At 33.3% G+C, this 288,358-nt stretch overlaps 11 protein-coding genes and 1 long non-coding RNA gene across 28 annotated transcripts; 5 read left to right on the top strand and 7 right to left on the bottom strand.

Moving 5' to 3' along the window:
• Window positions 1-26,791: 26,791 nt before the first annotated feature.
• Window positions 26,792-30,691, bottom strand: LOC129800279 (uncharacterized protein K02A2.6-like). Its single transcript, XM_055844555.1, has one exon. The coding sequence runs from the start codon at window positions 30,689-30,691 to the stop codon at window positions 26,792-26,794; it is 3,900 nt and encodes a 1,299-aa protein (XP_055700530.1).
• A 32,069-nt stretch (window positions 30,692-62,760) lies between these two features.
• LOC129803058 (uncharacterized) lies at window positions 62,761-150,987 on the bottom strand. 4 transcript variants are annotated; one of them, XM_055849388.1, is made up of 7 exons: window positions 150,723-150,968; window positions 147,618-147,817; window positions 77,158-77,520; window positions 76,984-77,092; window positions 76,282-76,466; window positions 66,976-67,044; window positions 62,761-66,825 (listed from the first exon to the last, which is right to left on the bottom strand). In XM_055849388.1, the coding sequence occupies exons 2-7, from the start codon at window positions 147,661-147,663 to the stop codon at window positions 66,746-66,748; spliced, it is 852 nt and encodes a 283-aa protein (XP_055705363.1). In that variant the 5' UTR covers window positions 147,664-147,817; window positions 150,723-150,968; the 3' UTR covers window positions 62,761-66,745. The 4 variants fall into 4 exon arrangements, with proteins under 4 accessions (XP_055705363.1, XP_055705364.1, XP_055705366.1 ...); XM_055849389.1 differs by having other exon boundaries at window positions 147,618-147,772; XM_055849391.1 differs by lacking the exon at window positions 66,976-67,044 and having other exon boundaries at window positions 150,723-150,987.
• LOC129803082 (uncharacterized) lies at window positions 128,561-131,181 on the bottom strand. The gene is made up of 3 exons (XR_008751834.1): window positions 131,069-131,181; window positions 130,097-130,296; window positions 128,561-128,944 (listed from the first exon to the last, which is right to left on the bottom strand). It is a non-coding gene; the product is annotated as an uncharacterized LOC129803082 (long non-coding RNA).
• A 23,118-nt stretch (window positions 150,988-174,105) lies between the features above and the next one.
• On the bottom strand, window positions 174,106-175,758 carry LOC129800276 (cell surface glycoprotein 1-like). The gene has a single exon (XM_055844551.1). The coding sequence runs from the start codon at window positions 175,756-175,758 to the stop codon at window positions 174,106-174,108; it is 1,653 nt and encodes a 550-aa protein (XP_055700526.1).
• Window positions 175,757-177,829, top strand: LOC129800275 (uncharacterized transmembrane protein DDB_G0289901-like; the record flags this gene model as incomplete). Its single annotated transcript, XM_055844550.1, has 1 exon — window positions 175,757-177,829. A coding segment is annotated over one exon (2,073 nt), but the record flags the coding sequence as incomplete, so codon positions are not given.
• A 7-nt stretch (window positions 177,830-177,836) lies between these two features.
• Window positions 177,837-181,119, bottom strand: LOC129800274 (basic proline-rich protein-like). Its single transcript, XM_055844549.1, has 2 exons — window positions 178,036-181,119; window positions 177,837-177,974 (listed from the first exon to the last, which is right to left on the bottom strand). The coding sequence occupies exons 1-2, from the start codon at window positions 181,117-181,119 to the stop codon at window positions 177,837-177,839; spliced, it is 3,222 nt and encodes a 1,073-aa protein (XP_055700524.1).
• A 40,764-nt stretch (window positions 181,120-221,883) lies between these two features.
• Window positions 221,884-239,898, bottom strand: LOC129803013 (histone-arginine methyltransferase CARMER). Its single transcript, XM_055849308.1, has 5 exons — window positions 239,551-239,898; window positions 239,018-239,146; window positions 238,748-238,950; window positions 233,217-234,282; window positions 221,884-223,155 (listed from the first exon to the last, which is right to left on the bottom strand). The coding sequence occupies exons 1-5, from the start codon at window positions 239,684-239,686 to the stop codon at window positions 222,929-222,931; spliced, it is 1,761 nt and encodes a 586-aa protein (XP_055705283.1). The 5' UTR covers window positions 239,687-239,898; the 3' UTR covers window positions 221,884-222,928.
• A 5,490-nt stretch (window positions 239,899-245,388) lies between these two features.
• LOC129803015 (organic cation transporter protein-like) lies at window positions 245,389-247,658 on the top strand. Its single transcript, XM_055849310.1, has 3 exons — window positions 245,389-246,149; window positions 246,563-247,401; window positions 247,458-247,658. Exons 1-3 carry the CDS (start codon window positions 245,498-245,500, stop codon window positions 247,596-247,598), a joined length of 1,632 nt encoding a protein of 543 aa, XP_055705285.1. The 5' UTR covers window positions 245,389-245,497; the 3' UTR covers window positions 247,599-247,658.
• Window positions 247,659-250,459: 2,801 nt separating this feature from the next.
• On the top strand, window positions 250,460-254,246 carry LOC129803016 (organic cation transporter protein-like). The gene is made up of 3 exons (XM_055849311.1): window positions 250,460-251,219; window positions 251,279-252,111; window positions 252,178-254,246. The coding sequence occupies exons 1-3, from the start codon at window positions 250,568-250,570 to the stop codon at window positions 252,319-252,321; spliced, it is 1,629 nt and encodes a 542-aa protein (XP_055705286.1). The 5' UTR covers window positions 250,460-250,567; the 3' UTR covers window positions 252,322-254,246.
• A 1,172-nt stretch (window positions 254,247-255,418) lies between these two features.
• LOC129803014 (solute carrier family 22 member 3-like) lies at window positions 255,419-264,484 on the top strand. The gene is made up of 3 exons (XM_055849309.1): window positions 255,419-256,553; window positions 260,065-260,767; window positions 264,081-264,484. The coding sequence occupies exons 1-3, from the start codon at window positions 255,766-255,768 to the stop codon at window positions 264,276-264,278; spliced, it is 1,689 nt and encodes a 562-aa protein (XP_055705284.1). The 5' UTR covers window positions 255,419-255,765; the 3' UTR covers window positions 264,279-264,484.
• A 3,198-nt stretch (window positions 264,485-267,682) lies between these two features.
• Window positions 267,683-273,095, top strand: LOC129803019 (organic cation transporter protein-like). Its single transcript, XM_055849314.1, has 3 exons — window positions 267,683-268,531; window positions 272,048-272,758; window positions 272,831-273,095. The coding sequence occupies exons 1-3, from the start codon at window positions 267,782-267,784 to the stop codon at window positions 272,990-272,992; spliced, it is 1,623 nt and encodes a 540-aa protein (XP_055705289.1). The 5' UTR covers window positions 267,683-267,781; the 3' UTR covers window positions 272,993-273,095.
• On the bottom strand, window positions 273,017-286,973 carry LOC129803020 (major facilitator superfamily domain-containing protein 8). 14 transcript variants are annotated; one of them, XM_055849319.1, is made up of 5 exons: window positions 286,464-286,973; window positions 280,344-280,880; window positions 277,194-277,697; window positions 276,977-277,128; window positions 273,017-273,839 (listed from the first exon to the last, which is right to left on the bottom strand). In XM_055849319.1, the coding sequence occupies exons 2-5, from the start codon at window positions 280,545-280,547 to the stop codon at window positions 273,089-273,091; spliced, it is 1,611 nt and encodes a 536-aa protein (XP_055705294.1). In that variant the 5' UTR covers window positions 280,548-280,880; window positions 286,464-286,973; the 3' UTR covers window positions 273,017-273,088. The 14 variants fall into 14 exon arrangements, with proteins under 14 accessions (XP_055705294.1, XP_055705303.1, XP_055705293.1 ...); XM_055849328.1 differs by having other exon boundaries at window positions 280,344-280,539; XM_055849318.1 differs by having other exon boundaries at window positions 286,475-286,973.
• Between the last annotated feature and the right edge of the window lie 1,385 nt (window positions 286,974-288,358).

Genomic DNA, 288,358 nt, shown 5'->3' with positions numbered 1-288,358 from the left:
TTCCCAAGACATTCATGGTTTAATTGTCCCTGTAGACAACTGCTCAACTGGTAAAGTTTGCACAAGATGAAGATTTCCAGTAGAAATTGGGCATTACTCTCCATTTTAACAATAAAAAATTGCACGCCACCTACAATCTTGTCGAAAATCAACGTCCCATTCATCCCCTTTCAGGTGTCCCAAACATCCCCGCGGGTAGTTTTGGTATAACCTTTAAGTAAAAAACAAGAGCCTATAATTTCTGAAACTTTTAGAAAAATATGTTCCCAAATTATACTGCTAGTTATTGAGATAAAAAAGTTTTGATTAATATATAGCGCTGATTTAAAATACAAAGAGCAAAACTGAGAAATCAAAAAATACAATTTTTATCAATTTTTAAGAAATTGTTTATAGAATTAAAACAATAAAACTGAAGATATCCATTCTTTTAGTCAAGATACACCTTAAAATTGCTTACGATTGAGTAGTGATTAAATCCCATTTATATCAAAAATTAATGAAAAAATCGCCTTGTCCCACACTACCCCTGTCCCAAACCTCCCCGGTCTCCCCTAGTAAAACCAAAAAATACAACCAGAGAAGAAAAAAAATATTTCCACAGATTGGTCTTGAAGGTTGAAGACGAAGGTTTACGTCAATTAACTTCAGTTTAATATGAATAATTCCCTGGTACTTTTTGATCCAGTAATGAATTAATAATTGAGATTTATTAAAAATTCAATTGTATTTTTTCTTCGCAATTTCAAGATGAAAGTGAAATTATTTTGGATTCAGTTTTAATCAGTTTCGATAAAAACAGAAATATAATAACCCTAGATTTGGGTGAATTTTTCCAAACCGCTGTTCTAAGCTTTTCTTTAATTTTAGCACTTGAAGCCATTTTCAGATTAGAGATTTGGCCCATTTTCCGGAGATCTCAAAATCCTAAATAGCAACTCATTAAATTCGTTCTTCAGTCTATAATACATAATTTGCACTTAACACTAAACCTACCGACCGTTTTTGGTCGTTTTTCGGTCAAATGACAAACTGCGGTAGGGCAGGATACTCAACAAATTTGTCTTGGAAAAGAGCAAAAAATTAAAATTTAAACACTGAAAAATATATTACATACATATTCTAAAGTCTGATAGTGACATTTTACCGTTTAAATAGGGGAATGTAGGCATGATTCGCACAGAGTGAACCTTCAAACGATGCGAATTTTCTCTTTGTTTGCAAGGAGCTGACCTACCATTTCTCATCTCGTTTCATGAACTTAATAATTATCTATCTTCTGGCTAAGAAATGACGAACTAGCTCTTTGCAAACAAAGAGAAAATTTTCGTTGTTCGAAGGTTCACTCTGTGCGAATCCCGGTCAATTTGACTGGGTCTTGGTAGGTTTAGTGTTAATAATCCAATCTTAAGTCAAAAGTTTCCATAAAGAAACTTGACTGTAATTAGAGAAGTTAAGCCATATGGGTATGCTTCAGATCTGATATGAGGTAGATTAGATCGGTACCGCCTTCAAATGCTTGAATTAAAGAAATCCTCAGGAAGAGCAAGAGAGGCAAAATTACCGCATCCCATATGCACTGAATCGTAAAAGAATTTTAATCAATTTTAGTCAATTTTTGAACAAAGTATCTAACTCACAAGATCGAGTATTTTGCAAAGCTGAGACACTTTGTCTTCCTTTTTTTCCTGGTACATTCTGCAGCATAATAATTGCAAAAAGTGAACAAAACCATTTTCAACGGCATTTTTGCCGCGGTAAAAATGGGAGTCTGCAAAGAGGATTTCTGCTTTCTAGAAAAAAGTACAAATTCCTCGAAATATTTTCAATAAGAGTGAAAAGTTCGATGACAATCTGCATTTTCCACAGAAGATTATTTAACGTCCTTTTTGCGAACATTCTCCTTGTGACATAGATTTAAAGCGAACTTTTATGTGCATTGTTGCCACTTTATTAAGCTGACTATTTTTGATGGAATATTATGCCGTTAGTAGTAGCTCAAGCAAATTAAGGAGATGAACTCCCCGGTATGCGTGAAGGGATGTAATTCTTTCAGGATAGGAAAACACAAGATTGTTTGCCAAGCTTTCGGCGCTGGTCAAATTTGTGATTTTTCTCGGAAGTTATGTCTGGATCTGGATATTCTACCCATTGCTCTAAGGGAGGATTTACAGAGAAATTTGTGAATTTTTGGCGGTTGCACTTTCAAGGACTTTAATCTAGGCCAAATGCCCTATAAAGATTACACCCTTTGATACACGGAGGGTGTTCGTCTCTTTAATTTACTTGAATTAAGTATTTCACGGTTAAAGCTATTTCTATTTTAACAGAGTTAAATAATTTTATAAGATTACAGAACTTTATTTATACCGTGGCCTCCGCGGCTGTATGCTGTATTTGAGTATAAATGCTTCTAAATTTGATAAAGTTCAAGGGCATAAAATAAAAATTCTTTCCTTGACTAATTCAGATCTGAATTACATTAAATATATTTAGAAATAATGGAAATACTAAGAATCTGTATAATATCTTCTATAAATACCTTACAAGGAGTGAAACAGACTCTCACAAACAAAGTAAGATAGGGAAAAGTGGGGAAGTTTTGAATATATTTAGATCAGGAATTAACCAAAAACTTAAAATTATTTTTAGATAAATAAAAAATAATGATTATAGTTATTATTTATTAATAATCGTATCGTAATACTTTGTTACAATGTAATCATATTATATTGCTGTTCTATTCCGTGACGGAAGAATCCGCTAAGTCCATGTGTAGACAGCCCAGGAGCACCTTTCTGCAGGTTGGATGCTTCTTCCATGCTCCCACAGTGTCTTGGACAGAAGCGGTGCATTTTATTATGATTTAATTACAGTGCAAATACTTTTTTCCAACATTCGGTTGCTTGCATCGGGCGGGACTCAAACTCACAACAACTTTGAGAGTCGAGCCAGTGACCTAATCCACCTAAGACCCAACGGTCTTGCTTATTGCGCCACTGAGATCCCTAATGATTATAGTGATTATAGTGGACATTCGATATGTAACCTAGATATTTACTACTAGGAATTAGGATTACTGATACTTTCACTTGAAAGGTTTACCTTCCGTCTTCAAGAAAAAAGAAAAACTATGTGAAAATGCAAACTATATCCTTTTATGAACTCATCCCACTATCTTCTATGTTTGTTCAGAATAACCAATAAATATTACATATAAATAGTACGGTATATTTTAAAAAATTCAATACCCAAATTAACATAAACGGAACATAATCGACAAGTTTAATTGTTTCATAAATAATACAAATCAGTGTGAATTTCATAGAAGTTGAGCATGAAACATAAAAAATGAGTAAATAATTCCACCGATTGATCTGAGAGCACTTCACCTTCGTTAGCTTTAATTCAATTTATATTTATTTAACTAAATTTGTGAAAAAAAATTAATTAATTGAATTATCTCATAATTCCTCTACAGAAATCAATCTAAATAAGTTATATTTTCTGATTTACTTTTGGAAATGAAATTGATGAATGTAACCGCTTCATCCTCCCCTATTGTCAAATTCAGCCTACGCAGAAACCTTGTTCTTCTTGATTACGAAAATAGAAGTCCCTTACGAGGAACTTCCAGCTGGGAAGAAGGAAGTATGCGGACATATATTTCTGAACCAAATCAATTGACTGTGGTTAAAAATAAATCTATGTTACTGTCTTATTATAGAGCCATGATATAAAATAAACGAAAAGTCACACTACTCTGATAAAAACTGTTGTTTAATTAACAAAACAAATTTGTCGAAAGGATATTTTTCCATAGAAAATATGAGAGATTAAAATAAGGAATTTAGAGTTTTTCAAAATAAAAAAAGTCAAATAAAAGACGCACTGATGGATTCAAAACTTTAGGAGTGATTAATTAATATTTAAAAAAACATAATTGTTAAAATAGGAAGTATGCAAAGGAAACTTATCAGGACTATCCATTAGGAGAATGATATAAATAATATTATATAAAAAATAAGTAAAAATAACAGAAATACAGCTAGTCTTGTGAATAATTTCTTAAATGAATTAAAATTTATCTCAAATTCAAGAAGTAACAGAAAACTGCAAGACAAATTGATTTCTAGTCTAAGCTTAAGTCAAATAAAAAAATTGTCTTTCAGAAAAATAAATCATTTACGTGTACTCAATCGATATCGATTAAAACTGATTGAAAACTGGTTGAAAATTTCAAGACAATTTAAAAAACAAAAAAAATCCAATTCCGAGCAATCGAATGAGAAATAAGCACTTCAAAGGGTTGAACTCTGATCTTCCAACATTTAATGAAGCATTTTTGAAATCATAAATACAGTATCGGCCTAAAGTTTCTTGGTAAAGCTATGTTCGAGAAATCAGGTAGAAAAAAAGATTGAAAAACTAACTTTTTATTTTTTTTTTGCAAATGAGTTTCTTGTAATTCATAGATCTTATTTATACATTTAAAAGAAATTATTTAATTTTATTTTATATAAAAAAATAATTCTTTTCTAAAAGTTGATTATTTTTCCTCGGCCAAAAACTTCTTGACAAATTTGAAAAAATTGTCTCAGAATGGTCAAATACGTGCACTTAACAACCTGTTATTAGTTATATTGTGATAAAATATCTAAAAATAAGTATATAGCTTCTAAATTTAGCCCATGGAATTTCTAAAATTGATCCCATGAAATTTCTAAAATTAACCCAAAAATTACTAAAATTAAGTATATAATTTCTAAATTCAACCCAAGAAGGTTTCTGGAATCGATCCCATGAAATTTCTAAAATCAACCCAAAAATTTCAAAAAATAAGTATATAGTTTCTAAATTCAATCCAGGAGGTTTCTGGAATTGATCCCACAAAATTTCTAGAATCAATCTAAAAATTTCTAAAAATAAGTATTAATAGTTTCTAAATTCAACCCATGGAATTTCTAAAATTGATCCCATAAAATTTCTAAAATCAACCCGAAAATTTCTAAAAATAAGTATATAGTTTCTAAAATCAACCCAGAAGGTTTCTATAACTGATCTCACAACATTTCTAAAATCAATCTGAAAATTTCTATATGTAAGTATTTAGTTTCTAAAATCAACCAGAAGGTTTCTAGAATTGATCTTACAAATCTATTAAAATCAACCGGACAATTTCTAAAATCAATCCCTAATAAACTAGAATTCAGGGAGTTAGTTTTAGAAAGTTTGAAGAAATATTTTTTTAAATTAAGTAGTGTCATTTTAGGAAATTTTGAGAAATATTTCTAAAAATAAGAAAGTTAGTTGCTTGGAGCAAAATTTAGCCTATTTTTAGAGTGAGTTTTCTTGTTTTTAGTGGCGGATTATTCTCTGTGAATAATAAACTGAATTAAAATGGAAGGGAAATGAAAATAAAACTTCTTATATTTACTGGTTAATCGTGAATACTTATAAAGTGATGATTTGAGGCTAAAATTGTGAGATTGAACACGTTAAACACCAATTTTCCCGCAAAAATGAGGGTGGCACAAAGTTGCACAACTTTTGTTTACCACTTTGTGGCATATATAAGAAATTTTCATCCTTCTCAAAAGATACCTGGATTTTTTCTACTATGGAACCATATTCTAGAGATGTTTAGTTATGTTGGATAAAAATTTAATTCAAATATCTCGACTAATTTGGAAAATATTCAAGAAAAACTTGAAAAAGTGAGACAAAGTTGTATGATTTGACCTCAAAAAGATAGAGGCGTTTTTAAAAGGACTCCTGGCGAATGTAGTCCTGGGTCTCGGAAGTTTTTCAGGCAGTTTAGACTCGTTCTGAATGCCACATAGACCACCTCGCATACATTTTTGCCCAATGTCCTTTGTTGTAGGTTCCAAAACTTACAAATTAATGCATAATTTATTTCAATCGAATGGGAATTACATTTTCTAGTACGGTTTAACTGATTTAACCTTAGATCATGAAATTGCTATTAAAAGAAATACTTATGATAAGGAATAAAATCTACTTTATTATAGTAAAGTAATTGTTATATAAGCTATTAAGGTTTAAAGTGATTCTTTAAAAAAATGTATTTATTTTCACTGACTGAGACAATTAAATTCTGACATAACATGCAGGCTGTGAAATTAAGTAAGATTTACGTTCGAGGAGTTACCTCTTTTAGTAGTAATTTTAGTAAAGTGAAATTTCATTTTTGGTAATAAAATTTCTCAATTGAAATCCGAAATCTTGCGTGTGAACTACTCGGATGATACATAAAATGCATGGAAAGAGTATTCCGCGGAATGGAAATTTAATGTTGCGTGGGTGGCTTGGAGTAGAATGGTGTTCTTGTCACTGTGCAGAGAGTGGCTGGGCAAATGGGTCTGCCGGCTCCTGGTGGAATTAACCGGAGCAGAGGCGTAAATAATACACAATGTGCCTCATAAATTATTACACGCAAATATGACGATAATGTGCTCCATGCAGTTTGTCTCGCTGTTATTTTACAAGCAAATATATTGTATATATGCGGGAGCTGAAGAATGGGTCTAGGAGAAGGGGGAGGGGCTGGGAAAAAGTTTGAGGGTTGTAATTTAATGTGAATATCGTCGCATTGTCGTGTGGAGTTTTGGGGCCATGTGGAGAGAGCTTTTCACTCCCGGATGGGAAATCTGCGGGACAAAAGTTTTCACTGGGCGATTATTGTATACCTTCCACACAGTTCTCTTTTTTTTCTAATTTATTTTTATGACTCCCATCGGACTCCACGGAGAGCCCTAACGAAAGTTTGTCACGCCCGCCAAAAACCCTTAACCCTCAACCCTTGACCCGGTATTTGTACCAAAAATAGATTGAGATTTTGTATGGAAAATCATTTAAGTAGCCCCCATTGAGCTTAGACATGAACGTATAAAAAGACATCCCATCCAATTCCAGAAATTCCCATACGAGATCCTGGCAAATTTAATTTGATGCCTTTTCACATGGAATCCTGTGAATTTTGTAATGAATGCGAAATGCAAATTTTCCATTTTCTCGCTTATTTTTGGAACTATACAACAATATGTTATGGAGCAATGCAACATGTAATGTATGCAACTGAAATTGGCTGGAATAAAATGAAAATTGCTGAAAATTCTCCCGGGAGGCACAAAAGAAAACCCAATTTTCAGAAAGGGTTTGCAAAAAGATAATATTTCTGTTATTACAAAATAACTTACATAGTTTGGATGCATTTATAATTCAAATGAGTTATAACAGTTAACATATTCTGGGACTAACAAAAACACATAAAACAGTTTTCAGAGAGTGAAGAGTGGTACCTGCATTTTATTTCGAAAACATAATGTTTACTAAATTGATCTTTTCAAATTGACAATTGTTAATTGAGCATTGAATACTAATTGATGCTAATTCATCATTGGAAAATATATGATCTATGAAAATTTTAATGGAAATTTTGTATGTTCTAGATGAATTATGTAACTTTACGTATTTTTAAAAGCATTAAAATGAGTAGCAAATACAGTAGACTCTCGCTAATTCGGCTCTTTTAAGATCGGGCTACTTTTTAATGCAGGCAGCAGTTAAATTTGAAAAAAGTTTATCGAATTTAAGTTTTCGAATGAAGATAATATTCTCAAATTTGGCATGTTTCGCCTTAGTTATGATGGGATTTTGCATTATAAAGGGGGTTTCATGAAAAGGGGGTTCCTTACCCTCTGTGTCACTTCTCATTCCTGGGATTGAACCATTGTAAACTGAGATGAGACACAATATATCTATCTATCTATCTAAATTTACCATAAATATGACTATGTAGATTTAATATTAGTATGCAAAAGAACAAAAAATCGTTGCATTTCAAACAATTTGATGCCCGAATTTCTCACTAACTCGTATGACATTTCGCTCCCAAATGCTCGAATTTGAGAGTCTACTGTATCTGCCTAACACAATAAATAATATCCTTTTAGAAATTTTTATTATTAAGATCTATTTTATTAAAGACAAGTTCTACACAACTTTAATGAAGTAAAAACAGTTGTAATCAATTTTAAATTTCCCATGTCAATTAAAAACTAGCTTTACATTCTTTATTGACGGTGACATCAGTCTTAATTCGAGAAAATAATATGCCTAAATTTGTTTTTAATATTTAATGTGATTTGGGTTAATTTGAGGTACAAAAACTTTTTAAAGATGTGGTTTTTTGTGTCTTTTCTTGAGTATTTCTACGAGAACAAAATTACAAAATATTAGAAATTGTTCCATTTAGGGTAAAGGCTCATAATTTTGTCCAATCTGCTTATAAGCATTGATGTTCCAAATTAGTAGTGCGATATTTTCAATACCAATTGACTTTTTTGTTACTCTCTTTTCAGAATGGTTGTTTAGAAACTTGGCAAGGGTTTATTGGCTTTGTTTTTACTAAAATTAGTTTTAATACATTTAAAAATGAATTGATATGTAGAGGTGAATTTGACTCTTATTTTGGACAACTTGTTTATTAATTTGGCCAACTTGGCTGTAAATTTGGACAGCTAATCCGCCTCAATAAGATGCCCAATGTTCTTCATTTCATGAACCAATCTTACCAAGTCCTCTTCCTGTTCATGTAAGGGAAACGTAGAATGTCACAATAAGCCCGGAAACTTTCCACATCGTTTATTAACGTGAGTTAACTTCGGTACCCCAAGTATGTGCTGGTTAACACATTCCTTGACCTTTCCGGGAGCCTTTTAAGGCTTTTCTCACTACATCTCTTTCGTAGACATGATGCTCCTTTGTTTCTCTAGCTAGGTATTTGTCCAACCTAGCCATCACAAAAGCTAAAACTTCACAAAATTTTGTGAGAAAACATCTGTCCAAAATAAGGACTATCACCTCACTGGTGAATGTCTTAGAAAAATTCCCATTTTTCACACGAAACATCTAATTCACAAGGCAAATCTCACTTCAGTTCAAATGTACAAATCACCATTGAGGTGAATGAACAAAACTTTCAATGAATATTCAATAATATCACTCAAAAAAAGCGAAGAAACATTGTTAGTACTTCACCACAGCTAAATAAGACTGAAGTAAACACTAAAAGTTCTGTAATATTTCACGTAAGCTATTGCTCACACTGAACTTTCAACAAAGCAATTTTAACTCAAATCATATTCAAAATTTAACGTATTTAGTGTTAAAATCTTCCATGAGGAACAAATATTTAGATAGGTTTTATTATTCATCAAAATATGGGAATAAAAATCCATAATTTTAATCAATATATTTTTAGTGTCCAATTTTATCCTCAAAGTATTCAAAATAAGAAACTGGACAAAGTTATGAGCCTTTACCCTATAACCAATTGCTCAATCTTTATAAAAAAATCGTCAAACTCAAAAATTATTCACGGAATGCTCTACCTCAGTAGGGGAGGGTGGGACAGTTTAAAGCGGCTGAAATTTTTTATATATTCTTTTGCCAAACTCTTACAATGTTCATGGCGAAAGTTTTATAAAGTCGAAATTTACATCCATTTCTTCCTTAAAACTTTTGCATACGTCTATCTAACTCTTGCACACAGAAAAATGGAAAATTCTTAAACAGAAACACCCAGGAATTTAACTTCAAATCCCATCCAATGAAATCAAATGCCCTAATTCTAAATCTTTGATCATTTAATTTTAGTTGCAATTTGCAAATCTGTAGACATTTTTATTTTGCAGCTAATACTGAACTTAAGTTCCCGATATCTTAATTTGAAAACTCCTCTTCTTTTTTTGCGCATCACACCAAATTAAATTTAGTTTAGTCCAATTTCTAGTCCGAAAAAGTGGGACAGAGTTATGCAAATCATTTTAGAAAGAAAAGAACGTGAATTTTACTTTCATGAAATCCTACCGATCCAAAAGGTGTGCTGGATGTATTATGATCTAAATTTTAAACTAAGTCCAGCTTACGCTTGGGAATTGACTATTTGAAAATAATTCACATTTCTAATTTACTATTTATTATACCAACATTTTTGATAGTCATGCATGCGTAAACCGCCCTATCCTCCCCTAAGTAATAAAAAAAAGCTTTTACATCAACAATGCCCGCAGAGAATAAATTGTCTATATTAACAAAAAAGAGAAGAATATAATTTAATATCCATAAATTTTTAAATGCATTTGAGATTGAATGATTTTATGGGATTAATTTTATCATGTGTTGAAACTTGAAATTTTAGCAAAGTTACATCATGATAAGGCTCAGTTTCATTTAAAACGGACGAGAACGTTTTTTAACCAACCATATTTTCGTGATCAGGAAGTGATCAAACGGGTCAAACACATTTTAGAGAACTAGGTGAGATTGTTAATAATCTCACCTAGAAGAAAGTCCTATTTCAAAGGTGTTCCAATTGAAAGGTGCCCCAATTTCCCCTATATGGACCTAATGTATGCTGTAAGCATTACATAAACTTAAAATTTCATTTAATTGATTGATTTTACTGAATGCTTTGGCATTCATTAATCGATTCAAATTGGTTGAGAACCAGTAAACGGTAGATGATGCGAAAGTATTTTTGAAGTATAGCTTCTAAGTCTTGAGATGGAGCACTTCGTAAAGCCTGAGAGGCTTTGCTATTTTTGTGTGTAGAAGGACTTTCATAATACTCTAAATTTTATTCCTATTCTTCTATCAAATGGGTTTTGTCAGATTGTGAAATTCTGTTCCACAAAATCAGCGGTATCGCATTATGAGATTAGTTAAAGACTAGTTGAATTAAAGCTTTGGAACTATACTTTAATGCGATTATTTTTTGTAAATTTAACTATTTAAATTCTTATATTGACTTCCATATTTTAATTATTTATTTATATGGTACAAAATTTCTGCTAGAGAAGTTCTTTTACGTTAACTTTCATCGTACGTACTTTCCTTATACTTCTACAGTTAGTACTCGCTTTTAAGCCATTTGTGTACGGTTTGCTAGTTAAAAATTATCCATCCAGAATGAAAGTGTATCTCTTTGTGTGTAACTAGCACCCTATGACACTGTATATGCATCTGGATGGATAGAAGGATTTTCAGCAAATAGCCATTATCATCGTACAGTGTTGTAAAATTGAAGCTTTGAGCCACAGTTGAGCTCAGCCCTTAAATTCAATTTGCATTGAGGCGTGTCATATGCTCACCCTCGCTTGCAAAATTAATTAACTGTGCTACTTTGACAGCTTCTGCGAGTGGCTTTGGATCATTCATCCCCTTCTTCAAAATTATCAACTTTCTGGTCTCTTCCTCGCCCAGGTACTGATTGTCTAACACATGCAATTTTCAAATTGAGCTATCAAAGAGTATCTGAGGAGCTTGGCTTTTGGTCTGATTGCATGTTTAATGCAGAATTTAATCATCTCATGAGATTTCTATTTCTGTTGAAAGAAGAAAATAGATAAACTACAAGTTCTCAAGCAATCTTTTCCATATCCAACGAAAATAAAGCAATTTCACAGTAGAGACACAACAAAGTTTTAAGTGAAAATTTCATTGGCTTTTGCATATGCTTGATGAGAAAGTTTTAGCACAGAAAAACTTTTGATTTCCACAAGTTCCTCAAAAGCTGAGTAGAGGTATGAATGGGAAGAGTGAGAAGTCTTTTAACAAAAGTGCAGCATGTGATTTTTCTCTGGCAATAATTCTGGATGAAATTGCCTTCAGAGCACACGGAAATCCGTTTCAAAGTTTATTTTCTTGACATGGTAGGAAAATTGACAAAATATTTTCTGATATTCTACCCAGTCACGTCACAAATTCTCCTCAATCTTAACTCCTTTTTTTGTTGCTCGAACTCAAAGGGAGAGCCATATACATAATCCATAGAATCTGAGTTCCGATTGTCATTCTTCACTCCTAAAGAATTATATTTTGACGAAGTTGTGGTTATCACATTTTAACATTAAAATTATATATAATGTGGTTCAATATAATTGTAACTAATGAGTGTCTAAACATGTAATTTTTGTCTTTGAATCATTTAACATTTAGAATTTTATACATTTATTGATAAGAAAGGTAGCAAAGCATCCCAGCTTTGCGGAATGCTCGGACTCGTGACTTAGAAGTTATACGTCAAAAATACTTTCGCATCATTTACCGTTTATATGTTCTCAACCGATTTATTGAACAGATTAAATCGCTCAAAAGATCGTCCAAAATAGTTTAAGAGGAATTTCAAATAAAAATTAGTTATTGGTTATGAATCGGGTCGGTATCGGTTTTGGAACCGGTTGAGTTTTATCGAAAATTTAAAGACCTTTCTAACGAACCCAAATATGATATCATTTGGTTGAGAAATGCGCTGACTAAAGCATTTTTAACTTTTGACCTTGAAAACCCGTTATTGTCAATATTTCAACTGCAGTAGAGTTCCTTAAATTTGAACGACGGTTGAATTCGAAATGTAAAATTTGAGGTCATGCTAAGAGTCAAAATTAGAACCATTTTTCTCTTGCGTTTCCTCAATACTATCGTATTATATTAACTTCCGCAACAAATTCCATTTGTTTCACAATAAATTACATTGATATTTTCTCTAAAGTTATTTTTCTTAATTTATAGAAAGCGCATTTCACATCACTTCCGTTACGTTTTTGAAAATATTGCTCAAATTTGAGGAGTGGGAAATGCCATCTATACCCCCCTAATGTTAAAATTTGAGGAACTCTATACTGTATATCAGAGGTGTGCAAAAAACCGTTGAAACCGAATTAACGTCAAAATAAGTTTGTTCTGTTAGCGTTTTGACCATTGATGTACATGTTTCTTTTGACGTTAATTCGGTTTCAACGGTTCTTGCACGCCTCTGCTGTATATTATCATATAATATTAATCATATCATATATCCTGGTAATCCATAAATTATTTTTTCCATTTTACTTAATTCCATCATCTCTATTCTAAAAAAGAATTTTTTTTTTTTGTAAATCTTGAAACAATTCAAACAATCCTCTTGCATTTTTTGGTGCATTTTAAACGGTCTTTATACTAGAGGTTCAGGTTATTCAGTTCCCAAAAATCTAGCATTTTCAACATGAAAGCCATTGCTGTAGGGAAAAGTGGTCTGCCTTTGAACGAAAAATGATGTTCAAAATTTGAGATTTTTTTCAGAGTAAACTACAACATGAGTTTTACTTTGCACTACACCAAAAAATTCTCTTGTTCATTAAGCTTCTATGCTTACCCCATTCAGGACTCGCAAGTCCTCAGTTTTTCCTGGTGAGGAACTTGAAAATGTGATGTCGATATATTCAAAGGCAGCCTGCATGGTCTGCCTTTGAATGTGGTTAGGCAGCCTTTGAATCTTAATCTTTCACTGAGAATATTTGGTCTGTAACATTAAACGGCCCATAATTGATTAGCATGAACCCTAATGCACTCAATAAAACCACCACTGTAGTCAAAAGTCATTATACAACAACATTTTTTACATTTTTCTGAAGCACTGTTTTTCACTTGAAAATTTATAAGAAAACGCCATTGAAGTTGAAAATTGTCAGTTTGAAACATCCTGGCCGGAGCAAGATAGCATGTTATAAGTATTTGTATGACATTCGTCAGACCAAAGTAGGAGTTCTATTCTGCTCCCGGACAGGAAGCTGTCAGATGTTTCAATGTATGGAAAGAGAGGATTCAAAGGCACACAACATTAAGATTCAAAGGCTGCCGCAGAGCAATATTTGCAAACTTTTATCACCCACAAAATTTGTCTCATCTGAATCAAAATGTATTTGGAGAAATACCATTCCAAGAATAACCTTCTATGACTTACAATAGAGATTTGTTCGAAAAATTATTTTGATTATGAAGAAACACAAGAATTGTGGAACATCAAAATTACAGTTTAGAGCTCAGTTTCGTTTTTTGCCCTAGCACTTAGAAAATAAGAGCTAGGGTCTGCATTTTTCGATGACTTGTGAGGATTATGAATAGCTATCTAATAGTTAATAGAAAAGAATTTATGCTTTAAAGAAAAATGAAAAAATTACAATATTCAATGGCTGCCGCATTCAAAGGCAGACCACTTTCCCCTAATCTTCCATATTTTGTAGGATTAAGTCTTTAATTTATATAATATAAAGTCAAAACTTTCGCAAAAGTCTCGCTTTTTAAGAAGTTTATAGTCAGCTAAGTAACATAAGGGAACCCTAGGTCTCTTTCAGATAGTATTCATGGATATATATTTTGAGTTCAACCTCTATTCATTTAATTTTCTTTAAGTTTTTAAGATCAAAGTGTTTTAAACAGGAATATTCCTCAGCCAATATGTACAAGAATTGGTTAAATTTGAAGATTTCGATATTCTAAATAAGTTTAAACCTACTCTAACTGGTGAATTACTTAGGAATTTATACAGTTTTTGAAAATTAAATTTATTTCACTTTAACCGAATTGGTAGAATAAATCGTTTATATCCAAAAATAACACAAAGAAAAATTCGCAGAAAATTCTTGTCTTCGAGTATTCAGCGAATTTTCTTTTTCCATTTTATTTTTCTCCTGGCGGGCAATTTTCTCTGGTGCTTAGGTATTATTTGCAATTGATGTCGACATTTTGCATTGGAGCACGGCACAGCATTTGATTTATGCCACCTCTTTCATCGTGTTTGGCAATGAATGTAAAACCACCCTCTAATCTCTATCCCCAAAACTCTCCAACCCCCTTGTACAGTCACAAAACCCTATAAGCTCATTTTATTGTGTCTCCCGTTTAGCTTTGACGACACAATTCATGCTGAGATATGGGGTGGAAAAAAAAGCTCCATCCCCTATCTTCAGCTTATGAAAAAGCTCATCCCGTAGCGGCGACGTGTGTCATTTTTTTCCAATTTCTGGAGCTCCCTGTGTTTGTGCCGGGAAAGCCAAGAGGCTGATCATATTGCATGAGTGAAAATATTCTCCCTGCTGGCAATTTTTTTCTTCAAACACCACGAAAAATCCGTCCACTTCATAAAAATGGAATTTGTGTTGGGATATTAATCTCCTATCTCACTCTCACTGAAATCTTTCGCGTGTTTGAACACACGCGTCACATATGAATTTATGAATAGCTTTTCTTTCATAAGTTCATGTGGATGAGGGATCCAAAAGCCCACAAAATTGGCAGTTCCATATCATGGAATTTTCGCCAAATATTTCAATGTTTTTTTTTACACACCGTCTCTATAGCTGTATCACCAATAAGTTTAGAAATTGAAATGGTTGTGGATGTGGACTTAGTCAAGAAACTTAATATTTTGTTTATGAATGACTAGAATTTTTCAATTAAAAACTAAAAGTTAAATAGAGAAATAAAACATATTTAGTGTAAAAAGTAAAGAAAAAAGTTTGTAACACTTTTTGTTCAAGTAGGGTAAATGTCCTAATTCAAAACCATTTCCAGACGCTTTAACTTTGACAGAAAATTCAACACATTAAGTTCATATTTTTTCTGAAGAGAATTACGTAAATTTGTTCCTTGACTCTTCTAGAATATTACTGTATAGTGAAAATTCTTTAGACATAATTTAAAAACTTCTTAAATACAAGAAAAATACGCGAGTCTAAAATGCTTCTATTGGAAACAAACTAATCCAAATGGAGACAAGGGAAATTTCTAATTGGAGACAAACAGTGTAAGTGAAACCGCGACGAAAGGCTTCCAAAACCTTGTTGAGTTGCTCTTGAGTGCAGGATTTGTTCTTATTCCTGGTTTTTTCGTCTTTCTCATCGAAAACAAAAAGAAAATCTCTCCAAAAAAATCATATTTCCGGAGTTTCCAATTCAAGCATTTGCAGACACTTCAGAAAATCCCGTTTTGTTCACGAAATAGGTAATTATTTCATTTGAAAACTTCACGTACCGTTAACAATAAAGATTAGCACTTAATTTAACTAAAATTAGCGAAAAATATAATATAACATAAATATTAAACAAAACGAATAAACAAAAGTCACCTCATTGTGTTTTTTTATTGGAAAACAAGGTCGATCGATGAAAAATTCGATGGTGAAAAAGTAGACTTTTAATTTTTTTTTTTGAGAAATTGACAAATTTAAATTTGTGAATATGAAAGTATTTTGGCCTTATTTGGAGCAAAATTAACTAAATAATGAAACTGTGGTATAGAAAATATATAAATATAATAATTTAGTACTGTATTTATCATGTAAACAATGACGTTCCATTTGGAATAGAGAAAAATTTCCATTTGGAGCAGGTTTTGAATTAGCTTAATTTACCCTACATCTCTTTTTTCCAATCGGTGGCCACCATGTGCCATTCGTTTTACAAAATTTTTCACATTTCGGTTTGAAATTCTACTTTACCATTAAGGTTGTTACGGATTGAAATCATTTTGCCAAGAACTATACCTAGTACTCATATTTAAACTATTTGATATTCCAAACCCGTTTAAACTAATATCGAAAACGAAAATTACCTTGGATTAATCAGAATAGATTCTGATGCTTTCCCGAACATTAAAATCCAAATTATTAAAATTATTTTATTTAATATTAACGATTTTTTTTAGTTATATTTAGGTGCTTTCAAAATGTTAAAAAACGATTTTATTACCCGAACTTATATGTAGAGATACTATAAGGGGCTCATAGTGATTTATATATCACCTGTATTTTTTGACTTTTGGCTACCCAAATTGTTCCAAAGTCTCCTCGAACCAAGGGGGAGATATTAGGGTGAAAAAGTGTACACCACTTCCAGACACTTCCACAATTTGTATGGAAGAGCCCTTTACATTTCTAGCATTTCGGAAGACTCCTGAAAAAGCTGGAATACTTCCAGCACTTCTTGCACTTCATGCGCTTCTCATACTTAGGAAACAGTAATGTGTTCAATATTATGAAAAATATAATTAAAAAGACTTCACAAGAAATTTATTTTTACTTTTTTTTAAGTTCTAGCAGCAGATTGTCTTGCAAAATGGGTCACGATCAACAGAATTTTTTTCTATGGGTTTTCTAAGGGACCAGTGAAGCTACTTTTGGAAAAGAGAGTCTCTAAAAAAATATTATCGTTTCTAATTTATTGAAACTATGTTGGAAAGTCGGTAAGAGACCAAAAATACAAGTGCAACAAATAATTTAGCACTTGAGAAGTACAGTATCAGCCAAAAATTTTTTGAAAAAAAAGTATATTCGAGAAATTAGGTAGGAGCAATGATAAAAAATACTTTTTAAAATTTTTCTTTTTGCAAATAAACTGCCTGTAATTCATAAATATTATGTATATATTTAAAAAAAGTAATATCATATCAAGAATAATTGTTTTCGAAGTTGATAATTTTTTATCTGTCAAAAGTTCCTTGTCACATTTGAAAAAGTTACTTAAGTTACTCTGAAAAATAGATCAAGCGACAGGATAGCTCAGTGAGATGTTTTTAAAGTTAATGTCAAAACCTCATGCACCACCACGCGCAAGATTTCATTCACTCTAATTGAAAGTCAAAAACTTATTTACAAAACAAAATTTATTCTGCGTTAGGCGTTATTTATTCCGTTTTATGCCCAACGCACAATAACCTTTGATTAGTAAACATGTTTTTGACATTTTAATGAGAGTGAGTGAGATCTAGATTTAGTCATCTCGCTCTCTCTCATAGCAAACTTTAAAAACATGTTTACAAACAAACATTATTGTGCGCTGGGCATTATAATCATAACCGAATTTGTAAAATGCCAGCAAACTTTTTCGCATTATACTGAGCTAAAAGTAGCGCAGTCTGCAAAATTCGGAATTATACAGAGAACACTTTATTTTCGAACACTCCCACTTCCAAAGATTTCCAAACACATTTTCAGCTGTACACCACTTCCGACCCTAATATCTCCCCATCGCCTCGAACAGATGATGTTACACTGTCTGTTTATTTGTTTGTTTTTATGTGTATCTGGCTCATACAGAGCTAGAGGCCAAATGGTTAAAGACAGAGACTTATTGTCTTTGTGATACCCACTCTCCACAAATTGACCTATACCTACTTTTTGAATAAATAAAGCCTTACTACATGATAATATATATTTAATATAATTTCAATTTTAATTTATTTTCTTTTCGTTCCTTTTTGATTGTTTCCACACCCTTAAGCATCCACGGCCGTCTGAGCATTGTTCCCAACCTCCAGAACTAAACGGTGGAAATATAACTTCTTTGGTTGTATGTTCTGAAGCTGCAATATGTATTTACATTGAATTGGGGCTAGACTAGTCAAAAAAGAGATAGCAAAACTGGCAAGCTATTTTAATCAGCTGCTTGGCAATTTTATTGTAACCTACGTTCTTAACTTCTCAAAGCTACCATCAATTTTACTACTGGAACTCTACCAAGAGAGCTATCATCCTATCGTTTAGCTATCAATTTTCTTGGCTCTCAAAATGACCATACATACACTCACAGAAGACTCCTATTTTCGACATATCTTTCCGAAACAACCGATTCCTGGGAAATGATCACTGATCCAACCTAGAGGCTAAGCGGTGAGAAATAGCGGTTTGGGACTTTCAGGAGTCCCTCCATAAATGGACACAAGGAGGGCAGTGATGACCTTCGTTTCTCCCCTATCCTTTCTTCCAACCAATAAAAATTAAATTTTATTTTTTGGGAGCATATTAATACAAAAATTACCAGTTTCAATGTGTTTTACACTACGTAGGGTAAAGGCTCATAATTTTGTACAGTCTGCTTATAAGCATCGATGTTCCAAGTTAGAAGTGTGATATTTTCAATACTAATTGACTTTTTTTGTTACTCTCTTTTCAGAAGGGTTGTTTAGGAACTTGGCAAACCATTTATCGTCTTATTTTTACTAAAATTAGTTTTAATACGTTTAAAAATGAATTGATATGTTGAGGTGAATTTGGCTCGAATTTTGGACAACTTGGTTATTAATTTGGACAACTTGGCTGTAAATTTGGACAGCTAATCCGCCTCAACAGGATGCCCATTGTTCTTCATTTCGAACTAATCTTACCAAGTCCTCTGCCTGTTCATGTGAGGGAAACGTAGAATGTCACAAGAAGCCCGGAAACTTTCCATATCATTCATTAAAGTGAGTTGACTTCGGTACTCCAAGTACGTGCGGATTCGCTCATTCCCTGACCTTTCCGAGAGCCTTTCAAGGCATTTCTCGCTACATCTCTTTCGTAGAGATGATGCTCCTTTGTTTCTTCAGGCATTTGTCCAATCTTGTCATCACAAAAGCTAAAACTTTACGAAATTTCGTGAGAAAAACACCTGTCCAAAATAAGGAGTATCACCACCCTGCTAAATATCTTTGAAAATTCCCATTTTTCACACGAAAAATCTAATTCACAAGGCAAATCTCACTTCAGGTCAAATGTACAAATCACCAGTAACGTGAATCAACAAAATATTCAATGAATATTCAATAATATCACTCAAAAAAAAAGCGAAGAAACATTGTTAGTACTTTACCACAGCTAAATAAGACTGAAGTAAACACGAAGTTCTGTCATATTTCTCGTAAGCAATTGCTCACACTGAATTTTCAACAAAGCAATTTTAACTCAAATCATATTCAAAATTTAACGTATTTAATGATAAAATCTTCCAAAAAGAACAAATATTAAGATAGAATTCATTATTCATCAAATATTGGAATAAAAATCCATCATTTTAATCAATTGATTTTTAGTTTTATCCTCAAAGTATCCAAAATAAGAAACTGGACAAAATTATGAGCCTTTCCCCTATAGCTTTGTAAAATAAATGTGTGCTCAAAGAAATAAAAGATTCTTTGTTCAAATTTAATTCTTTTCTACTGCTATTTTTGCTCTGAGTAATCTTATCTACAGCAAAATAAGTTTTTCCTCACAAAGTACTGCGAAAATTATATTCCAACTGATGAATTCTTAAGTTTTTTAAATGAAAAATTCAGAAAATATAGTTCAAGTTTAGTACTTTTAGGTGTTTAAGAGCTTGACTTAAATAAGTATACATGTATTTAATTATGGTAAAACAAACAATACAGAAAATATGTTGCTTTTTAGTTTTCATTACCCACGGAACTCCTTATGAGTTGCGAAGAGGTGAACTCAAAAACAAATTATGCAGTGGAAATACTTTGCAATATGGTCAAACTTGTGAGAACGATACCTTTGCATAACTTTGCACCCTGCTTATCGTAGCTTTTCTTTTATTCTATAGCACTATAAAGAGAATTATCTGATCGGTGAAGACCATTCTTAAATGTTAAGATAACAGAGGACAGTGCAGAGTCTACCGCATCTACGGAACTTAATTAATCTAGTCGGGTACCTTAAAGATGCAAAACTACTTTTCGGGTATTGAATCCGATTAGCACCGATTAGTGTTCGAGCATTTCGTAAAGCTGGGGTGAAATGATAACTTTGGCTCTCGCTAGTATCGATTCGACACTATCGAATCTCTAGTATCGTTAGATCCAAATGATGAGATGAAATGAGTGTCGGCTCTTCTCGCATTGTCGACTCGTTATTGTGACTCTTTGGGACAGTGCAATATAACCTCACTCTCGCTTGTTTTGATTTTGCAATCGGAGTTTTTTCAGTGATCTAATTGATTTTAAATTAAAATACGAGCTCAGAAATATATTTTTTTTTTCATGAAAAGTGTGGTATTAAGTTAAATCAACATTCATATTGCGCGAGAAGATACAAAAATTTTGGAACCAAACCACTCTTTGGAGTTTCCGGAAGATGTGTAAGTAATAAATTTTCACTGATGTAAAAATCTATTTAATCACACGTATCTGTTTTATTTGCTTCAGATTTTTACAAAATAATTAACCCTCGAAAATTTGCTGAACTGCTATTACTGAAGAAATGGTTCTAGGAATCTCAGGAATGATATCCTTCTCTATTCAAAAAGTGCCTGACTTTTTGTTCGATTGTGGTGCTTTATAGTTGTCAAGGAAGGGCAGAAAATTAATACAGAGGATTTAAGGGAATAAAAAAGGTATTTACTTACTAAAAAATGTAAAATTTTCACTAAATTTCACTTCGAAAGTACAAATCGACAGCTCCAGAGGTGTCGATAAATTAGTGGCGAGAATTATCGACACTAGCGAAAAAAATGCAAGTTATCATCTCGATTGTCCATAATCGACACTCGACAGTAGCGATGGGACAATTAGAAATTAGACAGAGTTATCATTTCACCCCTGGTATTATTTAGTGTTTATTTTTTTTTTTCAATGTTCATCTGAATTGATTTCGCAGTCCTACAATTAAAATTTATTTTTCTAGATTCTAACTCACTGAGCTTTTTCAAGTGTGTGTAAAAATCTGCAAACTACATGTAATTTATCATCTGCGTAACTCATACCCTTTGTCGAGGGTTGAGTCACGATTCGTCTGCGTAATTTGGCCAAGTTGAAGAGGGCATTAGGATCAAGAAGAAAATGATGAAAAAAATATAGGAATTCATATGGGGACTAAATCATCTGTGCAATTTGTAAGGGAAGGAAGACTAAATGGGGGTGAACATATTTGACTTATCACTGGACATGTTGGAAGTTGGTCGTCTGTTTTTGCTATATTCCATCCATTCTGTCTATGAAAAGGCAAAATGCAGACACAGGAGTGGAATGGACAAGAGATTTTAGTGGGTGTCTGGGTGTTCTTATGATTCACTTTTTTTTTGTTCGAAAACGACTTGGCATTCCACCATTGGACTTTTGCCCAATACATGAAGACATGTCGGAAATTGTCAACCACCCTTCATTCAGATTTGTGTGAAGTGAATGCGAAATGGAGTTGAGGAGTGCTGAATGTAATTTGCATTTTGCCATCCTCTGCGTTAACTCTTAGCTCCATCCAGTGCCAAAGTCCTTTCCACAAAGTAATTTTCAAATGATTGCCATGTGAATTGAAGAGGTTGCATTTGTTTAGGCGGGGGTTGCAAGAGCATAGAGTGAGATATAGGGGGTCCTGAATATCCCATTATGCGGAATATGGGATTGCAATGTGTGTCGGAGAAAATTGAAAAATATCAAAGAGAGGACAGAGAAAAATCTTGTACGGATAAAATTCAATTTTATTTCAATCTGCACCCCTAGAGGCATATACACTTTGATTTTCCTACTCACATCTGGTAACCCCAGCGAAAAAATCCACCCACGGAATAATTGGGCTTTGTATCTGCACTCGCTATTCCCACACAGCTCTTTTTTCCTTTGCTTTCCACTTTTCACTCAAGTCCCTCTCTTTTATACACATTTATAAATGGATTTTCTTCGTCGATTTTTTTTTCAAAAAATTCGTCCTATTCTACCTATCTTTTGAATGGATTGTTAATAACCTCACCTATTGTTGTCATCATAAAATTTCATGGAGTATAATAGTGTTCCTGTACATGTACAGTATACTTCATCCACTATTTTTAGGATTTCTTAATCCTAAACACTTTTATACAGAGGAAACTGAGATAGACTTAAATAGAAGTAGGGTAAGGTACCCAAGTTTCGTAATGATTAAGTTTTCCCAAGGGGGAGATATTAGGGACGGAAGTAGTGTACAGCTGAAAATGAAGTGCTTGGAAGTGTTTGGAAGTGGGAGTACTGGAATATAAGGTCTTTTTCTGTCTAATTTTGTATTCTTCAGACTACATTACTTTTTAATTTTTAATTCGAGCGGCAGTATAATTTGGAAAGGTTTGTTGAAATTTTCAAGTTCGGTTATGACATTGAAATTTATTACAGCTTGATTTGTGTCGTAATTTTTCCAAGGAAATATTCAGTTGAATAATGATTTTCCTGAATTTTTACAGGAATTTAAAATTCATGTAGTGGCTCACCAATAATGACATAGCTATTGCAATTGACTGTGAATCAATTTGATATAATTTTTTTTCTAATTTATCGTTAATATGTATGTATTGGATGATTGTATAAATTCGTAGAACTTTTTCGCGAATATCGGTAAGGGGTATCCCATAGGTTACCTCCACCAATTTTTCTTTACCTTTTTGCATATACTGGAAAAGTTTTAGTGTTTTATATCTATTCAATGCCAAAAGTATTCGTCAAAAAAGTCGATTTGTAGTTCTGAGAACTTTTATAAAATGAGGAATAAAAGGTGCATTTGTAATATTTAATTTTAGACTAATTTTGGAGAGATCGATCTGATGGACTTCCATTAAAAAAAAAATTAGAGGTTTATTTAAATCGTGTCCTTGCTCTAAGATTTATCTCGATCTATCCTTCGAAATATCAATTCCATTTCAAACAGTCTCTAACATTGATGGCAGTATTGTGATTATCCTAGTGAAAGAAAATTTGTGGATAACAATTAAGGAGATTGTTAAAATGTTCGAAAACAATACTTAGATCGTATTTCCCTTTTTAGAAAAGCCTTGATATGTTTAAAAGCTCGACATATGGGTGTCACCGGTGCCACATTCTTTCACTGAAAGGAACAAGGGGAGCTTAATAAAAAGTGAAGATACGTCTCAAGTGCTGAATTATTTGTTGCACTCGTACTTTTGGACTCTTGTAGGCTTTCCAGCACAGTTTCAATAATTACAAATAACAATACATTTTTTAGATACTCTATTTTCCAAAAGTAGCTTCACATGTATCTTAGGAAAATTCAAAATATGTTGATACCCCTTTGTAAAACCCAGATAATATTAAAAAATGCAAGAATATCTGGCGCTAGAAATTCAAAACATAGGGAAAATGTTAAAAATATGTGTAAAAATAAGTTTCGTTAAATTTTTTAAAAGTTTTACTAATTAGATTTTTCATCATATTAAATAAATTATTGATTTCCTAGTATGAGAAGTGCATGAAGTGCAGGAAGTGTTGGAAGTATTGCAACATTTTCGAGAGTGTTGCGAATTTTCGGAAGTGTGAAGGCCTCTTCCATACAAATTGTGGAAGTGCCTGGAAGTGGTGTACACATTTTCACCCAAATATCTCCCCCTTGAGTTTTCCTATGTTTCTGAATAAATGTGACTCCGCAATATATTTTAGAAACTAGGCGCTTTCCCCTAGTTCCGAAAACTGCGACTTTCTGATTAGACAATAAAAATCTAGAAGACGAGACCTCGTCAGATAAATTAGAATTTGTCGTAACTACTCCTAAAAAGGTTCGCGGAAACCTCGTATTTTACATTTCGTATTTTACATCTTCGTATTGCACATTTTGTATTTCGGAAACTTCGTATTTCAGCACATTTCGTATTTTACCATTTCGTATTTCACATTTCGTATTTCACATTTCGTCTTTCATACATTTTGTACAAAAATTGAACATTTCGTCTGCCATACATTTCATACAAGCATATCAACCAATAAAATAATAGAATTGTAGTTTTATAAGGTCAAGGGCGCTATGCGCCTCGGGTCTAAGTTTGAAGTCGAACATCATGCTTTTTAATTATTCATTTATTTAAAATTTTATGAAAATTTCCAACTGCTTCAGCAAATATTTCAAATTTTACCACCAAGTCTGAGAAATATTGGTAAATGTTTACAATATGCTGTTAAAACCCATTTGAGCCTTTTATTCATAACTTTATCAAGACATTAGATGGAGATTTTATAAAAGGGAAACGTGACCATTAAAATGGATTTTATAATAATTCCTTAAGTTTTTTTTGTAGATATATCTTGTGTAGCCGGGCTTTTGCCCTGAAAGATTCCTTATGGAGACCAAAGCTTTTCGCGGCCAATTGCCCAGCACCGCCCAGGCCCTGTGCCTCCATCCGATCTCTTCCAGGCCATGTTACCGACTGACTGACAGTTATCTCTTGTCTTATCTCCTGTTATCCTGTTAACCAAGGCCAAGCTCACAGACGACGAGCAACCGAACCAATAAAAGGTCTTGCTTGGAGCGGGAGGCGGGAAATATGAAGTTGCTGCGAACAGGAAGGGATAGCCGAGCCATTGCCCTTAATTCGGGCCTACCCCCAGCAACGAAAGTTCCCTGTTTGAACACCATTCAGCAAACGCGTTCGGAACAGGGTTCGCTTCAATGTAAATCCTTACGGCGTGGGAAAAAACGAACGCGGTTGAAGCAATAGTTCTCCTTGGTGGCCACCACTTTCTGAACATTTGGGAGGCCGCGACCATCGGGAAATGTGGAACAGGGAACTCTTTCGTTGCTGGGCGCTCAGACATTGCCGATGAGGGCTAAAATAGTTCCTAAACCAGGGCGTTAATTAATGGCTCAATGCTGGGTCCCCTTACCCTGTGTCAGACGTGTCGTTTTTATTTTTTTTTATTTTATATTCTTTTTATTTCTTTCGTTTTGTTTTTCTATATTTTTGTTTCCGTGCCTTTGGTTTTTTCATATCTGAATGCGGAATACGACGAATTTGAAAGAAAATAAAATTCGTAAATTTTACTTTATATAGAAAAATTTTATTGCTTAGATAGTGAAAACTGAAAATTTTGAGAAATTCCGCGCAAAAATTTAATTATAGATCGGTTCGAATAGTCGTTTACGACTACTTTAATGCAATTTCCGACAGCCGCATACTTTTTCTTGTACGGATTTCATTAAAAAAAATGTTTGGCAAAAAAAACGTAATATATAAATAGGCTGCAGTTTTATGTGATAAAAAATAGAAATTTTTAAGTGTTAGAGAAACTTTCCTCCTGATAGCGAAATTGAGCTCGGCCATTGCCGCTCTGAATAAGGATAGGGAAGTGAGCGTGTATGACAGCCTGCTGATGACAGCTGCGTTAGTGTGCGACTTTGAGAATGCTCAGTTGTTTGCATGCGAAATGCTCCCACATTTTCTTAGTTTTTCGATAATTTCTTAAGTTTTTGTGAAAAAATAACATTCAAATGTGGAGGTAAAATCCACTTTTGCCCGCCGTGTAGGCAGAACTGGGGCTTACTCTCACTTGCTCGCAACCCCTCTTCGCTTGTTCCCGAAACTAATCTGACTGAATGGGCAGTAAGATAACTCCTTTCTCGAACTTTTGGAGAGAATGTCTTCTTCTCTCGCTGTCTAGTGATCGACTAACACTAACGTGACTAACATCACGAAACGGCAAAATGCCACAAGCGGGAGATTTTAAGCTTTAGGTGTCGGGGGAACTACCACACAAATTCCTTAAAACAAGTAATTTTTTAACATATAGTGATGAAAAACTAGTGAAAACAGTCCAAGAAATGATTCAAATCGCTAAAAGAACGAAACATAACCTAAATTTTGAAATGTCAAATGGACTCCGATATTTTGCTTCGAAAATGGGGCCTAAGTTATTAAATGGGGCTTCGAAATTGGTAAAACTTGGTTCTGTGATTCATGTCCAATTAGTCTTCAGTGATTTTTGCTCGAAATCTAGTCAATTTTTAATAGTTTTAACGAAATCAAAATACACGGTGTCAAAGGACGAAATGTTCACTTGGACTACCTCCATCTCATATCCAATACAGAGCGGCAATGGCTCGGCTATCCCTTCCCTGTTCGCAGCAACTTCATATTTCCCGCCTCCCGCTCCAAGCAAGGCCTTTTACTGGTTCGGTTGCTCGTCGTCTGTGAGCTTGGCCTTGGTTAACAGGATAACAGGAGATAAGACAAGAGATAACTGTCAGTGTAATGTATTTACCTGAAATTGGGCGATGATTAATATCCCAGTCTCGTTGCCAATTCCAGGATATATGGGAGCTAATAAAAACCACGTGTGTACAGTCTGGATTTTATTTCAAGAGTGACATTTCACATGAACCCGACCGATCAACTCTTACAGCCTTTTTCTCCTCACCCGTCTAACCTCATACACTACACCTCTTCCCCCTTTAACTCAAAACATAATCCCTCAAATATCCGGGAAGTCTACGTGCGCGCTGAGGCCGCTGTTCCTCCTGAGCCACGGCGGGAACTTCCTCCTCTGTTCCCTCCGAAGCACTTTCAAACTCCTCTTCTTCATCCTCTTCCTCTCCAGAACTCTCCACCACATCTGCACTCTCTTCTAACTCGGAAGGTCCATGGACTTCATCTGGTATTTGTGTGTCTTTGATCAATCGACTTATCATTTGGTTTACATGACGTCGCAAAACACTTCCATCTTCCAGTTGCACCTTGTACGAAACTGGTCCATTTACTTCCACTACCCAAGCCGGGACCCATCTATTCCCCTCAGCGTAGTTTCTCACATAAACTGCAGCTCCCACTTTAAATCTTCTTGGTTCCTTTTTCTCTTTCTTCTCCTCTTTGATCTCTTCTGGATGAAGTCTACTGAGACATGACTTCAAAGTCCTTCCCATTAGGAGCTCGCAGGGCGTTTTTCCCGTCGTATTGCTTGGTGTTGTGTGTTGAGCAAATAAATATCTAGCCAACTTAAGACCCACATCTTCACCCTCAAATTTCAACAAAGCTTTCTTTGTTTTCTGCACCATAATCTCCGCCTGTCCGTTACTCGCTGGGTGCCACGGTGAAATTGTAATGCCACGTATCCCGTTCACCTCATGAAATCTCTTCATCTCCTGAGACACAAACGCAGTACCGTTGTCCGTATAGATTTCTGCTGGGACACCGTGAGTTGCAAATAACTCTCTCAGTACTCTAACTACTTCTTGGCTAGATTGAGACTTCACCACTTTAACTTCGAGCCACTTAGACATAGCATCCACGACTATCAAATAAATTCTACCACGCACTGGTCCAGCGAAATCTAAGTGTAGCCTCTCCCATGGTTTAGTAACCTCAGTTTCTCGACAGAGTGGGGCCTTCGGTGGATTGTTCCTGACGACTTGACAACGTTCACATAATTTCACTTTCGTCTCAATCTCTGCGTCCATCCCGGGCCACCACATATAACTTCTGGCAATGGCCTTCATATTCACCATTCCCCAGTGCGTAGCGTGAAGTGAATTCAGTAATCTGTCGCGGAGTGGCTCTGGGACAATTACTTGATTTCCTTTTAGAATTACATCTTTCATCAGGGACAATTCTGTTCGGATTGCAAAGAATGGCTTCATCTCCACGCTAGGACATCTCTCTGGCCATCCCTCTAGTATCCACCTTTTTACTCGAATCAATGTAGCATCTTTCTTCGTAAATTCTTGAATTTCTCTGGCGGACACGGGTGTCACATCATCTTGGAGCATCAAAATCTCTCCGGATGGATCCTCATCAATCTCCAGCTCTTCTCTGACGGGAACTCTGCTTAAAGCATCTGCATTCTGATGTTTCTCTCCAGGTCTATATTCTATCTCGTAATCATACGCTCCCAGAGCCAAACACCATCTAGTCATTCTTGGAGAGATGGTATTTTGAATCGGTTTCTTTGGATTGAAAATTCCCAAAAGAGGTCGATGGTCTGTGAAAATCTTAATCTTCCTGCCGCAGATATATTGGTGGAAATTCTTCACAGCAGTGACAATCGAAAGTGCCTCTTTATCTATCTGCGCATAGTTCCTCTGGTGCTGATTCAAAGTACGAGAAAAGTACGCAATAGGCCTCTCCCCTTCAGGTGTAACATGTGCCAATACTGCGCCTACTCCATAAGGAGAGCTATCACAGCACAAAATTAAGGGCAAATCCATTTTATAATGCATCAAGATTTGAGCAGACATCAACTGATTCTTCAACTCATCTATGGCTTGCTGGTGCTGTTCTTCCCACTTCCAGGTTGATTTCCCATCCAACAAACGGTGTAGGCATTCGGACACTGATGCCCTGTCCCGAACAAATCTTCCATAAAAGTTGATCATGCCAAGAAAAGCTCTGAGCTCAGTCTGATTCTTCGGTGAAGGTGCCTCCAAAATGTCTTTAACATGTCTGTTTGTAGGCTGAATTCCCCTATCACTAATCCTAAACCCCACAAACTCTACTTCTCGCACCCCAAATCTACATTTTTCTTTCTTAACTGTCAAATTTGCCCCATCTAGCTTTTGGAGAACCCGATCCAATCTCTCCCCATGTTCTTGAACATTTCCCCCAACAATTAAGATATCATCAAGAAATACCTGAGTTCCCGGAATGCCAGCTAGCAACGTCTCCATAAATCTTTGGAAAATTCCCGGTGCTGCAGATATTCCAAACGGCATTCTCTTTACCCTGAAGAGTCCTTTGTGAGTGTTAATAGTCAACAATTCTGCCGTCTTATCATCCACACGAAGTTGCTGGTATGCCTGAGTAAGATCAATCTTCGAGAATATCTGACCAGAAGCTCCAGCCAATAACTCCGGCACTGTCGGCAGAGGGTATGCATTCGCCTTAGTCACTGGATTGATAGTTGCTCTGTAGTCTCCACAGATTCGCACAGAACCATCTGGTTTCTTCACTGCACAGATAGGAGTAGCCCACTCCGAAAACTCAACTGGTTCCAGCACCCCTTGTTCCACTAATTTGTCCAACTCCTGCTCAACAGCTTCTCTACGAGGAATTGGAACTTGTCGGTGTTTAAGGAAAACCGGTTGCACACCCTCGATCAGTTGAATCTCCACTGTTTTTCCGGAATGTGCTCCCAGTTCATCCCTGAAGACTCTGTGATATTTGGTTAACACTGACTCTACTGCGTTGCTCTCCAAAGCATTGATCTTCGGAACATGAACGTAGATACCCAATGGTTGGAACCAATTTCGACCCAAAAGAGAGTTTCCACCAGATTTGGTGATAATTAATGGCAAATTTACTACCCTATCACCAACTTTAACTGTCACTGTTGCTTGTCCAACAATATCCACACCTCTTTTGAGCCACGTCTGCAATTTTAGATCGGTCTGCTTCAACTTCTGTGGTGACTTCAACTTTTTCCACTGCTCTAAACACATCACCGTGTTTGAAGCTCCAGAGTCTACATCCATATAAACTGTTTTACCGTCAATCTCTAATTCCAATGAGTGATTTGACGTTCCAATCACATTTATCGATGCGACTTCTCCATCTGACTCTTTACTATCCTCTTTCACAAGAACCGCCTGGACCTTTTTCTGACTTTTTTCCTTATTAGGACACGCAGGAGCAATATGCCCGGTCTTCTTGCATTTATGACATGTCTTGTCCTTCGCCCAGCACTCAGCAGACTCATGTTGTTTATTGCATCGAAAGCAGATCTTCCGGACGATCCTTGCCACGATCTGTGCCTCACTAGTAGATGATGATGGCTCTAATTTCATCTCTTCCAGGCCCTTCACAGCAGTCTCTTCCGCTCTAGCCAGGTCACAAGCTCGTTTATATGTTAAATCTTTTTCCGACAAAAGCTTCTTCCTCAAAGAGTCACTGAGCACTCCACACACTATGCGATCTCGCAGCATATTCTCCAATTCAGCGAAATTACAAAATTGACTCAATTTGCAAATTTCGGCGATAAATTGCGTCATAGTCTCTCCAGGCTTTTGTGTCCTCTGCATGAAATTGTATCTCTCGAGGATCACATTTCTTTGTGGTCCAAAATGCCCAGCAATTTTCTCCACTAATTCACAGTAACTGAGTTGCTGAACCTTCTGAGGCATCACCAGACCTTTCACAGTCTCATAAACTTCTGCTCCCATCTCCGTGAGAAGAAACCCATGCATTTTCTTATCGGATGTGACATCATTTATCTCAAACCACAGTTCCAAACGTTCCCGATAGCTTTCCCACGAAGTATCTGGGTTATATGGACCGAGGCCTGGTACAAGATCACTCCTTTTCGGCAGCATAATTGGAGAAGTCGCCTTAGACTCAATTGACGAGTTTCCGGACGTGGCCATAACCTTACTTTCTCCTGAGTCGCCAAGTGTAATGTATTTACCTGAAATTGGGCGATGATTAATATCCCAGTCTCGTTGCCAAGTGTAATGTATTTACCTGAAATTGGGCGATGATTAATATCCCAGTCTCGTTGCCAATTCCAGGATATATGGGAGCTAATAAAAACCACGTGTGTACAGTCTGGATTTTATTTCAAGAGTGACATTTCACATGAACCCGACCGATCAACTCTTACAGCCTTTTTCTCCTCACCCGTCTAACCTCATACACTACAGTCAGTCAGTCGGTAACATGGCCTGGAAGAGATCGGATGGAGGCACAGAGCCTGGGCGGTGCTGGGCAATTGGCCGCGAAAAGCTTTGGTCTCCATAAAGAATCTTTCAGGGCAAAAGCCCGGCTACACAAGATCTACAAAAAAAAACTTAAGGAATTATTATAAAATCCATTTTAATGGTCACGTTTCCCTTTTATAAAATCTCCATCTAATGTCTTGATAAAGTTATGAATAAAAGGCTCAAATGGGTTTTAACAGCATATTGTAAACATTTACCAATATTTCTCAGACTTGGTGGTAAAATTTGAAATATTTGCTGAAGCAGTTGGAAATTTTCATAAAAATTTTAAATAAATGAATAATTAAAAAGCATGATGTTCGACTTCAAACTTAGACCCGAGGCGCATAGCGCCCTTGACCTTATAAAACTACAATTCTATTATTTTATTGGTTGATATGCTTGTATGAAATGTATGGCAGACGAAATGTTCAATTTTTGTACAAAATGTATGAAAGACGAAATGTGAAATACGAAATGGTAAAATACGAAATGTGCTGAAATACGAAGTTTCCGCAATACGAAATGTGCAATACGAAGATGTAAAATACGAAATGTAAAATACGAGGTTTCCCAATCCCCTTTGAACATTTATTTTTTCTCTTATTTCCCAAAGCAAAAATTTTATTTTGTTAATCGAAGTTAATAGAAAATAGTTAGTTGCATTGACTATAGTTTAGAGAATAGGGTTTTTGCTTTGAAAAATAAGAAGGTTGCCGCTTGTAAAGGCAGGCCACTTTCCCCTATCTAAGCCTTATATCCACTAAAATCATTAACTTCGTAACAATAATAGTTTAAATTTGAAACTAAAAAAAAAACTGGATGAAAACAACATGAAACTATAAATGAATTGACTCACACATTAAACATAATTTCCTGAATTTTAATGAAGCTGAATTACATTTATCTAGAATAATTAACGAGCATTGCATTTGTGTGTTTTTTCGATTATTTTTAGAAAAATAATTTTAACTATAAATAAAAAGATACATATCTGGTTATATGAGAGAGATAAATGATAAAATTTCAGTAATTTATTCAATGAAAACGTTTTAAATATTTGAATAGCTAAATTAATGAACTAGGAAAAGTTACTAAAACCACTTATTTGAATTTCACTTTGCGTACGTATATCGATTAATTGATCCTTTCAAAAGGACTTTAATATTTCAAACTACACTGTTTTTTAATAAAACTGTATGAGACAACTTCCTAGAAACAAATAGAATGAAAGAAGAGACTAGGTGAACAATTTAAATGTATTCAGTGAATTTAAACTGCAAACTGAACTTCTGTGGACAATAGCTCAGACATTCCCAAATGGACTTTTGCCAAATGTCTCTAGGGATGAGTTAAACTCTGCTTTAAATGTGAATCTCCAATTCAAATCCCTCGGTCAGAACCTTTTTGAACCCAGATGAGAACTTTCCTATCATGCATTATAATCTGTCGCTGGATTTTTGACCTCATTTGCAGATATTTATTCTAGAGGATTTTGGCAAATTAAAAGAAAATATTTCATCACAAATGAATTTGTGTATGGATAGAACATAAGGACAATTAAACACAGAGACATCTTAAAAAAATTCACGAAAATCAACAGTTTGTTGAAAACAGAAAAAAAACAGCACGAGCTTGAGGACATTTTCTCAGCCTCACCATGAATGTAAATATTGTCGAAAAAAATTCGGTCAACATGCTGCTAAAAAGGGATGAGTAAATTTGGTCGATTGTTTACATAGGGTATTTGTATAATGCTAAAAAAAAGAAAAATATGTATTAAAGATTCCAGACCCAGTGCTTAGTAGCAACCTTCTTGATTTTTGGCTTCAGAAGGCAGAAGGTGTGGAGGAATTTCGAGTATATGAGCTGATTCGACATCAGAGTTGATATTTTTTGCTATAATTTGTCATTTTAGTTATCCAAAAAGCTTTTTCTTGGGTATATTGAATTGTAGCCAAAGGAATAATAGTGCTATTACGGCTATTACAATGACAAATAAAAAGGGGAAACCTTTTTCCTGAACTTTTTTTGCACTTTACTGTTCTCGAGTACTTCTGCATTATCGACTTTTCTTTGGATTGGCTCCTATTTCTACACTGGTGCCATGTTCTACAACTACTAACCAGTCATTACGGGAACCAACACAAAAAAAATCGATTAAATACAAGCACTTGTAAAGTGCTAGAAAATGTTCATAGGAAAGATTTCCCAGTGACAGTTCTATTCCAATAAAAATTCAATTTTTTAGCAGTTTACTGTTCTCAAGTGCTTCTGCTATATCGACTTTTCTTTATGTAAGTTCCTGTTTCAATGTTTTTCGCAGTTCTCATTGTGTTCTAAAACCAGTGATAAGCCTAGATAAGCTTATGGTAGCTGAGATTATTTACAGGCAATCTCGGAGTGCTTGAAAATTTGATTGTGAGTTGAAATTTGGGGATAAAGAATCGCGTTGAGCCAATGTTATCCATTTCATCCGTCGAAAACAGTTTGCTCGACAACATGCTTTACCCCCAAAATTCAACTCACAATCAAATTTTCAAGCATTCCAAATTGCAGGCACTCCGAGTCCGAGGTAGCCTCATCTACCATAAGCTTATCTGAGCTTATCACTGGTATATTTAGTTGATCACACTCAAAAGTCTGAATAACATAAATCAGCATCAGTTTTCTTGTGTCTTTAACAGTTTGATATAAGAACTTCTAAACTTGAGCGGACTCCTTTTAAGTCAACACTGAGAGATAAACAAAAATTAATAATAATTAATAAGCAAAAAATTGTCCAAACTCTAAAAGGAATCAACTTCATTTAATTTCAGATAATTATTTTCCTTAAATATTGAACTGCATTACTTCTAAACAATTTTAGATCGGATTTCAAACAATTTGTGAATTGGATTATGTCAGTTAGGTATTGAGAAAAATGTAGCTACTAATTGTGGTTCCTATTTGTTGAAAAAATATGAGAAATAAAACTTTTTTAAATAAATTTTAATAGAAAAATGCCGACATGGTTCGCACACTGTGAACCTTCAAACGATGCGAACTTTCCCTTTGGTTGCAAAAAACTACTTCGCCATTTCTTGGCCATAAGTTAGATAATCATGAAACGAGATGCGAAGCTCTTTCGAAACAAAGAGAAAATTCGCGTCGCTTGAAGGTACACTGTGTGCGAAAAATGTTTGCATTGACCTACTATTAAATAATGTCAGAATGATCGCAGGGAAATGTAGGGTAAATGCGAAAATGCTCATAATTTCGGACAACTTGTAATTTTGGACAATTTGACAATAAAGTTGGACACTGCAAACAAATCGATTAAAATTATGGAATTTTCTTAAAATATTTAAGGAAATGTGTATGTCAGCTAATATTTATTCTTTTTGAAAGATATTAACACTGAATTCGTTTCATTTTGAATATAATTTGAATTAAGATTATATACGTCCTGATGAGGCTCACCTAAATAATATTAGAAATGTATAGAGGGAAATTGGAGAACTGAAGTTGCCACCCATTTTTCACTTCATAAGAGTAAGTTATCCATGCTGACTGACGCTTACTTACTGAAGATTGAGGATAATTACCTAACAATTAGAGCCCCAAAATAAGCTTTCAGCACACATAAGGATGATAGGAGTTGGGCGTGTTAAAGGAATAAAGAATGAGGATTGGTGGATTACGGCAGTGGACTGGGTTTACGTGTGTCGAATAGGCCGTACGGTCTACAATTAAAAGTTCAATGTGAGCAGTTTTTTATGAAAATATAATAGATAATTTATATTTATATGACTTTACAGCATCTCTGCATTATTGCGCTGAATCTTTTTTTTTTTGGTTACTGATATCGTTTAAAATGCTATTATCTATTAATTTCATTTATAAACTGATTTATAAATAATTTATTTTTTTATCTTTATCTATGAAGTTATCAACTCAGTTGAGAGGTGAGTGGTGGAGTAAAAAGCAAAAGCAAGCACAGTGCGTAAAACTATTAGATAGAAGAATTTATGGAGTGACACACCCGATCCTCACGACTTGGCCAGTCAATTTGGGGGCTTTTGGGGGCGCATTAACTGTCCCTGGAGGCTCGACAAGAGAGGGTTGGCACTTGCTGAAGCGTAAATGATGACCAAAGTACTGTCAACAGAAGGACGACACCATTGAGAGGTTGAATGGAACAATGGCGTGACCGCCCGTAGTTTTATGCTTGTTACCCCTATCACCCCAGCCCCTGAAGACCACTGACCTCTCGATCCCACAACACATTTTTTTCACAGAATTTTCTCCTTACCTCACAGTGTTGCATTTGTTGGAACAAGTTTCCCAGTTGGTAAATAATTTTTCATCCAATGTCACAATTGAGCTATTTTTCTCTAAAAACTTGCGACTTGGCTAGAAAGACGCCCTGGAAAATGCTTTAGACGACAAATCGAGGTGAATTTTCTTTGGTTTTTCACAGAAATAGTCGTTCCACTTGTTCTACCAACTGTGAAATATTTCAGACACTCAAAAACACTTGAAACAATGTTCAAAGTTTTTTTCTCAGGAGGGTATTTTGTACTTTCAAGAAGTACTTACTCCGCATGTTCTACTAATTCTCGCCCCATATCTTCGCATGTTACAACATCAAAGTTCGGGAAAATTCAGAAATATGACCAATAAATTCAAATGACATAATTTCAGGTGCCATATTAGGTGAGAACATTTGATACAATTGATATAATTGCAGAAAATTAAATTTTCAGACAAAGACGGGAAAAAAGAGAGTTTTATCCCTTCACTACAAGTCTAAATTGGACATTTTTCTATTTTCTTTTTTATAAATTATTTTAAATTAAATATTAACTAAAATTTATATTATATGATTAAACAGAAGAATAAAATGGTGAAAATGGACTTAAACACTTCATTTAAGGGAGAATTATTAAAAGACAACGTGTAAAACATGTACATTTTCATTACTTTCTTAAATTTCTAATTTATATTAAAAAGCTCAGATATTTCTTTGTACACCACCTTCAAGCATAGGGGAAAGCGCGCTACCTTCAGACGACTCAAGCTTCGGACAATTCAATTTTTTCAATGTGTTATAATTTGATTTGGCCCATTATAATATTGTATTTTAATAGCTAGTCCAATGCCTCAAATTTTCAGAAAAGACCTATGAGTGAAATCCATAAGGAACATAGAGAAAAAATGTGTCCGAAGCTATAATCGTCCGAAAGTAGTGCGCTTTTCCCTAGTGCCTTCTCTTTAATTAGTATTTTTATAATTAATATCGGTAAAAATTAAAATAAGAAAAGTTAGAATTTCTAATCAAGTTTCTGAATTCATTGGTTGAAATGTTAGTGAAGATAATTACGTTTAAAATTTGTTCTCCTCTACATTACCGCGCGTTATCAGTAAACATCAATTTGTAGTACGTTGCACTTTATGGAAAGCTTAACAACCCAGTTTTAATATAGTACCTATAAGCAGAATGTTTATTTGTTGATCAATAGAAATTAAATACGGTTCCGGAAAGTAAACTCTGTCAATTAATGGATTGCCTATCTCTTTCCTTCTTTATTTGTAGAACTATTTAAATAATTATGCTATGAATACTGATAATGAAACACACTTATTTCATATAGAAATTTTAATTGATTTTCAGTAAAAATTAGTAAAGTTAATTAAAAAATTCAGTTCAAATTTATCGAATTAAATTAGATAAAAGCATTTTTAAACGTTCAATTTTATTCAAATTGTTCAAATCACTCACAATTGACTTTTTTAATATGGAGCTATTTGAAGTCAATTCATAAATTGATCTCGGACACAACTCAGAGTGTTCTGAAAAAAAAAATATTAATAATAATTTTACATTAAAAATATAATGTGAAAATCGCATTCCCGTCACATCATTGCTTATAATTTTTTTTTTTAAATTAATTTCTTGTAAGCCAAATTCACTTCTTTTTATCAATAAATATGTCAAATTCTAAACAAAAATGATTCAAATACACAAATCACGCATTTGCACGTTCATTAGCGACAATTAGTGTGATTATACCGTAGGTTAAAAATTGTCAAATAATTCCGATTTCAGATTGAAGGTTTAGCCGAGTTCCCGACGGTGTCAAAAATCTATGTGAAAAGAAATTTAATTGATTTTTCAAAATCTAATGGATCATGTGCCTTTAATATCTAATCTTGTATCTAATCTTAAACAATACTTATCAAAAAACTCTTGCCTGAAGTTGTAGGCCATATGGCTAAGCCTTAGGTCTGAAGACTGTATCACAGCGAACAGACGGGGCTTTTGTACATGGTCATTGCTTTTTTACGCCTTCATTGCTTTTTTACACGTGGAAAAAAATCAAAAAATTGCGTCACTAAATCAATTTTTGCACCAATTTGATGTTTTTCCGTTCTCTGAAACAATATTTTTTTAATAAGAAAATGATTTATTAGTAAAATTTTACAAATCTAAAAACCTCGAATTAAGAGAAAAAAGCAATTGACCGGTCAATTGCTCTTTGCTCTTTTCTCAAAGTACTTATAATCAGAAAATTTTACTAATATATCATTTTCTTTTCAAAGGATATTGTTTTATAAGGCGTAAAAATATCAAATTAGATTAAAAATTGGTTTGGTAACGCAATTTTTTGAATATTTTTTCCACGTGTAAAAAAGCAATGAAGGCGTAGAAAAGCAATGACCATGTAGAAAAGCCCAGTCTGTTCGCTGTGTATAAGTCATTCAATTAGGTGAACTGACGGAAGATAGACAAGGCAGTTGTCCTAAGCCGACACCGCGATTGGAACAAGCGGTTGAAAATGAATTGTATGATCTTTCATTCTAATAATTCATTCTTTCATTGATGGTTCTACTCTATACTGTTCTAAGTAGACCATTAGTAAATAACACTGAAGTAAACACAAAGTTCTGTCATATTTCTTGTAAGCAATTGCTCACACTGAATTTTCAACAAAACAATTTTAACTCAAATCATATTCAAAATTTAACGTATTTAGTGTTGAAATCTTCCAAAAAGAACAAATATTTAGATAGAATTCATTATTCATCAAATATTGGAATAAAAATCCATCATTTTAATCAATTTATTTTTAGTATCCAATTTTATCCTTAGAATGTCCAAAACAAGAAACTGGACAAAATTATGAGCCTTTCCCCTATATCTAATAAATCTACAATGAATTAATACTTAAAAACATATTTTTCTTTTTTTTTAATATTATGTATACTTCATTTTTAAAGCAGAATACTTGGGAACAATCTTGTCGTGGATACGCTTTAACATTTGATTTCACTTTATTTAAAATCGACAAGAAAATTAACTATAGATTATAATTGAAGCGTACAGATTGAGTTCTAATGGCAGAGAGAAGGAAACGATAGAATTGTCTATGGTACAGCAAATTGGACGATATCGATATTGTATTTTGGGTATTTTGAGTGCACATTCATTGTAATATAAGATTTTTTAAATAAATTTTAGAAGTAAATCATGTAGGGGAAACTACCTCTCTTCAAACGATGCCATCGAATAATGTGAATTTTCTTTTATTTTTCCTAAGAGACTTTAAGATTTCTATTAAATATAAGTTACCTTATTATCAATTATTGATAATTATGTGAGAATTATGTGTAATGGGCTAAACATACTAGAGAAATTTATGTCCATATTGAAGAGTTAAGCGTAGGGAATTTATTTCAATATGGATATAAATCTGTCTAGCGTGTAGAGGCCATAAGCCTCTTACGAAAAATAAAAGAAAATTCATATTATTCGAAAGCATGAACGTTTGAAGGGAGAATACTTTCCCCTACATATTTTCCCATAAAGACAATATATAGTTTATTATTTTAATAAAGTATATATTTTTTAAATGGGAATATTAGGTATTTTGCAAGAAAAATTTATAACGCTACTTGGAATAATTTTCATAAAACTTTTTTTTCATATTGAACGTACAAAATGTTTTGTTAAATTCGACGAAAAGCATTAGGTTGTCAGAAGTCATGACGAACAGAAATAATAATAGCCTTTTGCAGTGATGAATCAAATCGGTTATTATTTAAATTACTTAAGTGTCATGAATTTAATTGTCCTCCAAAGTCAAGAGCTTTTAGAAATAAATGGAGATTTAAATTATTAAATTGACTGTGAAATTCTAGTTTTATGAATAAAATATAGTTTATGTTGAAGACATCCTTGTAATTAATTATAGGTTTAGTTTAGAGCAAGAGAATTAGTAATATCTAAAGTTTAATATTAGCTTGATGATAGAGAGGCAACATGTAATCAGTGTTTAGTCTGTGGACGTATAGACTGTATTGAAAGATTGTGAAACAGGATACTAGGGTAGAAGGTGGTGATTAGCTAATTAAGATTAACTATTGCGTTTCTCAGATGCACTAACCACAAGTTCCCTTAGATCGTACGTTGGTACTCAATTAGTGCTCCAATGATCCAAATAAGCATTATGAATGGGCCCCCAGTCCATAATCACATAATTAACACCACAAACTTCTAATAAACCAGGTTGGGGGCGTACAAGATTGGCTGAAGTGATAATAGATTTGCGAGAGAATTTACTGGGGATATCGTTCAACTCCCAGACTGTGGCGGTAAGTATAAATCATCCAAATTGTGGCATTTAAAGTTTCCTACACGCAATTTTGTCATATTTGTGATTTAGGTATTTTTGTGAGATTCGAAGTTGCTTTTGGTGTATAAGATAAAACTTATTCGCAAAATTTATCTATTCTCTATTCTCCAGTCTCCTGTGACAATCATTCACTAAACTGTAAAATGGAATCGAATAGGAGAATTCCATTAAAATCATACCAAATTTATAATGTTTCCGAATGCCAGATAGAAAAAAATGCTTAATCAACCGTGACAGTGATTGGAGAAAAATTAAATTGATTCAGCTTGATATAAGTACCCTAGATTGTGCTTTGGCAAAAGCCTCGAAATTGAATAAAAACTCAATTATTTTTTATTCCAATAAAATTTCTCATTGATCCATGGCAACTGATGCCCAACTCCTAGGCCAGAATCGAATGAGATAAATTGAGCTTCTTTTGGGGGGGTTAAAGATATAATTTTTGCTGTATAGGTCAGAGGATGAGACAAAAACGCCATGTAATAAAAGTAATGCGTTGGATTTCGCCTTAATCCCCCAAGTTAGTGTCAATCACTGCGATAAATTAACTCATAAACAATTCCACTGGAATCCTCTTCGTCCCATTTCCCAGCTTATCATGCGGAAGAGAGTGATGGAGTGATGTCTCGAAGGATTTTACCCTCTTCGAAAAATATTATTCTCCTTTGCACAAAAATGTCCAGTTCATTTCCCTTATTCTTCTCACTCAATCAAAAGTGAATAAACAATCGGAAAAAAGAATTTGAAATTTACATAAAGTTTCATATGTAGATTATTTGTTTATAGTTCACACAAATTATGTCTTCTTTTTTTTATAAATACATTAGAAGATAATAAAAATTTGATATTGTTTCGAAATGAATTCCACTCTGGTCTAGTACCATCTGATGCCATCTGCTATTATATCTCAACTGTGTCTTGCCTAAAATAAAATGATTTCTTTTATTTCGAGACACTTTAATCGAAGTGAATGGAATTTTATGGTAACCTAAGTAAAAATAACGTAAAATAAGTCAACTGTTCACTTAGTATTTTGAATTGATAAAATATGAGACAAACAAGAAATAATTATTTTTAACAGATTTTTATAGTTATTCTAACATTTTTTTGGTTAAATATAATAATACCCTATTTTTGCTAACGTGGTGAATCGTCTTTCCTAGTGAATCATTTAAAATAGTTTACAAAGCCCTACTCTGGTGATAAAAATTTGAGAACGAATTAAAGATTTAAGCACTTTATCTCCACACTAAGAAAAAGATTGAAAAATTTAAATAACTCTATTAGTGAGTTGAATTAACTTGACGGACATCAATGTAATTGATACTCTTTTGAATTAAATATTTTATCTCGAATTTCGACTGAACCAAACATGACAATTTCAAAAAGCGCAGTCGTTATTTGTCTTTAAAAAAATCGGAAAAACATGTGGTTTTTATCGACCTAATTAGTAGGGGAACCGCCTATATATATAGTAAATATAGGAAAAATATGATGTCCAGAGTATATACGATGCATTAGATCCTTCCCCTACAATGAGAAAAAAGAGGGTGCGATTAACTCTTTTTCCTCAGAACTTTAACATTTTTAGTTGTAAAAATATATCAACATTTTTTAATGTTACACCTTTTTAAGGGTAAAATTAACATGAAAAAGGGTAATTTTAACCCCTAATACACTTGAAAGGGGTAATATTTACACCGATTTCGGATCAATACTGCAGGGTAAAATTAACATTTCCGGAATGTCATTTTAACATTTTTGGATTTCTCTCACAGTGAGTGTCTTTTTTTATATTTACATAAATTTTAAAATACATTTTTTGTATATGCGAAAAAAGTAAATATTTATCGTACTTTTCTACAGTGTTCTTTTCTCAATTTTCCTAATTTTTAGAAAGGCCTCTGTATACTTTAAGAAGCTTTTGTCAATGTTCCGTCACTTGGATCAGCAGCTGTCGTAATTTATTCTTCACGTTAATCAGCAGTTCTCGTATAAACTATGAGTGTTTTCTAATTGTTGCAAGAATTGCTGTTATAAGCAATCAGGAAGTTACGACAATGGCTTATTAAAGCAACTATTTGGCATATTGTAGGGGAAAGTATTCTCCCTTCGAATATTCATGTCTTCGAATAATGTGAATTTCTTTAATGCTTTCTAAAAGAGACTTATGACCTCTACACACTATAGAAATTTATGTCCATATTGAAGAGTTTTTCCTACGCAAGCATAGGGAATTTCCTTCAATATGAACATAAATTTCTTTAGTGTGTAGAGGCCATTACATATAATTATCAATAATTGATAATACTAACTAACTAACTTAATAGAAGCGTGTAGGTGTCTTAGGAAAAATTAAAGAAAATTTACATCATTCGAAGGTACCAACGTTTGAAGGGAGAGTACTTTCCTGTAGTAAATTTGTAGTGTAGTGATGGGTTGATTGAGAGGACTCAGGACACTATCACGGTGCATTAAAACTCTCGGTGAGAGTAGCCAAAGGATTTTATTTCTCGATTTGGTACAACGTCTTTACAAAGGCTCTGGGAGTAGACTAACTGTCCCTTCCAGCTCACACTCTATTATAATTTTTCAAATAGGTAATAATTTGGCAATGTTATGACTATTATTTTTGGAGGCTCCACTCTTATCATATTATTTTATTCCGGGTGCTCAAACTGCTCCACAATTTGATTTCATCTTTAGCGGTGCTCATACTTCGCACCATCATTTCGTGATAAGAGTGTCGCCTCTACTTAATTACTTCACATTTTTGGAGTGACAAACACTCTTTAATTATATTTTTTGTCAAACTTATTTCATGATTAAATTGAATTATTTTGCAAGTTGTATTTCTAGAAAAATCCTAATGCCCAGAACACAATAACATTTGTTTTGTAAGCATGTTTTAGACATTTCTATCAGAGTGAGTGAGACCTCGATCTAGTTATCTTGCTCACTCTCATAGGAAATTTTGAAAACATATTTACAAACAAAAGTTATTGTGCATTGGGCATAAGATGATAAATTTTGTCATTGAAAGTAACCCTCAAAGTCTGGTTACTACAAATTGTTTACCAGTTGTGTAGAAAAACTGCAACAATTTTTCATCAATATATAAAATATTTACTGAAATTTCTCATAGTGTGTAGAGGCCATTAGTATAAGCTGGTTCATATTGCAATGCGAGAACATTCACAATGTTGTTGGATTTTCCCAAACATCTCTTCTAAGAAGATAAATCATGGAGGAAATATGAGACAGAGGCGAGGTTGGAAAAAGGATGAGCCTGAATGTATGAAGAGGATCCTAATGAGACACTGCACTCAGCCACTGCACCAAATCCCCGTGCAATTAACACTTAATCTCCCCCAAATGCTTTTGGCAATTTAATTCATCCGCCACACTATTTCTCCCTTCTGCAATCCCCAACACATTGGCCAGCAGAGTCCTTCCTACACTCTGTATGCTCAATGTGAGCCCCAGGATATAGCAGAAAATACACTGCAAATACACATTAAAGTGGCAGGTTTCAGCCACGGTTCTGGTTCACCCTGTAATTCTGCCAGTAGTGGGGCATCCCCCCCCCAACCCCGGAAAAACGGATTAACTCCATGGACTCTGCACGGGAATTTACTTTTCAACATGGAACGCTACATGAAATAGGATTACAAATGATCACCATTCCCAAATAGTGACACAAAACCATCAGAAGCATTTTTACCATTCTGCATTGCTGACCAATTTTGGACCAATTTTGGACAAGCATACATTGCGACTATACTTCACTACTCAAAAAAAATGAACGTATTGATTAGAGAGTCAGGACTATTTAGGGTACGAAAATGCATCAATAGCATCATGACAATTTGACAAATTTATTAAATGCATGCAGAAAATGTTACCAAAAACATAGTTGAAAAACTGCTAAAATCGTTTACAGTTTATGTGTAGGGTTTTATAAAAAAAAACTTTATAAGCGTTGGTATCCTAATTCTATTCCATAACTACATAAGGTAGAGTATCCTCGACTCCACTGCTTCTCTACTCGACCACCCTGGGTTCCCCAAGTCGACCGATCGAAATATTTATTAAATTTATTTAAAATTGCAATAATATTCATCGAAAGCTGTAACATCATGTGGTCAATGATTTTATAAATTATATAAATCAGTTGGAATTTCCTACAAATTGACCACAGAGCATTGTAAAAATCATAAAAAGGCGGTGAAAGAATTTCTTAAATAAAAATTCGCAGTTTTTCAACAAATTATGGTATAAATTAAGCTAATTCAAAACCTGCTCCAAATGGAATTTTTTCGCTAATCCAAATGGAAACGTCATTGTATTCATGATAAATACAGTACTAAATTATTATATTTATATATTTTCTATACCATAGTTTCATTATTTAGATAATTTTGCTGCAAATAAAGCGAAAATCCATTCATATTCACGAATTTATTTTGTTAATTTCTCAGAAAAATTAAAAGTGTACCATGAAATATGAAAACTGACGTAGTGATTCAAGTTCGAAGGCAGGACACAGATGTCCCTTCCGGAAGCGTCAGTGGAGATGGATTCAATCCAGAGTAAAAATACTCAGTTTCCCAAAGCTTTCGGCGTACTGCACGCCTTCCTCAGTGGCTACAGAGAGGATTTTTTTATTACATAAAATACATTGAAACTTTCTCTTGTTTCCATTTGGATTAATTTGTTTCCAATAGAAGCATGTTACGCTCGCGTATTTTTCTTGTGTTTAAGAGTATAAGTGTTTAAGAACTTCTTGATAAGTATTCATGATTTTTTAAAGGAATTATTTCAATACTACATCTTCAATTAAATCTTAAAGATTAATTGAGAATTAAAAATTTTGGATCTAATCACAAATTGAGGAATTTATTACTGTGCAACGATTTCAGTTCCATGATTAAGTTAAAGTTAAATATTAATTTTATGTCTTAAAGTTGAAGGTTTATTTCAAATATATTGTTCCTCAATTCGACCGATCGACGAGTGACAGTAAGCGAAACATTTGTCACTTAAATGTTTTTCTATTTCTGCAATAATTCAGTAAAGTGAGTTTTCCTGTTTTATTTTCTTAGTTAATTTAATTTTAAGTGTTATTCATGAAGTGTTAGAAAGCCAAAGTTAAATCCATGATCTTATAGTTTTGTGGTTTATTTAGTTTTAGGAAAAAATGGGTGGTCGAGTAGAGGAACCCCATGTGGTCGAGTAAAAGCCTCTGATATCACAGTCGACGAGTAGAGGAAAGGTTCGCATTATTGAAACATTTTTTTTGTAATTTAAAATTGTTCACAATTAGATAGATAAAGATCTATTTAATAATTTTAGGTAAAAGCCTTTCAAAAAATATAAATTATAATTGTTTTTTCATAAGTTTTTCACAAAATCTATCCTTAAGTGGTCGACATAGGGTACTTTACCTTATAGAGCAAAAAATGACGTATATAAAATATTATATTTATACTTACTATCTTAAAACGTGTAAAAAACACTATTACAAGTTATAACAGGTTTATCAGGGTTAATAAGTAAAAATCTTTTGCTCGAATAAGGGGGCTGTTATTTTTAGAAAATTTTACAAATAGTATTACACCCAGCGAAATTTAATTAAAAAACTTGAATAAAGCGGGTGGTGTGGGTCATGTGTAGACGCTATCAGCCTAAAATTTTTATATACAATATAGGCCTGTATAACAACTTTTTCCATGGTAGTGAACCGCGCTAACTACCATCCGTGCGTGCACGAGAATCATTTTATGCAAATTTGGTCAAAACTGGCGCAAAAATAATTAAGTTCACCACTAATTTTTTAATAAAAACCTAATGAAAATTTAAAAATATATTTTTTTTTGTATTCTGCGGTCGTCTTTATTCAAAATAACACACTGTAGAGTAAGTGTGCCAAATTCCGGCCAGCTTGCAATTCCGGCCATCTTTTTTGTTCCTTAAATTTCCATAAATTTTTAGATTTTACATACTCTAGACTAGAGATTATACAATGCAAAAGAATAACAAAAAATGTAGCTTTGACAAACGAGAAGACGTGAAAAAGGCATTGGAAGAATTTCCGAAGGGCAAGGAACTATGAGAATGAAGGTGGCGAAATAGGGCACCAAAGCTATGTCTACATTTTTAATTCATTTTAAAATGTATTAAGAATGATTTTAGAGTAAATAAAGACGATAAATTGTCTAAAAGGTTCCAAACAACGCTCCTTAAGAAGAAGGAATAAAAAATCAATTTGTATTAAAATATTACATTACAAACTTGAGACGGTGGCGCTTGCATGCAACTATGCCGAAATTTGGTACACTTACCCTAAGTGATTTGTTATGCTCACATATAGTTTTCGAAGCGGCTCTCCAGTAATTTCCTTCCAGACCCATTTTATGGCAGTTTCAGCACTAAAGTTGGAATGTATTGACAGCAGTCCTTAAAAATTTGACTGGATAATATCACCCATAGGGTTTTCTAATAGATTTAAACTCGAACAAACCGATGACTAGTCAGAAACCTTCAATTTCTTTTCATAAAACCATTATAAAAAGCGTTGTTTTGTTGAAAGATAACTCTTACATCACATATTATGTTGAATTTTTTGAGTCAAATTGAAATCCTATAATCATTCCTCAATGCTCCTTATTGACAGTTTATTCATAGTGCAGTGTAGTGTGCATATCAATTTCTATCAGTAAATTCTTGGTGTTTTGGATCTGCCTTATTAAATGCTTTTGAAATTAATTCCCATACGAATTTCCATATGAGGTATTCAAAGAAATGGAACGATAGATCCAATAATGCAGAACTAATGGAAATTACTGCAGCTGATCTGTATTGAAATTCTCAACCATAAACCATTTTATATAAAGTTCATAGTCCTGAAGCACATGAAATTCTTGCAGTAAGTACTACAAATTAGTATTTTATCATACAACAGCAATTAAGTATTGTTATCAAAGTTAGTTCACAATAGATCCAATCTGGAACATGAGAGTTAATCTGAAGCAAAAGTTTACATTAAATATTTTGTATCCACACTCAGCTAAATTATCTGCAACACTTTGGTTTTGCAGTTTCCTGTATATTTTCTATGTTGAGCTTCTGATTTACATATTGAGTAACACAAATAGAGCTTTTATGCCCCTCTGTAAAAGTTTAACTCTAGTCCAATGGAGCTTGCGGTTTGAGCTTTTAACTCTTTATGCTGGTATATTTGAATGACATCGCATGGTATTGTCGGAAATGTGAAGCAAAATTTCATTCAGTTCACAGAGCATAAATTTACTATAGCAGATAAAACAATTTGCTTTTTGGGTAAACACGAGTACAATACTAAAACGCATTGTTGCAAGTTCTAGGTACCGTTCCGACAATTCTCCTAAAACAAAGTCAAAGACTAAATGACGTTCTAAGTAGTCAATTGTTTTAAATGCAAGTTTCTCATATAGAAATACTTTTTGTATAGGACAACAAGGTTTGTTAAATTGCTTGGACGATGCATTATATTTGTATTTACCATTAAAAATTACTCATGCTCAACCCAAGTTACACTTTGTCCATCGCCACCTTAACGCTGGTAACCAACCTCGTGAATGAGAACGATGGAAAAACTTTATCAGTAAGGGAATTCTGTAAAGATATGACAATGTCATATGACAAATTTCCAGTAAATTCAGGGGCATTACAACATTAAAGCTCAATGAGCATCGAATGAGTTCTGTAACTGATATGAATCGTTTTTCGATTAGTTTTTCTGAATTTATCACAAAAAAAATTAAATTGGTCATATGACATGGTCATACTGTTACAGAATTTCCCCATAAGTTGTATGTCGTCAAATTTAATTTTTTGCGTTGTTATATTCTGTAGGGGCTTTTATCAAAGTGTCGCAGGTTTGAATTTTCTATAGGCAGGGGCCTCTCGACATTTCATTTTTCCATATGTTTTTGCATAGAGACACTGAAGACTATTGGCTAGATTTTTCCTAAAGAGAATTGACTTATCAGTCTGATATATTTCGAAATTGTTCGTTAAAAGCTATCTAAAAATACATATTTCATAATTTTTGCCGAAATAATACAAGAACTACGAGCAAATTTCTTTAAGTTGCGGTGCAATATCTGCAAAATTTTTACAAGGAAAGGTGAAAAATAGCTTCACTTTTTATTACGTTCGATGGGCCCCTGCTATAGGTCATCAGAAATTTTTCTAGCCTTAAAAATGTTTAAATTGTCATTAGTAACCCTCATTGTATTTAATAATAGTGTGGTATATAGGATTGACAATTCCATCCCTGATTATGAAAAAAAAACAATGCACAGAAATCCCAAATGTCGGACCGTCTACCCTAAAAAAATTCTCTTAAGACGAAAAATGGATCTTGTTATAGTTGTGTCAAAAGAATGTTGTTTTATCATTACATGAAAAAGTATCCTTTTGACAAACTTTTATTGTTAATATCACAAAACTTTTCTTCAGTGTAATGTCTCTAAGATTTTGTGATATAGCAATATTGTTTATGTTTGTCAGAAGTTTAAGAAAAATCGTTATTTTCGAAAAAATTAAATAAAAGTTTTGTCAAATTTTTGAGGAACAATGTATTGTCGGAATGTTTACTTGAAGCTTCAGAAGTTCTGTTAAATCGCATTGCAACAAAATGGGGTAATAATGTTCATGAAAAGTTTGTAAAATGATAATCCTTGCAGATTGCAACAAGTTAGTTAAGAGCTACTGAAAAATATAGTCAAGTGTGTTAATGCTGGCGCTTCGCTATCTGGATCATTTATGACTAATCCACTTAAAATAATATTTTTATTTTTATTTCCGTAATATAGTCACTACAGTAACATAATATAACTATTCAAGTTTGAGAAAAAGCAAAAATAATATTTTTATCCATTAAATAAGTGAGTGTAATTGACTCATTTCAATCTTGTACCATCTGGGTTCTTCACTAAAAATTTTCTAGCAGTGATATTTTCGCTAATGACAGCTGATTGATTGAAAACATTTATTGATTTTTCCTTGTGAAAAAAGTATTTTAAATCCAAAGGCTTATTTAAAAGTGAAATAGCGAAAAGGCGACCCAGTTAGTGCAAGCTGACTTATTTCAGTATTATCATTATTTTGTAAATTTTCTTTAATATTTTTGATAATTTTTTATATTATGTTTCTGAATGAAAGAGTGCATAATTATATGGCTTTGAAGAAGTAAAAAAGAATTTCATCATTCCAAAAACAAGCGTTTAAGTAGCACTCTCCGTAAAACAATCCAGTTACCCCACCTAACTATAATTAAAAATATATTATAAAAAAGAATATATTGGTTATTAATTTTACAAAATCTTCATTCTGGTGAAAAGATATTGTGTAACAAATATTTGACAAATTTCGTTTGAAACTTTTTCTTTTGAGAACAAAATTTTTACTAATGGTACTTTCATGTGTTCAAGACAAAATAAATAAAGCAAAAATATAAAAAAATAAATAAAGCTGAAATAACTGTTTCAATTGTCTTCTGTTTACAATGTTAGATTGTCAGAATTTTTCCACCTTCTAAGATGTTTTTTGCAGAAAGTATCAACCAAGGATTTCAATTGGGACACAACTTAAACTTCCAATCCTATTTGCTTGCCTAACACACTGCTATCGCTAGGATTTTGTGCGAAAGTTTCCTAGGATTCTGATGATTGGAAAGCTTCCTGCTCTTGCTGCTCTTAGAAGTCACCCTCCGTTTATACGTTCCATTGTGCATGCAGCTTAAATTTGTTTTCACTCTCATACCATCATCCAAAGGTACTCTACCTTGCAAGTCCACCCACGCATTCACCTCAATACCCCGCAGATATCCGAATGCTTGCAATACTAAGTTACATAATGTGAAAGAATGTTACACAGCAGTAACGAGCTGGGAAATAAGTTGATGAATAGTTTTTCATGAAATACAGCCATATAAGCAATTTCTATCCATTTTTTTTTTTTTGTATTTGTCATGACTTTCTGCACAGTTGCAACAATATTTTCCGATGTTACAATTTTTTCATACACTTGACACATGACTATACCTTTGACATCTGAAGCACTGCTGAAACAAAATTTATTTATTAATTTACTTCCCAAATATGTGCTAAAGTTGCGTCTGCCGCTGACTTACCATTACCGGCCTCCCTAGGTAAACGGCAGAAACCCTGGTTCACTGACCGTTTAAGCCAACTCATACAATCGAGTTAAGCTGAAAAAATCAGTTCAATAAATTACAGGTTAGTTGCTCACCGAAATGATGATAAACCGATAAATACTAGCATTTTACTAAGTTGTTCCTATTTTGTTATTCTTTTGGATTAAATGAATTTTTTTATGCCATTGCACCAGGCATTGCAATGTAATAGGGGAATTTAGGGCAAAATATAAGGCCACTGATATACTATATACTTTCCACCTAATTAAACATCCTTAGTTACAGTAGTTTGCACATTTTGTAGGCAATTCATTTCTATAAAATTTTTCCGCATATATTGACTTATATCTTGTAAAGCAAATTTGCACTACGAGCCATACCCTAAAATTTATTTTGTGGAACTTCTAAAAAATCTATTTGAGAGGTGTACTAAATTTGTTACAGGTTACATTTGACTTTCAATATCCTGAGTTAGTAATGTAATATTTCCAAAATTGAAATTCTTTGTGAGTTTCTTTTCAGGAATGTAGTTTGGAATCTTGAAAAATGGCTTTTATCTTTATTCTCTCTAAAATTATTTTTAAGGGGTAACATCTGCCAGAGTCCTCAAAATTAAGAAATTTTTCTTGTGATTCTTTTTTGTGACTTTACTAAAGAATCGAGCAAAATAAAATTTTCAGAGAAGTTGCTTTACATAGATTTTCTAAAGAAAGTTTTGGGATTATTTATATTGGTAAACAATAACATATATTATGGACAAATAAATTCAATCTTTTAAACCAAAACTCGCGTTTTGTTTCTTCGAATCCCTACAAAAAATTGAAAAGTAAAATATTTCTTAATAGATCCAATATGATTCTCTAGAGAGAATCTATTTAAGTAGCTCTACCGGAAAAAAAATACTCGAGTTCTGCGGTTAGCCGCAAAGTGCTCCAAAAAGAAATTAGCCCTCAGTTATCAGTCCTGCAGCACCGCTATTATTGTATTAAACCTTGAAATAATTTTTTTTTTGTTTCTTAACTCCAGAAAATTCAATATTGATCAATTCACTAGCAAGGTCACAAGCAAATCACAACAAAAGTCGTTAATTTTTGGCATTCTAGTAGATGTTACCCCTTAATGCGTTCAAAAATAATAAAAAAAAAATAATTAATTTGGATGGTATTTTAGATACTTTCCTGGTAATTCCGAAGACTTTGCTTCCAAATTGGAACAGAGTATCCGTACTTACCTTGTACCGTAGATGCGGTTGACGACTTTGTCCTACGTGGGTGACTTTGCTTTCGTGTCCGGTTCGTACACTGAGAGAAATCCGAAAAAGTTAAAATAGCATTCCGGAAATGTTAATTTTACCCTGCAGTATTGATCCGAAATCGGTGTAAATATTATGCTTTTTAGGTGTATTATGGGTTAAAGTTACCCTTTTTCATGTTGATTTGACCTCTAAAAAGGTGTAAAATTAACATTAAAAAATGTTGATATATTTTTACACCTAAAAAGTGTTAAAATTATGAGGAAAAAAAGTTATTCGCACCCCCATTTTTTCCTCAGTGTAAGCTTTTCTTTAATTCTAGCCAAGATTCTAGCACATAGGAATGCTCTTTACGGTCTTATCAATCCGATCTACCATGTTTAATCGCTAAAGATCATTCTCAAATATTAGAATTAAACAAATTTTAATGAACAGTAGGAGAAAAGTCACCCACGGAGGACAAAGTCACCCGTATCCACGGCAGTAGTCATGATTAGTCGAACTATAGATTCGTCTGAAATCAATAAGTAAAATATTCCTGCCATTAGATCTAGTACTTGAACAATTTATCTCATTCGTCTTAATGAAGAAATGTGTTTTTTAAATCATTTTACATGCTACTTTCGGAGAAAAAAGTTTCTTTTCTATACTGAGAAAAAAAAATGGGGTGCGATTAACTTTTTTTCTCATAACTTTAACACTTTTTAGGTGTAAAAATTTATCAACATTTCTTAATGTTAATTTTACACCTTATTAAGGGTAAAATTAACATGGAAAAGGGTTACTTTAACACAGAATACACCTTAAAAGCATAATATTTACATCGATTTCGGATCAATAATGCAGGGTAAAATTAACATTTCCGGAATGTTATTTTAACTTTTTCGGATTTCTCTCACTCAGTGTACTTTAGTTACAATTTGATCTTAGCCATTAGGCCGAGAAGCGATGCTACTTTAGAGAAGGCAGAAAAGGAGAACTGGAGGAAGTTGATAGGGCATGAATTTTACAGTAAAGTAGATATGTGCCACCTTCTCTTTCTATTATATTTTTTTTATTTAAAAAAGAAAATTATTAAAAAAAAAAGGAAGAGCACCCCATTCTTTCCCCTCCACTGGGGTGTCGTCCGAAGCTCCCAAATCTTTATCTCTAGCCATTTGGTCTTTAACTAGAGTTCGAACACTAGAGCAAAATTCGACTTTCTTTTTGAAAAGTTGTTGCAATCTCAATCATCATTCTATCCGCATCTTCAGCATTTTATTTGCAACTCTGATAGTTGTATGAGGAAAGTTTGGGTGGTTTGTTGAAAATACACAAAACATCGCGTACGCCACTATCAAAATCCCATGGGGAGGAGTCGTTTGTGTTGAACAAAATTCCAAAAGTGCACCAAATGTGACATAGGACGATTTATGCGAGGGGGTGGCATATACCAGCCCATCGAAATCGACGGTGTTTCTGGCAGACGTGAAAAACAGGTTGTATCTCTTGTATTCCAGGGCGGGTCATGGGGCAAAAGTGACATGGTGGAAAATGCACAAAAAAAAAACAAACAGAAAAACCTAACAACGAGAAACAAATTTTCTGAACGAGAGTCTGTTTATAGTCCAATCTAGTAGAGTCAGAATAAAAGGTGAACGGTATGGTCTTTATATTGCAATTCCAGAGTTAATTATCCTTTCTCTCTGAAGCCCATTCCACCCAGTGTACAACTAATTAAATACTATTTTAATTTGATTTACCTAAAGGGGGAAAGGCAATTTGAATTAGTCTAGGCGTTTCTCTAACTCTTTCGTTTTCCCTACACGAAATATAGAAAAGGGTGAATTGAGAGAAATAAATTCAACATTTATTCTATAATCCCAAAGTGATTTGTATACCTTCATACTCTATGCCCTTGACTGCGGGCTAAGTTGTAATTACTTCGTGTGCGAAGCTTTTACTACTTAATACATATACTGGGACATAATTTAAAGTTATATTGCAACCACCCTCACTTTTGCAAACCCATTGCAAGACGCGTGGCACAAGGGGCAGTCTTCTGCTGAGATAAACATCTGAAAATATTGAGTGAGAAAGTTCAATGAAATTTTCATGCACTTTTTCCAGAGTCGTAAAATTAGAAATTGCATTGGTATGTTTTATGCCACTGGCCAAAGGGAAATTTCAAAATACACAAATTGAGCTTTCCAATCAGCAGTAAAAAGGCAAACAGGATATATTGAGTAATTTGTGATTTTTTAACTAAGAGATATGTACTTTAAAATTTATAGCAATATCGCAATATTCTTACATAGTATCTATCAAATTATATTTGAATGAACATTATTTAGATAATTTATAATTGATCGTGTCCAGATATTTGTATTACATGGTAATCATTCTTGCAATGTCATATCCCGTAGTGGAAGAATCTGCTAAGTCCATTGTACCGCTCAGAAGCTTCTTCTCGTAACATGAATGCTTCTTCCTTGTTTCCGGAGTTCTTAGCCAAAGACGATGCATTATATTACATTTTTATTACATGTGAAAATGGTCTAAATCAGACATTCAGATCTTTGCACCAGGCGGGACTCGAACTCACAACAACTCAGATACCCAATTTAGATAATAAATATACATATGTTCTTCTGCAGAAAAGAACTTGGAAATATAATTTTATCGTACTCTCTTAATAGTAAGATCATGTGAACCACTTATGGTTCACTTAAGCTGAGATCTAACAATTTTACTCCTCGAACTCCACAGAGAAATCAATATATAAATTCTTAGATTTTTCCAACCTTCAAAATTTCCACCACTTTTCTCAACGTATCTTCGTAATGATTTCTGTCCATCCGTCTGTCCATCCATCTATCTGTCCGTCTGTTCGTCCATCAGTCTGTTTTTAAACTTTAGAGATTACCTAGGAGGACATTTCGTCCTTATAGGAACATATCATTGAATTACTCCTAATAATTGTTTTTTAGGGTCAGTCAGAGGTTAAAATTAAAAAGTCTCTAGACTACCCCTCGGCCAATTGTTTTTTTTATATGGAAACTCACAAATTGATCTCAAACTCAGCTTAAATTTCAGAGTGAAATGAAAAATATTTAGGCAAAAATCTACCGTATTAACCCTTTAAGGACGAGAAGCTTTCCGCTGAGCGAAATTCAATGAAATAAAATTTCCCTCGATATTTTAGCCTAAATAAGAGATTTGTGATTAAAAAAAATTTCCCATACCTTGGAGTCCTGGAAAACTGTGGGTCATACATGACCCAATCGTCCTTAAAGGTAAAAAAGCACAAAATTTTCCAAACGACTAGTTTAGTCGTATTTTTGATAGATAAATAACTTGAATATATTTGTAATAATAAAAAAAATATTTAGAGTACGAGTAAAAATTGAAACGATCAAAAATTAATTTAAAAAATCTCATTCAATTTTTGATCTCAAGGATTCTTGAAGACTGGTACACAAAAACAATATTTTTTTATGAAAAAATTTATTATTGTTTACTTCATTTTTAATTTTTATGATATTCGTCGAAACAATTGCGAGTACTGGTAACACAGAGATAAATGTCGCATGCCTCACAATTGCAATTGGTCTTATAACCCTTTTTTTCTGATAGTACCATGTGCACCTCAGTTTTCTTCGAAACATGTTTGATGGTAATGGGTAGATGAAATGTTGCTTGTCTCTGGGAATTTCAGACGTACAGTTGCACATTGTTGTGGATCCGGGAGTTCTTCCGGAGTTGATGCGTTCTCGATGAAGACTTCAAAGTCCATTTCATCCACGTCTTGTCCTAAATATATTATATCGCTTTCGTTCAGGACAAGATTGTCGGCATCATCGCTATCTTTCGGGTATTATATGTGGATGATTTCGGGTTCATTGATCATGATTCTTTTTCCATTTTTAAAGTCATCTACAAGAGTAAAAAGTTATGAATTTACAACATATACGCAGAAGTATCTTATAAATTATAAAAATATTACCTTCTTCAGTCAGTATTGCACTGGGAAATCCCAGCTAATTGATATTATCACACAATATCACACGAATAATTAACTATTTTGCGCACACATAAACAAAAACATGATAGATTCTAACCTCAAATCTTGGAAAATCCACTAGTGACAGATTCGGTGTTTTTTTACCTTTAGGGACGATTGGGTCATATATGACCCATGAAAATTATGAAGGTTTCCTGAAAATATCAATAAACTATAATTTTTACTTTGTTGAGAAATATTATGTATAGTTATTATAGTTTCCAGTCATAAGAGGTTTTTGCTTAAAAAAATTAGAAATATTAAAAATATTAAAATTCAAGTACCAATGTGAAAATTTGAAAATTCGTTATTTTTGAACTCAAATATTTTGTATATAGCAAATAGCTGGAGATTTGTAAAAAATATCCTAGATTCCTACATCTTTCTACTTCGTGATTATGTACAAACATTAGAAAGAAATAACTTCAGGTAGTCAAGAAAAATTATTTTCTCTATGGGTCACGGGTGACCCAATCGTCCTTAAAGGGTTAAACCCTCTTTACAAGGTACAGAGTCCCGTAATATGCATATGTATGTGTATGTAAGAAAATGCCTTCAACTTAGGCTCTAAAGAACACATTTATCAACCGAATGGTATCATATTTGGGCTTTCTGGAAAGATCTTGGAATTTCTGATAAGACTAAACCGGTTTCAGGCCGTTCTGTACCAGGAATGAACCGATTATGAACCGATGGCTAATTTTTATCTGAAAATCAATTTTCCTGGGACCTAGGACGATAAACGCTGGAAGTCCTTGTAAAAAAGACTTTATCCTTCCTAAAAATATGTGTTTTGACAACGAACTACGTACGACCTACTCCCGTTTGTGACGATTCCGGGACCTGCACCCATATGGTTTTGACGCATCTCCTTTTATATTTTTTGACTAATTTTTAGCAAATTAATGATTTTGCCCCAGGTTCTTCAGCTGTACTCTATATGGATTTCAAGAAATGATAGATGATATTAGGAAATATATTATTTATTGGCTCTTCGTATTAGGATATAGCTCAGTTTTTTTCAGAATGTGACGAAAAGAACATCAAACATTTGAAAAAAGAAATAAAAATAATAAAATAAACAAATAATTATATAAAATTAAATTGCATTTAATATTGTTGAATTCAATTGAATTCCATTTTGTGTAGAATTATTATATTATATATCGTACCAGAAGTTTTCACGTAAATTCTTGTAAGATTGTATTCGTCATCGATTTTTTTTAAAGAAACATCCCACGTCATGTGCTATTTAAATCCAATTAATATTGAAGTATTAAAAAGGAAGAAAGATATATTTTTATTTTTCTAATTATATATATTTTTATATTATGTAAATATTATTTAAATCATAAAAAAACAATGCAACATGAAATCCTTTTTAATAATAAATTAAGGTATAAAAAAGGTGTGAATTAATCTATAACCACTTTCCAATAAACCCTTGAAAATTGTTATTGGATTTTCATCAATCGCTATGACCATTGCGGCTTTATACCACTCACTGGCAAATCCACAATCAAAATTATTATAATAATCAAACTGTTAAAATTTAATCTAAGCAAATGATATAACACAATCTCATTAAAATATGATTATAAATATTATAACGCATTTGTGTACATATGAGGTTGTAAGTACGTTGAATTTAATTATATTTTATACAAAATCATTGGAATTTATTATCTATAATTTCCTATATCAGATGGAATTTGTAGCATTGCGAGCTAGTGGTTTTCGAAAGCCAAAAGTTCTAAAAGAATTTTACCCTCTGAATTTGTCCACACTGAATTGTGGGGTAATGGGGATTGCGGTGGAAGTTAATAAAAGTCTCTATTGTTGCCAAACAAGTTTATTGAGAGGACAGAGGAGCAAATGAAGATGAAAGCTTCTTAGAGTTGCACTTTGAGACATTACTTGGTAAGGGGGGAACTTTTCAATTCTTCTCTGCACCCTCCGGAAAAGTGAATGGATATTGGCAAAGAATCAACAACATGGCAAAACTCATTTAGTGTTTCATACTCTTTTTATGCCTTGACAACTTTATTTTCTGAGAAAGCCTGAGAAGATGGGATAAGGAGGTAATTCGTAGAACAATTTCAAATAATATAAGAAAGTCCAACTGATTAATGCTCGCTCTTTTTCACTGAAAAGGTTCTTCTTCTCGGCACTAAAAGCATTTTTCATTGATTCAAAAGCACAAACTGAACTTTCTCATTAATCATTGTGCTTTTGTATCCAATCCCCTATATCACTTTTAATTCCTTCTTTTACTGCAAATTACTCACTGAACACATTATCTAAAAAATAAAAAATAAAAATAGAAACATTCTACCCATGAATGTTGCAATGAATTTACTAATAAGAAGCATAATCACTTTTACAATGTGTGTGCATCTTAAACTCTATTTTATTTGCCAAGATATTTTGGAAACTTTGTTATACACAATAAAACTTTAATCCACAATGAAATGTACAAAATTATCCTTGCCCTATAACTTGATATTAAAAGAGGTTTTTATATATAGTGAACTTGGTGATATTGAGGTAATTATCAAATTGAGATTTCTTAAGGGGAAAGCCTGAATTACAAAGTGAAAAGTGGTCTATATTTTTATTGTTTAAATCGATAGATAAACTATCTAGGAATAATACCATAAATTTTCAGAAGTCGATTCGAATTATTTACAAAGACACAAAGACGAAAGCAAAGGAGCGCCGCGAATTTTTTCTCGTCCCAAAATATGAAGTTTTTTGAAAAACCTTTTAAAAAGTTCCTATTTTTTCAGTATTTTTTGTTTAATTATGTTAAATAATAATGAAAATTGAAAATCTTTTTGAAAATCTAAGATAAGAATTATGAGCTGTAGATTTCCCTCTAATTAGGGAATGATGTGACGATTCGCTATAATAATGAAAGTCTCATAAGTCCGTCACTTTGTATTTTTTTCTAAAAAAAAAAAATAATTTGAGCAGTTGAAATATGTACAAATAAGTAGAGGAAAGTGCTTTCCCTTCGAACGTTCATGCCTTCGAATAATGTGAATTTCTCTTGTTTTTCGTAAGAGATTTACACAAAATTATCACAGAATTATCAACAATTGATGATGAGCCAACTAATATTTAATAGAAATGTGTAAGTCTCTTAGAAAAACTGAAAGAAAATTCACATTATTCAAAGGCATGAATGTTCTAAGGGAGAGTACTTTCCCCTATATGCCAAAAATTTCAAGAAGCTTAGTCTTTTCTTCTCCAAAAAAAATTGCGAAAAACTGCTCAGTTTTGGCTTTCTAATTCTACTGGTAAAAATGAAAGGATCATATCAGATTATATTCCCCTTTTCAAAAGGATGGATCATATTTGAGCCCAGGGGGGTGACATTACCTTTGAAAAATGAGACCAGTTTTAGTGTAATTTTTTTCCTGATTTCGTAGACATTTTACAAGATATCTCCAAAATTACGTTGGTTGCCAATTTGGGGTTTTCAGTTGCCTATTCTATATTAAATTGCCTTTTATTTTGTATTTGTATTATTTTCTAATTCATTCTACAATGCCCGAAAACAGAAAATAAACTCAAAAGTTTTTTCGGCACAATAGAAACATATGGGAAACATAGGAAACGTCATGCCCCTGTTTGAACCCTTGAAAGGATCACTAATGTCTCTTGAAATTTTGTATGCAAATTTATCACGTTAGATTATGTTTTATCACAAACTTATTACTGATACGATATTTCTCTCATCTCAGCGAACACTGAAGATGACTATCAATTCTTTTTGTTCGTTTATTCCGGAGGTAAACAAGTGTCAAAACAAGGACACTTTCAAAGGATCCTCGGTGATCCTTTTATTTTTACCAGTGTCAGGCTTTCTCCTTAAGACAATAAAATGCTTAAAAATACAAACTTATCAAGTAAGGTAATAATTTTAAGTCAAGATCACATTAAAGAATTATGACGAGCTAAAATTAAAATTTTGAGTTATCAGGGTTACCGTGCTATCACACTAGGATTTTTTCAATTTGTAAATTCAATTTAATTTTTAGATGAATTGTTCCTATGTGTTTTTTTGCATTAAAAATCATTTGAGTTGATAGATTTTCGCTTATATATTGATATAAACTAATACTTGGCTTACCAAAATATCTTTAAACATGCTAAAATAGCATAAATGTGGCTCATTTAAATTTAAATTCAGCAAATTAAAATGTTAAAATTGCTCATTCATTTCAATTTTATTGCAGTTAAACAAGTAGCATTTCGAACCAAATTGTTTTTATTAAATTTATTCACTTGTAATTAATTATTGTTTGTGGCCAAAAAAATGAGATAAGTAAAATGATTAGTGATAAACTTGTACGCGAGTGAAGCTTCAGTGTCGGGAGTAATTTGCTGAGTTCCTCCAAAAGTAATTCTAAGGAAATTCTTGGGATGACTTCATACAGATTTTCAACAAGACTGTATGAGAGTCCCTTCATGAGCCTCTTTGCCTACAACCCTTTCTTCTGGCTATGGGGATTCTTTTGCATTATAGATAAGAGACTTATAAGACGTTTTAAGTACTATCACAGATTTTCCGGAGTCATTCACAATCAAAACTTCCGCGACACTATTTAAAATTGAGCAAATTTCTTGCAAAATGTGTCCTGGCTGTGGGAATTTTCAAGCAAATTCTAGAAATCTTTTAATGCTCAATTGGCTCAATTGAATTTAAAATTAAATTATGAAATGCCTAGTGGGATAGAGCCCTACACAAAAAAAAAATTGTAAAATGGTTCGTAAATTTTTGTTTCTGACTTCCCACTGGAGACTTACGAAATGAAATGCTCGTAAATCAACCCACTAAAAAATGCAGAATAGTTCATAACCCACTAAAAAGTTCATCTGGCAAAACTTTACGAACAAATAACAAAATTTTATGAATTTTTTTGTGCGTTTATCATAATTTACGCACAAATTCCTCAGTTGTATCATCAATTGTCGTAACTTCCGCATTAACTCATCAGCATGTTTGTAAAAGAACTAAAAATACAGACTTTTGATTTTTTTCAGTGAGTAATACTATTTTGAGCACTTCGTAAGTCCTCTAAGTGGGAATTTAGAAACATTCACGAGGGTTACTCAAGTAGGGGAAAGTGCCCATGCTTAGCACGATTCCCAAGCTTCATAATACGCTCTGAAGCATCATACGTTTCTGAATAAATGTGACTCCGCAATATATTTTAAAAACAAGACTTTGTCTCCCAGTTTTTAAAATATGGGTGCGATGAGTCACATTTATTGAAAAACATATGAAAAGATTAGTCATTACTTTTAGTACCTACTCAATATTACTAATTAAGTTAAAAAAAATATATTTACACCAAACATATCCGTACCAGAGATAAACTACACAAATATTGATTTCTTAGAAGTTGTTTATAATTTTTATGACATCCCGGAAGATTGTTGTAAATAGAAGATAGTAGAATAATTAGAGAAAATATGGAAAATCATAAATATTAAATTTAAAATTAAAAAAGTTGTTGGGGGCGTGGCCAACAGTCCATTTGATTTATGAGCAGTATGCATTAGAAGATTGTAGAAATTTCACAGAGTTTAACCATTTTAAATTCATTCAACCTAGGGCTATACAAAAATATGTAGTTCAGTGCTTAGATATTGTATATAAAGAAAAAAGTATTTTTTATAGCCATAAATCCATAAAACTGTCCTATCTAATCTTATGCGCTATTATATAATATTATCCTTTTGTGTGTTTAAATTTTTTAAAGTAAAAAAATTTCTATTAGGACAAGCATTCCTATTGAATTAGGGTACTGAAGTTATTTAAGATTATCCGTAAGGGAGGGTGGGGCAGTTCACCCATGTATGGCATTCGAAAATATAAAATTTAGGAATTTTGATTTTTTGACTTACCACTTTACTAAAATACTTAACCATTCTGCTGCAGTCATAAATTAATAACCAATACTAAAAAGAAACTTGTTGTACTTACCCTAGTAAAAGTTGTGCAACTGCGATAATAGAGTTGCTCAGCTTGAATATAATGCAGAACTGCAAATAGATCTAAAAGAGGAATGATGGCAAAGCATCCCAGCTTTGCGAAGTGCTCGATCTCACAATTTAGAGGTTTCCCGTTAATTATACTTTTCAAAAATGTTTTGTGTTTATGACTGTTGACTATCGATTTAAACTAAATCATAACTTGCAAGAACAATGACCTAAGCTGAAGAGCAATCAATACTGATCTTTGAGAGACGAATACTGAGACGGATCTATGGCCCAGTGAGGGAATCAGTTAGTGGAGAGTACTGTATCCGGACAAACCATGAGCTGGAATTCCTTTATGAAGAGCCAGATATTATGGCCACCATCAGAGTACGCCAAATCATCTGGCTGGGACACATGCCTAAAAAACTACTAAATAGTAAGACAGAAGGGAAAAGGATAAGAAGGACGTCCCAGAAAACCATCGAAGGAAGTGGTGGACAGTGTCCTTAAACAGCTGGGGATGCTGCAGTGCTGGAGGGAGATTATGTAGAGTCGCCATGACTAGAGGAGGTTAATGCCAGAGGCCCTGTTCCTTAAAGGGACGTTGCAGCCACGTAAGTAAATAATAACTTACAAGAAAGTTATTTTATAAATAATTTGCTTTTTTCTTTTTTTTTTTTTAAAGAATTTGACCTTTAATCTTTAATCGATAAAATAATAATAATTATTATGGAGGTACTTAAACGTGTAACCTTCGAAAATTCGATGTCGAATGTTTTTTCGATCATAGGTAATGGTCCAATTCGTCTGGGTTACTTTCAAAAAATATCCGGATATAAAAGAAATCGTAGGAACCGTTTTCGAAATAAAGGAAAAAATAAGGTTTTGAAGGAGTAGGAGGGGCTGAGGAGAAACAACAGTAAAAACTTCTGGAAATAACGTTTTTTGTTTAGGATGATCGAAGACTGGAAGTTGATATCTGTCACGATATAAGCTACAGATTGGTAACAAATTCGAAAAAAGCGGATTGTCTACTGCTCTCACTTTGTGTTCGAGCAGTAAAAACTTTACTAATTAATCTGCCCTACACTCCCTTATATCTATCATACCTATCCTATCCATACCTATGTTGTCAAGTTCTGTAAGAGAAACTTTGAACCGAAAGTTTCAGAAAAGGATGATCTTCGGTTGTTGAATTGAAAATGTTCTGATAACAAACCTTTAACAATTAAATTAGTTAAGCTTTTCTTTTTTTAGAAATCGGAAATAATTGTTCAAATTAAAGGCTTTCAACGCATGATTTTATTAAAAGTTTCTCAAAATGATTTTCTTTCACATTTTAATTTTCAATTAATACTGTTATTATTTAATAAATAAATAAAATCAAATTACTGATCAAACTTCAAATTTACTCAGCAAAAATATTTATTCTGTTCCTTACCTCTTTTTGTGGTTTGCGTGGAAAATTATTTCCGGAATCCATCAATTACAGCGATTACAGCCATCATTACCAAGAGCTCAGTGAAAAGCTCTTCAAACTTCCATTGATTAAAACAGTTAGTAAAATAGTGTAGTAATATCCTTTATTGAAAGTATCGAAATTAATTTACATTCATAACTTTGTACATTATTACACAATTCTGATCAATAAATTTAGTTACATATGTGAATTACCATAATTTGCAATAGAAAAAAAAAACGAGAACACAACTAGAGCTTTAAAATTAAAACATTATTTCACCTCTTTGGCAACATTCTGCTCGTTATTGAGTTGGAGAGTGGGATAGGGTGTTAAAGTACTTCATTGAATATATTCCATTTTAATTTTTACAACATTTTCTGCAAAAATCCCTCGGTTTTTCACTTAAATTTCACCCCAAATAAGGGCAGATGGTGGGATTAAAAGTTACCTAATTAAATTGCCCGGTGATGTCCGACACTTGCACAAGAAATATTTAATTACACTTTATGTCCTATACACCAGCATTTGCTGCAGTTACTTGTGGTCATTAAATTTACTCCATTGGGCCACCTTCCAATAAAAACTTCATATTTACACATTAATTCACTACAATCCTCTTTCCTTCATTAGAGTTAATGATTTACACTTCTCCCCTACAGTAATTTATATTTTTTCCCATGACTGTACACAATTTTAATTCCTTGATATTGCCTCTCGACACAAATTCAAATAATACTAGGAATTTGTGTGCATTTTGGGTACTGAAATCCTCTTAAAGGCACAATAAATAAATTGCACCTCATGCAGTGTCGCAGCAATTTAATATTTATACTATGAGCACATGAGTAGTAATCCATTGTGTTATAAGTGGGTACATAGTTGAAAAAGTCATCAATTTATTATTAATAGTCATTTGATGAAGTACTTTACTTAGAACGCTTTATAAAAGTTTGCCGATTTTAATGTAATTCAATTAAAAGTTTTTTGCACACACCAAGCTCATGGCAAAGTTTCAGTTTTTAATTATTATTTATTAATACTAAGAATATTAAAATATCTGCAATAAATTCTAAGAGATGGCGCAAGTAAGTACTAATATGAACCATACATCAAGCATAATAGTTTTATGACTTTCGTCTTTTCCAAGCAAGTAAAAATGATAAAACGCCGCCCAAAGTACGTCAGGATTCCAGAAAACTATTAACCCTTTTAAGGACGAGTAGGATACCGGTGTCTCAATAACAAAAATTTTTTTTTTGACTATAGAAAGTTATTTTGTCCTCTAAATAGTCTGAATATTTATTTTTAATTTTTGGGACACCGGTGTCCCATTCGTCTTTGAAGGGTTAAAAAATCTAGGATATTGTGTTGAACTACCCCAAAGTGAAATTAAGAGAGAATCAAAAAATATGTCATATCTCAAGTAATACAAAGTAAAAATTCAGATTGTTTTATTTTCAAAGATTCGGTAATACGTTTTTATACAAGCCTTACGGAGTTATCACACTAGAAAATTTCACATTAAAGTTAAAGTGAAAAGTTGCTCATTAAAACTTCTATAATCATTCGAAATCGCTGATTTAGTCAAGACACATTGCTTGAATTGCTCAATGTCACAATGACACGCGGGCTGTCAAATGAATAATTTTGTTTTTGAAGCATTTCAGTCGTTTGAGTGAAAATGAGTAATTTCAGTGTAGAAGAGGAAGTTCTCCTCCTGTACGCTACTTTTACGCTACTTTTTAATTTGTCGCAAAATGGCCTGAAAACCATTAGATCGGTCGCCTCTATTTTTGTATTCCCGGCATTTTGTACTCCCAAATGACAGATTCATGATGCACAGCCTCAATTATTTCGGCCACCATCTCATTTGACCACGAAATCCTAAAAATTTATGAAGGAATATATAAAATGTAGATCGAACACATTTTTGTTTAGCTTTTTTTCTTACTTATTCTCTGACGTTCTGTTTTTACTGTCTTCTGTCGATCTGTTTTTAATGTGTTTTGTCCTTTCTCTATCTCGTTCGTGATAAATAATAGATATTGGAACTACTTTTTATCACAATTTAATTACGAATAAACTGGTGGGAAAACTGTGTCGCAGAAACTACTCGAATGACTGCAATAAAGTGATACCCGATGAAAATTTAATGAGCAAATTTTGCTCATTATTTTGCTCATTAATTATCAATCGCATTTATGCTATTTTAATATATTTAAACCAATTTTTGTGACTCGAGTCCACTTTTTTATCACTAAATGAATCGATTTCTAAAAGCTCCTGACGAAAATTGCACATTAGAACACATATCACCAACAATTGATGTGAATCAAATTAAAATTTTAATGTGAAATTCTCTAGTGTGATACCACGGTTAAATTAAGGCATTACATTGACTTAAAAGTACTTACGAATTGCCATCATAAATTATATTTTTAGTTAGATGGTGCTATGCGCGCGATGACGGTCGTATTTGTTCACAGAGAACCGAAATCCTGATCCTGATCTTCGAGAATGTTTAGCCCTGTGTTTATTATTATGAATTTGGTAGCAAAGCATTAGGAAAAAATCCTCATTGCCAAATTTTGTAAGTAAAATACTCCCAAAGATCAACTTGAGTCTATTTAGGTCTTTACGAAAGCAAAATTGGACGAAGCCGGGCTTGAACTTTGAACTGATCCCATATAACCACCGTATTCGCCTGACCTGACTCCAGTGACTTTCAATTGTTCCAAATCCTGAAGAAATGGTTTAACGATAAGTGCTTCCGAAGGAACATATTTTTAACAGGATAAAAACGCTAGAAATCGTTGAATTCGTTTCGCTGTATCGACTCACAATGGACGTAACGTAGATGCGTTTGATCGTGACCTTTCGGGGGTAACTTTGCTTTGCTGTTCGTAAACTTTTCTATAATTTTATTACTTGGTCTTCACGGTTGGTCTTCACTATTGGTTCTCACCGAACGAATATGATACATCGGTTCGGTAAAGATCATCCTTAAGTGTTAGAATGAAACAAAAGCTTACACCCGAAAAAAAAGTTCCCCCCGAAGCCCAAGTTATCCGCATCTACATAATAATGATACAATAATGATCGTACGACGTTCTATAGGACGGGAATATCAGTTTCATGCCCAGTGGACCCAAATGCAGTAAGACTCAATACACGAACACCTTTAATGCCAGAAAAAATCCTGGTGGCCTAAAGGGGATTTGAACCTGGTACACTTAAGGAGCAGTACTTTACAACTTGACCCACTGAGTGCCCATTATCTGCAACATTGCCTGCATGTAATTCGATATGTGGATCAGGTATCTTATTTAATTTAATCTTATTAAATTTTTTGATAGGATACAACTGTAAGCTTCCAAAGCGATCAAAGTTTGATTTAATAAGATAGTGTTTATTAGGATCTTAAATTTTTTATGAGCTTAAGCCATACATATATGTACGAGTGTATCATCGACCAGTTACAAGTGAAAGTACGAGTAAAAAAATATTCTTTTATTAATGGATGACCTACTTAAAATTTGTTTCTTGTTTCAGTATTTGCTATAGGGGAGATCGGGGTAGAATTAGCCAGGAAAAGATATTTTTCCCTGCCTTTGTAAATTTGAATCAGACTGATTATTATTTCAATGAATAGAGGGAATTAATTACTCTGAATAAATGGTAATTTACTCAATATTCTTTCTTAAGAAAACTATAACACCTCACCATCTAATTCTACTCCTGACTAACTCTCCCCCGGTTTCTCCTAAACAAATTTTTCAAAAAAATATAACAATAAATATTTCAAATACTTTTAAGGTGTGATTCCTTCATAATCACACCTATATTTATTCATTTATTATTTTACGGAAAAAATAGGGTTATGAAGATAAACTCACACCCTACAATAAGTTTTTTTCAATACAATTCGAGAATCAACAGCGAAATATTCCATAAATCATTCGGATTTATGTCGAGAGTATCAAGTGGGAAAAATATATTTTAAAGTTAGTAGTTAAGGCATTGAACTAATACAATCATTTATAAAATGTCTCTCTGACTCATTTCTTTGGTATACGCTCCTATCTACCATTACGTCCAGTGCAGAAGAAGTGTGAGGAGTGGAAGGATGACTCCGACAAAGATACTTGCTCGATTAACTACACCACTTCCTGGAAGGAGGCATGTAGAAGAGACAAGAAGAGTAAAAGGCAACATTAAAAAAAGTTTGATAAGTTGAGGATGGATGGGAATGTGGTTCCCCAGGAGCAACACTGTGAATTTCTGAAATGATTAGTGCAATGATTGAGAAGCTGTCTTACCTTTTGAGAGTGGTATAGCACTTGTCTCCTTATCCAGAGGCATTGCTGTTGGCACAAATGTTAGTCTGTCTGGAATGTGAATGGTGTTAGTAGGAGGGTAGTTTTTTTACATTGACTACGTTTATACACTAAAAATAATTCGGATTTATTTCTAAAAAAAAAAGAAATTGTTTTAAAAATTTATGAGTTAAGATTTCCATGTGATCACAACGTCTTGGTGGTTTCGGCTAAAGGACAAATAGCATTCTATTGTCACAGAATGTCGTTGATGTTCGAAAAGTTAAATCCAAATTTCGAATTTCAAAACATAATTTTGTCGACGTGATTTGTGAAATAACAAACAGAACAGGTAAAAAGTGTTAAAAGAGTTACTTTGGGGGCTTTGAGGTTACGAGTGGAATTTGATATGGGAATATTATGAACTGCGTTTCTTCACGTCCAAGTGAAGATTGACTCATTATACTCGATAAACTCAGAAATCGAAACAGGAATTTACAAGAGACTTAAAGCGTAATTATCATAAAAGTGTATCTTCCTTTGCTTTTGGAAGCGATTTTCGAATTTTCCAAATTTTAGATGTGAGTACAAAGTTCAGTCAATTAAAATTATTTAATGTACAAAGACGAAAAAATCAAATAATTAGTACAAGGTTTTTAATATCCTTACGTTTCGACAAAACAATGCATTTTTATTCATTTATGGACACGATAAAAATTCGATAAAAGATTATTTTCATTAAAATTCTTACTTAATTTGGAAAGGCGTAGGGAAAGCGCTGTACCTTCGGACGACTGAAGCTTCGAACAATTTTTTTTCAATATGTTATTAATGAATTTGACCCATTACAATGAATTATATTTTAATAGTTAGTCCAGTGTCTAGAATATCATGGAAAAGCCATGGGTGAAATCCATCAAGAACATCAAGTATATAAAATAAAATTGAGTTGTCCAAAGAATGAGTCGTCCAAAGTTAGGGTGCTTTCCCCTATACTTAAGAAGCACCTCAACTTTACACGTATTTGCACGTTAAAACCGCCTTTCGCCATCCGGCTTTCGGTGTTCGACTTTTAGTAAATTACCAAAAGTTAACCACAAATAAAACAATATGTATTATCGTATAATTTTAACTATTGTACCATCAGATTTGTCTCAATTTCATTATAAATGCATTGAGCTAAAATTAAATCTAAGAATGATTTTAATCCGAAAATATTTAGCATTTATAAACGTAGTCATTCTCACAATGAGGGTTTTCCACTTGGTCGCGCTAAATCACAATCCCACGAAATGGCAGAAAAACCCTCGATTGACGAGGGAAAATCAGTTTTACACGCGAGAACCATTTTGGAAATGTCTCTCAAGCACCCACTAAACAACTGGGAAAACTAACAAAATGGATTTTTTTCAGCGGAATTTGTCCATTCTAACTGAAAAAAAAGAACACTTGTCACTCACAGGATTTTTCCCCTATTTGTACAACAGCTTTTCTCACATTAATTTTCTTAATTTTCAGTGGAATTTTTGTGCTTGGTTGAAAATACATTTTGTACCGCGCCTTTGGCTTAACATCCACTTTTAGAGAATTTCAAAAATTCCAATTAACTATTGTTGTAAAAAGAGCTTGCAGCAGAGTTTTTCGTATTAAGTAAAAAAAAAATAATAATTGCACAAAATTCCTGTATGCATTTTTCTGGTATTCATGGATATATTTTAACAAGAACGAATTCGTTATTTCTAGATTTTTTATCAGATAAATTTATTTTTAAAGTTGTGCTGTATGATTTTAATTTATTAATCTTTCATTATTATGGTGATTTGTAATGTTATATTTATATCAATTTTTCTTATCAATTCAAGCTCATATTCGCATGAATGTAATAGTATATATATATCTGTCATGCAGCATTACATTTGGCTTAGGAGGACGTTGGTCTACATTGAGAAAGCTATTTTATTCCATATTTCTAAAGGAAGCTAGACATATCCACAATTGCTTTGTATATATCTAAATTACATTATGATAAAGCCCAACTTCCCTTGAACTTCGAAATGTTCGAAAAATCCGTTTTAAGTGTACCAATACTTCACCATATATTACCATTTCAGACATTTCTCTGGGAACATTTTCAAACATAAAAAAAACCTTTCTGGTTGATTGTATTGCACTTTATCAAATTTTATCACATTTTCTCCATTAAAGGATTATGGGAAGTCTCTCAGACTTCGCACATACTCTGGCTTCAAACACTTTGTATTTTTACTTCTCGAATTCCACAGAGAGAGTGTAGGTAGTACACATAGAAATCTCTCGATTTCTTTTTAACCATTTAACGGTTTTTCAAGGTCAAATGTTAAAAATACTCGAGAAAGCGTATTTCTAAACTGAATGGTACCATGTTTAAGGTCGTTGGAAACAGGTCTTGAAATTTCTAAAAATTCTGGACTGGTTCAATTCAGTTGTGAATAGGTAATAAAACGGTTATGAACCGATAAGTACTTTTTGCCAGAAAATAATTCTTATTACTCTTAAGCTATTTTGGAGCTTCTTTTGATTGATTTATGAATCGGTTTAAATCGGTTGTGAACCGGTAAACCGTAAGTAATGTTAAGGAACTTTTGATAACATCTAAATTACGTGTTCGAACATTCTGCAAAGCATGGGATGTTTTGCCACCCTTTTTCCTCAACAGTTCATAATTAATTGGCACAAAAGAAAGATTTCTAGAGGATGACTCAAAGAACATTTTTCTAGAAGAAACTACATCCACCGTACCCAAATATCTTCATTTTCCTGGAATTTTTTAGACTTTCCTCAAATTTTCTTGAATGTCCTTTAAATCCATAAAAAGATTGCGTGTAAGGACATGTTTCCTTTACTGAAATATTCTTCCAGTACCATTGACAAGAAATTTTTACCAAAAGTTCATAGCATAATGGCTTTATTAAAACATTTTTACATAGGGGAAGTTTGGCATGCTTCGCACGCGCGAGCCTTCGAACAATCCGATTTTTTTCTCTGTTGGGAAAGAGATGAATCCTAATTTCTTAGCCATAATATAAGTAAGTAAAACACATCTTTAGAACAAAAATAGGCAGCCTAATCCTTCTTTCCTAGGGTCTAGGATCATAAATAGGAAATTGGCCCAAAATTGATAATTTTGATGGCGCACATTTCCTGTGATTTCTTACAGCTAAGTTCATTTCCAGAAAAAAACACTTACACCAATGGATGAAGGGTTAATCTGGGTTGATATTTACGTAATAATGTATTGCATCGGAGGAAGTTTTTTCCTACTGTACTGGCGAAAAGCTCGTAAATACTACACTGCGTAATGGTTCAACCGCTGAAGGTGTTATGATTCGGCAACCCATTAGGCAACTCCAGCAGCTTGAAAACCAGAAACTAACCTCAATTAGGAAAACAAAGGGAGGAAGAGATGAAGAAAGGGTTCAGAGATATCAAGAAAATGGAGCTAATAAATTTTTTATGTTGTCGCATTCGAAATCCTCACATTTTAGTCGATTTTTCGACATTCAAATGCAAGAAAAATAGTGCTTCAGATAAATGGCAAAAAAATGCTTTAGGGACAGTCTTTTAAGTAATTATGGTTTTCACGGATTCATTAATCCGCTCATTAATCTAGCAATCGGTAAAAAATATTTAATTGGGAGGAAAAGCTATTCCAGGAAAAAATGCATTGACGAACCTATACCGCCTATAGGTTGAACCTTGGCTCCACAGACAAGATTCGCACAAATCGTCATACTTTTTTCATTTTCCTGTCCAGGAAAAATCAGAGATTTTGTGGCAATGAAACAGGCACATATAGAAAGCCAAAAGATCAGAGATTTTTTGGTGTAGCGTAATCTACTGTCCATTTCACAGTTTAGTCAGAAAAAAATCTTAAAAATGGACTTCGAAAAAGCGTGCGAACCATGCCTAACTTCCCTTATAGAAAATTTTTTGATAACGGTATCTTTTAGGATCCTGTGTTTTAAAGAGATCTTAACTCTTTTTTCAAGGGGTATATTTTTGCAGACGAAACATTTCCCGAAAGCCAAAATCCCGAACGCCAAAATCCCGAATTCTTAAGTATCGTAGCTAATCTCACGATTGCACCCGCGATTTCTGGAGGCAAAAGGAAATTTTCTGTGTCTTAGGATATTCTACACATTATCCTCAATATACTTTCATCCCTTTCAGGATTTTGAACATTCGGGATTTTGGCTTTTGGGATTTTGGCCTTTTCGCGATTTTGGCGTTCGGGATTTTGGCTTTTGGCATTTTGGCTTTCGGGATTTTGGGTGCCACCGGGTTCATTCTCTAGTACTTTTCCTACAGTTTTGGGTTAGTTCCAAAACAAAAGTTGTTAAATTTGCCAATACTTATTTGATGGTATAGGTCTCATTCGTGGCGAAAGGCTGGACCGTTTTGCCAATTGTCCTTTCTTTGTTGACTTATAATGTAATTTCAAAGGCTGTCAGTAGATGGAATGTTCTAGTACACTAAAAGAAATTTAAAATAAATTGAAAACTGATAATATGGCGTATCTTTGCATAAAACTAATATATCCTCAGAAGGGTCCCGGTCAAAATCCCCAAAGCCAAAATCACGAGCGCCAAAATCCCGAATTCTTAAAAGTGTCATAGCTACTCCCATGATTGCATCCGCGCTTGCTGGAGGCAAAAAGAAATTTTCTGTGTCTTGGGAAATGATTATCCAAATTATCCTCAATATAATTTCATCCCTTTCAGGATTTTGAACATTCGGGATTTCGGCTTTCGAAATTTTGGCTTTCAGGATTTTGATGTTCGGGATTTTGGCTTTCAGGATTTTGATGTTCGGGATTTTGGCTTTCGGGATTTTGGCTGCCTCCGTTCCAGGATTTCATGTTCACGTTGTCACTTTGTATTTCTTATTTTTCCTCTCCGATAGGGGAAAGCGACCATGCTTTATACTATAAAATGATTTCCAAGGTTTGTGATTATTTTCTGATTAACACACAAACCGAAGCGATTATTCCACTATGATAAAAAAATGTTTCACTTATTAGGTTCATAATCCCACCTCAAATAGTTCCTGAAAAACCTTAGATTTTTCTCAAGAAGAAAATGGAAATTCAGTGGCGATTTTTATACAAGTTGGGTCCGGGGCCTTACTGTATAATAATTGATTCGACAATTCGGAGGCCCATTTTCACTGTAAAAAATTCACCGGATACAAAAAAATGCACATCAATATTTAAACGGAACTCTAATCTATCTGCTTAAATCGTTTGTACGACTGGTTATTAGATTTAAAATCACTTTTATGTAATTTTTCTAAGCCATATTTTTATGACATTAGGGCGCTAGCGAAAACCATTTTTTCACTTTGAGTCCATGAAAATGTCACTCTGCAACCTTAAAATTCAGGCAACAGGGTTGAAGGTTATGTCAATTGTCGGTAAAATTGGAGGATTACAAAAGGTGTAATTATGAAAGAATCACATCTAATGACAGAGTTACCACTTTTAAATTATCATTCATGGACCCTTTTTAAAATATAGAATGGACACAGGTAGAATTTATGAATTTGGCACCACCCACAAAAACAGTGTTCCCAAGTAAAAATATTTTTACATAAATATTAATACTGATGAACCCTCTATGTGCCATGATAGCAGTTTTCCTGAACAGCGACATTAATTAAGAAAAATCGTATGAAATATCATCCATCGAAATTACAGATTTGGGTCTATTTTTGATTTTTGCTTCCCAAAACTGGGAAAACAGGGCTACGCTCCTAATTTTTTCAGGAAATGTGAGGCTTAGGACTAGCTATTAAAATATATTGCCATGAGTCACAATTATTGATTAACATAGGAAAAAATTAGTTATTATCAAGGTTGGACATTATCAAGCATGGTCACTTTCCCCTACAACTGAAATTAGTTGACTAATTTTTATTATTGGATGTAAGAACCAATACACAGACGACACTTCAAAAATCCTGGAAATATCATCAGATAGTTAAATAATTGTAGAATCACTCTTACATCAGGAATTTTCCAATTATTTTGTTGAAAACTCATCACTTTCTAATTAAACTTATTTCGCATTACAAAATAGCTGAAGCCAAATAGAGCATATTTTCGAGAAAACATATTCAACATAGAACTTTTCGGAAGAAATTTGATGCACCAAAGGTAAAGATCAAAAAAGGGTAAAGCTCAGTGAAGACTTTTATTGCGAAAGTGAGATTTCGAATCAAAATATCCTCGTATGAATGGGTCTAAAAATGATCTTGCTTTTCCTTCTTGAACAAGAAGGAGTTCTGTGAAAATCGTTTGATATTAAATATTTCTTTATTGCAAACTCGGATTATTTTCTTTTTCTATATGGGGTATTTTAATTACAAAAATTCCACTAGCAGATGCAATTTAATCATAAACTTCCTTTCTTCTCACCACTACTGAGATGGTGTTGCTGAATGTGTTGTGAGTGGGGAACTCTATTGAATTTTCTCATTTCATCTACTCTTGCATTTGATTTTTTCTAGCATCCTCTCGTAGTGCTTCGCTCTAAATTCAATTTTCACCCGATAACTTTCTCCATGCTGAAGAGATTTTCCCAGTTGAAGTGTTTGGTGGAGGGTGAAAAGTGTGTCAAATTGACACTCAAAAAGGGTATACAGATAGGAGATTGGGGGGTGAGAAAATGAAGCTTGTTGTGAGTTTGTTTTTCGCGCCCAAAAACCCCATTGCAATAATATTCAAAATAGGATTATTGTTTGCTAAAGCAACAACTGACTATATCACTCAAGTGACACAAGCAAATGGTATGGGATTAGTTTGTTTGTCTGTTCTCAATATGCTCAACGCCTGGAAATCAACTCCATGGGTGGTATAAGTGATAAACTATCGAATGATACAAAATCCACACTCATCAGCGACTCTACGGGATCTCCAAAAACGATGGATAAATTTTAGACACACATATGCTATGCTCCCTCAATTTATATTTCAAGCTCAAAGCCCTCTTTTTGGTGGGTTGGATTGTTTGTTTGTTGCTGAGTACAAAACAGTTTACAGGGGCAATTAATTTCCCAAAGACTCGTTTAAACGAGGAAATTTTAATTCGAAATCTCCCTTTCGAAATTAAAATCTTCCATCAAGCTTTGTCCTGCCTAATATTCACCTTGACTTTCGTTGTATCAATTCTCTTCATGAAAGCTTTATACCACGGATTACTCTATCCCTCGTTTTGTCAAAAACAATAAACAACTGATTCCTTGAAAGTTTAAATGTTCGAAATTCGAATACTGCTGATTGAGCTTTCGAAGGTAGACAACATTATTGTCACTGAGAGAAAGCTCGTTGAAATATTTCCATTTCGAAAACGCAATTTCGAAATAAAATCCCCCTCATAAATGCTGCTTATCAGGATAATAAATTATTTTATTGTATGATTAAAATCTTGGTTAAGTCTACAGTAGAAATTCAATTAAAAATATAAATCTAATTGACTTTTTTAATCGAGACTCACTTGGGTGATGCTCACTAGGGTAGGTTTTCGAAGCACACCAATGTGTTTCAAAAGGCAAAATTTTTTTGGTCAGTAAAACATTCAAATTGGTCAGTAAAAAATAAAATATTGGTCAGTAATAAATCAAATTCGGTCAGTAAAAAATAAAATATTCATTAAAAAATTAAATATGCTCAGTAAAAAACCTTTTAAAAAATCGGAAAAAAATTAAATTTGGTCGGAAAAAGTCAAATTTCGTCAGTAAAAATCAAATTTGGTCAGTAAAAATTAAATATGGTCAGTAAAAAACTATTGAAAAATCGGAAAAAATTAAATTTGGTAAGTAAAAAATAAAATTTGGTCAGTAATAAATAAAAATTGGTCAGTAAAAAAATCAAATTCGGACGGAAAAAAGTCAAATTTGGTCGGTAAAAAGTCAAATTTGGTCAGTAAATTTTTTTAAATCAATAAAATGTGAAATTTAATCAGTGAAAAATTAAACATGATCAGTGAATAATAATTTGGTCAATAAAAAACTAAAAGGAAATCAATAAAAGTTGAAACTTTGCATATCCGGATAAAAAGGATTGCACATTTCGTATTGCGGAAATTTTGTATTTTAGTACATTTCGTATTTTACCATTTCGTATTTCATATTTCGCCTTTCCTAAATTTTGTACAAGAATTAAACAGGTGCTACTGATAACTTTCCAAAGCACAGAAAGTTTCCCTTTGCATCAAAAGGTGCTACTGATTTCTTCCCAAAACACAGAAAATTTCCCTTTGCCTCAACAGGCGATACAGATAATTTCCCGAAGCACAGAAAATTTCATTTTTTACTGACCAATTTTCATTTTTCACTGACCAAATTTGATTTTTTACTGTCCAAATTTAACTTTTTACCGACCAAGTTTGACTTTTCTCCGATCGAATTTGATTTTTTACTGACCAAATTTTATTTTATACTGACCAAATTTTATTTTTTTTACTGACCAAATTTTATTTATAACTGACCAAAATATACGCTGATAAAATTTGATTTTTTACTAATCAGATTCTCTATTTTTTACTGACCATATTTTATTTTTTACTGATCGTATTTGATTTTTTACTGACCGTATTTGATCTTTTACTGACCAATTTTGACTTTTATTGACCAAATTTAAATTTTTACTGACCAAATTTTGTTCTTGCTTCGGCAGAACATATACTAAAATTGGAACGATACAGAGAAGAAGACTGACCAAATTTAATTTTTTTATGACCAAATTTTATTTTTTACTGACCAAATAGTCGCAGCCTGTTTCAAAATATCCAGTTTAAACTAAACGAGTCTATAAGATCACTATAAAGTATAAAGCCTTTAAAATATTTGTTTGAGTATAGCCATTTTGATCTCTGCAATAGCTATTAGTATATTTATTAATAAAAGACTTTTGAATAAATTGCGCATAATTATAATTATTATTCTCTAACGAAAATTCAAAATTAGTCTTTTATTAGTTGATAGCCCCCTAACTATCGTGTCTTTCCCACAATGTTGTCTCATTTTCACATCACACCCTACGGAAAACTATTTCCTCCGTCCTGGGCAAACACGCACTTGAAGAGGCGTGGGTTTGAAGGGGGGGATAAAGAGCTTTGAAACTACAAATCTCCAGCAATTTCTGATCCGCATTATCAATTGATTGGGCTTGAGTGGGAATGGAAGTAAACCAAGTGGAAACCTCATACAGCATGAATTGGGATTAGTTGGTCTTTTACAGCAATAACTTTATATGATTTCACGGAAACTTACCATAGAAGATCGATTCCTTCTTTTTGGAATAGTTTGTGTCTGGAATCGTGAGGATGCATTTGATTGTAGTTGGTGATTCCATTTTTTGACGTGGCACACGGGCATTCACGATGACCTCAAAATGACCGTCTTCATCAGCTCTCGATCGATTAGCTACTTGATTGCCCACGGCTACATCGTTTAATCTGCAAGCATTATAAAAGGGATCTTAATTACTAAGTTAACACTGAGTTTAAATTTTATGAGGAATACTGCGGAAAATAAATAATCTGGCACTTCCAATTAGTAATCCTTTTGAGATAAGATTATTTTCACATAAGACATCCCTTTGTAAACTTTCTGAAAGTATCTCTTTACAAAGAGATTCTCATCAAGAAGTAGTTTTAACCAATTTTCCTGAGACATTTATACCCAAGAATTTCAAGAAGTTTTGGTAGACTTCTTGGAACTTTACGTGATTTGACTATAGTTATATATATATCAGTCAGAAAATGTATGCAACATTTTAAGTACATTGGCAAACCCTCTTTGCCAGCAATATCCGAAGAAGACTCTTCAGGAAGTCACACTTTACTTTCATTCTCATCGATAAGATTTTCCTCTCGATTTAAACCCTTTTGCATGTGCAATTATGCGAGAAAGTGCATCATCTCCGAGCTATTTGAGATGCTAAAAGTACCACCCCGCCCATCAAATACTTACAGTACGATGAGCGTTGGCTCTGGATAGATGCCCGAAGTGGTACAAATTATGTTAACGGTGTCATCCTCATCGCAACAGCTATGCTTCAGATGGAAAATCTTCTCTGGCACTGCAATATGTAACATATAGTTAATTAATTCTCTGATACCTCTGTGATATCGGAGAAGGTATTACCGATGACTTGAAGGTGGGAAGATTTGCGATCGGATGATTGGAAAGTCTGGACAGAGCATGTGTAGTTCCCAGTAACATTCCATGATGGGTTAACAATCGCCAGGGCTCTGTGCTTCTGAAGGTAATCCTCAGATGCTACATGAGTTGCATCTATGCGATTCTTGAGGATGGGAAAGGCGAAGGAGCCAACACTAGGGATCCATTGGTAAACTGATTGATCATTGAGGTACCACTTAAGAACAAAACCCGTCTCTTCAGGATCAACCTCGTATATACAGTCCAAGGTTAGCTCTTCAGGATTTTCCTCGTCGAAGATATAGGTCTGTGGCACTTTTACATCGTGGATTTTAACCCCAATTGCTCCTGAAACAAGTTGAAACGACGTTGTTGTGAATATACTGTAAAATTTTATTAATCATGATATAATTTCAAGCACTATTTAATAATGATATAAAATATAAAATTGTTTTTCTGTGATTTTGATCTTAACTTAAACACTTTTTGTATTATCCAACCCAAGTTTTAACACAGCCTAATCTAACCTCGATTTTTCTCAATATTGTGTCATTTACGAGAAAATAAAGTCAAATATTTAATCAGTATTTTGTACCATTAGTAGTGGAAAGTGCCCATTCTTGATACTGTGAAATGATGTACAAGGATTGCGATTTTTTTCTGATTAACATACAAACCAAAGCGATTCTTCCACTATGACAAAAAAATATATCACAGGTTTATAATCCCACCTCAAATAGTTCCTGAAAATCCTTAGATTTTCCTCAAGAAGAAAATGGAAATTCAGTGGCGATTTTTATACAAATTGGGTCCGGGGCCTTCCTGTATAATAATTGATTCGACAATTCGTAGGCCCATTGTAGAAATTTCACCGGATACAAAAAATTACACATTGCACATCAATATTTAGACGGAACTCTGGGGGGTATGCACAGTAACCAATTGATTTATTAATTCGTTAATAAATAAAAAACCTATGCACAGCAATCAGCTGGCTTATTTATAAATAAGTTACTTATTAAAATGGCCGTTGAAAGCTTAATTTCAAATTAATAAGTGTTCCCATGCACAGAATCTGACATTTTATTAACTAATACATTTTTTTTATTTATAAACATGCTCCTCGAGAGAAGCTTGTTACACTTATTATCGTCGCATTAAGTTAAGAAAAAACATTAATAATGATACTGAGCAAATTATATAATACTCAGTATTTATAATACTGAGTAAATTACGATTTGTGTGATTTTAGGCACTTTTACAGGTGATCGCCTTAAAATCAAGCAAAATATTTTTGATGAAACTCTTTAAGAAACTTTCATTTTTTTTGTAATCAAATGAAAATAACCTCACTTAGAGAAATCCGAAAAAGTTAAAATGACATTCCGGAAATGTTTCTTTTACCCTGCAGTATTTATCCGAAATCGGTGTAAATATTATGCTTTTTAGGTGTATTAGGGGTTAAACTTACCCTTTTTCATGTTGATTTTACCCTTAAAAAGGTGTAAAATTAACATTAAAATATGTTGATATATTTTCACACCTAAAAAGTGTTAAAATTATGAGGAAAAAAAGTTAATCGCACCCCCTTTTTCTCAGTACTGGGACTGTCAGGCAAAAGCAATTAATTTTATATTTTTCAAAGAAGTTTTGATCTTAACGATTTTTGTCAAAGATTTAGTTAACACATAAGCCTCATTTGACAAATAATAGTCAGATTACCTTTTCTATATTATATTTACTGTAAATTTTATAAATTTTCGCTTCTAATTTTATTCAATCTTTCTTTTTGAAGCAATAATTAGTGATTTTTGTCTACCTAAAAATTGGGTCATTCTTTCAATTAATTTATGAATATTTTCAAATTCGTCGTGTATTCTGATTTTGCTCTATAATATTTTCTGATTATTCATTAGTTTTTCATCAAATATTTGTATAAAAAATTGCTTAGGGCTCATTTGTTATAAAAAACGAATGCACATTTTCTTCCACAAATTAATAACATTTTCTTTGCGAAATCCACAAAGAAAATAAATGCTCATACATAAAAAAAAAGATTTTCAACATCTTACAGTGAAAAATCCTAAAATAAACCCAAAAAATAATTTCTTGAATGTGTTAAAATGTACAAAATTCTTTAAACTTAGAAACCTCTGAAGTTTTTCTCAGCGCTAGTTCTGCCCTTGGGCGGTAGATAGAGGAAACCCACTGATTTATTAACAGAGCTTTCGGGACGTCATTTTCTATGGCTGTGCATAGGTTTTCTGATTAATTAATAAATAAGCCTAATAAGTAAGTTGTTACTGTGCATACCACCCTCTAATCTATCTGCTTAAATCGTTTGTACGACTAGTTATTAATTTTAAAATCACTTTTATGTAATTCTTCTAAACCGTGTTTTTATGACTTCAGGGCATTAGCGAAACCCATTTTTTCACTTTGAGTCCATGACAATGTCACTCTAGAACCTTAAAATTCAGGCATCAGGTGTTAGTTAAGTGTTAGGTGTAGTTTAGGGTGTGAAATGAAAGAATCACATCTAATGATAGCGTAATGTATAGCGTTGCCACATTTAAATTATCATTCATGGACCCTTCTTAAAATATAGGATGGGCACAGGTAGAATTCATGAATTTGTCACCACCCACAAAAACAGTGTCCATCAAGTAAAAATATTTTTACATAAATATTAATACTAATGAACCCTCAATGTGCCTATGACAGTAGCTTCCTTGAAGAGCGACATTAATTAAGAAAAAAAACTTATGACATATCATGTTCGAAATTACATTTTTGGACTTATTTTTGATTTTTTCTTCCTATAACTAGGAAAAAAGAGCTAGGTTTCTATTTTTTTTTAGGAAATGTGAGGCTTATGTCCAGCAATTAAAATATCTTGCCATCAGTCACAATTATTGATTAACATAGGAAAAAATTAGTTATTATTAAGCTTGGATCGTATCAAGCATGGGCACTTTCTCCTACCCTCAAAAACCGTAATGTTATAAAACATAATAATTTGTTTAATTATTGTTTTATAATGTAATTCATTAATCGAAGAAGTTACATTAATTCTAAGTATAAGTATATTTAAACTTTAAAATATTAAGATACAAAGTTCTTACTTTCATTGTAAGGCATAAAGAAATGTATAGAAAAATATATTTTAATTAAGTCTTTAAATAAAATCTAATTAAGCAAAATAATTTTAATTAATAATACAAAATTATATATCCAATATTGTATTATTAATATAGTTTTAAAATATAACTACTTATTTTTTGTTATATTATTTTAAAATTATCTTCATCAATCATTAATCTCTTTTTACTGCTGGAACTCCATAGAGAAAGCAGTATACATAGTTGCTCAATTTTGTTATATATCGTCAGTTAGATTAACCATTATCGTAGCATCCTCATCACCTCATCAGCACATATTCCGACAATATGGAAATTCAACAATAATAAAGTAACACATTTTAATCGCATAATTTCAATACTGAGAGATTTTTATTCATAAATTTAAAAAAATAAGTGTGATTACAAAAAAACCATACCCGTTACACCAAAAAAAAACAATTAAAGTCTTCACGATTCCAATGTGAAAACTGTCATAAAATTTATTCATTATGAATAAATTGAAACTAATGATATTCGAAATAAAATATGAACCTAAAAAAAATTCAGAAACCGGTAAAAAATTATATTCTGTCATTCAACATCAGTGATATCCATCAAAGCTTTTAAAGCTCCCGATTTTGTTACAACATTTCAATTTTCCGTGATGTAACTCACTCTCTGCATTTGATCAATATTTTCAGATATATATTTAGATAAGACGAAAAGATGACAAAATTAATATTTTTGATGAATTTATGAAAAAGAGTCTCAGGCTCATATTCAATTTATATTTCAACTTAGTAAATAAACTGAATAACATCTCAAATTATTGGTTAACATTATATATTTTTTGGGGTTGTTTAAAATTAATAGAATTGAGAGGGAATTGAAATATTGGGAAGAAGCAGCTGATATTCCAAAATTACCAATAAACCCAATAATTCGTCCATCTCAGATGGAATGCTGAAACTTTTTTCCTAAGAAATTTCTCTTATTTTCGATCAAATTAGATAAGTACTTTTTCACAACCTTTTAGCATATTGTGCTACTTTTATGCTTTTCTTTGAAAAACCCACGCAAAAATGAAATGTCCCGAGGTGCTTGAATTTTGAATAAATGTTATTTGATTTTTTTTTAATATCATTAGTGAAAAATTCTTATCCATTAAAAAGTGTGAGATTCAATTAACTGCTTTTGATTCAGATGAAAATTATTTATTTTTCTTTTCACAACATAAGTTGTGAAATAGATTTTTCAAAATTCAAGAGTTATTTGAGTGTTTCAAATTTAGAATTCAACATTTAGAAGTGCATATGTGACTTCAGCTTTACGACTATACAAAGCTACTAATTTAATTAAACTTTGGCAAAATAGAAAAGGTGCTCTCTATAGCAAACATTCATTGAAATGAGTTGAAGGAAACTCAACAGAAAGTTGAAGAGGATGCCCATTGGAAAATATAGGCAGGAAATTTATTCGTCAAGAACTTGAATATGGGCCTTTCCACTTGAGAAACTTCGTGCAGAAAAGATCTTTCTCTCATACTGTGTGCGTTCAACTTTTTATAGCTCGAACTCCATGGAGACAGTAATAATAATAATTTATTTATCTCAATTTATCCATAGTTCAAAGTTTTCTCGCTGATATTTTGAGGAAAATAATGTAAAATTGATTGTCTGTCCGTTTATCTATTATCATCAAACTGTTAGAGATTTTGAGTTGAAGTCCTCAAGGGGTCTCCCCCAAAAGCTGAGTTTGGGATCACTAACATAAGGGCCTCGACAGAGCTAAGGATTAGCCGAGAGACGGCTTAGCGTAATTTTATTCAAAATAATGATTAAACCACATTTCCATAATTTTCCACTAAGTCGTCTATCGGCTTAAGTCGTATGTATCTAGGGCATAACCCTAATAAACTTCTTAAAATCAAGTAAATTTGGATAAATCTAAAACGATTCAAATGTCTCAGGTAATACAAGGTAAGATATTACTAGCAAACTAGCTTAATAAGTTCTTATTAAGTTCTTAATTAAAGCATAAGTGAACAAAAGTAGTGATACGCGGCAGCTATAAGCAAAAATTGTAATAGAGAATAAAATGGTCACGTATTAACCTTCGAAGAGAAAGGCACCAATCAATCTGAGATGTCAGAGAAACATAATCTCAAAATATTATCAAATGTGCGTTTTCCTTTACAAAAACTTTTTATTTCGTTTCGTGATAAATCTATAAACAGTAAAAATCCGTAAAGTCTAGGAAGTCTCATTTTGATTTGATAACTTTGACTCAAATACTGTCCCTTTAATTCCAATAGCTTATCATCCGAGAATGTAGTGTTGTCCCTAAACTTTGATAAATCTTCCATTTATACTCGTAAACTTGTGTCCTTTGAATATAAATTTAGTATTTTCGATAATATTTTTTTCAATAAATCTTTTCATCGATTTTTCCCAGATACGTCTGGAAATTCTTTCGAGGGATTTGAGGAACTCGTTTAGTACCACCTGAAGCTTGTGAACGTGTCCATAACAGAAATAGCAAAAGTATTTTTATGATTTTTCTATAAAAAAAAAATGAGAAATTAAAATAATGTTTCATAACAATTAGAATAACTAACTTAAAAATTGCTTAATCGGAAGTCCTTAATTAAGTACGTAGCGTTAAGGTTGAGCTCTACTGTTTTGTTTACTTTATTTGGCACCGAAACTGTTTCTTTCTGATTTTCATACATACACTCAGAAAAATAATCGAGTAAAACTTACTCGAATCGATGTTGAAATAACTCTTTTTCGTTGTGATTCTCGATTAACTATATTTTAGAGTTGATTTTACTTCTATTTAGGTGTAATATTCGGAAGAGTTGTTTTAACTTTTTTTCCTAAAATTTACATGACAAAAGAGTGTAAATAACTTTTTTAAGATTGAAAATAACTCGTTCTAAGAGTTAAAATAACTCTTTCAAATCCCAAAATGAATTCGCAATTTTATGTTTTTTTATTTTATCATTTTTTTATTATTATTTTCTTAACCTCAAGTTCCCTATGTTCCGAGTGAAATATCACGTATGATGCACACACATGTCTTCATGAAACGCTGTTAGGCATATTTCTAGTTGATGTTCCATATAAACTTTGTCACACGAAGGTCTTCTTGACTGAAGTATATTCTTAAAACGAAAATACTTAAGCATATACGTCAGTCGAGATGAAATTTTACACCGAAAGAGACTAATAATTACATCGATATCCGGCGAATTAATTCAACTCGCACGAAGAGTTGTTTCAACTCTATTTACTAAAATTTACAACGAAAAAGAGCAACAATTACATTGATATTCATATAGAGTTAATTCTACTCTGCCATAGAGTTGTTTTAACTTTTTAGGCTTTTTCTTAGTGTATTAATAGTTCATTGTTCAAAAATAAAACAACTCCCTAAAATTATGTCACAGCTAAGAACTTTTTAAGTTACTTAATTAATACTTAACGTTTTAACAAGGTTATGTGACAGAAAATTTTAAGAATTTTTAATGAATAATTTCATTATTCATTAATGAATTAATGAATAATGAATGAACATTAATGAATAACTTCAATAATAGAGAACCGATGACTGTCCTGGGATGGGATAGCTTAAAAAGACGATATTTCCCAAAGCTTTCGGTTCGGATACCAAGCCTACACCAAGCCAAAACCAACTGACAGAGCAAGAAAATTCTAGATTTAAGTAAGTTAGAGAATAATTGTGTTAAGAATACAAAACAAAGAATGCTCTTTCCCACCCCAGCCACTGAAGAATGCTTAAAGTCCGAGCCGAAAGCTTTGGAAAAAATCATATTTTTCTAAGCTACCCCATCCCTCGATGCTCACCGGTTGACATAGAAAATTATAAAACTAACCTTGTATATGCTATAAAGTTTTCAAGATTTAACGCTGTTAAGGCTCCCAAAACCGCATTTCTTAACCGATTGGGCAAATTTGTATTCATATAAAAGGTCTTTGAGTCCCAGACAAGTCTTGACTGAATATGAACTGGGTTTGAACTAGCCGTGTTGAACCACATTACAACATAAATTCATATAAATAATGTATATACAGAAGATTTTTTTAGGGAAATTTAAAAGCGAGGTCATAAATTCGAGCAATTCACAAAACTCGTTCGCTTTGCCACCCCTTTCAACAGGAACCTTCCCCAAGCCCCCTAACATAGAGTGATGTTTGGGCACAAAAGGGGATTTATCTTAAGCTCGACTGAACACATCTTTCCTCTTTTCTGAAAATTCATCCGACCGCCGCATTTTCAACTTCCTCACCCATTGAATGTCACCATGCCGTGCAGTTACCAAAAAAGCGAGGGCATCAGCCAAGAAAACGAAACGATTCGGTCACGATAAAAGCCATGTAATTCCTGGGTGGGTGGGATGTTCATGTCTCACCCATAAATTCCCGTCGTCTTCCATACACTTTGCTTGTAACTCGGAAATTTTTACATCCGATTTCCCAGCATGTTTCTCCTGCCATTCCTGCATCTTTGCGGGGCCAGGTCCTCTGCCAAGGGGTGAGACGTGAGCAAATGTGGGTACAATGAGATTGAGATAGAAGGAATCCATGGGTGAGGGAGGAGAAGGAATCAACAATTCACATGATATGGGAATGATGGTTTGAATTTCTGCGTGATCTGGGTGGTGAGAAGGATTTAACACTATCACTCAGAGAGTTAATAAGAAACAAGATAGCAGATAAAGATTAATTTAAATCATTCGGATCTAGGGGTGGATGTCCAATGTGAGAATTGTCACAATGATGAGCTTAGAAATGAAAAGAGTAATATGAACTTATGGGCTCAAACAGAAGTAGATTTTGATTCTCCAATAGTGTCTTGGATAAAAGGTAAATGGAACTCTATTTGCACAAAAAGTCATTGAAGTTCGAAGAATTCAAATTAAATTTCGAATTTTCATACTAAATTTTCGAACACGGTGGGGAAAATTTATCAAAATCACACTAAAAAGCTGGCAAAAGTGTTACTCAGTGATTATGGAGTGATTCATTAAATACTAGGGCAAGAACAATAAACGTCGTTGTTCTGTTTTTTTTTTCCTCACAATAATGTGAAGACCGTTACATTTTGACACTTGAGCACTTCGAAATTCGAACAGGATGTAACTTCCGCCACCTTGCGAAAGTATTAAGAAGTAATAAAGTCTCTTTTTTGGATCTTCATTTAGATTTTCGAATATTCCAAGATCTACTAAAATGTGCGAAAAGTATGCTTCGAGTCCTCATGAAATGCAAAAATTTGAGTTATCTGTAAATTGTTCGAAAGAAATCTCCTGCGGCCTCTGCGGCAATGCTATTTTTTTGTATGCGTAATGTAATACCATTTCGCGTGATTTATTTCGGTTCCGAAAATATGCATAATTCCGAGACTCTGTAATTTCATTCTAAGACATTTAAAACAAGAGATAGTTTCCCACTGACGTGATTTATGACATGTGACTGAATCTCATTTTCGAAAAATTTCATGACTATTCCCTCTGAAAATTGTCATATGACAATTCTCATTTTATCCACGATACAACCCCGGGATGTGAATATTAAGATGATGAGTTTCACTTGAGAAATTCGCCGCCGTGGAATTACCTTTAGGAATTGCTTTGTGAAGCTTTCGCAAGAACTATCACGAGATGCTGTAAGTGTTTCGTGTCATATTTTTTAATGAAAGCTTCACGCAACATAAAAAAGCGATCTAAAAGCCGTGAATTTCTCACGTGAATAACTCACGCATATCAGAATTCATACCCAGGTACAACTTTGTAGACAATTTTATGAATTAGCAATAAATGTTATAGAAAGATAAGATATAGGGGAAAGTGACCATGCTTGATACGATCCAAGCTTGATAATAACTATTTTTTTCCTATGTTAATCAATAGTTATGACTCATTGCAATATATTTCAATAGCTGGTGCTAAGCCTCACATTTCCTAAAAAAATTAGGACCCTAGCTCTTTTTTCCTAGTTTCAGGAAGCAAAAATCAAAAATAGGCCCAAAACTATAATTTCGATACATGATATTTCATAAGTATTTCTTAATTAATGTCGCTGTTCACGAAAACTACTATCATAGGCACATAGAGGGGTCATCAGTACTAATATTTATGTAAAAATATTTTTACTTGGTGGACACTGTTTTTGTGGGTGGTAACAAATTCATAAATTCTACTTGTGTCCATCCTATATTTTAAGAAGGGTCCATGAATGATAATTTTAATGTGGCAACTATATCATTAGATGTGCATATTTCATAATTACACATATTGCAATCCGCCAATTTTATCGACAATTGACATAATCTTCAACCCTGTTGCCTGAATTTTAAAGTTGCAGAATGACATTTTCATGGACTCAAAGTGAAAAAATGGTTTTCGCTAGCGCCCTAATGTCATAAAAACATGGCTTAGAAAAATTACATAAAAGTGATTTTAAAACTAATAAACAGTCATATAAACGATTTAAGCAGATAGATTAGAGTTCCGTCTAAATATTGATGTGCATTTTTTTGTATCCGGTGAAATTTTTACAGTGAAAATGGGCCTCCGAATTGTCGAATCAATTATTATACAGGAAGGCCCCGGACCCAACTTATATAAAAATCGCTACTGAATTTCCATTTTCTTCTTGAGGAAAATCTAAGGATTTCCAGGAACTATTTGAGGTTGGATTATGAACCTAATAAGTGAGACATTTTTTTGTCACAGTGCAAGAATCGCTTCGGTTTGTGTGTTAATCAGAAAATAATCACAAACCTTGGACATCATTTTACAGTATCAAACATGGGCACTTTCCCCTACATTGACTATACATATACAGTGGCGGCCATAATAATAGAATCAGCTCCGCAAAGACCACTATTTTACCATAAGTATTTTTGTTTATTCCAATCCGTTGAAATAATTTTGACATAAGAAATGTTCAAATAATTATCTTACGTCAAATAAATGTTGTTTTGGCCGCTAGAGGTCTGTATTTTTCACAGAATACATCAATAGTGAAATTTGGTTTGAACAATAGGACCACTTTCATTTAAATTAAAGAATGTGGTCTATAAATCGGATAAGTTTAAAAATAAAGCCATATTTAGAAACCATAAATGATAGTTTTCCAGTTTTTTTGGCCGAACTGAATTTCACTATTGACGTATGCTGTGTTAAATCGAGACGTATAGCGGCCAAAACAACCCTTATTCTAGGTTTCTAATAATTTGAAGACTTCTACTTCAGAATAATATCAACAAATTGGGAAAAATTACAAAATTAAAAAATATATATAAGCTTTGCGAAGTGATTCTATTATTTTGGCTGCCGCTGTATGTATATACACAGATAGCATAAAAGTTTAAATTTGTTGTGCGTAATTATCGAACGATATATTCTATTTTAAGAGAGACATACTTCTGAAATAGAAGCTTCTAAATTATAAATCTAGATTATATACTCTACTCCATACCTCATATATTGTGTCAGAGATAGCACTACATATGAATTGGCATAGCAGAAGAAATTGCACGTGTGAATGCGAAGGGGGGAATATGTATTAAGTCTCGTGTTTTGGGATGTAAATTGGGGCGACATCCCCCAGGAGTGAATGATTGAATTACCGATGGAACAATGAGCCAGTTAACACGGAATAATTGTGTTTCGCATTCATCGTGTCGAAATTACACCGTTCAACAGCAGTATTAAATTAAAATGCCATAGGAGGGTGATGTTACTTTAGGCATGAGGGGTCTGATCACGTTGAAATGCTGCGTTAGTTTTAGAATACTTGATGCCCTCAACTTTGTTGGTAATGCTCAAGTATATAAGATGGGCCAAAGCGATGGTGAACTTGATCTCATATTGAATCGAATTAATTGCTTAATTAAATTTCACCCTCAAAATCATGTATGATGGAATGGGATTAAAACTTGAACATGCCACCACATAAATTTTCTCAAGCACTTCGATTTTCAAACACTATAGAGAGAAATAAAACCGCACTAATAAAAGAACATAATATGGGGAAAAGCTCTTAATTGGGAAATAGTTGTACTTGTTTACAACTTTCATCACGTTTCTATAGACTTTTGTTTATTCTCACTCTAACTTTATTTCTGCACAGAAACGACAATTTGAGCTATTTTTAAGTATTTTTTTAATTAAATGAATTGAAATGAGAAAAATATTAAAAATTTAAAAAAATATATATATATTTTTTAAGAATTTTTTATTTTGTTTCAGATGGTTTAGTGGGGTCGATAGATATTTCTAATCTTAATATTGAATATTTTAATTTTCAAATGAGTTGGTTTATTATCTACTTATTTTTTTTTATAATTATTATAAACGTTACTTCCTTTAACGATTCTATTCCATTCTATTCTATCTTAAAATGACGACATTTCAGAAGTTGGAAAGTTTTCATATCACGCGCACCATTAAAAAAAATGCAAATATGAAGCAGTTTTAATAGGTACCACAAGGAGTATATGGTATTTCAAGATAAAGAGGAAAGAAATGCAATAGACAATGCAAGACATTTATTAGAATTAAAAAATTAGAAGTTTCTTTTGCATTATTTTTACCATATTTAGGAACATGTCAAAAGATAAATTTGTACAATAACAAGAGCAAACTCGATGCTAGAGTTCTGCTTTTGTGCTTCAAATGGATAATAATATAACAATTATCCAAGTCAACAAAATAGATAAATAAAAGTTTTTAAATTGTTTATTTTAAAACTAGTCGAGAAAGTATAAAAACGCCAAGTGTCGCTATTCCATAAAGGAGAGCTATTTCCTGAATTAAGAATAAATTACACTTTAAGGATTTATCTTACATTTACTGAAATTTTATTCTTTATTTTTTTTTCAAATAAATTGACTTGGGGTAAGTGTACCAAATTCCGGCCAGCTTGCAATTCCGGCCACATTATTTGTTCCTCAAATTTCCACGAAATTTAAGTTTTTGCATGCTCTAGAGATTATTCAATGCAAAAAAAATAACAAAAAATATCGCTTCGACGAGCAAGATGATCTGAAAAAGGCATTGGGAGAATTCCGGAAGGGCAAGGAACTATGAGAATGAAGGTAGCCGGAATAGGCCACCAACGCTATGTCTACATTTCATTCATTTTAAAATGTTTTAAGAATGATTTTAGAGAAAATAAAGACGATAAACTGTTTACAAGGTTCCAAGCAACAGTCCTTATAAAAAAGTAACAAAAAAAATCAATTTGTATTAAAAATATTATATTTCAAACTTGGGACTTTGGCGCTTAGATGCAACTACCCGGCTAACACAAGGTAAGCTGTTTCTAGCACAATGCTATAATTAAAGGCATTGTCGATGCTCTTAAATAATAACTTAAATCAAGTTCATAAATAAAGTTCTTAATAAGTACTTATTAAGTACTTAATTAAGGAATTTTTTGAGCGAAAGTAGCGATATCTGGTGGCAAAAAGTGGAAACTGGAATAGAGAATGCGATAGATACATGTTAACCATTGGTTAGAAAGAGATGAGAAAAATGACATTTCAGAAAACATAACCACAAAATGTTAGTAAGCACGTCAAGTGTCTATATAAAGTGTTCTTTCTTTTAGTCGCAAATTTATAAATAGTGAATTTCAGTGTAATTAAATAACTTAACATCCTTCTTTGCATTCTCATGTGGTAAGTACATATAACTCAAGGCTCTCCCCGTAATCCCTATACCTTGTAATCCTGAAATGTTATTAAGTCCACAAGTATCCTAAAATCTATTAAATTTTTCCTTTTATGCTCTCAACTTGCGATACGGAAGCTTAAATTTCCAATAAATGACCCATTTTTTGTTAAATACTCTCTTCAGTGCGTGATCCGGGAGTGTAAATTACATATTTTATATGCATTAGGGTAACTCCTTAAAAAGCGTTTAGTTGAAAGTACTTAATTAAGTACTTAGTTAAAATACTTTTCGTGTCCTTAATACAAACTACTTAATTAAGGACCTTAATAAAGACCTTAATTAAGTACATAGTCTTAAGGCTGTCATGCCATATTAGTTTCACTACTCGCCACAAAGCGCTGACGTTTGTCTCATTTTCGTATATTTTTTAAGTAGTTGTATGTTCTACAACTCCATAAAATTAAGTTATTGAGTTAAGAACTTATTAAGTACTTAATAAGTAATTAATGTGTTAGCCGGGATGCCGAAATTTGGCACACTTACCATAAATAAATTCTGGACGTTGAATTTTTATATAGGGGCGTGGGTTTTATTTCGATAGAATTCATTTACTAGAGGTTTAATCGGTTTAATAATGTAACAAATCAACAAACTTTTTTAATCCATTAATCTCTATGGTGAGACCGTAAGCAAAATTCAGTCATTTTTATTTTGAATAAACGTAAGACAAATCAATTTGAAAGTTCAGATATGAGATCCAAATATTAAGTTAATAATAAGGCAATTTAAAGGCACTTTAAAAGCTATTCTGTTATATTTACCGACTTTTAAAGAAATTATGAAACTTAAAAATTGATTTTTCCTGCATTCATGTAAAAAATGTTTATGAATTACTACTAGGGACTCAACACATATTTTGTTCGTAATATAATCATTTAATGAGCATTTTATGTTCTTTTACAAACATTTATTCGTAAATGTTCGTAAACACTCAAAAAATGTTCGTAAAATTTTATTATTTGTTCGTTAAGTTTTGTATTTTTTGACTTATCATTGCATTTCATTTCTGAAACTTGCAAACTTTTCGAGCATTTTATATTGTATCTGTCATTTTATAAAACGAAATTTCTTTTTCTCGTTTTTATTCAAGAATTCATATATTTTACTCCCTTTTTGTTCAATATTATATATGTCAAAAGAAAAATTTATAAAATAATGGTGCTATTCCAATGAAAATTAACATGTTTTATTAGCACTTTACTGTTCTCATATGCTTCTGCATTATCGACTTTTCTTGGTGTTGGTTATTATCACGATAGTTTCTTCCAGTCCTCGCCATGTTTTAATAAAACCTCCAAATAGTCGTCAAAAAATCAATACAAAGAAAAGTCGATATTACAGCAGCACTTGACAACAGTAAAGTTCTAAGAAAACACTCTCATTTTTATTGGAATAGCACCATAATTCAAGATTCTTACTATGCCATATAAATAATCCGGGTTTTTTAGCTCACAAGTGGCGTGGCCTAAAATTATTTTTATATTTAATGTATTCAAATGATCTAATTTCAAAAATTGTTCTAAAAGAGCAAATTTTCTAAAAACAAAGCTTTAGTTTTCCGCAGAAGTTTCTATTCATTATTTCTTTAGTTAAATCTATTTTTCCCTCAGTGTAAAATCCCTTTTTAGTGAAGTTCCTGGAAAGGATATTAAATTTTGGACTTTTCCCCATCCATACAGAAACATGTAAAAGTTCACAAACATAGCAACACAAAGGCATTTAGCTTTTATTTCAAACGAGACTTTTCCACTTTGTATTTTTCAAGGGGGAGAGCACCCGTAATGTGTGTGAAATGTCATACAATATGAAAGAACATGCATTAAGGGTGGAGTACAAAAAGAAACTTCTTGAGGCAGCAATTTTGCGATGGAGTTTTTGGGTAGACAGAAATACGCTTTTCTTTGATTCTTTTCCAGGCAGTCTGCGAGGAAAAGATAGAAGGAGAAATAAAAAAAAGGTGGGAAAACTACTATTGCGCGATTTTTCTCTTTGATCCTCTGTATCAAGTTTACATTCAACTTTTTATGGTATAAAAATGTGGCAATGTCGAGTGAAATTACTATAGAAAAGTCATGAATAATTGCTGAAAAAGATGGCAGTTTAACGGCTGAACAATTTAAATTCAAATGATAGCATTTGAAAATTTAAATATGTTTCAACGACTTGGGAGTCGTTAGCATAGGAAATTTTTCTCTCCATGGTGTACAATGGAAAGTGTTGAGAGAACATTTTTCCACACAAACAATATTGTATAGGGGAGGATAGGGCAATTTTAGAGAAGAATTTCAAGTGTCAATTATCCCAACTAATAATAATGGCAAAGTGTTAAAGTAGTTTCGATTAGTTAGTTCTTTTGATAATAACTCAATTTTAATAGATTAATATCCAGAAAAACAATATAGGTATTTTGACTCGAATCGTTTTAAATCCGTTTTTTTTTCTTCTTAAAATATTAACCCATTCACTCAATGTACGAGAAATATTAAAGATAGAATGTTCATATTTTGAAATTAGTTTCCTACGGATTAATAGATGAACTTTTTGAAAAGAAAAAAAATTATCCATTAGGGGGGCGCGTCACTGAATTTAAATTCAGTACATTAATTCATTACAAACATTTAGATAGAGATACATTGATTTAAATATATCCAAGAAAAACATATTGGCAACAAGAATTCAAATCAGGAAAGAGGCTGTAGGCCAATTTTAGCAAATTCGACGGGATGTCGAATTTTCCGTCCGCCATTTTGAGCAAAATTTTTGCATGACTTCCTCTTCTTCTTCTCTTTATTAAACGGGACGTCATCCATTAGATAGTTTTCCGTATAATCGTATAATATAAAAATATTCGCTACAATATTTGGTTTAAATTTGTAGAATTTATAAACTTAACTAATTTTTTAACTTCATTTTCATCATTTGATACAGCTATTTTAGGATTTGCATTGATTAAATTTAAAGTTCTTTCTCTATCATATTTCGCACAATTAAAAATTAAATGATTCATTGTAATTGAAACGTGGAAAATATCGCAGACTGGAGGTAAGTGTCCTCTCTGCATTAGATAACCATGAGTGGCTCTCGAATGGCCAATCCTGATTCTAATGAGTAGTAATGTTTCTTCTTTTTTTTATTTTCTCTGATAGAACTTGACCAGGGAGATATATCTTTTGTTTGACTTTCCATAATTTATTTACTGATCCCGTATGGCAATCAGCTGCAGAAGATATCCATTCCTCATTCCATTTATTTAGAATTTGTTTTTTCGCATATGCCCTTAAGTCATTGGGCGGAATTGAAAAGATGTCATCAACAGCCTACTCATAATCTCCCTTCGCTGCTTGATCATCTAATTCGTTTCCGCCAATCCCTGAGTGTTCAGGGATCCATATCAATGAAATTTCAAAATTGGCTCCTTTAGCTAAAAGATTTATATGTATCAATAATGATAAGAGACTTGTGATTTTTCTAATTAGTACGGATTGTACAACGCTTAAACAGTCTGTAAAAATTGTAATATTGTTCTGAAAATTTTCATTTGATATAAATTCTTCTAGGACTGTTTTGATTTCATATGCTTCCGCGGAAAAAATAGAGCATTTTTTAGGTATACGCCAAGTCTGCGATACACTGTCATTATAACTATATAATTCCAAATCCTGTATAGTTCTCAGTTTTACAACCATCAGTAAAAAATTATTTCATAATCTTTATATTTTAAAAATATTTTTTCTAATTCATCTTTGTACATTTATCGTCTTTTTGGTAATAGTTTGATAGACTAGCTTCAGTATGGATGGAAAATGGCCATTGCGAATTCCATTGTAGTCTTTTACTTTTAAAAATATTTTCAATAGGAATTACAAATTCTTGACATAATTTTTTTAAATTGAAAAACTACTCCATTTTGAGCTAATGTATTATTTGAATTACTCCTGTGATAAAGAGGATATATTCCTGATTCACAAAAAATACTACTAATCGGACTTGGTCTAAAGGCGCCTATTGACATTCTAATTCCACAGTTATGAATCGAATCAAGTTTTTTCAATATACCGTCTCCTTAAAATGCTTAAAATGATCCTTAAAATGAAACTGTCCTAACTGCATTTAATTTGTATCAGTATTTGTTGCTAGTGACACATAATGAAGCGTCATTGCTACGATTGCACATAGAAAGAAAATGCCGTTAGAACAGTTTCATTTTGAGGAGACGATACTTTTAGATCCATGACTTCACGCGAAGCGAGAAAAAACAACAAAATGTATTCCCATCTCTGTCGGGCTATTTTTTTCAAGTAATTGAAGGACTGAAGTAACTAAAAATCCATTCCCGACAGAAATTCGAATATCAATTGCTAAATCATGTAAAATCACTCAATCAATTTGCGCATGATGTATAATACCATGGTAAGAAATGGGTTAAATAAACGTGGTTTTTGGGTTTAAATCACTGTTGTTACTTTTTTTTCAATTACTTTACAAATCTAATTTAGTACTTAAATAAAATGAATATTTTTTTTTAGTATTGAAAATCTGTTTTGTCGTATTTCAGAATGAATTGTTAATTTATAACCTAAAAAAATCAACATCTTGAATTTTTGAAGATCAAAGTTCAATCAAGGGCATATTTTGCAACTCATTTGGTAAAATTTGAATTTTTTGGAAAGGTCCAGAAATTTCCAACCCGACTGCATAGGTAACAATTGGTAATGAATCGGTAAAGATTCCATAAATGACCTATTTCTTTTAATCTTCTTTTTTTATGTCCGTAAACTTGTAACCCAACTAGAGGCCAAAAAGTAAGAGATACAAGTTTTCGGTCTTCGGAGGAACCCTCATAAGTCGTTCCAATGATCATTAATATGACCTGCATTTGCCCTAACCCCCTCCAAAGGTTTTTTTGTTTACTTCGAAAACGACTTCCACGATTTCTTTTATTTCTGGATGTTTTGAAGGTAATCCAGATGATCATTTCATCCAAACATACCTATTATTTTAACAAATCGTCATTTTGAATTTTTTAAGGTCAAAGTTTAACCAGTCTAGAGGGCATATTTTTCAACCGATTTAATTAAATTTGGATTTTTTGGAAAGGACTTTAAATCAGTAATGAATCGGTAAAATATCTATGTAAATGACTATCTTTCTCGTTGGTTAATCGTTTTGACAGAAAGAAAAATCCAAGAATAGAAACTGCCCCACTCTCCTCTAAAAACTTCACTAACACAATCCAATTTGTAAGGTTTAGTTTTGCTTTAAGGAATTCTTCTTTTTTTCGGATTCCGTCTCCCGGAGACTGCAAACAAATGTTACAAACTTATTATTACTGGTAATTTAAAAGTTTCTTCTTCACATTTTCTCCCTCTTAATATCCATAATGTCATTTGGATGAGATGCAAAAGATCCTCAAGAGTTCAGGGTGAGAGGTACTTGAGGCATCCGGAGATGAGTATATGTTCAGCATTCTTAAGAAAAGTTACACTGTGGGATATTCTTTAAATATTTTTTCACATTTTCCGTGTGCTCTAGCAAGAGGGAAAAAATCCTTCAAGCCCTTGGTGGCGCAAAAAAGCGCGTGTTGGGAAATCCTCTGTGAAAATGAGCGACAATTTTTCAGCGCTGGTACGTCTCTGTGACTGTCTCTTGTACTGTGTTTTTTTATTATCATGATTCTAAATTAACTACAGCGACAGTAAATTACCCAGAAACCCCATTTTCACAGGCGTCTCCGTAGGCATCAGAATGAACCACAAGAACCCGCCCCAGTTCTGGCAACGAGTGGCAAACGGATGGTGAAAACCTCCAGGAATACCATCATAAATCATAATTTTTGTACGACACTAACCCAGTTATTTGCGCACCATGAAAACACAAGGCGCCAGGAGTGTAGGAGGAAAAACCTAATTCTTCAACTTTCCTAATACACAACACAGCCTATACCCATCCCCTCTAAGCTATTGCTGACTCTGAACGTTGCAGACAGAGGCGACAGGTGAGAGTTTATTGATTTAGGAGTATATTCACACAACAAATTGATACAATTGACCATCCTAATCAATCAATTGGTGCTTTTCTTAGAATTAATAGCAAAACTGTAGCCATATCGTGGTATAAATTGACGTAAGAGGCATTAACTCTGGCTTTGTGACCCTTGGGCTAGAAACAAATTGAGAAAAACTTGAGCTCAAACGCTCAAGGGAATATTCAATGAGAAAAGTTTATATGGCAGATGATGCTGATAAATATTTAACATTTTATAATCCTTCAACGGCAAGGAAACTGGTGAGCTAGGGTAAGGGATACATATAATTCTCGATAGAACAATATTTTTCAATCTTATAAAACTTAATAAAGTCGAATAATTGTCTAAAAGAACTCAAGTCGTGTTCTGGACCATGTTAGGGTCGAATGAACACCTCTTTGACAAGGAACCCCTATTGACACTTTTGTCAAAATGTTGAAATTTATTTAATGTTTCTAATAAAATGTAAGTAATATGGCTTTTTTATTAATCTAGGGGAAGTGCTCATAATTTTGGACAGTCTGCATATAAGCATCGATATCCCAAGTTTGAAGTGCGATATTTTCAATACTAATTGACTTTTTTTGTTACTCTCTTTTCAGAAGGATTGTTTAGAAACTTGGCAAGCTATTTATCATCTCATTTTTACTAAAATTAGTTTTAATACGTTTAAAAATGAATTGATATGTAGAGGTGAATTTGACTCTTATTTTGGACAACTTGGTTATTAATTTTTACAACTTGTCTGTAAATTTGGACAGATAATCCGCCTCAACAGGATGCCCATTGTTCTTCATTTTATGAACCAATCTTACCAAGTCCTCTTCCTGTTCATGTAAGGGAAACGTAAAATGTCACAGAAGCCCGGAAACTTTCCATATCATTCATTAAAGTGAGTTGACTTCGATACTCCAAGTACGTGCAGATTCGCTCATTCCCTGACCTTTCCGGGAGCCTTTCAAGGCATTTCTCGCTACATCTCTTTCGTAGAGATGATGCTCCTTTGTTTCTCCAGGCATTTGTCCAACCTAGTCATCACAAAAGCTAAAACTTCACGAAATTTCCTGAGAAAAACACCTGTCCAAAATAAGAATCATCACCTCACTGGTGAATCTCTTAAAAAATTTCCCATTTTTCACACGAAAAATATAATTCACAAGGCAAATCTCACTTCAGGTCAAATGTACAAATCATCAGTAACGTGAATCAACACAATATTCAATGAATATTCAATAATATCACTCAAAAACAGGGAACAAACTTTGTTAGTACTTCACCAAAACTAAATAAGACTGAAGTAAGCCACGAAGTTCTGTCATATTTCTCGTAAGCAATTACTCACACTGAATTTTCAACAAAGCAATTTCAACTCAAATCATATTCAAAATTTAACGTATTTAGTGTCAAAATCTTCCAAAAAGAACAAATATTTAGATAGAATTCATTTTTCATCAAATATTGGAATAAAAATCCATCATTTTAATCAATTTATTTTTAGTGTCCAATTTTACCCTCAAAGTGTCCAAATTTAGAAACTGTCCAAAATTATGAGCACTTACCCTACGTTTTTCGATAAGGATAAGTGTTCAAATTTCGTATCTCAAATGGTACAGAGTAGGGTATCAATAGGTCCTGACACGAATTCTTAAAGTGCCAATAAGTGTTCCTTTCAACCTATATTCAATGCGTTATCTAGAATGTTTTTATAAGTAGTATGACTTCTGATTATATTTAAATATAAACTTAAACAAAACATCGAAAAGTATCCAAAATAAATTGGATATTTTATAACTTTTTAAATCTCTATTCAAAAAGCATTTTGAATCTCTTCAATATAATTTTATATTACACTTTGCTTCTATAAGTTAATTTTATTGAAAAAGAAAAAAAAAGGTTTTTAAGTGTAACAATAACAAAACTGTTTTCTAAAAAAAATATAAATACATGAATATATTGAATAATATGAAGTGTGATACAAAATCCTAAAAACCTTCTCAAACTAAATTGATAAGAGAATGTAAATGAATTTTAAGAATTTTAGAAAAATAAATGTCAAGTAAGATGTGTTTTTATAAAAATTACCTCATATGCAGTTTAAATCTATAGATAGTATACATTTAGAAAATATGCTCTCTGTGTATCTTTGATAACAAATAAAGTGTTGAATCCGTGATATAACTATGTTATAGTCGTTATAGTGTTACACAATTGTTGCTCTTTTGGAAAATTGTTTGATAAGCCACTAATGACGAAACATCACCATAGGAATCATAATGAAGCGAAGATATACATGGAGGAAATGATTTCACTTGGGTGATTGTTGTGGATGTTCATACCAATTGCTTGTTTTACAATCAAAAAATCTCATATCACGTTCTTTCCCTAGAAAAAGATGAAAGAAATTGCGGCTACGAACGAGCACTGAGAAGATGCTCAATGCATATCGTTCATTCAATATTACAGAGACGTAACTATTTATTAAAGAAATTCTAATGGGAAGACACTTATTACCAGAATTGTTATTTTTTATCAATGCCCAAAAATATGATATTACTATCCATTTTATTTATTGAACTTCCAATTTATCATTTATTACGATACGATATCACAGTACGTGGTTGTAATTATACAGTAGGTGTCAAAAGTTTGTTGCCTCATGTATGTTCGGGATACCAGGTGCTTAAAATGAAAGAAAAATTACTTTTTTAAAATTTCTCTATTTGCGAATTAGTTGCATGTCATCCGTAGATCTTATTTATAGGGGAGACTGGGGCACATGTAATCATTTTCGATACATGCGAATTTGAGGTGATTTTCCAAGGACACCGTGATTTTTTGGAAAATATTTCTTAGCTCATGTTTTACCCTTGGGTATAGGCAATTCGTCGAGGGTAATGCGGATGCTGGAAAACAATTGAGTTTTCCATAAAAATAAAATTTGTGTCCCTCTGCATTTTTCTCTTTTCACAAAATACCTGGGGTAGAAGTAACCACTTTCTGGGGAGGAAGTAAACACCTTTTTTCCCACCCTTGAAATTAACTTTGCACCACTTTCGATTATTTTAATTACTTAAGAGATATATAAAGACTGTATATTTTTCAAAAAATCACGACACTTTTTACAAAGAATAATTAAAATAACAAAAAAACTAAAAGCATGCATATCAAAGACATTTTTCAATGGATTTTCCCCATATTTTGACATCATGTGACTTTTTATTGAACACAGCGCCACCAATTTTTTTCGTAATCTATGAATTATAGATATTTCGCATGAAGGTCAATTTCCCGCTCTTTTACCTACTCATTTTGTGAAATTGAAATTGCCTGTTTACATCTACCCCAAATGCTGTTTTCTGACCAATTATTAATTCTTTTAAAATAATGAGAATCTCAATTTCTCTAGTAAATGCATTAATATAATCCTAAAAGATGTAGGAAAGAACTGGTATTGCTACATTTCGATTATTTTACACAATTTTTAATTTCCAGGTGGAAATCCAAATGATCAAAATAATCGAAATATCAACATTTTCAGGAAAATGATTTTTATTTTTAAAGTATATTAGGATTTTATTGATCAATTTATCTGTGGACATACATCCCCATGGTATCTATGAATGCTTATGGGTTTTATCCTCTGGAGTCTTAAAATTAATGAAAAAAATCACAGTGTTTACAACTACCCCAGATTACTACTGCCCCAGTTCCCCCTATATTTCAAAAAAAAAATTAATTTTTTTATTTCATATAAAAGTTTTTTTCCAAAAGTTGTTAATTTTTAACACGTCAAAAGTTTGTTGCCTCATTTGAAAGGTTACTCAAAATTGTCAAAAACATGCAACCAACTTAATGTAAACCAGCTACACGGTAAAAACTTTTGGACACTCACCAAAGCATTGGAACAAGTTTTCCTTGGAACAAATTTTTTTGGAATCAATAATTTGTATCTAGAGAAGATATTGGTTTGTTCCAAAAAGTTTTCTTTACAGTTTTGCTATGAAATACAGTTACAATTTTGTTAGTTTTCTTTTGGAACCGTTTTGATACGGTGGAATGTCTATAAATTTGAGTTGATTTCGTTTTATACAAATTTGTTCCTGAAAGTTGGAACAGAATTTTTTGCACTCGGCTGTTTTGTTCTCACTGTCAGGAACAAATTGGTACATTTTCTTTATAACAATATTATTTCTACATCTGTAACATATTTGTTCCAAAAATTTTCGGCGTCTGTGGACGAGGTAATTTTTTGAACGAAATTGTTACTCCTATGGGGAATCGTTTTGTTCCCATTGTCGGGAACAAATTCGTGTAAGTGATTTCGTCTTACAGTTAAGGCCTATACTTCAGTCGAGATGGATTTCGGTGGCGAAAGTTCATAAGGAACATCAAATAAGAATCAACTTAAGAGTGTTTTATACAGACGCGTGCATGGAGAAATCATATTCGAGTGCCGGCAGCAGGAGAGGAAGGGAATCTCGAATTGAAAAGGTGAAACCATGTAGCACGAAAATTGCCATAGATTTGGCGTCCTCCTCGCTTCGTTGGTGACGGTTGACTAAGTGTGAGAGGAAGAGGGATACGATTTTATACTAGACGAGCTGTTTTTTGGAACAAATTCGTTACTAATATTGGGTATCTTTTTATTTCTCGACAAATTTATTCCAAAAATTTTCGGTGTCCGTGGACGAGCTAATTTTTGGAACAAATATGTGCCGAAATTTTTTACCGTGTATATTTTGAGTTTATGTAATTTGAGAGACCAATGGTGGGTTTGTACATTTCTAAAGTTGTCAATGGTAATTACATGTGTATAAAAAGTGATGATAAATAACACGAAACAATCTGTTTTTTATCATTCTCAATTTAGGTTAAAATGCCAAGTTAGAAGAAGTTAAAAGGAGAAAAATTGTCCAGCGATACTGCTGGAATGAACCTTCGTCGTCAATTGTTTAATTTTATGGAAAATTTCTATACAGTATATATATGTAAAATCGTCAAAATGAGTGATGAGGCCTGAACACAGCTCTATCTCAGAATGAAAATGATATCAGTTAAGAGTCTTCAGAATATACAAAAATAGTCAAAATCAAATCTTTATACTTCTCTGTTATACTGAAAGAGCGTATGATCTTGAAGTCAAAAGATTTGAATTCTTTCTTAGAATGAAAATGCAGAAGGGAAAAAGGGAGGGAAAAAATACCACCAACCCTCTGCTTTCACACATAATGCATTCAGTTGATGTTGTGCATTTATCTCTTCTTCCTCTCTGAGCACAGTGCATATATCCCTGATCGTTTCTGTGATTACGAATGCACTCAGTTCGTGCAGAACTGAATGATGTTCTGTTTGTTGAATCCCCAAACGATGACACTCACACATTTTGCATATACTCAAAGCTCAGGCCATGGTGGAGAAACAACCACAGCTTTTCATCTGGAACAAGTAACATTGCTGATGGAATTGGAAAGGAACACAGAGAGTGTGGGGATATAAGGGTTAATTCAGGGACCAAAGTGAATTCCATTTCAACAATAACATACAATACATGTCCATGAAGGCAACAGAGACACCAAAATCTTGGGCAGAGATTGAGAATCAAGTTTCCAGCATTTCAAAATGTTGGACACGAAGACATTGTGAATTCCTCAAGTGAATGACACGGGAAACTGTTGTACACACAATGTCCTAGATGATAACTAAAGCACTCCTGCGACTCCTACAAACGTACTCTTCCACATGAACTGATATTTTATCATCACAACTATGCTCTCCTTGGAATATGCATACGTAAATTAATCTTTTAATATGAACTATATATCCTGAAACATATTCTGTAAACTAGTGAAAATTGTCACATGGCATCTTTATTATTGACAAGTATCAAAAGCTTAATATTAAAGCTTCAAAATTAGTTAGTCTGACCAGTTAGTACTAAAAGTCGGACACCCCGGAAATTCTTGGTACTTGGATTCCTCTATAGCGTTACCGGGGGTAAAAGTGAGAAGAGCATAACCATCCAAAGTACCAAAACCCAAAATCGCAGTTTTCTACGTATTTCATTAATACATTTTGCCATTATGCAGTATTATCCGACTATCCAACTGCTTTGGTTCGACCTTTTAAATTCTAGTCCAACTTTTGAGAGTGTGTTGTCTTTTTTTTAATATGAGTAAATTCTTCTAATATTTATTTGAAATTTATAATAAAAATGATGCGAAAAGAAGGTAAAATAAGTATAAGTACAGTAGGTGTCAAAAGTTTGTTGCCTCATGTGTGATCGGAAAACCAGGTTCAAAAAATGATAGAAAAAATTACTTTTTCGAATCTTTTCTCTTGCAAATGAATTTCCTGTAATCTGTAGATCTTATTTATGTATTTCAAAAAATATAATTAATTTTATACCATATAAAAAGATTATTCTTTTCCAAAAGTGGATCATTTTTAATTCATCAAAAGTTTGTTGCCTAATTTGAAAAAGTAATTCAAAATAGTCAAAACATGCAACCAACATAATGTAAACCAGTTACATTTGGAGTTTATGTCATTTGAGAGGCAAATGGGCATTATGAAATATGTATTTTTAGATAGCTTTTAATGCACGATTTCGAAACATATCAGACTGATAAGTCAATTCTCTTTAGAAAAAAACTTGCCAATAGTCTTCAGTGCCTCTATGCAAAAACGTATGGAAAAATGAAATGTTGAGAGGCCCCTGGTATAACCTTTCGTAATTTGGCAATTAACGACGCAGATTCATTTCGGCAGTATCTCTGGACGATTTCCCACTTTTTAACTCCTTCTAACTTGTTATTTTAAGCTAAATTATGAAATATCAAAAAACATATTAGTTCTTGTTATTTATCATCAGTTTTATACACATCTATTCACCATAGACAACTTCAGAAATGTCCAAACCCACCATTGGTCTCTCAAATGACATACACTCAAAATATATCCGGTGTATTTTAAGTTAGTTGCATGTTTTTGACCATTTTGAGTAACTTTTCAAATGTGTCAACAAACTTTTAACGTATAAAAAACGAATATCTTTTGGAAAACAATTATTTTTTATATATAATAAAATGAAATATTTTTCGAAATATATAAATAAGATCTACGAATTGCAGGAAACTAATTTGCAAAAAGAAAAATTGGAAAAGTAATTTTTTCTATCATTTTTTGCACATGGTTTACCAAAATACATAAGGCAACAAACTTTTGACAACTACTGTATATTCAGCCCAAAAATGCATTTGAAGATGATTTTTTTTCTTAAATATTTGTAAATGTTTCTGAATTCCTACTGAAGACTTACAAACAACATTTTTTGTTATTTTACAAACGTTTGTTCGCAAATGTTCGTAAACACACATTTTATCATTTTTTGTAAAGTTTTGCTAGACAGAGAAAAATGTACAAACAAATATTCGTAAAAAAAACAACAAATGCTCGTCAAGTGCTCATATTTCGAGCAATGATTGTGATAAAGTACAAACTTTAACGAACTTGTTGGTAGATTATAATATGTATGAGCATTTTTGATTCCCTACTAGGTATTCACAAACACTTACTGACAATTTTACTAAATATTCTTTTCTGTGAAGTGTATGACTTTCTAAATTTAACGCAATTTGCGTTGTGCATGTGCAGTGCATTTTTTTACAGCAAAAATTCTCATTTAACTTCTTTAATGTGACAATTTGTACAGAATTTCTCTTCATTTCCTTGGTCATCAATCAAGAAAAATTTCTGTACTATCAAAACTTATAGTCTTTATAGTACAGAACATTTCAATATAAACGTTAAATATTGTAAAATTGGTCTAAAAATATTTACATTTACATTTCCCAAAAAAATATATTAACGATGTTTGCTGTGAACTTCAATTAATTATTTGATCAATAAAATAACGCTAAATATTTATTTAAAATATTATACAATTTGAGGTTATACAAATATTTTTTTAATTAAATTTTTCACAAACTATATGTGTTTGATGATGGATAAAAATGTTTATCTTGAAGCTTGAAAATTATTTTTAAAAAATAAAAAAAAATGTGTAAAATGTGGTAAAACATTTACAAACTTATCTTACAATTTCCTTTGAGATGAAGGAGATAAGTTCATGTACCAAAATAGTAAAATAGTAACTTTAGAATTTTTTGTTCGATATGAGAACGAGACAAAGACATCGTCGATTGCATTAGCAAGTGCTGTTACCAATTGCTGTGCTAATCCAAGCTCCGAAATGTTGATGTCTTTAGAGAATTAATTTAGAAATACTGAATTTCAAATTAAGATCTAGTCTCGGGAATGTGTAGAAATTTCTCTTAAAATTCGTGAAAAATGCTATTTTCGCAATAAAACTTAAACAAAAATAAAAACCAATCTTAAGTATCTTTTCTAATATTGAAAAGTCGTGTGAATTGAGCATCACAGCAAACTTTAGTCATGTCTTAAATAGAATTTTTGTGAAACATTTGCAAGAACTTTGAAGAAATAAAAATTTACTATAATGATTCTTTTAGATAGCCTTATTAAGGATTCTTCAAAATATTCTCCTTCGTGAGACATTAAATTTTATACTTCTGTAAGAATGGTGGACATGAATTTTTTTTAAAAAGTTTTAGTATACTTGGAAGTTTTTCCTTTTCATTATATGTAGGTGGTCTAAGTTTAGTTGCGAGTATTAATAAAACGTCTTTGTGGCCGAAAGCTACAACCCTTACTGTAATATATCGGGATTGAAAGAAAATGTATTTTGGATTTTGAATAAAAAGTGATATAGTAAAAGATAAGGCTAAAAACATATTTTGATCGTGAATAAAATTATTTAATTATTTGAAATAGTTTTTAAAATTTGTAAGAATTGTAAAAATGAATTTTTAACAGGCCTAATTAGTTGATAAAGCTTATTTATCAATTGTCATTTAAAATAGGATCTGATACTAAGGCCTGGCTAAAAGAGATAAAAAGACTTTATTTCATGATTCAGGAGTTTCATGCCCGCTCAAAGCATATGAAATTGGGAAATGAAACATTATGACATTAGCAATAGCAGTGCATTCACCAAAGCTAGGGTAGAGTCAGTACTTTTTCGCCAGTAAGCACTTTTTCGCCACCTACAAATAAAATCACTTTTTCAGGGAATTATGAGCTCATGGAACTACGAAATGACTATTACTTCGTAACTTCTAGTCCAACGGATCAGAAAACCATAACTGGTGCTCCACCGACTAGATTATTTGCAAGTTAATTGAAGAAATTGTCGACAAGGTGAACAGTCACCAAAAAAATATGGAGTTCTTAATAAACTTGCCAACGCTCAGACAAATTGTCTTGCAATATTTTATGTTTTTGCAGTACAGTATTTGATATTTTTTCACTGAAAGTCACTTTGTTATTAACTAAGCTTCGCTCTAATATAAGGTGTGTAGTAGGTGGGTATAGGTGGGTATAAGGTGTGTAGGTGGGTGTAGTTTTGTCTTCGTTGGAAATCAGAACTACAGGCCGAGCTTTCGATCACCGGAAGACTTGGCAAGTGCCCTGCAGCGCCTCCACGTGGCGCCCGCCGGTAACACGGAGGTACTAGTGACCTTCGTGGCTAAGACTGCAGGATGCGGCCATTCGAGGGTACTCCTACCTCGAATGAACTGGACAGTTTAGGAGAAACATTGGCATAGGGTTGGCATCCCTTTGCCTCTTATTGTTACGCCCCCATAAATGGACAACGAAATGCCTCGGACGAGGGGGGTCAAGGCCTCGCACCCCCCGGGAACAGGACGGAGGCCATTTATAACAACTCAACAATTTTAACGGAATACGAGACACGACTCCCTTTTCATGAGAGGTCATGTCCTGTGTGTTTGCTAACCGGCAGGGGAAACTTTATGTCGTTGACACTGGGTGAGGAAGTTCGGCATGTGCGGGAGTACCACAGCTCTCTGAAGCAGATATTTATCTGCTGCAGTTGTAGTAAGAGGTACTCACACAAGCACTCTGCAGTGTGTCACGTGCCAAAATGCCCGGGGCCACCATCACCAGCGATTCTCGAGAGCCTCGTATTTGAATGCGAGGCTTGCCCGATGAGATTTCGCACACAAATAGGCCTCAGCCAGCATCAGCGGCATGTACATCCTGTCTTGCGCAACGAAGCTCGGGAACGCGCCTCTCGGACTGGGGCGTTTTCGACCGCAACACAGTCTCAGCCCAGAACTGGTGACAGCTGGAGTACCGAGGAGATCGAAACTATGTTTCGTCTAGAGTACCGATACCAAGGTAACACCCGAATCGCCAGAGAGATGTTCAGATCAGGCGAACTTCCAGGTCGGACTCTGAAGCAGATTCGAGACAAACGCAATACAATTGTATACAAGAGGCGTTTACAGGTTGCATGGGCTCGTGTGGTCGAGGAGATGGCCAATGAGGAGAGAGCGAGTGAGGAGAGACTGGTTTTACCTGAATCGGGACCACCGTCGCCGGGTTCGGCGACGGAAGAAGAGATAGACCCTCGGGATGAGAGCACCTCGCCTGGGGTGAACACATGTGTTACATGTGTTGCAAGAGAAGAAGAGACTGACAATGGCACGGCGTTTCCTGCTGAAGACGAGGATCAATGGCGAATTGGAGTGGTGCGTGATGTTTTATCGTCCCCACTCGACAGTTTGCCTTTGAGAATCCGAACCGTGCTAGCTGGTTTGCGTGTCCGCTTGGAGGAAGCAGCTCTCTTCCCGCCAAACCAGAGAACGATTGATGAAGCATATGAAGAGGTGCTTTCATTTTTCAGTGCCAAAATTAACATATCACAAGCAGTGACAACAGGGCATCGGACAGAGAGGCGCCGCCGTGCGAGGGGTCGCCGGGCTCGCAGGCAATATGAATATGCGAGAACGCAGGATCTCTATCGAAGGGAGCCGGGGCTTCTCGCTAAATACGTGAGAGATGGCACTCCATGGATTGAGGGGAGGGACCAGCGTGGTCCGCCGACTTCCGCCATGGAGGAGTTCTATCATTCTGTTTGGAACGTTGAGAGCTCCATTACTGTGCCCGAAATGGGCCCACCGGAAGCTGGTGTTCCTCTAGAGCGCGTGCTGAATACTATATCTTCTACTGATGTCGAGAGGCAAATCAAAAAGATAAGCAAGAAGAGTGCGGCGGGTTTGGATGGCATCAATAAGCAATGCATCTCGACACGTGGTGATCGTGAAATCATTAGATTTCTGTTCAACCTAGTGATGGTTTCGAAAATACAACCTACCCTATGGAAGAAGAACCGAACGACACTGATTAGGAAAGAGGGAAGAGATCCTGCGCAACCCGACAGTTACCGTCCCATTACCATCGGATCTATGCTATCTCGCCTGTACTGGGGCATCCTAGACAAGAAGCTCCGTTCAGTTGTTCGATTCAGCGACCGTCAAAAGGGCTTTGTTTCTGAGGCGGGCTGCTATAACAATATACAGATTCTACGTGAGGTCCTTAGATTGTCAAAAACGCGTGGGGGGTTGACTGTGGTACAGCTGGACGTTACGGCTGCCTTTGATACCGTGCCGCATCAAGCAGTGGGACCTGCTCTACGTGCGAAGGGTCTCCCTAACGCTGTCATCCGAATGATTGAGGAGTCATACGCAGGAGTGAGCACAACTGTCTCACATGATGGGTTGGAATTCGAGGTCCCAATTCGTAGGGGCGTAAAGCAAGGTGATCCGCTGTCGCCATTCATATTCAATGCCGTCCTTGATCCCCTTCTACGATCTCTGGATTTGATGGACGGATTCTCTATTAGCGAGGATTGTCAGATCGCTTGTCTGGCATTTGCTGATGATCTAGTATTGTTAGCAAACTCGGCGACGGCGGCTGGCCTTCTGTTGCGACGGGTTGAGAACTACCTCGGCGAGCTTGGGATGAAAATATCGGCACCAAAATGTGCCTCCTTCGAGGTGGTACCACAGAATAAAACCTGGTATTTGAGGGACCCCGGTATCTCACTTCAAACAGGGGAGACGATTCCATACACGGACCCAAGCTCGTCATTGAGATACCTGGGAATGCAAGTATCGCCTTGGGAGGGCATCAAGCTGGCGGGAATGCAGGAGGAACTGAAAACTTGCTTGGAAAGAGTTCAGAGGCTCCCTTTAAAGCCACATCAGAAGCTAAATCTTATAAAAATATATATAATCCCGCACTATTTGTACCGCCTGACCATGACCGCGCCCTCTAAAACGGCACTCCAGCGTCTGGATGGTATCATCAGGGTTGCCATCAAGGAGATCCTACATCTGCCACTAAGCGTGTCAGATGGACTGCTCTATTGTAGCAGGAGGGACGGTGGTCTCGGTGTGCAGCAACTTGAAGTCATTGTTGTATCTGCCACCCTGAAAGCGGGCCTGCGATTTCTCCAAGCGGATGACCCGGTAATGCGAAGTTTGGCGGCGGAGGGAGGCCTTGAGTCGAGACTCCGTAAAATCGCGAACGTTGAACGGATAAACTGGCCTATCTCCTCAGTAAAAGAATTAGAGGCATACAAAGAAAATTCGAGGAGGAAAATATTGGCACAATGGGCAGATAGTAATTCCCAAGGGTCTGCGGTGGAAGCCTTCAGGGATGGCTGCGTTGGTAACAGTTGGCTCTACCGACCGGAGCTGCTGAAGCCGAGCAGTTTTCTCACGGCTCTAAGGATGCGCACAAACACATTGGGCAACCGTGTGGCGATGAACAAAATTCGGCCACAGCCTAATGTGAATTGTCGGAGATGTGGTTCGATGCTAGAGACGCTTGGCCACATCCTCGGGATGTGCATTCACACAAAGAGGAGACGAATTGATCGTCATGACAGGATCCGTGACTATGTCATTACAGAGATCACGAAGGCGGATCCAGTGGCGGTCATCATAAAAGAGGCGCCGATCGATCTGCCGTCCGGGGCTCGTCTCAGACCCGACCTGATTGTACAAAATCGGGAAGGGCTCCAAGTGGTCGACGTTACAGTCCGCCACGAGGACGGGACGGGACTCGCTAACGGGCGGCAGGACAAGATCGAAAAATATGCACACTTGGTACCTGTACTGGCTCAGAGATTCGGAGTCGGCTCTGGCGAAGTGTTGCCTATAGTTGTGGGCACGCGCGGAGCCATCCCACCTGCAACAATGCAAGCTCTTCAACAGCTTGGAATCGCCTCCAAACGTGTTGCACATGCAATTTCATTGATCGCCCTTCGTAGTTCAATCATGACATACTATGAATTCATGGACTATGATGGGCGATCGAGACCACGGGACAATTAGTTCCGTGCGGCACCTCCGGGGTCACTGTAATATTTGTCTTGTGTGTCACCAGTGTAAAAAGTAGACTGTTTTAATACGTGTTAAATGTATACCCACTCTTTTGAGGGGTATTTTTAATTTAGTACGTCGCAGTTGTAAAATACTTTTTTAATGTGGAAAGAGCCTTCTACACTCTTTCTCTTTCAGCTATTTATTTATTTTTAACTTATTTATTTATAAATTATTTCAATTTTACTCAAAGACAGCCAGTGACATACAAGGACACACTGGAAATCAGCTGACCGCTCCAACCCCCGGGAGGACAAAGATAAGGGGGATACCCAGCATATCTGGGTTTTTAATTTCGGCGAAGGGGGATTGGCAAATAGTCCATGTGTCTCACTGAAGGCACTAAATAAAGACCACAGCCGTCCCCCCCAGCCATCAGTACCACTTAAAGGCCACCGGGCCACAAGTAACCGGAAAGTCCGGCCATCATTTTAGTGGCCGCAACATATATATATATATTTATTTAATAATGTTTTCCAAAAAAATAAAGAAATACGGATGTGGTGAAATAGGGCTTACTTTTTTCGGTTGTGTAAGTACTTTTCGCCACTCATTTTTCCAAGCATTTTACAAGTGGCGCACCTCGCGGAATTTAGTTGAAACAGACGTAATTGTCAATTGATTTTTGTCGCAAACAAAAAATGTGGAAAAAATCATTCGAAATACTCTAATAATTGTCTAATATAGGTGTTAAATAAGAAAAGTACTGTGCAATGTACTTTTGCGGGTTTTCGAAAGCTGCTGTTTCTTAAAAATCAATTAAAAACAAGTGGCGAAAAAGTGCTTACACAGTGGTGAAAAAGTGTTTACAAAGTGGCGAAAAGTACTGAAACATGTATTGTTGCAGGAAATGTATTTTTTCAACTAGATGCCCAAAAATTCCCGGAAAGTCTCCTGGTTCATTAGAGAGACAATACTTCAAAGCACTTGTACAGAAAATTTCTTTTTATTTCGACAAAAATTGTAAGAATTACAAGGGTGTCAAACCTTAAGGTGGCGAAAAGGGCTTACTCTACCCTACTTAATCGAAAAACTCATCCCTGAATTTGTTCTCTCTCTCCTCTTTTCCATTTTCCAAGTGGCGGTAATAACGCACATAAAATCTTACGATGGTATACGCCGATTCTGCAGTTTTTTTCTATTCTTAGAAATGTGTCAATAAAATTGGATTTGATAGATAATTTCAATGATTATTATTATGATTATTGGTTTAAAAACTTTTCTTCTGACGTTGTTGTTTGCAGAGAATGGTGAAAAATATATATAATCAGGATGATTCAGACACCATTCACAACACAAAATGGTGATGGCAACATAATCCTGATTAAAGGTATTATTCAAAAATAGAAATATATATTTTTGAGCGTCATAAAATTTTTTAAACTAAAGTTTTTAACAAACGGAAATTGAAAATTGCAAATCTCTTTTTTCTAACAATGTGCATCCGTTTTTTTTTACAAATTTAATGTCTTTCAATTCGGAGCTGACAGATTTGACATTAATTACCAGTCATAATGTCACAATTGACAGATAACCTCAAATTTAATTAATTGAATCACCAGGGCTTTTAAGAAAACGCCTTTGCAAACCATTGCTCAATTAATTAAATGCGATAACAAAGGACGACAAAGACAATGGAAATTGTGAAGAAAGGCGCCAAAGAAAACCTCTGAAAAATACTTTAAGTTGCCTCGGTGATTTGAAAAACATATTCAGGTCGGAAGCCGGAATTTTTTTTCAAGAGATTATGGAACAAAAAAAAAGGCTCCTCCAAGTGGATATTAATGAAGTTTTCCATCAACAAAATTCCACCCTTCTTTTATTCTTTTTAATCAAGCAATTACTTCACGAAATTACATGGTAATTCACTGGTACATCAATTGAATGGATTTCTCCCTCACTGGAGTTATTAAAAAGTATTGATTTTTCATTATACTTCAAATAATTACACAATCCGTTCCGCCTGAGTATTTTATTGGACGACTTATGTTTGGGGCCATTGGTGTTGGAAAATCAATATAGGAAAATTTTCATTAGTGGTGTATCGTAAATATTTCACAATGTGTCTCCTTATCGTTGGAAAACAAATAGACCTGCTGAAAAATTCACAAGAAATGGGGAAAACAGAATCGAGGAAAAAAGATGGTGAAAGACATAAAAATCAAATTTTATAGTAGTTCGATAAAATTGAGAGAGTTATGATGAAACATTTCCCTCAACAACTTTTCTCGTCTTTTTTGCACTTTTTACTTGTAGTTTGTGGGGAAGTTATTGGTAATGTAAAAGGAAAACTCTTGTCATTTCACCAGAATTGAATGGGTTTCATCGAAATGCAATTTATTTATAGGTTTTTATTAAGGTCTATATGCAATGAAATACACAATTGAGATTCTAAAATGGAGACAATTCTTTTTGTATACTTTGTCACAGTTTTGGTCACATTCAGATGGTATACACTTTAGGGAATGCTGCAATTTCTGTGCAAACTTTTGCACAATCAGATACAATGTGTTTCCAATATTCATCCAAAAACTTATACTTTGTGGTCATTCACTCAACTGGCCCACGGTGATCATACAGCATATAAGAGGAACAAAATATACCCATGTAACAAAAGTTAGATTTAAATATCTTACTAAAATTTAACGATCATTTTTTTTTAAGTTTTTACTTATTAAATAATTAGTGTTTAAATAATAAATTTTCAATATGTTAAATAAATGTTTATGTTAATAATGTTAAATACATTTTTGTAATAAACGTAGTTGAATTTTATTTTAAAAAAAACATTTTTCTAACTAAAATATCTCAATATTATATACTCTTAAAAATAATTTTGGATAAATTCTCAAATGTGAATTGTATCATACGCAATACGCATAAATATTTTATTGGTTTAAAAGAAATTAGATATAATAAAATATAAAATATTTTATAACAGAAAACAAAAAAAAATAGAAAAAAATATTCCATAAGACTAGGCCTGAGCTAAAAGAAAAGCCGAAATGAATTTGGTAGTGCCTGTTGGCATTTTTCGAAATGCCGCGAAAGTTAATAGAAAGAGAGAAAGAGAGAAAATGAGAGGTTTTTTAATGTGAAAATTGTTTAATTCCTTAAAGTTAAGTCATTTTCACAAGAAAATACCATTAATAATTTAGTTGAATACAGTTATTTGGGTTAATTGTGAATAATTGTCGATATTACAACAAAAACATTGGGATGAAATTTTGAGCTGGAAGACTCATATTCTTTTGAGCTGTCCCAAAATTCAGGATAGGTTTGAGAAAAACCCCTTTTGTGCAACACTATTTTAGTTAATAAGGAATGCAAAAGTACATATTATAAGAAGGGACACGACCTGCTAATAAGGATAAAATAGAGAAGAAAATATTTTGTCGGATTGTCGGATTATTTCAGAGATTTTTTGCAACCGCAGCGCCGCCAGACGATTGTCAAGTTTCCATTTCACTCCTTGGAAATTGCAAGGGGCCAATTAATTTTCGGCCATTTTTCAGGAGACAGCATGAAAGATTCAATTTTGTGTAAATAAGTATCTCAATTTAATGACTGAACAAAAACGATTTATTTTTTTATTTGTATGAGCACTAATATAAACATAGAAACTTTTATATTTTTAACTTTCAAAATATCTTTTTTAATGAGTTAGTTCCTTGTCGTTCGAAATGATGTGCAAATTTTGCTAAAATTAGAATGACAAGGGATCAACTTACTTGAAAAAATTACAACTTACTTACAAAAATTTGAACGATGAATATATTTTGTGCCCCTTCAAACAAAATTATGCAAGTAATCAAAAAGATTAAAATTTTGAAAAACTTTTCTAATAACGAAATTTAATGACTGATATCATCTGAAAATTTATTAAATTGTCTTTTTAAGTGCGTTAGAATCTCAAATTCGCAAAAAAGTAAGTTGACCCTTTGTAATTTCCAAGGAGCGATTTGAAGTGATATTTGCATTTAATTTCTTTGTGTTTCAGCAAGATTCAAGTAAAAGGGTGTGTAATGAACAGCTATCTGTCTTCGGACAAAGATATCAAGAAGACAATTTCTTTCTATATGAGTTTTTATGTCTGCTTTGTCTTTTTGGCGCAAAAATATTTATCATGGCACCATGAATTAGCGGGATTAGTGTTACTGTATGGCTATCTGTAATTTCTATTAAAATTATCAACACAAAATTTTCGATATTACACGAATTTTAACGAACACAGGTTTGCATAAGACCTTTGAAATTATTTTAAGGATATTTTATTAGTCTTTTTATTTAATTAAAATTAAATAAAACTGTTTTATATAGGGTCGAATGAACACCTGCTCGGCAAAGAACCCCTAATGACACTTTTGTCAAAACCTTGAAATTTATTTAATGCATCCAATAAAATCTAAGTAATATAAAGTTTTTTTCATTAATGTTCATTTCGATAAGGTTAAGTGCGTGAATTTGGTATTCCAAATGGTACAGAGCAGGGCGTCAATAAGTCCTGACATGAGTTCTTAAAGTGTCAATAGGTGTTCCTTTCTCGTCATACTCTATAATTATAAGTCATACAGTAAGAATAAATATAAGACTTTAAGAATCATTAATGAATTATTATCCAATTTTTATATAAGTGAGGTATTATATACAATTGCCAGCGCCACTTGCGGGAGGGAACAGTGCCCCCTAGTGGAGAAATAACTTTTCATATGTCAATAAACTATCAGTCATTTTGTTTCTTTTCATTTTAAAGTGAAAATATGTATTTGAAAATGAAACCATTCCTGGGAATAACTTTTTTTCCTCATAAATTTAACACTTTTTGGGTTTAAAAATATATCAACATTTTTATTGTTAATTTTACACCTCTTTAAGGGTAAAATTAACATGAAAAAGAGTAACTTTAACCCCTAGTACACCTAAAAAGCGTAATATTTACACCGATTTCGGATCAATACTGCAGGGTAAAATAAACATTTCCGTAATGTTATTTTAACTTTTTCGGATTTCTCTCAGTGTACCGAGATGGAAAATATTTGAGAATTTACCTAAAAATGTCTATTCATCTTTTGTTAATAAATAACGGAACATTAAATAGGATATAAATGTCATGGGAATATTTGAAGTTAATTTAAAGGAGAGTTTTCTCATAAAATTTATGAAATTGTGCAATTCAATTAGAATGTTATCAGAAATGTATAAATTCTAAAAGGTGAAAAAAGATAAAGATTTATTATTCTGCTACAGTGCATGCTTGAAAATTGAAATGTCACAGCTAAAGTATTATCCACATTTTATTTAAATATATGTAATCCCATTAGTATTATTGACTTTCATCGTGTTTCATGATTGACTATAGTGTTTAGAATCTTTGAAAGCTTGAGCAAATCTGAAAACGCTATAGGACTGAAATATTTTAATGGATGATATATCGAATTACATGTGGATAAAATACTTCTGAGAAAGATTTCAAGGTGTAGTCTTAATGAACTTGTGGTACATCGAAAATGTTTGTTGAGAAAGTTATATTTATTCTGAACAAAGCTGAATCGATTGCCATTTGCATGCAATGTAGCCAAATGGAATCATCTGAGCATCAGCAATTTTGGATGCCAAAAGGGTCAACCCCAGGAAATTGGTCGAGATTTCGCCAATATCAATCGATGCAGTTCCCTACTGAATTGCTGCTGGAATTGACTCGGTATTCAACAAGAGGCAGACTAGTGGAAAATCAAACCCTACACGCTATGGCGGCGTTTTTGTGCAAATTTATTCAAGTGTGAAACAACGATATGCAGCCCACAGAGTCAGTGATTTTCATATCGATCACCAACCATTCATAGGCCACTCTTGTGTGGTGTCAAATTTAATGATGCGGTCTAGAGATGGGTATTGTAGAGAATCACTGAAGAATTCCAGACTTCCCAAAAATCTCTCGTTCAGTTGTATTTTTGCGCGCCTTTTCCGGTATCGACAGTCCACAAACCTATTCTTTAATTAGCCTACGAATTTAGTGAATCGAAAATAAATTGTTTATCGATTTTGAAAAATTGGGAAAAACGGCACTGCAATGGAGGTAAATTTAAATATCGGTCTGAACTCAAAAGAAAGTTTTAGGAATTTTGTTAAAAGGGATGAAATTATCTTTGAAGTTTTCACGGAATTGAAATAAAATATATACTTGTAGAGCGTACGGCCTATTCGACACATGTCAACCCAGTCGATGGCCGTAAACCACCAATCCTAATCTTTTATTCCTTTGACATGCTCAACACTACCATCCGTATGGATGCTGAAAGGTTGCTTCACTGAAAAAAAGAGGCTGTGATTAACATTTTTTCGTCATTACTTTAACTCTTTTTGGGTGTAAAAATATATCAACATTTTTTAATGTTAATTTTACACCTTTTAAGGGTAAAATCAACATGAAAGAAGGGTAACTTTAACCCATAATACACCTAAAAAGGGTAATATTTACACCGTTTTCCAATCAATAATGCAGGGTAAAATTAACATTTCCGGAATGTTATTTTAACTTTTCGGATATCTCTCAGTGTTGGGGCTCTTACTGTTAGGTAACTGTCCTCAGTCTTCAGTGAATGAGCATTAGACGCCATGGGTGGTTCACTCTAATGAAGTGGAAAATGTGTGGCACCTTTAGCTCTCCGATTTCCCTCTATAAGTTTTTAATATTATTTCGGTGAGCCCCATCAGGACTTACATACTTGATTCCTGGTTGATATTTTTTTAATGAAACAGAAAAAAGGCTTTATATTTTGTTCAATAGTACCCCGCCTCAGCAAAAGATTACATTTGACAGCACTGTATATCACACATTTCCTGAAAAGGGCCATGGCCTATGCGTCAAATTCAATAAAAATATTGAAGAAATTGTGTTGTTTGAAATTTGAAATGTCCGAAGATAAACTCTTCCATCACTAATGGTGACGTTAGAAAGTCGGACAGTGCGAAATGTCGAACAAACCAATTTTTAAGTTCATTTTTTTCTTAAAATTTAACAGAATATCCATGAACTTATCCTCATAACACTGTAAAATTGCATACCTAATTGTTAAGTCTTTACTAGATTATCAAACTTCAAACCTTCAAATTGATATGTCCGACTTTACATGGTTTACCCTACACTGAGTGAGAGAAATCCGAAAAAGTTAAAATAACATTCCGAAAATGTTAATTTTACCCTGCAGTATTGATCCAAAATCGGTGTAAATATTACCCTTTTTAGGTGTATTGGGGGTTAAAGTTACCCTTTTTCATGTTGATTTTATAATTAAAAAGGTGTAAAATTAACATTAAAAATGTTGATATATTTTTACACCTAAAAAATGTTAAATTTCTGAGGAAAAAATGTTAATCGCACCCTCTTTTTTTTCTCAGTGTATGTCATGTTTCAAATTGAATTTCACCTGGAAAAAACACAAAGGAAAACAATAAATAAAAATAAAATCATTTAAGTTCATTTTGCTTCGTTTAATCTTCCACATTCACAAATTCTGCTTTATCCGAAAAAAAGTTTGGAACAGTCTTTAATTGTATTACCAAACATTTGGCAAGTTTCACAAAAATATCAAACTTTTGGCAATTTCTTATGTTCAAAAACAATTAGTGCTTTTATTGTTTTTTTTTTACAATTTTTAGCGACTTTTGAGTTTTTAACACAAACAATTTTCCGACAGCACTGTACCCATTATTTACATCAATCAATGCAACACTACTCGACGTACCTCGGTCTCTCCTGCATTGTAACTTGTTTCGTCATCAAAGTACTTTTAACACACTGCAATTCAATAAATGATTCCTAAATGAAAAACTAATATTTACCTTATAAAACTGATATCTATTGGTAGAAAATTAAATTTTAATTTAATAATATAAATGGAAAATTTAAACAAAATAACATTTGTTGTGTTTATTTTGTCTTTCTAAATGCAATTGTTTTGGTGAATCCACAATCTGAATAAATGATTTATTTCATGACATGAAATAAAAGGGTATATGAACTGAAGGTAATTTAATTGTTTTTATAAAAATTTCTATGCTATTCTAAACATTGTACTGTATAGTTTATTGTTCTATGGATAGTAAATTATTGTGCAATATAATCAGTTTCATTTTTATACTCGTAGTTATGTAGTTAAATACGATCGATAAAATATTACATTTGTAATAATATTAATGAAATGAATGAATTAATAACTAAAATTAACTGATTGGTATGTAAAATTTTAGTTGCACATGAATGCACTTGACTAAAAAGATCGATTTGTCACTAAAAATCACTAAAGATTCAAAATATAATCCTTAACAATTTGCTCTCTAGCCTGCAAATGCAAATGGATAAATGAATACGAAAAAATGCAGTAAAGTCAAGTGTTCAAGTCAGCATTTTTGAGAATGGTCACAAAATTACCTTTTAGAATAAAGCTCGATAAATGTATTTCCTTACAAAAAAAAAAGAGGAAAATGACTCACGGAGTTGTAGAGCATTAAATTTCCTATAAAACTGTACTAATTAGAAATTTCTAGGGCGCTCGGGTAGCTTGTAAAAAAATAAAATATCCGTTTTGTGACTTTTTGCCCCAGTCTCCCCTACCTGTATGGGATATCTAACGAATTATATTGAATTCAGATCTTCCGGTGTTCGCCAAGGGCAGCTTCTTTTCCTCAATTGAAAACTCAAGAATGAGATGAAATAAATTCAATTCAATTCAACTCAAAATTTTTCTCCAAAGCTTTCGACCCTTGGTATGTGTCTTCCTCAGTGGGTCAATTCAGAATTTTTTAATAAAACCATCATTAAAAAAAATTTTAATTAACTGGGAAATATCTGCTTACACCTACACATTGCCACTAGAATTTTTCAACTTCTTGATATTTTGCAAATTATTTTCTTGATTTTCTTGAAAATTTTTGTCTTGCTGTTGGCTCACTCTCAATCGCTGTGTCTCTATACTCTATAGTCTATACCTCTACACTATGAATACCATATCCGAGTACTTCGTACTACTTACTTCAATGAGATTAATATAATTAAAAAATACATCTCTAAGTTCTGATGAAAAATACTGCAACTGAAAAATAACAGTAAAGTTGTAACTATCAATATGACTATAAAGAGAAGTGGGGCATCTTCGAAATTGAACCTTTCCTCATATTTTCAAAAGGAATTTAGGTTTATCATAATGCAAATTAGCTTCACAATTGGTTTTTCGATCTGAATTAAATCATGGTAAAGTCCAGTTTCATTTAAAATAGGAGAAAAAGCCCTGATTTCAAAGGTATATCATTTCAAATGTGCCCCACTTTCCCCTATCATGATACATTTATTAGAATTTGTAGTATATTGGATTATCTGAATGCCAGTCTTATCTTTCCAAAGTTTCGCATTAAAAGTGAATTAATTATGGATTTAATCAATATCACAGAAGTAGTACTATACGGACTAATTTCCTTTTTCTTACATTTTTTTATTTTATGAATGCCAGATTTTTCAAAGGTTTGATATTTGCTTTTTCTGACTTTATTATTTGGTTCCCTTTCTATAAATTTCATGGAAAAAAATACGCAGAAAAAAAAACAATTAGGCCTTAATCCAGGAAAAGGAGTGTAGATTAAAATTGCTTTTGTATGGAAAATTGGACGTTTTCTCGGGCTAAAAAAATTTCCAATTCTCTCCCAAAGGCCTGGGTTTAATATTTAAACACAGAAAGTCCATTTGCAAAAATGAACATTTCAAATAAAATTCACCTTGGGAATGTTTTAGCATAAAATGCAATTTCTATTAGAACTTCCCCCCAAAAAAAACGGACATATCCTCTTGGGTGTTTCTGTGAAGTTTTTTTTTTTGGTGAAGAAGAAAAATTTCCCAAGGCTTTTATAATGGCATGACAATCGATTTCTGGTGTGTTTTAAAATGAATTATTAAAAGAATATCACTGAAAGTTTGCAGAACATTTCCCTTCCGTGGTAAACTCATTTCCGTCTCCACCATCTCAGTTACATATTTTCACAAGGGAATTATCCAATTATGCAAATTTAAATACGCGCTGAAATGTACAGAAGTTTGTTTCCCTTCCATACCCATTTCTTTTTCATGCCATCTCCGGTACTGCCGCCCTTTCCTTCCGAAGGAAAAGCCATCCCCAGGAAAAGTGCTCGGAGATGTTGGAGGAGAAATCGTTGAATTTTTATTATCTCTGCCGTATTTTCCTTCAGTCACTCCTTCCTATCCGTTGATGGACGAGGAGGGTAAAAAAAAGTTGGAAAAAGAATAGAAAGAAGATTCGAATACGAAATTCTTTTATGCAAATTTTTCTAAACTATCTTGCATGAGAAAACTTCCATCTCACTTGTGAATTCCTTCTTTTACCACCGCCGTCAACCCCACAAAAAAATAGGGGAAGGTAGAATTATTTCGACCAGGGGCTAATTTGATCACTCTGTTTTTTTATTTACGTGTGCCAATATATGCTTAAGTCAGAGGTGTGCAAGAAACCGTTGAAACCGAATTAACGTCAAAATAAGTTTGTTATAGTAGCGTTTTGACCATTGACGTACATGTTTCATTTGACGTTAATTCGGTTTCAACGGTTTCTTGCACACCTCTGGTTTAAGTTATTATGTAATTGCCAAATCTTATTAAACTATGCGATAGGGTAAGGGCTCATAATTTTCGACAGTCTGCTTATAAGCATCGATGATCCAAGTTTGAAGTGCGATATTTTCAATATTAATTGACTTTTTTTGTTACTCTCTTTTCAGAAGGGTTGTTTAAAAACTTGTCAAGCCATTTATCATCTTATTTTTACCAAAATTTGTTTTAATACGTTAAAAAATGAATTGATATTTAGAGGTGAATTTGACTCGAATTTTGGACAACTTGGTTGTAAATTTGGACAGCTAATCCGCCTCAACAGGATACCCATTGTTCTTCATTTCATGAACTAATCTTACCAAGACCTCTTCCTGTTCATGTAAGGAAAACGTAGAATGTCACAAGAAGCCCGAAAACTTTCTATAACATTAATTAAAGTAAGTTGATTTCGGTACTCCAAGTACGTGCGGATTTGCTCATTCCCTGACCTTTCCGGGAGCCTTTCAAGGCATTTTTCGCTACATCTTTTACGCATAGATGATGCTCCTTTGTTTCTCCAGGCATTTGTCTAACATTGTCATCACAAAAGCTAAAACTTCACGAAATTTCGTGAGAAAAACACCTGTCCAAAATAAGAATCATCACCTCACTGGTGAATGTCTTAAAAAATTTCCCATTTTTCACACGAAAAATCTAATTCACAAGGCAAATCTCACTTCAGGTCAAATGTACAAATCACCAGTAACGTGAATCAACACAATATTCAATGAATATTCAATAATATCACTCAAAAAAAGCGAAGAAACATTGTTAGTACTTCACCACAGCTAAATAAGAGTGAAGTAAACACGAAGTTCTGTCATATTTCTCGTAAGCAATTGCTCACACTGAATTTTCAACAAAGCAATTTCAACTCAAATCATATTCAAAATTTAACGTATTTAGTGTTAAAATCTTCCAAAAAGAACAAATATTTAGATAGAATTCATTATTCACCAAATATTGGAATAAAAATCCATCATTTTAATCAATTTATTTTTAGTGTCCAATTTTATCCTCAAAGTGTCCAAAATAATAAACTGGACAAAATTATGAGACTTTTCCCTAAATGATAACATATTGTTTGTGAATGTACCAGGAGAAGGATTTCCGGCTTCTCATACATTCTGGCATCGAACATTTCATATTTTTCACATATTCCTTTTATGAATTACTACTGTATTGTACTCCCTCTGTCCCAAAAAAAAATCGTACCTTCTTTCATATAAAATGTACTAGCAAACGTACGACTTTTTTGGGGACGGAGGGAGTAATAGTTAGTCTTAAGTCACACATTTCCTGATAAAATTAGTCAAATTCATTAAATAAATATGAGAAAAATACGAAGTTAAATTAGTCAAATATTTAGACAGGTCTTTCTATTATTCTCCAATAAGCTAATACCCAAGTTCACTCTCCTTAAAAAATCATTCAACTTGAAGTCTGTTTATGTATTTCCACAGTTGAAGAAAGTTGTGGAATAAATAGCCTCCCCCTCCCCTAACAAAACCCATCGTGATAGGAGATTCAGAGTGGGATTCTAACACGTTTCCATGGTCTCCAGTACTATCTGGGTGGGTTTTCAAGCTGAGGCTTCTCCTTAAATTGTGCGAGATTCAATTCCAAAGTGCCACTGGCTATTTGGGTATCGAACACGCCAAAATTGAAATCAAGTTCAAAGTTTCATGGGGTCAATAGCTTGGGGGATATTGTACGCCATTGAGACAGGGCTTGTGAAATATTCTAGTTCTGATTTATTTTCTAGACACACAAGAATTGACAAATGATTATAGAATTGTGTATCCTTAACTTTTGCTTAGGCTGTACCTCATAATTGGCAGACAATGGTTTGCTTAAGGGATTATGATCTCGAAGACTGAAAATCATCGTCTCATTTATTTAACGCAAGATTTCTTTTTCAATTCAAATTTTTATACATGTAGAAATATAACAATAGGACTTTTTTTTAATTTTCATTTTAAAATATCAGTCGTTTGGAAGTTTTTTTTCGAAAACTCCCGAGAAAACAGTAACTCATAATAACAGTACACTCATAGAATACTATGAGTGTATATTCCATTAGTTTTTCGGTCGATGCACAATACAAACACTTCTATAGTTACTTTCGATTCTGAATGATTTCACACGCCTTTTTTTCATAATTGATAACTCGTTATTAAATTGATGTTCAATTGTGTGAAACAAATGAAAAATAGAAGATAAAATATTCTTTCATTTGTAGAAGAACATTTTATGGCAATTCTCAGTGGTCGGACAAAAAAAGAAAATACAAAGTACTCACTAAAAGAAAGTCGCAGATTTAAGCTTTTTACAAATGATGGAAATTTATCTTCGTGCCCATTAGCACTGCATTTCATTACGGAAAACTATCCACTCCATTTGGCCATTTCTTTTCCACAAAAATCATCTTAAAGAATTATTAAGGAAAGTTTATTCCCAAACTGAAGATCAATGAAAATTTAGGAGAAAGCTTTCATGACCATATCACATATAGGATTAATATTAAAATTAATACTTTCTGAACTGCGAGAATGGCAAAAAATAGCAATTGTTTTATCTTGCTTCTCTCTCGCATTTCCTTACTATGCACGAAGTTGTCAGCCATACAATCGCTCGAAAACATTATTAATTTTTTGCTGACCAATTTTTATTTTTTACTGCTCGTTTTTAATTTTTTACTGACCAATTTTTATTTTTAACTAAACACTTTTAATTTTATGCTGACCACCATTTTATTTTTTGCTGACCACTTTTTATTTTTTACTTTTACTCATCCACTTTTAATTTGTTACTCATCACTTTTAATTTTTTTTTCAGACCAATTTTTATTTTTACTGCACATTTTTAATTTTTTACTGCTCAATTTTATTTTTTTTTGCTGATCTATTCGAATTTTTCTACTGCTCATTTTTAACTTTGCTGACCACTTTTAATTTTTTACTGACAAAATTTTATTTTCTACTGCTCATTTTTAATTTTTTGCTAATCACCTTTCAAATTTTCACTGATCAATGCGAATATTTCTACTGATCAGTTTTAGTTTTTTACTGACCACTTTTTATTTTCTACCGCTATTTTTTCTAATTTTTTACCGCTAATTTTTATTTTTTTACTGCTCACTTTTAATTTTTTACTGATCAACTCGAATATTTCTACTGATCGATTCGAAGTTTTCACCGAACAAATTTAACTTTTTACTTACAAAATTTTACTTCTTACTGACCAAAGTGAATATTTTTACTGATCATTTTGAATTATTTGCTGATAAACTTTAATTTTTTACTGACCACTTTTAACCTTTTACTCATCATTTATATTTTCCCTTTATTTTTTACTAATCAGATTTTAATTTTTAATTAGCATTTTTATTATTTTTGATTTTACTTTCTATTTCTCACTGCTGATATTTTAATTTTTTACTGACCACATTTCATAATTTACTGATCAGTTTTAATTTTTTGCTGACCACTTTTCTGATTTTTTACTGATCAGTTTTTATTTTGTACTGACCACTTTTAATTTTTTACTGACCACATTTAATTTTTTACTGTTCAATTTTAATTTTTTACTGACCAATTTTTTTCTTACTGATCACTTTTTATTTTTTGCTGACCAATTTTTATTTTTTACTGACCACTTTTAATGTTTTGCTGACCATATTTCATTTTTACTGACTACTTTAAATTTTTACTGACCAATTGTTAGTTTTTACTAACCACTTTTAATTTTTTACTGGCCGCATTTAATTTTTTACTGCTCACTTTTAATTTTTTACTGACCAATTTTTATTTTTTACTGATCACTTCTAATTTTTTACTGACCACTTTTAATTTTTTACTGATCACATTTAATTTTTTACTGTTCACTATTTATTTTTTACTGCTCCTTTTTATTTTTTTTTTGCTGACCACTTTTTAATTTTTCAGTGATCATTACAAATATTTCTACAGATCATTTTTAATTTTTTGCTGACCACTTTTTATTTTTTACTGCACATTTTTAATTTTTTTTTAATGCTTTTTTAATTTGTTTTGCTGCTCATTTTTTATTTTTTTACGGAACATTTTTAATTTTTTGTTAATTAATTTTCTATTTTTTACTGATCAACTCGAATATATCTACTGATCAATTCGAAGTTTTTACTGACCAAATTTAACTTTTTACTAACAAAATTTTACTTTTTACTGACAAAATTAAAAAATTTTACTTATTATTTCGTATTCTTTGCTGATCAAATTTAATTTTTTGCTGACCACTTTTGGCTTTTTACTGACCATTTGTTTTTTGCCAAAAAAATTTAATACGAACAATAATATCTTACTCATCGTATTACTCCACTAAAGTGCACTCTTTCTAACACACGTATTTTTCAATTTGAAATTTTGCATACTATACATCTCTCTTTCCGTCTTTTCTTACTCTAATATTAATCTTTATGTGGCGCCACGGTCATATTTTAGGTCCGAACACTTCATATTTTTCCATCTGTACCTTTAATGAATCTGACCTATCTATGGCAAATTTTAATAGCTAGTCTTAAATCATACATTTCCTAAAAACAGATTTATTAAAGAAATATGGAAAAAAAACATAAAGTGTTCAAGGCCAGAGTATGTGCGAAGTCTAAAAGTCTTCCCCTACATGAATTATCACACGTTGTATACCTCGATACCTTCGAGAAAACACTATTTTACTTCAATTTTTAAATTCACAAAATAAGATCATTAAATTCATTAAGATCATAAAATGCGGTTTGATATCAATTTGGGTAAAAACAACTTCCAAAAAGCCTCAATTCGGCAAAACAGTTAAATTTACCTTATGTGCTACCCATAATCCAAGCTATGAACGGGAATGCATCGAAGAATGAGATGAGCAGTATAATAACTGTCACAAAATATTATAATTAAGTATTAATCACTGTCTATAGATGTAAGATGAAAGTAATACAAATTTATTAAAGTATTGTGGGAAAAGAGTCTTCTTCTGCTTTTGTGTGAGTTTTGATTTAAGGATGTTCTTATTTAGACTTTCAAAAGGTTTTAACCCATAATTTCAATATTTGTGTTATAAATATTTGAAATAAATGTTACAAAGTTAATATTTTTAATAATTCACGTACTCTTCAAGATCTAATTGTTTTACTTGGGAAATTACCAAGTACATAATGAGAAATTTCACCGAGATATTTTTAAATTTAACAAAAACATAAGTCTTGGAGTTATTTTGAGCAAATAAACAAGATTGGTAATTTTGTGAGCAATATTGAATTATTTATTGCAAAACATGAATATTGGGTAGAGACATCTTCTGCCACAAAGCCTCAGGGCTGAGATTAAGCAGAATAATATTTGCATGGAGTGTCCTGAGTGGAAAATCCGACATGAATTAAGCTGTTGAACGAAGCATAGAAATGTGGATAGAGGGAAAATGCTAAAATTGCATCAATTCTATTGAGACACATCACGAGATTGTGGCGAATGGTAACAATTTAATGTTTGAGCTAGTTCTTTGACGTCTCAGAAATTCATGTAGCATTGCATGTTCTTAGGGAGATGACTTCCCCAGAAATTCGCTGGAGAAGCCACATGGGAAATCATAGAGAATAATTCTTCATGGTTTCCATGCTCCTCGTGGGGCAGACGATATGAAATTGCACGGAAAGTTTACGCAAGCAAGATAAATGATGCTTTCCGGTGTGATTTCTTTCTGTTACTGAGCAACCATATCGGTGAAAATTGACCAGAACTGAGGACTATTGCTTTGGGGCCAAGAAAACCAGCTGCCATGGAAATTGTCATCATTTTCCGCAAGCATGTCATATTCAGGAAATTGGAAATAGTTCACATTAACAACAAAGCTTTTTCTGTAGCATACAAAACAAAGACAAAGAACAATTCGCAGAGTGCTCGAACAGTTTGTTCGATTTTGAGTGCCCTAGAAGAAGATCTTCTGTTCTTCAAGACTGCTTATTTACATAAAAAATAGTATAGTAAATAATAAAATATTTTACTAATCACAAGTGTTTTTGCCTTAAAAAAGGAGTGGTAGAGCGTCCCATATCTTGCAAAGTACTCGAACTCGTGTTATCGTTACACCGTTCACCGGTTCTCAACCGATTTGAACGGATTCATAAATTATTCAGAAAATCCCACAAAATAGTTGTAAGAGGACAAAAATTACTTGTCGATTCATAATCGGTTCATTGCCGGTTTACAACCGATTTGAACCGATTTATAAAACACTTAAAAAATTGCCCAAAATACCTTAGAAGTAATATAATTCATTTTCGATTAAAATTTAGCTATCTGTTATGAACCGGTTCATTACTGATTCATAACCGATTGGAGTCTGTTCGAAGTTATATCAACAATTCCAAGACCTTTCCAATGAGGTACAACATGATAACATTTGGTTGACAAATACGCTTTCTAGAGCCTTTTTAAATCTTGACCTTGAAAAACCGTTATTGGGAATGATTTAAAGCAGAGGTGTGCAAAAACCGTTGAAACCGAATAAGGGCAGAATCACATTGACAGTAAAATGCTCACCGTCACCGTCAAAGCCCTCACCGTATTTCATTGATTTACGCATTTTCATTGCAATTCTTACGCAAATTTTCCATTACGATATTACCTTGTCTCATACTAGGTGGCACTAGGTGAAAATAGTATAAGAAAATTGAATAAATAAAGCGAAAATGCGATAAACGGTGAGTAAAACAAAAAACTGTAGGATTTTTTTGCTACAGTTTTTTTGCTCACCGTTTATCGAATTTTCGTTTTATTTCCTCAATTTTCTTATATTATTTTCACATAATGCCACCGAGTATGAGATAATGTAACACGGTAATTGAGAACTTGCGTAAAAAATTACAATGAAAATGCGTAAATCAACGAAATACGGTGAGGGCTTTGACGGTGACGGTGAGCATTTTACTGTCAATGTGATTCTGCCCTAAATGTCAAAATAAGTTTGTTCTAGTAGCGTTTTGACCATGCACGTACACGTTTCATTTGACGTTAATTCGGTTTCAACGGTTCTTGCACACCTCTGATTTAAAGGTATCAAAGGTATATTTGTATCAGGACGAAATGTTCGCCTAGGTAACCTCTAAAACATATCCAAAAATTGAAAAAAAAATCGCACGACGCGTTTTATCCTTTAAAGGACATGGATTTGGAGAAGGACAGGAGTGGGGGAAATGAACAGCATGTTAATAGTCCCAGGGCGACTTATGGGAAAGAGGGGTCCCCCGAAAGTCCAAAATCTCTATCTCTAAACGTTTGAGCTCTATACGAGGTAACGGCCGCACGGAGAGATGCACAGACGCACAGACGAACAAACAGCGTGACATAATTTCTCAAAAATCGTCTGGAACGTGGAGATGTGTTGAAAAAACGGTCTCCAGGGGGAGGAAGGTAGAAATTTTGGGGAGTGACAAAAGTCAATGAATAATATATACTACTCTCTCTGTAGAATTCGAGCAGTATACTGCTCTCACTTTAAGATCGAACAATAATTAAGTTCCAAAATTATTTTGTTCTGTATTAAAGACAAATCTGTGTATGTGGAAATGAGAAAAATCGAATAAGATATCCACTCAATCAATTTGAATTAATTTAGGAAGACAGTATATAAATTATATGAGTCACATTATGATATTTGCCAATATTTTTGGATAAAATTACATATCGGATATTGATTAATGGCCAGTAATGGAAATATTTGATTACCATTCACTGAGAAAAACATGCTTTAATGATTAATTTGAACATGTGTCGCAATATTAAAGTAAAGTTAATAATTTTATTTAATACAAAAAAATACAATTAAAGCAATTTTTAAGGGAATTCAAAATGAGTCAAATCGTTGCTTTTCAGCTTTTAATTGACTTTCCTTTTAATTGTGTATAGGGGAGGTGGTTCATTCCTAAATTGAAAATTGGATTTTTAAGTCATTTTATATAAAAATGGTAAACCGGAATAAAGCTTAGTGTATACTGTGAGTTACAACTGGGATTAGGGTTAATGAAAATAGAAACAATTATCATTTGATTTCATTGGTCTCTCGTGGACACGGTGATTTCATCTTATTGGCAGAATTCGTGAAAGTCCGCCAATACGGGACAATTTCGCGCAAAAATGGATCAGTTTATAACAAACAAAAAGCTATGTTTATTCAAAACTTGAGATACTAGAATGGATTTAAATCATTATTTTAAGATTTTCTAAGACTTTAAAAACACAAAAAAATCAAGCAGGAATTTCATTATAGTACACTCAAAAAAATTTGTGAGTGAATTCGCTTACATTTGGGATGCGCCAAAAGGACTTCCACTTGGTGTGGTAAATTTGTATACAAATCGTAAGCGTTTTTAGCAACATTCTGTAGATTCATTTGGCATCGTTTTGTTAATAAATTTGCTATCAAAATGCACATAAAAATATGAATTTATGGCTTACAATATGTTAGTGATTTTGTACTCAAAGTGTACACAAATTTAGCATTACTTTGAACCAATATTTATATACACTTAGGAAATAAAATTCAATTTTTCATTATAATCGTTTTATTCACTAAATTAAATTTAAATTTACAATTACCTTAGTAACAATAAATATTTGAACCTAAATAACAACAAAAAGTTCCATGGTTGCCTTTGCGTAGGCAATTTTGTCGTCTTTGTTGGGTTGAGGCCGCTAAAGAAGAAGATGGTTAGCAATTATTTAAATTGCCATCTTTCTTTCTCGTGAACTTGTTTTTCTCAAAAGCTCAGCACCGTTGATTAGAACAATTCTTTGAACTCCAAAGTACTTGTAAAGCTCCAAAAAAATAAATTTGTTCCTAAAAAGTAAAAAAATAAGAATTACTAATGTTAAAGAATAAAGAAGAGGTCAATTTTGGTAAAGTACAATTAAATCTAACAAGTATTATCTGACTTGTAAAAGGAGATTTTTTTAAATTCCGTAACTGGTTCTTTCGATTTTTTGTCTAAATCATTTAAAAAGACTGAATTAGTTCAGCAATAAAATCAACTTAGTTAATATTAAATTCACAAACTTTGAGAGCAATAATATTATTTTAAGCATTCGCAAAAGAAAAAACAGGATCTCATTTTTACTCTGCATCATTTTGGAGGCCAATTGTTTTAATTAGTCTGTAATAAGGGCAATTGTTTAGCAAAAAAATGGTCAGCAAAAAAACAATTTTTAAATTTCAAATTATGCAATTTTAGTTCATGTGATAAGTAAAATATTGGCCTCAATTATAAGACAAAAAAACAAAATACTTAGTTTCAGGATTTTGGTATTACAAAATCAAAAACTTATGGCTTGGGCACACCTTTTAAATCAGGGAAATTTCAAGAAGTCGAAATTCGAATCTCTTTCTTTCTTACACACTTTGCAAAAGTCTATCTCATTCTTATGTACTCTTCTTCTTCTTTTAAACATCACAACAAATTGAATTTAGCTTAATCGAATTTGGAGTGCGAAAAAAATGAAATAGATATATGGAAAACGCGTGAGAAAGACATGTGAATTTTGATTTCGTGAAATCTTTCTGATCTGAAAGGTGTGCCTTGGCCATTAGGAGCAATATGTCAAATCTATCAAATGTTAATGAAATGTCAAGATATAAACCATATGTCAAACTTCCTGTCTCCCTAAAATAATTCCAAACTTCTCAGAAATGTTTAGAATTATCAAGGTACTAACAGTTTTTTTTTTTTTTTAAATTAAAAACTTGAACTTGGAAATATTTGACAGTGTGAAATTTTGAACTTGATCTTGGTCCCAAAATGAAAACCATTGTTGCGGAAATTGATAATAAAAAAGATGTCTTTGAATAAAAGAGATGACTTTGTAATTTTTGATCAATTTTAGGTTTATCACTGAGCAAAATGTAATATTTTACCGATGAAAACTGTTTTTGACTTAAAGTTAAATATATTTTTGGAAAGATTTGGATATTTAACTGATCAAAAAATTTTAATACCTTCGCAATAAGAGTATGCATCACATTTGGATTTTCCACGAGAATGTTTTCACTGGCAGCGGTTCCAGACGCATCTTCCTCGTGACATATGTTTGATATAATACGGAGTTTTGACTTCTTGAAATGCTGCCGGCAAGATTCTAACTCCCTCTGAATCTAAAATTTTTCGAATCCATCCTCTTCGGTTAGTTGACTGCGTACTGCAAATTATAAGAACAATAAATAAATAAAATCAAGAACAAAAAAAGCGAAAGTAAATTTAAACTTGATAATACAGAACTTAAAGAACTTAAAGAATTTAGGTGAGATTCTTAAAATTTTCTGTCCCCCGATCAGCACCAATTTTTGCTAAAATGTGTTTCACTACTACGAATATATGGGTGGCCAAAAGTAAATTATAAAATAAGAAAGATATTAACTTGCAGTTTTCGTCAAAAGTTATACATCGGTTGAAAATTGCAATTTATTGTATCAAATCAATCAATCTATTCAGCAAAATTATAGAGGGCATTCTGATATACATATCAGTAAAATGATCATATATCATTTTACTGCCAGTGCATTCAAATCCTTGATATTTTGGATTCGATACAAAATTTTAACTATTTTTCTTAAAATTACTGCATTACGTCCTTCCAACTTTAACTTTATATATAATATTTAGTCACATTCCAAGTTGACTCACGTTAAGAATCTCACCTGCAATAAGCTAATCTAGGTTTATCACTATTTTTTTTTTCAGAGAAATAACTGCTTTGGAAAACAAAAATATTAATAACGGAGAAGATAGTAATAATTTTTTTTTATTTCTATCAAATTTGAGATGCCATTGTCTATAAAATACTCTTCCTCAATCCAATTTTGTTGTGAAAATTTCATTGAAAGTTTAGGAACTTCTAACGTGAAACATCATGCACCAAAAAGATTTTTTTCACTTATCTAAGTTGAATATTTTGCTTTTAAATTACTCACCACTATTTTCCAAGTCCTCGTAGCTTAATATGCCACTAAATTTTACATTTATAAAACACTTTTCACTGAGAAATTGCACTTGAATTACTTTTACTGCGCCATTTGCTTTTGCACTGGGGCACGGCCTTCTAGAATATTCCAGTAATGTGAGAAAAATTCTCTCGCACGCGAGAGCCCAAACTGTTTCTCTCTCTCACTTCACTCCTTTCCTGCTGTTTCTCGCGCAGCTTAGCTTTCAGCTCTCACTGAATTTCTCTCACTCTCCCGTTTAGCAGCAAAAAAGTAGCGATTTAGCTTACAAGATTTTCAGGCATTACCAAACGTGAGAATTTTTGTTACACCAAGTGGAAGCTTAAAAGCTAACACGTTCCTGGGCGTCACACTTTTTTTGCAGTGTATAACTCAATATTACTTTTTTATAAACCTGATTCTTAAAATATTGTCATCATTCCTTAATTGTTGTTCAATTTTAATAATTTTACCTGTGAATACAAAATCTCACGCACTGCTGAACTACTTCTAAGTATTACCAGAACATTACAACGCTTCAGATCTCGTCTTAAAAAAAATTATAACAATGAAGTTAATAATTTGATAGATATAATAGATAGATAATACTCCCTCCGTTCCGAAATAAGTCGTACGTTTGGGAAAAAATCTTGTTCCGAAATAAGTCATACGTTTGGGAAAAATTGGAATTAAGGGAAAGTTTGTTGGTAAATGTTTTATGTATCAACAATTATCTCTTGTAAAGAACTATTGCTAATGTTCAGTACTAAAATTGGGGTCCAGTCTTGATGGTATCTTGAGGAATGAATGTCTTAAAAATGTCTTATTTTTGGCGTTTTATTTTCAATCTAACATAGATGCAGAATGGTGAGAGATACAGACTTGGGACGTTCGGGGGACCCCCCCATAAGTTGACCCTGGGAACATTAATATGTTATTTATTTTGCCCCCACTCCTTCCCTTTCCCTTCAAAATCATGTTTTTTGGGATTGCTCGAAAACACGTCGTGCGATTTCTTTTTTTCAATTCAGAATATGTTTTAGAGAAACATATAAAGTGTCCCATGGTCAACTTTTGGGGGGTCCTCTGAAGGTCCCAAATCCCTATTTCTCACCATTTTGCATCCAGATATTCGAACACATAAAAAATGGATATTCTTTTTATTGCTCATTCTGCAAAATTTGAGCAATAAAAAATGTCATATCGGTAATAACTGTTGAGTTCTACTTGTGCATACTAAAAATTTAGAACAAATTCTATCCTGTAATGTTAATCACAGTCCATTTTTTAGTAATTAACTATCTACCGGAGCTCTTTGAAAAAAACGCAAAAAATGGACAACTTCAACATATCGAATCCTCAACATACCATCGTGATAGGATCCTCATATTATCCCTGAACATGGAGGATAGTTCATACACAAGATATTTGCCAATAACAAAAACATTCTCTGAAACCATTCCTTAATCCCTAATTTTTCCCCAAACGTACGACTTATTTCGGAACGGAGGGAGTAATAAAAAAACAAAAAACTAGGGGAAAGTGCCAATGCTTTTCACGGTCCTAAGCTTTAGAATGACTAAATTTTTCCTATGTTTCTGAATTAATACGACTTCGCAATATATTTTAAAAACACGACGCTTTCCCCTAGTTTTTAAAATATAGAAGAGATGAGCCATATTTATTGAAAAACATACGAAAACTTTAGTCATTGTAAAGCTTGGGACCGTGTAAAGCATGGGCACTTCCCCTATTTATTATTTTGTTTTAAATGCGGTTGTAGGAAATAAATTGTTGCAATTTCAGACTTACTCAAGTAAAAGGAAACCCTTATCGATAACCATTTGAAATTGTTATTACCTGAGTTATGTGCATCCATGAAATTGCCTCACTTTCACCTTCAGGACTTAATACAAAATTGACAGAACCATCTTATAATAATTAATTTAATGCTTAATACCTTATTATTACCACAAAACTACTTATAAAGTATTACAGTTATGTTACTTCAACTAAATTATATCACGATAAGGCTCAATTTTATATAAAAATAGGTGAAAATCCCCAATTTCAAAGGTGCCTCACTTCCCCCTACAATTAAATTAGAGCTTAAAGAGCCATGCTTAAAGCACACTAATTGCCAAACCAAAAAAAATCCAATTACGAGAAATGATTAATGAATAAAATTATCAAAGTTAAATATATCGACATAGTTGGAATATTTTGCATTTCTTTGATGTCATATTTCCATTCAGACCAATTAAGTACTATTTTGCAAATTAGTCTTAAAATCGATACTATACTTTGCCTTGGTGTATTTGCAGAAGCATTCTTCGAAGTTTCTCATCACTTAGAATATTAAATTCAGTATTAGGTGCATCTACCATAATGTTGAATGTTATACATTATTTAACACTCAATAAAAGTGATATTCCGTGATATTCCACGTCGATTAAGATATGAGAATTATTAAGCACACGTTTGTACATTGTATAATGTATATTGCTTGGAAAATTACTTCTATCAAAAATGAAAGAGGGTTTTACATCTCATATTGAGCAAAACGTACTGACAAGATTTTAGTTGCTCTTTGAAAGAAAACTATAATAATTTAACCCTTCAGGGACGAGACACCTTTTACTGACTGAAAAATCAAGAATAAAAGTGAAAACTATATGAGACTACAGCGCCCCTGGTGTCAGTTTCACGTACTCCATCAGTCCAAAAGATTATCGGGCATCTAAAGGAGAACAAATGTTCCCCTATTAAAAATTAAATCGGTTCAGCAGAATCGGAGATATAGGTACTCAGGTATCAAAAAACGGCAAAAACAGTTTTGCCTAGATTCCAGGCGCAAAAACAAAATGACATCAAAATGATAAGTATTTTCGTAAATCATTTGACCCTAGCAATAGAAAAAATAGCATGAGAACCCAGAGACAAAAAAAAGTTTAAAATTGTTGCACAGTGAAATTAACCTTTTAATTAATTAAATGACCAAATCGGGTGAAAATTAGGCTTTGATTTTGAATAATCCAAGATGGCTAATTAACCAATGAAAGATGTCTAAGAACGAAAACTCATTTTTGACTTATTTTTGGGGGATAGCAAACGTATGAAGGGGGAGAGGGAAAAAACAAAGAGATTAATTTCGAGATATCGTCATTTGAGTAGGGGTCATCGAAGACCGGAAGTCGATATCTCTTACCGTTTGAATTTTATAAGGGTCAAAGGACGAAATGTGCGAAAAACAGTATTTTCAAAATAAATCTATTACCGTTACTTTCCCGATCCATCACCGATTATGATCATGCAGTCGCATTCAGAATTACAAGATCTTACAAAAAAATCCAAATTTAACCAAATCCGTTGAAAATTAGGCCCTCCAGGGTGGCTGACCTTTGACCTTGAATAATTCAAGATGGCGAATTAACCAATAAAAGGTGTCTAAGAACGAAATGTTCAGCTGGACTAAGTAAAAAACATATACGAAAATCATTGCAATCGCTAGGACCAATTTTGAGATAAGTCAAAAAATCATGTTTTTGGAGGGGATGAAAGGGGCTGGGGGTAATTTGGGTGAGTTAGTTCGCTAGAGAATGTTGACTTGTGGGGAGGTCACCGAAGACCAGAAGTCAATATCTCTTACCGTTTAGCCGCCAAGATGATGAGAATTTGAAAAAAAATTGTATTATGAAAACTGCTCATTATATTGAAACATTTCAATTTACAGTTTAAAAGGAAATATTTCCATTTAAAATTATTAATAAAGTGTCGCTATGAAATATCAACTATTAGAGTTTGCTAATGAACCTTAAAATCAAATTAGCATTAATAGACTAACAAATGTGACATAAATTTGTATATATTAAAATGAATTTCAGTGAAAATAAATTTTTCAGTACATAAATTCTAAGTATTGATTCTGAATTTTTGTTGAAAGCAAAATAATCATATACTAGAAAGTGCAGGGATTTTCATCAGTAATTTAAACTAACTCGATTTGGAGGTTGTAAGTCAGGTGTCAAAGGTGTTTACCTATTTTTAAGTAAAATTCCAGATCGCAATATAGACAAGCTGCATGTTTACTTATAAATTACATAGTCCAATAGTACTACAATACCTAAATTTTATTTCAGCAATAATTAGGTTGTAAATTTTTTAGAATACGTTTAAATTCAAGTGCATGAACACCGATTACACTCTGTCCAATATCCGGTTCTTCAATATACAGTAGACCCTCGCTCAATCGGCTCTTTTTCAATCTGGCGCAAAATTTTGTTGACGATTTTCACGTTTGATTTTAAAGCAAAGTTGTTCAAATTCACTGTATTTCTCCTTGTTTTATCGTGATTCTTAAAATTTGAGCGTTTTTTGTGGAATTTATAATGATTTTGATACCCAAATCTCTCAATAATTTGAATGACATTTTGCCCCATATGACCGATTGAGAGAGAGTCTACTGTAACAACTGTCAAACAGTCGAAAGGTTCAAAAAATCCTCCTGCGCATATGTGTGATTATCTGTCATTTTCACCCTAAATTATTCGGATAACGGAAAGTTGAGTGCAGTTTGTGATTGTTTTATTGATACGAAAACAAGGAAATTATAGTGTGAGTAGTGCCCCATGCTTGATACCATTGGAAGCCTCGTAATGACTAAATTTTCTATCTTTCACAATATATATGTAACTCATCGCAACCATATTTTAAAATCTATGAAAAATTTGCCAGTTTTTAAAACATATTGCGGAGTCCAGTTTATTGAGAAACATAGGAAAAATTTAATCATTATGAAGCTTCTAATGGTATCAAGCATGGGCACTTTCCCCTATGACAGAAAGGATTTTTTCGTATTGATAAGGTTTTAAACCAGGTTCCAGGAATTTAAGCAGATAAACACTTAAATAAAAAATTGTTTCTGAAAAGTTTTTAAACATGAATAATTGAAAATCATCGATTATGAAACTGCTAGAATAATAATATGTTTATACTGAAACACCAAGTTTGTATCCAAATGCCAATTTAAAATACTTTCATATTCATATGGAAAAATTAGCAAAGGAAAGCTCAATTTGGAGACATTTTTAAGTGATTTATTGAATAAAATAAGCATATGTTTGACAGTATCTACACGAAACTTAAGCTGTTAAATTCTAGCAGTGCATAGGGCTTTCAAGTAAATTAAGTGAGTGGCCCACATGAATATCTTAACCACGGAAAAATTTACTGCGCAATTCTTTAAAGTATTAAAATATTGTAATATGTGAAGATAAAGGATGTAAATTAAAAAAATAAGCAGCATAGTTTATTTATTTCCGCTTGAAAACGCCACCCTCCCTTTCCAACAAAAACTACAACACTGGTCATTCTCACAGTGAATATTTTATGAAAGGAGGCACATTAAAAAAAATCATTCTATTTCTGTCTCGTGCGATAAAAATAGCATTCTTCTGGCTATGTGAATTACATCAAGAGAGGCCAGAGACGAAAGCGCGCCAAATTTGCGGCTCAGCAAAACTGACAAGATGAAAAGCCATAAAAGTTTATTCCAACGAGGAAATATTGCCAAGATGACTCTCTCGGAATGATGATGTAATTACATTTGGAAAATACAGAGAAAGCTTATTTGGCTGTAACTCGAGATAGAAGTGCATCATGAAGGAACTTGTCAGGAATCTGAGAAGGAAATAAGTGATGACTTTTAATGGATGTACCAGCGCGATGGAATAAAATGATTGAAAGATTTTTGTAATGGAAAAAATGAGATGACAAAGACTGCCCTATTCGCGGTATGCAAACTCGCATTTTCGGTTTTTCGGTTAAATGACAAACCGCAGTAGGGGAGACTGGGGCAAAAATTCACAAACCGAATAATTCAAAATTCAATATTTGCCAAGGTAAAAAAGATAGCGGCTCAATTTTCTTTCTATAGATAGCCTCCATAGACCTTCTTCAATGTCGTAAGTTTCTTAGAATTCCAACAAGGAATTTAGAAAATAAAAAATATCGAAATTTTTAGCCCTATTTTTGAAATATTTTCCTTGCAGATAATAACAATTATTACCAACTTATTATCCAAAATTGATGCACTGGTGAATATTTTCTAAATAATTTGGATATTTTGAATACGAATCCGCTATCTATTTTAGAATTTCATAAAAGCTCTTTTCTCCAGAAATCCTTTTATTAAAAATAGTCACTTGGGGTAAAAAGTAACAAAAGGTATAGAGCAAAAAGTAACAAAAAGCGAAGCAATTTCTGATGTCTCACGGCGAAAATAAACGTCATTATCATGTCTCGCCGCTTGTTGATTCCATTGGTCAAACGATTTGCAGTTTTTTGTGTTTTTTTTCTAAAATAGCTTGAAAAGCGCTTTCCTCGTTTTCTCACTTTTCTCGCAGAGAAAACGGTGTTTCATAAAGGTGTAGATGAATAAATTTCTATGAAAATATGTCCTCTAAGTTTTTTTTTTCAAATTTACGTAAGCCTGTATTGAAGCGAATCAAAATATGATAATACCCAATGTCTGGTACTATTTGCCCCAGCATTTTTAAGAATAGTCACAAAATTCCCTTTTAGAAATTGGCTCGATAAACGTATTTCCTTATAAAATAGAGGAAAATTACTTTCACAAAGTTGTAGAGCGGTAAATATCCTATAAAACTGCGCTAATTAGAAATTTTTTAAGCGCTCGAGTAACTTGTAAAAAATAAAATATCCGTTTTGTGACTTTTTGCCCCAGTGTCCCCTAGGGTAGGGTACTCAACAAATTTGTCTTGGCAAAAAATTAAAACTTAAACACTGAAAATATATTACATGCATATTTTAAAAAAATCATAAAGTTTGATAGTGACATTGTACCGTTTAAATATGTGTTTTAATTTTAAAAAGATTTTAAACCGGTCAATTTGATCGGATCTTGGTAGGTTTAGTGTTAAAAATGATTTAGCATTAATTGCTTCGAGTGATGTTCAACATTCATGAGATACACCAACTTGCTTACAAGTTCCAGAATTTTACAAAGCTTATCTGTGTACTATCTTTCCACAATTGGTTTCAAACTGTTTTAAACAAATTCACAAATCTTTTGAATATCTAAATTGCGTAGTAATAAAATATTTGAATTTAAACAACATTTAGTTATTAGTTCGGCCCGATACTAACTGCCTCAAATTTGTTAGGAATTCTAGGACCCTTAATATGAATTCACACTTTTATAGATTAATAAATACGCTCCTTTTTAGCCTAAAAGGAATAGTTTAAACTAGTTATGGGGCTTGACGAAATATTCATCTGTGCAAGCTTCTAAACATACTCGAAACTGAAAAAACTGTTCACTAAGGTCGACATTGCAGATTCCCCGATTTCTTAAATGGCTATCTCTAACCGTTTGACTTCCCTGGTATATGAATAGATGAGTAAACTAATGGTCACTCATTGTATTATTCGAAAGATATCATATTCGAAAAACTATATCAAAACAAGATTCACTGGAGGGGTGTAGATTGGAATTTCGAATTATCAAAAAGTCGAGAAATTATACATATTGCTCTCTCCAAAGAGTTCGATCAATAAAACCTTAAAAGCTTTTTCGATATTTAATCGAACCCCAAATCCATCTTCATTGACGACAAAATTTTCTGGTGACACGACTATGGAAGGGGAATCAAAGCAAATTGTTAAACATGAGACTATGGGGCTTCCGTTCCGGACACACGCTGTATTATTTGTTAATTAAAACAGTGGCCTAGCCATCTGGTGCCCAAAAATCCTCCCAGAACCAGATTGCGAAAGAGTGAGCAGCAGGGAAGACAACATGGTCAATAAATAAACACTGACCTAATCTCGATGGGGAAGCATATATTGATTCACCCAGAGATTTTATGCCATCACACATACACACTCTGTCACACATCGCAAGAATGAAGAAACATCAATCAGATGTGGGGATCTTTCTGAGAAAATGTGACCCGGATATATGGAAAATTCCCAGCCATGTTAGAAAATCCCATCCGGATTTTATCCTGCCACAACTCTTCCGGACTCATTTGTTCTCTCTCCCCCTTCAGCTTCCCACACAAAGTCGGCAAACTTTATGCACATCCAGTCAGTGTTTTAGCTCTATCGCAAAATATTTCATCAATAGAGTGAAGAGAAAATGTGTTTGGATTGACGTGCATTTGGCCACACAGTTAAATTTTGTATTCGGGAAGCAATCTGCAATATTTATTTTAGTGCTGAATCACAAGCACAAGTCATGTCCATATCTCCATAATTTTGATTGTATTTTTTATTACCATTTTCCAAAACATTCTCAATTACGATGCTCACCTAACAAATATATTGAAGTGCAAATAATTGTAAGGAAGCTAAAAAAATGAAATCATAACATATAGCAGAATAAAATTTTTTGTCTCTGCTAAAGGGCATAATTTTATTATCCTTTCCCTTTTACTTTATTTTATTGAAATGCTGCAATTTTTTCGTAATTACAAATATATATAAAAAAAAGAGGTGACGACAAAGCGTCTGTGGTTTTGGAAGTGCTCAAACTTGTGACTTCGATGCTATACCTGAAATCCAATTTCGGATCATTTACCGTTCATCGGTTCTCAACCGATTGGAACCGATTCATGAATTACTCAAAATAATAATAATAATAATAATAATAATAATAATGCTGGCACCACATTCCATGAAGGAACAAGGCCTTCCCGCAAGGGGATTTCTAGACTTACATTATTATTTTTTCTTGTACGGGATGAGGTTTTCAGTCCCATGCCCGTGAAATCAAGTGCAGAACCCGGAACGCTTGCATCATAGAGCAAGTGCTCTACCGCTTGACCCATTGAGTGCCCATTACTCAAAAGATCTTCCAAAATATTTAAAACTATTAGTTAAAATATTTATTAGTAACCGAATTGATTTTCGGATAAAAAATAGTTATTGGTTATGAAGCGGTTCATTACCGATTCATATTCATAACCGTTTCATAACCGATTGAAATCGGTTCAGTTTTATCGGAAATTCCAAGACCCTTCCAAAGAGCACAAACATCTTATCATTCAGTTGACAAATACGCTCTCTAGAGCTTTTTAACCTTTGATTTTGAAAAACCGTTACTAGGAATGATTTAACAGGAGTTTCATTTAAGGACGAATGTTCCCCTGGGAAATCCCTAAAACATATCACAGATGGACAGACGGACATCGTAACATCCTTTCATAGAAATCATCTGAAACGCTGAGATATATTGAGGAAAGTGGTCTTCAGAGGGTAGAAGGTGGAAATTTTGGGGAGCGAAAAACATCGAGGAATTATATCGCTACTTGGAAATTACAATTTTTGCGATTTTGAGATTTTAATGCACTTATAAAGAAAACTCAATAAGTATTGAGATGATATGAGTGACCAAATTTCGTTACTAAGAAATATTTTTCAAAATTTTACTCTTTTTTTATTGCTTGAGCAATTTTTTTTTAAGTAAGGGCACAACATAGAGTTATTATTCATATCTTTGTGAAACAGAGGACTATCTTAAGCAGGGCATGACGTATCCTATGTTTCCCATATATTTCTAGCATTCCGAAAACACTTTTGAGTTTATTAGCTGTTTCCTGTTATTGTAGAATGAATTAGCAAATAATATAAATACAAAATAAAAGCCAATTTAATATAGAATAGGCAACCAAAAGCCCCAAATTGGCAACCTATGCAGTTTTGGAGATATCTCATGAAATGTCTGCGAAAACAGAAAAAAATTTACAATAAAACTGGTCGCATTTTTCAGAGATAAATGTCATCGCCCTGATCTTAAGCAAGTTAAGCTCTTGTCATTCTTATTTTACGAAAATTTGTCCTTCACTTAGAATTGAACGAAGCTAATTCGTAAAAAAAAAACATATTTTGAAAGGTAAAAATATGAAGATTTCGATGTTAATTTTTGCTCAGACGAATAAAAAAGAAATAGGGGAATATTGCAATGGTTCTCACAGAATGAAACTTCAAACAACGCATTTTTTTCTTTATTTGGAAAAAGCTAGTTCGTCATTTCTTAGACATTAGATAGATAATTATTAAGCTCATGAGACGAGATGAGAAATGGTAAGTTAGCTCTTTGCAAACAAAGAGAAAATTCGCATCGTTTAAAGGTTTACTCTGTGCGAACCATGCCCACATTCCCCTACATCGGTTTTGTTCAGATGTCCAGATAAGGAATTGAGATAATTATTTACACTAAAAGTTGAATCTTTCATGCCGTCTTCTGAAAAATGAGAATGAGTTGGAGTCTTCTAATTTAGAAGGGCTATATTTACTGCTCTCTGTAGAGTTCCAGCAGTAAAATGGTAGGTTTGTCGGAAAAGTACGCTGAAAGAATGATGCTTGTGAAGTGACACTCCGTCTGGTTGCGAAATTTACAATTTGAGGAGTTTTTCAAAAAAAAACTCTTTTCGGAAATTTAAAGATTCAGGGAGATCACCTCCTTCCGGGGGCGTCAGTAGTGTTTCTCTTTTCAGGGACACGAAAAACACAGGATTCTTTGCCAAAGCTTTCGACGCTGCAGTGCGCCTTCCTCAGTGGTCAAACTGTGATATTGTCTCTGAAAATTGTCTTTAAGAATATCTCCACAACTCCTAATGAGGGTACACAGGGAATTTCGGGATATCTCTGTGGGAGCACTTTACTGTACATTGGTCAGAGGCCAACTGGTCAGAGAGTTGGCCTCTGACCAATGTCCAGTAAAGTGCTCCCACAGAGATATCCCGAAATTCCCTGTGTACCCTCATTAGGAGTAGTGGAGATATTTTTAAAGACAATTTTCAGAGACAATATCACAGTTTGACCACTGAGGAAGGCGCACTGCAGCGTCGAAAGCTTTGGCAAAGAATCCTATGTTTTTCGTGTCCCTGAAAAGAGAAACACTACTGACGCCCCCGGAAGGAGGTAATCTACCTGAATCTTTAAAATTCTACATAACGTCAGTTACCACTCGAATCTTTTCGGAAAACTCGGGTCAATACGGCCGGGGATCCTATGCGATACCTCGGGTAATCACGGGGAACCAATAGGGGCGAATGAACACCTCTTCGTCAGGGAACCTCTATTGGCACTTTAGTCAAAATGTTGAAATTTATTTAATGTATCTAATAAAATATAAGTATATGGCGTTTTTTCATTAATCTACGTTTTTCGATAAGGATAAGTGTTCAAATTTCGTATTCCAAATGGTACAGAATAGGGTATCAATAGGTTCTGACACGAATTCTTAAAGTGTTAATAGGTGTTTCTTTCACCCTACATTGTTTTTAAGGACTCACGGGAAATCCACAGCAAACCCACGGAACCTTTACATGTTTCAGAGAACCCGAAACCCGGGGAACCCATTTTTCTTCAGTGAACCCACAGAGAACTCGAGAAACCCATATTATTATTTGAGAAATCAGGAATTCGAACCACACTAATTACTTATAAAGTACTCATTATAATTTCCACCCCAAAGATAAAAAAAAAACAATCTTTGCCCCAGAGCTTTCAACACACTCCATGTCTACCATCTGAATTATCAATCCGGATGATTGAGGAGTATGTTCATTGTAAGAATCTTAAGATCTTCCAGTCAATATGCAAAAAGCCCTTACCCAACGAAACTCCCAGATCTCTGACAACTGACCGCTAATAAAAACACAAAACATGTCTAAAGCTCTGGACAAGAAATGTAGTTTCTCTTCAAAACCACCGTTGTTGATATACACGGCAAATTTTCCACACTAGATAAAAACAGTATATGGAAATGCAAGAAATAGAAAATTTTCAGTTTAAAGCCGATCATGATTCCCTTTTTAACCTTTTAGAAATATTCACTGGTTGAATTCAAATTGTTTTCCAAATAGAAGGTATAGTAGAGCCCCGCTAGAGGCCATCTCTCTAAAGCCCACAATTTGTTGACCGTTGATTTCAAAACACTGATTTTAAATTAGGTTATGTTTTTCAGTACGCGACATGCCATATTGTCATAGTTATTTTAATATTTTTGGCAAACTTTATTGAGTAGTTGTGATAATTGTGATCCTTAATGAAGAGAGCGAGAACAAGTACCACAATCGCAAAGAAAGTGGAAGCCGTCGAGCAAATTTCAATACTAAAAGTCGTTGATAATTTTAAAAAATGACATGGACTATAGTGCGACCCAAGTGTCAAATATGGAACCAAAAATGGCCTATATCGAGGCTCTACTGTATGATCACTTAACCCTTTAACGACGAGACAGTTTTCGCTGACCGAAAATCAGCAATAAAAATGAAAACGATAAACAAAACTTGTGATACCTCTCACATCTAACCTTTGAAAACGCAACAGAGTCTGATTTGGTGTATTTTTTGCTTCTATGAACGATAGGGCCAAAAAAGCTCAAAAACGTAAGTAACTTTTCTGACGATACCAATGATAGATAATTTTCACTCTAAAGACAAATATTATGTTTGAGTATTGTAGTTTTTATTACCAAAAGGGTTTTGCTTAAAAAAAATTGGAAGTATAAAAAATAATTAAAATCAATTTTCAATATGAGAATTTAAAAATTCGTTATTTTTGTACTTAATAATTTACTATATAGCAAATAGCTATAGACTTGCAAAAAACATCCTAGATTCCTTCAACCTTCTACTTTGCAATTACGTACAATATAAGAAAAAAACTACTTTAGGTAGTCAGGAAAAATCATTTTCTTTATGGGACACCGGTGTTCCAATCGTCCTTAAAAGGTTAATACTGTAAACCTCCTAGAACCACCACCTTTTATTAAGGATTCTTCCCAGATTCTAATCTTCTTAAAGTCACTAGAATTTTTTTGGAATCAAAGGTGTGTATTACATTCAGTCAGCTTTACTGAAGCTAAAACCTACAAAACATAGGGCTGACATTCTCATCTTGGTTTAGGAAGACATTATAATGCATGTCGAGAATTCACCAGTTTTCTAATCAATGGTATGCTGAAACTGCATTGTTATTATGCGTCTCTATACAAGCCTTACTAAATTTCCCATTGTAACTTTGTGAATTGTAAAACGTTTCCATACCGAAGAGTCCAAACGAATTAAAGGCTTTATTAGTTGGCCTTTATTTAAATTATCTCCAGATGTTTACATTTTTTAATTCAACACGAATTTGATGTTAGAGCTTTTTAGAGTTATAACTTTAATAAATGTTCTAAATTTCACTATTCATAAAAAAATCGTAAATAAGCCCTAATGGAAGCAACTTATTATAGATATCTCTTTTAAGGAATTCGTTATTCCTTAAAAATATTAAATTCTTGGAAAAAATATTTAACAACATTTCTAATCATTCATTATATAAATTGTTCTTTGACTTTCGAAAGTGTCGACGCTTGTAAAACCTCCGAAGAATTTTAGTTCTATAAACATAGCTGAGTTGTTACATGAATGCTGGTGTGAAAAAGTCAACAACTCTTAAACTTTTTTTTATCCGGAAGCAATCAATAAAATGTAACTGAGCGTCAAATGTCCTATAAATTAAAAGTTAGATTGAGTACAAATCCCCGCAGTAAAGCAATTTTTCATGAAAATTTTCATGACTACTTCCAAAAAAAAAACAACTTTGCTGAAAAACTTTCGGATATAGAAATTGCCAAGAGTTGTACAACTTTTGTAGGCAGAAAAAAACTCAGTGAAAAGTTTATTTTGGGTCAGAAATTGAAAATCATAAATAATTTGCCACGAATATTTGGCACATGATAAATGGGTACGGTTTTTGCTGGGGTTACATTTGTGGCCAACGAAATAAATCCTTTTTCCATTCTCATTGGAGAAGTTGGAACATATTTTTTGACTTTCCAATGGGAAAATTCCCATTTTGCCACTCGAATGCATACATTTGAGGAAAAAGCACATGAGTTTAATAAAAATTTAGAGCTTTGTGACACATGAGTTGAAATCAAAGAGAATATCGCATCAAAAGAGTCACATTTGCTAGAGTATTTGTATCAAAGATAAAATTTTAGAGGGAAATGACAATTACTTTGCCACAATTCATGTCCATTGAACGTTTTACATTTTCACAGAGAGAATTCTGTTAATTGAGAAGAACAATTAAATGTGGTAATTATCATGCAAATTTCCCTTACATATTAATTCTTGTTAAATGCTCAGAGAAATTATCTAACTATTTTAATTGACCCTTTATAGCTGACCCTGAACTTCTAATTTTAACTCATTTATTGATCTCGGTCGTAAATCTTACGAGTTTCTCAGTCCTAAAGCCCCTCAAATAGAACATTATGCTTTAATCGACAAACTCCCATAAAAGTTGCTTCAAAATCTTTCACGTCTCTCTCCTAAACCTCTGCCAAAAATGCTCGTCAAATAATTTAAAGCGTTAACCGCACCTTTGCAATAAAAACGACATATTTTTAATGCCCGCACAGTAAAAAAAATGTGTAAAATTTTACTACTATAATAGTGCAAAAGCGACCATTTTAGTTGTTTAATTTAAAAATGTTTAAAAACTGCACAATAATTTGGTAATTTATTGTCACGTGATTGAAAATTACTACAAAATTGTAGTTGAAAAATGTTCAACAACTTTGTTTAATTTGAAAATATGTAAAATTTTAACACTATAATAGTGTGAAATCTGATAAATGAATTATTTAATTGCGATCTGTGTAAAATTTCTCACTATTATAGTCATAAAAAATTTCAACGATGTTTTGTAATTTAAAACTGTTGAAAAATTTTAAAAATTACCAATATTATAGTATGATTATAGTTTTTCACATTATTATAGTGTGAAAAAATACACAACATTATGGTTCTTTTTTGTCACATGATTAAAAATTAACACTTATAGTTTGATCATAATTTTTCACACTATTATAGTGTGAAGTCTTGTGTATTTCAACCAAAGTTGTTGAATTTTTGAACAAAAGTTGTGTAAAAATTGTTGAATTTCCATTTAAGACATATACTTCACTCAAGATGCTTTTCATTGGCCAAAAGTCATATAGAACATCAAATATTTATATGCATAATAAGTATATCGTGAAGATCCGAGCATCAGATGTAATTATCTCGCATTAGAGAGGATCCCGAGTACAGTAAAAAACATTACAAATGTCTAAAACGACAAAAAAACTAAAATAAATGAAATTGAAATGAAAATTCAACAATTTTTAAGTTTACACACAAAAATTCAACAATTTTTAAATTCAACAACTCCAAATTCAACAACTTGAAATTCAACAACTTTAAATTAAACAATTTTAAATTAACATATGCCTATTTGATATTTTTATCGTTTGCGAGAGTAAAACGTCACAAATTATCCGAAGACTGACAAAGTTTGCCCCAGTAATTTTGAGAATCTCCACAAAATCGACCTTTAGAAAATGATTCGAAAATCACATTTCTTTCAAGATACAGGAAAATAATCTTCTGCAATGGTGTAGAACAGTAAATTTCCTAACAGAATATTCTCATTATAAAACGTTTAAGTTTTCTCAGAGCTCGTGAAAGAATTAAATATGCCTCTTGACAAGTTTTGCCCCAGTCTCCCCTATATCAGAATAAATATAAATAAATATTGCTATATAGCTTTGCAATGTTTATTTATGTAACATCGGTTTAAAGTCGTAATTCGCTCAAATATAAATATATCAATGTGTGACCATGCCGGAAAAACTGTAAACCAAATAGTCGTGATTACGCATTAAAAATTACGTAGAGCGAACTGGGGCACCACCGAATACGGACTAGGACCGAACACTGATATTTATGTCTACTACACTATATTTCTTCAGTGGACATGCATCCCTATACCCAGCGAGCACCAAATTCTAACCGATTTTATTTCATCTAAGAACTGTATTTTCAGCTGAATTGTTCTAACCTTAAAACTACACTCGAAAGGCAGTGCCATTTCCATATATTTGGTTAGCACTTTTTGATCAAAAATTGCTGACCGATTAGCATATTTATGCTGAACGTCTCAGCAAAAATAAGTTAGAAACGCTGCGTTTTTCAGCTAACTGTGCTCGGTGGGTAGTATCTTTGAATTCATGCAGGTCTCGTCTTTTGAAGTCTAATATGTAATTGAAAAATCGTAATGTTCGGTGCTATCCTGTGTTTTGAGTTGCCCCAGTTTCCCCTAGATCTGCCGGTAGTCTTATACTAAAAATAAATCTTTATGCTGCAAATAATCCATTACGATCGATATAATTTGTTTGATCAAAATTGTGGCTCTACTCCTGTCATTTACATACTGATACAACCATTTCATTCTCACTATAAATCCAAATCTAAATTCGGAAAGAAAATTCCTGTTCAAAATCTACGTCCATTTAGTTTTCAGTTGATAGAAAAAGTTATATAAATCGTATTAAATTAAAAAGTTGATTGTACCACCTAACTCTTTTCTCAAATCAAATTTGCCCCTCTGATCGCAAAAGGGCGATAAGTGCTTTTGGACAGATTTTGAGTTATAATTCCTGCAAAATTGTGTTTCAATATAATATAATTACCTGTTGCCAGAATCAGGGGAATTATGATGAGATGTAGTCGAAACATACTTTTAAGGGTTCTCTCACTTTTCCACTCTGATCCTCACAATCACTTTATTCTCATTTGATGAGGCACTTTTTGAGTCCTTTCGGTGGGAAAACTATGCACTTGGAAACTTGAGCAATATAAACACTTTAGAGTCCGAGTGGAAGGCAGAAAACTATATTTTGATAAAAATTTCAACCTCCATTGTCACAAGTATTCACTTCGATGGATACAAGTGCTCTTGCATGACACAAATTCAAGAAGGTGAGTTATTTGGGTAGAAAAGGATGAGGTATCAGGAGATGAAAAACAAGTGGAAAAGCGAGTGAGAATAATTGAAAGACAATATGATGATGGCATTTGCACATCTGAAAAGCGCCAAGAGCTCCACGACAGCAACAAAAAAGGGATAAAAATTCAGACACTTCGCGCTCCACACTGCTAGAAATCAGCAGAATTTCTAAATGGAGCCCATAGTTCATCTATTGCAATAATAACCCTTAAGATTTTCAACCACGGCTTTAGTAGCTAAGTAAAACAAAAAGGTAATAGGTTTGTGATGCAGTAATCATGCGTCAGATTTTCAAGCAAAGCCTGCATCTCGTGAGTAGGAGAAAGCGCTGCACCTTCGGATGACGCGACGCAAGCTTCGGACAATTCAATTTTTTTACCTTTGGACAATTTATGCCTCGCACAAATCATATTTTTTCAATGTGTTATAAATGAATTTTGCCCATTATAATATTATATTTTAATAGCTAGTCCAATGTCTCAAATTTTTAGAAAAGAGCAATGGGTGAAATCCATAAGAAACATAGAGAAAAAAATTGAACTGTCCGAAGCTTGACTCGTCCGAAGGTATCGTTCTTTCCCCTAACTCTTTTCTGAAAATTTGAGGCATTGGACTAGCTAGTAGAATATAATATTATAATGGGCCATATTAATCTATAACACATTGAAAAAAAATGAATTGTTCGAAGCATAAATCAACCGAAGGCCTGAAATTTGAAGCCACCTTCTCATACTTTGATTTAAATTCATACGGGATTTTTTTGCACACGCGATCGTTACGCTAAATATCTAAAAATTGAGAAGTTTTTTTCGTATTACAAGATCCCTTACCGCGTCGAGGGATAAATATACTAAATTTTTGTTTAAATACATTTTTTCCTCTGAGCACTGTGAGCTGAGTCCGAGATCAATTTAGGGAATTGGCTTCAAATAGCTTCATATAAAAAAGTCAACTTGTCACGTGCTTGTCCTAAGGTATCACGCTTTCTCTTAAATGTAAACAAAATAAATAATAATTCATAATAAGTTTCTGGAGTTTTGCATGACCGGATACCATATAAAATTGTAAGGGAAAGTGCGCTACCTTCGGACAACTCATATTCATGCATCGTACACCATTTTTTCAAGAAGTATGAGGTATAAATAGGGCTAACTGTCCGAATTTAGCAAACTTTTTATCCAATATCAATTGTATTTTATCTATTTATGTACAGAACATCTTCAAATACAGTAAATGATAACAGTTAGTGGTACTAATGTATTAAGTCCATTGGAGATCGCCCAGGAGTGTCTTCCTCACGATGCAGATGCTTCTTCCGTGCCCAAGAAGTTTTAGGATAGACGCGGTACATTTTATTACGTTTTATCACATGTGAAAATGTCTCACCGCCCAAGACCTAACGGTCCTGTCTATTGCGCCACTGAGTGACAATCAAATTATTTAGTTTTATCCGGAGTGTGAAATAGGAATGATTTCTGCCCCCACCCAGCATCGAACTGAGGACCTATCGTTACCTAGTCGAATATTCTACCAGTATAATGAATTTTTCGTATTTCTCCTCCTGAAAAAACTGAGTGATTTGAGTGTATAGTGCCCGATTGATGATTCTCTATAGGATTTGTTATTAAAATATATACTACCATGCGTCAAATTCATGAAAAAATTAGTTGTCCCAACCCCGGTCGTGTTGGACCACTGAAAATAATAGCCAAATTCGTAAAGGGAAACGGAATTAATGTTTAAATTAATTCCGTTGAACAAAAAAAAACACGGTCGTCCGAACGTACCGCAATTTCCCTCACAGAAAAAATTAATATTATTGGAACACTTCAAGTTTTCAAGAAAATATTAAAGATTTTACATTGATTTTCTACACTGAGAGAAATCCGAAAAAGTTAAAATAACATTCCGGAAATGATAATTTTACCCTGCAGTATTGATCCGAAATCAGTGTAAATATTACCTTTTTTAAGTGTATTATGGGTTAAAGTTACCCTTCTTTCATGTTGATTTTACCCTCAAAAGGTGTAAAATTAACATTAAAAAATGTTGATATAGTTTTACACCCGAAAAGTGTTAAAGTTATGAGGAAAAAAAGTTAATCGTAGCCTCTTTTTTCTCAGTGTAGCAAATTTCTCAAATTTCAGTCGGTTTTGTCCTATAAAATCATATCAGTTTAGCAGTGGGTAATATACCATCTCTTGCTGAATGGGAACTAACGTACCGTTTGTAGCAGTGTATTCTTTGGTATAGTTCTCATCTCAAATTGCGCGTGGTTTTTTGCCATCCACTCTGCACGACGGTGCAGCATCTGCATCGACACATGGGAAAATGGGTTGCACAAGAGACGGTGTTAGAGGAAAATCCTGGGGGAAATGAACGCGTCTGCTGGAGACACAATTTTTCATGTGAGAATGTCTCCTCAGGAAAATCCACCCACTGAGCTACAGTATTTACTTCGAACACTTGGTGTCAGAACAACCCTTCCTGACTCGTTAGGAATTTTTCAGGGATAAAAAAACAGGAGTGTGGGATTTGGAACGGAAGTGGGTCAGGAGATGGGTTAGATCGATGTTAAAGGGTTTGCTTGATGGCGGGAGCAACAATTTTCCCGCCAAAAAATAAGACGCCTTGAGATTCAGAGGAGATTGAGAAGATTAATGATGGATCATTAGTGGGAGTTGGAGATATCTTGGTTTTATTCTCAAATTCTGTCTGGTCATCCAGGAGCCTTGTGATCCACCCAGTAGATTTATTCACTCGCACAAAGTCTATTTTAGAACATTACCCAAACACTCATAACCGACAAAATTTAGGAGCTATTCTTGGACCATGTAGAATTATGTAGCTTCAGAGACACTCCGGGATTTTTCCACTAAGTAAATTGTTGGCAAAGTCTAGCAAATTGAGAAGATGCACTTACTGACACAGAAATTCGCGTCAAATGCACGGGAATCAAGAGGTCGAGTGCTTGACCTCGCGTTAAGAACACGTCAAAGTGTCCAACGGTCTCCTCTCGCCAATACAACCTCGATGACGGTCGAGAGTTTACTAAATTCCACCAGATGTTTATGCCGAACCAGGCCTATGCTGCGCATCCGCATGGGAATACCACGAGGGGCAACGGAGTGACTTCCAGTGAGAGAGTCAGAGAGTCACTTTCCTGGTCATGAGGCACAAAAGAACGGCGTCACGCTCAGTGAACTCAGTGACTCCGGAGCGTCCCCTGTCGTTCCCACTCACTGAACACCCACAGATGGTCCGGGAACCTGGGCGTCATCCGAGCGCAACTGACGGTTTTGATACCGACAGTTCACCGGCATTGCCATATCGCCCCCGAAACACTCTTTTGGGCACCCATCCGGAGAAATGCATAAAACATTCAGGCAGTATCTCACCGTACAACATCGGAAGCAAAGGGCTATTCGCTGGAGAATTTACCTAGACTTACATGCTATAAAATTTCAAAGAGAATTGAATGTATAAATGAGGATACTGACATTATGACTTAACATCCATCCCAACGTTTTCCTGTATACTACCTGCAATAGAAAATATTTGATACTTACAATTCAGGAAAAACTGGAGCTTAATTGGTTATTTGATTTTTTATTTAAATGAAAAAGAAGTACAATAAAATAAATATATTTTTGTAAATTATATTGAGAAAGTTTTCGAGGAGTACAACTTCATGAGATTTCTTAAAGAATATTATGATTTGTTTAAAATTAAAATGACCAAGCATTTGAAAATGAAAGTACCCCATGAATCGGCTTGAAAATACCCCATCCATTTATGCAGGAAGTAGGGTAGGGGAACCATTTAATGTCATGCCCTTATAAATTTGTATTTTTTCAATATTTCTGAACTTAAAGTGTTACGTGGATCACGAAGCTATAAAAGAGCATATTCTCTGTAGTTTTTTTAATGTAATAAAAAATAATCAGGGTAATCATTTTCCGAATAGACCAATAAATAAAAAATAAATAGGAAAAAAATTATTTAATTGAAGCTCTTAAACAAATTAAATATTAAAGCATTAAAATTATGTTTCTGCATTTTTTGTCAAAAAAAAAGAATTAAAATAAACATTTAGCTGTTGATATCTGTTCTTCGAAGACGCTTTTGAGAAAATCAAATTGTAGTGAACGAGGTTATATACTCATTTTAAACCTGCGAAATTTATAAACCACTTTTTTAAATTTATCTAACTTCACTTTTTTAAATTTTTGCAACGGGGTCCCGGTCAAAATCCCGAAAGCCAAAATCCTAAATTCTTAAAAGTTTCATAGCTACTCTAAATTATTCTACACATTATCCTCCATATAATTTCACCCCTTTCAGGATTTTGAACATTCGGGATTTTGGCTTTCGGGATTTTGGCTTTCGGGATTTTGGCTTTTAGGATTTTACCTGCCTCCGGTTTTAAAATATCTACATAAACAGCGCAATGTGGATATTTTGACAATATGAAGATAACTGCTATTTTAATTTTAAATCCGAAACCAGGTAAAATTAAACAAAATTTTTAGTTCTTTTTTTCAAATTTAAAATTTTGTAAATTTCTTTAAAATTTCGTGGTACTATTTGAGATTCGTAAAATAAATTACAATGCGTTCCAAGTACAGTTTGTAATCAAATATAATATTTAAGAGTCAACTTAAGACTAATTCTAAATTATTTGTATTTGAAATTAAAGAAATAGGTAGGGTCGAATGAAGACCTCTTCGACAGGGAACTCCTATTGACACTTTTGTCAAAATGTTGAAATTTATTTAATGTATTTAATAAAATATAAGTAATATGTCATTTTCTCATTAATATATGTTTTTCGATAATCAAAAGTGTTCAAATTTCGTATTCCAAATGGTACAGAGTAAAGTGTCAATAAGTCCTGGCACAAGTTCTTGAAGTGTCAATATGTGTTCCTTTCATCCTAATTTTTTTAAGGATTTTAGTTTATTCGTTATGTGTATTAAATCCCGACAATAAGTTCTACACTGAGAAAAAAAGGGGTGCGATTAACTTTTTTGTCCTCATAACTTTAACACTTTTTAGGTGTAAAAATATATCAATATTTTTTAATGTTAATTTTACACCTTTTTAAGGGTAAAATTAACGTGAAAAAGGGCAACTTTAACACCTAATACACCTATAAACCATAATATTTTCACTGATTTCGGATCAATACTGCAGGGTAAAATAAAAATTTCCGGTATGTTATTTTAACTTTTTCGAAAATTTAGAGAATTTTTGAAAATTTAGAGAATTTATGAAAATTTTACAATAGAAACCGCTAATACTTAAGTAAATTGAAACTATTGCGTTGCAATTAAGTATTATTGTGAATCCTTCAGGAACGATTGGTACACCGGTGTCCCATAAACAATATGGGTTTTTGTGAATATCTAAAGATATCTACTTTTTTTTAATTTTGTGCATATTCACAAAGCAAAAAATAAAGCAATATCAGATTTTTGTAAATTACCAACTATTTTCTATATAATAAATATTTAAGCTCTAAAATGAGGAATTCTCAAATGGGTATAAAATTTTTAAGTAAGGAAATTAATAAATTTGGTAAGTAAAACCTTTAATTTTGATAAGCAAAAAAATCCATTTTGATAAGTACAATTTGAAAATGGTTCGCATTTTCTTAATCTTCCCTTTGACAATAATATTTCACTATATTTACCTAATTTGCTAATTTATTTACCATTTTTCATTTTTCTTAAGCATTTTTACCAAAATACTTACCAATATGTTGCAGCCTTTTTAAAGTATTGCATTGATGTTAATTATTTTTTCATATTTCCAGTTCTTCTAAGCAAAAACCTCTTGGCACCAAAGGCTGCAATAATGCATATTTTTCTTAAGAACAGTAATTTTATTATTTATTGATATTTTCCGGAAAGCTTCTTAAAAGTTATAGGGAAAATACATTCCACTGGTACATAGACGTAAAAAACTCCCAGATTCCGACTTTGTTGGATTTTCCAAGATCAGGTGTTATTTACATTAGTCTTTTCATTGATTTTGTTTACTGCCTTTCGGTCAGTAAAAAGCGTCTCGTCCTTAAAGGATTACTCTAAGGCTGTGAATGCTTATTAATCTTAGCAAGTTCCTAAACCTTGACTATACCAAATAATAACTTCTTCAAAAATATCTGTTAGATTTTCTATGGAAATGCTCACCAGCACCAATAATATTATCTGTAGTATGAATTTCCTGTGCAAGTGACTCAGCACTAGAATTATTTCCATAGTTTTTGCTTCCATCCTTCTGTCACGATTAACATGAATTTATTAGTGTGACACAGAATTGTTCTTGTAAAGTGGCGACGCAAAATAAAAAAAAAGACTTCTGACACTATCAAATTTCATAACTCCACAAATATGAATCTCTTGGCTAGAATAAAAAAGCAGGACGATTCTTTGACCATCTGGTACACATATTGAGGCTATTTCGTCTCATGTGAATCATTTCCTTGCAAACACCCGATACCCAAATCAATTCGTGGTGGATTGAGGCATTTGTAAACATTCGATGTTGTCGAGGAGCCATTTGGCGGGAAAAAATGCACGAAGCACATTCTTTGGTCGATTGGGGTTCGCACCTGGCTCAGGTTGAAGGTCCACCTAACAATGCTGACTCGTGTCTTTCCGGCGTGCGATTAATTACAAGTGCAGTGAAAGGGAACAAAAATGGAAGTAAAAGCTGGGGGAGACAACCAAAAAGGGTTCTTCAATGTAACATCTATTTAGTTCTCCAGTTGCCAGAAGAACGTGAATTTAAAGCAAAAGGGTACAAAAATTACTAAATAAATTGTGTAGAGTTGCTTACGTTATATAGAGGTATTATGCTCATAGCACAACATTACATAAAATTTCAGCTGTGAAAAAATTCTTAGAAAGTTTCACTATATTGTCTCGCGTTTCTAGAAGCATTTAATTCTAAAAAAAAAGTTTTATATAGCTAAATTAAAGTGATTTTTTTCTTTATAAGAATCACTATTCACGATACGACTATTAAAAGTTCTTATATATGAATAAATTAATAAAATTTTAATACTTTTCGCAAAATACTGTTATATATTGGTTTTACCCTGATAGCGCACTTTCCCATTAATTTTTTTATGTGGTTCACATTCACATTATTTTTCACTATACGTTCAAATGTGTAATTTTTATCTATTAAATTCTTAATCTTAATTATGGATATTTAAACTATTTATTAATAAAAAGGCAGAATTTGTCCTGTAAAAAAAAATTTAATTTAAAGTATAATGTGATTTGACCTTTTTATATTACATCATATTTGTGCTTTAGGTCAATTAACGTCAATTTTTGTAATCCAAGTCTACCTTTTATCTGTAAATTGATAAAGCTCTAAATGTTTAATGATTCAAATACACAAATCACATATTTCAACTATAATAGCAATAATAGCAATAATTGACATGAATTACATTAAATTAATAGATAGATATGATAATAAAATGGAAGTTTTTGTTACCTTTTCTAATGAAAATTTATTTTCCGAGATATTATTTTAATATTAGATGAGATCATATATTCTGTCAGTAGAAGAGGTAAAAAGTTTGGAGTGGTATATCTCAGCTCCTGATGAACATAATTGGATGAGTAAACTTTTGTTGGAAAGCTTGGTTCATTAGCTTTCAGAATCTGGTATATGTAATTGGCTATGGGTAAATCATGGTCATCCAGAACCATTTATGTCGAAGAAGACACTTTTTGCTGCGTCATTTTTGACCATCTACTGCTGGGACCAGGAGTGACCCACAATTCTCGCACTTGGACTGTTCGTTAGAGGAACTCAAAGGGTATAATTTGTAGAAGAAACTTTTTTTTTTGGACATCTTACTTTTTTTTATTCATCGACTTTTGCAAGAATTTTAAAATGTTAAACGCAAGGAAAAAATTACAGAAATCCTTCTATCCCATTTTCTGGACAAACTAATGAAGATATCGACTTGGAATGTTCTGAGTACCCCCCCATAAGTTGATCCAAGGAATCCAAATGTCACTTCAATTTCACCCCAACGTCTATCCTTCCCCTCCAGAAATCACTCCTTTAGGAATATCTCAAGAACCAGACCATCGATGCATTTCATTTTGGGATATGTTTTAGAGAGTATCCTGGCGGACATTTCATTCATACATCTCAAAGACGTCCGACCTCTTCTTCTTGCACTTGCTAATAATCTGGTTAGAAGAGCAGAATTTCTTCTGATCAATTTTCTGACCAAAGAGACAAAGTTAGCGACTTTTATTGTTCTGAGTACCCCCCCATAAGTCAATCTAAGGAATCGAAACAACACATGCATTTGCTTCTCATCCCACTCCTTCTCCTCCAGAAACCACTCTTTTGGGAATATCTCAAGAAATAAACCATCGATCCTTTTCATATTTGGATATGTTTTTGACATGGCCAAGGCGGACATTTCGTCCTCAGACACCAATATCATCCAGAAATTTATTCTTGGAATTTCCAAGGCCAATTAATAGACTGCGTAAGGGAGTGTATTTTTAACGGATTTAGACAGAATGTAGTTTATTTGATGGATCTTAAATTTTTTTACAAGCTTATTCAATTTTTACTTGGTTAAGTATTTCTTTTATGTTGAAATTCACTGGTACAAAAGTTTAAACACTTATTTTCTAGATTCCAAAAAAAAAAAAAATCCTGGATGATATTGGTGTCTGAGGACGAAATGTCCGCCTTGGCCATGTCAAAAACATATCCAAATATGAAAAGGATCGATGGTTTATTTCTTGAGATATTCCCAAAAGAGTGGTTTCTGGAGGAGAAGGAGTGGGATGAGAAGCAAATGCATGTGTTGTTTCGATTCCTTAGATTGACTTATGGGGGGGTACTCAGAACAATAAAAGTCGCTAACTTTGTCTCTTTGGTCAGAAAATTGATCAGAAGAAATTCTGCTCGTCTGACCAGATTATTAGCAAGTGCAAGAAGAAGAGGTCGGACGTCTTTGAGATGTATGAATGAAATGTCCGCCAGGATACTCTCTAAAACATATCCCAAAATGAAATGCATCGATGGTCTGGTTCTTGAGATATTCCTAAAGGAGTGATTTCTGGAGGGGAAGGATAGACGTTGGGGTGAAATTGAAGTGACATTTGGATTCCTTGGATCAACTTATGGGGGGGTACTCAGAACATTCCAAGTCGATATCTTCATTAGTTTGTCCAGAAAATGGAATAGAACGATTTCTGTAATTTTTTCCTTGCGTTTAACATTTTAAAATTCTTGCAAAAGTCGATGAATAAAAAAAAAGTAAGATGTCCAAAAAAAAAGTTTCTTCTACAAATTATACCCTTTGAGTTCCTCTAACGAACAGTCCAAGTGCGAGAATTGTGGGTCACTCCTGGTCCCAGCAGTAGATGGTCAAAAATGACGCTGCAAAAAGTGTCTTCTTCGACATAAATGGTTCTGGATGACCATGATTTACCCATAACCAATTACATATACCAGATTCTGAAAGCTAATGAACCAAGCTTTCCAACAAAAGTTCACTCATCCAATTATGTTCATCAGGAGCTGAGATATACCACTCCAAACTTTTTAGCTCTTCTACTGACAGAATATATGATCTCATCTAATATAAACAATATTTTATACACATTCAATTTCATTGCTCAAACTCAAATTGAAAGCAATAGATTTCAATTTTTATCAAGTTATGGGGCGCATTGTAGGAGATATCGACTTTTGGTGGTTGTTGACCCCTCAATAAGTTAACTTTCTGTACGTGTTTCACTCCGGTGGCAGCCTAAATCCCGAAAGCCAAAATCCCGAACGCCAAAATCCCGAAAAGGCCAAAATCCCGAAAGCCAAAATCCCGAATGTTCAAAATCCTGAAAGGGATAAAATTATGTGGAGGAAAATGTTTAGAATAATTTCCCAAGACACAGAAGATTTCCCTTTGCCTCCAGCAAGCGCGGGTACAATCGTAGGAGTAGCTATGACACTTTTAAGAATTCGAGATTTTTGCTTTTCGGATTTTGGCGTTCAGGATTTTGGCTTTCGGGATTTTGACCGGGACCCGTTTCTCTCAACTCCTTCTTTCCAGGAGGAAAGAAAAAGCATAATCGAATTTTCCTTCAACTTATCACCGTCCTAGAGCTTAAACGGTAAGAGATACCAACTTCCGGTCTTTTGTGATCCCCAATAAAAAAAACGATATCTCTAAACGTTTTTTTTCCCCCACCCTCTCCAACCACTCCTAAACCATATTTCTTTGATTTGTCTCGAAAACGGTTTCTACGATATCTTTTATTTTTGGATATGTATTGAAGGTGGTCCATATGGGATGTGGGACCTGAGAAAATCGCCATCTTAAATTTTTGAAGGAAAAAATTTTCACTACTTTAGAGACTTTAGATTTAGAGGATCCATTATTCAATAGATTTGGTTAAATTTGAATTTTTTGGAAGTGCCTTGAAATTTTCAATCTGATTGCATTGGTCGTAATCGGTATTGAATCGTTTAAGTAACCGTAAACTTGTTACCCATCTAAAGGCGAAACGGTAAAAGATACAAACTTCCGACCTTTGGAGGACTTCCCTCCAATAAGTCGACCTAAGGAATATTATTATAATTTTTATTTTCCCCTCACCACTCTCTAAGCCAAGGTGTAACTGGTATTGAAATCAGTAAATGAATCGGTTAAATATCTGAGAATAACTTATCTTTCTCGTGTTTACATTTTCTGTTTGTCCGTATGTTTGTAAATAAAACCAGAACATTTCAAAAAAGATCATTTCTTTACAAAATTTTTATTTTGAAATGCTATTGTGATTTATGAACCAATTTGATCTCTAGTAGATCAGTAAGCACCAAAAGACCATGCGAAAACTAATTCGTAAGTTCTAGCATTTCAAAAAGCTGGGACGCTTTGCCATCCATTTTTTTAGTTGATTTCCTTGTTGATATCAACAAGGCTCTAACGATTACTTTTAATTTTACATATATTTTGGGAATAATCCAGACAAAGTCCATACATAACTATAATCTAAAAAAAATAACCTAGAAATTTCAATTTTCCAAAGGCAAATTAATGTTAAAGTACAGTAGATAGTCTGACTTTCAACCGATTTGGTCAAATTTATATTTATTTGAAAGGCTTTTAGAATTAATAATAATGTCCTATTTAATCGGTCCCAATCAGTGATGAATTCATCAAAAACCAGTAATTCAATTTTAGTTTTGGATATTGTTTTTATATACATATCATAGATGCGGGAGACTTTGTTCCGAAAGCTGTATCCGAAAGCTTGTTATTTGACAAGAGGCCAAGCGGTATGACATATCGATCTCCGGTCCTCGGAGACCCCCTACCCTTTATTTCCCTTACAACACCATATTTCAATTTATTACAAAAACGGTCCAAATGATTGCTTTTGTTTTTAAGTATGATTAGGTGGCAATGACCTCAATTCACTCCTTTTATCTATTTTTCAAGGTCAAGTGGTCCTCTAAAATATTTCATTTACAATACGTATTAAGGTTGCCGAAAGGTCAATGAATTTGAAAATGCCCTCTTTTTAACCAAATTTCAATTTTGAATTAGTTTCCTGAAATTTTATGTACTAGTGTAAATCGGTAGTAAAGTGGTATTCGCCCAAAAATTATGCAGAATAAATATTCATGAAGAACTGTTTCTCAAGAATGCTAGCAGAGTCCTCAAAGCTTATTTCCCTAAATATACAATTCTTATTCGGTTTTTAAAATTCGAAAGTTTTTATGTTCTATAATTGCATAGAACCTCCTGAAAGGAGTTTCACAGAACTTTCAAGTAGAATAAATTGATTTTACCCAATAATTTCAAAAGACATCCTCGGGAAATACAGTATAAAAAAACAAATTGGTGTCAAAGAACACTTGGACAATTCACAATTTCTGTTAGATTTTAATCTGCGATGCCCGAAGACGCAACAAACTATTTGAGATTAAAATACTCGGAAAAATTGGACAAGTTCCAAGAGAATCATTTTACTGTTGCACTATATTTCCTCGCGAAATGTTTGTTTTTACAGTTCTCCCTCTCTCCATCATAAATATCCACCATGCTAAGGAGACTTCTTTACAGACATTTTTTCTACTTTTATAAATATTTCACCTTCTGCTGCTTATTTATTCACAGGCCTTTTCTGGCACATTAATCAGATGGACAAAAAAATGTTGGGTAGTCTTTTAAAATGACAAAAGAGATGTTGCAATACTAAGCATTCCACATGAATTTTATAAGAAATTATCTAATTAAAGTCACCAAAAGAGCAGCAGTATGATGAAAAAAATATTATTATGTTGAAGGAGAAAGGAAATTCTTCAGAGTGTAGGTGGAAAAATCTTTTGAAATAGACCAAAAAGCATTTCTCAAAGAGACATGATCAAGAAGACATACTTCAAAGCTACAAATGACTTGGAATTATTCCTTCTAATGCTACAAATGAAATAGAAAGTAGAAAGCAATTTATCAATTACTCAAGTTTTTTAATTTATTACAAATTTGCGTCCTTCTCATTATTACGGGTTTCCCATTTAAGTATAATTTTTCCAAAAAAAAAAACAAATGTTTAAAAAAATGCGTCTTGCGATTATCTGGTATCTTTAATCTTTATTATTTTGGTTACAATTTATTTATTTTATATAATTTATTTAAAAAATCAAACTGCCTTTGAAACTGTGCGTCTCTTACAATGCTATCACACTAGGACTTTCACAATTTAATTTTAAATTTAATTGAGCCAATTGAGCATTATAACCGTGGTATCACACTAGAGAATTTCACATTAAAATTTTAATGTGATTCACATTAATTGTTGCTAATATGTCAACAACTATGATTGTTGCTGTAAAATTTTCTAGTGTGATAACTCCGTAATATTTCTAGAATTTACTTGAAAATTCTCACAGTCACGACACATTTTGCAAGAAATTTGCTCGATTTTAAATAGTACCGCGAGATTTTTGATTGTGAATAACTCCGGAAAATATGTAATAGTACTTAAAATGTCTTATAAGTCACTTATCTGTTATGCAAAAGAATCCCCAAAGCCAGAAGAAAGGGTTGTAGGCAAAGGAGCTCATGAAGAGACTCCCAACTGCAATTTTTTGACACAACAATTTTCTTTGAATTGCTTTGGAGGAACTCAGCAAATTACTCCCGATACTGAAGCTTCACTCGCGTACAAGTTTATCACTAAATTACTGTACTTATTTTATTTTTTTGGCCACAAATAATAATTAATTACGAGTATATAAATTTAATAGGAAAAATTTGGTTTAAAAGGCTACTTGTTTAACTGCAATAAAATTGAAATTATTGAGCAATTTTAACATTTTAATTTGCTGAATTCAAATTTAATTAAGCAACCACATTTTTATTTTAGCATGTTTAAACATGTTTTGGTGGGCCAAGTATTAGTTTATATCAATAACTAAGCGAAAATCTTTCAATTCATTTTTATTGATTTTTAATGAAAAACAACGCATAGGAACAAATCATCTGAAAATTAAATTGAATTTACAAGTTGAAAAAATCCTAGTGTGATAGCACGGTTAGAGGCATAATTACAGAGGTTTATGCGTCCACAACCGTCTTAGCGTTGGTGCCAAACCTACTCCGGAGCCAAACGGTGGCGAAATGCTCCTTCTCAGATTGCATAAGCCAGGGAGGAGACAGTACAATATAAACAAAAAGCGAAAGAAAAATATAATTAAGGAAAAGAAAATAAAGGCAGTCAAAGCAAATCTATTCGACAGATCTATTACATAATAGTTTAAACGGGAGATGTCACCTTAATTACACGCATTATTATTATTTTTATAAAGGGATCCGATTGTCTGTCCCATATAGCATTAAGTGCAGTCAAGCTCATTGGATGGATTACCATCTTTATTAAAAGAAAAGTTTCTGTTAACCCAAAAGGAATTCGAAACCAGAACACACGCGTGCTTCATTAAGCCCCTATCAAATCACAAACTAGAAATCAGATTAGGCCATAATGAAATTTTGACACTTAAATTGAAGATTGGTATTGTCAAAAGTGGCGTCTTCTGCAATGTTAGCCTCGCGACTTATTAATTCGTGTTAATTACTTTGAGAAAGTACGATCTTGATTTACAAATTTCTTAAAGAACTCGTTGCATTTTTATTAAGCAATTAAAAATGTTTTATGGTAAACTCTGTAAAATCATATTGCAAGTTGTAAATGAGTACCTAGATAAGTTGTTCTGCAGAAAAATAGTGCAAAAAACAATTTCCTAAGTGGAGTGGTTTGTGCAAATCTATTTTTAGCAAAGGTTTTACTGAAACACGCATATTTTGAAATAATAAAAAGGAATTCGCCGCTTGAATCAGCAATTGTCACAAAAAAAGTCACACCGCTGAAAATCTAATTCAATATCCGTATTATGATCTAAACTAATAAAATTAGAACCGAATTTTAAGACAATTTAATTTCAATTAAACGACGATATAAATGGTCCCATTTCTTTAGAATTTGTTTGGTATATGGGACACAAATTTTCTCAAAATTTCTTACCCTTGGCATCTCATTTGTAGAGGTTACGTTTTTTTTTCCTTTTTTTGGCGTTATACAAAATCTAGAACGTGAAAAAAAACACAAAAATATATAGAATTTTAAGAAACATAAGGACCCAGAGACTCAGGCTGATTCTCGAGAATATTATATAATATTTAATGTGTAAAATTTCCCATTAAGGGTTTATTCCAGAATGTAATACACGGCTTATGTTCATCGATATGAGGTCCTTTACATAAATTTCTTTTAGCTAATCTTCTACTGCCAAATTTTAAAGTTCCAATATTCTCGAGGATCAGTCTGAGTCTATTTGGGTTCTAAGTTACTCTATCCCAAATTTCCAGATATCCTGAGTATGATACATATTTATACCCTGTGTAATAATTAATAGCTCAACTGCGACAAAATCTTTTTGGTCAGTAAAAAATTTGAATTGGTCAGTAAAAAGTTCAAATTGATTGGTCAGTAAAAAATAAAATATTAGTCATTAAAAAATCAAAATCGGTCAGTAAAAAATAAAATATGGTCAGTAAAAAATAAAATATGGTCAGTAAAAAATTAAATATGGTCAGTAAAAAACTTTTAAATAAATCAGTAAAAAATTAAATTTGGTCGGTAAAAAATCAAATTTGGCCAGTAAAAAATTAAATATGCTCAGTAGAAATCTTTTAAAAAATCGAAAAAAATTAAATCCGGTCAGTGAAAAATAAAATTTGGTCGGTGTAAAGTCAAATTGATCAGTAAAAAAAATCAAATTTAGTCAGTAAAAATAAGATTTGGTCTTAAAAAATAAAATTTTGTCAGTAATAAATAAAATTAGGTCAGTATAAAATAAAAATTTGGCCAGTAAAAAATTAAATTCGGTCAGAGAAAAGTTAAATTTGGTCGGTAAAAAGTCAAATTTGGTCAGTAAATTTTTTTAAATCAGTAAAATGTGAAATTTAATCAGTGGACAATTAAATATGATCAGTGAATAATAATTTAGTCAATAAAAAACTAAAAGGAAATCAATAAAATTTGAAACTTTGCAAATCCGGATAAAAAATATTGCACATTTCGTATTGCGGAAACTTCGTATTTTAGCACATTTCGTTACTTCACCATTTCGTATTTCATATTTCGTCTTTCCTAAATTTTGTACAAAAATTAAACAGGTGCTACTGATAAATTCTCAAAGCACAGAAAATTTCCCTTTGCCTCAACAGACGATACAGATAACCTCCCGAAGTACAGAAAATTTGATATTTTACTGACCATGTTCATTATTTTTTACAGACCATTTTTTATATTTTATCGATCAAATTTCATTTCTTACTGATCAATTTTGATTTTTTACTGACCAAATTTGATTTTTTACTGACCATATTTGACTTTTTACCGACCAAATTTGACTTTTCTCCGACCGAATTTGATTTTTTACTGACCAAATTTTATTTTATACTGACCAAATTTAACTTTTAACCGACCAAATTTGACTTTTCTCCTACCGAATTTGATTTTTTACTGACAAGATTCCTTTTTTTACTGACCATATTTTATTTTTTACTGACCGTATTCTTTTTTTTTACTGACCGTATTTGATTTTTTTACTGACCAAATTTGACTTTTTACTGACCAAATTTAATTTTTTAAAGTTTTTTGCTGACCATATTTAATATTTCACTGACCATATTTTATTTTTAACTGACCACATTTGATTTTTTACTGACCGAATTTAATTTTTTACTGACCAAATTTAATTTTTTACTGACCAAAAAGTCGTAGCCCTCAACTACTAAACAAAATAGTTTTGAATATTTTTACTCTATGGTATTAATATTGAAAATACTTGGTTCTATATTACTTTAACATTATTTTAGCTAGGTTCCTGCGTCTAAATACCCATGGCTAAAAATCTAGGCTTATAGAACTTGGCATAGTGCACAATTTGCTGTGCCATTAAGCTTTATTTAATGGTTCAACCATCAATATAGTGAATTCTTGAATGAAACAAAAGTATTTCGAGCGTTCTGGATCCCGTTTCAACGTTGAAGTATCAGACTACCTAAATAGGTATATCTACTCAATATATTCACACTTCTTTTTACAATTAATAATTTCTAAGGTAATATTTTTATGATAGGTTCTACAAAATTGAATAACTCTCTGAATAAGTATTTTAAGTACACCACTAACAGTTAAGGGTGCTACTGTTACGTGAACCGATCTTCTTATAACACTTAACCTTAAATATCTTAACTCTGAAGCAATGTGTAATATCAAGATCTGAATTTTGTCAATATGTATATCATATGCACAAAATCTGATTAAGATTTAAATGTAAAAATTGCATTTTTACTATTTAAATTGAAAATTCCTATATTACATTCTAGAAATTACAAATCTAAATGAAATTTCAGATTGAGATACAAATCTACAATAAGCTGATAATGGTTTATCGCTGGTATTTATGAATAGTTTTGCAATATTTCCAATGTAATTGCATCATGATGTAACGTATTACCATTATATTCTGTCCAATATGTCCCATTTCTATTCAATTGAATTCTAAATGTAAAGCTCTACGTGACACCAAAGCGTAGCAAATCCTTTCATATTCAATAGACATCCTGGTGGTTATTTCAAGAACGCTTGAATGTATCTATTTCAGAGTGAATACCAAAGGTATGTGCTAGTAGAAATACCATAAATATCAAGACGGTCCAAGAAGACCATCTTGGCTTAGTTGTGATTTGCGATGAGATTTCAGGGAAACTTTCGTCCCCAAAGGAGTTAGGTGCGAATTCTACAAAATTCCACCCACTCCGGGAAGGTTTTCCAGTGTGATGTAACCTTCTGGGCTGAGCGCCAAAGCTGCAGGGCATGACCAGGAATTTGTGTTGATGCACCAGCTTCTTCTTGTGCATGAAAGTGGGTGGCTTATGGTATCAATAAGGAGTTTGTCTGTTGGCAGGATACAATCTTTGAAAAAGGTGCAACACACACTTTTCATCACGCTAAATCGACGGGTCTATCAGGCAGACTTCCGAGCCATGCAACAACGCCATATACCCCATTCAATTCTATCATCCAGACATGCAATTTTCTTGGAAAAGTCCACATCATGTTGGTGAATGCCAAAAAATCTCTCTTGCACACTGTCAATTGCAACTACATTCTTCTGTTGCCCCATTAGCTTTATTGGATGCTAAATTATATAAGTAGCCTGATAGAACTCTTCAGGAATTTGAAGATTAAAGGGTATTTTGCATGAAAGAGCGAAAGAGAAACTGTCATCAAATAGATCTTCTACAAAGATTCTTAGTCTGAATAACATGTATTAACATTTTAAGAGAAAATATTTGCAAAAGGAGGTTTTATAATCGAATTTGCTTGAAAAGACCTAATCTATTAATTAGATTACCTAGAAAGATAATTTTTCAAGGCAGCTATGCTTTTTTCATGCTCCCATATGTTTTAGTAATAACTTTATAAACAAGTGAAGTGTTTTCACATTGTTGTGTCAAAATCTATTAAAATTCCTTTACGGATTTTTTGGAATTTTAAATCATATGTATGTTTGAATAGTGTAAATTTGAGTAACTTAATTGGAACCTTTAGAATCTTGCTTTATTGGGAATTTTACACAACCTCAAATGGGACCTAAAATATATCCGATAATAAATATATAGTCCTTTATTTTTATTTATGCATTTTTCATAATACAATCTCAACTAGATATAGATTTTAACGAGATCCGAATAATGGAAAAATAAATTTTAGAAAATTTGAGGTCGAATATTTCTAAAACTAAACTACTTTAGAGTAGAGTCCCGCTGTAGGCCATCGCTCTATAATCCACAATTTATCGACCGTTGATTTCAAATCACTGAGGTTATGTTTTTTATTACGCGACATGCAATGTTGTCATAATTATTTTAATATTTTTGGCAAACTTTATTGAGTAGTTGTGATAATTGTGATCCATAATGAAGACAGCGAGGACAAGTACCACAATCGCAAAGAAAGTGGAAGCCGTCGAGCAATTTCAATACTAAAAGTCGTTGATAATTTTAAAAAATGACATGGACTATAGTGCGACCCAAGTGTCAAATCTGGAACCAAATATGGACTATAGCGAGACTCTACTGTAGTACTATTTATTTTAAATAAACACCTATCTTCCTATTCCCTGAAATATTTATCAACCTGATACAAATATTTTTCTACAAATTATACGCAACGAAAAATATTATTCGATGGCTAATTCTGCCTCGATTTCCCCTAGGTCGCATCCATTCCCATTCTCCTATCCCCGACCCTTACTATAACAAAATTGACCGGACTCTGCCTCTAATTTTTATTTTATTAACGGATTTTCTAAATGCCAAATAAAAATTTAAATTTCAAATTCATTTTCAATTTCAATTTACATTTGATAGAAAGAATTAGTAGGGGAGACTGGGGCAAAAAGTCACAAATCGAAAATATCAAAATTCATTATATGCCAAGATAAATAAAATAGCGGCTTATTTTTTTCATAGATAGCTTCCATAGACCTTCTTCGATGTTGTATGTTCCTTAGAATTCGAACACAGAATTTAGAAAATAAAAAATAGCAAAATTTTTAGCTCTATTTTTAAAATATTTTCCTTGAAGAATATATCAATTATTACTTACTTATAACTCAAAATTTATGCACTGATGATTATTTCCTAAATGCTTTGGATTCTTTGAATACGAAACCGCTATATATTTTAGAATTTTACAAAGATTCTTCTCTCAAGAAATCTTTTTATTAAGAACGACCACTTTGGGTAAAAAGTAGCAAAAGGTATGGAGCAAAAAGTAAGAAAAACCAAAACAATTTATGATGTATCACGTCAATGCCATGTGTCGCTGTTTGTTGTTTGCATTGGTCAAACGATTTGCAGTCTTTTATGCGTTTTTTCTAATATAGCTTGAAAAGCGTTTTATCGTTCAGATAGAGACAACGGTGATTTACAAAGGCGTAGATGAATAAATTTCCTATGAAAATACATTATCTAGATATTTTTTTAAATTTACGGAATCCCGTAACAAAGCGAATCAAAATCTGATAATATTCCATGCCTGATACTATTTGCCCCAGCATTTTTGAGAATGGTCACAAAATTACTTTATAGGAAACGGCTCGATAATTGTGTTTCCTTACAAAATAGAGGAAAATCACTTTCACAAAGTTGTAGAGAGGTAAATTCCCTATAAAACATCGCTAATTAGAAATTTCTGGGGCGTTCGGGTAGTTTGTAAAAAAATAAAATATCCGTTTTGTGACTTTTTGCCCCAGTCTCCCCTAAGATTTCAGTATAAAAGAGTAACGGTGCTATCACACTAGGATTTTTCACAATTAAATTTTAAATTGAATTCAGCAAATTGAGCATTAAAATTGCTTGAATCACTTGAAATTTTTCATAGCCAGGACACATTTTTGCGAGAAATTTACTAAATTAGATTTTGTTACATTATTAGAAAATGAGTGAGTCCAGTGATGAGGAAGAAATTTTCCTTTTATGTAGGATACATGTTCAATAAAAATGTGTCTCAAGGTAAAAGGAAGAAATTGTGGGCCAGAAAATGGATCCAAGAGAGATCTGCTCACGAATTCATTGAAAAATGTATGATGATATCGCAACTGGTGAGTTTTTTGGACACAACAATTTTCTTCGTATGGTTACTGAAGAATTTGAAGAACCATTTCACATAGTTGGACCTCATTTGCAGAAAGAAACAACAAAAATAAGTGTGCCTATATCGCCTGGAATTGGAATTGTTGAGCAATTTTAACATTTTAGGGGAATGCTGGCATGGTTCGCACAGAGTGAACCTTCAAACAACGCAAATTTTCTCTTTATTTGTAAAGAGCTAGTTCATCATTTCTTAGCCATAAGACAGACAATTATTAACCTCATGATACGAGACGATAAATGGTAAGTCAGCTCTTTGCAAACATAGAGAAAATTCGCATCGTTTGAAGGTTCACTTTGTGCGACCATGCCTACATTCCCCTAATTTGCTGAGTTAAAATTAATTTGAGCAACCACATTTATGCTATTTTAGCATATTTAAACATGTTTTGGTGGGCCAAGTATTAGTTTATATCAATAAATAAACGAGAATCTATTAATTCAAATGATTTTTAATGCAAAATAATGCATAGGAACAATTCATCTGAAAATTAAATTGAATTTACAAATTTAAAAAAATCCTAGTGTGATAGTACGGTAAGAGAAGCTAAAATTTTAATCGATTGAACTTCACTAAATTGAAAAAGTATGCCAGGCCATTAATAAACAATTCTCAAGTTTTTTTTTGGTCAAAAATTACCTTGTAACGACCCACCAACATCTAGAAAAAATTAAAAATTAATTTATGCTCTTCAAAATGATCTGCGTAGTATTCCTGTGTATTACATTTTCCCCTTAATTCTCAATGTTAATGTTTAAGGGTTTAAGAGAAAAATAATATTTATTTTAAAATAGTTACCAGACTCATACAAAGCTTTACATAGCTTTGACATTAATTAATTAAACGGAAAATATGAAAAAAAAACTAAAATTATGCTGAAAATATAAACACTAACATTTATAAAAGCATCCAACTGTCAACTTTGCTAATTTTGTGTGTAGTGTGATGGACATTCTAACAGAAAAAACATCCCACCTGAGGCCAAAATGCAATATTTTTGTGCACTTCACGTGAGTAATTAGTAGTTTACATCTCAATTAGTTTTTCCACATCCAACTCCATAAATTTACCCGCAAAAGTGTTATGCCTAGGTGGGGAAAATTGCCAGGGAAGTGGAAAGCACAGTGAAAAAAATGGGGTTTTTCCATTAAAAGTTTTATATGTGCGACAGCCTCCAAACACTGAAAAACTACTATCAGATCTAATTAAAAACTTTCACCGTGTGCAAAATCACTAGAGAAATTGTTTGTTTCCTCTGTTATTTTTTAGATGTTAGAATTCCAGAGAAATATCCCTGAAATACGAAAAAAAATCCGAATATTTTTTTGGGGGGTACATATGAATTTTACTTATAAATCTTCATGAATGTACAAGTGATCGAAAATTTGATCTAAATCATTTATACGTTTAAAAAATACTACAGTAGACTCTCTCTCAATTGGGTATATGGGGCAAAATGTCATCCGGTTTAGCGGTAGAATTGAGCGTCAAAGCCTTTGTGAATTCCACAAAAAGCGCTCAATTATAAAGAATCACGATAAAATAGGAAGAACTGCAGCGAATTTGATCGAATTAGCTTCATAATTAAACGTGAAAATTGTCAACAAAATTTTGCGCCCGATTGAGAATGAGCCGATTGAGCGAGAGTCTACTGTACTAGAATTTATGGATTATATGGAAGTTGTTAAGTATCGTAGATATATCGGAAATATGTTGTGTCTCTCTGTATTTTAATCTTGATTGTATTTAATCAGAATTAATCTCAAAATGTCGTAACGTTTTATGTCCTAATCACCCTCCTTCAGACGATTTCTGAGAAATGTCGTCACGCTGTTTGTCCGTCTATTCGTCTGTCCGTCCGGCTGTCGCCAGCTTTAGAGGACAAACGGTGAGAGATAGCGACTTGGGACTTTCGGAACCTCCCCATAAGTCGACCCAAGGATCGTTAACATGCCCCTGATTTTTCCCCACCCCTCCACTTTCCCTCCAAAACCATGTTTTTTTTTTGGGATTGCTCGAAAACGCGTCGTGCGATTTTTTCATTTTTGGATATGTTTTAGAGATTACCCAGGCGGATATTTATATTTGCAAAAATACCGTTGAATCATTCCTAATAACGGTTTTTCAAGATCAAAGCTTTAAAGGGCTCTAGGGTGCGTATTTATCAACCGAATGGGGTCATATTTGGGCTCGTTGGAAGGGTCTTGAGAGTCCTGGCAAGCCTGAACCGATTCCAATCGGTTTTGAATCGGTAATGATCCGGTTCATAACCGATAAATAATTTTTGTCTGAAAATCAATTCAATTGCTTTTAAAACCATTTTGAGGGGTCTTTTGAGAAATTTATGAATCGGTTCAAATCGGTTGAGAACCGGTAAACGGTAAATGATGGGAAAGTCCTTTTGAGGTATAGCATCTAAGTCACGAGTTCGAGCATTTCGCAAAGCCTGGGACGCTTTGCCATCCCTTCTTAATAATATTTTAGAAGATTTTTCCGCCAAACAACGGCAAAATAGTGATCGTATCGGTGGCAAAGCTTCCCATGCTTTGCAGAATGTTCGAACACGTAATTTAGATACTATCAAAAGTTCCTTTACATTACTTACGGCTAACTGGTTCACAACCGATTTAAACCAATTCATAAATCAATGAAAAGATGCTCCAAACACCTTCCTTGTTTTAGGCGGAACAGCAAATTTCCCACGAAATCTGTTTGAAATAACAGCTTTCTGAAACTATCTCATTTTTTTTTGCGAAATAGTTCATGTGTTGTTTAATGTAGAATCCTTTTCGTAAAGTTCCTTGGTTTCATTAATCCTATGTAGAAGATTTGTCTTTTGACACCTTAATTGACGAAAGAGTGATTCTGCTGCAAAGTGACACAAGAAAATCTTCTCACAGAGAGTTTCAAATTTCGTTTTTATTACTTAAAAACATGTTCAACACTTTCAATAGAACAAGCTTTTCCCTAATATCGAGTTACAGTGGTAGTGAAATTCATGCCATTTGATCTTATTATGTTAGAAAGTCTTGTATTATTCAAAGGAAACTATCTAGTGCAGATATTTCCACTTATAGGGGAAAATGGAGCACTACCGCCTCTTTTGAAAGATGCAAATTTGACTAGATTTTCCAAGAAAAGCGTGAATTTTAGGAAAATATTGCATACCTCATGTTATAGCCTCGAGTATACGCTACACATGTAAATTGATGTGAAACTTGTGAAATAATTAAATTTTCTAAAAAAATGAATATTGTCTTGATTGCTTAATGTTACTATGTATTTCTCGCTTCTTACCATACAGGGTAAAGGCTCATAATTTTGGACACTCTGCTTATAAGCATTGATGTTCCAAGTTTGAAGTGCGATATTTTCAATACTAATTAATTTTTTTTTGTTACTCTCTTTTCCAAAGGGATGTTCAGAAACTTGGATAGCTATTTGTCGTCTGTTTTTTTTACTAAAATAAGTCTCAATACGTTTAAAAATGAATTGATATGTAGAGGTGAATTTGACTCGAATTTTGGACAACTTGGTTATTAATTAGGACAACTTGGCTGTAAATTTGGACAGCTAATCCGCCTCAACAGGATGCCCATTGTTCTTCATTTCAAGAACCAATCTTACCAAGTCCTCTTCCTGTTCATGTAAGGGAAACGTAGAATGACACAAGAAGCCCGGAAACTTTCCATATCATTCATTAAAGTGAGTTGACTTCGGTACTCCAAGTACGAACGGATTCGCTCATCCCCCGGCCTTTCCGGGAGCCTTTCAAGGCTTTTCTCGCTACATTTCTTTCGTAGAGATGATGCTCCTTTGTTTCTCCAGGCATTTGTCCAACCTAGTCATCACAAAAGCTAAAACTTCACGAAATTTCGTGAGAAAAACACCTGTCCAAAATAAGGAGCATCACCTCACTGGTGAATGTCTTAGAAAATTTCCCCATTTTTCACACGAAAAACGTAATGCAGGTCAATTCAACAAGTCACTATAAATGTGAATCAACGCAATATTCTATGAATATTTAATAATATCACTGAAAAACGACGAGAAAAAATTGTTAGTACTTCATCACAGCTAAATAAGACTGAAGTAAACACGAAGTTCTGTAATATTTCTCATAAGCAATTCCTCGCACTGAATTTTCAACAAAGCAATTTCAACTCAAATCATATACAAAATTTAACGTATTTAGTTTTAAAATCTTTCAAAAAAAAAAACAAATATTTAGATATAATTCATTATTCATCAAATATTGGAATAAAAATCCATAATTTTAATCAATTTATTTTTAGTGTCCAATTTTATCCTCAAAGTGTCCAAATTTAAAAACTGTCCAAAATTATGAGCCTTTCCCCTATCCGGGGTTCTATCGAATACTTTATGGGGCACCAATAAACACTTCTTTTTAATCACTCATAAATGTTGTTTTGAGCTTTCTCCAACACAGTTCCTAATAATAAAGAAGTCACAAAAAGAAACACTGCAATATGTTTATTGAAGCAGGAATGACGGACTAAAAAATATAGCGAATACACTTTTTCAATGAATTTTACTAACAGACCAATAGACTTTTTATTGGTAAACAGCGGAAAATATTTTACGTAAAATCTAATTTTCCCCACTCCAATCCTTGTCCCAAAACTTACTTATTCAACGCAAAAGTAAGTTCGTGAAACGATATTGCTGCTGTATCTCAAATTAAATTCAGAGTATTGTAAATGAATTTAAATTCCAGAAATTCTATTAAAAAAAGTAGAAGAAAAAGAACAAAAAGAAGAAATAATTTACCATTAAAACTACGCTCACGACATCTACTAGTATGAAAGTTTCTACGAATTATTCATGTAGGTATCGTTCTCTGAAATTTAATAGATAATTAATAAAATCACAGTGTTCTGAGCTACGCTATCTGGTAATGCCCCAGTTTTCCCTAAGAATACTGTGATAGTGTAAAATGTTAGAATTCACTTCACCTTTTTCACCTCAATTAAATATGATACGTGTATGCGAAATACCAAAGGAATTATCTCTGACACACATATACGACACAGTTGATACATATTTCTCAAGTCGTCAGTGAAGTCCCATATTTTTCAAGATTCGAAATATACTTACAAAAGAATGAGATAGTCTGAACCTAAACCACCTAAACCATAAAATAAAAATTTACAGCAATTCAATTAAATAAATAATGTCTGATATTTAATTAAATTTTACTCCATGTCCCTTAATAAATCGTTTACTTTGAATAAATGAAACAAGTTTATATTTTCTCAGAGAAAGTCTGAATGAACGTTTGAATACAATATTTTATTTTTTACAATCTACTCCATTACAATGCCCACAATTATTTCATATCTACTATAAGATTATCGACCTAGTAAAAGTCTTGGAAGTTCGGAATTGTTGGATGCAAAATATGACATTGCTTTCCTGATTACACATGGTTGAAGTCGTGTTATACACTTAGTAACATCAATATTAGGAGAGCATAGGCAGGATTTCAAAGTAAGGCAACATAATCGTGATAGATTTAATATATCGCAAAATTTAGGCACATATTCACACAATAATCCCGGGGCATCTTTCTCAGAATGTATGCCCTCTACTGCTAAGACCAACAAAACACTTAAAAGCACTAATATCTTCATTCTAAGAATTCTCGGCAACTGTTGATTTGTACTTAGGAAGTTCAAGATTTTATGTATTTTCCAACAATATCCCGATTTACATATTAAAAATTCAAAGATTACTTATCAGTAAAACAACACAAATTTAATTTTCAATGCATTCAAATTAGTGTATTAACACGTTAAGTTCCACCAAACTCACAATTTGTAACGATTAAAATACTTAATTTAAAAAGAATTGATTTTAACCCAAACTGCCTAAGCCTGTATTAATAGCACCCACTATTTGTTCTATAAGGCCGAGGCCATCATCAGTATCTGCTGGAGTCTCTTCTTCAACATCGTCTGCAACAGGTGGCGATTCCTCAATTTGCGTTGGTTCAGGATCAGTCAACTCAACCGGTGGTTCCTCAACTGGTGCAGGTTGCTCTTCTGCAACTGGTTGTTCTGGTTCCTCTATGACAGGAATTGTCGGATCAATTACTGGTTCCAATAGTTCTTCTTCATCAAGATATGAAGGTGCTGGTTCTTCTTCTGGAACTGCTGGATCAATCACAGGTTCTTCTTCACCCGGATATGTTGATGTTGGTTCTTCTTCTGGAACTGATGGATCCACCACTGGTTCTGCTGGTTCGTCTTCAACTGGATCCATTGGGGATGGCTCTTCTTCTTCAGGAAGTGGTGGATCAACTACTGGTTCTGCTGGTTCTTCTTCACCAGGAAATGGTGGTGATGGTTCTTCTTCATCTGGGACTGGTTCTGTTGGTTCCTCTTCATCAGGAATTATTGGTGTTGGTTCTTCTTCTCCAGGAAGTGGTGGATCAACTACTGGTTCTGTTGGTTCTTCCTCAGCTGGGTCCATTGGTGATGGCTCTTCTTCTTCAGGAAGTGGTGGATCAACTACTGGTTCTGATGGTTCTTCTTCACCAGGAAATGGTGGTGATGGTTCTTCTTCATCTGGGACTGGTTCTGCTGGTTCCTCTTCATCAGGAATTATTGGTGTTGGTTCTTCTTCTCCAGGAAGTGGTGGATCAACTACTGGTTCTGTTGGTTCTTCTTCAGCTGGGTCCGTTGGTGATGGCTCTTCTTCTTCAGGAAGTGGTGGATCAACTACTGGTTCTGCTGGTTCTTCTTCACCAGGAAATGGTGGTGATGGTTCTTCTTCATCTGGGACTGGTTCTGCTGGTTCCTCTTCATCAGGAATTATTGGTGTTGGTTCTTCTTCTCCAGGAAGTGGTGGATCAACTACTGGTTCTGTTGGTTCTTCTTCAGCTGGGTCCATTGGTGATGGCTCTTCTTCTTCAGGAAGTGGTGGATCAACTACTGGTTCTGCTGGTTCTTCTTCACCAGGAAATGGTGGTGATGGTTCTTCTTCATCTGGGACTGGTTCTGCTGGTTCTTCTGCATCAGGAATTATTGGTGTTGGTTCTTCCTCTTCAGGAAGTGGTGGATCAACTACTGATTCTGCTGGTTCTTCTTCACCAGGAGATGGTGGTGATGGTTCCTCTTCATCTGGAACTGGTTCTGCTGGTTCTTCTTCACCAGGAAATGGTGGTGATGGTTCTTCTTCACCTGGGACAGGTTCTGCTGGTTCCTCTTCATCAGGAATTATTGGTGTTGGTTCTTCTTCTTCAGGAAGTGGTGGATCAACTACTGGTTCTGCTGGTTCTTCTTCAACTGGATCCATTGGTGATGGCTCTTCTTCTTCAGGAAGTGGTGGATCAACTACTGGTTCTGCTGGTTCTTCTTCACCAGGAGATGGTGGTGATGGTTCTTCTTCATCTGGAACTGGGTCTGCTGGTTCCTCTTCATCAGGAATTATTGGTGATGGTTCTTCTTCTTCAGGAAGTGGTGGATCAACTACTGGTTCTTCTGGTTCTTCTTCAACTGGATCCATTGGTGATGGCTCTTCTTCTTCAGGAAGTGGTGGATCAACTACTGGTTCTACTGGTTCTTCTTCAAGAGGAGATGGTGGTGATGGTTCTTCTTCATCTGGAACTGGTTCTGCTGGTTCTTCTTCACCAGGAAATGGTGGTGATGTTTCTTCTTCACCTGGGACAGGTTCTGCTGGTTCCTCTTCATCAGGAATTATTGGTGTTGGTTCTTCTTCTTCAGGAAGTGGTGGATCAACTACTGGTTCTGCTGGTTCTTCTTCAACTGGATCCATTGGTGATGGCTCTTCTTCTTCAGGAAGTGGTGGATCAACTACTGGTTCTGCTGGTTCTTCTTCACCAGGAGATGGTGGTGATGGTTCTTCTTCTTCAGGAAGTGGTGGATCAACTACTGGTTCTGCTGGTTCTTCTTCAACTGGATCCATTGGTGATGGCTCTTCTTCTTCAGGAAGTGGTGGATCAACTACTGGTTCTGCTGGTTCTTCTTCACCAGGAAATGGTGGTGATTGTTCTTCTTCATCTGGGACTGGTTCTGCTGGTTCTTCTTCATCAGGAATTATTGGTGTTGGTTCTTCCTCTTCAGGAAGTGGTGAATCAACTACTGATTCTGCTGGTTCTTCTTCACCAGGAGATGGTGGTGATGGTTCTTCTTCATCTGGAACTGGTTCTGCTGGTTCTTCTTCACCAGGAAATGGTGGTGATGGTTCTTCTTCACCTGGGACAGGTTCTACTGGTTCCTCTTCATCAGGAATTATTGGTGTTGGTTCTTCTTCTTCAGGAAGTGGTGGATCAACTACTGGTTCTGCTGGTTCTTCTTCAACTGGATCCATTGGTGATGGTTCTTCTTCTTCGGGAAGTGGTGGATCAACTACTGGTTCTGCTGGTTCTTCTTCACCAGGAAATGGTGGTGATTGTTCTTCTTCATCTGGGACTGGTTCTGCTGGTTCTTCTTCATCAGGAATTATTGGTGTTGGTTCTTCCTCTTCAGGAAGTGGTGGATCAACTACTGATTCTGCTGGTTCTTCTTCACCAGGAGATGATGGTGATGGTTCTTCTTCATCTGGAACTGGTTCTGCTGGTTCTTCTTCACCAGGAAATGGTGGTGATGGTTCTTCTTCGACTGGATATGTTGGTGATGGTTCCTCTTCATCTGGGACTGGTTCTGCTGGTTCTTCTTCAACGGGATATGTGGGTGATGATTCTTCTTCATCTTGGACTGGTTCTGCTGGTTCTTCTTCACCAGGAGATGGTGGTGATGGTTCTTCTTCATCTGGGACTGGTTCTGCTGGTTCTTCTTCATCAGGAATTGTTGGTGTTGGTTCCTCCTCTTCAGGAAGTGGTGGATCAACTACTGATTCTACTGGTTCTTCTTCACCAGGAGATGGTGGTGATTGTTCTTCTTCATCTAGGACTGGTTCTGCAGGTTCTTCTTCAACGGGATATGTGGGTGATGATTCTTCTTCATCTGGAACTGGTTCTGCTGGTTCTTCTTCACCAGGAGATGGTGATGATGGTTCTTCTTCATCTGGGACAGGTTCTGCTGTTTCCTCTTCATCAGGAATTATTGGTGTTGGTTCTTCTTCTTCAGGAAGTGGTGGATCAACTACTGGTTCTGCTGGTTCTTCTTCAACTGGATCCATTGGTGATGGCTCTTCTTCTTCAGGAAGTGGTGGATCAACTACTGGTTCTGCTGGTTCTTCTTCACCAGGAAATGGTGGTGATGGTTCCTCTTCATCTGGGACTGGTTCTGCTGGTTCTTCTTCATCAGGAATTATTGGTGTTGGTTCTTCCTCTTCAGGAAGTGGTGGATCAACTACTGATTCTGCTGGTTCTTCTTCACCAGGAGATGGTGGTGATGGTTCTTCTTCATCTGGAACTGGTTCTGCTGGTTCTTCTTCACCAGGAAATGGTGGTGATGGTTCTTCTTCACCTGGGACAGGTTCTGCTGGTTCCTCTTCATCAGGAATTATTGGTGTTGGTTCTTCTTCTTCAGGAACTGGTGGATCAACTACTAGTTCTGCTGTTTCTTCTTCAACTGGATCTATTGGTGATGGCTCTTCTGCTTCAGGAAGTGGTGGATCAACTACTGGTTCTGCTGGTTCTTCTTCACCAGGAAATGGTGGTGATTGTTCTTCTTCATCTGGGACTGGTTCTGCTGGTTCTTCTTCACCTGGATATGTTGGTGATGGTTCTTCTTCGTCTGGGACTGGTTCTGCTGGTTCTTCTTCATCAGGAATTATTGGTGTTGGTTCTTCCTCTTCAGGAAGTGGTGAATCAACTACTGATTCTGCTGGTTCTTCTTCACCAGGAGATGGTGGTGATGGTTCTTCTTCATCTGGAACTGGTTCTGCTGGTTCTTCTTCACCAGGAAATGGTGGTGATGGTTCTTCTTCACCTGGGACAGGTTCTACTGGTTCCTCTTCATCAGGAATTATTGGTGTTGGTTCTTCTTCTTCAGGAAGTGGTGGATCAACTACTGGTTCTGCTGGTTCTTCTTCAACTGGATCCATTGGTGATGGTTCTTCTTCTTCGGGAAGTGGTGGATCAACTACTGGTTCTGCTGGTTCTTCTTCACCAGGAAATGGTGGTGATTGTTCTTCTTCATCTGGGACTGGTTCTGCTGGTTCTTCTTCATCAGGAATTATTGGTGTTGGTTCTTCCTCTTCAGGAAGTGGTGGATCAACTACTGATTCTGCTGGTTCTTCTTCACCAGGAGATGATGGTGATGGTTCTTCTTCATCTGGAACTGGTTCTGCTGGTTCTTCTTCACCAGGAAATGGTGGTGATGGTTCTTCTTCGACTGGATATGTTGGTGATGGTTCCTCTTCATCTGGGACTGGTTCTGCTGGTTCCTCTTCAACGGGATATGTGGGTGATGATTCTTCTTCATCTTGGACTGGTTCTGCTGGTTCTTCTTCACCAGGAGATGGTGGTGATGGTTCTTCTTCATCTGGGACTGGTTCTGCTGGTTCTTCTTCATCAGGAATTGTTGGTGTTGGTTCCTCCTCTTCAGGAAGTGGTGGATCAACTACTGATTCTACTGGTTCTTCTTCACCAGGAGATGGTGGTGATTGTTCTTCTTCATCTAGGACTGGTTCTGCTGGTTCTTCTTCAACGGGATATGTGGGTGATGATTCTTCTTCATCTGGAACTGGTTCTGCTGGTTCTTCTTCACCAGGAGATGGTGATGATGGTTCTTCTTCATCTGGGACAGGTTCTGCTGTTTCCTCTTCATCAGGAATTATTGGTGTTGGTTCTTCTTCTTCAGGAAGTGGTGGATCAACTACTGGTTCTGCTGGTTCTTCTTCAACTGGATCCATTGGTGATGGCTCTTCTTCTTCAGGAAGTGGTGGATCAACTACTGGTTCTGCTGGTTCTTCTTCACCAGGAAATGGTGGTGATGGTTCCTCTTCATCTGGGACTGGTTCTGCTGGTTCTTCTTCATCAGGAATTATTGGTGTTGGTTCTTCCTCTTCAGGAAGTGGTGGATCAACTACTGATTCTGCTGGTTCTTCTTCACCAGGAGATGGTGGTGATGGTTCTTCTTCATCTGGAACTGGTTCTGCTGGTTCTTCTTCACCAGGAAATGGTGGTGATGGTTCTTCTTCACCTGGGACAGGTTCTGCTGGTTCCTCTTCATCAGGAATTATTGGTGTTGGTTCTTCTTCTTCAGGAACTGGTGGATCAACTACTAGTTCTGCTGTTTCTTCTTCAACTGGATCTATTGGTGATGGCTCTTCTGCTTCAGGAAGTGGTGGATCAACTACTGGTTCTGCTGGTTCTTCTTCACCAGGAAATGGTGGTGATTGTTCTTCTTCATCTGGGACTGGTTCTGCTGGTTCTTCTTCACCTGGATATGTTGGTGATGGTTCTTCTTCGTCTGGGACTGGTTCTGCTGGTTCTTCATCATCAGGAAATGGTGGTGTTGGTTCTTCTTCTTCAGGAAGTGGTGGATCAACTACTGGTTCTGCTGGTTCTTCTTCAACGGGATATGTTGGTGATGGTTCTTCTTCATCTGGAACTGGTTCCGCTGGTTCTTCTTCACCAGGAAATGGTGGTGATGGTTCTTCTTCACCTGGATATGTTGGTGATGGTTCCTCTTCATCTGGGACTGGTTCTGCTGGTTCTTCTTCATCAGGAAATGGTGGTGATGGTTCTTCTTCTTCGGGAAGTGGTGGATCAACTGCTGGTTCTGCTGGTTCTTCTTCAACTGGATCCATTGGTGACGGCTCTTCTTCTTCAGGAAGTGGTAGATCAATCACCGGTTCTGCTGGTTCTTCTTCACCAGGAAATGGTGGTGATGGTTCCTCTTCATCTGGGACTGGTTCTGCTGGTTCTTCTTCATCAGGAATTATTGGTAATGGTTCTTCTTCTTCAGGAAGTGGTGGATCAACAACTGGTTCTGCTGGTTCTTCTTCAACTGGATCCGTTGGTGATGGTTCTTCTTCTTCAGGAAGAGGTGGATCAACTATTGGTTCTGCTGGTTCTTCTTCAACGGGATATGTTGGTGATGGTTCTTCTTCATCTGGAACTGCTTCTTCTGGTTCTTCTTCACCAGGAAATGGTGGTGATGGTTCTTCTTCATCCGGGACTGGTTCTGCTGGTTCTTCTTCATCAGGAATTATTGGTAATGGTTCTTCTTCTTCAGGAAGTGGTGGATCCACCACTGGTTCTGCTGGTTCTTCTTCAACTGGATCCGTTGGTGATGGTTCTTCTTCTTCAGGAAGTGGTGGATCAACTACTGGTTCTGCTGGTTCTTCTTCAACGGGATATGTTGGTGATGGTTCTTCTTCATCTGGAACTGGTTCTTCTGGTTCTTCTTCATCAGGAAATGGTGGTGATGGTTCTTCTTCACCAGGAAATGGTGGTGATGGTTCTTCTTCATCCGGGACTGGTTCTGCTGGTTCTTCTTCATCAGGAAATGGTGGTGATGGCTCTTCTTCTTCAGGAAGTGGTGGATCAACTACTGGTTCTGCAGGTTCTTCTTCAACTAGGTCCATTGGTGATAGCTCTTCTTCTTCAGGAAGTGGTGGATCAACTACTGGTTCTGCTGGTTCTTCTTCACCAGGAAATGGTGGTGATGGTTCTTCTTCACCTGGGACAGGTTCTGCTGGTTCCTCTTCATCAGGAATTATTGGTGTTGGTTCTTCTTCTCCAGGAAGTGGTGGATCAACTACTGGTTCTGCTGGTTCTTCTTCAACGGGATATGTTGGCACTGGTTCTTCGTAAACTGGTTCAGTCCATGGGTCCTCCGGAGAATCGTCGCAGTCCTCACAAGAATTTGAACCTGAGACTGATTCATCTGAATTGCAGTATTTGTTTCTGCAATCTTTGCTTTCTTCACTTGAAGATCGGTCTTGACACATGCATTCTAAATATTTTGTGCAACAGGTTTGTGGAATTTCATTTCTCTCGCATAATTCACGATTCTCAGTACATACTGGGGCCAGCACTACTCTTTGAACTAATGTGAACAGTAAGAGTTGGGCAAAAAGACTTGGTAACTTCATTCTGCTACTTTCCAAATCCTTATGATCATCGTCTGTTTTGTAGCTTTTATATATTCCTCCTTATCTTTGTTAATGCATTAAACATTGATTTTTTTATCAGACGGCAATTTTAATTAAAAAAAGTAGCATTAACTTTTTGGGTCTAAGAATAATGAAAATAATATTTGACATTTTTTTTTTGAAAAAACAATGAAAAATAAATTAGATAAGGCTTCTAGGTTAAAGAACAAATTATAATTATTTTCTTTATACTTGGGTGACTTAATGAAACAGAAAATAAGTGTAAATGAGGTTGTATTTAAATGCATATTTTTTCAAAATTCTGTATTGCAATTTGACACACTTTTTAAACTCCTCCTTAAGCACTTTCACGAGTATGTTCAATACCTGAGAAAACTGAATTTTAATTTGTTGTTTTTTTTTTACGAGATTTCTAGAGGGACTTATCTCTACAAAGCTACAAAAAAAAAGAATTGGAGGGTGGCTTTAGAAAATTATGTTCTGTCGTGAATATTAAAGAACTGTCGCAACATAAATCAGAATCTTATGCTCTTTATCACGGTTAGTTGTAACGTAGGATAAGTAATTTTCGAGTTAAGGGGTTTCAAATAAGAAGGCAAAAGCTAAAAAAGGCAAATCCATCTTTGTTTTTCTCTTAAGTTAAATGTAATCAAAACCACCGTAATTATGAAAAAAAGGATAGTTTCATGAAAATTGCTACCGGCTCTAGCATTATCCCATCAAAAACAATTCATTGTTCTGGAAGATAACTATGTACTTGTACGTCTTGAGAATTAATTAAATGAATAACATTTTTAAGAAGCCCAATTAAGCTTATGATAACCGAGATCCGAGATTATTTTCCTTTAGGAAAGCATTAAAGTAGAAATTAACATCTCACTTCATTCTAATAAGCTATGCGAAATCATTTTTTTTACATATCTCTGTAGTTCCCAGGTTAAAGTTTTCGGTCAAGTTTTACATAATTTCAGATCAAATTAATCTTTGTTAAACTTGTTAAAGTTAAGGGACATTTTTTCTTGTAATTTGTAGCAATATTGTAATAGATCTCTATGAGACTGCTTCATATAACCAAAATAGTGTATATATTACGCTAGTAAATTATTTTAATTAAAATATACAGTGGCGGCCAAAATAATAGAATCATTTGCAATGATTATATTTTTTTTACTTATGTATTTTTTCCCAATTTGTTGATATAATTCTGAAGTAGAAATCTTCAAATTATTTGAATCGTAGAATAAGGGTTGTTTTGGCCACTAGAGGTCTCTGTTTTACACATTATACGTCAAAAGTGACATTCATTTTGCCCAAAAAAATTGGAAAACTGTCATTTACGGTTTCTAAATATGGCTTTATTTAAACTTATTCGATTTATAGACCATGTTCTTTAATTTAAATGAAAGAGGTCCTATCGTGTTGTTCAAATCAAATTTCACTATATCTATTCTGTGAAAATTGCGACCTCTAGCGGCCAAACCAATACTTATTTGATGTAAGGTAATTATTTGAACATTTCTATATCAAAATTATTTCAACGAATTGGAATAAACAAAAATGCTAAAGGTAAAATAGTGGTCTTTGCGGAGTTGATTCTATTATTTGGCCGCCACTGTATGTAAAGAAATATTGCATAGTGGAAACTAGGTCACCATCGAACACAGATAACTTTATGTACCTATGTATTTCTGCTCACTACCCTTAACAAAATATTTGTTTCTCAATCATCGTTTTAATTCACAATAGAATTTTCACGCATTCAGAGACTGCCTGTAAATAATCTCAGCTACGATAATCTTATCTTGGCCTATCACTGGCTTAAATATGTACTTTTAATTTTCCAAAATAATGATGCACATAACTCACGTGCTTTAATGTATTATCATGTGAGATATAATTAAAATCAATTTCCTGCCATTTCATGAAGTATCTTAAGATGTACTTCTTGCCACTTCCTGTAGACTTTCTCAAACAAAATACCACGTCTCAAGGATACAGCAGCTTATGCCAATGAACCGTAATATTGCACTAGCAAATACTATACTTTGCGGGAAGATGAGAAAAGTCCAAGTGAACTTAATTGAGAGTCATCAATTGCAAAAACGTTGCATTCTTGTTTATCTTCTCCTCGTTGCGTCTAATGAGAAATTTTCTATTTGCCTGTTTCTTTCCCGGACTCTACTATACTTTAATCATCATCTTTTATTGCACGAATTTTATATGGAGAGAGGTAAATATAATTATTTGAGAACTCGAAAAGAAGCGATATGTTTGTTTATCACTTCGTTGCTGGAATTAAAAACCAAACGATTGGAGATAGCGAATTATTGGAGTCTCCAAATAACAATTTAAATAAGTAAACCTTCGAATCAATAACTCGTCCTTCATTCTCCTCCACTCTTCCCCATTTCCTCCAAAATTGTACTTTGGATGGTCTTAGTATTTCTAATGTCTAGTACAGTAGTCTTGCAGGTTCGTGATATTGCAGCTTTGTAAAAGTTGATTTTCTATAAGTTACTGAATGTATCTAACATATAACCATTTTCATAGCTAGTCCAACACTTCACATTTCCTGAAAAACTTGGGAACCTAGGTTTTTTCACCTAGGTTCAAAAACCGTAAAATAAAAGAAAAAGTGCCTCAAATTGCAATGTTTATGTGTACACTTTACGCATTTCTTCACATTTCAAGTGTATTTTCGAAAAAAACAACTATTGTAAGTTAGGGTAGAGTCTACACTTATGGATGTTCTACACACTTATGGACAACGCAAAAATCTTAAGTTATTACATTAAGCAGATTTCGAAAAATAAAAAAAATGGTTAATTACATCATAAACTAATAGTTTTACAACTTTCCGGAATCTGTTTTACGTAAGATCTTAAGATTTTTGCACGCTGTCCATAAGTGTATAACATCCATAAGTGTAGACTCCACCCTATAGACGGATTATCAGGGCTAATAATAATATTTACCATGAAAATCTTTTGCTCGAAGGGGCGGTTTTTGTGGAAATAGACAAATTCGCATACATTATTACCTTGGCAGCTCAGCAAAATTGAGCTTTTACAGCTTCGTGAAACATCAGTCATAATTAGGGTAAAGGCTCATAATTTTGGACAGTTTCTTATTTTGGACACTTTGAGGATAAAATTGGACACTAAAAATAAATTGATTAAAATTGTGGATTTTTATTCCAATATTTGATGAATGATGATATCTATCTAAATATTTATTCTTTTTGTAAGATTTTAACACTAAATACGTTAAATTTTGTTGAATATGATTTGAGTTGAAATTGTTTTCTTGGAAGTACAGTATGAGCAATTTGCTTACGAGAAATATGACAGAACTTTGTGTTTACTTTACTCTTATTTAGCTGTGGTGAAGTACTAACAATGTTTCCTCGCTTTTTTTGAATGATATTATTGAATATTCATTGAATATTGTGTTGATTCACATTAATGGTGATTTGTACATTTGACCTGAAGATATATTTGCCTTGTGAATTACATTTTTCGTGTGAAAAATGGGCAATATTCTAGGAGATTCACCAGTCTGTGAGGTGATGCTCCTTATTTTAGGCAGGTGTTTTTCTCTCGAAATTTCGTGAAGTTTTACCTTTTGTGATGATTAGGTTGGACAAATGCCTGGACAAACAAAGAAGCATCATCTCTACGAAAGAGATGTAGCGAGAAAAGCTTTGAAAGGCTCCCGGAAAGGCCAGGGAATGAGTGAATCCGCACGTACTTGGAGTACCGAAGTCAACTCACTTTAATGAATGATATGGAAAGTTTCCGGGCTTCTTGTGACATTCTACGTTTCCCTTACATGAACAGGAAGAGGACTTGGTAAGATTGGTTCATGAAATGAAGAACAATGGGCATCCTGTTGAGGCGGATTAGCTGTCCAAATTTACAGCCAAGTTGTCCAAATTAATAACCAAGTTGTCCAAAATTCTAGTCAAATTCACCTCTACATATCTATTCATTTTTAAACGTATTAAGACTAATTTTAGTAAAAACAAAGACAATAAACCCTTGCCAAGTTTCTAAACAACCATTCTGAAAAGAGAGTAACAAAAAAAGTCAATTAGTATCGAAAATATCGCACTTCAAACGTGGAACATCGATGCTCATAAGCAGACTGGGCAAAATTATGAGCCTTTACCCTATTCACCATCGACTTTGGGAATTCCTTATATTATATACTGTATACGTCGCTCTGTAATAAGTTCATGAATATAATAATTTTAATATTCTAAAAGATAAGTGGACAAAGCACTGGATTTTTGACTAGGAGTTCATGAGTTCAAATCCTATAAAATTAAATGTCCAACGCTGTTAAGACCGATTAACATAAATTTGTATAAAAAAGAAGACTTGTACGAACACATCGTATTGAATCAAAAGTGAAGTTTCACAAAGAAATACATCATTGAATTAATCCATTTGATGGTCGAGCATTTTGTGAATTTTTCTCAGTCATTATTTCGAGATGTATCGATTTCTTTTTATTTTTTCATCTACAGAAACTGAAGTGTAAAGAAAATGAGTAGAGAGTGGCATCTTCCTTCTGCACCCGTCTTTGGTGTCATTCATCCCCTGGAACAAGGGACATCCAGCACCCTCCTGAAAGTGAGCAAATGTAAAATGAGAAACGGAAAATGTGGAGAGAGCCCATTATGTGGGAGTAATGTGCCAATCGAACCCACGTTAACTGAACCCATTCAATTGATATATGTGTTTTGGGAAAACCATGGGAGAACCCCCCAAGTTCGACATTTTTCTGCACCATTACCACTTTGAATCTCGTTTGAGGATTTTCTTTCTATATATGGCACCCAGGAGGTGTAGATGGGTTGAAAAGTTTCTGGCACTTACCAGTGGAACCAATATTCGCAGATGGATTTTCCTCTGACCATGAATTTTTCTCACAAAAGTGGCAAAATGCACCCACAAAAAGCTATAACCCCTCGTTCTCAGATTTATTGGTGTTCTTGCACAGAAATTGATTCAAAAGCTGCTGAATTATAGCTCTTTCGTTCATCATTTAGTGCTTCGTCTTTGGAAAATGCGCTATAGTATTTGGAGGAAAAAAAAAGTCGCAGAGTTGGCGAGAATGACTTGAAATCTATCAAGATAAATTAGAGATTTTCTACGGGATTTATGGATACTAAAAAACCATTATTCCATCAATTTGACCAAATAGAGGGAAGTTCTTCGCTGTAAAAGTATAATTTATGGAAGTTACTGTTTCTTCCGTTAACGATTTTTTATTTAAATTCGAAAAAGATTATTTGTCACTTTTTGACATTCCTTTTGAATACACAAAAATGCACGAATAGAGATTATCCATGGAATATTATAGATTTGCATCTTCAGGACATAATTCTTGGAACCATTCGTCAATAAATTAAAACACATTTTTTTTAAATTAGTATTTCGTTAATTGTAAATAAAAAAATTAAATTGTGAATTATTAAAATTTTCCTAAAGTTCTACTAATGTATCTCTGGACCCTTTATACAATTTCCTGTCTTTTAGGCTCCCGTAACTTTGCCATCTTAACCTAAATTATAAATTATCAAAAAACACATTATTTCTTATTCATTTTATTTTATTTAAAACTTTAAAAATGTGGAAATCCACCATTTGCATCTCAAATGACATAAATTCAAACTTTTTGACGATTTTGAGTTTTTAATGCACTCAGACAGAGAATTTAATAAAATTTCAGATGATATGAGTCAATAAATTTCGTTATTAGAAAAGTTTTTCAAAATTTTACTCTTTATGATTGCTTGCACAGTTTTGTTTGAAGTCAAGGGGCACAAAATAGATTTATCGTACAATTTTTTGTTAAACAAGGGACTAACTCAAGCAAGTTGATCCCGTGTCATTCTAATTTCATGAGAATTTGCGCATCATTTAGAATGACAAAGAGCTAACTCATTAAAAAATATATTTTAGAAGGTAAAAATATGTATGTTTCGATGTTTATAATAATGCTCATACAAACAGAAAAGAATTAAAATATTTTTATTAACATACTGAATTGAGATAATTATTTTTATACAAAGTTGAATCTTTCATGCTGTCTCCTGAAAAATGGCTCAAATTGAGTTGGCCCCTTGTAATTTCCAAGGAGCGATATTTACATACAAATAGGGGAAATGTGCCAATTTTCGGCCAGCTTCTAATTTCGGCCACTTTGAGTGTAATTTCGGCCATGTAAATAAATTAATTAAAATTATGTATGTAATCTCATCAAAAAATTGTAATTAAAATGCGTAAATTAACGAAATACGGTGAGCATTTTACTGTCAATGTGATTCTGCCCTTAGTCCAAAAAAATATGTGGTTAATGGTTTTTAAATGTGTAATTATCTATAGCCGTTTTTAGTTCGCAGGATTTCTGCAGAGGGTTTTGAAGTCACGACAAAAGTTACAGGGTTTTTGGGATAAAGAGAGGTATTATCGAAATGTTTTTTTAGTTTGTTGGTCCACTCAAGTTTGTGCTCCATGAAAATCACACTCGCTAAAGCAAAAATTTGTAAGTTTCCAGAAACAACAGGATTTCTTAGCACATTTTTTTAAAATCTAAATTGATCTAAATTCTCCTTTTTAAATAAAATAATCAGGTATTTTATTTATTTAATTTTCCGTTAGTTTGGTGAGTTTTCCAATTTTTTTTTTCTTAAGGCATTCCTAAATTTACTTCGGCCTTTTGTTTGATCATCACTGCTCTATTAGAAAAAAATGGAGCGTAAAGTTTCTCAAATATATAGAGTAAAATAGTTTTAAATTCTAATTGTGTAAGGTAATGTACCCAATGTCGACCACTTAATGATAGATTTTGTGAAAATCTTATGAAAAAACAGTTATAATTTGTATTTTTTGATAGGATTTTTACCTAATTCTAGAATAGATCTTTATCTATCTAATTGTGAACTTAATTTAGCCGTAATTGAATGTAAAATTACAACAACAAAAAATGAAAATGTTTCAAAAATGCGAAGTATTCCTCTACTCGATCACTTTGATATTAGAGTGCCTCTACTCAACCACCTGGGATTCCTCTACTTGACCACCCATTTTTTCTTAAAATTAAATGAATCGCAAAACTATAAAGTGATTAATTTAACTTAGGCTTTTTGTACACTTCACAGATAACACTTAAAATTAAGAATTCATTAAAATAAAATAGGAAAACACACACTTTTAGGAATGGTTGCAAAATAGAACAATATTTCAGTGAAAAAACTTCACTTACTATGATTCATCTACCGGTCAAATTGTGGAACATCATATATTAAATACACCTTCAATTTTAAGACTTAAAATTAATATTTAACTTAATCACAGAACTAAAATTGATGCACAGTAGCATAGATAAAGTCCTTAACTTGCGATTAGACTAAAAATTTAAATTTTCTAGCAATCTTTAAGGGTAATAATTGAAATAATTGCTTAAGAAAAAAGTCAAGGATATCAAAAACATACCATAATTTACTGGAAAATTGCGAATTTTTATTTAAAAAATTTCTTTCACGCTTCACATTTTATTATTTTTTCAGTAATTAATGGTCAATTTTTACAGATTTCCAACTGATTCGTATTATTTATGAAATAATTGACTCAATGATGTTAAACCACTTGCTAAATATTATTGCAAAAATAAATAAATTGAATAAATATTTCCACCGGTCGACTTAAGGTACCCAGGGTGGTCGAGTCGAGAGGCAGACGACTCGAGGATATTTTACCTTACATCCAAAACCACGTTTCTTAAATTTTTTAACTTGTGAAAAGTCTTGTGACTGGTGGCTAGAGGCTTCTAGATTTGATGTAAAATTCATTTTAATTATTCAAAAAAAAACGGTTCTAGAACCGGTTCCATGGCTAGGAACCGGTTCCTAAACCCGTGAAAAAACCTGGCGGGTACCCGGGTATTTAGGAACTGGGTACCCGGTGCTGCGAACACTGTGTTCTACCTATTTTTAAATAAAATTGGGCATTATCATGATATAATTTAGCTGCACAAACGGATTGAGAAGCTAAATTACATTATGGATATAGCTCAATTCCATTTAAGCATTAGAGAAAAATCCCTTTCAAAGCTGCCCCATATTCAAAGGTGCTCCACTTCCCCCTATAAATTACATTTTAATTGAAACGATAAAAATGTCATCCGATTAACTCTGATCGGAATAAGAGTGCGGGCACTGTAATTTGAAATATTCGAAAAGTTTAACCGCTTTCTTCTGAAATTTCAACTCTGGGTAGAACTTACAAAATCATTCCGGAAACCCTCCCAATGAGGGTGGAAGAGTGGGTGTAAAAAATATCAAGATAAGGGAAACATTAGCCTATCTTATATCGCTCCCTTTCGATGACTAAATTTCCAGATGACCTCCATGCCATATTTTTTTTACTTCAGCTCCAGCAAAAAGGGCTAATGATGAAACTTTTTAGCCATTTCCATTCAAAAAAAAAGGAGTAAAGGGTACTTTTGGTGCAGAACATGTCAGAAAAGAGTAGTCATGCTTCGAGTTTATTGCAGAGATTGGGGGTGGCAGCAAGAAAACATTCTCCATTTTGATAGCTTTGGTGAAATCTATCACATGGGTTGAGAAACCACTTCAAGATAGAAACACATATTGGGGTAGTAAGAGAGTGCAATAAAATTTCTCCATTGAGTGATGTTAAAAGCAGTGAAGTGGAAAAACTTGATAGCCAGAGGAAAGCTCAGAGATTGAGATGGTAAAGAAAAGTTTTGTGGATGTGAAGTTGAAAAATCAGAGACAAGTTCCTTTGGTGCATTTAACGTGTCTGAACATTTTTGTTATATAAGCCAGAATATCTTCAAGAATTGTTCAGGTGAGAAGAATTGTTGGGTAAGATCTTTGAGAAAGCTCTCTCAGCTGTAACATTTTGTATAATTTTACAAAAACATCTCAAGAAAATGCAGATAGACGTTGTGAAAACTTTGAAGATTGTTTCTAAGTATGATTTTCCGAAAGATTTGTTATTCTTCCTGTCCTGAACACTCTAACATGGTTCCTAAAAGGGTATTTATTGTTGTTCTTCTACTTTGGCAGTTTTGTGATTTAATTATGTAGGTCATGTCAAAGGGGTTATCATTTGGTGAAGCAAAAGTTCCACCTTAAAATGAAACTGAGAGATTTCTGAGAAATTATATTGCACAGTTCTTGATTTTAAAGACGGGCGCCTTTGAATAAAGTTTAGTCTTACATGTCTTTTATTTTTAAACGAAATTTAAAAGTTTCTGATAGTATCGTTATGTAGAAAGCATTTTGCAAAGTTTACAAAGAAAATCAATTTTCAAATGAATTATTCTGATTTTAGTAGTTCGAGCAGATTTTCAAAAAAAATTTTGCTAAGAAAAGTCTTGGAGTGATCAAACTTTTGTCAGTTAGAGCACTATGCGAATTTTATCATTTGACATTGTTTTTTTTTTAATCAGAGATTCTAGGATTAACTCTAAACCGACCCTTTTTGGTCGTTTTTTCCTAGCGCGCTCGGTCAAATAACGGACCGTGGTAGGGTAGGATACTCAAAATTTTTCTCTTGAAAAAGAGGAAAAAAGTAAAATTTAAACAATAAAAAATACATGGATATTTAAGAAATTCATAAGTTTGATAGCGACTTTGTACCGTTTAAATTACACTACCGGTCAAAATATTAAATACACCCTTCGTAAGTTTAAATACAGTTTAAGTAAGTTTAAGTAATATTTTATTTAAGTATTTTATTTAAGTAAGTTTAATTAGTTTCATAACCCTAAGAACAGTTTTAAACAAGATTTGAGAAAATACATGGGCCAAAAAATTTATAATTTGAGGATCAGTCAAAAATTAGCTTTTTGGACAAAAATGCAAAAGTAGCCCCACATTCTAAAACTGATCTAACCTTTTAATAATCATTTAATATAAGCTAAATACTATTAGTAAATATTAATAAGAGTCAGAAAAACTGAAAATGATACCAAGAGAATATTTTTGGTACGGATTGTGGTCGGTTTCCGGTGTGATGTGTTCTGAAAGGGGTTTCTTCTTTGAATATTGAAATTTTCAGTCCAAATTCTATTTTTTCACATATTTTTCAAATTGCTTCTTATTATTGTTGCAATTTCAAATCTTTTACTTCATTATTTTATTTAAGATACATGAATAAAATCATGAAATTTAGTTTTCCTCGAAGAATCCTTCTTTAACTTTGATAAGCGCCTTACATATTCGAGGCATCCTGTTGATCAATTTCTCCAAAATGTCTGAAGGAACACTGCCCACATATCCTTAAGTGTTTCCACCAAGGTTGGAACTGATGTCGACGCCTTCTCTCGAACCAGCTGGTCGAGAAAATTCCAGAAAATTTTAATGGGTTTACAATCGGGTGAGTGGGGTGGCTACGAAGGGTGCATTTAATGTTTTGAACGTTGTATGTGATAATTTTAATAAGTTTTTAAACCGGTCAATTTGACCGGTCTTGATGAATTTAGTGTCAACAATATTTTACGAACTTTTTAGTGATTTTCTGTATTTTAATATTTAGTACATTCGTGATTAACATTTTGGAGTAAAATAGAAATTCACTAAACGGTATTACGGCATGTTAAGCGGTCTTCAGACTAGAGGTTTAGCCTAGTTCCCCAAGGTCTCAATATTCCATAATAGCGAGCAATTTTATTGGTTTTTGAGAGCGTAATATGTCACTTATCTTTAATAATCCAATCCTAAGTTACAGAAAACCGTGATTAATTAAAAAAAAAATTAGAGCAGTGAAGCCATATGGCTAAGCGTTACGTCCGAAGCCCGTATTACTGTTTAACACATCCGTGATTAAGATTTTGGAAAGATAGAAATTCAATAAATCTGGTATCACGATATGCTACTATTTAGCACATCCGTGATTAACATTTCGGGGGAAAATAGTGATTTGATAAAAGGTAACACAGCGTGATACTATTTAACAAATTCGTGATTAATATTTTGCGATAAAATAATAATTTATTGGAGGATATGAACACAGAGAAAAATTACCCTCTAAATTCAAGAAAAAAATACTCTAACTAAGGGTTCGATTTTGCTCCAAGCAATTTTTTTCTTAAATTTCGCTTAAATTAAGAAAAAATTTCTATAAGAGCATTTTCTTAAATTTTAGAGACTTATGGTTTTGAAATTCAGTAGTTTTGAATTTAGACTTTTTTACTCTTAAATTTAGAGAAAAATAGTTTTGAATTTGTAGCAAAAATGGTTTTGATTTTAGAATATCATGGTTTTGATTTTAGAGTATTGTGGTTTTGATTTTAGAGCATTGTGGTTTTGATTTTAGAAACTTATGGGTTTGATTTTAGAGTATCATGGTTTTGATTTTAGAAACTCATGGCTTTGATTTTAGAAACTTATGGGTTTGATTTTAGAAACTTATGTGTTTGATTTTAGAAACTTATGGTTTTGATTTTAGAAACTTATGGGTTTGATTTTAGAAACTTATGGGTTTGATTTTAGAAACTTATGGTTTTGATTTTAGAAACTTATGGGTTTGATTTTAGAAACTTATGGGTTTGATTTTAGAAACTTATGGTTTTGATTTTAGAAACTTAAGGGTTTGATTTTAGAAACTTATGGGTTTGATTTTAGAAACTTATGGTTTTGATTTTAGAGTATTGTGGTTTTGATTTTAGAAACTTATGGTTTTGATTTTAGAGTACCATGGTTTTGATTTTAGAGTATCATGGTTTTGATTTTAGAGTATTGTGGTTTTGATTTTAGAGTATCATGGGTTTGATTTTAGAAACTTATGGTTTTGATTTTAGAAACTTATGGGTTTGATTTTAGAAACTTATGGGTTTGATTTTAGAAACTTATGGTTTTGATTTTAGGGTACCATGGTTTTGATTTTAGAGTACCATGGTATTGATTTTAGAGTACCATGGTTTTGATTTTAGAGTACCATGGTTTTGATTTTGGAGTGTTTGCTGTGTTGATTGTCGAGTAAGGTAAAGTACCCTTTATTCGACCGGTTCCTCTATTCGACCGGTAGATTTATTTATTCAATTTAATTATGTTTGCTATAATATTTTGTGTATGATCTAACATTAATAGGTCAATTATTCTTTAAATAATACGAATCAGTGACAAATTCATAGAAATTGATGAAATTCACCATCAAATATTCAAAAATTGACCCACCGGTCGAATAGAGGAACCCGGTCGAGTAAGGGTACTTTACCTTATTGCTGGTTCTGAAAGTAGAGTATTCTGAGGTTTTGAATCAAGGCAATTTGAGGGTTTTTTTGTGAATGTTATATATTTCATTCTTTACCTTTTCCCACGTGATGCATATGATGCGCGCGTATTCACTTCCATGAAACTCTCATATGCATCTTTCATTTCAATTTTCTATATGAACTTTGCCAATCGGAATTTACCTCCACTGAAGTATGTTGCTTAATCTGAAATATTTAAGAGTATAATGGTTTTGATTTTAGAGTATCAAGGCTTAGAACCTCTCATAGTCTGTCTTATTTCGATATTTTTATATAAACTTTTCCAATCGGAATTCATCTCCACTGAAGTATGTTGCTTAATCTGAAATATTTAAGACTAATATGGTTTTGATTTTAGAATATTATTGTCTTGCTTTTAGAGTACATTAGTTTTGATGTTGGTCTATTGTGGTTTTGAATTCTTTTAGAGTATTGGGGATTTGATTTTAGACTATTGTGGTGATGATTCTACAGCATTGTGGTTTTGATTTTAGAGTATCGTGGTTTTGATTTTAGAGTATTATAGTTTTGATTTTAGAGCATTGTGGTTTTGATTTTAGAGTATTGTGGTTTTGATTTTAGAAACTTATGGTTTTGATTTTGGAGTATTATGGTTTTAATTTTAGAAACTCATGGGTTTGATTTTAGAGTATTATGGTTTTGATTTTAGAGTATTATGGTTTTGATTTTAGAAACTCATGGGTTTGATTTTAGAGTATTGTGGTTTTGATTTTAGAAACCTATGGTTTTGATTTTAGAGTATCATGGTTTTGAATTTAGAGTATTGTGGTTTTGATTTTAGAAACTTATGGTTTTGATTTTAGAGTATCGTGGTTTTGATTTTAGAGTATTGTGGTTTTGATTTTAGAGTATTGTGGTTTTGATTTTAGAGTATCATGGTTTTGATTTTAGAGTATCGTAGTTTTGATTTTAGAAACTTATGGTTTTGATTTTAGAGTATTGTGGTTTTGATTTTAGAAACCTATGGTTTTGATTTTAGAGTATCATGGTTTTGATTTTAGAAACTCATGGCTTTGATTTTAGAGTATTATGGTTTTGATTTTAGAGTATCATGGTTTTGATTTTAGAGTATCATGGTTTTGATTTTAGAGTATTGTGGTTTTGATTTTAGAGTATTGTGGTTTTGATTTTAGAGTATTGTGGTTTTGATTTTAGAGTATCATGGTTTTGAATTTAGAGTATTGTGGTTTTGATTTTAGAAACTTATGGTTTTGATTTTAGAGTATCATGGTTTTGATTTTAGAAACTCATGGGTTTGATTTTAGAGTATTATGGTTTTGATTTAAGAGTATCATGGTTTTGAATTTAGAGTATTGTGGTTTTGATTTTAGAAACTTATGGTTTTGATTTTAGAGTATCAAGGTTTTGATTTTAGAGTATCGTGGTTTTGATTTTAGAGTATTGTGGTTTTGATTTTAGAGTATCGTGGTTTTGATTTTAGAGTATTGTGGTTTTGATTTTAGAGTATTGTGGTTTTGATTTTAGAGTATTGTGGTTTTGATTTTAGAGTATCATGGTTTTGATTTTAGAGTATCATGGTTTTGATTTTAGAGTATCGTAGTTTTGATTTTAGAAACTTTTGGTTTTGATTTTAGAGTATGATGGTTTTGATTTTAGAAACTTATGGTTTTGATTTTAGAGTATCATGGTTTTGATTTTAGAAACTCATGGCTTTGATTTTAGAGTATTATGGTTTTGATTTTAGAGTATCATGGTTTTGATTTTAGAGTATCATGGTTTTGATTTTAGAGTATTGTGGTTTTGATTTTAGAGTATTGTGGTTTTGATTTTAGAGTATTGTGGTTTTGATTTTAGAGTATCATGGTTTTGAATTTAGAGTATTGCGGTTTTGATTTTAGAAACTTATGGTTTTGATTTTAGAGTATCATGGTTTTGATTTTAGAAACTCATGGGTTTGATTTTAGAGTATTATGGTTTTGATTTTAGAGTATTATGGTTTTGATTTTAGAGTATCGTGGTTTTGATTTTAGAGTATCGTGGTTTTGATTTTAGAGTATTATGGTTTTGATTTTAGAGTATCATGGTTTTGATTTTAAAGTATCATGGTTTTGATTTAAGAGTATCGTGGTTTTGATTTTAGAGTATCATGGTTTTGATTTTAGAGTATTGTGGTTTTGATTTTAGAGTATTGTGGTTTTGATTTTAGAGTATCATGGTTTTGATTTTAGAGTATCATGGTTTTGATTTTAGAGTATCATGGTTTTGATTTTAGAGTATTGTGGTTTTGATTTTAGAGTATTGTGGTTTTGATTTTAGAGTATCATGGTTTTGATTTTAGAGTATCATGGTTTTGATTTTTGAGTATCATGGTTTTGATTTTAGAGTATTCTGGTTTTGATTTTAGAGTATCATGGTTTTGATTTTAGAGTATTGTGGTTTTGATTTTAGAAACTTATGGTTTTGATTTTAGAGTACTATGGTTTTTCTAAAATCAAAACCCTGATACTCTAAAATCAAAACCATAATACTCTAAAATCAAAACCATGAGACTCTAAAATCAAAACCCTGATACTCCAAAATCAAAACCATGAGACTCTAAAATCAAAACCACGATACTCTAAAATCAAAACCATAATATTTTAAAATCAAAATCATGAGTTTCTAAAATCAAACCCATAAGCTTCTAAAATCAAACCCATAAGTTTCTAAAGTCAAAACAATAAGTTTTTTTAAAAAAAAAACCACGATACTCTAAAATAAAAACCATAATACTCTAAAATCAAAACCATGGGACTCTAAAATCAAAACCACGATACTCTAAAATCAAAACCATAATACTCTAAAATCAAAACCATGATACTCTAAAATCAAAACCATGAGACTCTAAAATCAAAACCATGAGACTCTAAAATCAAAACCATAAGTTTCTAAGATCAAACCCATAAGTTTTTAAAATCAAAGCCACAAGTTTCTAAAATCAAAACCACAATGCTCTAAAATCAAAACCACGATACTCTAAAATCAAAACCATAATACTCCAAAATCAAACCCATGAGTTTCTAAAATCAAACCCATAAGTTTCTAAAAACAAAACCATAAGTTTCTAAAATCAAAACCACAATGCTCTAAAATCAAAACCCTGATACTCTAAAATCAAAACCATGAGACTCTAAAATCAAAACCATGAGACTCTAAAATCAAAACCATAAGTTTCTAAGATCAAACCCATAAGTTTTTAAAATCAAAGCCACAAGTTTCTAAAATCAAAACCACAATGCTCTAAAATCAAAACCACGATACTCTAAAATCAAAACCATAATACTCTAAAATCAAACCCATGAGTTTCTAAAATCAAACCCATAAGTTTCTAAAAACAAAACCATAAGTTTCTAAAATCAAAACCACAATGCTCTAAAATCAAAACCACGATACTCTAAAATCAAAACCATGAGACTCTAAAATCAAAACCGTAATACTCTAAAATCAAACCCATAAGTTTCTAAAATCGAACCCATAAGTTTCTAAAATCAAACCCATAAGTTTCTAAAATCAAAACCATAAGTTTCTAAAATCAATCTCATAAGTTTCTAAAAACAAAACCATAAGTTTCTAAAATCAAAACCACAATGCTCTAAAATCAAAACCATGAGACTCTAAAATCAAAACCCTGATACTCTAAAATCAAAACCATGAGACTCTAAAATCAAACCCATAAGTTTCTAAAATCAAACCCATAAGTTTCTAAAATCAAACCCATAAGTTTCTAAAATTAAAACCATAAGTTTCTAAAATCAAAACCACAATGCTCTAAAATCAAAACCACGATACTCTAAAATCAAAACCATAATACTCTAAAATCAAACCCATGAGTTTCTAAAATCAAACCCATAAGTTTCTAAAAACAAAACCATAAGTTTCTAAAATCAAAACCACAATGCTCTAAAATCAAAACCACGATACTCTAAAATCAAAACCATGAGACTCTAAAATCAAAACCGTAATACTCTAAAATCAAACCCATAAGTTTCTAAAATCGAACCCATAAGTTTCTAAAATCAAACCCATAAGTTTCTAAAATCAAAACCATAAGTTTCTAAAATCAATCTCATAAGTTTCTAAAAACAAAACCATAAGTTTCTAAAATCAAAACCACAATGCTCTAAAATCAAAACCACGATACTCTAAAATCAAAACCATGAGACTCTAAAATCAAAACCCTAATACTCTAAAATCAAAACCATGAGACTCTAAAATCAAACCCATAAGTTTCTAAAATCAAACCCATAAGTTTCTAAAATCAAACCCATAAGTTTCTAAAATTAAAACCATAAGTTTCTAAAATCAAAACCATGATACTCTAAAATCAAAACCATAAGTTTCTAAAATCAAACCCATAAGTTTCTAAAAACAAAACCATAAGTTTCTAAAATCAAAACCATGATACTCTAAAATCAAAACCACAATGCTCTAAAATCAAAACCACGATACTCTAAAATCAAAACCATGAGACTCTAAAATCAAAACTATAATACTCTAAAATCAAAACCATGAGACTCTAAAATCAAACCCATAAGTTTCTAAAATCAAACCCATAAGTTTCTAAAATCAAACCCATAAGTTTCTAAAATCAAAACCATAAGTTTCTAAAATAAAAACCATGATACTCTAAAATCAAAACCATAAGTTTCTAAAATCAAACCCATAAGTTTCTAAAAAGAAAACCATAAGTTTCTAAAATCAAAACCACAATGCTCTAAAATCAAAACCACGATACTCTAAAATCAAAACCATGAGACTCTAAAATCAAAACCCCGATACTCTAAAATCAAAACCATGAGACTCTAAAATCAAAACCGTCATACTCTAAAATCAAAACCAAAAGTTTCTAAAATCAAAACCATAAGTTTCTAAAATCAAAACCACAATGCTCTAAAATCGAAACCACGATACTCTAAAATCAAACCCATAAGTTTCTAAAATCAAAACCACAATACTCTAAAATCAAGACCATAATAGTATAATAGAATTCAAAACCACTATACTCTTATTTCGAAACGATGATTTCGCTAAGATCAAAACCAAAATAGTCTTAACTCGAAACCTCTATACTCTAAAATCAAAACCATGACCTTCTAACTTTAAAACTTCTGTATGCTCTATCAGTGTTCAAAACTACGATTCTCTAAAATCAAACCTACTTTTCTCCTATTATTAAGCACAATTTATTCTATTTTTTAAACTATCATACTCTTTTAGAGAAATTCAAGCGCAAAATATCTCAATTATAGGGGAAAATAGTTTGAAATTCTTGTACTCTTGATTCAAAACCACGTTTCTTAATTTTTTCTAACTCAAAATTTTTCTCTGTGAATAATATTTTGGATTCGTTTTATTTAGGATTTTGTTAGATTTAGGATTTTGTTAAAAAGTATCATGTCTTTTGTTGGTATTTATCGTGGTCGTAATATTTTTTTGTTTAGTATTAACGGATGTGATAATATTTATTATAAACTTGTTCATATTTGAGGTTCTCGAAGCAAAAGGGGCCTATCTTATATGCATTTCCACATATACATTATATACATTTCTGAGAGACTCATTTAACATTATATTAAAAGATCACAGCTCATAATAATTTCGATCAAGTGTACCGTCGTTGCGGGTGACTGCACTCTGGGGGTGACTTTGCACTATGCTGTTCACGAGACTTTCATTAATTCAAGCACTTATTGATAGTCTTCGCCGATCCGGTCTACCATGTCAAAGTATATAGGGATATGTTATGTACCAAGTAAGGTACAATGATCCTCAAAAGGATACTTGTAGTTTCAGTGATAGTCAATAAAATGCTAGTATAGGCATTTTGTCAAAAAACGGTTCCGTAAAAAAGTTATCTGAAGGTGCAATTCCAAAATCGATTTCAGAGAAGTAAATTGCCCAAATCTATTCTAAATTTATCTGGCTTATCTGGCTAGAATAATCCACTTCGATTTTGTTCATTATTTTCATTAAAATACTTATTATTCACTATTATCTTCCTTAGAACGCATGATTTATGTCATAAAATTGCATATAATGGTCTTTTTAAAGCTTTATTATAGAAGTATTTGACTAAAAATTATTTTTTGGGAATTTAAGATAAAATGACCGAAATCTACAGTATGGCATGGTCACCATCTTGATTTGACGTTTCTGTCCGCCATTTTGAATAACTGTAACGATAAAAATCTCATCCGATTGAGCTAAAATTTTAGTATGTTCTAGCTGATTTCAAGACCTTTTCAGAACATATATAAAATCCGACCTAAGTCAAGCGATTGTCTGGATACAGGGGGTGCAAGTTCAAAATATTGACACTTTCATGAATACACAACTACGGGGAGCTTCTTTTATCGAAACCATCACAAAAAATACAGCACTATCGTTAGGCGATGAGATCTAACAAACAAACAAAAAGAAAAGTAAAGTTTTTGATTATAACAGCATATTATTTGAGGATCTGAAAAACCGTTTTTGCAAAGATGAAAAAATAAAAAAAATAACTAAATAAACTTTGCGTTTATTTTTATTAATTATGCAAGACAAAAATAAATATATAAAATAAAAGCCTCATCCATTTTTAATGGCCACAGAGGCATTTGGTATAGGTTTCAAAATTCAGGATTAGAAAATAAAGATCTCCAAAATATGAATACTTCAAAATTTTAAACTTTCAGCCTCTGTATTTAGGGAATTATTTGACTTAAGTCGTACAAAAGATACATTTTGAAAAGGTATTTACATGAGCTACAATATACTAAAATTTCAGCCTAATAAGACAAGTTTAAAGTTTTGACAGTTTGACTTGGTTTGTTGCATATGCTGTGGTCCCGAAAGAGTTTAACGAGAATATTTAGAGCTGCACCCTACGGTGCTATACCGAGATTCGTTCATGTTCTAAAATCTTCCAATAGTCTCTTATAATCTTCCGAAGTATGTCTCGACTAAAATTGGATTTTCAGAAATTGAAAGAAAAGTTTAAATAAAAAATTGTATTAAAAATTAAGTATACTAAATTTCTTCATTGCTGGCAAAAAATTATGGGACTTTTTCTATGATTTAAATCTTTGTTTTTTCTCATGTTTAAATTAACACATATTAAAACCAAACCCAATGAATAAATGAATATAACAATTTTTGCATTTAAAAACTTAAATTTCACCATGAGTTATTTAAATCATTTTCACAACAATTTATTCCTCAGTGTTGCTCAATTATTTAGTAGGAAAATTAACATAATGATATTGGGAAAATTAAAAAAATATGCGGGATGTTCAAAAATTGACCAGGAAAATACACCAGAATATTACCATTTAATTGAGGTTGGATGAAAATGTGTATAATTTATGTATGCTACTTTTTCCAATCAGATGCCACATAGGAGGGGTGGGAGAAGTTGGACAATATAAAAAAATAATAATAAATAACATTGGCGACAACATTTTCCCAATATATTCCACCACAGTAAATAACACTTGCAAATTTTCGCATAATTTAAAATTTGCTCCAAAATTAATTTCTCTTTCATAAGCAAATTTTCACCATGCTGCGAAAGTCCTGGGAAAATTAAAAGCAGTTACTGCTTGAAATTTTCCACTGTACAATCCAATGGGAAAGATTTTGTCTTCAGACAATATGAACGGTGAGATTGAGATTAAGAAAATGATACTGAAAACTTTCTCAGCAGAGAACTTTGTCACAAAGAAAGTTAACTTGAACCGCATTGCCATACTGAAAACTTTTAATTTTAATAAATATGTGAGAAGATTAAGGTGCATCTTCTCCTAGAGATCAACTCACTCTGAATAATCTCAAAATTATTCTCAAGAAAATTGGGGAGTGTGATTAAAATTGTAATTATTCCACTTCGAGGTTATTATATAGTATTATTATATGACAAAATTTCTTGAAACAATGTCATTGTTTGGGGATTTGTGGAAAAAGAGGAAAAATTACAGTGTAACAAAGTCTAATACAGGGGAAAGTGCCCATGCTTTGTACGATCCACAGCTTAGTAATGATTGAATTTTTCCAATGTTTCTGATTAAATGTGACTGCGCGAAATATTTTAAAAACTGAGCACTTTCCCTTAGTTTTAACAATGTGGGTGCGATTTGTCACATTTATTAAGAATCATAGAGAAAACACTAGTAATTACAAAGCTTGGGATCGTGTGAAGCATGGGCACTTTCCCCTAGACTGGTTCTCGCAGCTATGTTAATTATGCGATAAGGTAATATATATTTTCTCAATTTATTCATCAATTATTCATCAAATAAAATCTGTAGTAGAATTCTGTAACATTATGACAATGTCATATGACAAATTTTTGTAGTAAATGCGGAAGCAGAATAACATAGTAACATTAACTGCTGAATGTTGAAACGAAGAATAACTTCAGTTGAACCTCAGATTAGCGTTAATCTAGAGTTAAAATTAAGCTAGGTTTAAATATTTTTTCGTATGCAGAAACGAGGAATAGTGCTTTGGCGTAAGCTGTTTTTGTCATACGGCAACCCCATATTTTGGCTTTTCTGGCATGCCAGAAAATGTCAATTCGTCAATGTTTTCGTTCGATTTAGCAAGATTCCACGGCTTTTTCTCGTTATTTGGTAATCTTGAACCACCAGACTTGCTAAAAATTCTCTAAAATAAAATAGGAATCAATATTGTGGATGTGAAAGAATGTGCATGTTTTTTGGGTGCAAAAAAGCGCGATTCCCGCGACTCCTACTTCAGTGGCGACTCATTGAAGTTGCATATGGTGGATGTTTCTTTTTATTTCAGGCAAAATTGGCTTTTTAAGAAGCTGTAAATAGAGTGAAGGCCTTATTTCTTTTCATTAAATCCACTAAAGTGCAGATTACATCAATTTGGTATCATTTAACAGTATTTTCCGGAAGAATTTACGGATAGATGTGGACAGGCTTATTCCATCTTTAAGCCAAAAATTATACCTCCGAAATCGGGGGTCTAATTTTTGGCTTAAACGTTAATCCACTGTTTAAATTTATCCTATTTCTCGTTCAAACATTAGAAAACGGTGGATCATCCTCGAATTATCTTTATACTTCGATTCAACATTCAGCTGTAAAAGTCCAATGAACATCGAATGGCCATTACTAAGAGCTCCATAAAGTTCTTACTAACTGATATGAATCGAATTCTCGATTTATTGTTCCGAATTTACCACTTCAAAAATTTTAAATTTGCCATATGACATTGTCATACTGTTATAGAATTCCTTTAGTGGTAAAACATTGTTAAGGTCCATTTAAACCAGGATATTTTGATTGGAAATCCGGATTTCGAAAAAAATTCCTTAAATACCTACTAAACGATTAAGTTTGCCTATTTTTCGGTGAATGAAATCGTACCTAAAAACAACTATTCACTTTTAATTGATTTTAAAAATCTCTACTTTTCGAATCCAAACAATCAGTTTTTATAATATTACTATTACATAGTACTATATAAAACCTTACAATTATTATAAATATCTCTTTATTTATACTTTAAAGCTAAAAATTAACCAGCTTCATAATACCAAAATTTAAGAAGTAAAACTTCATTAAATTTTCTTACGTTTCAATGCTCAGATCATTATCATTCAAAGTTTTATATACAAAAAAATAATGATAAACTTTTATTTTAAAATTGAATTTTAAATTTAAATCTTTAGACTTTAGACAATAAAGTTTTTTACTTACTTTTATTAAGTGAAAACGTTAGAGAATAATCATCTGCCTTGTCATCTGCCATCTTCTCTCACTTTACATTATTAAGCAAAGCATAATTAATTATTTTATATGTTTATTAAATAGGGGAAACTGGGGCACCACCAAACACGGGGTACCACCAAACACTGCGATTTTTTAATCGGATATTGGATATCAGAGGATAAGATCAATACGAATTTATAGGCACTATAGGGATGCTTTTCCACTGAAGGAATGGTCGAGATAGTCCAAGTAGTTTAGATATAAAAATTAATGTTTGGTGGTAACCCGTGTTTGATGGTGCCCCAGTTTCCCCTAATTCTAAATCGCTATAAGTAAAATGATCTTTCTCAAAATTACAATATCTTTCTGTAATGATTTTCGGCCAATGAAATAGTTTTTAAGAAGTTGAAACACGGGATTTTGCCTAGGCAAGGAATAAAGGAGGAGGAGATCAAAGGTCAAAATCCCGTGTTTCAACTTCTTAAAAAAAAATAATATCTTTGTGTTTCAGTAATCAAATATTCAGTCGTGAAGTCTAACTTTCCCGATTTTAGAGCTTTATCCAGTTTAATTCCATATTTTACCGATTCAAAGGTATATCAGAGGGAACTTATCTAAAATCCCGTTGGAAGTTCGAAAATTAAAACAAACGAGTTGCACAAAACTGAATAAATTCATGAAAAAGGCATTTATTTTAATTAAATTTGAATTCAAACGTTCTACTTTTACGTTCACTTTTTGCAGCAAACATTAACACACTACTCTTGACATTGTTAACGACTAAATTTTCAAGATCATCGAAAATTCGAAAAGGAAGAACAGCAAGCGCTAAAGCACCGAATATCATCATTATCATCATTTTCAACCGCTTATCCCTATTGAGGTCGCGGGTCCATGACATCCAATTTAGCAGCACACACTTGTCGATCCTCCGCCACTTCAGGAAGATGTTTGGGTTCGATCCGAATGCGCTCCAAGACAAGATTCTGAATTTGATTCAGCCACCTTGTCCTAGGTCTGCCTCAAGGTCGACGCCCCCTCACAATGGCTTGCATAGCTTTTCTGGGGAATCTTTTAAGCGCTGAATATGTGAATTTATATTATATAGAATGGTTTTATCTTACATCTTCGAAAGATTATTACTGAACACAGGGCTAATGTTTCGAAATAGAACATATAAACTGCCTGACATTTTTAGCTGAAACACTTGAAGAAATTATAGCAAAAGACAGAAAGTTTTCATCTCAGAATCAAACCAAATTACGAAATTTTCGGACATGCTTGTGCATAGCAAAATGGGATAAAATTCGACCTTCGAAATACCTCAAAAGTGGTACGTTTAGATAGCCTACTCACTCACTTGGCAAAATGGAACTGTATTTTTTAAAGCGTCTTCTATATGAAGGAGTTTCGAAATTCAAATCACTGTGCTTTGCACTAGTATAGAATAATCTGAAAAGGAGGATTTTGATTCGAAACCTTCATTGCGAAATAAAAATTCCCAAATGAACTTTACCCCGATGCATTTTTTCTTATCTTTTGGAGCAACAAAATCTCCCTTTACGAAAGCTCATGTTCGAATATTTTGACATTCATGCGATTAAAAATCACGTCTTTTTGGATTTTCAAATTCTGTAATTTTCGTGGCATTGTCACGCGTAAGTTCGAAACTTGACAATGCCATTCGAGCTTTTTTTGTCATATCATATGAGTTCGAAAATGCAATTCACTGAATTTTTAATGAAATCCCTTTACTTGATGATTTTATGAAAATACAGTACGTCGTTGATTTGTTTAAGTAAGTTTATTGTCATTTGAATTGCCAGAAATCTCAAATATGTGACTTCTGACAATGCCACGTGAGCTGAAATGGCAATAACAGGGCTACAGAATCTCATTTTCGAAAAAGGTCTCCTAAGATTCGAACCCAATTTGTCATGAAAATGTTATGAAAATTATTTTTTTTTTATTTTTTAGCTATACTATACTTAGACTTTATTAAATCTCTGCTAAAACTCCGTAACTTTCATTGATTTCCAATGCGATGAATGCGATACAAGACGTCAGAAAAAATCGTAACATGCTCGCGTGACACTTCCTGTAAAGCAATTCCGAGAGTGTATAACTTCATCAACTGCCAATTTTGTATGGTGAATAATTGAAGTCAGTGAATGCAGTGACCTGCAACATACCCGCCCAGGATAATTCCACACATATAATATGCCTTAGGAAGTGCCTCAATTATTTCTTTTTGTTCCTTTTGCCAAGGATTCCGTGGGAATAAGTAGAAATGGACACAGGTGTTTGGATTTGCTCATTTTACATTCCACCTCCACATCTTCCACCACCTCCTAGCCCTATTCATTCCCACTTGTCACCCCTAATGACGTCCCCATCGTCGTGGAGCTTATCCCATGGCTGGTTGTTTCGTCCCTCGGCTTTTGGTGAAATCCTCTCTGTGCGTATCATTTGTATGAATTATTGCCACTGCTGCTTTACCACTTTTCCACCCACTCGGCATCTTCATGGCAGTAACCCGGATTGCTCTGGTGGTCTGGACTTTACCAGATGCGACTGGATGAGGTTCCATCCGCTAAGCTAGATGGCATCATTCCATTTGCAAATACCACCATCCTCCCCACAATCCATTTCCCATTGATTTAGCACGTCATAAGAATGCGACGAGGACAAAAGCTCCTTTCGTGTGACGGAAGTCGGACTGACGGCATTGTAATCTCGGTGGTATTACTCCGCAAAGGACCACTTCAGCATTTCCATGGAAATTCTCTTCCACAACTCCACAAAAACATCCAGCTTCATTACAATTGTCTCTCGAGGGGGATTTTCGACACCAAATTTATAACCTTGGACATATTCTGTCTAGAAATTTTAATTGAGATTTTGTGTGAAATTTAATTACCAGACAGTCTTAAATTGTGATAAGGATGCATATTTTGAGAGATATAACAAGATATTGTTGATATAATTAAAAGAAAGGGGTAGCAAAGTGTCTCAGGCTTTGCGAAATGCTCGAACTCGTGACTTAGATGCTATATACATCAAAGTACTTTCGCATCATTTACCGTTTACCGGTACTCAATCGATTTGAACTGATTCATAAATCACTCAATAGATTCCACAAAATAGTTTAAAGAGTAATAAAAATTATATTCGAACAAAAATTACTTATCGGTAAATAACCGGTTCATTGCCGGTTCACAACCGATTTGAACCAACTTATAAATCCCTCAAAATATTTCCCAAAATACACTTTGGGAGTAATTTAATTGAATTTCGTATAAAAATTATTTATCGGTTATGAACCGATTTATTACCAATTCAAACCAGATTTAAACCGGTTTAGTTTTGTCGGAAATTCCAAGACATTTCCAACAAGCCCAAACACTCGCTTGACAAATGCGCTCTCTGTCTTCTTAATCTTTGACCTTGAAAAACCGTTATTAGGAATGATTCAACGGTATTTTCGTCTAAGGACGAAATGTCCGCCTGGATAATCTCTAAAACATATCCAAAAATGACAAAAATCGCACAATGCGTTTCCGAGCAATCCCAAAAAACATGGTTTTGGATGGGAAGGAGAGGGGTGGTAGAAAAATGGGTAGGAGAGGGGTGGTTCGGGGGTCCCCCGAATGTCCCAGGTCGCTATCTCTAACCGTATGTCCTCTACAGCTGGCGACGGCCGGGCGGATAGAAGGACAAACAGCGTGACGCCAAAAAACTCGAAACTTCAGATTTCCAAAATTCTACCAAAATACAACTCCTTTACTGAGAAAAAAAGAGGGTGCGATTAACTTGTTTTCCTCATAACTTTAACACTTTTAATCCGTAAAAATATATCAAAATTTTTTAATGTTAATTTTACACTTTTTTAAAGGGTAAAATTAACATGAAAAAGGGCAACTTTAACCCCCAATACACCTAAAAATGGTAATATTTACACCGATTTCGGATCAATACTGCAGGCTAAAATAAACATTTCCGGAATGTTATTTTAACTTTTTCGGATTTATCTCAGTGTTGGTGGGTAAGGAGTCGAAATATATAACTTAAAATCGAGGGATTATATATAGCTCTCTCCATGGAGTTTGAGCAGTAAAATGAAGCAAGATAATTTAAATTCTATAAATCGTTAACACGAAAAAGATATTGAATATTTTAATTTTTATACTGTCATAGTATGATTCTAGTACTTTTATGAAGTTCAAATAAAATTTTTACTAATATACTTAAAGTCGCAAAATATACACGAAGGACGTTTCATCGTTTTCTGCTGGAGGTTGAAATCGATGCTAAGACGGCGATAGCTATGTGGCGGGAATAATTAAAAAAAGAGATGCTTAAAATTTGCAAAAGAATTTTACCAATTGTTAAGCATTTTAAATTTATTTTCCTGTTTTTTAATTAAAATATAAAATATTTATGAAATATTTCGTAAATGACAATAAATCGAATATCGAACAAAATTGAATTTCTTCCATGATCTTTGTAATAGGTAGATTTTCGAATTATCACTTTATTATTTAATCATTAAAAAGCTTTTGCCCACGAATCTACAAATTTAATTATAAAATAGTATGATTTTTTTTAGAAATTACAAGAACGTACCATCTACGAAAAATCATTTTTTTTTCAATATATTGGTAAAACTTTCAATTTTCTTTTTTTTCTTGAAAATTTTAAAAATTGCATGTTCTTGTAAAAACTAAAATTTTAGAATAAATTCTTAAGAACAGTCTTTATATCAGAAACGTCGGGAATAATAAAATTTGTAAAGTATTTTTGAGATAATTTAAAAAATATTACATTTGTTCTCTTCAGAAGAAATAAAATTAGAATTTTGTATTTTATTATTTATTGATAATAAATTATAAGACTATACAAAAGTGCCCAAGTGCAGAAAAACTTAGTAGTAAAATAAAATACAAAAAGACACTCCGAATATATAATATATCTATAGCAACTCTGATAGGTATTCGTAATCAGGGGTGTTATGATAACTTATTTTCGATACTATTCGACTGTAGATTCTGAAAAATTTGAGCGATAGCTGCAGTCCCTGAAAATAATATATGTAGAGTATGTAGATGTTTATCAACCGTCTCATTCTTTTAAGAATCTCACAATGAATGACAATGCGTAAAAAGTCCACATTCACTTAATCTAATAAATATAGATTTATCGATATAATCGATTCGATATTGTTGAAAAATTATCATTCCACCCCAGGATTATCCGAAAAATTTTTAAAAAATAATTTTGCATAATCTGTATCCGGATTGCAAGAAGTTTAAGAAATGTTATAGTTGAATATGGATAAGATTATTAAGAAAAAGTTTACTGAATATATTATTATATTATAGTATCGTTCGAAAGTTTCTATAATTTTCATTATTTTTACTGAATTTCGACAATTTTTATTTTGTATGAAAAGTCAAATATTTTACTAAACTGAAATTAATATCAATTTTTGCTTTGAACAATATTTTTCACGATATTTTTTTTTTGTTTTTAAACAGAAAAGGTTATTTTGAAAAACTTATTCAAAAGTTTAAATACTAATATTGTAGAAATGAGATTTCCCCCAATTCTGAGATAATTTGATTTTGAGATTTGACATTCTCGCAATTCAGAAAGTATTATTCTTACTATTAATCTTATATGTGACATGGTCATGAAGTTTTGCATAAAAATAATAAATCTAACCCGTACTGCCCGGTACTGCTTAAAGCAGTCTTCAGACTAGATCTTTACCTTAAAGTTCCCGAAAGTCTCAAAATCTTAAATAACAATCATTTTTTTGGATTTACAGATTCCAATGAATCATTTATCCTTAATATTTAATCCTAATTAAGCGTTTTCAAAAAATCTTCGCACTGATAAGAATTTAGAAAAGTTAAGTCATATGGCTAGGCCTTAAGTTTGGATGTTTACTCGAGCCATCCGAGCGCTTTTAAATCTGCTCGGTGCTCCATTGCTTTCGTCTCTGTCCTCGGAATACTTCGAAGCTCGAATTGGCTTATGACATTTTTATAGTATATTCTTAGATTGTATATATGTGGAGCTCAGAGGCAAAATGACACATATCCTATGGCTAAAGCATAGGATATGTGTCATTTTGCCTCTGAGCTCCACATATATCGATTTAAGCATCAAAAACATAGATTTCTTTTGACCTTGTAATTCAGGCTACCCCTTAAGTGCGCTAATGTTTGATATTCTTAAATAATATTTACGGTGCAACGTCCTGACTTTATTCAAAGCTTTATTTACAACTGAGACAGTCATAGTCTATAAAATTCTTATAAAAGGACTCAGAACCTCCTTCTAAGAAGTTTTCAGTGAAAAGCTTTTGCATGAAAACTAACTTGTATGTTTCCATATTAAGAACTCTAAACTCTATTGAAATTTAAGTATTTCTTTAGAATTCTTCACAGTAGACATTTCCTTTCGTTCTCAATAATTTATCCTGTCAGGTCCCCGAGAATTTTCTGAGTGGCACAATGTGTGGAATTTAGAAATGCATGCAAGACATTGTGGGGAAGCTATTCATGAAAATTGATGAGGCAACTCAATCGAAATGCTCCATTCCGCATGAAAATTGCCCATTAAATTGAATCCGGAGCCGTTGCATGGCAAATGAGTCCTCCAATTGCAATTTAAATTCAACGTTGAAGTCTTGGGGTATATTTTCCCAGAATTCAATTGTGAAGCCATCCGGTTGTGTATAGTTCTCTGTCCACAGGAAGAGCCCTCGGACATGAATCCGCAATTGATCGCTTAATTGGTAGCGTGAGGAAACTCATGAGGCTCGAACTATGAACCCTATAGGATGACACAATAGTGGGTGACCTGAGTGACTTAATTTTCAATTCCCTCTTCACCCACCTGCCGTGTTATCTCGATGGAGGCATGGATCGATTAATATTTGATCACTGCACTGTCCGATGATTTTGCAATTTCATTATATTGTCTACGAAGGATATGAACAAGACATAATACTGCTGATGAAAGTATCTCTTCATGGATATTGTATTTTCCCCTGTTTTATAGATTCCTTCACAATCACACCTATTGCATTGCTACGGTTTTGTTAACCACATTCACAGGATTTATACATTCTGAACAATTCTTTATCTGGAAATTACCACGCACTAAAATCGGTTCAGTTAACCGTAGTACGGAGAACTACGGGAACTGAGGCTAAAGCGGTCTTCATTTTAGAGGTCTATCGGTTTACCTTAGTTCACATGCAACAAGCAGTTGCAGTGTATCTTTTTTTCAAGATATCTTGGATGAAATTCTCTTAGAATATCATACTAAATAAAAATTTTCTCATTTAATTTCATTTGTTGAAAAAGTAGAACGGTTAACCTAATTAAAGAAACCTTAATTAAAGAAAGGCTGGTCTAATTTGAATCCTATATTTATATGGGCTTCAGGCCTAAAGACTCAAATATAGACTCAGGCTGATCCTCGGGAATATTTAGCCTATAAAATTTTGCAGTAAAAATTTATTCCATACTATCGTACACTGAAGACTTAAGATCGTTCCTTACTACCGAATTTTGCAGGTTAAATATTCTCGAGGATCAGCTTTATGCCCTAGACACACTTACGACTTAAGCCGAGAGACGGCTTAGTGGAAAATGATTGAAATGCGGTTTAACCATTATTTCGTATACAATTACGCTAAGTCGTCTCTCGGCTAATCCTCATGTCTGTCAAGGCCCTTAGTCTATTTTGGCCCTAAGGCTTAGCCAATTACTTTAACCATTTGACGTTACCACCTGTCAAGACACATATCGGAAACCATCGAAAGCACACTTTAAAAAAAATTTGAATAAATTACTGCATTCGTTTACATTTACCTTCAGAAGAAATGTCGGTATGACTAAGGCTAAATGCATTAAACTAGGGCAATTTTAAATGAATAGAAACTTTGTAATCGCAGTAAATGTGATTTTTGTGATTATACCGTCTTAAGAAGATCTTACCTGAGAGTGGGTTAATTTCTCTAAATTTTTATCAGTGAAGATTTTTTTGGAGAATGTTTACCTATTTTGTATGTTAAGATTAAATGACCTATAGCAGATTCAGAAAAACTAAAAAAGATGCTTTTGGAATTTTGAAACTCGGGAACTGGGATAAATTTCTAAACTGAAGATCTTTTTAGGCATAGTGCCACGGATTATGCCTTAGACAACTTGCGGCTTAAGCTGAAAGACGGCTTAACGTGATTATAGTCAAAATAATGATCAGTTTACATTTCCATTAGTTTCTGACTAATCCGTCTCTTACAGTGCTTAGTTAGAGATCAGTTAGTGGGAAACTGAGGTTTTTGGGGCGAAAATCGCAGAACATTGGCTTAAGTATCGTTTTTACACTTAAGCGCTATACTTCGGGAGGGACACGCGTATACGTTTGAGTAACAAGGAAGCCAATTTCTGTGGAGAAGACAGAAAAGCACAGAAAAGGAAAGGAGCTTTAAATTGCCTTATTGACCAAGGTAATTTATTGCCTGTGGTACCAATCACAGTTCATGGATTGTCGTGGGTGCAATAGTCGTGTCCGTCGTGTCAAAGTGTCAACCCTTATTCGACACGCGCATTCCCTTTGTTCCTGTGAATAGAGTCTCTGCGATTCCGCGGTTTAGGTTGCATCTTCCTGTCGTGAGAGCCTTTGGTGAGGCAAGTCGTCTTGGGGTTGATTTGAAGTCAAGAAGCAGAACCTCTTAATGAGATGAAACCTGAGAATACCCCTTACACTCTGAGGACTCTAAAGATCCCCCAAATGACTGCCGCCATCGAGAGAGAGAGAGAGAGAGAGAAATCTCTATTTGACAATGAAACCACCGGAGTTTAGGAGATTTGTTCTCTACACACTGAGGTTACATCATCCCCTAACTACGCCTAGGACTTCAGACATTAGATTCTGAGGTATTTTACCCTAGAACTTTATGCAGCAATAAAATAGCAATAAGGGAAACCACTACATTTTTACTCAATGGAGGCCACGGACGGATTTCTTCACTCTTAGGGGGTAGTCGGTCTGCCAGAAGACGTAGGGGCTCCTCTACCGATATTCATAACAGTATATAAATATTAATAAAAAATATTAACAAAATCACTTCACTAGAATTACAAACAAACCGAATCAATACAGATTTTAATATTTTTCAACCGTAAGGAAAGCGCCCATGTTTCGTACGATCCCAAGCTTCGTAATGACTAAATTTTTAAAAACTACAGGAAATTGCCCTATTCTTAAAATATATTTCAAAGTCACACTTATTGAGAAACATAAAAAAAAATTAGTCATTACGAAGCTTGGGATCTTACGAATAATGGGCTGAGCACATTCCCCTGGTTTTTTTTTTTTTTCGTAAAACAATTTTTAGCCCTTTCAGGACGAAATAGACACTGGTCTCCCAAAAACAAAATCAAATTTCTTAATTTTTGTCCTAAGGTTATTTTGTCCTCTAAACAGTTAAAAAAATATATTTTCGTTTTTGGGACACCGGTATCCCACTCGTCCTAAAAGGGTTAAAATAGAAAATTCTTCAAAAAGACCTTGAAACGGACAATGAGTTTGACTTCCATGGATCCAAATTAATTCTGGATAAGGTAAGTTAAACTTGAATTGAACATTAAGGTTGGTTCGCATTCCAAAATAAAATTATTTTTTTGAAAATTATTCATTGCTTTTTACTATTTGTTCTTTTTTTGCAAAAATGTCTTGCATTAGTTACTAAATTGTTAACTTCATGGTCGATAAATGCTTAACTTACTTTATACTAATACAAAAAATTTATAAAATAAGTTGGTCATAATTGATGTCTCCTGTAAGATTTTTTTTATCTAAATTTCAATTATATTTATTTTCTGTAGTTCTTGCTTTAATCCTTTTAAAGTTTGATGATCGTATAAAGAGATCCATAAGGGCTTTCTATGGAAAAAAAAAATTAAATTTTTGAAATTTCTCAAATATCTAAAATTTTAAAATTTGTCCTCTTTGTATCTCAAAAGATACTGATATTTAAAAGTTGCATTTTGCCAAATTTTGCCTCAGATTCCCCTACGACTTTATATATATTCCACCTTCAGCTCCATATACCAGGAAAAAATGCTTTATAGGGATTGAACTTCAAAATTCGTGTGAATTATCCCCCGCTAAAGCTATAAATAAGCCTTGACGTATCATTTCCCCAGTTCAATTGTGAATTAAAATGAAAATTAATGAATTTTCCAGCCAAATGACTTGGCGTGAAATGAGGAAAATCCTTTCACACTCTCAGCATTTGGCACAACAAAAAATCAACCCTCGAGTTCTTCAGGCATTTCCTGCGTGATCTCTCATGCTTTAGGAAGAACCACGTAACAGAGCCTTAATTAAAGTGAATCCCTCCTCGGCATCAAACAATAAATTATCAAAGCTTTTAATTTGATTCGTCATTTTGTGTGGATGTCTGTTCATGTGGAATGCTTGGGGCCGGTTATGCGTATCTCTCATCCTGTGCGTTTTTGGATAAAAATGCCCATCCAACGCCAAAGAGATTGCGGCAATAAATTCTCATCCGAGGAGTTCCTCTTCCCGGAAAATCCGACAATGAGGAGAAAACCAGGCTATATGGATCACTGCACTGAAAGATTGCCAAGAGAGAGTGTGAAAAAAATGTGCTGATGGAGCCCCCTTCGGAGAGAGTATCTGTTGGAAAAAAATGTGCGTACTTTGGAATTGTGTGACCCTCATCAGTATTTCTGAGGCCCATTTTCTGTGAAGGAAAAAATGATATTCCATCCCCATAATTTCCCTCTCCTCCCACACCCTAATAAAATCCTCACCCTCTCACCCGGAACACCAGAGACATTTAATAATTATTCGGCCTGATTAATGTGACATTTATTATTGAAAAAGCTCAAGGAGAAACACACAAATCTCGCGAGAGGATAAAGGGCGGGAAATTAATGGAGGAGATTGAGTCCTTCGAACTTCCATTCCCACCAAAGAAGTGTCGTGAGAAATTGGCAAGAGGATATGGCAGGGGTGGAAAGGAGTCTTTCGGGAAGATGACTCAATTCCTCTGTGGCTAATAAATCAGACGAAATCAAATCCAAGATTTCACACAAACCCCTCGTTTTCCTTTGCCAAACACTGAATCAATATTTCCCTTTCATGCTCTTCCTTTTATCTTGTCCGTTTTTATTTCCCTTATCACTGGGCATTTGTGACGCAGTGTTTTGATTGACGATACCACTTTTAGCAGTTTCAAGTGGCTTCTTGTTCATGATTGAAGGGGTAGGTTTATCAATAATTTTAGGCACATCTTCAGAAATAGTATACCATAAACCTTAGTAGTACGGGGAGTTCAAAAATTCTAACTCCATGGAAATAATCCAACTAACACATAGAATACATACCAGGTACTTAATAAGTTTATTAACTTAATTTAATGATTAAATTTTAAAGTTGTATAATAACCAAATCCATCTACTTAAAAAATAAGGAGACAAACGTCAGCGTTTTGTGGCGAATAACGAACACAAAAGATAATGACTCAAACCTGAATCCTCAGTAGGGAAGACCGAGGCAGAATTAGCTACGAATATTAATTTGCCTTCGAAGGAATATTGATGAAACCTCATCCTTTATTATAAATATATACTTTCCATACTATTCATTGAAATATTTATCAGTCTCATACAAAAATTTTTGTACAAATTATACGCATGAAAAATTTCATTTGGTAGCTAATTCTACCCCGATCTCCCCTACTGAAATTTAGTTACACCGTCGTTTCGCTGTTTTTCAACTTTACCCTCTAAAAGTGGATAGTTAAAGTGAAGGGAAGGGGGTTATTGGATAAAATTATTTGTATTCAGTTGTATGGATTTTGTGCCACTAGCATTAATTTTATTAAATTTTACTATGTTAAAAAAATCAAGAAAAAGGGCTTGCACTTGGGATAAGGTGCGGATGACTTTGCACTTTTTAATGAATACTAAAAAATCAACAATTTCTGATGCTAAACAACAATGAAGATTTCACATCTAAGGGTAAGATGCACGAGATCTACAAGATGACGTGGTCCCCATCTTAATTTGACATTTATGTTCGCCATTTTGAATAACTGTCAAAACTTAAAACATTGTCCTATATTGGGCTGAAATTTTAGTATGTTATAGCTCATTTAAATACCTTTTCAAAATATATCTTTTTTACGACTTAGATCGAGAAATTACCTAAATACAGAGGCTCAAAGTTTAAAATTTTGAAATATACATATTTTGGCGATGTTTATTTTCTAATCCTGAATTTTGAAACCTATACGAAATGCCTCAGTAGCCATTAAAAATGGTTGAGGCTTTTATTTTATATATTTTTTTACTTCTACATAATTAAAAAATAAATAAACGAAATGTTCTTTTAATTTTTTTTCATCTTTGCAAAAAAGGTTTTTCAGATCCTCAAAGAATATCCTGTTATAAACAAAAACTTTACTTTTCTTTTTCTTTGTTTGTTAGATCTCATCGTCTAACGATAGCGCTGTCTTTTTTGTTATGGTTTCGATACAAGAAGCTCCCCGTAGTTCTGTGTTCATGAAAGTGTCAAAATTTTGAACTTAGAGCCTCTGTATCCAGACAATCGCTTGACCTAGGTCGGATTTTATATATGTTCTGAAAAGGCCTTGACATCAGCTAGAAAATACTAAAATTTCAGATCAATCGGATGAAATTTTAACGTCAAATCAAGATGGCGACCACGTTATTTGTAGATCTCGGTCATTTTTCTTAAATTCCCAAAAAATGGATAAAAAAAAGCTTTAGAAAGACCATTATATGCAATTTTATAACATAAATCATGCGTTCTTAGGAAGATAATAGTGAAAGAAAAGTATTTTAATAAAAAAAATGAACAAAATCGAAGTGGATTATTCTATCCAGATAAATTTAGAATAGATTTGGGCAATTTACTACTTTGAAATCGATTTTGGAATTGCACCTTCAGATAATTTTTTTACGGAACCGTTTTTTGACAAAATACCTCAGTTAAGAATTTTTGAAAATTTTAGTAAATTGCAAGAAATATCTCCACTAACGATATTTACTCGGTTGATTTGTTCTATAAATGAAAAAAAAATCTAGTACACATTTTTTATTTTATTCTTTTCAAGTTTATTCTTTTACAACTGTGTTGCACACCATTTTTCTCTATTTTTGTAAGAAAAAAAAATGAATTTTTCAAGTCATTTCCCAAAAGCTGTTGCTTGCCAAGAAAAGTATATTTTTGTTGGTTTAGAAAAGGACTACATGGTGGTGCTTGAGTGTCTGAGGGATTTGTTGAGAAATAGAACTGGAGGATATTGCGAGAGGCTCGGTCTTTTAAAGGGACGTTGACGATACTTTAAGTAAATAAGCAAGTATGAAAAGCACAGAGATAAAAGACCTTTCTCGTCAAAAAAAACCTTTGGAAAATTACTTGAAAGGTAGTACATTTAAGAGGGGAAAATGGTTTGTATAATAATTTTGCTAATGTATTGAATCAATAAAATGTAATTGATAATATTGACTAATTGATAATATAAAATGTAATTGAGAATAATAAGAAAAAGACATATTATTAAAGCAACTTTTCAAGGAGTGATGCTTATACACGAAAATATGCATTCCTATTGAATTTAATGAATTGTACTGAAACACGAAACACACAGGCATAAGGGGTATAAGGGTCCAAACAAAAACAGGCAGATCTTTGAGAATAATTAGCATGTAAAATTTGGCAGTAAAGGATTAGGTAGGAAGCTTATACAAAGGACCTCTAATTGATGATCCTAAGCCCTTGGTGTATAACAGTTTGAGATAAATCTTTACTGCCAAATTCTATTGGAGCCCTAAGATTCTCTACCACCTCAAAACAAACCGAGAGATGACTTTACACAAAATTATTCAAACTGTACTTTAATCTTTATTTCAGTTACAATTGAGCTTTGTCATCTTTCGGCTAATCCTCAAATCAGTAAAGGCTTAATATAACGTTATTCATATTAATTTGTTTCATAATTTATCGTGATATTGGAATTAATTTTGCTACGTGACTTTTGTTAAATTTAATTTAAAATATTTTGTTAAATCACTTACCTTATTATTTATATCACTTACTTTATTAACAAAAATTCATAAGGCCATTTTAATGGCGGATATAGGGGGTAGGAGAGGCAATGCTGACGGGGCCCATAAAACGATGGGGGCCCCTGAACAGCGTTTGTTTAGCTCGTGAGAAACTTAATTTTATCCATTCGGCCCCTTTAATATTGCAGGTTTTAAAGATTGAATTTACTATTCTATTCTAATTAAACACTAAACAAGGGTCTAGCGAGAGAAGGAAGGAGTGGCCGTTGCCCCTCATACATAATATTCAAAAAATAAAAAAAAAGTAATAAAAATCAAAAATAATTCAAGAACATCGAGATTTAGTCTACCTAAAGGACATTTTCACCCAAGGCGCTTTTACTATTTTGAAATATCTTTTCTTGGATCTTATGAACTTTCCAAAAAGTTCAAAATCATTTAAACTTGGATTAAAAATCTATAAAAGACAAAAATTGATAAAATATATTAAAAGATTTGTGCAAAATCTAATTTTGAAAATTTTCAAAATGGGCTTTCAAGAGATTTTTGACATTTTTGATCGATTTTTATTAAAGGTAGCTACAATGTTGTATTGGGCGAAGTTTTTAGGGTCGTAAAAAGCATATTCCTTTACAATTTTGATAAAGTTCTCTGTATTTTCTTCAAATAACATAAAATAACACAAAACGCAGCGTCGCATAATTAATAAATATTATAGGTAAGATAGAAATCACTAAGATCTTTGCATAAAATTTGCGAGCAAAATACTTAATCTATTTTGTAGCGCCACAAACATTTTCTAGCGGTAAAGCGAAGAAACAAACGTTTGGAATTTTCTTAGAAAACTGTATGAAAAGGTAGTGGAATTTCACATGGAATTATTCCTTGAATTTTCCACAGGAAATAAGCAGGAATTTTCCTACAAAAAAGGGGGAGTATTGCGGTAAAATACATAGGAAAACTTCTGAAATATTCCATGAAAAATTCCAGTGGAATCCGCGGACATTTCACGTGTAATTTTCCATATAAACTTTCCATGGACTTCCACAAGAAAGTGACCCTAGATTTCTATGGAATGTTGTTCAAATTTTCCTTGGCCTCTCCTTGGAAAAATCCCATGGAAGACTGCGGAAATTTAGCGTCCAAATTCCATGGAATGAGCGGAATTTGACGCAAAATTTCCAATGGAATTTCCGCGGAAGTTTGTTATGGGAAACTCCGCAGAACTCACGCAGTATATTAATGGGTTTTTTCCATGGAAGCTCACGTGGAAAAATAGTAGATTTTTCTTTTAAAGCAGACCTGTGCTCGTTAAAAGCCGTGTAATATAGGAAATTTTGTGTTGATAATTTTAATGGAAATTACAGATAGCCAGATAGCCATACTGGTAACACTAATCCCGCTCATTCACGGTGCCATGATAAATATTTTTGCGCCAAAGACATAACAGAAATGAAAACTCATATAGAAAGAAATTGTCTTCTTGATAGCTTTGTCGGAAGACGGATAGCTGTTCACAACACACCTTTTTACTTGAATCTTGCAAAAATACAAAGAAATTAAATGCAAATAGGGTAAATTTCCTAATTCAAAACGATTTTCAGATGCTTTAACATTGACAGAAGATTCAACATATTAAGTTAATTTTTTTCTGAATAAAATTACATAAATTTGCTCATTGACTCTTCTACAATGTAACTATTTAGTGAAAATTCTTTAAATATAATTTGAAAACTTCTTAAATACAAGAAAAATACACGAGTGCAAAATACTTCTATTGGAAACAAATTAATCCAAATGGAGACAAGGGAAAGTTTCTAATTGGAGACAAGCAGTGTAAGTGAAACCGCGATAAAATAATGTAAGAAAAACGAATAAAGAATAATCACCATATTGTGTTTTTCATTAGAAAAATTTGTTGACCGATGAAAAATTCGACGGTGAAAAGGTACACTTTTAATTTTTCGGAGAAATTTATAAATTACAATTTGTGAATAAGAATGGATTTTCGGTTTACTTGGAGCAAAATTAATTAAATAATGAAACTGAGGTATAAAAAATATATAAATAAAAATTTAATACTGCATTTATCATGGAAAAAATTGTTGTTTCCATTTGGAGTAGCTAAAAATTTCCGTTTGGAACAGGTTTTGAATTAGCTTAATTTACCCTATCACTTAAAATGGAAAGTTCTTAAACCGCGCGCAATTCAACTGTGAGAGAGAAATAGAGATACACTCACTTGACAAACGTCTGGCGGCGCTGCGGTTGCAAAAAATCTCTAAAATGCGACAAAATATTTTCTTCTCTATTTTATCCTTATTAGCAGGTCGTGTCCCTTCTTGTAATATGTACCTTTGCATTCCTTATTAACCAAAATAGTGTTGTACAAAAAGGTTTTTCTCAAACCTATCCTGAATTTTGAGACAGCTCAAAAGAATATGAGTCTTCCAGCTCAAAATTTCATCCCAGTGTTTTTGTTGTAATATCGACAATTATTCACAATTAACTCAAATAACTGTATTCAACTAAATTATTGGAAGCATTTTCTTGTAAAAATGACTTAACTCTAAGGAATTAAACAATTTTCACATTAAAAAACCTCTCATTTTCTCTACGAGAATTTTCGCGGCATTTCTAAGAATGTCAACAGGCACCACCAAATTCTCTTCGGCTTTTCTTTTAGCTCAGGCCTGTTTTAAAGTGAAACTTTGCGGCCCGATCGGTTATAAGGCGGGTTCCCCTATAGCCAACGGCCGCAGCGATTCCACTGGATTTCAGCAGCCTTTTCTGCCATGTCCGTTGATTTTGCCGCTAAAAATCCGTGTGGAATTCCCTGGATTTTACCGCTCAAAATCCGCGTAAGCTTCCGAGATGGAATTTGACGCTAAATTTCTTCCTAGCCTTCCATGGACGTTTGCGGAACTCCGTATACGACCGTCTAATAAGAAATGTCCGCGAGTTTCCATGCACTTTTCTCTGACAAATATTTCCACGACTTTTCCTATGGATTATTAGCGTATAATCGGCAGTCAGCCCTTTAAAAATTTGGAAGGATCCTCTTTATTTCCACAAAATTCTCCGTGGAAATCTACATTAGAGGCTTCCGTGGTTTAATATTACGGAATTCCACGACTTTTCCAGTGGATTTTTTAAATATATTTTTCTTCAAAATAATTACAAAAATTGATTAAAAATTTCTTGGAACTTTCATAGAGAATTTCCAGAAAAAAACATCCACATATATGGACGATCAGTGCCAATTGGCAGCTTAGAACTGGGAAAGTGTTCATCTATCAGACGAACACTCAATTGTTCTACTTTTGAATTGAAAATATTGCTACCATATCTTTCATTTGAGTATGTCTAGCTCGCAAGAATTATAGCGTTAGGGCGAAAAATAATTGCAAAATTTTCGCGCTCACTTCCATGGAGTCTTGGTCGGAACGATATCAGAAAATATACTCGGAATATTCAAAGGAAGTTTTGAATCAATTTCCACGGAATGCTCTTAGATAATTGCAAGAAAATTCCTCGGACTTTTTTTCCAGGAAATTCACGCGAAAAAAGCTGATAACTCCGCAGAATTCCAATCGGAATATTAGCCTTTATTTCCACGGAAACTCTCCCGGAAAAATAGAAGACAAATTCCAAGGAATTTTCTGTTACTGTGAAACTTTGCGGCCGATCGGCTACAGGGTCCTTTATCTGTTCAACGTACTCACACTGAAACGCCAGCGGCCTCTAGCGCTATTAAATCGAAACTGCAAAGTTCTAAAGACCTCACATTTCACTGAAAATGATTTAGTGTACTCACTGTCTCCTTAATGTCCCTCGAAGTGAACTCTGCATTGCCCACCAGGTTGAGTTGAAGAATCATCAGGCAAATGATTGGAGACACGCATTAGCGATCAATTTGACATCTCCTACCCTCAATCCCCACTCAATTCCTATTTGCAATTTAATGGGAAGTCCCAAGGGAACTGTCAGCATTTCACAATTTCTGAGATAACTCCTCAATTCACCCACAGAGTCAACCTTCGTAATTATTCCGCCCCATTTTCCAATCATCTGCGCCAACGGAGGATTCAGGAGCTGCTTTTGCATTTACAATCACAATACGCCAATCGTCTAATTATTTTGTGTTACCCAAAATCGAAATTGATTTGGAATTTTGTCTTTTTGGGATGGGAAACACTAAGGACAAATCTGACGAATAGCACAAAATTAGAGCTGCACACTTCTGAGAATGTCTTTATTTTTGAAATGTTCTTCAATAAATTACTTACTTTTTTTTATTAAAATTTCTAATATTGATGTTTTTTTTCTCTTTTCTTTTAATTACTCTTCCTTCAATGTGAATCTCTTCTCTCTCAAATCCATTTCTCCATTATTCTTTTATCTCTTTGTTATAGTTTTTAAACAAAAGTTTTCAAATGTAAAGAAAAATTCTACATAGTAATTTTCATCTAATAATTTTAAGAAGTTTCTTTTCTACCTTTTTGAATTTTTCTACTTGTCCTCTGTCTCTCTCTTTCTCAATTTTCATAAATCAAAAGTCAGCCAAGATAAAAATTTTGAAGAACATTGCAACAACACAACAATGATGTTTTTTTTTGTCATAAGTAAAAAGATTATATTAAAACATTAAAAAAAAAAAACTAAATCTCCTGAAAAAATGCATTTCGTAAATTGAAAAAGAAATATAGGTATTTGTTTTTAAAGAGATTTTCCGTCGTTTTTCTTCACTTCTTCTTTTTTTTATTGAGCGTGACAAAACTTTTAATTAAAAATGTGTTTTTTTTCGTATTCAAGCAATAATGGAAAATTTTTGCACAATTATGCCTAAATATTTTGTCAATGTAACTTTTCCTTTTTGTTTTTTTTCTTGTTTTTTTTTTTAATTACATGCCTAGATAATTTATGTAAATTGTAATCCTAAAAATTCCTACGAATTTTTTATTTTCATCACTTGTCCTGAAATTTTTCATTTTCTGCTAATTTCACGGGTCACAATAAAATTAAAATGTGTGTGTTTTTTTTTCTTTCAGAGATTTTCCATCAGTTATTCCTCCTTTTTTCACTCTTTCATTCTTTATTTAAAGGACGCTTTTTTTTGCATTACTCTTCTGCATTGAAATTTTCTTGTTTTTTTTTTAAATAGTAAAATTGTGAATATTTGATAAATATTCTTCCTTGAGTCAAGAATTATTTTAATAAATCTATAAGTAGTGATTTCATTTTAAAAAAATCATTAATCATTGTGAAAGACTTTTTTTTCCGCATTATCTCTCGCAAGTGATTTGAATCTCTTTTCTTGTCCTCAAAAATTACTCTCAAAGACGAAAAATATGCTGCCGTGCCCTACTTTTCTCATTCATCGCGTGGTTTGCAATCAATTTTCTGGATGGAGGAGGTTTTGCGGGGGGCGGGGGGTATGGTGGGGCCTACCTTGTGCATCTATTTGGGCCTATAGATAGCTCCATTGATTAAATTTTGCTGCTGCAACGTCGATGTTGAGAGAAAATTGTTGCTAGTGCCACCCACCATATTCATTACGGCGGACACGGATGATGGTAGATAGCCTGTACCCAGGGAGTTTCCCATGCCACCCGACGAATTCATGCTGTTCTGCACTCGCCCAGTGCTCGGAATGCATCCTGGATGTATTATGTTGGATTGATTGCCTGCAACAGTTGCAAATACTGCTTAGCATTTGTATCAATTTCTGCCTATTGCTTAGGCTCAATAATTTTTAATTTGATCTGATGACTATTTATTGCAATTCCACGCTGCTAATCATTTGTTTCAATATACTCAATATCATTTTCAAATTATCATTTTATCAATTTCAATGATATTGTAATAGCCCCTTCAAATTCAAGGTATTTGTATGAATATTTATCCGTCAAACTGTAAACTCAATTTAACCGTACGGTTCATCATTAGCTCAAATTGGAAGATGTAATGGTACTATTCCGATGAAAAAATGAACACGCGTTTTTCTAACATTTTACTGTTCTTAAGTGCTACTGCATTATCGACTTTTCTGCCTTGGTTCCTGTCTCGACTATTTCCTCGACACCTCTAGGGGAAGTGCTTATAATTTTGGACAGTCTGCATATAAGCATCGATATCCCAAGTTTGAAGTGCGATATTTTCAATACTAATTGACTTTTTTTGTTACTCTCTTTTCAGAAGGATTGTTTAGAAACTTGGCAAGCTATTTATCATCTCATTTTTACTAAAATTAGTTTTAATACGTTTAAAAATGAATTGATATGTAGAGGTGAATTTGACTCTTATTTTGGACAACTTGGTTATTAATTTTTACAACTTGTCTATAAATTTGGACAGATAATCCGCCTCAACAGGATGCCCATTGTTCTTCATTTTATGAACCAATCTTACCAAGTCCTCTTCCTGTTCATGTAAGGGAAACGTAGAATGTCACAGAAGCCCAGAAACTTTCCATATCATTCATTAAAGTGAGTTGACTTCGATACTCCAAGTACGTGCGGATTCGCTCATTCCCTGACCTTTCCTGGAGCTTTTCAAGGCATTTCTCGCTACATCTCTTTCGTAGAGACGATGCTCCTTTGTTTCTCCAGGCATTTGTCCAACCTAGTCATCACAAAAGCTAAAACTTCACGAAATTTCGTGAGAAAAACACCTGTCCAAAATAAGAATCATCACCTCACTGGTGAATGTCTTAAAAAATTTCCCATTTTTCACACGAAAAATATAATTCACAAGGCAAATCTCACTTCAGGTCAAATGTACAAATCATCAGTAACGTGAATCAACACAATATTCAATGAATATTCAATAATAGCACTCAAAAACAGCGAACAAACTTTGTTAGTACTTCACCAAAACTAAATAAGACTGAAGTAAGCCACGAAGTTCTGTCATATTTCTCGTAAGCAATTGCTCACACTGAATTTTCAACAAAGCAATTTCAACTCAAATCATATTCAAAATTTAACATACTTATTGTTAAAATCTTCCAAAAAGAACAAATATTTAGATAGAATTCATTTTTCATCAAATATTGGAATAAAAATCCATCATTTTAATCAATTTATTTTTAGTATCCAATGTTATCTTCAAAGTGTCCAAAATAAGAAACTGGACAAAATTATGAGCACTTACCCTATGGCAAGTTCTCCTTTTACATGGAGCTATTTGAAGCCAGCCCCTTTACTCCGCTCACAGAGCCGATAGAGAAAATTTATTTAGTTTGGACAGAAATCTAGACAGGACTGATTCTTACCCTACATTAACATGAAAAAATGAAGTTCTGGGGAATTTTAATGTGGAGCTAATTGTCTCTGACTTGTTGACCAGAAATACCCACATACCACAAACATCTCGTGAATAACCTTTTCCAATGAAAAATAAACATGTTTTTTAGCACTTTATTGCTCTCAAGTGCTCCTGTAGGGTGGAGTAACCACTTATCGCCACTTTTACGAAAAAGTGAAATTAATTGTATTATAACTTTTGATTCCTTATTATCAGATAACTCAAATTTGACACAAAGCTACTTAGATATATTGGCTCTGGATTCTTCAAAACAATTGTCCTACAATTCAACGCGGGAGTACATAAAAAACTGATTTTTATTAACAATGCAAAAATAACCACTTCGTCGCCACTTTTTACCACTTTTCGCCAGTTCTGTAACCACTTCTCGCCACCCACTTGGAAAAGTTCAAACTCGATTTTTTTTAGCAATAATATGCAAAGAATACATTTAGCATTTCTTTCCCGTCATGATCACCTTATTATTACTCACATTAACCACATTAAGAAATACTTGAGATAGAATGTTCATATTTTGGGATTAGTTTCCTACAGATTAGTAGATGAATTTTTTGAAAAGAAAATTTTTTTATCTCATATGGGGGCGCGGGGAGCCTCTGTCAAACACACGTCTTAACGGTCACTGAATTTAAATTCTGTGCATTAATTCATTACAAACCCTTTTACTTTAGATAGAGTGACTATCCAAGAACACCAATTTGGAACTAGAATTCAAATCAGAAAAGAGGAAAGAGGCCAATTTTAACAAATTCAACGATATGTCGTATTTTCCGTCCGCCATTTTGAGCAAAAATGTTGCATGACCTTCCGCGAAGTAAGAAAATAATAACAAAATGTAATTTCATCTCTGTCGGACTATTTTTCTAAAGTAATTGAATAACTAACGTTACTAAAAATCCATTCTCGACAGCAATTCGGATAAAAATTGCCCAGATACAAATCATCAAAAATCACTCAATTTGCGTATGATGTATAATACCATGGTAAGGAATGGGTTAAAGGATTTTTCTTCACTTTTATTTGAAAAATCAAATTATTAGACTATTGCAGAAAGTAAACAAAGTAGATTTGACAACTTAGATTCTATGAAGTAAAGTTAGCGTCGCCTATTGAAAAGCTATGGCGACAGGTGGTGAATCAATTTTAGAATATTACCACTTTCCGCCATAAAATAATATAAAATGAAATATTAACTAACTAAATACAAATTTTATGTATTCGTCGAACGTAATTAAATGTTCAATAGACAAATTATTAATTCAAAATCGGAAATTTTGTTCGATAAAAGTTTCATGACACTTACTATATTTGGTAAGAAATATTGGATTCGATGCACTTGCTTAAAATATTCCTCTAAAAAATGCTCAAACATTTAAATTCAAAACAAAAAATGAGTGTTTTTCGACTCTATACGTAGCAGCAATAAAAATACAAGTAACTTTGCGGCTCATTTATTTCACAAATCGTGAAAAATAGCGATTTCAATATAAGTGGCGAGAAGTGGGGCACTCGCGAGAAGTGATGATTCCACCCTATTATCAACTTTTCTTTGTAAACAATCCTACTACAATCCTAAATTAGATTCATTGAGTAAGGTAGGGGCATGACATTTCCTATGTTTCCCATATATTTCTAGTGTGCCGAAAAAACTTTGGAGTTTATTAGCTGTTTTCAGTCATTGTGGAATGAATTAGCAAAAAATACAAATACAAAATAAAATCCAACTTAATACTGAATAGGCAACCGAAAACCCCAAATTGGCAACCTACGTAGTTTCGGAGATATCTCGTGAAATGTGTACAAACACAGGAAAAAATTTACACTAAAACTGGTCGCATTTTTTAGAGGTAATGTCAATGTCACCCCCCTGAGTAAGGTCTTACTATTCCTGAACGGAATTCTCCGGAGTTTGAAATAAGGATCTGAGGGACTTTAATAGTAGATTGCGGGGGGAGGGGATCCACTAATAGCATAAATAACTCGTAATTTATCTTACATAATCTTGTAAGGAAGGAATCATGGAAAAAATTTACTGTAGGGTAATTTGTCTAAAGCGAGACAGTTTGAAAAGTGGGACAAAGCAGTGTGGAATGTGAGACACCTCCTAAAAAACTTGATAATAAATCAATTTCGATAAAAAGATTATTAAATTTGATTTTGTGATTATTTGAGAAATTAAAAATGCAAAATTGTTATAAAACAATAAAAGGGTGACTTGCAAGAAGAATTTAAAAAATGTATTGCATGCGTGATAAACTTGACACAGTAGTTGTCATTTTCTCTGTTTCTTATGGAAGTTGCTAGAAAAATATCAAAGTCGTTTGTTTGATTTTTCGGCATAATTTGTGAAATATTATGAAGTCCATAGTGAAAATCGAAGGACATACATCCATTTAAAAGGTGAATAAAAAATATTTGTGATATTACATTTAAAAAGGATAGAAAAGTGAATTAATTCCGTGTTGCTTTCAAAACAAGTTTTATGAAATCTTGGACAAGTTGATTTTTGTGAATGAATTTGGTGGTTTTTGTGCAATGAAATCATGTTAACAAGGACGGTAAAGATCCTTAAGTGCCCGGAGAAATAGTTGCAACAGCAGTTAGTAACTGATAAGGAGAAAATCTCATGGAGAAAGGCTGCAAAGATTTCCAGAATCCGAAGACCACTTTTTCTGACATAGTGGGTAGTAAATATCGCAAAAACACATGGAGAAAAAAAATAGGAGCCTCTACAGAACTTCCAAAGCAAGATTAGGCATCCAAATCTGCTAAAAAGTTGCATCCGTGCAAAAATTATTGATATTTCTCACATTTGCTTATTCTTGTTAAGAGAAGCAAATATGCTCAAATCTTCCATGGTTTTTCTTAGTTATGATGTTATATTCCATTATTAAGGGTTTTTTTTATGGAATTTAAGTTAAATATCGGCATGTAAACTTGATATAACAAAAAGTCGTTGCATTTCAAACAGTTTGACGTCCGAATTTCTCTCCAATTCGGGTGACGTTTCGGTCCCAAATGCCCGAATTTGAGAGTTTAACTGTAAATTCAATTTGTTCTGATGTTTAAAACAAGAAGAAGAGTAAGAAAGAGTGGGATAGACATACAAAACATTTTAGTAAGAAAGGGATACGAATTTTGATTTTATGAAATTTACCGAATGAAAAAGCGGTCCCAGAGACTCTAGTGCTCGCAATGCTTCCAATTGAATGAGATTCAATTAATTTAAGTTTTACTTCTTACTTTTCAAAGAAAATCAGTTACAATTGTCCTTTTTCATCAAATGATAATTGAAATGTCAATTTCATTTTCAATTTCAATTTTTCTTTAACATAAAGAGACAATTATATCTGAATCAGTTTGAAAGAGCAAGAAGTGAACTTTCAGTAGATTGAATTTCACTCAATTAAAAAGTTGTGCGATCGCCATAACGTATCAAACTTGATTTTTATTGACCATTTTTACCAAAATACTGCCCAATCTGATCCAATCATGAATTTATAGTTCAAAATGTATATTTAGCCCATAGTGTATTTTATAAAAACTGTATCGCTATCATTCTATCATAAAGGAAGCAATACTTACATAAATACATCTAAAGAAATATCATCTTTCCAAGGAAACTACTATATCTCTAGAAATTCTTCCTAGAGCTGATAAAAAAAAGATAAAACGAAGAATTTGCTTCAGACGATGAAAAATAAAAAAAAAGACAAAATAAACATAACTCACAAGTGTTTCTTCTTGACTCCGGAGAAAGGATGCTAACAAATTCACTCGAAAGATTCTTTTGAGAGCTTTAGAAGCTCATTGCACGCAAAGAATCCACAGTGATTTCTTTAAGAATTTTTTTACATTTTGCATCTCCACTATTTCATCCATTTTCTGAATTCTTCCAAACCTTTCAAATACAAAAATCCCAAAGAGATTGAGAACTAATTAGTCAGAAAAGCAAAAGGATGAAAAAAAATTCAATTGATTGTGTCAATTTTAACGTAAAAAAATCTCCAATTAAATTTAATTAAAATCCACTATCTTCTTGAGAAAAACTGAAAGTACACTCTTTTCAATTAAAATAATTGATTTGTTTTTTTTTTTTTTCAATAAAAACTAATTTTTAGCATTCAACCATTCTTCACTTTATTTAAATTTATTGAAAAATCGCCCCAATTTTTTCTTCCTGAGAAATATATTGCAAGTTATAAGGTAGAAGAGTAACATTTTTTCCAGGAATTTTTTTTTTTCACAAATACATCCAATAAAGTCCAATCTAGTCGAAAGCTCTCGTAAAACTCAATAACTTCTATTAATTTTCACCACCCGCGAATGGCTTTTTCAACACGATATTCCCATTTCTATCGCGAAATATAAATGGATATACATGAAATCACGCTTGCAATGTAATGAAATATACTAAAATAGTTCGAATTGCATTGAAAATTTTCGAAAAAAATCCTATCAAGCTTTTTTTCATGAAAAACAATGAAAATCAATGATTTGGAATAACCATTGCTATCTATTTTCTCATTGTCGATAGAGATAAACCAATAATCTTGATTTGTAAAATAAAATAACAAAAAAAAAACAATCGCAAATAAAAAGAATTAAAATTTTAAAAGCATTTTTAATGGGATCAATCGTCAAAGCTTTCTGACATATTTGACCTCGTGAATAAAATTGATTAGCAGTCAGACAATAGTGGACTGAGTTCCCGATATCACGAAAGTATTACGCATTTTTTCCTACTAATACCATAAGTTTCCTGAAAATCGGAATAAAATTTCATAAAACGGCTTTCACAGGCGATTAAAACTGATTAAAAGCGGTTCGATGCTCCAAGACTTTTTAAATAAATCCAAATTTGTCCCAATCGATTAAGAAATCCACTCTATACTGCATTTTTCATTGATGACCTTGAAAAATTATCAAAAGGAATAATTCAAGGTCAATTAGAGTAAATAAATGGAATGGACAATTATCTATCCATATCTATTCGAATATATATCTCTCAATATGCAGATGGCTCATACAACCTCAACAAAAAGTGTTTTCCACCGTTTTACTCTGAAGGTTGGTTACCAACGCTAAGACTGTAGTGGCCGCTATAACCGCTATGACACAAACATTGAATATCTTGAACACCAATATCTGTCAAAATTTTTGCTTTCAGAGACTTTAGTTCAAAAGCAGTATACGAAATAAATAAATAAATAAAATTATCTAAAATTTAAAAAAAAATAGTTCAAACTGTCCTTGATAACTCAAAAAAAATTGAAGAGAGGTAAGGGAAGAAAAGTAAATAACCTCATGGCACTGGCATACCCTTTTCAGGGAAATTAAAACGTTTGAAACTTACCTCTTACTCTTTTAAACTGAAACTAGATATAATTGTCACTTTCTGCCATTTGAAACTCCAATTTGAAATTGAAATTTCGATTTCCAATGTAAAATTTCAATTGATTGAATTTTAAAAAATTTAAAAGTGTGACAACGCCATTTGAAAAGGCTTATAAAAGGGATTTTCGAAGTTCTAAACTCACTATTGTAACCACAGCGAACCCACGTCACTTTTTGTAAACTTCATAGACTAGACTACAACACTCTAAAAATTGATCAACTTGCACACTTTTTTTTTTTTTTTTGAGAAAAATGAGTTTGAATTTTGATAAATTTTTACGCTATCGAAGCGCCACCTGTAGTGTCTTTTTGAACTTCTATCTGAAAGTGCTCATCGAGACGAAACCAAAAACCCAAAATTTAGCTCAAAATGTTCATTCGAACCGGAGACAAAGGCCGGTCAATTTTCGAACATTAACGGTCAGAGTAATGGACGGACGGGACCGTTTTTTATCCATCCATATATTCGTGATCAAGAAGTTACCAAACACAGTTTGGGCCCGATCGGAGGACATGAAATTTTGGTAGAATTATTAGTAGATGAGATTGCGAAGAATCTTGGTTTTTATGCCTTCGGCACACCTTTTAGATCAGGAAAATTTCATAAAGGCAAAATTCACATCCCTTTCTTTCTTAAAACCTTTGAAGATATATATCCTACTCTTTCGCACTCTTATTCTTCTTCTTTTGAACATCACACCAAATTAAATTTAGTTTAATCCAATTTCGTGTTCGAAAGAATAGGATACACTTGTGCAAATCTTTTGAGAAAGAATCTTTTTTCTGTCTCAAAAGTTTAGTATATATCTATCCTACTCTTCTGTACTCTCCTTCTTCTTTTGATCATCACACCAAATGAAATTTAGTTCAGTCCAATTTTGAGACCGAAAGAGTGCAATAGACTTATATAAATCTTTTAACACTTTAAGAACGATTGGAACACCGGTGTTCCATAAAGAAAATAATTTTTCCAGACTACCTAAAGATATTTTTTTCTTATATCTGTACATAATTGTAAAGTAGAAGGTTGAAAGACTCTAGAATATTTCTTGCAAGCCTCTAGCTATTTGCTATGTAATAAACATTTAAGCTCAAAATGGCGAATTTTGCGAATTTTTAAATGTTCAAATTCATAATTGATTTTATTTATTTTTAAAACTTCCAATTTTTTTAAGCAAAACCCTTTTGGCAATAAAAACTACAATACTCATACATAGTATTTTTCATTAAAGAGAAAAATATTATTCATTGGTATTGTCAGAAAAATTACTTAAATTTATGGGCTATTTTTGTACCTATCGTTCATATAGAAGCACAAAATACACCGAGTCAGACTCTGTAGGACTTTCCAAGGTTAGATGTAAGACTTATCATTGATTATGTTTCTCAGTTTAATTTTTATTGTTGATTTTCAGTCCGTAAAAAGTGTCTCGTCGTTAAAGGGTTAAGAAAGAGAAGAGAATTTTTAGTTTAAGATTTTTTGCTACTCTAAATTTATTTATTTAGGGGAAAGGCTCATAATTTTGGACAGTTTCTAAATTTGGACACTTTGAGGATAAAATTGGCCACTAAAAATAAATTGATTAAAATGATGGATTTTTATTCCAATATTTGATGAATAATGAATTCTATCTAAATATTTGTTCTTTTTGGAAGATTTTAACAATAAGTATGTTAAATTTTGAATATGATTTGAGTTGAAATTGCGTTATTGAAAATGCAGTGTGAGCAATTGCTTACGAGAAATATGACAGATTTTCGTGTTTACTTCAGTCTTGTTTAGCTGTGGTGAAGTACTAACAATTTTTCCTGGCTGTTTTTCAGTGATATTATTAAATATTCATTGAATATTTTGTTGATTCACGTTAGCGGTGATTTGTACATTGGACCTGAAGTGAGATTTGCCTTATGAATTATATTTTTCGTGTGAAAAATGAGAAATTTTTTAAGACATTCACCAGTGAGGTGATGATTCTTATTTTGGACAGGTGTTTTTCTCACGAAATTTCGTGAAGTTTTAGCTTTTGTGATGACTAGGTTGGACAAATGCCTGGAGAAACAAAGGAGCATCATCTCTACGAAAGAGATGTAGCGAGAAATGCCTTGAAAGGCTCCCGGAAAGGTCAGGGAATGAGCGAATCCGCACGTACTTGGAGCACCGAAGTCAACTCACTTTAATGAATGATATGGAAAGTTTCCGGGCTTCTTGTGACATTCTACGTTTCCCTTACATGAACAGGAAGAGGACTTGGTAAGATTGGTTCGTCAAATGAAGAACAATGGGCATCCTATTGAGGCGGATTAGCTGTCCAAATTTACAGCCAAGTTGGACAAATTAATAAACAAGTTGTCCAAAATAAGAGCCAAGGTCACCTCTACTTATCAATTCATTTTTAAACGTATTAAAACTAATTTTAATAAAAATAAGACGATAAATAGCTAGCTAAGTTTCTAAACAATCCTTCTGAAAAGAGAGTAACAAGAAATGTCAATTAGTATAGAAAATATCGCACTTCAAACTTGGAACTTCGATGCTTATAAGCAGACTGTCCAAAATTATGAGCACTTCCCCTATGGCCATTTATAATTCCCTTTTCGCTGTGTTCAAAATCAACAAATTCAATTTATTAAAAACAATGATTGTTATCAATGAAATTTGTGAAATATTTGGGTCAATAGTCAGTTGCATCGGGTATTTTATTTAATAAATTCATAGTGATTTTTTTTTTAATTTTCATAATTATTATTTTCAGAAATTTATCCTTTGTGTACTTTTTCAAGAATTCCTTTTGATTGCAATCGAAATTATTTGGAATATTTACAATGCCATCCACTTTTCAAAACCTTCCATTGTTTTCTGGTCGAAATTCATCAAGTGAAATTAAAAATATATTGAAAAAATATTTAAAAACTTTAAAAATATTTGCTGAACTTTAATTTTCTCTTTTGCACTTTAATCTCAACAGAATCACTAACAAAAATAAAAGAGAGAGAAAAAAAAAATAGAAGAATTAAAACTCACCGAGTCCAATGAGATTGGTATTTAGAATCGGCTGCCCAATGTCCATTGAAGCCTCTCCAAGTCCATTCACTGAAATCCCATTGACGAGATTGACTGCATTGCGTGCTCCCTGGGCATCCAATTGGGTCCAGAAGGCCTCGGAGGGCGAGGTGGTATTATTTCCGGGTGGCGGAGGTGCCGTTGCCCCAGTATAGCGGAAGTACGGGTTTTTGAGGTCAAATGTGTTGCTGGACGTAATTGAAGTACCCTCCAATTTGAGTTCCATGGTGACATCATAACTCTGCCGATTATTTGCAGCCAGAAGGACACGTCCTGTCAACATTTGACCTTCCTTGGCAAAAATTGGTGTCTGCAGGAGGCATCGAACTTGATACCAATGTGTCAATGGTTCCGTCGGTGATGTCGACAGCCAAATTTGCTGTGTAGACCCGGTAAAGGCTACATCAAACCAAAATGCCAGGCCATGACAAGTGCCAGTTTCCAGAATATGAAACTCCAATGGAATATCAATGCGGTGCAAATCAGTCTCTTCGGCGCTGAGAAAATCCACCACATGGCGCACCGATTTGGCCATGCAGATCCGAATATCGAAGGTATCCACAATTGGTTGCCTGAAATATTCCTTCATAGCAGCCGTCCGGATACGACTGAGATCCACCCCATGGAAGCTTGTTTGGTACCAGAAACTGGCCTTATTGAATTGCTCCAGGTACAGTGCCTCATCCGTAAATGGAGCCACGTGTAAATCACCACGTGATGGAAACATCTTTCCACCTGGCTTCAACCATTTCCTGGCATGCAAATACGTTTCCAGCATCCTTTCATTGTACAACATATAACCCATAGGCTCCGATATTATGATATCAACTTCCTGGGGCAGATCAATCTCCTCAATCTTCCCCGCTATCACCACAATCTTGTCCGAAAGGTGATTTGCATTCACCAGCATCTCAGCATATTGGGCCATATTACTGGCCTCCACAGCATAAACCAACTGAGCTCCGGCTTGTACCGCAAAGAAGGACAAAATCCCCGAGCCTGCACCCACGTCTAATACTATTTTGTTCTGTCGACAGCGACACCACAGTTAGAGACATCTTCTTGTAATCCCCATCACCCCATTTGTTTCCCGCATTCCCCCACCTCCATCAATCTCTCTCTCTCTCATCTCAAAAGCTTATTCATTTGCGTGACTACTGCCACGTTAATTAGCTCAAGAACAAGTTAATTGTGCAGTTTTTCTTTCATATTGAAGTTTGGCATTAAACACCTAGCGCGCATCCCATGCTAAAGTGCAATAATTACCCTCGTATATTTCATAAAAGGAGAATGAGCAAAACGGTCCAATATTTTACCACGGATTAAATCAATAAAGTAATTTACCTAAAGCGAGACAGTTTGGAAAGTGGAACAAAGCAGTGTGGAATGTGAGACACCTTCCTAAAAACTTCATAATGGCCCCAATTCTGAGACCAAGATCAAGATCAAAATTTCAAGCTGTCAAATATTTCCAAAATCAAGATTTCGCATTCTGACGCGAAATATTTATGGAACTTAAAATGTCTTAGCTAAGAACCAAGATTTCAAGATTTTCCACACTTAACTAAACGTCACTTCTGACAAATACCTTAATTTCCTCTATTAAATGGGTTGAAATTTCATAATATAAATTAGAGAAATTAATTATAGGACGTTATTAAAGAATAAATGAGAGGCCATAAACGAGAGTACAGGAAGTGCAAACCAAACTTGTGACCTGTGATAAACCAAGAAATGCTTATGCAAAATGTGATTATTTTGCAAGTATCCTTAGGGTAGTGTACTTCGATATGTATACATCTATAAATATGTACTATTTCGAATAAATTAGAATTACAAGGTAAAATACAGTATTTTTCTAAGTAATTCTCTTTTTGTACTATATCTTATAGAAATATTCTTCATCAATAATCATTTCCATATAAAACTTTTCAAATTGTTACTGTCTTGAAAATTCCAAGCACCTCCGAGAGGTTCTTGGAATTATTTCAAGAAAACAAGAAATTTGACGTCTTGAAATCTTGAAATATTGATTTCAGAATTGCAAATCTTGATATCCACACAGTTTGTGTCTTGGATTTCAAGATTCCAAGATATTCGACGGATTTGACATCTTGATCTTGATTTTTTGATTTTAGAATACCAAAATCGTGAAATTTTCTTGATCTTGGTCTCAGAGGCCAATAAATCAAATAAATATTTCGATTTTCGATAAAAAGATTATTAAGCCTAATTTTATAATTATTTTAGAAGTTAAAAATGCAGAAGTCGTTATAAAACAATCAAAGGGTGACTTGCAAGAAGAATTTAAAAATGTATTACATGCGTGATACTCATAACCTTGACACGGTTAGTTGTCATTTTCTCTGTTTCTTATGAAAGTTGCTAGGAAAATATCAAAGTGTTTTGTTTGATTTTTCGGCATAATTTGTGAAATATTGTTAAGTCAGCAGTGAAAATCGAAGGACATAAGGTAAAGTACCCTACGTCGACCACTTAAGGAGAGATTTTGAGAAAAACTTATAAAAAAACAGTTATAATTTGTGTTTTTTGATAGGGTTTTTACCGAAAACTATAGGGGAAACTGGGGTACCACCAAACACTTTTGAAAGATGCGATTTTCACTGAATTTCCTAAGAAAACTGTGAATTTTAGAAACATGTTGCTTACCCCGTGTTATACTCTTAGGTATAAACTGCATATTAATTAATGTATACAAGGATGATGTGAAGCAGTTCAATTTTCCGTAAAAAGGAAAATTGTATCACCATGCATTTTTCGCTTTTTTCCAACCACCCGGGGTACTAATAAACACTTTCTGGGGCACCAAAAAACATCTTATTTTCTCATTTTCTTATTTCTAAATTACTTGAACTATGTGGATCATTATTTCGCTGGACAAGGATCCCTATAGTATCTATGATTTCATATAAGTGTCATTCTCTAAAATCTTATATCAATTTAAAAAATCGCAGTGTTTGGTGGTATCTCTGTTTGGTGGTGCCCCATTTTCCCCTATAAATCATTAATATCTTTAAAATTAGACCAAGCCCATCCCTGGCGAGAGGTTAGTACATTTTTACATCTTTCACATTTTTCCAGCGCGTACATTTTTGCTCATTGTCCTTAACCCTAGCATTTATTTCATTTGAAAAATTCAGTGGTCACAAGGACAACCAGTTATGAATGGACAATGAATTTCTATTCCGAAATCTACAAAATTTCCTTAAAATTTTAGATCCTTTAAATAAATATTTTACTCCATAAATTGAGGCTTTTTGTAGTAAGGTGGGCAAGTTTGAATTTTGGAACTTCTATTAGTTTTTTCATAGTTCTCTTAAACTCCCGAAAAATTAGTACAGTAGACTCTCACTCAATCGGCTCTTTTTCAATCGGGCGGAAAATTTTGTTGACAAATTTCACGTTTAATTATAAAGCAAATTTGCTCAAATTCGCTGTATTTCTTCCTATTTTATCATGATTCTTTATAATTGAGCGCTTTTTGTGGAATTTACAAAGGCTTTGTGACGCTCAATTCTATCGCTAAACCGGATGACATTTTGCCCCAAATGCCCAATTGAGAGAGAGTCTACTGTAATAATTTTAAAGACATCCCGGATTTGGGTAAAGTATTAATGGCTAGTATGCACAGTAACAGCTGATTTATTAGGCTTATTTATTAATTAATGAGAAAACCTATGCACAAACACAGAAAATGACGTTCCGAAAGCTCTACGGACTACTCTACGGACTAATGCTGAGAAAAACTTGAGAGGTTTTTCAATTTAAAGAATTTTGTACATTTTGAAGCATTCAAGAGATAATTTTTTGGGTTTATTTTACGTCTTTTTACTGTGAGATGTTGAAAATCTTAGTAATGCTGTATGAACATTTATTTTCTTTCTGGATTTCGCAAAGAAAGTATTACTAATTTGTAGAAGAAAATGTTCATTCGTTTTTTGTAACACATGACCCCTATGGAATTTTTTACACTAATACTTGATAAAAAAAGTAATGAATAGTCAGAAAATATTATAAAGCAAGATCAGAGAATAAACGCAGAATTTGAAAATATTTATAAATTAATTGAAAGAATTGTTAAATCATTATTGGTATATAAAAATGAGTAATTAATGCTCAAAAAAAAAATGAAAAAAATAGAGGCGAAAATTTATAACAATTTACAGTAAATATAATATATAAGAAGAAATCTGACCATTATTTCTCAAATGAAGTTTATGTATGTTCACTAAATCTTTAAAAACAAGACTGTTAAAATTAAAACCTCTTTGGAATATGTAAAATTTATTGCCATTTTGCCTCCTTTTCCTCACAGTCCCAGGTAAATTTTCACTTGATTATAAAAAAAAATGCATTTTTTTAAGTTTCTCATGAAAAATGTTGTACTTGATTTTAATGTTATCACCTGTAAAACTGTATAAGACAACATAAATCGTAATTTACTTCGTTAAATATATCAATTTCTATTGTTTTTTCTACTTAATTTGACGATAACACGTCTAATAAGCTCCTCTTGAGGAGCATGTTTATGAATCAAAAATTTTATTAATTAATAAAAATGTGCAGTACTGTGCATAGGAACCTTTATTAATTTGAAATTAAGCTTTCAACGACCATTTTAATAAGTAACTTATTTAAAAATAAGTAAGCTGGTTATTGTGCATAGGTTTTCTTATTTATTAACGAATTAATAAATCAACTGGTTATTGTGCATATCCCCCAATGTCTACTTTCATTACTGCTTCAACTAAAATAAAAGGCAGTATATCACTGAGAGAAATCCGAAAAAGTTAAAATAACATTCCGGAAATGTTCATTTTACCCTGCAGTATTGATCCGAAATCGGTGTAAATATTACCCTTTTTAGGTATATTAGGGGTTAAAGTTACCCTTTTTCATGTTAATTTTACCCTTAAAAATGTGTAAAATTAACATTAAAAAATGTTGATATATTTTACACCTGAAAAGTGTTAAAGTTATGAGGAAAAAATGTTAATCGCACCCCCGTTTTTTTCTCAGTGTACCCATTAACTGACAGTTCCTTTTGGTTATCGGTAAATCTTAAAGGCGTAAGTCTTATCGGCGAGAGGTTTGTACATTTTTTCAGATTTTTATCCACTCGTACATTTTTGCCCATTCTCCTTTACCACAGCATTTTTTTTATTAAATAAAACATAGTGCTCCAGTAGTGCCAGTAATGAACCAGTTATGATACTTTTGCATGGGATGTGCGACTTGCGATTTTTTTTTCTTTTAAGTTTCTTGCATTTCTAATGTTTTCTCAATAAAACCCTTTTATGTCTTTCGTTATTAAATCCTCGAAGCAATTTAGAATATCGCTTAAGAAAAATCTCCATAAAATATTAATGAAAAGCTCTTGTGTGGGCGTTTTTCCGCCGAGAGATTGATGGAAAATTTTAGCAGGGGAAAAAAACAAGCAGAAAAAGAAAAAAAATAGATTGTAAACGTACATGAAAATCGTTGATATTGCTATGAATTGCCTTCTGGTAGGTGCTAGTCCTCACAAAATCCTGCATCATATTCTGCTGCTGGCTCAAATATCCGTAGAACTGAAAATATTGATTGGCGGAGGATTCCTCCGTTCGCTGGGAGAATACTGAATTGGCTCGTCTGCCCTTCACCGTATTGATCAGCTCCCGGAACTTCCGGACGTCTGAAAATTTTCAATGGAGGACTCTATGAGGATGGCCTTGGGAGAATGGGGAATAGGGGGCTCGTACCTGAGTCTGTATTGAACACTATGCAGAGATTTTCATCTTGAAGCGAAATAATCTGCCCACGAGAACCCATTTTAGCCGTATCTGTGTTTGCCTTGAAGGGAAACTCGAAGCTGTGGCTTTCGTCATATTCTGACCAAGATAGAAGACATAATTAGGATTTGGTAGCGCTAGGAGATCCTCTAGGGATCCCTCCAGTAATTACGCGGAGAAGAAAGACAAGAAATTGCCCAGAAGGGACTCAAAAGCCGCCCCCGGAGTGGCAAGCTACTCCGGAAACTGCTAGTGCCGGCAATCCAAGGTCGCGCTAAGAATTCGGGGATTTTCCACGTTTTGTGGCTGAAAATATGAGCACCTCGCGGCTCACCAATACACCCAAAACAACTCGCGACTTGTCGGCATCTTCTAACCATTTCTCGGACTTTTTTGTCTTGCAGAATTTTTGCACACAAAGACTCAGACGCCGACAAGACACAACCTGTCAAAACGATACCCCAATTTTTCACCCGACCCAATTTACCCCAAATCCCACTCACCGGGTACAATTTTAACACTGAGACCTTGTGGATCGTAACTACAGATAACAAATATTGTTGGTGTTTTGAAGCGCTCTATCAATTTGCCCTCACTATTGATATTATAAACACTCGCCGCTCTCAGAACATCCGCCATATTTAGAAAACACACAAAAACACAACACACCGACGCAGATGGCGCACGCAGCAGACAGGAGGGCTTTTGTCAAACTCAGCGACTACTTTTATAGCGTGAATTTTGCTATAAAATGGCGCATTTTCCCACCAAAATTAACCGTCTTTTCATTTTCCCCCCAAAAATTAACACCGCACGGACGGACGTGGAACACTAAAGAAACACTATGATATATTTTAGTATATTAACGGTTTTGAAGAACAGTATTGAAGATTGAAAGCATTGAAGGCAACCAACTGGTTATACTATCCTATTGTATCCAGTCTAAAATCAGTTAAGTTAAACTGCGGTTTCGATACATTTTTGCCCATTATATTTTTTGTGTGTTTTTTTTTTTTATCAAAAAGAGTTATTGAAGTTCTGGGTACGCCCTGAGGCTGAGGGGCAATTCACGAAATTCGGGACAAAATTGACGGGACGGCGAATATGGCGGAGACATAATTGGTGCGGCGAAAAGTGAAATAAAAATAAGCCTTTTAATAATGCATTTTACAGTCCGTTTTTATTCGCCGGAAAGTATGCAAAAAGCAATTGGCAGGTTATTTATTAGTGCGTACTTAAAATTGGAACTCGCTCCTTGGAAATTACAAGGGGTCAACTCACTTTTTTTGCGATTTTGAGATTCTAATGCACTTAGAAAAACAATTTAATAAATTTTCAGATGATATAAGTCATTAAATTTCGTTATTAGAAAAGTTTTTCAAAATTTTAATCTTTTTGATTACTTGCATAATTTTGTTTGAAGGGGCACAAAATATATTCATCGTTCAAATTTTTGTGAAACAGGGGACTAACTCAAGCAAGCTGATCCCTTGTCATTCTAATCTCAGCAAAATTTGCATATCACTTAGAACGACAAGGAGCTAACTAACTCATTAAAAAACACATTTTGAAAGTCAAAAATATAAAACTTTCGATGTTTATATTAGTGCTCATACAAATAAAAAGGAATAAATTGTTCAGTCCGAAATTGCCGAAAATTAATTGGCCCCTTGTAATTTCCAAGGAGCGATATAAATAGTTATAATAATTTAGGAATTTAAAGCGTTCTAACGGCGTTATCACACTTGCACATTAAAATTTTAATGTGATTCACACTAATTGTCGTTTGTGAGCGTTCAAATATGTTATTTGTGTCTTTGAGTCACTTAATATTTGGGGTTTTTCTATTTATTGATAAAGAAGTGGATTTGGCCTGCAAAAATAAGTTTAAATTTACCTAAAGCATAAATATTTTTCACATTAAAAAATTAAAGAGAAAATCGCATTAATTTTTCGCATTAATGCTATAAATCAATTTATATCAAATTTTGCGGGCCAAGTCTACCTTTTTATCAACAAATAGATCAAATTTTGAATATAAAATGATTCAAACACGCAAATTACATATTTGGACTCTCACCAGAGACAATTAATGTGAATCATATTAAAATTTTAGTGTGCAAGTGTGATAACACAGTAAGATAGAGGAAAATTTTCAAATACAAATATATTTTTTTTTTATATTTTGGTGAACTCTGTTGAACATTAAATGGTACAATTATATTGCTTCATATTAAAAAAAATAAGTATTGCAATAATGGTCTAGTGCAAATATAAATGTTTATATTTTAAACTATTTTTCCAAAAATCACTTTTACTTCCTCTTAAATTCTAAATACAATTTCAACATTAAAAGGTTATAAAATTATTTGGGTATTGATAAAGTTGTCGTCACATGTATTTTCTGAGAATTATGATAGATGTTGTAAGTCTGTAAAGTAAAAAGTAATTACCTCTCAAGAGTAGAATCGCAAAAATTGTATTTTTTCTGATAATAAAGTTTTTATTCATTTTGTACATAAACGTGGTAAATTACTTAAAACTCTGGAAAACTTCATTCCTTCTACTTAAGGAGTGTTGGTTAGAACCTTGTAGACAGTTTATCGTCTTTATTTACTTTAAAATTATTCTTAATACATTTTAAAATGAATAAAAATGTAGACCTAGCTTTGGTGCCCTATTTCGGCCACCTTCATTCTCATAGTTCCTTGCCCTTCGGGAATTCTTCCAATATCTTTTTCATGTCATATCGTTTGTCAAAGCTACATTTTTTGTTATTCTTTTGTATTGTACAATCTCTAGAGTATGTATAAACTAAAAATTCATGGAAATTCGAGGAACAAAAAAGGTGGCCGAAATTGCAAGCTGGCCGGAATTTGGCACACTTACCCGATAAGCAAAACATTACTTTTCTCTTTCTTTGTTGGTTAGACCTCATCACCTAACAATAGTGCTGTCATTTTTGTGACGGTTTCAATAAAGGAAATGCCCCTTAGTGCTGTATTTATGAGATTGTCAAAATTTTTATCTTAGAGCCTCTGTATCCAGATAATCCCTTGATCTAGTTAGGATTATATATATGTTCTGAAAAGGTCTTGACATCAGCTGAAACGTTCTAAAATTTCAGCTCAATCGGTTGAGTTTTAGATTTTGACAGTAAATCAAAATGGCGGACAGAAACGTGAAATCAATGGCGATCAAAATCTTGTAGATCTCGGGTATTTTATCTTAAGTACCCACATAATTGGATAATTTTTATTCAAATACTTTTTTAATACAGCTTTAGAAAGACCATTGTATGCCGTTTTATGACATAAATCGTGCGTTCCTAGAAAGAAAATAGTAAAAAGGCATTTCAATAGAAAAAAATTAACAAAATCGAAATGGATTACTCCTAGCCAAATAAATTTAGAATAGATTTAGGCAATTTACTACTCTGAAACCGTTTTTTTCACAGAGCTGTTTTTTGGTAAATTACCTATATGTTCATTTTATTGAATATTACTGAAACTAAGTATCCTTTTAAGGATCCTTGTACGTTTCTTGGTACATGACATATCCCTATATACTTTGACAGGGTAGACCGGATTAGCGAAGACTATCAATAAGTGCTAGAATGAAAGTCTTACGCATTAGACACACTTACGACTTAAGCCGAGAGACGGTTCAGTGGAAAATGATAGAAATTCGGTTTAACCGTTATTTCGAATAAAATTACGCATAAGTCGTCTCTCGGCTAATCCTCAAGTCTATCAAGGCCCTTACGGACAGCAGAGTGCAAAGTCACCCCCCGAGTGCAAAGTCACCCGCAACGACGGTATCTGATAACTTTCCGAGTTATTGTAATAAAAGTTTTTTTTTATATTTATTTTCGTGTTTGTGGTTAATAAAGTCTCAATAATAAAACACCTAAAAATAGTTGAAAGTGCATTTATAATTTTAACTAATTTTTAGTGCTGGCTCCTAATTAACATATTATAAAACTTTTATTTAATTTTTTGACACTGAATTTGGTTCCATTTTTCTTAAAAACCATTCGATCGATACACTGTGATAACTTTTTTTTTTAATTTAGCTTCAGTCAAGGCCTTGTAATGACCTTTTATCAAAGGTTGAGAAATTCCTATTAGGATTCACTTTAAAATAGAACTATCGGACCTACTTGATTTTTTTTTACAATCAGACAAGTTGTAAAACATCCACTGAGAATAATCCCTCGCACTCAAAATAAATCGAGAAATTGTCGAAAAGCATTATATCGGTCGCTTGGAATGACTTAAAATCGCGCACAAGCACTTGAAGAGGTAAAAAAAAATTGTCAGAAGCGATAAATAACAATTGGCTAATCAGAGAATCAAGAGACTGAAAAGCCACCAAAACTGCCACAGAAGCGACTGATAGTGAGTCAGAAACATGTTTCGCGTGAAATTGATTGAAATATTGCAATGATAAAATGATATTTTCATTGAAGGGTATCTCTTGGGCTTACTTTTCTTCTAAGATTTTGAAAATGTCACATTTTTAACCCTTTAAGACCGAAAAGAATGTTATTGGTTATCAATTGAGTAACCATACCATAAAATTAAAATTATTAAAATAGAATGCATTGTTTAATTAAGATTTTCCGTAATAAACTTTGAAAAATGTATTTGAAAAATGACAATAAAAAATTAATTGACAAGCCTCAATCTCTTTTATCTTTTAAAATATTAAATTTTGAATATTTTGTGACTTTTTGTCCCAGTGTCTTCTAAATTATACCATATTGTTAGAGAAATCCTTAGCAATGACGAACACAAAAACCCATTTACAATTTGAAGTGAAATATTATTCCATTATTCTCATTAAATTTTCCGAGTGGTTGAAACTTGACATTTGACAACCTTGAAAGATTTAGCTAATCATAGAACGCCATGATACTAAATGGCCTAGCTTCTATAGAGTAACTTCTTCAGTGTCTTATCATTTAAGATTTGTTTTTTTTTTTTGGAAAATTTTGACTCAAAATTAGATTTAATAAGGAAAAATGATCCATTACATTCTGAAAATTCAAAAATTTGGTAGCTAAACTGAGAGAAATCCGAAAAAGTTAAAATAACATTCCGGAAATGTTAATTTTACCCTGCAGTATTGATCCGAAATCGGTGTAAATATTACCTTTTTTAGGTGTATTATGGGTTAAAGTTACCCTTTTACATGTTAATTTTACTCTTAAAAAGGTGTAAAATTAACATTAAAAAATGTTGATATATTTTTACACCTAAAAATGTTAAAGTTATGAGGAAAAAAGTTAATCGCACCCTCTTTTTTTCTCAGTGTATATAGAATATTGATACGTTCGGGAATTATAGGCTAAAAGTCCAGTCTGAATATTGCTTAATGTTGAAGACGTTCCAGTGCTTCCTTTACTGCTAAGATATTCAAGCTTTTCAGTTTAAGTATAATACACAGTGACTTTTTGAGCTCTCAAAGATAATAGAAACTATTTTTCATTGATTTATCTATTTATGATCAAATCAAAAATTAAGGTCGCAACATCTCTGAGTGAAAAATTACTTATTTTTCATCTATAAATTAAAAGTAAATTCAAGAACACTACACTGAAAAAAAGAGGGTGCGATTAACTTTTTTTCCTCATAGCTTTAACACTTTTTAGGTGTAAAAATATATCAACATTTTTTAATGTTAATTTTACACCTTTTTTAGTGTAAAATTAACACGAAAAAGGGTAACTTTAATCCCCAATATACCTAAAAAGGGTAATATTTACACCGATTTTGGATCAATACTGCAGGGTAAAATTAACATTTCCAGAATGTCATTTTAATTTTTTCGGATTTCTCTCAGTGTACGTAAACGACATTTTATAATCATAAAAATGAACTAACGCTTCTTAATAAAAGGTACCTTTATTGTTTTACCAAATGTAATTGTAATTTTATATGTTCATGACATTTCATTACTTGAGGCCCCTGAGGTTATGCCGGTATAATTTTCAATTTTCTCTTTTCTGTTTCACTTATTATCTTTACATCAGATTATCTTTGTTTATTTTTTTAAAGGATACAGGATATGATAAGTATAAGTCGCAGATTAGAGAGTAAAAAAAATCATTGGAACGTATCGAGCATACATGATTTCGAATAAGAATAACTAAACTTGTCTGTTTTACTAGATACAGAGAATAATCTCCCAAATGAGAAATATAATTTGGAATATTTCTGGCAGAATTTAATTTTCAGAGATACTCAAACCCTGTCGTTTAGTATTTTATCTCTTAAGTAGATAGTTCATATCTCCTCATGTTCCCATCATCATGCCAACGATTAATCCAATAGAATAGGTATTGTTCAAATCAGTCACCTATCGAACGTTGTACGGATCACTCGTTGTAGGATTTATTTTCGGGTTCGAAGCAGGAGTTGAATAAAATTAAGGATTAGTGTAGAAATGACCGTTGAAGGAGGGAAAACGTTTGATCTGGATCTATTGATCCAACAGATCGGACCATTTGGAAAATTTCAGCTGATAAATTATCTTCTGATCTGCATTCCGATTGCCTTGACTGCCATGTACACCCTCACCTTCGTCTTCACAGCTGGAGATCTCGAATATCGATGCCGAATTCCAGGATGTGACTCAGATAATACCAATCTTCAAGCTCCTTTCCGCGACTTCACAATCCCTAAAGACGGAGATAAGTTTTCCATGTGTCAGAAATTCCATCATGTTCCCAATGCTACGATAGAGGATCAGTGTCAAGCAGATCTTTTTGATAGGACTAGACTTGAGGATTGTTCAGAATTTGTGTATCAAGATGATGAGACGACGATCCTCAGTGAATGGGATCTGGGATGCAGTGAAGAGTGGAAGCTGTCCCTGGTTGGAACCATTAACAATATCGGACAGTTTGTGTGCCTACCACTGACTGGTTACTTTTCAGATCGATTTGGGAGGCGAACGGCCTTTATTCTGGGCAATCTTTTCGCTGCGGCTTTTGGTTTGATCCGATCCTTCTCCACCAACTACATCATGTTCATTATCTTTGAATTTCTGGAACCTGCCTTGAGTGCTGGGGTCTACAGTGCTGGATTTATTCTTGGTAATTATATGCTTTTTCATAGTAATCAAATTTTTTGTGTTTTAAAGAACAAAGAAGTCCCTGGCCCATACACCTAAACTAAGCCATGGTCTTCTTCATGCTGAATAATCTTAATCAGAAATCATAGACCATAGACTTATCTCTTAGATTGAGTTTGTATGGCTGACTAAAATGATTGATTAGTTCAAAGTTTCAAAGATACAAAATCCCCTTTAAGACATATCTTAGCCTCTTCCGGCTCTGTGGGGAATCCGAAATATTTCAAGAGCCTCTCAGAGATACTCATAAGTTTCACAACAAACTCCACGTTCTCAATGAGGGTTGAGTTTTATCAGTTAATGCGGAAAGTCACTTAACGATTAAGACAAAAGTATCATCCAAATGTTAAAAAAAAATACTTTTTTGTTTACCAGGAATGGAGCTCGTTGGTCCAGAAAGACGAGTTCTAGGAGCGTTTTTCATAAACGTATTTTATGCTTTGGGTGAGGCTCTCCTAGGCCTCCTAGCTATGCTTACAAGAGACTGGCGACTTCTCATGAGAGTGGCCTATGTTCCTACATTTATCTTCTTGATCTACCGATGGCTTATACCTGAAAGTGCTAGGTGGCTACTAAATATGAACCGAACCAGGGATGCAGCTAAGATTATAGACTCAGCTGCGAAAATGAATAAGAGTCCCCTGACTCCAGAAGCCAGAAAGATGCTAGATAATGTTTTAAACGCCGAACCTGTGGTTGAAGAAAAGGATGGAAAGTTGAGAGAAAAGGAACCTGAAGCTAAGGAATACAACTTGTTATTAGCCTTCAAATCAAAGACTTTAGTACTACGTATGATTAACTGCTCTTACTGCTGGATTGCAGTATGTTTCGTGTTCTATGGCATGAGCATGAACTCGGTATCCGTGGCTGGAGATAAGTATGTTAATTTCATCATGAATTGCCTCATCGAAATTCCAGGAGCAGGACTCTGTTGCCTACTAATGGATAGGATCGGTAGACGCATGATGCTTTGTATAAGCTTAATACTAAGTGGAGCTGCTTGCATTGGTTTCATCTTCCTCACAGGAGATGTCCCAGAAGCTGTTCACATAACAGTCTTCCTCATTGGGAAGTTCAATATCAGCATGTCTTTTATCACCATCTACGTATATACTGCTGAACTCTTTCCTACGGAACTTAGGCATAGTCTTCTAGCTGCTTGTTCGATGTTTGGTCGTTTAGGTTCCATCGTGGCACCATTCACTCCTCTCTTGGTAAGATTTTTTATGCCTATAATATTGCTCAATATAATCATACTGCTTCGTTTCAGGGCAAATACGTAGAGCCCCTACCGATGATCCTTTTCGCAACAATGGCCATCTCTTCGGGTATCTTCATTATGTTCGCACCGGAAACACTCAATAAAACTCTGCCAGATACTCTCAAAGAAGCCGAAGACATTGGAAAGTGATTGGATTTTTTTATACAAAAAAATTGGAAATAAATAATTGTGATATCCTTTCTATATCAATTATGTCTTCATTCTCTTCATTGATTTATAGAAATTCAAGACACTTATTACAATTTTTGTGTAGTTTTTTTTTTAATTCACAATTACAAGGACTTTAAAATCTCCATTAAATTGCAGATCAACGGGACGTTAAAACTGAAATTCAAAAATTGTATATATTAAGGAAATATTTAAATAGGGATACAAGCTGGGGGTATATAGGTTTGCCACGGTTCAGTATGGCTGCTGATCGGACGATCGCAGAGACTGATAGACACGTTCTGTCGACCATAGATATCGATCAGCACGACAAACCAAGCATGGAAATTGATTGGCATGATCAGCCGATCATGGAGACTGATCGATACGACCAGCCGGTTATGGAGAGTTAGCGGCTCTGATGATCCGATCTGCCATATATGATTTACTCACTGATCATACTTGATCACCCCTTGGATGCAGCAAGTAGATCAGAGCTGTAGCTAGAGTTGAATTTAAGCTAGGGCATCCGTAGTTAAAGGTAGGGCATTCATCAAAATTTTTTAATGAATGCTCAAAATCAAATTAGAATTTTTAAGAAAATTTCATACAAAAAAATACCAGTTTTGACGAGTTTTACACTACGCCGTATTGTAGAAAGTAGAATACGTTTTGATCAAGTGAACATAAAATCTTTCATTTAAGGATTAGTTTGACTTATCAGCTAACAGGAAATATTTGATTTTGGGATTTAGATGGACCAATTCCGAGAAAACATCTTCAAAAGTATGTTTTTTTAAATTTCCAAAAATAAGATTTCAATGACTAAATTTTTAAAAATTTCAAATGAAAAATTTAGAAAATATAGGTTATGTTAATGTTGTACATTTATATTACTAAGAGCTTAAATTAAATATTTTTTGTAATATGCTGAAAAAATATTGAGAAATTTTTAAATTGATTATATTGAGAAAAAGAAATATTATATATTGAGTTTTTTATGTAAGAAATGTAAGAATCTTTACGTTAAATTTGTTCAGAATCAGAACCATTGAAAAACATTATTTTATTTAAATAATCATCAAATAATTGCAATTTCAACTCATTATTAACAATGCCAAATTGATGGATAAATATTCTATTTTATTTTTTTTTAAAGATATTTGAGAAAATATTTAAATTTTTCACCAAATTATCCTTTGACTTTCCATACGATTTTAACCAATTGCATTAAGCACTTCAATCGATCACTTATCGACTACAGGCCACTTAATAGGAGATTAATTTCTTCTCTACCATATCATACTACGAACATTTTACTTATAACATTATCTTAGTTTCTGGTTTTTAAGGTAAGGCATTGCCCCTACCCTATGGGCCCGCCATGGCCCTGAAATAGATTTTTGAAGTACGCAAATCAAAAAGCAATATAGGGGAAACTGGGACACCACCAAACACGGGGTACCACCAAACACTAATTTTTATTTCTAAACTACTTGGACTATCTGGACCATTCCTTCAGTGAACAAACATCCCTATAGTGCCTATAAATTCCTATAGGTCTTATCCTCTGAAGCCGAATATCCGATTAAAAAATCGCAGTGTTTGGTGGTACCCCGTGTTTGGTGGTGCCCCAGTTTCCCCTAGACATTTAAGTCTTCTACTTAATCCAAAAAAAGATCACGCAGAAAAAGAGACTACATCAACCACATAACAATAGTTACTTACTTGTTTAATTAGGTGGCGCTACGTCCCTGTAATAGACAGCGCCATAACATTGGCCAACATAAACTTAAGATATAAGATATGAATGAGTATAAATACTGAGAACTCTATGACTTTCATTACCAAATCCTTAAGAGGGCGTGGCCTATTTTTTGATTATCAAAATCATACCCTCCACGAAATCTTAATTAAAATGTTGAGTTTACTTTTTCTTAGGGTCTTGACAAGTGGTAGAGCACTCGCTATGTGATGCAAGTGTCCCGGGTTCGAATCCCCTTTAGATCACCAGGAATTTTTCTGGCGTTAAAGGTGTTCGGATTGCATCCAGTGAGCTTTCACTGCACTTGATTCCACGGGCATGGGACTGACAATCTCATCCCATATATTCATGGAATGTTGTGCTAGCATTACTATTATAATTTATTATGGATTTGTTTAATTTGACAATGTAATAGGTGTGAATATGAAAAAATCACACATAATAATCCATTCTAAAAAGTTTATTGAACCTAAAGAAGTTATGATCTGGTTTTTCTGAAGTTTACAGTCTTTGCAGTAAAATAATATCTCTGTATTCAATATCGCCTTCAAAATAAATATATTTCAAGAAGAAATCAAGAAATGTTTGAATTATATTAGACAAATTCTTGTTGTTATTTTGTGAAATATTATATAAAATAGAAATTACACTTGAAATACGATGTTTATCAAAATATGCACGTGTTTGCTGACATTGGTTATCATAAACAATTCACTCACTAGTCTTTTAGTCATGTTTAAACATTGTAATACAGGAGTGTAGGTAATTGTAGATAATTTATTTATCAACGGAGATATTACCAGTAAATAATAGTGCCTCGTTAGGGTTCACAGGAAAATTTCAATTTGATATTTCCACAAAATCTTTCAACACGGAACTCAGTAGTTATAATTCTTCAGTATTTTAATTATTTCAAAATCTGATAGTAATAATTGTTTGATTTCTTTTAATTCTACAAACTTTTCAGCAAATTCAAATTTTCACAAACATCTTGAAACCTTTTATTCATTTTTTTTATCAGTAAAACAAGGCAATTCGCTATCGCTTCCAGCAATTATTGAGACAGTCAAAAGAAATCTCTGTGAGAGATAATAGTTGTTCAGAAAAACCATATCACATCAGACAGGTATACAATCTATATGAGAAAGATTGAATTAACTTCTTAAAGTGAGCAAATAGTGTTAAAATGTCCGTTAAAGAGGAGAAGACGTTTGATCTTGATCTATTGATCCAGCAGATAGGACCATTTGGAAAGTTTCAGCTTATAAACTACCTTCTAATATGCATTCCGATTGCCTACACTGCCATGTACACTCTCATCTTCGTTTTCACAGCTGGAAATCTCGAATATCGATGCCGAATTCCAGGATGTGATTCTGATAATTCCAGTCTTCACGCTCCCTTCCTCAACTTTACAATCCCTAAAAACGGAGATAAGTTTTCCATGTGCCAGAAATTCCATAATGTTCCCAATGCTACGATAGAGGATCAGTGTCAAGTAGATCTCTTTGATAGGAATAGACTTGAAGACTGTTCACAATTTGTGTATCAAGATGACGAGACGACGATCCTCAGTGAATGGGATCTGGGATGCAATGAAGAGTGGAAGCTGTCCCTGGTTGGAACCATTAAAAATATCGGACAGTTGGTATGCCTACCACTGGCTGGTTACTTTTCAGATAGGTTTGGGAGGCGACCAGCTTTTGTTGCAAGTTGTATGTTTGCTGCTTTATTTGGTGTTATACAGTCTTTTTCAACTAGTTACCTAATGTTCATTATCTGTGAATTTCTGGAACCGCTATTCAGTTCCGGAGTTTTCAATGCTGGTTTTATCCTCGGTAAGGTATCTAACCTTCGAGATATAATATTCTTTGTTAATGTAATTTAACGATCTTAGGTATGGAACTTGTGGGTCCTGAAAGAAGAGTTCTAGGAGCCTTTTTCATAAACTGTTCTTTTGCTCTCGGTGAAGCACTACTAGGCCTTTTGGCAATGCTTACAAGACACTGGAGACTCCTTCTAATTGTTAGCTATGCTCCTACATTTGTATTCGCTACCTACCATTGGATAATTCCCGAAAGTGCCAGATGGCTCCTAAATATGAACCGAACCAGGGATGCAGCTAAGATCATCGATTCAGCTGCGAAAATGAATAAGAGTCCCCTGACTCCAGAAGCCAGAAAGATGCTAGACAATGTTTTAAACGCCGAACCTGTGGTTGAAGAAAAGAATGATAAAAACAGGAAAAAGGAGCCTAAAAATGAATACAACTTGTTATCAGTATTCAAATCTAGAACCCTGCTTTTAAGGATTCTCAACTGTTCGTTCTGTTGGGCAGCTACATGTTTCGTCTACAACGGATTGAGCATGAGCTCAGTATTCGTAGCTGGAAACAAATATATTAATTTTATTCTCAACTGCTTTATTGAGATTCCAGGGGCAGGTCTCTGTTGTTTCCTTATGGAGAGGATTGGAAGACGGAAAGTACTGTGTCTTAGTTTAGTTCTGAGTGGATCTTGCTGCATAGCCTACATTTTCTTAGCAGATGCTCCTGAAGGGGCTCAGCTGGCAGTATTCCTCATTAGCAAATCAGCAGTAACAATGTCTTATATTACAATGTACGTATATACAACTGAACTATTTCCAACAGAACTAAGGCAAACGCTCCTGTCGGCTTGTGTGATCTTCGGACGAATAGGATCCATAGTGGCACCATTCACAGTACTACTGGTGAGTAATATCCTGAAAAAAATCTTGTCTTTCATATCATTGTTCTTGAATCTGTGGGAATTTTAGGGAAAGTACTTTGAATCTCTGGAAATGATCCTATTTGCCGCTGTAGCCATTCCTGGTGGTACCTTGATACTCTTGGCTCCTGAAACACTCAAGACAACTCTTCCAGACACTGTCCAAGAGGCTGAAGACATTGGAAAACCATAGCAGGATTTTATCTTTTCCAGAATTCTATTCGTTTTGACTAGTGATTCCAACAATGGTTAACCGGGTTCGAAAAACCGGCTAACCGCCCTATTTTGGAAACGGTTTTTAAACCGGTTTTTAGAGATGAAACCGGTTAAAAACCGTCTCCTTCCAAAAATTTTAAAATTTCTCTTAATTAGTTTATTTCTTGAAAATCCTGCAAAATATTTCCTTGACTTTACAAGGGCATCTGAAGTGCAATAGGATTCCAAGTGTAGTCGGTAGTATGCCAGTATGTTATAATATATGAAGGATAGTATTTAATAATGGGTCTTCTGTACGTTTCTTCCACTCTTGAAAGAATTATTTGCTTAAAGATTATTGGAAATTACATCAAGATTTCTTCACTTGAAAATATATTAAATATTACAAGACTAAAAATCAATTATATACTGAGAAAATATTTGTAAACGATTTAGTACAATCTTGTAAAATATTGTTTTATGTGGAAAAGTCACAAGATATTTACCGCTCCATGTCTTCATAGGGATTTTTATTGAATCTTGCTATATTTTAATTCAACTACATCTTATTAGATCCAATTTCACCAAGATTGTTACACACGATTCTTGTAAAATTTTTGCCAAAATCTGGTATTTATTAGTTTCTCAACCAATGGAGTGAGAAACAACAAGGGTTTCCTTTTATAGTAATTTCTTTTTTTTTTCAAAATGCCTATGGAATTTTTTCTATCAAATTATTTGTGAATTTTGTGTAAATTATAATCATAATTTTCATGATATTATAATACAAAAAAATAAAAATTATGCATCGATGTGTTTTCTGTAGAGAATGATCTAAAAAAAATTGACTTTAGAAACCATTCCCGATCGAAAAATCTGGATTTTTTTTTTTGGAAAAAAGAATTATTTTGACAATAATTTTACAAGGTATTACAAAAAAAACTGCAGCGAATATAAGGTAGCGATAAATCTTGGTACTATCCTTCCAATATTCTTTTTTTTATATTTTTGCGAATATTATTTTTCTTTCACGATTTAAATTTTCTAAACTTAAGTTTAATAAGATTTAACTAGTTATAGGGTAAGTGTGTCAAATTTCGGCATAGTTGCATGCAAGCGCCAAAGTCTCAAGTTTGAAATGTTATCTTTAATAGAAATTGATTTTTTTTTCATTCCTTATACTTTAGGAGTGTTGCTTAGAACCTTGTAGACAGTTTATCGTCTTTATTTACTCTAAAATCATTCTGAATACATTTTAAAATGAATAAAAATGTAGACATAGCTTTGGTGCCCTATTTGGGCCACCTTCATTCTCATAGATCCTTGCCTTTCGGGAATTCTTCCAATGTCTTTTTTCACGTCATCTCGTTTGTCAAAGCTACATTTTTTGTTATTCTTTTGCATTGTAAAAACTAAAAAATCATGGAAATTTGAGGAACAAAAAAGGTGGCCGTAATTTGGCACACTTACCTTAGGATTTTAAAAATAAAGAGGAAAACTCTTTCGGTTTGTTCGTTAAAAAGTTTTCTATATTTTTTTTCATTTACCAAGATATAATAATAAAATTTTTAAGTACTTCCTCATTAAAGATTGTCAAACATGACAATGTTTATAACCAATTTATTAGAAAAATAAATTGTGTGAAAAACTAGTTATTTTTATGGAAATCTACATTTCATTAGCTTCTCCACGGTACAATATTATTGGTAAAACTCCAAGTAATTTTCCTGCAATCTGAAATTTTCTGAATTATTTTAAATACAAAATCAAGCAATAAAATAAATAAGTTCTAAACTAACTGAGAAAAAGAATATATTAATGTGTTAAATATTACATCAAAGTTAAAGTTCTGAAAAATTGCTCAAAATTCCATAATCTAATCCTAAATTTGAAACCGGTTTAAAACCTGTTAACCGGTTTCAGAGCCATCCAAAACCGGTTAACCGTCAATCCTAAAAATGCGGTTATTTGGAATCACTAGTTTTGACCATTTTCTTTTATCACTAACTTTTCTAGCTCTTTTTAGATTATGTTTAATTTTTTTCAGTTGTTGTTTCTTATGCAAAATAAAATATCATTTTATATAATAAATTTTAATAATGGTTATTGCTTCTTGCAAAATTTCCAGATCGAACATTATGCCTCTGTAATACTGGATGAGCGATGAGGAGCTTTATTGTGGTATCTGTAGTAGTAATTTCATAGATATCACAAGCTTTCATTGCTCCCAGAGTTGGGCAAAATTTTGCAACATATTTTATGAGTAGGTTTTTGTATGTAATAAAATTGCCGGTGAATTATAATTTGGTTTTTTATTAGTCTAAATTGAAAGATAAAAAAGCAGAAATTGTCGCTGCAAATCCCTAACGACTAATCAAACAATAAAAAAGTGATTATAATCGAGTAATTGTGTTGACTGTTTTTAACGTAATTTTCCTCAGTTTATTGAATTGGCGATGTAGAATTGTAATTCTACTTTTATTGAACTACGGAAATTATTTTTCACATTCACAAAATTTGTGAAGTGATAAAAAGATGAAAAAATGCATATACAATCGATAATTGTGCATTAAAAGTACTCCAAATGAGTTAATGTTACATTTTAGCAATAAAATCATTCTCAGGCTTCTTCTCGGGGAGTTTCATGAGCTTAATGTTGATTATAAGAACAGTAAGAACATCATATGTGATAAGAAATGCTAAATTTTTAAACACCTTACTTTGGCGCCTTTTTGTGCACGTGCTTTTCACTATCGCACAATGCACTTTTCGCGCTGTTTTTTCCGCAATTGCGAGTAACATTTTAATCGCCTCATTATCAAGTTGGAGGCGGAAACTCAGAAATGGAATAAAAATAGTAATGCGTGGAAGCATTTAATCCAAATATTTGCATATAAGAACATTCGCTATATACTCAATCTCACGTCAAAAACTTTCCACTCAAGCTTTTTGGAAAGACTTCTTTGAGATTGTGCTATCAGGGCAGTTGTAATGATGAGGAAAGGTATCTCTGGATGTTAATGAAAGTCCATGAACTCCTGTTGTCAGCAGAGGAAATCGTTAATTGAGGTGATAACTGATTAAAGAAAAGCGCTCAATAGAAATTGTCACTTGTTTTCTTATGATGAGGATTGCCCCCTGCGTGGGTGGGATGGGTAGATGGAAAATTTTGGAATGCTTCAACTCTACGCAATCGCACAAATGCGTCGATTATAGGCCTTTGATAATTTTATTGTGGTTTTTCAAGGGAAGGCTCTCTTGAGGAATTTTTATCAGTAACTCAACCCACTTGGTTTTTTTTTTGTCATTTTTATACAATCAATTGGAGAGATCGTTAACTGCACTCGTGCGTGGAGAATGATGGGGAGTATCTTACCATTCTGCTGGAGTCACAGTCAGTTCTGGACAAGTTCTCAGCAAGGCAGCATCTCTGCTCGTGACAATGGCTGAAAAGACATCGCAAAAACGTACCGAGAGTGAATCCAATTTTACTGGGATTTTCGATGAATTGGGCGAATTTGGACGCTTTCAAATCTTCACCTACATCCTTCTCTTCCTTCCTGTCTTCATCACAAACATGTACACTCTCAATTTCATCTTTACTGCGGCGGAATTGGATTACAGATGCCTCATTGGGGAGTGTGAAGGTCCCGATGCCCCATACAATTCCAACGCCACTTTCCTGGACTATGCTCTGCCTCCTGGCCAGGAAAGCTGCAGACGCTTCCAGTACATCAATTCAACTGAAGAGGAATGCACAGCTATCAACTTTGACCACAGCAAGGAGATTGAGTGCAGTGACTTCGTATATGCAGGTCCAGAAAAGACCATTGTGAGTGAATGGGATCTCACCTGCACAGCCAATGAATGGAAAGTTTCCCTGGTTGGAACTATGAATAATGTTGGACAATTTATTGCACTTCCAATCACGGGATTCTTCTCAGATCGATATGGGAGGAAGACAGCTCTCATTGTTGGCACCATGATTAGTGGAGTATTTGGGATGATTAAATCCTTCTCAGTGAATTATCCCATGTTTCTTACCTTGGAACTTTTGGAGTCAGCACTGGGATCAGGAGCATACAGTGCGTGCTTCGTATTCGGAATGGAAGCTGTGGGGGCGTCTAAAAGACTCCTGGGAGGAGTTCTGATAACCAGTACCTACGCACTGGGTCAGTCATTCTACGGACTCATTGCCATGTGGACCAAGGACTGGAGGAACATGATAAGGTAAGTTTTGGGTTGCACTGAGAGAAATCCGAAAAAGTTAAAATAACATTCCGGAAATGTTAATTTTACCCTGCAGTATTGATCCGAAAACGGTGTAAATATTACCCTTTTTAGGTGTATTATGGGTTAAAGTTACCCTTCTTCCATGTTGATTTTACTCTTAACAGGTGTAAAATCAACATTAAAAAATGTTGATATACTTTTACACCCAAAAAGTGTTAAAGTTATGACGAAAAAGTTAATCGCAGCCTCTTTTTTTCTCAGTGTTATTAATTTGTAGGGGAAGGCTTTTATGCTTAGCACACACTCTGGCTTCGAACGCTTCATATTTTTCCCATATTCCTTTAAGCTAAATCTGACCTAATGGGATTTTAATAGCTAGTCTTAAGTCACACATTACCTGGAAAAACCATATCAGATTCACAAAATGGAACATGAGAAAGGTGTGAAGTGTTCAAAGTCAAAGCATATCGTCAGTTAAATCAGCATTTGTCGTAACTTCATTTTTGCGATTTTGAGATATATATATATTTAGAATCGGCGTAATTTTGTTTATTAAACACACTTGAGAAAAAAGAAACTTTTATAAGCCCATTAAAAATGATTTTAAACAAAAATGATCGTAAGTGCCCTTAATCAATAAAAATTTATCAGAATTTGTCGTAACTTCCATTTTTGGGAAAGTTACGACAAATTTCCATACAAAATTTTTAGTAATCAGCATTTGCCATAACTTCTTTTGCTCGTTTTAAACCCTTATTCTACGATTCTAATAATTTGAAAATTTTCATTTCAGAATTATATTAAGAAATTGGGAAAAAATACAAAAGTTAAAAAATATAAGCTTTGCAAAGTGATTCTATTATTTTGGCCGCCACTGTATATCTCAATATCTCAGCTTTAAAATAATTTTATAAAGATTTTCTCGAGTTAACTTACAGTTTATTAGTGCCACTTTTATTATTTGGACTCAAAAGTATCGCATTCGCAGCTCATTTTTAAAAAAAATAAAGCTGAACTGAAAATATCGTCTCCTGAAAAGTTGTCAAAACGAAGTTACCACAAATGTTGATTTAACTGACGATATGCGTAGCCTGAAGGCCGTACTTTAAGTTATATTTGAAATCCAACTGCCAAACTTACGATTCACGAAATTTATTCGGCAAACCTCGGAAACATAAATCAAATTCAAAGTCTAACGGCTAAATTGATAGAAAATATTATAATACCTTTTCTCCTTCTCCTGGATCACAAAATGTTTCATCTGTTTAACAAAAAACTTGAACAGAAAAAAAGAGGAGACCTCACTTACAGTTGAATCGATTTTCATTGAATCAAGAAACTTGCAAAAAAAGGTAACGAGAAGGCTCTTAGATTTCGAATTAGGCTGAGGCCAACGAAGCTTGTCGAATAACTTCGCAGATGGGAAAAGTTTGCCACTTCAGTGGCAGTTGGACTTTAAACGTAATTCAAAAGCTGCATTATCACGGAAAGATAAGAAATTTGATTGTTTTTTAATTACCAACAAAATTCTTATACGAATATTTGCTTTCGAAAAATACTACAACTGTGTCAATAATTAATATTTGCCATATTTAAAAAGTATTAAAAAAATAATACTTACACTCAAAAAATTTCCGTAAATTTAATACATTAATGACACATGTTTAATTCATATTTACTAAAATTTTTTTTTGCTTTTTATCTATGTTTTTTGCTTACGAAAGCATCTCAAAATTATTAAGAAAGCTGTTTTTCCGGCGTAAGATAATTAGCATTCTGAAGCTGCAAATAAATTTCAATAACACGCATTGTCTTGTGCTAATTTACATTCTTAAAATGTGTTTTAAATTGTTGTGTTGTTGCCCCTCGAGCGATGAACCCACGCAATTTACTTATATTATGGGTCGGTTGATGAATCCTAGACAAAAAAATCATTACGAATTTCGTGCAATTGTATCACTTAAGATGGCCTAATAAATTTGTTATTGACCCTAGAGATTCGCCGATTAATTTGCCGCGTAAAAAATGAAAGAGTGGTTATCAAATCGATTGTCCAATTAACTATGTGCGTATATCAATTGAGAAATCTCAGTTATTCGTTTTAGCTGATATTCTTTACAAACCGCAGCTTTTGTAACCAGGATGAAATTCGACCCTGCCCGATCGGACTCAAATATTGGAGGAAAACGTTTTCACATTTCACACTCATGAACCACGTACAGAGAGTTCCGCTTTCGGGACCGAAAAACTCCGCAAATTCACTTCAGTGACACAGAAAAATTGCATACCTGCAGGAAAAGTCTTTGGAATAAGTTATAGAAACGCCGTCATGTATGCAAATGATTTTCGGCGCTAATTTTTCAGCTTATTTTCAGCGCCAACGGATCATAAGAAATTTATTTCAAATTTACTGCGTGAAAAATATTTGCATACATTTAGGGGCAATTCAAAAATTATTTTGCAAAGGAGCTCCCAATAGTAGGCAATTTTATATGAAATTCTTTCAATAAGTTTTCACTTAAGCCGGAACTCCCTGTATATAGTATCTACTAAAAATCGATTCATCAAGGCGTTTAGTGGCTCATCCGAACATTTGGGGGCAATTCAAAAATTATTTTACAAAAGAGCTCCCAATAGTAGGCAATTCATATGAAATTCTTTCAATACGTTTTCACTTAAGCCGGAACTCCCTGTAGTATCTACTGAAAATCGATTCATCAAGGCGTTTAGTGGCTCATCCGAATATTTGGGGGCAATTCAAAAATTATTTTACAAAAGAGCTCCTAATAGTAGGCAATTCATATGAAATTCTTTCAATACGTTTTCACTTAACCCGGAAGTCCCTGTATATAGTATCCACTAAAAACGGATTCATCAAGGCGTTTAGTGGTTCATCCGAACATTTGTGGGCAATTCAAAAAATTATTTTACAAAAGAGCTCCCAATTGTAGGCAATTTTATATGAAATTCTTTCAATACTTTTTCACTTAAGCCGGAACTCCCTGTACATAGTGTCTACTAAAAATCGATTCATCAAGGCGTTTAGTGGCTCATCCGAACATTTGGGGGCAATTCAAAAATTATTTTACAAAAGAGCTCCCAATTGTAGGCAATTTTATATGAAATTCTTTCAATACTTTTTCACTTAAGCCGGAACTCCCTGTACATAGTGTCTACTAAAAATCGATTCATCAAGGCGTTTAGTGGCTCATCCGAACCGTTCCTGTAGAGAATAGAAAGATTTTCTGCACTATTATATTAAATTTCATTTATAAATAATTCAGTCCCTTGCGATATAGATCAGGTTAAAGTATGTTATAGTTTACCCCGTGATCTACAAAACAATAGGTTGAATTTCCCCCTTGGTCTCCTCTAATTACGAGTTATGAACGGTTAAATTCAATATACGAATGTATTTGCACCGATTCCGAATAGCACTTTGAGGTGGCATGATAAGCAATCACAACTTCCATTAACTTAAATGGATTTATGATTGATAATTTTGCAGATGGGCTTATGCTCCAGCATTTCTCCTCGTCTTCTACTTCTGGCTCATGCCCGAGAGTCTTCGGTGGCTTCTGGCTTCCGGAAGACTTCACAAAGCTAGACGGCTCATCAAGAAGATAGCCAAAGTCAACCGTGTGACCCTCTCTGAGGACTCTATGAAAATCCTTGATGAAAAAGTCGCAGGATCAGATCGTCTTCCAGCTGAAATGTCTTCTGAAGCCTCTCCTAAAAATCCCTATCCTTTGAAGACTGTCCTACATTCACCGATCCTTCTCTGTCGGCTGGCCACGTGTTCGTTTGTCTGGATGACCAATGCCTTCGTCTACTACGGACTAGTGCTCAACTCTGTAGCAATTGGTGGTGACAAGTACATCAATTTCATCCTTATCTGTTTAATTGAACTGCCTGCTTTTGTAATATGCTACCTAATTGTGGATCGGGCTGGTCGGAGGATCACTCTCAGTGTATCCCTTTTGATTGCTGGCCTCTCCTGCCTGTGCCAACTGTTCTTGCCAACAGAAGGATCTGAAGCAATAAAATTGGTCCTCTTCCTCACTGGGAAGTTCTCCATCACTGTTTCCTTCACTACACTCTATCTCTTCACAAATGAACTCTTCCCCACGGAATTAAGGCACAGCCTTATGGCAACCTGCTCAATGATGGGAAGACTTGGAGGAATTGTAGCTCCTCAAACTCCCCTACTGGTGAGTATCCTACATTCGTCTTATGCCATATCTTATTGCTCGATACGTCTGGATGAAATAGCAAAAAAAATATTGCGATATATCGCTCATTGGATATCACAGAGGCATAACTTCAGCCTCATGATTTTTTTTAGGTATAACAGTTTGAATTTTTTTCCTTACTTCCCTTTAGCTTTCTTATTAAAAATACAGAAAAAAAAATATAAATTTTAAAGTTAGGGCAGAATCACATTGACAGTAAAATGCTCACCGTATTTCGTTAATTTACGCATTTTCATTGAAATCCTTACGCAAATTCTCGATTACCGTATTACCTTATCTCATACTAAGTGGCACTAAGTGAAAATATTATAAGAAAATTGAAGAAATAAAACGAAAATTCGATAAACAGTGAGCAAAAAAAACTACGATTAATTTCTCATGCAGTTTTTTTTTTGCTCACCGTTTATCGAATTTTCGTTTTATTTCTTCAATTTTCTTATATTATTTTCACCTAGTGCCACCGAATATGAGATAAGGTAATACGGTAATGGAAAATTTGCGTAAGAATTGCAATGAAAATGCGTAAATTTACGAAATACGGTGAGGCTACGGCGAGCATTTTACTGTAAATGTGATTCTGCCCTTATTCCATGCAAAAATAAACCTAGAATAGGATTCTGTTTGTGCAATTTCAAATAAACGATAATATTCTGTTCTGGGATTGTAGGCTTTGTAGGATATCAACATAGGAGTAGGTGGGTTAACTTCGGAATTGTATTGTTTCTTTTTTCCTATCAAAAACTTAGTCTATTATAAACCATTAGGGGTAATTAATAAATTTAGATAATTAATAATTAATAGACATTAATATAGATGTTAATTTAGATTAGGAAGGTTTTCAGGCTTCGCACACGCTCTGGCTTCAAACACTTCATATTTTTTTCATATTTCTTTAATAAATCCGACTTATTTTTCGGGAAATGTCTGACTAAGACTAGATATTAAAATCATATTGGCATAGATAAGTCAGATTCACAAGGAATACAGTAGAACCCCGCTATAGGCCATCGCTCTATAGTCCACAATTTATCGACCGTTGATTTCAAAACACTGATTTTAAGTTAGGTTATGTTTTTTAGCACGCGTCATGCAATATTGTCATAATTATTTTAATATTTTTGGCAAACTTTATTGAGTAGTTGTGATAATTATGATCCATTATGAAGAGAGCGAGGACAAGTACCACAATCGCAAAGAAAATGGAAGCCGTCGAGCAATTTCAATACTAAAAGTCGTTGATAATTTTAAAAAATGACATGGACTATAGTGCGACCCAAGTGTCAAATCTGGAACCAAATATGGCCTATAGCGAGGCTCCACTGTATAGGAAAAATATGAAGTGCTCGGAGCCAGAGTGTGTGCGAAGCCTAAAAGTCTTATCCTATATTAAATTTTAATTATTTTAACTTAGTACTTAAGGTTTTTCAAAGTTAAACATAAAGCTTCTGTATTGATCACATTTCATAATCGCTTTGGACATAAGATTACAAAGTTAATTATCCGGAAAAACCTAATATAAGGTAAAGTGCCCCCAAGTCGACCGATTCCTCAATTCGATCGGTAGAGTTATTTATTCAATTTATTTATATTTGCACTAATATTTGGCGTATGATCTAACATTAATAAGTCAATTATTCCATAAATAAATACGAATCAGTGACAATTTTATAGAATTCACCATCAAACATTCAAATATTGACCACCGGTCGAGTAGAGGAACCGGTCGACTCGAGGGCACTTTACCTTATTTCCAATAAAACTGACTCGGTTATAACAGATAAGAAATCTGTCATAAACGGATGATTTAATTTTTATCGAACATTTTAAAAATCATATTGAGTTGTCCTAAGGTAGCACGCTTTCCCCTATACAGAACAAATGCTTATATTCCCTTGACAAATGAGCTATGAAAAACATATCACAAGCTGCCCCAACCTTCTTTACATTATTTTTTATTGTCCATAAACAATTTTTTTTATTTTAATTTTTTAATATATATTTTCTGATATACGATAAATTTGAATTATTCTTTCTATATGTGTATGTGTTTTTTAATCAACTGCTTTAGAGGGGGCTATTTCTAAACCGATTCCGGCGAGGTTGGGTGATTTTAAAAGGCCTTGCTATACTGAGAGAAGCAGGGGGTGACATTAGCTCTGAAAAATGCGACCAGTTTTAGTGTAAATTTTTCCCTGTTTTCGTACAGACTTTACGAGATATTTCTGAAACTACGTAGGTTGCCAATTTGGGGTTTTCGGTTGCCCATTCCATATTAAATTGGCTTTTATTTTGTATTTGTACTTTTTGCTAATTCATTCCACAATAACAGGAAACACCGAATAAACTCCAAAGTTTTTTCGGCACGCTAGAAACATATGAGAAACATAAGAAACGTCATGCCCCCGGAGAGAAGTAAAGAACTGTAAAGAACCGGTAGTTGAATATTCATAGAATGTTCAGCTGTTCCACTTTTGAAACGTGAAATTATTTATTATCCCTATTATACGGTTTAGTATAAAACCGGTAGCATTGCAACAATTGTGTACACGAGCAATCAGCTATTTCAACCTTGCTTATTGTTTGACTATTTTTAAATTTTACTTCTGTGATATAAACTCAACAAACAAATAACTGTTTGATTTTTTTTCGTCAGCACAATATACATATTTTTTCTGAAGGCACAAAAGCACTTTTTAATTGATTCTTTACGGAATATAAATACTCTGCTCCTTAGAAATGCTTTGAGCACAAATAAGCTTTCACCCGGCGTCACCATCGAAACGCTTTTCTATTCTTACGGAGAATTTATCTTTTTATACGCTGTCTAAAGGGCAAAGAATGCACTCCATCAGAAAAAAAACAGACACTGTAAACATGATATTTTTTGCAAAATGGCGCAATTCATCAGATAAGAACACATAGAAAAATTTAATTTATAAAACAACGATTCATAATCGAATGCAAACATGAATAAATTATGGAATCATTGAAAAACAAGGAATTAAATTTAATTTCAAAATAATTATTTTTCCTCTTTTTTAATGAAGAAAAAAGAGTGATTCTTTTATCAGTGGTGATTCCATTGAGTGTCGTAATCAAGAGCAAAATACTATACCTGAGATTATCAGTCACAGAAATTAAGGCAATCAGAGTCATATCGAGGAGTTGATAAAAGTTCATATAACTCGGAGAATGAGAAAATGAAAAGAATGATTTATGGGTCAGGTTGTTTTGGAAAATTCCTATAACTTCAATTGGTTTTTTTTTGCAGGGAAAATACGTGGAATTCTTGCCTATGACATTGTTCTTCAGCACAGCCTTCATCTCATCCTTGATCATTCTCCAGTATCCGGAAACTCTCAATACAACGCTTCCGGATACTGTGCAAGAAGCTGAAAAAATTGGCGACAACTCAAGGGGATTATTTGGCGTATGCTGGAGCAAAATTACAGGAAAAGAACAAAGATGAAATGCTAAGTTCTTTCCTGATCTATATTTATCTCACAGATAATTTGTACAAATTTTTAAATAAATGGACAAGACAATAATCCTTGTGCCTCCAGTGCTACTCCTTTTGTGAGTAATGCACTTAAAAATTATAGCTTTTCTTATAGAGAATGTTACATAGTAGCTTTGTAGTATATACAATAATAAAGTTGTTATATTTTAGTGAAATTTTGAAGATTTTTTTTTGCAGCAACAATTGGGTCAATGTGATGATAGTCAGGGTTGTAAAATGCACACAATTTATCTTGCTGATTGAGTCGAAATAGCAGCTAATTTCTATCTATTAAAAGCTTTTATCTCAATTGATTAAGCTCTTGCGATAGCAAATTGTCTTTACTCATTCTATTGCGATATTCCTTGAGAAAATATCTGGCCCAGAAAATTTTTGTTTTTAAAACACTCCAAATTTCGCACAACATTTCAACGAGAAAGACTCAACAACCAAGGCGGTCAAATCTGGAAAATTCAGGGTCACTTTTAGACGACCCTTCTAGACCCTGGTTTGGGTTTAATATCACACCATCAACCTAGTTATTTTAACTGCACAGTGGACTTTTTTTTATAAGATTTCGTTTTTCTATAACAAATCAATCAACCGTTGATAGATTATCAACAATTGATTTTCTAATGGTTTTTAAATATTTATTGTTCAATATTATTTTCTTTTCGATTTATTTTTATTTATTGATTTATCAGTTGTTAGATTTTTTAATCAACAGTTTATTTCACATGTTTTATTCATTGATCAACATTTGGTTTTATAGTTGAATTGGGTTAAATTAGTGATCATCCGTTGATAGATTATTATTAGCAGTTTTTTTCCATTTTTTCTATTTTTCATAATTTTCTCATGATCAACCTTTCATTTTTAATTATTTTTTTTTTATATTTCATAATCTATTATTTATTTAAAGCTTGATTTAAAGATTCTTATCAACAGTTGATTTATTAAATTGGTTTCCTAAAAATTTATTGATTACTATCAGAAGTTTTCTTATTGGTTTCTCCTATTTTTTCCATTGAGTGTTTCAGTTGAAAACCCCCCTAAGAAGAGGCTTTTCCATCGTTTAGTCCTGGAGGTTGGGCTCTACGCTAAGACGGAAGTGGCCGCACTGGGGGTAGGTTAAAAGAAAAAATGAAATAAATTCTATTGCACTCTGTTATCAATGTTTGATATTATTAATAAAATTTATAAAATTATAAATTTTTGCAGTTTCAGATCAATGTTAGTTGATGATCGCTCTAATAAGTTTATGGAACCAACAGGAGACCCTTCCCAAAAAATTGATTACAAATTAAACGATTAGTGGTACATTTACATTTACAACCTCATGAATTGATAAATTTTTAAATTTAAGCATTTTTTAAAACTACATTTAGTATTTCAAACAAACATTCTTCACTGTGTATTTTCAAAGAATTTTAGTTCTATTTTTAGATTTATTGCTGTATCGATGCAAATTTGCTTTATGATTTGATTTTCCATCTCGTTCTCAATTAATTTCTGATTGATTATGAAGTGATTAAACATTTTGTATTTATGGGACATATTGTTTTCAGATAAGTTATTTTTTTCCATCGACACCCATTGGCAATAATTCCATTTGTCGCACACTGATAGCCTTAGGAATTATTGAACTTGTGAGGAAAATAATTGAGAGATTATTTTGTAGGAAAAATTTTTGGGATTGCGACATATAATTTTATTTATTTCTTATCAATATTTTCATTTGGATACAGTGATTGGGTTTCTTTTCGAAGAAATAAGGCACAAAAGCACATTCGAATTTTAGTCAAGGTAAAACGTGTTGAAAAAGAAGTGTACATACATTTATTGTTTGAAAAAAAGCACAATAGGGAAATAATTATATAAAAGTCTATATTTTTTTTAAAAATATTATTAAAATAAATAAAGAAATACCTATTGGCAATGTTCACATGGGAAGATGGGCTAACGAAAACCAGAAGGTGATATCTTTTACGGTGTAATTCTTTTATATTGAGTTCGAAGTCACAACGAACTGTCAAAGGAACACCTCTTCAAGAGGGAATCCCTATTGATACTTTCGTCAAAATATTGAAATTTATTTAACATCTAATAAAATGCAAAAGGTATAGGTTAAGTGTACCAAATTCCGGCCAGTTTGCAATTCCGGCCACATTTTTTCTTCCTAAAATTTCCATGAATATTTAGTTATTTGCACACTCTAGAAATTATACAATGCAAAAAAATAACAAAAAATATCGCTTCGACGAGCAAGATGATCTGATAAAGACAGTGGAAGAATTCCGGAAGAGCAAGGAACTATGAGAATGAAGGTGGTCGGAATAGGCCACCAATGCTATGTCTACATTTTTAATCATTTTAAAATGTATTAAAAATGATTTCAGAGAAAATAAAGACGATTAACTGTCTTCAAGATTCCAAGCAACACTCCTTATAAAAAAGTATCAAAAAATTCAATTTGTAATAAAAATATTGCATTTCAAACTCGAGACTTTGGCGCTTGCATGCAACTGTACCGAAATTTGGTACACTTACCCTAGCGTTTTTTTCTCTATTTCACATTTTTCTAAACGAAAAGTGTCCAAATTTTTACTGGAAGGGTGTCAATAGGTGTTTAGTTCACCCTAAACGGGTAAACACGGAGGCAAGATTTTTCTCGATATCTTAGAATTTCTAAATTATAATCCTTTGAGAATAAATTAAACGGTTATAATTTAGTCAGTTCCATGTAAAAAGAGTGATAATATTGCGAATAATGTGATTCTCTCTCTGGGACTGTGATCAAATGTGTCAAAAATGTATAATATTTAATTTAATTTAGTAATTTGTTGACAAATCAATTTCCTCTCAATACGATAACACAGATTGAGGTCAATAGAACATCTAATCTTCCACATGATCATAAGTTATCACAAAAATATTTATTGTCAGAGTACACCAAATACTAAGATTTCACTAGCCTTGACTGCCCACAAATGCCGGGATTTGTGACTAAAAATAGCCTAATTGATAAATTTTTCAGTTAGAGAGGATGATGTTTCAAAATGGGTTAATAAGAGGCCAGATAGTAAATCTTCAGTAGCAACACGAGTGATTACCTCATGCAGGAGATAAAATTGAATGAGCATGCTCCCAGAGACATGGGCTAATTTTTAGCATAAAATGTGTACAGAGTGTACATAAAATCGGGTAAGTAAATAGGAAAAGATATTTGCTAAATGCAAGATGCATCATTTGGTCACAATTAAAAATGATGCGTGATAAGAAAACATACTATCAGAGGCAGACAACTATTTGGTAGGCCTTATTATTGTACACATTTCAATATAGTGATAGTGAAAGATAAGCTCTTTGCCCATAGCTTCTCAGCAGGATTGAACGAGGCAGTTCATTCAGTTACTGGCGCAGCTTCCCAACTGAAAGTCGTGCGATTGAGCTTGTATATCCGGAAGCCCAAGATGAGTCGCGAAGAGACCAAGTGGGACAAAGTGCTGCAGGAATTGGGAGATTTTGGAGTGTTTCAACTCAAGAATTACATCCTAATCTCACTTGTAGTTCTCCTACCTCCAGTTTATGGATTTAGTTATGTTTTCTCTGCTGCTGATATGAACTATCGATGTCGAATTGACGAGTGTGAACCTCCAGGATCGAACTACTCGGCCAATACAACTCTTCTCGAACTCTCCATTCCCCAGTTTGATGGAAAATTTTCAAAATGTGACCGTTTTAGTGTACTCAATAGATCTGTTGAAACCTGTGATGCTTCCAATTTTGATCACGATCTCTCAGTTCCGTGTAGTGATTTTATATTTGATACCACTAAGAGAACCATCGTGTCCGAATGGAATCTCACCTGTGCAGAAAATGAGTGGAAGTTGGCCTTTGTGGGTACAATGGCCAACATTGGACAATTCATCGCTCTGCCCATCACTGGTTTCTTCTCTGATCGCTTTGGGAGGAAGACCGCTTTTATCATTTCCACTCTGTGCTGTGGACTCTGTGGAATTATCAAGTCCTTCGCCACCAGTTACACAATGCTCGTGATCTTTGAATTTCTAGAAATGGCTCTGGGCTCAGGGATCTATGCATGTGGCTATGTACTGGGGATGGAACTGGTGGGACCCAGTAAGAGAGCTTTTGGAACTCTCTTCATAAATTGCTTCTACACCACCGGAGGAGCTATCCTAGGATTCGTAGCCCTCACTCAGGTTAGTTAATTAATAAATCCCTCGCAAAAATTCGTAATACAATTAAACAGAATGTTGGTTAGCGGGAAGTGGAGTACCTTTGAATTGGAGTGCCTTTAAAATATCGCTTTTTCACCGATTTTTAAATGGAATTGGACTTTACCATGATAGTAGTTTGACAAATCAATTGTGAAACTAAATTGAATTATGATGAGACTCTAGTCCTTTTAAATATGCACAGAAGAAAATATTTTGTAAAAATGTTCATAAATGTTTGTGAATTCCTATGGGGTAGTTAGGAAATGCTCGTGAATCGTATAACCCACAAACAAGTTCGTAAAAGTTTGTACTTTTTCCACCAAACATTGTTCGTAACATGATCATTTGACGAGCATTTTTTGTACTTTTACAAACATTTGTCCGTAAATGTTCGTAAACACACAAAAAAATGTTAGTAAAATTTTGTCATTTGTTCGTAAATTTTTGTTTATCTGACGAATAATTTACGAACAAATAACAAAATATCATGAACATTTTTTGTGTGTTTATGAACATTTACGTACAAATGTTTGTAAAAATACAAAAAATGCTCGTCAAGTGATCATGTTACGAACAAAGTTTGTGAAAAAAGTACAAACTTTTACGAACTTGTTTGTGGGTTTTACGATTCACGAGCATTTCGTAACTCCCCCATAGGAATTCACAAACATTTACGAACATTTTTACAAAATATTTTTTTCTGTGTAGAAGAAAATAACTAAATTTCAAAGTACCTTAAATGAAAAGAGCCTTACTTCTTCCTATAGTTAAAAGTTTGTCAAAAAATGTATTTTTTATATAAAAAATATGAAAATGTGAAACATCCCAAGATATACAAGAATATATACAAGATATACAAGATATACAAGATATACATCCCAGACAAGAATATCCTTTTGGCAAAATGTTAGCAAAACAGCATTAGAAACATTAAAGTTATAAAATTCAAGTAATTCGCGATTTTCCTGCAATTTTCTGTTGGGGGTGTTTCTCGACATTTAATTTTTTAATAGATTGATTAATTTATTTAAAAATTTTCCTTACAGAATAATACCTATACGATAGCGAACAGAACAGAATTTTCAACATAAATTCATTATTATTATTAGAGCTATTGGAAGATAGTGTAATCGGTTGATAATCTTAGCCAGAATTCTTTGAACTTTGATCTTTGAAAATCTCAAGGAAATATGGATAAGAATTAATGGAATGGACAAAATACTCGTTTGCAATATTTTTGTGAATATCCAATGACTTATAAAATCGTTAGTCAATATACTTTATAAAAAGAATGAGAAATGGTTCAGATAAAAAAAACTTTAAGTCTTTGTAGTTTCAGAAAAATAACTATTCAAAAAAATGAAACTCAAAAAGACAATTAGAACAAACTAACAATAAATAAAAAAGAATTAGTAAAAGAATTTGAAGGTATGAAGTATTTAAAAGTTCTAAATGGGAAGTAAATATTGTACCGTATCTTGGTAATTTTTCTTGAAATAATATAACATTGAAAATTTTGAGCACACGAAAGATATAAAAAAAATCAAGACTATCAAAAAGACCTTTTCAATGGTTTTAATTTTAATTTTTTCACAATCGGTCAGGAGGTTAAGCAGAAAATTCAGGAAATCTTTCTGCATAAAGAAATCATCTACGAAACAAATAAAACAATAAAAAAACACTCTTGAAATACAAATTTTTCATGAATTATTGTAATTCAAAATTCGAAATATTTGTCAGTTCCTTTTGCCAGAAACAAACAAAAACGATAGCGAAGACCGGGGTACTTTTAGCTAGCAAATGAGGCTTTTTTCGCACATGATTTGCGAAAAAAATGATAAGGTTTGTCTAATGTTTTTATGCTTTATAAGTAGCATTAGGATATTGGCTATAAGAAACCATGTAGTTCAAAGCTCTAAAATCCTTGAATTTTTCTATAGAGGATAATGAAAATAGAAAATACACATTGGCTACACGTGCCCCGGCCTGGAAAGATATAGTCAATTTTGGGGTACTAATTGTCACCGGTTTTCCAGACGAAATTTTAAACTGGAGATACCAAATATTGTTTTGCTTGATACACTGAAGCCCACTGATGCTAAATATGTCACTTAAACCTAAAAAAAAGCTTTAGCCGACTTCTTTATGACATTTTGGTAATTGCGGCAAAATTGATGCAGACATCCTGTAAAAATCTATTTGACAAATTGCTCATCCGGATGGCAATATTGCATGGAATATCAATAGTACCTAATAGTGAAAAATCATTGATAGTTTTAGCCCGCCGCGGAAGAGTGACTACATCTGCCCCGAGGGCTATTTCAGTGTTTATCTTCTTATACAAAAAAGTAAATAATTATTGTCCAAAAAAATATCTCTTGATTAACATGAAAAATATCTCTTAATTAACTTTTTTGAACCAGAAACAAAGTAAAACTATGAGTTTTTGACTAATAACTCAGAAAACAAAATGCTGGGTCAAAAACTGTAACATCAAAACTACAATTTTATACCCATTTTATAAAAATGCTTCTAAATTGTAGGATAACAGGATCAGACTTACAAATATTTCTGGGAATATGGGGATGTGTTTCTGCTTTCATTAAAAAATACTTTGCTCAATGTACATTTTAAGGGAAACGAGAAAATTCCACTGTCTACTTCTACCCCTGGCTAATTGTACCCCGGTCTCCCCTATAGTTCAGATAAACTCCGGAAAGTATTTTTTCCAAAAAGTGCATAGGCAAAACATTCATAATTTAAACTACGCGGAATTTTGGGCAATTTCTAAATTCTACAATTCCCTTTGAAACTTGACAGTAAAGTGACTTAAATAAATGTACTCTAGAATTACATAATTTTACTGAATTATGTTCAGATAATCAAAATCCGAACTCCAAAACTGATTTGTCCGACATTCCGCGCTGTCCGACTTTGAAACGTAAATCCTCTCTCCCAAATTATTTCAATATTAAGAGAAGTTTAGACACTTTTGGACAAGATCTAATAATTATAATCTTTGAATCTTTGAAAAAAATTAAACTGGTTACAACTAAAATCGGTAAAATGATTTTTATTCAAAGTACATCTCTTCACGTTTTTTCAGGCATATTTTAATGCAACTCGGTCCAAAACGGTTATGAACCGTTAAAGATTGATTAAACCCATGAATATTAAACCGGTAAAAAACTTTATTCATCCAAAGAAATAGGAAAATAACTTTCAAGGCATAAATAAGTTGCAATTTCAAGCATTCAGCAAATCACTGGAAAGCTTTACCCCGCTTTTTGAACGACACTGTAATATAAGTGTTAAACCCAAATCATTTAATTAAAATCCAAAATTTCTAGCATTTTAAGAATAGATGATGAGTTTTTGCTCCCAAATATCTAACTCATGGATTATACTCCCCAGCGACGCGAAAAATCCCTTATCGAAGTTTTATTTACATGAAGCATGAGTGTGATGAGCTATTAAACTGTCTTATCTTTGTGGCAGGATTACTGGCGCGATATGCTGAGATGGCTCTACTTTCCATGCCTCATTGTTGTGGCATATTTTTGGCTCATCCCAGAGAGTGTTCGGTGGCTACTGACCATGGGGCGCCAGGATGAAGCAAGTCAGATTATCCGCAAAGCCGCAAAAAAGAACAAAGTTCTACTTTCGGAAGAAACCATCGCCATACTACATGGGAATGTACCAGAACTGAAGATCAATCCTGTGGCGAAGAAGAAGAAAAAAAGCTATCCAATTGCCAGTATTTTCAGTTCTCCTGCCCTCCTCATCCGTCTAGCTATTTGTTCCTTTTGCTGGATCACAAATACTTTCGTGTACTACGGATTGGTCATTAATTCTGCGTCGTTCGGTGAGAATATCCATACCAGCTTTATCTTGGGATGTTTCATCGAAATCCCTTCATTCATCTGTTCTTACCTCGTCCTGGATCGCATCGGAAGGCGATGGACATTATGCAGTGCTTTTCTCCTCAGTGGAGCTGCTTGTCTGACTTTTATCTTTGTCGGAGCTGATTTAACAGCCCTCAGACTAATCTTATTCTTAATTGGACGTTTTGGGATTACAATATCTTTTACCAGCATTTATTTATACACCACAGAGATATTCCCAACAGAACTGAGAAGTAGTTTGCTATCATTCTGCTCGACTGTTGGAAGAATTGGAGCAGCAGTTGCTCCACAAACTCCCCTTTTAGTAAGTGACAACTTTTTGCTTGTCAAAATCAAATTTAAATATTTAAATTTAACGAATTCTTTAAAATTTCAGGCTAAATTTTCAAAATCCATGCCAATGATTTTGTTCTGTGGAACAGCCATTGTTGCTGGTTTTCTGATCCTCCAAGCTCCAGAGACACTCAATGCTAAACTTCCGGATACCGTGCAGCAAGCTGAGAAGATGAAAAACCCATCATCTAACAATATTCAGTGAGAAAAGTGAAAAAAAATCCCGCCATTTTTTTTGTATAAAATTAGGTTACATTTTTATTAATTTGTGATTTGTAAAACAAGATAAAATATTGTGGTCTTATCGATCTTCGACTTTTACTGGTTTATTGAGGGCTACTAATTCAGGATCTGGTGTTCTGTCCAGGGATTCCCTAGAAGCATGTTTGACCATTGACATCTCCTGGAGTTCAACGGCAGCTGGTGTTGGTAGATGGTCTAGTTCTGGTGGTACAAGACGATCACAGAACATGCACAACCATACCATAGCCACGGCCATCATTACTGTGGTCACTCCAAAGGTCCAGTAAGTCCCTAGTCGCGTGTATATATACCCTACGAAGACAGGTCCCAAAACCCTCGAAAGACAACCTGAACCAGTCATCAGGCCCATCCAAGTGCCCTGAGGTCTAGGCCCTAAAACCTTAGAGAATATTGTCTGGATGAGCGTTACTCCAATAGGATACCCAATTGATGTTGTTATATATCCCAACAGAAATTGCGTTATCGTCATGGCGGGAGTTGTTCGACACCATTCTTGAGTTGAAGGACATCCTACAATTTCTTCTGTGTCAACAACAGTGCTATTACCAACTTCAGCGATAATGGGTGGTTCGCTCCCCCATGGAATGTAGAGGGCCCTGCCAAGGACCATGAAAAAGAATCCTCCCCATAGAAGGACTTTTCTTTCGTCAAACCGCTTACACAGCGGATTGATTGCCACAAAGGTAATACAGGCAATAACAGCTCCAACGGACATCAGGATACCCATATAGGACAGGGCTTCCATCTTGGTCCAAGCAAATTGATCCATTGTAAGTGAAGTGCCCAGACTGAAATAGAAAAAAGATAATTTTTTAAAATACTGAAAACTCTTAAGTTAAGAGGGGTCTAACTTAACCCTCTAACAGTGTTTTCTTTAATATGCAAAAAATGTAGTTAAATAATTTTGTCTAGGGTAATTAATGGTTCACTGAACTCAAAAATACCATCCATTCTTCATTATCTCTTTCCGTTTGGGCGCCAGGTGAGAAAAAGTAAAGACCGCCTGGAGGCAGTCATATCGGTTTAACCCTTTAAGGACGAATGGAACATATCGGTGTCCCATAAAGAAAATAATTTTTCCTGACTACCTAAAGTTATTTTTTCTTATGTCTGTGCATAATTGCAAAGTAGAAGGTTGAAGGAATTTAGAATATTTTTTGCAAGTCTCCAGTTATTTGATATGTAGTAAATATTTAAGCTCGAAAATGGCGAATTTTTAAATTCTCAAATTCATAATTGATTTTATTTATTTTTTATACTTCCAATTTTTTTAAGCAAAACCCTTTTGGCAAACAAAACTACGTAATATTTTTCATTAAAGCGAAAAATATTATTCATTGGTATTGTCAGAAAAATTACTTAAATTTTTGGGCTATTTTTGTCCCTATCGTTCATAGAAGCACAAAATACACAGAATCAGACTCTGTTGGACTTTCCAAGGTTAGATATAAGACTTATCATTGATTATGTTTCTCAGTTTAATTTTTATTGTTGATTTTCAGCCCGTAAAAAGTGTCTCGTCGTTAAAGGGTTAAGGTATAAAAAGACTGAAATATTTTTATAGAAAAATAGTGAACAAATAGAAAAATAAATGAATATTAAAATGGATGAATGTTGTATGATTATCTAAAAAATAATAATTTTTAGGAAAAAAACGTTTGTAATTTTTATAATTAGACGTTAATTAAGCTCAAGGTGTTTCAATTAGACTGATTTTAAACTAATAGATCGTAGGCTAGGTATGAGAACGTCATTTTTTTGTATAATTTGAATGACCTTTTAAATACATTGATCATCTTCTGGTTTTATTTCACGATCTGGGGCATTAAAGGACGAATTAGGGAATACATCATCACTGTTGAAGTCTACTTCTTTATCAATTTCGCTTAATTCGCAAAAGTCGACCATTTTACTCATTCTGGACAGTCTTCGTGTAATCTCAATTGTTTTCCATGATTAATATATAGCAAAATAATAATATATTTTGCTAGAACAAGCAATACAATTAAATAACAAAATCGGTAATTTTTGATAATTTTACACCTAAACCGATAAGACCGCCCACAGGCGGTCTTCCTTTTTTTCTTCTAAAACTCATACTTTTAGTTTTTTCACACTTATCAATTGAAATATACAAACTAGAAGAACATATCTTTCAGGAAATAAGATTCTTTACTACAGTTAGATTACTTTAAAACAATCTTTTTTGCATTTGAAAACGAAAAATGTCGCGAACGACATTTTGTTGTTTTTTCTCTGACCTGTCACACAAAACTGAAGATAGTAAGCAAACGAAAGGTCAAAATGAGTTCAGCTTCAGAAAATACGTTAGTAAGACTATAACTGAGGACACTATGTAGATATTTAACTTCAAATAAGTAATATTACCGCAGTAAATGCGATTTATAGTATGACCGCCCTGTGGCGGTCTTACCTGTTAGAGGGTTAAGAACTAATTTTATTTTTATTTATGGAAAATTTTAAAAAATCACAAATATTACTGTATATTCGAATATATTTCGATAAGCATTCATTTAAAAGGATATTCGTCTATATAAAACTTTTTCAAATTTAGAGAAGACATCATCCTTACAAATACAAAGCTTAAATTTACTTAAACTAATGATAAAAAAAACTCTGTCAAAATAATATAGCAAAGAGTAAGAATTCTCTTTTATTTTGTTGATCAATATAAATATATTTTTGTACGTCAATAGCGAAAACAATTCAGTTAAGTTCTGGCAATAAATTGAGTTGATTTATTTATAAGTGTATATTGCAAAGATTGATACTATGCATATGCAACAGGAATGTTTATTTTTGTAACACAAATCCATTAATAAGTTGCCGATATTTTAGCCAAATAATTATATTTCTTATTGTGATAAAAAAATTTCACTATCGCGCTGTTTTTTACTATTCATTTATTTTTATTAATTTTAATAATTCTATAATAATTTTATTACATTATTTTATCATTTATGTTTTATTTTTATTTACAGTAATTGAGGAGAAAGAGGAGGGTGACGGGAAAAAGAAACAAAGTCTGTCTAACGTTGACTTAGCTGATTGGCGGGGGGGGGGGGTCATCGAAGACCGAAAGTCGATAGCTCTTACCGTTTGGCCTCTAACCGATTTCAAAGATTTCAAAATCTTTCAAAAAATCCAAATTTTAGTAATCTTGCGGTACAAAATTTCTATTAAAAGAGTGAACAATGCCTCGCAACTCTGCATAATACTAGTTTAAGTGTTTATGCCTACATTTTGTTCAGGTATTAGCTGCAAATTATTTAATTGCAAACACAAAAAGACCATTTAATTTTGAATAGAATTATTTGTCGGTTTGTTCAAAATCAGTTAAGACTGTTCAGAATTTCAAAATCTTTCCAATAGTTCCACACTTGCGTAAATTGGTTAATGTTTTCTAGAACCTCTTCAATATTTTATATTAAATTACTAGAAAGAATGATTTCTTTAAGCTCATGTACTTGTGGAATGCAATCTCACTTAAGATAATCCACATTAAGCTATTCCTATAAGAGATGGGATGGCCTTTTGAAAATTTCAGATACTCGAAATGAGTCAATATCGGCCATGTGAACAATATGGACAATTCACTGAGAAAAAAAAGGGGGTGCGATTAACTTTTTTCCTCGTACTTTTAACACTTTTTAGGTGTAAAAATATATCAACATTTTTTATGTTAATTTTACACCTTTTTAAGTGTAAAATTAACATTAAAAAGGGTAAGTTTAACCCATAGTACACCTAAAAAGCATAATATTTACACCGATATCGGATCAATAATGCAAGGCAAAATTAACATTTCTGGAATGTTATTTTAACTTTTTCGGATTTCTCTCAAGTGTTCGTCGATTGAATCAGCTACTTAAAACTAAATCAAAGAGATAAAATGTTAACTTACGTTTCTAGTAAAACAAAATTGAAAACCAGGATGAAGAAAGCCACAATAAGAGTCCAGGCTGAAAAATAGTCTGGCTTGATAGACTTCCATGTTGCCCGTTCATCATCCTTTCCTTGAAGAATCATGGCTTCTTTGGCTGCGATTCTTCTCTCCTGAAATTTTAAAGGAAATATTTAATTGAGAGTGCAATTGGTAAATAATCTCAAAAGCTCCATACCTTGAAGAACATTGGCAAGAACATACAAAAGTTCAAAATTCCTAGAAGGACATTGATCCATCCAGCTGCTGTATACATATTGAGATGTAGAAAACCTGGAATAACCAGACCTTTTTCTCCCAATTGAGTGACGGCTGCTTGTAGGGCAGGACCCACTACAAAGCCAAGAACTTGAGCTAGGGATACCATGGCAACTGCTCCAGTTCGTTCCTTGAGTCTTGTGGCTGCAGACAGATAAGATCTGCATACTGCAATATTTGAGGAACTGACACCAACGAAGAAGCGCGAGATGAGCATCCAGTATTTGTGATGAGAGGGCAGAATCTCAATGGAAGAGTATACAGCACTAGCAGTGGTGAAGATGGACAGTGAAATCAGAAGAGGGATTCGAATAGAAGACAACTTGTTGCTCCAGTAGCCAAATAGAGGACTAAAAAGCATTTGACCAAAAGGATTGGCGCCCACGATGTATCCCATGAAATCTTTACCGGCTTGGGGATCGAGCTGAAAGGGAAATTAGTCAGTGATGAGCAAAAATCTAGTGGTAAACCTAGATCAACTTATTGTACGTAGGGGGAAGTGGGGCACCTTTGAAACTGGGGTACCTTTGAAATTGGGATTTTTCACCTATTTTTAAATAAAATTGAGCCTTATCGTGATATAATATAGGTTCTCAATCGGTTTGTGCAGCTAAATCATACCACGATAAGGTTCAATTTTATTTAAAAATAGGTGAAAAATCCCAATTTCAAAGGTGCCCCACTTCCCCCTATGATTAAACAAGTTTTGCATTTTATTTTAAGCTAAATATCTAAGAATATTTTTTCTAGCTGATAAAATATTCAACATTGATTGGCAGATGAATAAAGCGTTGATGAAAATTCACATATTTCAAAGAAATTTAATAACTTCTGATATCTTTTTTTTTACCAAGAACATTTCTCTAATTTGATGCATTCATGCACCACACCACTTTCATCAAAATTCATGGGGTAGTATTCTCATGACCATTTTCATCAGAATACTACCCCATATCTATTACCGTCATCATAGTTAGCAAATAATTTTTAAAAATCAAGAAATATGAGCAGAATAAATTTTAAAAATTTAATTTTAAAAATAAATAATCAAGGGGGAGATATTAGGGTGAAAATGTGTACACCACTTCCAGGCACTTCCACAATTTGTAAGGAATAGCCCTTCGCACTTCCAAATTTCGCAACACTCTTGAAAATTCTGCAATACTTCCAGCACTTCCTGCACTTCATGCACTTTTCATATTTAGAAATAAATAGTTTATTTAATCTGATGAGAAATCTAGTTAAGAAAACTTTAAAAAATATCTCAAGAAATTTATTATTACGCATATTATTAACATTTTGCTTATATTTTGAAATTCTAGCGAACAAATATTCTTGCATAGTTATTTTGGATTTTCATAAGAGACCAGTGAAGCTAATTTTGGAAAATAGTTTTTAAAAAAAAAATGTACTGTTGTTTGTAACAATTGAAACTGCGTTTAAAAGTCTGTAAGAGACCAAAAGTACGAGTACAACAACTAATTCAGCGCTTTAGAAGTATCTTCATTTTTTATTAAACTTGATTCTCTCCTTGCCTTCAAAATCCTTTAAAATTAAAACATTTTGCATTCTTGGGAAAGGTTTTTAATGATTGCTAATTAAATTTTGCAACAAACTTGGATATTTTTTTCAGGACCTTTTCCATTACTGTTATATTAGAGAAATTTCTCATCACCTGTCGCCAATCAATCACGATTCAGAAAAGAATCTTTGTAGCAATATATCAGGAGAAATATAGCCACATTTATACAGTTCCTCTTATTCCTTCCCGTGAAAAATATGGTACCCATGTAGCGAGCTTTTAAACACATCCAAGCTTTTCTACAAAGCGAAATACGATGGAATTATTATTTTCCATTATTTTAATAATCTCTTCAATTGTTATTGAAAAATTTTCTTCCACTAGGATACTCACAATATTACCATCAGTATTACAGACCGTTTAAAATGGATTTCATATTTCGAAGAATAAATCCCTATTTCGTAATTTTCAAAGCCACTTTTAATCATTTTTAGAGCATGGATTCAAAGACAATTGCAATAGCTAGGTCATTACAGTAGACTCTCTCAAATTCGGGCATTTGGGACCGATATATCAACCGAATTAGAGAGAATTCGGGCATCAAACTGTTTGAACTGCAACGATTTTTTGTTGATATGCATACTCATATTGAGTTTACATGCTCATTGCTATTACAAATTTCATGAAAATCCCTTAATAACGCAAAATCATATCGAAACTAAGGCAAACCATAGCAAATTTTAGCATATTTGCTTCATTTGATAATCACGATAATCACTATCAAACTTGAAAAATGTCAACAAACTTTTTTCAAATTCAACTGTTGCTCAAATTGTAAAGTAATCCGGATCTTAAAACAGCCGAATTAGCGAGAATCTACTATATTTACGAGCAATTTTGAATTTGAAATTCACGTAATAATTTAAGAAAATTATTATTCAGCTGAATATTACCTCGGAAAAATTACTATACAAATTAAGCTGTAATAAATTTGAGCATATTTGCCCCATTTCATTGTCATAACCGAACTTGTAAAATGTCAAAAAAAAATCTTTTTAAATTACACTGCCGTTCGAATTAAAAATTTCAACTAAAATTAGCATAGTCCGAACAATACGGAATTAGGCAGAAAAGACCTTATATTCAGGCACTTCCACTTTCAAAGACTTCCAAGCACTTCGTTTTCAACCGTACACCACTTCCAACCGAAATATCTCCCCCTTGTAAATAATTTAAATTAGTCTTTAAAGGCCTCTACACATTGGGAGCAATTTTTGTCAAAAATTGCATTTTTGACAGAATTTTGACGTTTCTGCCTGCAGCACTGCAGCCAATTTCCTTCAAAAAAGCAATTTTTGACGAAAATTGTGCTCAATGTGTAGACACCTAAAGACTAAATTTAAATTATTAAAAGTGTTTTTAGATTTTTTTTTAAAAAGATTCAAATGAAAAGCGTTTTTGTTCTTAATGAATCTATAATAATTTTTTATTCCTAATTAAGATTCTTGATTAATTCGGGAAGAGAATTATACGTTTTCGATTTCTTACCATGTTGAGATAGGGCCAGATGCCTGTGAGAATGATGCTAAAGCCCAGTGACATAAGGAACATGGTAAAGTAGATGACTCTCACGGAATACCATCTCTGTCTGTACTCCTCCTCGGTCTCAAGGCTTTCATCGTGGGCAGGAGTTGGAGAGGCAGGTGCTGATGATCTATTGAAGATTCTGCGAAACCACTCCATTCTGCCCATATTTCACGGTATACCAAAAATCAACAGGTAAATGAACTCCACAAATTCAACTTGAACCACTCCAAAGTTGGGGCAGGTCAGGAGAATTTCTCGTTAGATTGATTTTCTCCTTTCGTCTGCACGCTCTTTGAGAGCGAATTCCCAGCAATTGGCAACTTTTCGCGCCAAAACATTAAGTTTCACTTCACTTTTCCTTTCCCTATGAATCACCTTGATAAGTTTAAGGATAAATCCTATAGCAATTATTTGAGCTCTAGCCAGAATTCAGCGAGATGTAGCTAACATTGAGCACAATATTGAGTAACTGAACAGTCTCTGAAGCGTGTCTTGGCACTTGAGTAAATAATATCAATTGTTATCAGCTTGTGCTGCATTCACTGAGGGAAATCTTATTTATTTAGATAACACACAGCTAAATTCAATAAATTCCTGAGGGTTTTCACGATTTCGGTCAGATAATTTTTCTCAGTGAAAAGTGCTTAGATGTGTGAGTAAGAAGTAAATAATGGGAATTAAATAGGAATGGATGGTCAGACTATGACGAGGATGCTTAAGATAGTCAAAGGGGTCACCAAGTGGCATTTTTTTGAGCTTGTAAAAAATAATTCTTGCGCGCATTTCAGAAAAAAATGCTGAAAGTGCTATTTAAAAATAAATAAATTCGACGTTTTTGTATTAAAACATGACGTAAGCGCCCAATAAATTTTAAAGTCAAATTATTTGCTGATTAGAATTAAATAAAAAGAAAATCGGAATGTGAAAACCATGAGTCATTGTGTAAATCATATCACTTCGGCCTCAATGGTACATTAAATACAAAGTTAAACAGATGTGTTCGATTTTAAAAACCCTTTTCTCATAATAAAATGTTTAATTTGCACATTATATGATAATGAAATGACCAAACAATGACATGATTACCTTTAATTTATTATTTTTCCATATTTTTTATGATAATGCCTTTTACAGTCCAAAATTAATGTAAAAAGTTTCCCAAACAGCAGTATCGCACTTTAACGTTTAAATTTATTCATTGGACGGACAATAAAAACATTGGGAAACTTGTTCAAAGTTTAATGATCTTTTTTTAACCTAATGAATCCATTTCTGAGATATATATTTTTTATTAAAAGAAATAATCGATGTTTTTGCATGATTGTAGAATGACTCAATAACTAGCGCTAATTTTAGCCTCCTAGGAAGTTTTAAGAATAAATGATCTTTCTAAAACGCCATAGGACTTTGAAATCCTTTTATAAATGTAGATTTGACAGTAAATTTAAAAACAAAGACTTACAAGTCTGGGGGCCAATTCTGACCATTTATTTGCTATGTAGTAAGAGACTACATAGCTTCGTTGAAATGTCTCTGTGTGTGTGTGAGCCACAGGATGCCGAGCTTTTGCCACTTCACATTTTACTACCTACGAATACAGGCACTAAAACACTTTGGAAAAAAGATAATACCTTATTCAAATGTATTTTACAGATTCTAATCGAATTAATAGGTTTTTCCGCGATTAAACTGCACAAAACTGTCTTTTGCGGAGCTGTTGTTTTTCATTTAGTCAACTACGAAAACACGGCGGTGACTGAGACAACTACCGCAATTGACGAAATTCAGTGGAGACACACTGATTGAGACTGAAAATCGCTATTTATTTTCGCGGTAATTATTTGAATTCAAATTGAATCTTTTTTTGGGAATTGCTGCATTAATATTGTGGGTGCATTAAATTACCCATTTTCTTCATTTAAAAAAGATGTAAAGTAATAAATAATTCCTTTATTTCTTGCAAAAGGTTTGTGGTATTTGATAATAAATAATTTCTGGCTATAATCGTTTTCTATAAGAAAAGTTTTTTTTGGTAAATACTCCATCATTATATTTATTGTTTATTGTTTAATATGATATAATGCTTCTGAAAGACAACAATAATATTGTTATAATATTCTAAAGAGATATTAAAGAGTTCTACTAATTTTTGTGTTAAGAATGTAAGAGTACTTCAGACAAAATGTACGTAGCTTGCAGAATTTTTAAGTCTTTTCTTAACAAACCTCGTGGATTAAAAACTATTTTTTATATTTATACATCTTTATAATTCTTTATTTTCACAAATTATCTTGATTAGTGAACGCGAGACCTTAAGTCTTTAAATGTTTATATCTTCTAAAGAGGAAAATGAACAAGTTAATACATCAAAATATTTTATATCTCTTTTTTTTAATTTAATTTAATCTTCTCTTTCAAAGAAATGAGAATATTCTTGCTCCCTCTTTGAATTCGAGCAATAAAATTTAAGGGTGGCACATTTTTAAATAGGCAACCATACATCCATAAAAAATTAACCTTAGAAAAGAAATTTTAAATTCAAATAACAGCGATTCTAAGCTTTCAAACGTTAGATGTAATGAAATATTCTAATTTTGAGTGGACTTTTGCATACAAAAAAATGCAATTTTAAATATGTGGAATTTGTGCATACATTTCATATAACTTTAATTATTTAGCATTTTTTACATTTACCGAATGTCTTCAACTATATTAAAGACATTTTTGGTCAATTTCAGAGAAATTTTTGCCATCTAGGCATGTCCAAGAGGTGCCTAGATAGCTTTTGGCTATGTAGTCTCCTATCTAGTCAGGGGTTGTCGCGTTTTCAATTCGTTAACCAACTTAACGAATCCCAGAGACTAGATAGGGATACGGCAATACTGAAAAATGTGTCTCGACTACACTCACACACATTCACCAGCAGTGTACATGTACAGCTATGTAGTCAGACTACATATATGTAGTCTGACTAGATACGGTCAGAATTGGCCCCCTGGTTATCTATTAATATTAAGTTATTTCCGAACGAAGAATGTAAATTTATTGAAATTTAAAAACAGTGTTTGTATTACGAAATATTTGTTTAATGAAAACTAAAAATCTTCTACATAAAAATATTCAAATACACAAATTAAAAACAAAAAACAAAAAAACCTTAAAAGATTTTTGAGACTCTAGGGCGAACAAACCTAGTAAGAATAGACACTACCAAAATTATTTAATTCCAGAAGCTTAGTAAAATTTCTAACATTAGGGGAGACTGGTGCAAAATTTGTCAAAACGAAAATTTCAATATTCACTATTTTCTAAAATAAAAGAGACTGAGGCTTGAAATTTTTATTATATATAGCCTTCATGAACTTTCTTAAACTCACAAAGTTTCAAGGGATTCGAGGAAGGATTATGTAAAATAAAAAATAATCAAATTTTGAGCCCTATTTTTGGAATATTTGGCTTACAGAAAATATCAATACTGATTAGCTCAATTTAAACACATTTCTCGTTAAGATAGAGAAAAATTATCTTTGACAAAATTGTAGAGGAATAAATTTCCTATAAAAATATGTCTATTTGATATGTTTAACGTTTGCGAGAGTAAAACGTCACAGATTATCCGAAGACTGACAAAATTTGCCCCAGCAATTTTGAGAATTTCCACAAAATTGACTTTTAGAAAATTATTCGAAAATCACATTTCTTTCGAGATACAGGAAAATAGTCTTCTGCAATGTTGTAGAGCAGTAAATTTCCTATAAGAATATGCTCATTACAAAACGTTTAAGTTTTCTCAGTGCTCGTGAAAGAATTAAATATGCGTTTTGACAAGATTTGCCCCAGTCTCCCTTATTTGTAATTTTAACCTTTTCGTATTAAAGATGTGGGTGTATTAAATACAAGTAAAATCATTTTAAGCTTAATTTGTGCAATATTTGAACATAATATTAACCAGTTTATGCTGAACCAGTGCCGGTTCTGTGACAACCTTTTTTAACTTAAGCTGTGCGGGTTTTATGCAAAATTATGATCGTTTTTACTGAAGATTGATAAAAAAATATATATATTTTGACTTTATTCTTTGCGTAGTGTGTTAATTCCCTTAAGAACATAAAATCCTTAATTTTTCCTGCACTTCTGGAGTTTTTATTGGCTTCTTAAATATACAAGAAAAGCTAAATAATTCTTCATCAACTCTTCTATTTGAAACACTTTCTTTCAGCTTTAATTTCTGGTTAAATGGTGATAAAAAATATAGAAAATATATCACTGTATTATATTTGCATTGCAATTATTACAAACCAAATTGCAAGTTCTTTTGCGTATCATTATATCAAAGTCTCTTAAAAATAATCTATATAATTACTATACAACATTATTAAAAAGTTTTTTTTTAGATTTTAAAAATTTATTGATCAAGTTATGTCATTTGCCTATTTACGAATAGTGAAAAAAAATATTTTTATATTTCATTGCTTTACATGATTACTATTAATATTAATTTTGATTCGACTTTTCGTTAACGATTAAAAAATTCAACATGTTGAGGATTTAATATAGACAACATAGTGAAATATATATCTGTGATAGATGGACAAAGTTCTTTTTAATTAGAAGAAAGTAAAGTTATTTCATCGCAGACAGTATGTTTTGTGTGTATAAAATCGTTGAATTACTTCACATCTATGGGTTTTCAAAACGAAATTTAGCCCATGGTTTTCCCAAAAATATTTCCTTGATATTTCTCACAAGAAATATCAATATTGGTATTGCTTGCAGGAAATATTTAAAAATGCGTAATTTTTCCTTTTTACATTCTGCATATTTTTTACATGTAAAATGTAAAAAATATTTTTTACTATGTAAAGGCACAACCCTGTTTCCACTACTGTGTTTATTATTCTGTATTCCAATTTGAACTTGCGAATGATTCTCACTTGCTTTAAGTTCTGAATATTGGTGCTATTTGAAAAAAAAAGTCTTTTTAGAATGTTACTGTTTTAAATTGCTCCTGCATTATCGACTTTTCTTTATATTGGTTCCTGTCACGACTGCTTATTTCATTTCTGTACTATAGACTATAGTGCGACCCAAGTGTCAAATCTGGAACCAAATATGGACTATAGCGAGACTCTACTGTATTATTATTATTATTAATAGCTTCTGCATTATCGACTTTTCTTTGTATTGATTCCTGCCACTACTTCTTCGTGGTTTAGAACACGGAGAGAACTAGAGAAAACAGTCGAGACTGGAAGTAACATAGAGAAAAGTCGATAATGCCAAAGCACTTTAGAACATTAAAGTGCTAAAAAAAATGTTCATTTTCCATTGGAATAGCACCATCAGATTATTCCATCCTAAGCACTCCATCAAGTAAAAAATGAGCTCATGTAGTAGAGAATCTCAGCTATAATATTCATATTTGACCTGTTTTATATATAGTTTCACAGAACTATAGATTTATAGTCCTAATATCTTAAAAATACGAAATAAACTAGTCTATCTATATGAAAAAAAAATTTATTTATTGCACAAAATCAATTTAAAAGACTTTAAAATTGAATCACAAGAAAGTCCAATTTGTTGCATAAACGCTTTAGTCTAATAAACTCTACTGATTCAATTTAGATTTTGAACCGCTTGATCCAATTCCAGTGCACAGCAATATAATCAGTTGCAATAGAGTCGAGGTTTTTTAGAATTAATTTTGTCATGTTATAAAAACACGAAACTTTGTAATTGTGCTGTAAAATCACGCATTTAACTTTTTTTTCTCACATAAACAACAAACCAACAACAATTTCGCGTGTTGAGTGGACCTTGAAAAACAAAGAGTCATTTCTTTCCGATTGAGCACAAATTGATAGTACTGTGTAGCCCCTCGTGATATCTCGGCACTGAGAGCTGTGCACCTTTGTTCCTATGCCAATTGCTTTTCGCGCGATTTTTCCTCTGCGTGTGTCTCAATTTGAGTCTGGAAACCGTGACACCACCATAATCATTCAATGATAAAGAGGAGATAATTTATGGCTTCTCATTATGTATTAAATTTTCCAGTATACGGTGAGACATATTTTTCACCTTATTCTCACCACACATCACCTGTAGCCGTAGATGGTTCCATGAGAGTGAGATGGTGCGAGAGAATATAGAAATGTTGGAGACTAGCTCTGAAGTGCATATGCGTCAAAGGTTGTTAACCCCTGAGTCTCTTAATGCACTATTTTTAAAGAATAACTTGGGCTTTGTACCTCTACAAACTCACTTTTCAGTGGTCTTTTTTTTTAATTTTATATTTTTTAGCGTGCCACTGTGTCATTGAGAGAGGTGAAAACTTTCATGTTCACTTAGGAAGGTTTTTAATTCCTTTTATTTGCCAACAGACACAATGAAGAGAAAATCTCTGAAATCACAGCACAAGAAAGTGGCCAAGATTTTGCCGGCTTGAGCACCGAAAATCATCTGATTCGCGGGTGTGACAAATTCACTTTCTCTCCGGAAGAGAGATGCAGATAGTGCGCAGGGCCCCCCTTTCTCACGCCCATACAACCGACACCACCTCTCGGCGCACAGCTCAAAAATCAACTGATCGCACTGAACGATTCAACATTCGTTCCAACCGAAGTGTCGTATAATTGTGCCCCTCTCCAATCCCGCCGTCATTCGACGCGTGATGGAGTTGCCCAGTGATTAACACAAAACGTCTCCCATTCACAAGAATCCAGATCCAAGTTCAGCGGCAACGCCACACGCCGTCGAGGGGCGCTTCGAGCGCAATTGCGCCAAAAATGGTCGCATGTCCCATGCAAAACTGCCATGTGCATGAGAATTGCTAAAAAATATTTGCTTTTGAAGTAAATTTGCGAGCTATGTTTGCTCAAGTGTGCCAGCACAAGTCTCCCTTGTACTTGTACTTTAATCTCACATCATACTATCTCTTAATCCTATTGTTTCCCGAGCTCGCTGACAAGATTTACTCATGGCTGAGGGGTCGACAACTTAGGAGAGCTACAAGACTGAATTGTGAATTTTTTTTACCTTCAGAAAAGTTTTAGGTGAATACCTTTTATATCTCTGTGTTTATTTTAATTAACCCTTCACTTTATGCTGAAATAAATAATTGAAACTTTTTTCTCTCTATATTCATGGTAGTGGGAAGTGGGGCACCTTTCAAAGTGGGGCACTTTTAAAATTGGGATTTTTCTCCTGTGCTTAAGTGGAACTGAGCCATATCATAATGTAATTTAGCTTCTCAATATGTTTGTGCAGCTAAATTATATCACGATAAGGCTAAATTTTAATTAAAAATAGGTGAAAAATGCCAATTTCAAATGTGCCCCACTTTCAAAGGTGCCCCACTTTCAAAGGTGCCCCACTTCCCCCTACTCTGAAAATTATTTATCTGATTTTTTTACCAAGTTTTAAGAGAGCTGACTGAACTCTAAATTCGTTTTTCCGCAATTCTTCGCTGTTCGGAATTCCAAATTTGATCCCTATTGAAAATTTGACCTATATCCAATGCAATCACTGATGATTTTTATTTCCTGCGAGTAGGGGGGATGTGGGGCACCTTTCTATGTGGGGCAGCTTTGAAATTGGGATTTTTCATCAATTTTGAAATAAAATTGAGCCTTGATATAATTTAGCTGCAGAACACAGATTGAGAAGCTAAATTACATTATGATATGGCTCAGTTCCATTTAAACATAGGAGCGAAATACCAATTTCAAAGCTGCCCCACTTCCTCCTAGTCAAATATTACTATTCCAGGGAGTAATTGTTTTTCTTACTGATCCTAGTAGTAATATTTGTAGCAGTAATAGAATAAATTCTTAAATTCGTTTAATTCTTAAAAAAGATTTTGCATTTAAAAGTTTAAATAATTAAATTTCACTTAAGGGGTTACATGGGTCTCTCAGGTCAAAAAATACGCCTTTTTCTGATAATAATTTATTGTGTAGAAGATATTTTAGAAA

The sequence above is a fragment of the Phlebotomus papatasi genome, chromosome 2 (genome assembly GCF_024763615.1).
Source record: "Phlebotomus papatasi isolate M1 chromosome 2, Ppap_2.1, whole genome shotgun sequence".
NCBI classification, from domain to species: Eukaryota; Metazoa; Arthropoda; class Insecta; order Diptera; family Psychodidae; genus Phlebotomus; species Phlebotomus papatasi.
Note: the sequence above shows the minus strand (reverse complement) of the source record. Positions and strands in the feature narration are given on the sequence as shown.

Excerpts from the sequence above, each read along its gene's own strand:
- LOC129800276 (XM_055844551.1), bottom strand. The coding sequence starts at position 175,758 with ATGGATCCAGTTGAAGAAGAACCAGAAGAACCAGTAGTTGATCCACCA.
- LOC129803015 (XM_055849310.1), top strand. The coding sequence starts at position 245,498 with ATGACCGTTGAAGGAGGGAAAACGTTTGATCTGGATCTATTGATCCAA. Across the intron at positions 246,150-246,562 it reads CAGTGCTGGATTTATTCTTG|GAATGGAGCTCGTTGGTCCA; the intron begins GTAATTATATGC and ends TTTGTTTACCAG. Across the intron at positions 247,402-247,457 it reads CACCATTCACTCCTCTCTTG|GGCAAATACGTAGAGCCCCT; the intron begins GTAAGATTTTTT and ends GCTTCGTTTCAG.
- LOC129803020 (XM_055849319.1), bottom strand. The coding sequence starts at position 280,547 with ATGGGCAGAATGGAGTGGTTTCGCAGAATCTTCAATAGATCATCAGCA. Across the intron at positions 277,698-280,343 it reads TCTGGCCCTATCTCAACATG|CTCGATCCCCAAGCCGGTAA; the intron begins GTAAGAAATCGA and ends TTTCCCTTTCAG. Across the intron at positions 277,129-277,193 it reads TCTTGCCAATGTTCTTCAAG|GAGAGAAGAATCGCAGCCAA; the intron begins GTATGGAGCTTT and ends TTAAAATTTCAG.
- LOC129803019 (XM_055849314.1), top strand. The coding sequence starts at position 267,782 with ATGAGTCGCGAAGAGACCAAGTGGGACAAAGTGCTGCAGGAATTGGGA. Across the intron at positions 268,532-272,047 it reads GATTCGTAGCCCTCACTCAG|GATTACTGGCGCGATATGCT; the intron begins GTTAGTTAATTA and ends TCTTTGTGGCAG. Across the intron at positions 272,759-272,830 it reads CTCCACAAACTCCCCTTTTA|GCTAAATTTTCAAAATCCAT; the intron begins GTAAGTGACAAC and ends TTAAAATTTCAG.
- LOC129800279 (XM_055844555.1), bottom strand. The coding sequence starts at position 30,691 with ATGGCCACGTCCGGAAACTCGTCAATTGAGTCTAAGGCGACTTCTCCA.
- LOC129803016 (XM_055849311.1), top strand. The coding sequence starts at position 250,568 with ATGTCCGTTAAAGAGGAGAAGACGTTTGATCTTGATCTATTGATCCAG. Across the intron at positions 251,220-251,278 it reads CAATGCTGGTTTTATCCTCG|GTATGGAACTTGTGGGTCCT; the intron begins GTAAGGTATCTA and ends TAACGATCTTAG. Across the intron at positions 252,112-252,177 it reads CACCATTCACAGTACTACTG|GGAAAGTACTTTGAATCTCT; the intron begins GTGAGTAATATC and ends TGGGAATTTTAG.
- LOC129803058 (XM_055849388.1), bottom strand. The coding sequence starts at position 147,663 with ATGTTTCGACTACATCTCATCATAATTCCCCTGATTCTGGCAACAG. Across the intron at positions 77,093-77,157 it reads TTCCCACCTTCAAGTCATCG|TGCCAGAGAAGATTTTCCAT; the intron begins GTAATACCTTCT and ends TACATATTGCAG. Across the intron at positions 76,467-76,983 it reads GAGCCAACGCTCATCGTACT|ATTAAACGATGTAGCCGTGG; the intron begins GTAAGTATTTGA and ends TAATGCTTGCAG.
- LOC129800274 (XM_055844549.1), bottom strand. The coding sequence starts at position 181,119 with ATGTGTCAAGACCGATCTTCAAGTGAAGAAAGCAAAGATTGCAGAAAC. Across the intron at positions 177,975-178,035 it reads AAGAAGAACCAGCAGAATCA|AACCAGCAGAACCAGTCCCA; the intron begins GTAGTTGATTCA and ends CTGATGAAGAAG.
- LOC129803014 (XM_055849309.1), top strand. The coding sequence starts at position 255,766 with ATGGCTGAAAAGACATCGCAAAAACGTACCGAGAGTGAATCCAATTTT. Across the intron at positions 256,554-260,064 it reads GACTGGAGGAACATGATAAG|ATGGGCTTATGCTCCAGCAT; the intron begins GTAAGTTTTGGG and ends ATAATTTTGCAG. Across the intron at positions 260,768-264,080 it reads CTCCTCAAACTCCCCTACTG|GGAAAATACGTGGAATTCTT; the intron begins GTGAGTATCCTA and ends TTTTTTTTGCAG.
- LOC129803013 (XM_055849308.1), bottom strand. The coding sequence starts at position 239,686 with ATGGCGGATGTTCTGAGAGCGGCGAGTGTTTATAATATCAATAGTGAG. Across the intron at positions 239,147-239,550 it reads CAGTGTTAAAATTGTACCCG|AATATGACGAAAGCCACAGC; the intron begins GTGAGTGGGATT and ends TATCTTGGTCAG. Across the intron at positions 238,951-239,017 it reads AGTGTTCAATACAGACTCAG|ACGTCCGGAAGTTCCGGGAG; the intron begins GTACGAGCCCCC and ends GAAAATTTTCAG.